The sequence below is a fragment of the Sceloporus occidentalis genome, unplaced genomic scaffold, assembly GCF_023333645.1.
Source record: "Sceloporus occidentalis isolate IW3139 unplaced genomic scaffold, rSceOcc1.0.p SCAF_3, whole genome shotgun sequence".
Classification (NCBI taxonomy): Eukaryota; Metazoa; Chordata; class Lepidosauria; order Squamata; family Phrynosomatidae; genus Sceloporus; species Sceloporus occidentalis.
Window position 1 is genome coordinate 137,405,255 of NW_028316983.1, and position 243,793 is coordinate 137,649,047.

General features: G+C 40.3%; 5 protein-coding genes across 9 annotated transcripts; 3 read left to right on the forward strand and 2 right to left on the reverse strand.

Moving 5' to 3' along the window:
* The first annotated feature begins 36,268 nt into the window (after positions 1 to 36,268).
* LOC149316860 (lysophosphatidylcholine acyltransferase 1-like) lies at positions 36,269 to 106,551 on the forward strand. 3 transcript variants are annotated; one of them, XR_016280542.1, is made up of 16 exons: positions 36,269 to 36,547; positions 56,321 to 56,463; positions 60,962 to 61,176; positions 69,225 to 69,337; positions 73,332 to 73,392; positions 81,616 to 81,674; positions 83,045 to 83,079; positions 83,627 to 83,681; positions 84,421 to 84,503; positions 84,757 to 84,882; positions 86,091 to 86,244; positions 87,696 to 87,794; positions 91,863 to 92,001; positions 92,263 to 92,465; positions 98,066 to 98,476; positions 99,155 to 105,909. XR_016280542.1 is itself a non-coding variant. In XM_089516402.1 (15 exons), exons 1-14 carry the CDS (start codon positions 36,326 to 36,328, stop codon positions 92,436 to 92,438), a joined length of 1,680 nt encoding a protein of 559 aa, XP_089372528.1. In that variant the 5' UTR covers positions 36,269 to 36,325; the 3' UTR covers positions 92,439 to 92,465; positions 106,013 to 106,551. The 3 variants fall into 3 exon arrangements, 1 of the variants encoding a protein (XP_089372528.1); XR_016280541.1 differs by having other exon boundaries at positions 92,263 to 98,476; XM_089516402.1 differs by lacking the exons at positions 98,066 to 98,476; positions 99,155 to 105,909 and adding an exon at positions 106,013 to 106,551.
* A 2,318-nt stretch (positions 106,552 to 108,869) lies between these two features.
* Positions 108,870 to 141,638, forward strand: LOC149316861 (lipid scramblase CLPTM1L). Its single transcript, XM_089516404.1, has 17 exons — positions 108,870 to 109,136; positions 114,854 to 114,954; positions 116,286 to 116,475; positions 116,996 to 117,141; positions 118,151 to 118,229; positions 119,123 to 119,240; positions 120,070 to 120,164; positions 124,554 to 124,638; positions 126,990 to 127,093; positions 128,634 to 128,699; positions 130,133 to 130,183; positions 131,572 to 131,654; positions 133,332 to 133,366; positions 136,531 to 136,586; positions 136,684 to 136,728; positions 137,719 to 137,834; positions 139,233 to 141,638. The coding sequence occupies exons 1-17, from the start codon at positions 108,951 to 108,953 to the stop codon at positions 139,315 to 139,317; spliced, it is 1,641 nt and encodes a 546-aa protein (XP_089372530.1). The 5' UTR covers positions 108,870 to 108,950; the 3' UTR covers positions 139,318 to 141,638.
* A 7,764-nt stretch (positions 141,639 to 149,402) lies between these two features.
* TERT (telomerase reverse transcriptase) lies at positions 149,403 to 185,160 on the forward strand. 3 transcript variants are annotated; one of them, XM_089516405.1, is made up of 16 exons: positions 149,403 to 149,636; positions 154,574 to 156,377; positions 156,892 to 157,090; positions 157,817 to 158,006; positions 160,079 to 160,261; positions 161,342 to 161,503; positions 162,355 to 162,450; positions 165,938 to 166,023; positions 171,302 to 171,415; positions 174,641 to 174,712; positions 176,376 to 176,564; positions 177,742 to 177,868; positions 178,140 to 178,201; positions 180,622 to 180,746; positions 182,192 to 182,329; positions 184,260 to 185,160. In XM_089516405.1, the coding sequence occupies exons 1-16, from the start codon at positions 149,403 to 149,405 to the stop codon at positions 184,361 to 184,363; spliced, it is 3,885 nt and encodes a 1,294-aa protein (XP_089372531.1). In that variant the 3' UTR covers positions 184,364 to 185,160. The 3 variants fall into 3 exon arrangements, with proteins under 3 accessions (XP_089372531.1, XP_089372533.1, XP_089372532.1); XM_089516406.1 differs by lacking the exon at positions 149,403 to 149,636 and adding an exon at positions 150,445 to 150,584; XM_089516407.1 differs by lacking the exons at positions 174,641 to 174,712; positions 176,376 to 176,564; positions 177,742 to 177,868; ... (2 more) ...; positions 182,192 to 182,329; positions 184,260 to 185,160 and adding an exon at positions 172,384 to 172,464.
* Positions 185,161 to 185,920: 760 nt separating this feature from the next.
* Positions 185,921 to 211,303, reverse strand: SLC6A18 (solute carrier family 6 member 18). The gene is made up of 12 exons (XM_089518773.1): positions 211,036 to 211,303; positions 208,096 to 208,236; positions 206,508 to 206,645; positions 204,784 to 204,965; positions 203,910 to 204,020; positions 200,409 to 200,521; positions 198,676 to 198,804; positions 194,616 to 194,772; positions 192,163 to 192,367; positions 190,575 to 190,734; positions 187,741 to 187,897; positions 185,921 to 186,121 (listed from the first exon to the last, which is right to left on the reverse strand). Exons 1-12 carry the CDS (start codon positions 211,196 to 211,198, stop codon positions 185,939 to 185,941), a joined length of 1,839 nt encoding a protein of 612 aa, XP_089374899.1. The 5' UTR covers positions 211,199 to 211,303; the 3' UTR covers positions 185,921 to 185,938.
* Positions 211,304 to 217,413: 6,110 nt separating this feature from the next.
* LOC149316864 (sodium-dependent neutral amino acid transporter B(0)AT1-like) lies at positions 217,414 to 242,806 on the reverse strand. The gene is made up of 13 exons (XM_089518774.1): positions 242,652 to 242,806; positions 240,851 to 240,897; positions 237,734 to 237,874; positions 235,486 to 235,623; positions 230,326 to 230,507; positions 227,608 to 227,718; positions 226,634 to 226,746; positions 225,555 to 225,683; positions 225,004 to 225,160; positions 222,952 to 223,156; positions 221,876 to 222,035; positions 221,035 to 221,197; positions 217,414 to 217,741 (listed from the first exon to the last, which is right to left on the reverse strand). The coding sequence occupies exons 3-13, from the start codon at positions 237,864 to 237,866 to the stop codon at positions 217,529 to 217,531; spliced, it is 1,704 nt and encodes a 567-aa protein (XP_089374900.1). The 5' UTR covers positions 237,867 to 237,874; positions 240,851 to 240,897; positions 242,652 to 242,806; the 3' UTR covers positions 217,414 to 217,528.
* Between the last annotated feature and the right edge of the window lie 987 nt (positions 242,807 to 243,793).

Genomic DNA, 243,793 nt, shown 5'->3' on the forward strand with positions numbered 1-243,793 from the left:
ACATTACCGTTAAAAAGTGACATTGTGACCCATAATAGCATCACATTTTTTGGTATAACAAATAAAATTCACTTGCTAATCCTAAACCTGGGAGGGGTTCTTGGGGCAGGGATTTGAAGCCATTTTTAATGGTGTGTGTATATGTTTTAAGTATCTTAATGGCCATAGGATGTATATATATTATTCTATAATATTCTAATGCTAAGAATTATAGCAAGATCAAACTATTTATGTGACTTTTATGCTTATCAACCTTTTCAACCTGAATCCTTCTCTATATGCCGTATGGCAGTTCTATCATGCCTAACCAGCCAGCATGGTAAACAGGAATGCTGGCTGAGATTATGGGAACTGGAGTCCCAAATATTTGAAGAGCACCAGGTCAGTTGCATCAGGCTGCTCTAGACAGTAACTTTCTGCTCCAAAATGTGCTAACAATAAGGTTGCTAACACTAACCAGAGTCACATATGAACAAACTATGTAAAACAACAGATGACTTGAAGACACACAAACACAGTTAAAATATGAAAATAGCTAAACTGGGCTCACCCAGAAGCAGGGAGAGCAATCTGTAGAAGTATCAAGAATTTCCAGTTCATTTTATTCTGATTTTACCTACATATTCCCAGATTTGTATCCAAACCCTTTCCTGAAATATCCTGGCTTTCCCTTACTTCCCTTCTCTTTCTGCCATCCTCTTCCACTGATCAGGCGTCACATCTACACTCACACAACATTACAGAAATTGATTTTCACCAAATTCCACAGAGCTGTCTCTATTGTTTTTGGTCGGTGTCCTGGAATGCGGCCAGCACACACACACACAAACGCTGATAGCGATGGCTCAGCAAGAAAGCTAACTAGGCAGCTGAGAAACAGTCTACAGACCTTTCTATAGTCCGAGAGAAGCAAATCACAAACGAAAGCCAGGGTCAGGATACCACAAGCCATGACAACCAGTTCAGTCCAAGGTCAGGGCAGCCAGAAAGTAGGAGAAGTCCACTTCGTTCCAAAGTCGTAGGTTCAAGGGCAGACAAAGATCCAAGAGCACGGAGTTCAAGGAGCCAGTGCCAACAGCAACCACAATGAAGGATTTGCAATAAACTCTGGCAAAGGGTCAGCATTTTCCAGCTGCTTAAATAAGAGACACCCTCCCTTGTGCCAGTTGTTGCTTATCTGCAGATTGCCTCTCTGCAAGCCTCTTGGATCTGCGCACACAAGAACTCTTGGCTCTCCTCTGCCTAAAGGAAAGCATCTCCATGCTTTGTTCTTCCACAGGAGCAACACTAAGCTGCTGAGCATCTGGAGGGGACCCCACAGAGCTAGGGTCTGGCTGAGCCTCAACCACTGGGGCTGGAAGATCAGGGCTGGGGTCTGGCAGGGCACAACTGGGACCTGGTATAGCCTCAATCTCCTCTTGCACTTGAGGAGCCATGGCCTTCTTCTTGTCCTCCTCGTCCTGCTCTTGGCTGGCCATGACAGTCGGTTTGTGGGGCTATGTGGCTATGTTCTAGGAGAGTTTATTCTTGACATTTTGCCAGCATCTGTGGCTGGCATCTTCAGAGAATGTTGGCATAGATGAGAGCTGGATACACACACACACATACACTATGTGACACTGGGTAGGCAGGAATGATTTCCATGTTATTGTTGCCTCAGCATGGGAGGATATGCAAAGGAGGATTAGTGTCTGCAAATTGGTGATCATTATCTGCTGGGAAAGCCCCTGATCCTGAATGATTTCCCATTTGCATTTGCTGAGTCCTCATTTTGCTATTCTTCAGGACTGATATCCAAACTTCGTTCACTTTAAGGGCTTCTTCTTTCCAGTTGAAATTATTCAGATGTTTATGGATTTCAATGGCTTCCCTGTGCATTCTGACCTGATAGTTGTTGGCATGGTCCAGGATTTCAGTGTTATCAAACAGTATTTTATGCACAGGATGGTTTATCACATGTTCTGCTACTGCTGATTTTTTCCGGCTGACTCAGTCTGCAGTGTCTCTCGTGTTCCTTGATTCATGTTTGTACACTGCATTTGATGGTCCCTACGTAGAATTGTCCACAGCTGCATGATATGTGGTCTCTATTATTATTCAGGAGTTACAGTCAACGTGGTGAATAGCTTTAGCAATATTGCACTGGTTAAACATTAGGATTGTTATGTTTTTGTACAAATGTTCCTTTTTCTATGTCCTGGAAACAATGGCTCTGTTTATTGGCAGGAGCCACCTTAACTAAATCTGGGACAATACAAGCAAAGCCTGAGACTTTCAAATACTTTTTTCTTGTCTGGAGATGCTCATTAATGAAGAAAAAAAATCATCAAGAAAGAAAGGACAACCAACCAGTTAAAACCAACCATCAGCAGCCTAACTTAAATGCCAGGGACTGATCTCAGTAAAACATATGTGGTCCTTTCAATAAAAATATGTTTATCTGCTAACAGAAGAACAGAAGAACAAGAGTAAGGGCCTTATCAGCATGGCTGGCAGAAGATATTTTTCTGCCTGAGGTACAGTCTGAATGAAACGGAGCCATCAAACGGGGCACACCCCCAACTCCATTCAAGGTCCATGGACCACTGATCATATTCTGACTCATAGAGCAGAAAATCCCCAAACACGTCTTCCCTCCCCAGTCAGATAACACCCAGTTACAACAAAGTAACTGATGGCCAATGACTGGTACAATCTGGGGCATCATTATTATTTTCTTTGAAATTCACCTATGTTACAATGCATGTTGTAAAAAAGCAACAAATAATTATATAGAAACATGTGCAAAATAGTTGGGTTCTGCTTCTTCTGTCCCATCCAGATCACCAGGTCCTGGTAATTTGCATTAGCTTCCATCTGCTTTCATTGACTCTTGGTGAGCACCTAGGTTGCCCATCTCTAAGGCTGCTCCTGTTCACAAAGATGCCATCTTTTCATTATCATCCTACACTTTCTGTATGGTTCTTCCATCCTCTTCTACACTGCAAAATGTTTTCATTAAAATGGGGAAGAGTTCCGACAGATTTAAATGCCTTTAGCATTACTCTTCCACGCCACGCCCCCCCCAAAGGACAGGGCTTTGACCTCAGAAGTGATAAACTGGAAAAGAGAACATGTCACAACGAAGCACACTTTTATATATATATATATATACATATATAATATTTATGGTGGGTGCCATTTTATGACCCCACTTTTTGTTATTAATTTTTTAACTAGAGTTCTTTTTTTAAAAATTAGTAAAAGTGAGGTATAGTGCAGTAATGCTAGAATGTAGGGTTTTGTATGGGGGCATTAAGGCGCTCTAACATGATAATACTCTTTCTTTCTCTCTCTCTTTCTTTGTATCTAAAGTTCTGATCACTTCCATTTTGGCAGTGATCACAGATTAGGGATTCTTAAATTTTTTCCAATTCAACATTAATAAGATTATGATATAATAGTCACTAATGTCACTCCAAACTGGACATGACATAATACCTGTAACCAAAACACATTCTAATATTAAATATGAATAATAATGGCAAACACCTCAGGTCAACTACAGACCAATGTATGAACACCGCCTCCCATCAACTGAATCAAATAGTCCAAAAGAAGATTATGAGCTTGTGTGAATATACTGTCTGTATATGTGTGTGGAGGATGATAACTTCAGAGAAAAGGGCCAATGAAGCAAAAGGACCAGCGCAGAAACAACCTATCATTACAACAAGTCTGTCAGCCATTTATTTGCCACTGCTGCCATTACTGGTTTTAATAACTGTATTCAGTTTATTATTGTACAGTTTATCATTTATCATACCCTTTCTCAATAAAAAAATATTCACTTACAGTCAATGACTCTTGTAAACTACATCATTTTCTAGATGCAGGGACTGATTAATATGATAAGATGAGCACATGGAATATAAATAAGCCGGGCATCACAATAGTTGCAAATAGTAAATGTCATTTAGACATGAAATTGTATCTACACTTTCTGGGAGTAAACTCTACTGAACGTGATGGGACTTACTTCTGAATAAAGAGGTACAGGGCCACAACACCCATCATTTGTAAGCTCAGCCAAAAAATTCTGGTGTTCCAGACATGTGGGTTTCTTCTCACCATGTTCCATATTGTGTGTGTGCATGCACGTGCATGCATATGCGTGCCTTCAAGTCACTTGTCAACTTGTGGTGACCCCATGAATTTTTCTTAGGCAAGGGATACTGAGAGGCAGTTTTGCCAGTTCCTTTCTCTGAAATATAGCCTACAGCACCTGGCATTCATTGGCGGTCCCTCATCCAAGTACTCTTCATGCAAGTACTAGCCAGGGCTGGGCATGCTTAGTTTCTAAGATCAAACGGGATCTAATCCTTTTAGGATATTACATAATTAGATATTCTATATTGCTCGTATTGGCAGAACAGGTTACTGTTCTTTGTTTCCCAGTCCAGCGTGGCTCACAGATAATGCTATCTAAGCTGAGTCTACTTCCTTTAAAAAAGACCCTCACGTTTACCATTAAGAGCCATGAGTTAATTCACTGCTAGGAAGAGACATCCATACACACCAAAGTATGGAAGAAGGTGCCTTAGAGAACATGCCAAACCCCCAAATTTGCATTCCGTACCAGAACTGAACTCATAGTCTTTTCATGCAAAAGTCTATTCCATAATTTTTCCCTAAACTAAATTTAGTTTGCTAAACACTAACATAACTTCCTCTCTCATGACCAGATCTAACAGATATCCTATCTTTTACATGTGGGGGGAAAAGAAGATTCCCAGTTGCTATTAAGAAGAGAGCAAGCAGCTGTGATCCTGCTTTTCGGAGGACCCAACATTTCTGACTTCTCTTTAAATTCAGTTCTGAGGGCAAGTATCTTAATAACAAATGTAACGCTCTAAAGTCACATGCAATGTTCAACAGAAATTGAATCCTCTAAAGCATTTAATTCCAAGAGGGTTTAATTGCAGGGCATGACCATAACATGTATATTATCATTCCACCTTTGTGTGAACATCTCCAGCAACCATAGTGACTCATAATTCCTGTCTGATCTACCTTGTCAGGAGTCCCCGTATAGTATCAGTACAACGTTATGATGGATAGAATGTAAATATAAATCCATTGATGACCATTTTAGAATTTCTTTTCACATGTATTCTTGTAATTGCTTTACTAATTTGGGTGTGCACTGAGCATGAAGCTCAATAAAAAGCTGGGTCTCCAATGTCTTGTGTACATATATATATACACCAAAACCTATGTCAAGGTTTTGGTAAAGTTTTTACAGTCTTTAATATAGTGATATAGTCATTAGTTTTAAGAGTGATTAAATTCTTTTGTGATGTGGTGGATAATATAACTGGATAACATGGTTGCAGTTGCAGATTGTTGTTGTTGTTAACTGCCTTCAAGTCTGACCTGACTCATGGTGACCCTGTGGATGAGACATCTCCAAGACTCCCTATCCTCTGCTGCTTTGCTTAGGTCCTGCAAATTCATACCCATTACCCTTAATAGAGTACAACCATCTAGAATGTGGTCTTCCTCTTTTTCTACACCACTCCACCTTTCCTAGCATTAATATCTTTTCCAATGAGTCATGCCTTCTCACGATATGGCCAAAGTATAACAGCCTCAACTTAATCATCTTGGTTTCCAGATACATTTCTGGCTTGATCTGTTCTATGACCCATTTGTTTGTCTTTTTGGCTGCCGATAGTATCCTCAGTACTCTTCTCCAATATATGATAATAGGGAATATAATGGCTTGTAAGATTCTGACTTTCATTCTCAATTGTCTATCTTTATACTTTAGGATCTTTTCTAGTTTTTTCATAGCTGTCCTCTCCATTCCTAGTGTTCTTCTGATATCTTGAGTACAGTCCCCATTCTGACCAATGTTTAATCCAAGGTATAGGCACTCTTTTCCTATTTCAATGTCCTCATTGTCTAGGTTGAATTTGTGTAGATTCTCCATGGTCATTATTTTGTTTTCTTTGTGTTTAGCAGTAAGCCTGCCTTTGTCATTTCTTCTTTAATCTTCCTCAGCAATTGTTCCAAGTCTGCGATGTTTTCTGCTAGTAGTATGGTGTCATCTGCATATCTTAGGTTATTGATATTCCTTCCTCCTATCTTCACTCCTCCTCCTTCTGTGTCCAAGCCTGCTCTTCATATGATATTTTCTGCATACAAGCTGAACAGATAGGGTGAAAGGATGCAGCCTTGCCTGAACCCTTTGCCAACTGGGAACCATTCTATTCCTCCAGAATGGTTCTAACAGTAACCTCTTGTCCTAAATACAGTTGCAGATACTGCCTAGATAATAAAGGGAGGGAGGGAATGCTATTTCAGGAAGACAAAATTTGTTTGTGACAATGCTGAATTTGAATTGAAATATACATTTCTGACTCTTAATTGTATTGATATTTTAAAAGATAGCTAACGGGCGGTACACATGGGCACTTTGTGATGCCCTGATGCCAAAATTAGGGCTCACTATGGCACAGCAACTATGTGCATCAAGCCCTAATATCAACATCATTATGTCACAAGGCTGTGGCCCCCGTCCACACAGGGCGCAGCCTCATGACGTAAACGCGCCAGAGTGCCCACACACCTCTGGACAGAAGGCGTATATAAGGGCTGCAATGCAGCCCTTATCATGCCGCAAAAAGGAGCCACTCTAGGAGGTTCCTTTTTTGCTGCCCCGCGTTGCCACCCTGTTTGGTTGCTGCAACAATGCAGTGCAGCAAAGAGGGGTGGTGTTTCGCGGCCCGTGTGTACTGCCCCTGAGTCTAGCTTTTATCAGATTAATGTTTTATTTCCAACTTTAAAAGCTTAGTTTCCCCATATGATGAAAACTAAGCATGTTCATGGAACATGTACAACACTGTGTGGATCATAACAATTAGTAAGGGGAACATATTTGTGAAACGTGGCAATATAACATACCAGGACATTGAAGATCCAGATATATTGGATCTAGCTCATACTGGCCAGAGGCCTCTCTGTGATACATGTTGGCATAATCAGAGTTTACCATAACTTGAGTGTTTTTCTCAGATATTGCACAAAGATTTATTCAGTACCTCCTTATACAAAAGTTTTCAGCCAGCAGTGCTATGCCTGCGGATGCTGCCAAAGTGTGGCTGTACATACACACTCTGCATGACTGCCACTGAATGGCTGGGGCTGCACCAGGAAAATTCTGCCACACTCTTCTCTGGCTATTAGCCATTACCCTTCTGTACCTCCATAAGTACACCAGGTAAGCTTGACATTCCAACAGCATAAAATAAAACTGGGCTCCAGGTGTTTCCAGATTCTGAAGCATCAAGTAATACATTCCATGCTCAGAAAGAAAATGAAATCTCCCTCCCTGCTACCTCATTGGTTAGAGTAAACAAACAGCCAAATCATCTCATAACCTGTTAAGTCTTCTCTGAAGCCAGCTCCTTGAGCTTTTCTGCCTGTAACTTATTTAAAGCTCTCTAACATGGGGCAAGCCCCCTTTATCAAAAAAACTCAGGAGACATGACTTCTTGTCAGATAAAGTGGGCTTGGATGATAGAGCTTTAGACAGCTGTCAAGTGTCATCCTTCAAAGTTCTCCAAACCTCAACAGTGATTCATTAGATCTCAGGCTGCAAGTTTTAAATAGAACATCAACATTTAATCTAGTTGCACCCCATTTAAGGAGAATCTAATTTTCTTGGGATCCACCTTAAATCCCTTTCTTTTTTAATATCCTAAAAATTTAAAACAGGCAGCAGTTTAGGGAAGATCAGCCTGGCTGGCACAATTCAAATAATTTGGTTATTTTAAATGTAATGTGATAACTAGTCGTCAGAAACACAATTGACGTATGTTAATAATTATCAGCGTTTTAAGTAGAGTTGTGCAAAAATTCTCCCCTGCCCCAATTTGGTTCAGGGCCCAGTCTGCCAGTTTGGATTGAGGCCTCATTTAGTTCAGATCAGTTTGAACCTAGCCTCATTTCTTTGAGAATACCGTATATAGCTGAGCTGAGATTCAAAATCTGAATCTTTAGACCTTCCATTGATCTGCATTGGAAAATCAATTATAAAGAGTGTAAGCAGTGGTTAGAGATCCTCATTAAGGAGCAAAAATACCAATGGCTTGGAGACACAAACGAAAGGCTTTATTATAGGAAATCCATTCTAAGATAGCAAAGTTACTCAGGGTGCTAATCTAATCTAACTACATTCTAGGGAAGAGCTGAGAGTGAACTGGTAGGAAGTGTTGGTTATCACCTATAAAGCCCTACATGGCTTGGGCCCAAGTTACTTGAGGGACCGCATCTCCCCCTATGAGCCGCCCCACACCCTCAGAACATCTGGTAAGAACTTATTGGAAACACCATCTTCCAAATATGTTTCCTCATCTCAAAAGGCCTTTACAGTAATGGCCCCGTGGATCTGGAATAGTCTTCCTGAGGAGTTCCGTCTCATGACCCCCTTGGAAACATTTAAAAAGAGACTTAAAACTGTACTCTTTTGTCAAACTTTCCCCCCTAAGGAGTGAAGACCAATATGCCTGTTGACAACGATATTCTGTCTTGCCCCTGGCTGCTGATACTGATGGTTTGTTGTATTGTATTGCATTATGTAATACTGATGTAATATTTTTGTGCTTTTTTATAGAGTGTTGTATGTATTGATTTTAGTAGTCTGTAACCCTGCTTTCATCCTTGGGAGAGGCAGGGAAACACAAATAATTTATTATTATTATTATTATTATTATTGCTGAAAAAACACCCAGAATAGATAGACAAAAAGGGAGGACACTTTGTGTCACTCAGACTGTCTATCCCTGTTATTACATCCTCCTCTGAGGCATTCTTGACTCTTCAGTGCTAAGCATTGTTGCCTTGCACGGCTTCATAAGACACCCTGGGCAATGACTTGGTAAGGACATCTGTAATCATGTCTTCCGTTAGGCAATATTTCAACTTGATAAGCCCTTGTTCATGTTCATGTTTTATGAAATGATACTTGGTTTCAACATGTTTAAGCTGTGGTTTGATCCCCTCTGTCTGAGAGATCTTTATACATCCTTTGTTGTTTTCATACATCTCTGTTGGCATTGGCTCTTGTATTCCAAAGTCTAATAGTAACATGTGTAGCCACTTTAATTGCCTTCTGAGGCTGAGACATATTCAGCTTCTGTAGAGCAGGTAGCAACTGTCTTCTGCTTCTGTTTAGTCCAATCAATTATTCCAGCTCCACAAAAGAACAGGTATCCACTTGTAAATTTCCAGTCAATTAGTTTAGAGTTGCTGGTTGCTTGCAATCGAAGTTTCAGGTGTGCAGTTCCCTTCAGGTACACTCTTACCTCGGGTTACGAAAATAATCCGTTCCGCCGCCATTTTCGTAACCCGGAAGTCTTCGTAAGCCGAGAAAGCCATAGGCGCTAATGGAGGGAAGCCGCGATTTGGTGCGAAATAGCGCCGAAAAGCACCAAAAGGTTATTCGTAACCCGGAATAACCTTCGTAACCCGGAAATATTTTTTTTTTTTTCGTAACCCGAAAAGTTCGTATCCCGGCGCATTCGTAACCCGAGGTAAGAGTGTATTTGGCTACTCTCTTTAGTGCATTACAATCATATTTAGGTGATGAGTTGGTTCTTCGGCACACAATCCTAGCAGCTGCTGATATATCTGGTCTTGTCACTTTGCTTATGTACAGGAACTTCCCAATGGCTTCCCTGTACTGGCTGTTGTTTGGTAATCCTTCACTTTCTGTAGTGTGCTTCTAGTAGTTGGTCTCCGTAGGAGTGCTAACTGAATGTTCCTCAGTTAATGCAAGATGCTTTAATTCCACTATCTTTTGCTTTTGGTTAAGAAGGTAACTTCCAGATTCATCCCTTTCAATCTGTATTCCAGGATAATTGTCATGTCCCATAACCGTTATAGTCCATGCCACAGGCCAGAGTTAGAAGAACTTTGGGAGTATAAATGGGAGTGCATAGATTGTACACATTGCAAGTGGGTGGTTATTGACACAGGGGGTTATGTCAGTTGCTGATGTTCATATGTTTAACAGCTGTTACATCTGTTACATCCTACCTGTTACCATATGGTTTATTTGCTGGGATGCCCAGTTTATGTGGGAACCTAACAGTCATAAAGATATATTTTCTTTAGTTGAATGATGTTAAAGTGAACTGGTGAATTAATGGCCTTTTGAATGCTAGATAAAATGATGTCAGCTGTATGTAATGAAAGGAGTCAACTCCATATTATGTGGGGGGAAGAGAATATATGAAGTAGATATATATTGTGATAAAGTTCATCAGAGGATCAGTGTTAGATTATATTATAGATTTTGGTAGAAGGATTACTGTGTGTGCTGTACCAGTATAACAGCCAATCTAGTGCAAGCTGGAGCCCTCATAAGAATGAGGGATTGTTTGTGAAAGAGTCAGGTGTAGTGCTACCACTTTGAGATGAGGGACATGTTTATGATCTTCTTTTCTTCATTAAATCCATTCTGAGAAATAATCTAGAGTTAGGTTATTGGTGAGGGGAGAGCTTGTTTAGCAGAGAATGTAACAATAATATGTGATGTCTCTTACTTGTTTCATTTCTCTTTCCTTGCTTAAAGGATCTATGACTTCATTGCTGTCTTCTCTTTTTTCACAACAAATGATTAGACTATCAACGTCAGTCAAAATAAATTTCCACATGTTGTCTTTGTATCTTGAGTATCAATATCTATCAGCCTTTCCTTGGGTAAACTCCTTCACAATGAGCATCTTACTCAGTTTTTCATTCTATATTTTAATCCATAAGTGCTCTTCTGAAGTTTGAATACTAGATTTTACTTTTATATTCAAAGTTGGAGTTTGTTCCATATACCATACATGCTTGATTATAAATCGACCTCATGTATAAGTCAAGGGCAGGTTTGGGGGCAAAAACATGGATTTTGATATGACTTGTGGATAATTCAAGGGTAAAATTTAGGGGCATGTAACGAAGGATCTAACGGCTGAAACAAAGGAAACAGTGCCAAAGAACTTACAAAATTCCAGCACACAGAATTGTTTATGCTCACACTAAAGGCTGGATGGATGAGAGTAGTGAGCGTCATTGCTTCCAGGACAGATTACAATGTTGCTTTTCACAGGGATGATATAGTTTTTTTAAGAAGAGTTAACATACAGTACTTACATGGATAAATTGATTCAGGGTTCTTTGGGTTAATTCTTTGACGAAAATTTCTAGACTAATACGGGAGTATACAGCATGCCTGCACTATACACAGGCTTGCAGTACGCGGCTTTGAGCTTGCGTGTACGGCAAGCCCAGAAGGACAAAATGGCATGTACATGGGATCATGCCACCATAGGAATCAATAGGATTCCAGCATACGCGTTTCTTTCCCATACCTGGTTGGGGGGTGGTGGTCCAGAATGGATTCCCTGCATATAGGAAGGGCCCACTGTATGCAGCAAATGGCTTTCTCTATTTCCACATGTGGAAAAGCAGTCTTTGTGACTAAATGTTCAGCATACATCTTTCTTGCATCTGCAATCTTCGGAGTGTTTTTATTGTGCAAACATCTGGATTATTATTGTTTAAAAATTAAAAATTAAATTTAAAAGGAATGCTAGTAGTATGGAAAAATGACCATCTGGTATTGTCTATTGGGGAGTAAGATGTCGAGTTTCATAGCAGGAAGAGACCTTGTTGTTAAATGGATTCTACCTATTTCAACGGCTATGTTTTCTCACCATTGGTAATAGCAATTTGAGAACATGCAAAAATGACACAAGATCAAAATGAAACATGTTAAAATATTTAATAAAAAATTTAACTCAAATCTGATCTCTTTGGGGTTTTGTTATTGTTGTTAACTGCCTTTGAGTCAATCTCAACTCATGGCTGCCCTGTGGATGAAACATCTCCAAGACTCCCTGTTCGCCACTACTATCCCCAGTTCCTGCAGATTCATGCCCATGGCTTCCTAAAATAGCATATGGTCTTCCTCTCTTTCGCTTTCCTTCCACCTTTCCTAGCATTATGATCTTTTCTAATGAGCCGTGTCTTCTCATGACATGGCCAAAGTATGACAGTCAGTTTAGTCATCTTGGCTTCCAGGGAGCTCTCAGGTCTAATCTGTTCCATTTGTTGATGACCCATTCCTTTGAACCCATTTTCCAAGTGATAGGTAGCTATCCCTCTTGAATCTTTAGATCTGGTACCCTAGTCTTAAAATAATATGGGGATAAATTCCCATAACTACAAAAACACATTGGCAAGAATCGCATTGGTAACCTACATAGGCATACTGTAAGTCACACCACACATGCAAAGTGATGCTTGCAGAGCAGACATATCTAGCTGGTGGTGGTGGGACTGGAGTTTTTCATGCAGAACCATTGCAGATGTACAATAGTGCACTTAGAGTAGTGTGCAAGCAATGCATACTACTGCACATTATTCAATAAGGTGAGAGCTATGTGCATTCACCCTTTCTCATATGTTGTGTTATTGTGGTATTCATTATAGGGACTGTGTACTGCTAACATTGGATATTTATGCTGTTCTAGGATGGTATAGAATCTGGCCATTGTTTTTATTTATTTGAATAATATGATAATAGGACAGGAGAGTCAGAGGTCAGTAAAAGTTTGCAAGCAGGACTAAAAGCAAGAGTGTAGAGCTTTGTTGCTCCTACATCTCTCGCAAGCCTGGCCCACCATAGTTAGTGCAAATGGAACGACCGATGGGAGATGTAGGCGAAGGACCACAAATTCCTGACTTTTGGTGTGGAGCTTCCTTGCTGTAAAATTAAACAGAAATGGTAGAGCAGTTGAATGTCCTCATCAATTTATGATCACCTGATGTCATAAAGAACAGGAGGTATTAAAAGCCTAATTATCTATTCTATAGTATTATATTATTATAATTATCCTTTCTATATTATTATTAAAGTATATTTGTAAATCTCCTTACTAATACTGAACTTTATCTCTAAAGGTCAAATTGAAGCTTCTCACAAACTGTTTGAGAGTATGGAGTGCATATAAAGAAGTATCTCAGGGAATCCCACCCATGTGTTCACTATCTTAGACATACTATTGCTGGCGTACCTCTTGGCAAACCAGTGATTTATAACACAATGGTCAGACTCACCTAAAAATGAGCAGTTCTCCTCCTCCAGTCACAGCAGATGCTCCGAGAGGACAAAATGACCCACCCCATCCCCCAGATGCAAACAGGAAGGAGGGCAGTGAATCATGCAGAAACTTGGCAGAGATCCTTCTTTGCATGCAGGTACATAGGTCTCCCAGAAGCTTTGACTGTTTTACACTGCCATCCTGCATCTTACTGGGGGAGATGGGGCTCAGTCCCAGGTAAATTGGTAGATGATTGCAGTCTTAATTACATTACTTCTTGAGACATGCTAGCCAGGCCCTTGCAGCACACAGCTGGGGAACTAGCTAAAAAGATAGATAGGATTGCTGATAAGACTGTCATCTTGGAGCAAAGGCTCTTTTTCTGCTTTTAGATACAAAGAACAGAAGGCGCACCAGGTTTCCCTGTCTTCAAATAGTTAAAAGCATTGTGTAAACATTTGCTATACAGAGGTCATATCAGTTTTGACATATAACTGTACAAATGTGATCATACACACACAGGCTCCAACAACACAAGTCAAGCTGTCAGTCAAGTGGATATTGGCCTACGGGCTTCTTTAAGGTATATAGGCATGGAAAGAGGAAGACGGTCTGCCTTTTGGTTTTTCACTGGGGTTGGGGACTGATATTCTCTCCTGCTTCTTTTCCACCAAAGCATGAAGGACCAGCAGGAGTTCGATACATGTTGAAACAAATTGTGGTCCCGTTTGTGAATGACGCTGTTATTTGTACAGCCTGCCCTACATGACCCAATCAATTCACCAGTGCAATAAACACCAATGGCTTACTAAAGAATTTAACCTGAGAAACACGGCATCTGAAACAAATGTCATTTGACCTAGATTGGATTCCTCCCCCCTCCTCTGTCTGCGTGTTCATTAAAATTGTTCATTGAGCTCTGTTTCCTGAGGCATCTTAGTGGCGGCAAGCTACAGCCCAAAGAAATGGAAAGCATATGAAATGTAAACTTTTGAGAAGCACAGCCTTTACTAGACAGACTTATTCAGCCATTTCTTGTACAAAGGAACACCATCAATAACATACCCTCCAACATTTCACAGATGAAAATTGGGGCATGGATGGGTAAGCAAGATCAGAATGTGGTGAGGTCAGGAAAGGTTGGAGCAGTTTGCTTTTGCCTGAGCCTACTGGGAGGGATAAAAGTCTGCCTCCACCTCAGTTCTTCTTCCTGCTGAGTTAACTGAGTATAAACTCCTTTGTCCATTGAGGTCAGTTTATGGAGATTATCACACAGCTAAATAAAGTGTCTTACTGCTGCTGAATTCAGTCTTCATTTGGGCTGCACACTGGTGCTATCGCATGGCTTTTCTCCTCAATACCTCCATCTGGGTACAGCCCAGCTCCAATGCTGGTCTCTGAACTTGCTTCGGTGGCCACTTTTCAAAGTCAGAAAGCTCCCGACTTTGAAAAATGGCAGCTGAAGTGAGTTCAGGAACCAGCATTGGAGCCAGAATGTACCCGGATGACAGTTTTGAGGAGAAAAGCCATCTGATAACACCAGCAAGCAGCCCAAATGAAGACTAAATTCAGCAGTGGTAAGACGCTTTATTTAGCTGTGTAATAATCCCCACTGTGTTGGGGAATTATGTTATTTGTCTGTTAAATAATTTTCTTACAAATCTGTGTGTTAATGTAAAATTCTGTTAATGTGATTTTAAAAACATTGCCTATTTCTACAACAATTGCAACATGGCAATTATATTAGGAACCTCCAGGGCACTATATGGTACTTATTAACGGGTGCCAGCAGAGAAGCAATTCTGCCGTCAAAAGTACTGACACAGGGACACCTTTGGAACAAAAGAGCTTCTAAGAGATAATCCTGTCTCTACTTATAGTTGTTGTTGTTGTTATATTTTCTTATATCCCACCTTTCTCCCAACACAGGGACTCAAAGTTCCTAGTAGTAACACATGTGCCTTCATACCAAAACACAAAATAAAGCAATATAAAAGGTCTCCCAACAGAGAAAAAGAAACCTCCGTAAGAAATATTCTAGCCTTGTCTTTCTTGTTACCTGCACAGTAGATAGTAGCAGTCAACAAAACATGGCAATGGGGATAGATACAGGTTGGATTCCTAGTGTTTGAAGGAATGAGAAAGTTGGTGGCCCTGTGTTGTGTGAACAGGTACCATGCATTCCTATTGGCCAACTTAAAGTACTGCATTTGGTGATACTGTTACAATATGCAGGGATGCAGCCGTTCCATTGGATGGAGATGACTGCCGCAAATGATAGATGTTGGAGAGTGTGGGAGTCAGCCACCTGGGGGCATCCCAACTGAGTTTTCCCACAATTTTTGGAGAAGAACTGTGTTTTCTGCCAGGCCTGTCCCTGTCGTCTTTTCATATAGTGGAGGGCATCATCATGCCACTACCATCGAAGACCAGCTACAAACCAGTTATCTTAATCAACAGGAACAGGGAATCTTGTCTTTGGTTTCTGGCAGCAGCATTACTTGGGTATGATCCCATAGTAAAATGTCACATTTGCCTTCTACCTGAGATATTCAGCAGCTGTAGCCTGCAAAGATAAGTAGAGGCAAGAAATAAACAGGATGCTTAACTCTCTGCCTCTGGATGCTGCCTTGTTTCAGAGAAAAGCACTGAGAGCCTTAAAATGATAATGTCATTTTTGCTACCATGTTGGCCAGTTTCAGTAGCAGCAATTTGCAAACAGATCTGTTTACAAGTTGCTCCTGGAAGCATGAATCTGCTTGTAAACAAGGTCTGTGGGAAGTGCACAAATTGTTCAAAGGGCAGGATGCAGTTTTAATGCAAAATGCTGGGTTGTGCTGTTCTGCCACTGAATTTCAGTGCAAATTTAGCAGTAGTAGCTTGATGCATCCCTTGTGGGCTTCAGGGTGAACAACCCTGAAGAAGATGCCCATATTTGGTTTTATAAGAGCTCTTTCCTTTTTACTTTTTGCAGAGAAAATGCACTGTCATAAAAGAGGGATATTTAAAACATCTTTTCTTTCTTTTAATTAAGACAAAGTAAATCTGATAATCTAAACAAAAGCACTCAATGAGTAATGCATGTAGAAAATTCACAAACATGTTACTATTTCTATACATTTAAGTCATAGTTTGAATGCTTTAGGTAAAGTGTGTACTAGATCTGAGGGAAACAGACACAGCAGAAAAAATGGATGCCTTATAATATATGGAAGCACTGGAACAGCTTTGAAAGAGGATCTGATATTTGTTTTACTTCTTAAAGAGCTGTAATTAAAGCGGGATGTGACAGTCGGCCCCTAAGGAATGAAGTTTAGCTCTCTTGACTGATACACTTTGGAAAGCAGCAATTAATAGGCAGCAGGCAAGTTCAGTAATATCCCTAAAACAAAGTAGGATTAAGCAGGATGAGGCAGGGATTGGGGGGAGCGTTATCTGATTAGTCTAGAGAGGCATGGAATCAAAGCCCTTTGCATGTGTGTTAGTGTACATTTGGAGCAATGTCATAGAATTCTTTAGACCTCATGAATATAAGATTCCATACGCTGTGGATCAGATGCATGATTAACACTGATCAGAGTACTCAGCTGTAGAAATAAAAATACTAGCTCACCACGTTATCCTTAAAACCTACACTTGGCTTAAATGCACAATTTAAAATGAAGACACACCAAAGTTCTGCTGGTGAGGGTTTTTTTAAGCTCTTTTGTTTGTGGTGCAATACAGCATTTCTAAGGAAGAAGCATCTGACTGCAGCTGTGGGGAGTGAATGCAAAGTGGATGCAGAGGTATGGACTAAAACCTTTGGAGGCAAATAATTGTTGGAAGTAAAAAGGGATGCTTCAACTATTTGCATGAGTGATTATATGCCACTAGAGGGCACCAGAGATAAAGCAAGCCAACAGAGATGCCTTGTGTTTGTTCAGTTGCTTCCTTGTCCAGGAGGCAGATATTCTTAACCTTGACTTTATTTCTTCCCACTCCTTTTCTATTACTCCTTTAGCCAGAGGGAGCAGCCTCTACCCATATCTCTTCACGAAGTATGTATTTCTCTTCAAGAAAGTTTTCTTTTCATTGAAGACCACCTTTAGTGATAATTCCAAAACCCATTATCTTCTCTATACACTGTTTAATAGCAGAAGTCACAATCCAAGATCACGCCGTACCCTTCTATGTCTCTGGCTGAGTTGGGAGGTGAAACCTTCCTTTCTTTCATTTTCTTTCATGCCTTCATCATCAATCCTGCCCTCTTCTGGGAGAGCATGAAAGGACACATTGCAATGTGAAGTCAAAGGTTTTCACGGCCAGCATCCATAGTGTTTTGTGGTTTTTTTGGGCCCACAAAAAACTATGGATCTTCTGAAGATGAAATGTCAGGAATAAACTCTTCCAGAACATGGCCTCAAAAAACTTTAGACACATTGCAGTTGCTGAAGTGAAAACATCATACAGTTGTCCCTCCATATCCACAGATTCTGTGTTCATGGGTTCAACTATCTACAGCTTAAAAACCAAACAAACCCAAAAGCAAACTCTGATTTTTGCCATTTTATATAAGGGACACTATTTTAGTTCTCTAATGTATACAGTATAATGGGATTCGGGCATTTGCAGATTTTGGTATCCACAGAGGGTCCTGGAACCAAACCTGTGTGGATACCAAGGGCCCTCTGTATAAGTGACACCAGTACTAGTTGTCTGAAAGCAAACAGTTTCATATCAGCTTTTGATTTAAAAAATATGGATCCTTGTTCTGCCCTAGCTATGCACTCTATGTTCTGTTGGCCTAGGTTCGCGATACTAGTGGTGTTGCAAATTTTTGTTTAAAATCTGTTAGGTTAGAAGTTGATCAGACCTGAATCTTTGGTTGGTTGTGCCTGGCAGATCTCTTTTGTCTGGAGGACCTGGCCTTCTCATCTCCCTTTTAGCTCACCCTGCCATTCCTTTATAGAGATTTACCATTTACCTGCCATTCCTTCCTCTTTTAGGTATTGTCCAGGTTATGGACTAAAGGTGAAAATTTTATTTAGCTCAGTGTTTTTGAATATGTGATTAGCTTGATGGCTAGACACATATGAGGTGGTGTGGATTGAGGCCAGAATAACCCCTGCTTGCTTTCTAGGCCTTTTGTAGTCTAGCATTTGTATTCTTGTCACTATCCCTTGCATGACAGTTGTCAGTCTGAAGTCTTTCCAGTTTTCTTGCTCTCCTTATAAAAGCACAATGAGCACTTTGGTCAAATTCCCCATTGACTTAGGAGCAGCAGGCATGCCCAGCTTTTATTCATTTGTTAAGAAATGAATATCTTGCCAATCAACCAAGATTAAATGGCATGGTGGCTAACTATCATTTGAAAGCAATGCTATTTCATGCCAATTCACAGCATCCTTACCAGATCAATAGCTTCCTTAAACATAACATATTTTTGCCATCTTTTTTGAAGGATCCTAAAAGCTGGCCAGGTCATCCCCAGTGGCACAGGATGTATCTTCCTCCTCCAAGACAAGAATTGAAGTCTTGCACATTGAGGAAGAGGTCCATGTGGCTCAAGCTGTTGCTGAAGGCTTCCATCACTGATTCTTGTCAAGCAGCCCAGACCATCTTCTGCCAACACAGTCTTTGTAAACACATACCTTTGAAGCAGAAGGTACATCTGTCTTTGTTCAAACCTGCTGTGTTCTCTTAATGTTTGTACTTCATACTTTTAAATGACTTATGGAATCATCTTTATTTCAGCCACTATATTTAACACAAAGCAAAGGTATTGCCGTGGTAAAACAATTCACTATTGCATGTGCATTTCCTAATGAAAATAGTGAAACAAAAATTTAAAAATGCCAAAAATAAAACAGGTAAATTCATGTTGTGATCAAAAGCAAGATGTGCTGAAACTAATGTATCATACTCTGAAATTAATCTCCTAGTCTACCAAAAGAGATCTGTAGGTCTACATGCATTTGGCTTTTTCTGGTGCATATGCACACTGAATGAGGATCACCCACTGAAATGTTTCAGTGCATTTTTAATGCATGTAACAATGCATCCTCTCTCATTCAGGGCCATTAGATGTTACATGCAACTAGTTTTCCATAGCAGAATGTTTAAAACAACAGCCTGCTATTCATTGAAGTGCATAAATGCTGTTATACTTGACCATTCTTGAGTTTTCAAACAGCATTCTAATTCTGAATCAAATATTTGCAATTTTAACGTTGAGGCATGCCTTCTCATTAGACCACCCTTTGCTATATTAGAGGAATTTTAAACAGGTACATCTGGACACTTACATGCAGTGAGCACACAACTTGTGCACTGCATTTCATGTTTCTAAATTATTTTCTTGTTAAAAGAAAGTGGGGGAGCTTTAATGGGGTGAGCTTCATTACATTTCCGACTTGCTATTAACCTAGAGAGCCTCTGAGGCTCTCCCCTTCTCCCCCATTCTTATTCAGTTGTATAATACTGACCTGATGCAATCTGCCTGCAGGGGCAAATACAGTTATCTCTCTCTAAATTAAAATTGTAATTCATTTGGTGCAGTTTACACAAGGCCTCAGCTTTGACACATGCAATTACTATGAACACAGGGTGAACATGATTGCCGGGCGCCACCAGGAATAGAGTTTAATCAGAAAACATGGAGTTGTTCCAACAGATTTATGAGTCCACTACTTGTTATTCTTTTGTGTTCTTAGGGTTCAGGTAATTAGATACACTGGTTCTTGTTTCCCAAAAGGCCAGAAAGGGCAACTCTGATTGTGTATGTGTGGCTATGTGTACATTAAAAATGATTAAATTATATTGTCATCCATCTGCAACCTTTTTTGTTGTTAAAGTGACAAATTTACTCCATTTATTGTAATGCTTACAAAATATTACAAATCATTCACTTTCTGGTGTTTGAATATTTCACCCCATGCATTAGTGAGTGAATAAATTCATTATACAGATTCATGGACTCCGCTAGGAACAGTCTGTAGATGAGAACTGCGGGGTACGGAAAGCCTTCCATTTCTCAAATCGTTTTTTTTTTTTCAAGTGGTCCTTTAAGTAGCTACACAGTACACAGTCATGTGTTTACTTTGTGTTGTGTTTAACCAATAAACGTTGTAATCCTATATCCACTTACCTGGGAATACGTGCCATTAAACTCAGTTGGAATTTCTCTGAGTAGGACTGCACAGCAAATGTCTGTGCATGCATTTTGAGCAAATGTTTAATTGTAATGAACATTTACACAATTTAGGTATGCAATTCCAAACTAGATTACTACACCTCTGATGTATTTTCACCCAGAGGTTTGATATTTGAATTCTAAAAAAACCCCAAACAAACCTTAATATGTTTCAGACATTTATCTCAATATATTTGTTAATGTTATAACAAGCCTATAGAGCATCTGACCCACCCAGATGAATGTAATGCAAAATATCCTCCAACTGTCTCGATTTGGTAGGGACAGTTAAAATTAATCTTCTGTTTTCCTACTTTTCAGCTACTTTTTAAATGTCCCAGTTTCTCTCTTCCTCACACTTTCCCCCCTTGTCCTTGATTTAAGGAGCTTATCCCATGGACAAATAAGCCGACATACCTCTTCCGGCTTGAATTCAGGATCTGGGATGCCGCCGGATGTTATCATACCTAAAGTGCTGCCTATCTAGCTGGGATGCCGCCACCTGGGTGCATCCCGGGTTGAAGCCTCACTCAGCTGGCCAATTTTTGAAGTTGGAAACTCCCTGTCTTCAAAAAAGTGCTGGCTGAGGGAGGCTTCGACCTGGAATGCATCCAGACAGCAGCATCCCAGCTAGATCGGCAGCGATTTATGTATGATAACATCCAGGGGCATCCCGGATCATGAATTCAAGCCGGAAAAGGTAAGCTGGTTTATTTGTTCATGGGATAAGCACCTTACTTCAACTGTTGAAAATTCAGTTCAAAGTGCAAAAGTAGTTTTTACTCAATGAACCCAGGAGGGGAGAAGACATGATGGGGCAGAATCTTGCCCTTCCCTGTAAACCCAGGCAAAAGTAAACAGATGTAGTCTCTCCAAGCTTGTGTCTTCTTCCCCATTAATCACTTTTGCTGTCTTGTCCAGGCTCTGATGTTGCTTGGCCATTCATATCCTGGTTATCATCTGTGAAATGTTGGCGGCTATTGTCCAATAGCAATGTATTGTGGACTGCCTTGTTGTTTTAATAGCCTACATGGTCCCCTTCACAATTCTAGCACTATTACTCCACTTTAACTGCCATTGTCTCAACCTATGGAATCCTAGGATTTACATTTGAGAGAGGGGTGCTGAACTTAAAATTCTCAGCCGGAGAGCTTTGGTGTCCCTGACCAATGTACAAACAACAGGATTTTTACGTTGCTGCCATGGCAGTTAAAATGGAATCATATAGTTATAATTGTATAGAGTGAAAGGGCTCTAACTACTTATTACATAAATAATGTACATTTGAAACTCTCCCAAGTTCTTTTGATGCTGAATTAGAAATGACTCAATTGTACAAGCAAGTCAACTCACTGTATTAGGAACAATTATGAATGATTCCAGCACTCTGTTTTGCCATTTAAAGTTGTCAGAAAGGCTAAAACAATGGACTTCAGTTTGTGGCTTCTCTTCTGGGATTTGTTCTAGTAAAAAGGGGTTTTGCAGGACAGAATAGCCAAAAGTGTAATCACAGTTATCTAATGGGATGCTATAAACCAGGGACAACGAGAGTGTTGGTTGTCCAGGTGTTTCAGACTTAAACTTTTAGAAACCCCACAAATAGGATGGAAAATGCTAAGGAACCAAGGGAGGTATAATTCAAAACATATTGCAGACCAAAGGTTCCTAGTCAAGTGGTCAAGTACAGTCTTCTCCTGCCTGATGCCCTCCAGATCTCTTTGACCACGACTTCCATATTCGCATAGAATTAGATGATAAAGTGGCATTTGAAAATATAACATATGTCACAGTGTGCATATGAATGATGGACTTCCTCATCAACCCCCTTGTGGCACTGAAAGAGGAAGCACTTGTCTCTAGGGCATCTCATGAATGTTGAATGCAATGCTGATTGTTATGTAGTTATCATACTGCTACTCAGCCTTTGTACAATATTTTAAAATTTATAAAAATAGTATTGCGTACATCTGTGTTTTAACTAAATCCTGTCATCCATATCCTCTAGGTCTACAGAATGTACTGTTATTTCATGGAAAACAAAAAAGGGTGACCTGTTGGTTGATAAGTCCATCTTGGCCAAAATCTGTGTTCCTGTTATGTTCTGGAGAGTTATATGTTGTTTCCTTTCCTTTTCTTTTTTTTCTCTTTTACTCTATTAAGATAAAAATTAGATTTATGGGAGACAGCTATTTGCAAACTTTCCCCTCTCTTCATTAAAAAAAAAAAATCAATAGTGTTTTTTCTTAGTTTCATTCTTCTGTTAAATGAGCAGTTGCCTACAACTGCTCAGAGAAAATTAGAAGTGATTCTCAACATTTGTAAACTAACAGCCTTAGGCTGCAATTTAATGTACCAGGGATGGCCCTTCGGATGTTGTTGAACTGTAGTTCCCATCAGCCCTAAACAGAATAGCCAATGGTGAAGAATGCTAGGAATTTCAGCCCAATAATATCTGGATGGCTGCATGATCCCTCTCTCAGAACGCTTAAAAATTAATTCTAGAGAAAGAGAGATGTTTTTCTTCTTCATCTGGGATCCCAGTTTGAGTCACCCCATGCTTGCTTAGGAGAAAGAGAAAAAGCACAGATGTAACTGCATGTTGTGTTTTAAAATCAGCATGTACTTTGGCCCTTACTTTGTGCTTTGGTTATGAAAAGGAACTAAATAATAGGGAAGAGCAGGCCTATCAAGAGCCTTTGCTCTAGGTTTCTCACTGAAAACTTTGACAAATTGAAGTAATTTTTATCTGCAGAACAATTAACAAACAAATCAGAGTTAGGAGAACTCGGGCTTCATCTACACTGCAGAATTAATGCAGTTTCTCACTGCTTTAACTGCCATGGTACAATTCTGTGGAATTTGGGGATTTGTAGATTTGTGAGATATTTAGCCTCCTCTGCTTTTCTAGTGCCACATAAACTACAAATCCCAGGATTCCATAGGATGGAGCCATGACAGATAAAAGCATCCCATTAGTTTTGCAGTATGGCAGCAGCCTATGTCTCATCAAAGGCAGACAGCTCAAATTTAACCAGCCATTTACTACTCCGAAATATTCTACCAGGTGACTCTTCAGAGATGCTAAATAAGAATGATTTCTAACTTCACTTCTCACCAGCATATCCCTCCCCCCAGGAGACACACAAACACAGAGTCATATACACACTCACTGGCACAATGATTTTCCAGAATGGACCAAACTGGCTGGCTGATGGAGCTGACTAACTGTGAGGCACAACAGTGGTGGGTGAATGTCTATGTCCAGGACTTAGTCAGAGCAGGGATGGCAGGCTAAAATTAATGTAATTTTCCTCAGAGTCTTTTCCTACAGTGCAGATCAACCCCAGCATATCTCTCGGGCTCAGACATTATTTTCGTTAGGGATATGGTGTCATTCATATACATATATAATGCTATCCAGAGCACCACAAGAGAGAAAAGAAGGCAGATCTTTGCCCCAGGGAGCTTAAAATGAGGGGGAAGGGAGGGTTAATGGGAACAATGCTCTAATATTGATAGTTTTATCCTATTTGGAGATAAGTCAACTTCACATAAGATACTCAAAAGACATCAGAACCCATCACATCTTGGAATCCAAGCTGAGTCAGAGTTGGTTAGTCCTTGGAGGTGGAACCACCAGGAAATAACAGGCTATATTCAGAGGACAGCAATAGCAAACCATCTATGAGTATTCCTTGCCTAAGAACACCTTATGCATTTCACAGGGCTGCCATAACAGACTTGCAGGCACATACTGTATAACATGACTCAGGCAGGAAGAGGGAAAAGGAGCTGCTGTTAACCATCTTCTTCCAAGCTGTGCCCCCAAATCTAATAGCCCATATTGTATCTCTAATGTCATGCCTGGTCTAACTGTCTCTCTAATACAGGCTTGCATAACATCAAGACCATAAGCTATTGGTAGTCATCTCTATTTCACTCCCTAACAATAATATTTGTTATCCGTTGTGTGTGGCCTTTCCCTATCTTTTATGGGAATAGTTAAGAAAAGAGTTGGAGAATGAGTAATTCTTCCAGTGTTGTTGGATTACATATCTCATCACCCCCAGCCCCCATGAACAGTGGTAAGGAATGATATAACAGCTCATCAATATGTGGCAGGCCTTTATTTCCTAGTCCCTGATCTAAAGCTTTCTTTGATATTGACAGTAAAGGCAAAACTTGTACAAGAACCTTCTAAAGTACCATATAAAGTGCAGACTTTCATCAGAATAGATGGTACAAAAAGCAATAGATTGGGGAAGAATCAGAAAATTACACACACATACTTCATGTCCAAAAGACTGAAATCCCAGTTAATTCCTTTGTGATTCAATCAAACCACTTCTAGGATGATTTTTTTGGAACAATTCTAACATATTTTCTCAAAAAGTAGGCTCCAAAAATACACTTAATACCTTACAAACCATGGGTAGAAATTATATGGTCTTTCAGATGTTGTTGGGCTGTAATAATAATAATAATAATAATAATAATAATAATAAAGATTTATTTATACCCCGCCCAATCACGAAGAATCCAGGCGGGTTACAACAATAAAATACATCAATTACAATAGAGTTAAAAATCAAACCCTAGACCTACCGCCCCCCCCCCATGCCCAGTACTAAAACAGAATTAAACAATAATAGTATAAAAACATTAAAAACATTAAAAGCATTTTTTTAAAGGCAGAAACATAGGCGGGGAAGAATAGACAAATAAGGGGACAATATCTCTGTATCTGGGGAGGGTAACTAAGTTGGAAAGGCCTGCCAGAAGAGATCCGTCTTAAGTGCTTTCTTAAAAGCTATCAGAGTGGGAATGTGACGGATCTCCTCCGGCAGGTCGTTCCATAGTTTTGGAGCAGTAATAGAAAAGGCCCTCTGGGAAACTGATGTTAGCCTAGATTTTTTTGGCTGTAGTAGATTTCTTCCAGAGGAGCTTATTGTAGCTCCCAGCAGTCCTCATACTGGCTTTGCTGGTTAAAGCTGTTGGGAGCTTTAACCAGCAACACCTGGAGAGCTACACAGTTTCCACCCCTATTCCAAAGAAACAATTAATGTTGTTGGAAACTCTTGCACAAGAGCTGTAAATACAGTTAGTGCCTTCAGCTTCTGAAAAAATGAGAAGAAAAAAATCATTGTGAATTGACAGAAGAGGAAGTATGAGGTAAGAAATAGAATGCAAGTCATTCTCTAACCAAACACACATAATAGAAGTCTGTGTGTATGCCTTCAACTCACCTGTCGACTTCTTGTGACACTATCAATTTTATAGGATTTTCTTAGGCAAGAAATTCCCAGAGGTGGTTTCGCCAGTTCCTTCCTCTGAAATATAGTCTACACAGCACCAGGTATTAGTTGTTTGTCTCCCATCCAAGTAGTATCCAGGGTTGAACCTGCATAGCTTCCAAGATCAGGTGGGATCTGGTGCCTTTAGGATATTAATACTGTGCATACCAAGAAACCTACAGCCTAGCATAAGCTTTTTGCAATAAAAAAAATCCTAAAGCAGATTGAAATAGGGCTTGTTGTTGTTGTTGTGTGCCTTCAAGTTGTTTCTGACTTATGGTGACCCTAAGGCAAACCTATCATGGCGTTTTCTTGGCAAGTTTCTTCAGAGGATGTTTGCCATTGCCATCCTCTGAGGCTCAGAGAGTGTGACTTGACCAAGGTCACCCAAGGGGTTTATATGGCTGAGCCAGGATTTGAAACTTGGTCTTCAGAGTCATAGCCCAACACTCAAACCACTACATCATGCTTTTGCTCTTGAAACAGGGTGGTAAAGAATTTTATTCTCACACTGAAAACTTTAAATCCAGATGAATGTTATCTTTTTAAGGAAAAAGAGAATACTTAAGGGCCTATGAGGAATCCAGCATTTGGGAAAACCATTTCATCAAAAGAGGATCTGTGTTTTCCTTCATATTTCCAATAACTGAAAAAGGTAGAGATGTACAGTGTAAAGCAAAGGATGTTTACTCAGACATACATCCCATACTGAACTCACTGGGGCTTACTCAATAAAGTATGCTGAGGATTGCACAGCATGTCGGTGAACCAGACAGAGCTAAGCACTCTAGACTCCTGTTTTACTGATAGAGATATGATGACATGTTTTAATTTTCTCATTGCAATCAGTTGGATTACTGATTGATTCGTGCTCCCTCAGAAGTTTTAAAATAATTGGTTAATCTTCTGTTAAGAGTTATTACAAAAAGGATTAAAAACAAAACATCAAGTATGATAATCCTGTATTAGCACTGGCTGCCTAACTCAGGCAAAGGGCTGGCACTGAAAGAAGCATTCTACTAGTTGAATTCCCTCCTAATATCATATCCTCCAATATCTCAGTACCTTCAGTATTTCGCAGTTATCTAGAATCTCCCGTATTTCTCAGATGAAACCACTGATGATTTGAACCTCATGACAAATATCAAGAATGGCCCCTTCCTCACTGTAAAATATACAATTATATGTTAATTTATTTGTTAGAAATAAATATTTTATTTGTTGTTGTGCCCTTTCTCATATACACAATTCCTAACATTATTTACATCACCACCATAAAACAATAATCCAATCCAGAAAAAATACATTCATATAACATATGAGGGAGTTTCTGCATGCCCTTGTTGCTGGCTGCATGCTGTTTCAATTTATTCTTCAGTAGTGTGACCATCACAGGGTTTTCTTTTACTTTCAGGTATTCCAGAAAAATGATCATGATTTGTTATCCACACTCTGAAATATCTGTCAGATGGCTGGTTGTGTACTGCAAGGTGCTCCGGTTTTCATAGAGAAGCACTGATATGTGTAGAGGAGGAGTGAGGAAAGTATGGGCTTCATGAAGCCCTTGGGACCCCTAAGTGTAGCCCATGCGATCTCCCCCAGACACCACTCAAATTCACTAGATTCCCACCAAAAAATTAATTAATAATAAATAAATAATAAAAATTTTATTTCTATACCGCCCTTCTATATAATCAGGGCAGTGTACAACATTATAAAACACCAACAGAAAAGCAATCATTACAATTACATTAAAATTTACAACTACATTAAAACAATCTACATTAAAACAATCTAGCCAGCTTACCACTGCTGACATGGGGGGGGGGGGGGGACTAATTGGGGCCTGTGTCAGGGAATGCTGATTTGAACAGAAAAGTCTTCAGCCCCTTTTTAAACTGGGCCAGGGAGGTGGCCGAGCAGAGCTCAATGGGCAGAGAATTCCAGAGGGTCGGGGCCGAGATGGTAAAAGCTCTCCTAGACGTGGAGGCTAACCTGGCCCCTGGAACCCTCAATAACTGCTGCCCAGATGTTCTGAGAGTGCGGGACGGATTGTATGGGGAGAGGCGGTCCTCAAGGTATCCTGGGCCCAAGCCATTTAGGGCTTTATAGGTAATAACCAGCACCTTGTATTGCGCCCGGAAGCGAATAGGCAGCCAGTGCAGATCTTTAAGCACTGGTGTTATGTGGCTGGCTCTGGGTATGCCAGTAACCAGCCTGGCTGCCATATTCTGCACTAGTTGTAGCTTCCGGGTATGGTACAAGGGCTGCCCCATGTAGAGCGCATTGCAGAAGTCCAAATGAGAGGTTACCAGAGCGTGTACTACCGTTTCAAGGTGCCCCCGGTCCAGGAAGGGGCGCAGCTGGCGAATCAGCCGGAGCTGATAACAGGTGCTCCTGACCGTCGCATCCACCTGAGATGTAAGGTGGAGGGACGAATCAAGGAGCACCCCCAGACTGCGTACCAAGTCCTTCATGGGAAGCGTGATCCCGGTCAGGACTGGTGGAACCACCACCATCCCCGGGCCAGGGGAACCTATCACGAGCACCTCCGTTTTCTCTGGATTCAGACTGAGTCGGTTTTCCCTCATCCAGCCCATTACCGACTCCAGGCAGGCCACGAGAGGAGAGATGCCATCCCCAGTCACTGCATCAGTCGGAGACATAGAGAAGACTATTTGGGTGTCATCAATGTACTGATAACCCCGCGCCCCATGTCTCCGGATGATCTCTCCCAGCGGTTTCATGTAAATGTTGAAAAGCATGGGAGACAGAATGGCTCCTTGAGGGACCCCAGATGTGAGGGCCCTCTTATCGGAGCACACGTCTCCCAGCTGCACCATCTGGAACCTCCCAGAGAGGTAGGATCGGAACCACTGGAGCGCAGTGCCCCCGTTACCCACCTCTACTAGGCGCTCCAGAAGGATACCATGGTCTATGGTATCGAAAGCCGCTGAGATGTCCAAGAGCACCAACAGGGACACGCTTCCCCTGTCCATGCCCAGACGGAGATCATCGACCAAGGCGACCATGGCCGTCTCAACCCCGTAACCCGCCCGAAAGCCGGTTTGAAATGGGTCCAGATAATCCGCTTCGTCCAAGATCGATTGAAGCTGGATTGCAACCGCCCTCTCGATCACCTTCCCCAAAAATGGCAGTAGCGAAACTGGCCGGTAATTATTATGCAACAGGGGGTCAAGGGAGGGCTTTTTGAGCAGCTGTTTTACAGTGGCCAATTTTAAGCTGGATGGAAATTGCCCATCCCTCAAAGATGTATTTATAATCCAGTGTAACAATGAAGTTACCACCGGTCCCCCCTGAGCCGCTAGCCATGAGGGACAGGGATCGAGAGAGCAGGTTGTCTTCCGAACGCTTCCAAGGATCTTGTCCACATCATCGGTACTAACCGACTCAAACTGATCCAGTTTAATGGAGTCCACGGAGGCTCTGGACGCCTCTACTCTGGGTTTTGCCCTAATGCCGGCGTTAAGACCCTCGCTTATCCGAGAGATTTTATCCACGAAGAAGTTGTTAAATTGGTCACAGCAGGCCTTAGAAGGTTCAAGGATCTGGTTCGGAGCAGGAGGGAGCTGAGTTAGCTCCCTGACTACCCTGAACAACTCTGCTGGACGCGACTCCACGGACGCGATACGAGCACCATAGAACGAGTTCTTAGCTGCTCGTATCGCCTCTCCGTAGTTCTCCAAAAGGCGGTCTAGGAGAGCCTTGTCGGCTAAGCGTAGGTGTTTCCGCCAGCGATGCTCTAGCCGTCGCAGAACCCGCTTCCTCGCCCGGAGATCTTCTGTATACCAGGGCTTTCGTTTGGAAGCAGGCCTGAGAGGGTGCTTGGGAGCGATACTGTGTATAGCCCTGGAAAGACCGGTATCCCAGATACCAGTCAGGGCATCAACAGAGTCGCCGTCATTTCCAACCATGTGCCCCTCTAGGACTTCCTGGAACCTCTTGGGTTCCATCAGCCTTCGAGGGTGGACCATTCTAATAGGTCCACCACCCCCGGGGGGGATCTGGGTAGGAGCCTTGATTTTTGCCTCCACCAGGAAATGATCCGTCCATGACAGGGCGGAAATGTTAATTATTTCAGCCCACGGATTTTCCGCGTCCGTACAAAAGACCAAATCAAGTGTATTACCTGCACAATGCGTCGGACCCGAGACCAATTGGGACAGGCCCATGGCCGCCATGGTATCCATGAATTCCCGAGCCGCACCGGATGGAATATAGTTGGCCGCGAAGGGGATGTTGAAGTCACCCAGGACAAGTAGCCTGGGTGTTTCCAGCATCAGCTCTGAGACCAACTGTGTCAGCTCGTTAAGGGAGTCTGTTAGCGCACGGGGTGGCCGATACACCAACAAAATCCCTAGACTGTCCCTGGCCTTCAGGGTCAAGTAAATACACTCGATAAAGGAGGTTTGACGGATGTGGTTCCTGGTGAGAGACAAGGTGTTCTTATGTACTAAGGCAACACCCCCCCCCCCGCCCACCTAACCTGGACTGGTCCTTCACTGAAAACCCGGCAGGGAGGGCCTGCGCCCACACAGCATCCCCCTCAGGCCCAAGCCAGGTTTCAGTAATGCAAGCCAGGTCACAATTACTATCCTCCAACAGATCGTGGATGATGTGGGTCTTGTTGTTTATAGACCTGGCATTGCACAGGAGCAGAGACAGGGTTTGTGGCACGGTTGGAATGACCCTCAGGTCCTTTTGGTTAGGAGGAGGACCGGAAGGAGAGATAGATATGAAGCATCGATCTCGCCTTCCTTCTGCAATTGAAGGAGCTGATTTTTGGGTGATAATTTTTGCCCCCAAACCACCCCATATCTCCCAAAACCACACACACCAAAAGACAGCAGTTCGTTCCCTAACCCCATCAGCCTCCCACTAGCCACCCAAAAACAGAAAAATGAGGAGGGGGGTGGGAAATGACCAGAATGGCAGCTGAAAATGACATCAGGTTGCTGCAGCCCACCAAGTGGGCACAGGAAGCAAAAATGACCCCTGTCCTGTTTGCTGTTTCCCAACCATGATCTAGAGAGAAATGACATCCCTCACTATGAAGAACTAATCCCGTGAATAAAAAGCAGCACTAGAATGCCTCTCAGGTGCAGTATTTGCCTGCTGAGCTCCTCTTCTTTGACATTTAGAGATCCCTTTTTAGGTGTAGAAGTACAGACCTAACAGTCCCAATGATGGCATTTTCTTGCTTACTAAGATAAGATTTCTTCTCTCTGCTCATTCAGGTAAGATTTTGTGACTATATGTTGGAAGAAACAGCAGCTTCTGCACTTGTTCTTTCTGTTCTCTTGTCCAGTAAGAATGAGATGGCTTAGACAGAGAGGGGTTAGGATCTTTTGCCTTCCTTTTCTGCTTGCTTTTCCTTCAATGCTGCAGCTGTTGGTTTCTTGAGGATGCTTTGGTCACTGATGTGAAGGCAGCTGAGGCTCTGAAGATGATGGCTGTTCTTGTAAAGGACCTGCAAAGGGACAACCTCTACCCTGATCCATGGCAGTTTGTCAGCTCCTTACATCAGGAGGTCTTGGGTGTAAGGCTCATCACAGAATCCTCCATCATGGAGATTGCAAGTCCTCCTCAAGCCTCCAGGGGCCATTCTGTTGAGTCTGAGCGATTTCAAAATTCCCATTATTTTAGGGAAATTTCCAGACCCCAAAACCTATCATGCATGGCCCTCCCCTTTTGAGGAAGAAGGCCCTTAGGAGGAAGATTGAATGGTGGACAACAAGGGTGATCTGGGGCAGGCTGGGAAGTTTTTCCCTTGTTTCATAGAAGGAAAGGGCTCCAGGTGATTGGATTTTGTGGAATGCCTATAATGTAATTTTGCAAAAGGATATGACACACGGAATGCTGTTATCTTCCCACCAAAGTGGTACCTATTTATCTATTTGCACTTTTACATACTTTCAAACTGCCAGGTTGACAGAAGCTGGGACTGGTGACCGAAGCTCACTCCATCATGTGGCACTTGGGTCTCAAACTGTATCACACGGCACTTGGGTCTTGAACTGCCAATCTGCCGGCCTTGCATTCATCAGAGTCAGTATCTTAACCACTGTGCCGCCACATCCCATAACTTAATTTACCCCTTAAGAAAAAAAAATGGTGCAATACAGGCTGCCCGGGTGAAAACATCATACATAATACACAGCAAGATAATAACAAGATTCATAATATTGCATATATCTCATAGGGCCTATCTATACTACCAATTTATATCTGCTTTAATCTTATTTAATTGTAATGACTCCTACCAAAGAATTCTAGGACTTGTAATGAGGAGTGCTGTTAAAAAAAACCTCATGTCTCCCCTCAGAAAATTAGCAACAAGTGATCTCTTGGGACAAAGAAATAGCTGTTAAATCATTTTTGAGGCTATAATCTTAAACACATTTATTAGGGAGTAAATGCCATCTAATATAGTGGGAGTTACTTCTGTGAATACACCTGCTGAAAATTCCTTTTCCACACAGCTATTAAATATGCTGGGGCCCTTTTCTTTTTTGCATCCCCTCAGGATTTCTGTGTGAGACACAATCTGCGTAAAGCAAGGATTTCTGTTAGACTTAAGTGAGGAGGGGGAATCAAGTGTCCTCATCTATAATTTCCAGCACCCACTGTTCTCTAAGATAAGTGATACTTTATTTTTCTAAAGTAGGCTGCTTACATTCAGAAGTATGCAATTTCTACAATGATATGTTTACTTTTAGGAAGGTAACCACTTAAAGTTCAAACGTCAAGGACCGCATACTCTCATCTTCTCTTCTTGACTGATTAAACAAACACATTTCATAATTAAGATCTGACTGATGCACGTACTGCTACGTCTAAGGATTGTATAAGAATACACTGCTGTAATAACCTGTTCCCCTGAGTAAGAGAAGTGACAAGACGGACTCTGTTGCTCCTCTCCTGCATAATTTTTTATTCTTCTAAAACTACTCCAGTTGGAACTTCCTGTCTGATAGAGAAGGGATGTTTCCTAAAAGCGGGAGCATGATGAAGGAAAACAGGAAATTACCATTAGAACTACTGTATATAGGTTAGGGAGATACAGAGTAGGATGACGGATACAGTAAGCCCTTGGGGCTTGGTTCCAGGACCCCTTCATGGATACCAAAATCAGTGGATGCTCAAATCCTATGAAATACAATGGTGTAGTAAAAAGGAGTCCCTTATATAAAATGGCAAAACCAAGGTTTGCTTTTTAGAATTTATATATTTTTAAAAATATTTTCAAACTGTGGATACTGGAATCAATGGATAAAGAATCAGTGGGTACAGAGGACTGGCTGTATCATACTGTGACTTTATCACACGTGAGCAATTTCTCTTAATTTCAAATGGAAAGAAAGTAGGGCCAGAACGCATTCATGTGAATTCGCTACTTCAGCGAATTTACGTGAATGTGAATTGCGTTCGAACTGGCTTCCCATTGCCTGAAAATAGCATGCCATTGGTCGAATTTCCGTGTGGTAGTCTATCACGCAATAACATGGAACCCCATGATTGCACTCGGACTGACTTCCCATTGCCCGAATTTGCATGTAGTGGGTTATCACACAATAACGTTAAACCCCATGATTGCATTCAGATTGTCATTGGATTATACTTCCAATTTCCCTTGTCTGATAAACTCCATACTCTCCTACTATGATTCCAGAGAATTTGGGCAGAATGTTTCTTTGGTTCTGAGCCAAATTCAAGGTGCAGGTATTTACCTTTAAAGCCCTAAGCAGTTTGGGATCCAAATACCTAAAGAAGCCTACTCTTGCCTGAAAATCTTCTTTAAAAAACTCTTCTATGGTATACTATGTGACAAATTGGGCCAGACTAACTCATAAATGGCTCAAGAATTGCAACCTCCAAAGATTTTAGGTGGAGGTTTTCAATGAAATAGAAAAATTAACAGAACGAAAAGTAATACTTTCACCAACACTGGGTCTCCTCTCTTTGTTCGCAGAAGAAAACAAAAATCCAAGTAATAAAAAAAATCTAGTATCATATTTTATTTTCATTTTTTTGTCTAGCAGATTGTTTGGCGATTGCTCAAAAATGGAAGGACCTACACAGCTCCACTTGAAGTTGTTGTCTCTTGTTGCCATGGAAAAACTAACACACTAGTTTCACAAACTCCATGATTATTCCTTTATTACAGATACGTTTCTGTTTATTTCTTTTATTAACAAAAACAGAAGTAATCTAGATCCACCAGATTTGTCTTTGGAATGCCATCTTAATTTAAAGGCAACAAAAAGAAATAATGTGTATGTCTGTATGTATGTATATGCATTTATTTCCTGGCTTTATTTTGGAAGATCAACTGTAGAGGTTTGAATGTCTCCATAACTGTTTTACATATATCTTTTGGCATATGTCCAATTGTTAGCCTCAACTGGAGTAGACCTATTGAACGAATGGGGTGAAGTCAAATACTTTCACAGCCAACATCCACAGTTTTTTGTGGGGTTTTCAGGCTATGTGGCTTATTCCGGAAGAGCTTATTCCTGACGTTTATTCCTGGCATCTGAAGGTGCCAGCCACAGATGCAGGCGAAATAAGGAATAAACTCAACAAGTATTCTTTTCCTATTGATTCTGTGGAGCTACTGTGGTTGTGTCCTTCAAACTTATTTTTGACTTAGGATTTTCTTCGCAAGTTTCTTCATAAGGAGGGGTTTGTCATTGCCACCCAATGAGGATGAGAGTGTGTGACTTGCTCAAGGTCACCCAGTGGGTTTCATGACCAAGCTGGGAATCGAACCCTAGTCTCCAGAGTTGTAGTCCAACACTCGGGTCACTATACCTCTCTTGATTAGGTTTTGCCAAAACAAGAAAGCTGAATTTCCTGTTACATGGGTAAGACTGGATAGTATATGGAATCAGGATGAAAATGAATGCTCATAAGCAACTGGCAAAAACACCAATAGTAACCTTGGGCATAATCCAGCATTTAGTTAGCCATGCGTAAATTCAATTTTTGAGCTGCATTTGAAAATCATAAGCATCTTGGTTTAGGTACTTTTTGTTTCAGTTTGGATACTAGTTTGCAAGTTGCCTGCCCTTGCTGCCACATAACCTGGAACTGGTTTTCGGGGCTGCTTTTGTTTTTCCTTCCTACCACTAAGAAAATAATGAATTGCTTTTAAAACTGAATTGATTGTTGTGAGATGCCGAGATGCCCACAAGTTTCTCTGGTGAATATGTGTTTGTGTACGCTACGCATGCCCATTTTTTTAACATGGTGCTCAAAGCAATATGAAATTGATCTCACTTGGAAGTGTGTCTGTGTCTATGTGTTTGCACATAGTTATCTGTCGACTTATGGTGACCCCATGAATAGTTAGGACAAAAAGAGCTAAATGCAGTTATTTCTGCCAACTGGGAGCCAGCGTGGTGTAGTGGTTTGAGTGCTGGACTCTGGAGACCAGGGTTCAAATCCTTGTTTGAGCATAAAAACCCACTGGGTGACCTTGGGCAAGTCACACTCTCTCAGCCTCAGAGGATGGCAATGGCAAACCTCCTCTGAGAAACTAGCCAAGGAAATCCCATGATAATATCTCCTTAGGATCACCATAAGTCGGAAAAGACTTGAAGCCATACAACCACCGCCACCACCACCGTCCAACAGCAGCAGCACATGGTGCCAAGAAATGGTCCCCCTTCGTAAGATGCCTCTCCTCAGGCTGAAAGGGCATGAGGATCTGTGCCTCCTGGACAGGAGCCTGAAATGTAGGACATGTCCTGGAAAAAGAGGAGGACCTTCTGGTCTCCCTCTTCTTAGTCCTGCACCAAATGGAGGGCATTGTGGAATTCCTCCAGGAGAGGCTGAAACTGGTTGTTTTGATTGTACTTTCCTGCATGGCAGGGGGTTGGACTGGATGACCCTTGAGGTCTCTCCCAACTCTATCATTTTAGGGTGCTATGAAATGGAAGACATGCTCTGGCAAAGGAGGACCTTCTGGTGATGCTCCAAATGAAGAGCATTTTGGAATCCCTCCAGGAGAGGAGGCTGGAATTGGTTTGTGCTTTGACTGTGTGTTCATGCATGGCAGGGGGTTGGACTGGATGGCCCTTGAGGTCTCTTCCAACTCTATCATTTATTATTATTATTATTATTATTATTATTAGGAGGGCATTGTGGAATCCTGGACAAGGAGGCTGAAATGGTGGAGAGGCCCTGGCAAAGGAGGAGGGCCTTCTGGCCACACAGCCCTGCTCCAAATGGGAGGGCATTGGGGAAACCCCTTCTGGAGAGGAGGAGGGAGGCCCTCTGCCCACTCTTCCTCCATCCCTTCTGCCTTCCCTCCATCCCCCCTCCCCTCATCCCTGCCTCCACTGCGCCTGCGCGTTCAGGAGGGCGGGGCTGCATCTGACAGAGGCGCGCATCCTCCTCCTCCTCCTCCTGCTGCTGCTGCTGCTGCTGCCGGCTCAGAGGGGACCAAGCGGCCGAGCCAGCCTCTCCTCCTCTTCCTCCTCTTCTTCCTCCTCCTTCCCCAGCAGCGGAGGCCCAGCTTGGCCTAGTTTCCTAAGCCTCAGCAGCGCCCAAATCCCCTCTTCCCTGCTCCATCCCAGGGGAGGGACCACCCCCAGCACCCCCATTCCTCCTTCCTTCCTTCCTTCATTCCTTCCTTCCTTCCCCCTTTCTCCCCATCCCTTCCCATCAGCACCACCAGCAGCAGCTCCATGAGGCTGAAGGGCCGGGGATGCTGCGCCCAGGGCGAGAGGGAGGAAGGCGAGGAGGAGGAGGAGAGGGAAAAGAAGAAAGAGAAAGAGGAGGAGAGGAGGATGAAGATGAAGATGGGGGGATGCAGGACCCTTCCTCCTCCTCCTCCTCCTCCTCCTCCTCCTCTCCTGCGGAGCCCCTTCGTCCACCAGCTGCGCTTCAGCGCCCTCCAGAAAGCCAAGGTGGGTGTGGAAGGGAGGGAAGGGAGGAAGGAAGGAGGGGAAGAGGGAAAGGGACCCCCTCCCCTGGAAATGGTCCCTCCCTGACTCCCCCCTTTGGCCTCCCCCAATGGGTTCGCCTCCATGGAGCCCAATGGGGGCTGTACCACCCTGCAGGGCCTGGGAGGGGGATGCCTCCACACTGGAGAAATAACCCACTTTAAGTCTTTTTCTGGCTCAAGGCTATGGGATTCTGGGAGTTGGAGTTTGTCCTGGGGCCCAGAGCTGGAGTGTGTCGTCTGCCTTCCAGTATGGTTTCCAACAAGGTTTCTTCAGGACAGGTTTTTTTTTTTTTTTTGCCTTGGGCCTTTCCTTGAGGCTGAGAGAGTGTGACCCAGTCAAGTCGGTTTCCGTGGCCGAGCCGGGATTCAAACCCTGGTCCTGACAGTCTTGAAGGAGTATATCACACGGGGGCTAATGCCGGTGTTAAAGAGAGATTTAAAGAGCATTTAACGCATTCAGATAAAGCGACAATGGCGAGTAATTGCGCAAACGGTTATCACATGTCATCGCGGAAATAAAGCGATACCGGAAAGGCGTCATCGCCAAAATAAAGTCAAAAGATGTGTGTTGATGCTTCTTCACGACCACTTTTATGGCAGTTAGTAATTTTACAGGGTCTTTAGCCTTCGCTGGCAAAGTGCTGGTGCCGCACAAAACTACAAATCCCAGGATTCTGTTCCATGGCAGTTAAAGTGGCACCAAACCACATTATTTCTACAGTGTGGTGCTCCCCTCACATCCTTTTTATGCCAATGGAGGTTTTGGTGTTCAAGGGTCGTTTTTGCCTAGTTGGGACCTGCGTGTCCAAGCTTCATCTGGTTTAGTCATTTTGTTGTACGCTTGTCAAAGAAAGGGCTAGAGTCCGCCTAAAACCTAGGCAAACAGGTGCCTGACCCCGTCTGATCCTGGAAGCTAAGCAAAGTCAGGCCTGGTTAGGACTTGGATGGGAGGCCACAAAAGAATATCCCATGCAAAACACTTATTTCAGGAGAAGGCAATGGTGAACCACCTCTGAAGTATTCCTTGCCTGTGTTTCCTTGTCAGTGAAGTTCAGGGGGTCACCGTAAGTTGATGAGCAACTTGGATACATATTCTGTGTACACACATACTGTAAGTTAAGGCCTGTTGATTTTCAGTATGACTGATTTATGATAGCAGAATAATTGAAGAGTAAGCTGAAATTTGGATCCAAAATATGATTGCAGTCTTTCAGTTGTGTCTTGTCTACATGTGTCCAACCTCAGACTATTGTAGTTCCATCAGTTTTTGTGATATGCCCAAGTACATGAACGTATGTTTTAGTACAATTTTCTCACTTTATCGAGAACCTCTCCTGGGTTGTTTATCTTAGCACCGTTCAGCCTTTGGTCATCCAGATGTTTTGGACATCATCTGAAAATCCCTGGCTAACGTTATGAGGAATAGTTAGGGATTCTGGGAGCTGAAGTTCAAAACATTTGGAGGGCAGAGGTTCAGTGGACTTGTTTAACTAAAAGTAATCACAGGTTCTAGTTTGGCCATAGTACCAAGCTGGGATTCTGCAGAAGTGAAATTACATACTATCATTGTACTTAACCTTGGGTGATAAAAGGATAGGAGAGGCAATAATACAAGCCCAAGGCATTTCTTAGGCTCACATTAGTTCATGCATCTAGTATTAAACTGTGATTTAATATTTTTTGCAAACATAGCTACAGATGTGGAGCCATAGGCTTAAATCCAATGGTTGATTCCACATAGAGAAGACCCACTGAACCAATGGAACTAACATAAATGTTGACACACCAAGTTCCCATTAACTCAGTGTGTTTACTCTGATTGGGGCTAGCAGCTGGATGTAGCTTGTAATATGAAATCAGGGAAGTGTGGACCTTACTTGAATGCAACAGTTTTCTCATCTCTCTACTCCAGTTGCAACTTTTTAACCCCCTAGAAATGACTTGAGAGTTGGAGGTACTCCTTCTGTATACCATGCAGTTGAGACGCTGCAGTGGAAAGTGAGAACAGTTGGAAATCAGCAACCAACTTTCTGTTCCATTCTTAACTGTCTAGCCAGGATTTAATAATAGCAAACACGAATTAATTTATAACGCATGCAGTGTTGTTGTCATTGTGTTGTCGCTGTGTGTCTTGAAGTCATTTACAACTTAAGGTAACCCTATCACAGGTTTTTTGGAGCTGGGAGTGTGTGACTTGCCCAGAATCAACCAGTGGGTTTCCATGGCGGAGTAGGGAATTGAAGCATGGTCTCCAGAGTCATAGTCCAGTGCTCAAACCACTACATCATGCTGGCTCCAGTCTATAGAATAAGAATTCTCAAAATGTGTGATGTACAAAAAAGACCTCATATGAATTGATTTAAATTGCCATTAAAAAGAACTGATTTAAATTGAGATAGTAGAATTCAAAAACATAGTCCTGTTAGCCTGGATCAGTATGCAAAGTGATCTTATACCCCTTTGATATTTACTGAGAGAAAAGAGTCTACGAAAGCTTATGCTACCAACTTCTTTCTCTCAGTCTTAAAGGTGCTACATATTCTCTTTGCATAGTGATTTAAATCAAGTTTCCCATTGTGACCATGTAGTTTCTAAACAATTATGGATATTGATTGGTTAATAAAACAGCTTAAAGCATGTTAATGTACAACTAAACAAAAGATTTACTCTATCTAGGACAGTCTACTCTATATAATCCTGTTTCTATATATCTAGATTTAGAAAATGTTACATGGTACACTGCTTATTTAATGGATAACTCACCCACTATGAAGCTGAACAACGTTGCTGTTACTTGTTTCCAGTTTCGTAGCTTCCTATTAAACTTCTGATCCTTTCTTACATCAGTTTACTGCCTTACTGCAGCACTGTCCCAATTCCAAAGGCACCAAATAAATAAATGTCAGGAAAATTTGCTTATTGTATCTTGTGTGATTTTGTTTAAACAGCTAAGTGACTAGAAACTTTCAGAAACAAGAACTCATAGGTACTGACTGGGTAGTTTTCTGTAATACCTCTGTTTAAATTAGTATGTATAGAGATCTTGTAGCACCTTTGAGATTAACTGGAAGAAAGAAGTTGGTAGCATGAGCTTTTGTAGACTAAAGTCTACTTCCTCAGATGCTACAAGATCTCTCTACATACTGATTCTGCAGACTAACACGTTCAGGAATATAATTTTTATAACAATCATATTGACACTCTATCACCACTATCAGAAACTCAAGTGACAATAACATCTTTAAGTGTGTAAATATATAAAGGTCTTCCAGATAAAGTGAATAATTTTCACAATTATATGAAGGATAGCATCTCTTGAAGCTTAGAGGTGCATATTAGTCCTAGTGATTGTATTGCACTAACAAATCTGAAATAACAGTGTAGCAGCTGACAGTATAGAGAGCCTGCATGGTATACTGGTTTGATGGTGTACTGGTTTGAATATTGGACTAGGACACCAGGGTTCAAATATCTGCTTGGCCATGGAGACCTACTGGGTGACTCTCTGCCTAAGGAAAGCAAGGGCAAGCCTCCTCTGAAGAAATCCTCCCCAGAAAACCCTGTGATGGTCAGAAATTCGTTGAAGGCACACAACAGACATATACCTACCATCATGCAATATATTCTAAACATGTTTGACATCAAAAGATTAGTTCAACAAGTGGCTTTTTTCCTTCTTAATAGAACAGCAACGTTTAGCTCACTTTAATCAATTTATTTTTAAAAGGAGAAAGTTAAGAAATATAATGCATTCAATTTTATTTATTTTTAATTAGTGAAGTTGATTTATGTCTGCCCCGAACAGTGTTTAGCATTAAAATATGTTTTTCCAGCCTCTCACACTGAGGAACTATCTCCTAAACCCAAGCAACAGAATAGCACATGTCATTTGGACTATAGGGAAAAGAGAGCAAGAAGCTGCAAAGAGATACCTGTATTACACATGCTTGTGAGTTACGATGATTACATCTAGTGAGAGAGAAGAGATGAATCTGTAGTTTAGACAGCAGAAGATAAAATAATCCCATGCCAATATAATAATAGGTTAATGCTTTCCCAACCACAAATAATGGTGATTATTTAGATATGTAATCAGATATGAAAGTGGAATTTGTATTGAGCTTTTTCAAAAGAGGATATTATGCTTCTAAGTTATTTTTGCAAGTAATTGATTCTCTTTGTGGTCTCCTGTGATGATTCCAAAGAAATAAACATCCTAACATTAAAGAGCAAAACAACAATTCATTCTGTAAATCTGTTTATGTCCAGTTTAAAGTTTCTTTCTTTCTTTCTTTCTTTCTTTCTTTCTTTCTTTCCTCCTTTCCATAATTGTTCATAAGCACTATTTCTATCTAAAATAACTCCATTGTATCAACTGTTAATATTTATATTCATTTGCTTTTGAACCTATGAACATCTATACCTTATCAAGGTTCCCTCTTTCTGTATACTTTACTTTCATTTTAAGGAAATTTCACATAAGGGGGGGTGTCAAATTCTTAGGCCATACAGATTTTAATAGCTCTGAATAGAAAGGCAAGTTTAAATGCTTTAGTGCCTATAAGACCTGATGTCTGGAGCTTCCCTCCCAGTTTTCATGTAGATGCCCCCAACAATGTGCATCTTCCACTCGTTCAAACTGTATTGTAGATTTGAGAATTTATAGACAGGAGGTGTAGCAGTTTGAGTGTTGGACTACAACTCTGCAGACCAGGGTTTAAATCCCTGCTCAGCTATGGAAACCCACTGAGTGACCTTGGACAAGTCACATTTGCTCAGCATAAGAGGAAGGCAAAGGCAATAGTCCTCTGAATGAATCTTGTTAAGAAACTCCCGTGACACGTTTGTTTTTGTTGTTGTTAATCACCCTCGAGTCGATCTCAACTATGGCTGTCCTATGGATGAGACCTCTCCAAGACTCCCTATCCTCCACTACTTTCCTTAGTTCTTGTAGAGAACTCCAAGGAGTTCTTAATGGAGTCCATTCTTCTAGCGTGTGGTCTTCCACTCATTCTCTTTCCTTCCACTTTTCCTAGGTTTATAATCTTTTCTAACGAGTCATATCTTCTCATGACATGGTTAAAGTATGACAGCCTCAGTTTAATCATCTGGCTTCCAGGGAGCTCTCAGGCCTGATCTGTTCTGTGGTGACCATAAGGTTTGCCTTGGGGTCACCATAAATGGGAAACAATTTGAAGGCACACAACACCAACATAGACAGGAGAGATGGGAGGAGCTGAAAAGGAACTGGGTTTTGGTCTTCAGGAAAGTTAGTGAGGAAGCAGTCAGGAAAGAAGCCATAAAGTAGTGTTCAGGCAAGGGTATGTATGTACTAGAGGTGGGTTGATCATATTAATTCACTTTATGGAATGAGAACATATCAGATGTTTAGACATCACACTGCTGTGTCCTTCTGCAATTGCCATATCTTACTCATCTTAAAAGTCTATTATGCTTTTCTGGCTGAATCACTGTGGTTCATAGTCATATTGTGATCCAGACCCTAGCATATTTCCTTTGTTTGGTTTCCAGCTGATGAATCCTCACTAGATAGGAAGAGTAATTAATACTAGCTTCCAAATTTTGCTATTGCTTTCTGGCATAATGCAACAAAAATCAGATACCCTCAAAGTACCATTTATTTCAGTAATAGAGGCTAAGCATGTACTTATCTAAATTAGTTGCTTAACTTTAGCTTGCTTGTACCTGTGTGGTTTGTTTTACTTCCATGCTGAATTCACTTCTGCAATGCACTTTCTAGAATATGGATGGCCAAAGGTAGGTCCTATCATTGAGTGGAAAACTAAGAAATTACTGATTTGAGAGATTTTAGTAAGGGAAGCTAGCTGGACCTTGATCTGATCCAACAAAGTGTTTCTTTCATTCTTAAGGAATATTGCATACTTAGGAGTGCTAAAGGCAGTTCATTATGCATTAGCTAATATGCATTCTTATGCTGTACAGTTCTCATTAAAAAAAACCCTTAAATTGTTCACCTGTCTCCAATTTTAATGATTACTTTCACTAGAGATTCCCAAAGTGAGTGGAAATATCTCCCTGAGAAGAGTGGAGTGAAAAATGCAGCACAGTGGTGAGGGGGACAGGAGACGACAGGGGCTGGCCTTCAATCAAAATATTGGTGGACAAAAAAGACAAGGGGAACCAGCAGCCTATATGACCATGATGGGGATGAATTGTAGGAGCACATGGTGGGGCAAGGATGGGGAGAAGCAGTGGCAAAAAGGAGCTTTCACGTTTGGGACCCTTCTTATGCTTTGTGAACTTTGCTGGGACTTGGCTGACAGGTTGAAGCCACACAAGTGCTTTTGCTTTCTTTTGTCGGACAGGCCTAGAGAAAAAATAGCAGAAGAAACAGTGTTTGGCGGATGCAACTTCAAGCTATGTGCTGGGGAGAAAAGCTGTACCCAGCTCTGTCCTTGGGAAGAAGGATTAAAAGCCCTTCCTCACCATGGAGAAACTTCTTTCTTTGCACCCTTGGGAGCAGCCTTTGCCCGTGCTGACCTTTGCCACAAAGCTGGCACAGGCAAGAGGCTTTTGGGTCACTGCTCAGCCAGCTGCTCAGCTGCTGCTTCCAGGGTGACCAGGTGCAGAGGCAGCAATTACCAAACATCCAACCAAGCAGCAACCAAGAAGCCTCTCACCTGTGCCAGCCTTTGCTGCAAAGGCCAGAAACAGTGAGAGGCTTCTTGGTTCCTGCTCAGTTGCTGCTCCCAAGACGGGCACAAAGGGAGCAGTGACCAAGAAGTCTCTTTCCCACACCAGCCTTTTCTGCAAGGCTGACATAGGTAAGAGACTTCTCAAAGCAGGCCTAAGCTTCTGCCTTCTTTATACACACATGAGAGATGGAGGAGGAAGAGGAGGACAAGGCAGCTGCAAGCTGGACGTAGTTGAGGTAGATGCCACTGGCTGGCTGCTGCACAAATAGTAGACCTAATATCAAAAATAGATGTTGAGGAGCGCTAGGATTGTCGTCCAATAGGAAACAAGACAGTGGCCTGAAAAAAGTGTGGGAACCACTGCTCTCTAGTAAACTCAGATATGAGAGCTGAGAAAATAGAGCCAAGCTGGAACCATGAGAAAAGTGAGATTATTGACATGGTTTGTGGGAACCCAAGGTGAGCAGGAAAATCTTAAAGGAGGGGTAATTCCACACCAAAGAACTGGCTCAATGAGGACAAACTATATCACTAGTCACAGGATGCTGATTGTCGGCTGGAAAAAACAAAAGCAGGGAGATGGAGGAGGTTGCTGGAAGAATGTGTGGCTAGTAGGAAGAAATGAAACATTTCCTATTGAAGAAATGTCTCCCCCTCTAATCAGTCAAATGGTTAATCACTTGCATCCCTTGGATAAGGAAATGGGGCCAGCCAAAAATATAATTGAGGTATCCATGTACCTGTGCAACCCTGCAGGTATACCCAAAAGTAGATATGTTTGTGAATTAAAAGAAGAATAAACTTAGAATATACCTGTGCCAGGAGCTGAAAGTTGCTGTTCACCAAGGGTCCTCATCCAACCTGACAGAGCTAGACCAAAATTGCCAGGAAATATAGGCAAAAACTGAAGGATCCGCATATGCAAAGCTGATAGAGGCTTACCTGAAAAGACTCACAGCTATAACTGCTGACCAAAGTGCTTCTGTGCCAGTCAGGGGAGGGGGCTGAATACTTTTCTGAGGGACTATAGCTATTCTGGTTACTGCCTTTTGTATGCTAGAAATCATGTCTCTCCTTTTCCAGTATAAGAAGTAATATCCCTTGGAACATTTGAATCCTAAATTGATTAATTTGTGGTATTTCTTTTGCCTGGAAAGCCAGCTGTCATCTTACGAGAGATCAGACTCTCCTTGGCACAGTATGCATGTGATGAACCCATGCTTGCAGTACATTCTGTTAATAATCTTCTACGTAATGAATTATTCTTTTCTTAGATATCCATTCCAGGAACCTGCATACCTCCCAAGCTAGCTTTGAAATGCTTCCATTTCTGTTCTTCGCTAACACACAAACACTGCATGAATTATTCTTCCGTTTACCAAGTACTATCCCTAACTTCACTGAGAACCTAACCTTTTGACAGGGTCACAATCAGATAGCCCAGTATTTGGTTCTGATCTCACAGGAGCTTTATATTCTTGGTCTTTACCCAACAGTGAACAAAGCATGGCCAATTTCTGACCCTCCCACCTGGTCACAATAGTTTCAGTTTAGCAACTGCTATAAACACAGAAGAAGAACCTTACTACTGCTACAGATGAGAGTCCATCTAATCCAGATTCCTGTTTTCAAAAGCAGCTAGCCATGTGTGTCCAGAAATCCTACAAACGGCATACCAGCATTATAGCTTTCTCTCTCTTTTTTCTTTATATGTGCTATTCAGCTGAATTACAATTATGATATACTATGATTTTTTATATCATAGTTAAGTAACATATTTTCTTCTTCCTGCTATGATGAAGATAGCCTTGCCAAGAATTGGTGCTTGTGCTGTCAGAGAATCCCTACTGTGATATGGTGGAGGGAAATAAAAGTTCTGTTCAGCTGGAATAAAGTTAGGAGAATCAGTGCTTGAATGAATTGAAAGTGTTCTTAATGAAATCTACAGTTTTCAGTTCCTCTTTTCTCCAGCTCCATTTTACTCACATCATTGGCCCCTTGTTGCTTTCTGAAAGCAGTATCTAAGAAAACTGTCACCTAAGGCAAAGAAGCCATCCTCTTGTTGTCCCTTTGCAATGCAAGCAATAGATAAATTATCACTAGTCTCTTACAATCAAATCTAAAGGTGCAGTGAAATAGAATTTAGATAATAAGTGTGCAATTCCACATCAATGACAGCAAGGGCTTTTCATTGTAATTCAAGATAATCAGGTTAGCACACCTGCATTTCTTCTCCTGTATAGGATGTCTTGAGAACCTGTGTGGTGCAGTGGTTTGTGTGTTGGACTATGACTCTGGAGACCAGGGCTTAAATCCACACTCAGCCATGGAAACCTACTGGGAGATCTTGAGCAATACAAGGTTCCCCTTAGGATTTCTGTAAATCAGGAACTACTTGTAGGCACAGAACCGTAACAACAACAACCAGGTAGAATGTTCATGTAACTTTTGTAACACAAGCCTCTGCTTGTAATGCAACAAGTACTTCATGATGATAGGACCCAATTTGTGTTTTGACCTGTCATTTCATTGAATTAGTTCCTGGTCTGTCAAAAAGCAAACCATGAAATGGGGACTCACCTTATACTGGATGTGATTACACTCCCGCTAAAGATGCTTTTTCACAGTTTGGGTGTCTTGAACTCTGCCCTGGGGACTGGAGGCCTGGGTTTCTGCAGTAGCCAGGGGTGCTTTTGCACACTCAAATCTAGTGCAACAACTTCACCCCTTCCCAGAAATGCCTGATCTGGTCACAGTGAAAAATGTCTACACAATTAAAAACTCCTAATTCTATTTGAATAGAATGTAATCCCTCCAACGCAATTTGAAGGAATGTGGGCTTTTTTGCAGGAGGGAGGATCTCCTCAAACTACACAGGAAAATGAATAACTGTTTTTACTGGAGTATCCATCAGGATGTGCGTTATTTATTATTATTATTATTATAAATAATAAATTTATTTAAAACAACAGTTAAAACAACAATACAAATCACAATCGTATTAAACATGTGACCATCCGTCTACTTTGCGTGGATTTGCATGCCTGCACATTTTCAGCATAGATGAGAATATGCACAGGAAAGTGAAGACAATTAAGCATCAATGTGAATGTATGAAAATCCACAGCAGTTCGCATAATACACTTATGTGTAGACTAGCCCTTATTTACTTCCCATTTGGATTGGTGTTGTTAAGCATCTGCATAGGGTTGCCTTTGAAGAGTGCTTGGAAACTTGTTGGTACAAAGAGCTGCAGCCAGAGTGTTAATGGGCTGGTTACAGGGATCATACATCCTCTGCTCCTACAGCTCCAATGGCTGCTCATCTGTTTCAAGCTACAATTCAAAGTACAGGTTATGATCTGTAAAGCCCCATGTGGCTTAAGTCCCTATACAAGCCTGGCAGGATCCTGAAATCCTTAGGGGAAACCCTTCTTTCAGTCTTTCCAGGTATGCCTTCTTCTGAGGCTGAAAGTGTGTTACTTGCCCAGGTGGGTTTCCATGGCTGAGCAGAGATTCCAACCCTTATCTCCAGAGTTGTAGTCCAGTGCTCAAACCGCCACATTACTCTGGCTCTGCATTGTTCAAACTTTTTAATAATTTTAAAGTGTATATTTTAAATTGTTTTAATATTGTTAGTAGGCGAAGCAGAGAATAAATAAAAATATCATTACCCAGGTTGGCTAATTTAAACCAAATTACTTTAAAAAAGAAACCCTCCTTTTTTTTAAAATTGATTATTCATATTAGTTTTAAAGTCTGGTTATTATTCCTATTTTCCAAGCCTCTTACTGGAACAACAATTATTGTCTGAATTTAAACATTTTAACTTTAATAGTTTATTGGCAAATGTTCACTGTATCCAGTGTCAGTAAAAAATTATTTAAACAAAAAAAGAGGGGGTTGTGGGTTTTTTAAACTGTTTTTTCCCTACCCCTGATAACTACTACTACTACTACTGTTGCTACTGCTACTATCAGGTGGTCATTCTCTCTCTAATTGTGTGTGTGTGTGTTCATCTCAGTTTCATCTCAGCCTCAGATACAATTCTTCCTTTCTTCCTCACTCATTTTTAAAACACAAAGCGTAGACAGAGGAGATTATCGCACTGCGTTCTGAGAACGTTCCGTATCATCACGTGATGAGAACGTTCCTGGAACCGATATTACTGCATTAGTAAACTAGAACGTGATCAGAACGTGATCAGAACTGCATTTTACCGCACAGCGATTCCGGAAACCGTTCCGAGAACATATTCCACCAAGGCCGCCTCCGTCTCCTGATTGGCTGAAAGAATGACAGGCAGGGAGGCAGGGAAGCAGGCAGGCGAGCGACTGAAGTGAGGGAAGGGGTGTGTGTGAGAGAGAGAGGGGGGAAAGAAAAAGGGAGGGAAGGGAGGGAAGAAGGAGGGATCGGGAGGAAGGCAGGGAGAAAGAGAAATGGGGAGAGATGAGCCTTGCAAGTTGCATCCCAAACCTCCTTTGCAAGGCTGGGAAGAAGGAGGAGCTCCATGCAGGTCTCTTCAAGCCGAAGGAAAGCAAGTTGCCAGGGAGGGACTGGGCCAATGGTAGAGCCCCGGCAGCCATAGCAGCTCTTTAAACCGGTTAGAAAAGAACAGTCCTCTGCTGTCATCCCAATTCCCCATTTTGGCTGCTTGTCAGCCTTTTGCCTCCTGTGTGTGTGCGCATGTAATGTGTGCCTTCATAGAATCATAGAATCATAGAGTTGGAAGAGACCACAAGGGCCATCCAGTCCAACCCCATTCTGCCATGCAGGAAATCACAATCAAAGCATCCCCAACAGATGGCCATCCAGCCTCTGCTTAAAGACCTCCAAGGAAGGAGACTCCACTACACTCTGAGGAAAGAGTGTGTTCCACTGTCAAACAGCCCTTACTCTCAGGAAGTTCCTCCTAATATTGAAGTGGGATCTCTTTTCCTGGAGATAGCATCCATTGCTCCGGGTCCTAGTCTCTGGAGCAGCAGAAAACAAGCTTGCTCCCTCATCAATGTGACATCCCTTCAAATATTTAAACAGGGCTATCATATCACCTCTTAATCTTCTCTTCTCCAGGCTAAACATCCCCAGCTCCCTAAGTCGTTCCTTGTAGGGCATGGTTTCCAGACCTTTCACCATTTTAGTCGCCCTCCTCTGGACACGCTCCAGTTTCTCAATGTCCTTTGCCCAGAACTGGACACAATATTCCAGGTGGGGCCTGTGAGCTTCCCTCCCCGCTTTAATTCTTGTCTGGCTCTTTGCTATGGAATTCTGGGAGTTTGCTTGCTTTTGTGTGTTGCTCCAAATAGAGGAGCTTTTGTGGGTTCCTTCCTGGAGGGAAGGAGGAGAAGGTCCTGGGCATCCCTGCCATCCTTGCCTCCTGCAGGCTGCCAGCACAGGAGCCCCGCTGGACATGACACTAGAGGCCCCCGCAGAAGCAGCCAGACCCTCTCCCTCTTGCTCTCTGCTCTGGCCCCCCTGTTTCCCTCTCTCTTTCTCTCTCTTTCCCTTCTTTCCTCTTCTCTCACTTGTCCCAACTTTCCTCCCTTCCCTCCCTCCTTCTTTCCCCCCTCACACACACACACACGCACACACACACACCCCTTCCCTCACTGCAGTTGCTCGCCTCCCTGCCTCCCTGCCTGTCATTCTTTCAGCCAATCAGGAGACGGAGGAATGAGAGAACGGATTTGAGAACGGATAAGAATACCGCACACACCTCTGTTGGAACGTTCTCATCACGTTTCAGCTCTCTGGGAACACATTCAAATCTGTACCCTCCTGGAAGACATTTGGAACACATTTAAACGTTCTGAGAACCCGATTGGAACACATACGTGCGGTATACTCAAATGTGTTCCGTTCTCATCACGTGATGAGAACGGTCTCAGAACGCAGTGCGATAATCTTCAGAATATCAACTATATCATTATGTTAAGTGTATATGATTCAGTGCTTCAACTACATCTGATCTCTACCAGTTTTATTTAATCATGGCATGGTGCCTTCAGGATATAAGTATTACCCTCATGTTTTAAAATTTCATAGAGTGAATAGCGCGTAGTATCATTTTTATTTTGGCCTTAGAAGCCCATCTGCTAGTAGCAATTTGGTGTTTTCATCAAACTTGCATATCTTCTTTGAAAGCCAAGATGCTTCATTTTATGCTCTTAAAACTACACAGACTCAGGAAGTTACTTCCATTCTGCCTAAAAACATAATGCTACTTGTGTTGATGCAAGTAGGTAGGTAACTTTGAGCCAATCTGTTGACAATCTGGGAGTGGGTCAGTATGCATAGTTGTAAATAGATAATTGTAAATAAATGCAAACAATGCAACAATTGTTGTTTTTAAGCAGCTGTAGAAGTACTATTTTCCTGGATGGTGTTTTTAAGCAGCTGTAGAAGTACTATTTTCTTGGATCATTCTCTTGGATTAAAATTGTAAAGGAGGAAGTCTCTGAGAATATATATACAAAGAATGTCCTGGCAAGCAGTTATTTCCCTCAGACAGAAGAATGCTTGCCATTGATAACAAGCAAAAAAGAAAATGCTTGTTTGGGGAAGAGTGGAAGGGCCATCCCTTCAGTGAAACCTTAATATAATAAAAGGTTCACTTGTAATCCCTATGCAGTAGCACTCATTCTTTTGTTTGCAGCATTAAGACAATTCCAAGCAAATTTGGTCTTGCAAGAGGCTTAGAAAGACACTCAATATTTCCTTCTTGCTCTACCAATTTACTGCTAAAGAGTTACTGATAAAATCTGTTTTTGATTGAGTGGATTTAACAAAAGATTTGAACAGCTATGAAGAATTCATCTCTCTAAAGACATTGTACTTCTATTTGCCTGGACTCTTAGGTCATCTTTGAAGGCCATCATCCAGGTGCTCTTGACAAATGGGGTTAATAAGAATGTATTAACAAGAGTTGAAAGATTTGCAGTAATTCACATGTATATAGGACATTATTACCTCAGAATGACGACTGTGTACTTAATTTTCTGGTTTAAGCAGAAAGCACCATTTTCCATCGAGTTCTTCCTATTGGTGCTTGAATTAACTCGAACCTGACATATTACTACTGTACTTCATTTTTGTCACATATTATGTAGTCTGGTTTTGACAGAATGCATGTTGATAGCAGCATGGTTATGTATTCCTTGCTGAGATCTACAAAGAAACTGTGCTAAAGCAGTTGTTTTCAAACCAGTGTTTTCTTCTGTGGTTAATCTTATTTTATTTACGAAAGTATGCATGTCTCGCACTTAGCCTTCATCATTTTGGTAGCTGTGTTTGCATGTTGTTCATTTAGATAGCATCGCACTGCTACTTAATTTCAGGCAAACTGATCCTTCAAGTTGTCCTCTGGCATAAATAGTAAAACCAATAGAGATTGTTGTGGAACAGATTTCTTGACCTTATTCATTCAAGTAACATGATTCTTAACCCCAAAACACTATTGAAATCTTAGTCAGCTTGTTGTTAATGATCTGTATCCCATTCTTAACTCTTTTTTTTTCCAGACTTGGAATTAATGTACTATATTTTTAAAGCACTCTGTGTTGAATCAAGTTCTTTTCTGTTACTGGAGGAATAGAACAGGATCTTTAATCACAAGACTTAATCCTCATGTGCACATGTTAATGTTTCCTTATTGGATCTGCTTCTGTGTTAATCAGCATGCCATTAACTTGTTATTGAGGAGATTTAACAGTTGCATTGAGTGTTTAGCATCCAAATTCCTTGTACCTCACCAATCTATCTGTAAAGTGACAGACACGTTGACTCCTCATCACATTGTAGAAGGGTTGCAGCTTTTTTAAAATAATGAATGGATTTTAAAAAAATAAATAAATAGTGATTCAGTGTTACAGGAGAATAAAATCTTACAGATTTGAATGCGGTGCTGGAACTGTGTCAAAGCTTGCAGCCATTTATCAGAGAAAGTTAATGTCAAAATTAATCCAATTACCATTGTGCTTTTATGAAGCCATTCATCTGAATGTACTACAAACACATTCTAATCCATACCAGAGGCCTTTCCTCCTTGATGCTTTTAGTTTCATAAAAGGAATGGCCAGCTGTGTGAGCACTATGCTCATTTGCTATGGTAACAGTACTCCAAGTTACTGCAACATACTAGTGAGAAAACTACGTAGTGAATGGACCATTCTGGCCACCATGAGTGAAGAGGCTGTAGATGCCAGTATTCCACTCAGATGCTTCTTCAGATCTTCAGGAACTGAAGAACATTAATGCTGTGATGGCATGTGGTACTTTATTGAGCTTTATGACTTCTGTCATTGGCCTGTTACAGACTGCCAAAATAAAGCTGCTTCGGGTCTCTTTGGAGGTATGCTGTTTAAATGATGCATGAGTCCTAAGAGTCCGGAGGTTGCGCCAAAGCCACACTTCATTCCTAAGCCCTGGAGTGCAGCTTTGGTGCAGCTTCCGGATTCTTAGGATGCATGCATCATTTAAACAGCATACCTCCAAAGAGACCCGAAGCAGCTTTATTTTGGCAGTCTGTAACAGGCCTTTGATTCCCTTTTCAGAGTTGGAGGTAGCTAGCATCTCTACTGGCATTATAGGTAACACTTAAAGACATAATAATAATAATAATAATAATAATAATAATAATAATACAGTCATCCCTCCATATTTGCGGATTTGATATTTGCGGATTTGATTATTCATGGATTTTATTAATATGTTCTCTCTAGGACTGTCTAGGTCCTCCAGTGCAACTCTGTGGTCAACTTCAAAAATTGCACTGAAAGACTATTTGTAGCTACTCCAGTGCCATTCTATGGTCAGTGTATGTTGGACATTGACCACAGAGTTGCACTGGAGGACCTAGAGATTCCTAGAGAGATGTCCTCTCGGGTAAAAACAGTGTTTTTGTTATTTGCGGTTTTTCCATATTCACGGGGGTCTTGTTCCCCTAACCCTAGCAAATATGGAGGGACAACTGTAATTAATTTTAATTTATATATCCCGCTTCTTCCGAGGATTGAAGTGGGATTACAACATTAAAAATACAATACAGTTCAACACACGATAAAATCCTAATACTGGATTACACAACCCTATTAGTTCCTTAAAATATCCAAACATCAGATCATGGTGTCCTCAAAGTCAGGGTGGAACCTTGAACGTGATTTCTATACAAAATCCAGTGGGTAGCCCCACCGGAAGAGATCCGTCTTGTTGAGTGTCTTCTTAAAGGCACCTAAGGTGGTGATAAGACGGATCTCCTCCGGCAGGCTATTCCATAACCTAGGAGCGGTGGCAGGGAATGCTTTATGGGAAGTTGTGGTTAATCAAGTGTTACACTATATTAACACATAGCTGTGTTAATCTGGAAAATCAGTACAGTGGTTCCTTCCCTTATGCAGGGGAGCCATTCCGGATCCACCCACCCACCCCCACGTAAGGGAAATTGGGGCTTATGCCCATGGTGGCAGGCAGCATCACTTCCAGTGCAGCTTCCAAAGTATGCTGGAAGCCACGTAAGGCGCCCCTGCCACGTATGATTCAGGCACACTGTATGCAAAAGAATTTTGTAGCATCTTTGAGACATGCTGAAAGAAAGAAGCTGGTAGCATGAGCTTTCATAGACTAGAGCCTAATTCCTCAGATGCATGAGGTGGACTGATGGGTCCAGAGACAGACCTATATGAGCCGGTTGTGTGTGAGAATGTCAACTGAAATTCAAAACCTTGTGGGTATGGAGAGGAGGTGGCAAGTTCAATTTTAATTATAATGATTGTTGGAGGACAAAGGCAGTAGGAAGGATGTCAGAAGGTAGAAGGAAGGAAGGATATTGGAAGATGGAAGGAAGAGGATCCTTCCTCCTGCCTTTGCCCCCCCCCCCCCAACCATCCCATCATTAAAATTGAACTTGCCACCTCATCTCCATACCCACAAAATTTTGAATTTCAGTTGTCGTTCTCACACTCAGCTGGCTTATATAGATTTGTTTCTGGACTCTCCACTCCACTTCTATGCATCTGAGGAAGTAGGTTCTAGTCTACGAAAGTTCATGCTACCAGCTTCTTGCCTCCTTAGATTTTAATTCATAATGGCGGGATACAGACCTCCGCTTTGCGACGGTCTCCCGCCGGCGCCATTTGCTCCGTGTGGGAGCTGCAGCAGCCAAACCGCGCGGCTCCCGCGCGGAGCAAAAAAGAAGCTCCATTTCGGAGCTTCTTTCTGAAGTGCACTGATGATGTTGTGAAGCGCCAAGGGCGCATTCGTGATGTCATTATCGCCGCGACACGTCTGGACGCTATGCGTCCAGTACGTAAAGATGGCGGCGCCCATGTGGAATGGGCGCCGCCATCTTGTACGTATTCTATACGTACTAGGGTTAGGGGGGTGCGGAAGCACCACCCCTTCCTAACCCTAGTACGTATAGAATACGTACTATATGGCGGTTTGTATCCTGCCAATGCTATTCCTGTATCTCCTCTCTTAAATGTCTTTTCACTACTCATACAAGAAGAAAGTTCAAGCTTTTTCCTGGATAGAAAACAAATCGCTTTCCAGATCACTGAAGCGTTAGCACATTTTTTGTGTGCTTGGGTTTAGGATGCAATTAGATGAAATTACAGAGACCTTTGGTATCAGATTTCTATTGGTATCTCTGCTTTTCTGTGTTAACAAACCTGCTGAAGGTTATAGAGGAGGATAAAATAAAAAAATAAGGTACCTTGATATGTTTATAGTAAATGTTACAAATATACATACTACAGGAAGTTTGGCTTTGGCAAGAAAATGATATTGAATGAGGAATTCATTCTAGGCACTTCATTTTATCTTGGTGTTTCTATTCTGATCATGATTTTATAATATTTTACCAAAAACTGCTGTAAACTACTTGTATAAATGAATGTTGCCAATGCCATAAATAACTTGGATTGGAACTATCAATAAGAGCAATAATTATCATCACTTTATATGAGGTGGGAGGGAGAAGGAAGGAGTTAGTTATGATAAGAAAAGTTATTTGATGCTCTTATATCTGTGAAGACAGTAGTGACAACCCTTAACAGGATTTCTGTGAAATTGAAAATTTCTTATTTTTCCAAATGGAATAAATGCAAATCCTGCCATCTCCATATCTAATGCCTGTACTGTGCAGACTAGTGCATTGCGTTCTATGGTGTGCTGGACAGAATCTTTGTGGACAGGTGTGTTGTAAGGATAAAATGAAATGCCCACTGTGGACTTTGCCCTTTTACCTCAAAAGAATGGTAGAATAAAAATCTAATACATACAGTAAAATTTGGCCAAGAGATACCCCAGAGCAGCCTTCCTCATGAAGACTGTTACCATGACAGAACAAATTTTGGTGCCCTCCCTTTTAAGAGACAGAATTGGAGGGGGGGATTAAAATCAATACTCAGGCATAGTATGCAAACTACAGATGAACTACATGCTCTTATATTTCAGTTTGTGTAAAAAATAAAGTATATATTTCCCCATAATGTTCCAAAATCTGTTGGTTTTAATTTATGTATAGTCAGTACATTAATTGATCCATACATACATTATTTTGGTCATATCATGAGAAGAAAGACTCATTAGAAAAGACTATAGTGCATGGTAAAGTGGAGGGCAATAGGAAAAGAGGAACACCATATTCCAGATGGATAAATTTAATCAAGAAAGTCATGACCATGAATCTGCAGGAGCTGAACAGGGCATTGCGGATAGGGCAACTTGGAGGTTTCTCATTCATAGGGTCACTATGGGTTGAAGTCAATTTGAAGGCAGTTAACAACAACAGCAGTCAATCCTCTGTATCCACAGATTCAACCATCCAACATTTGAAAATATTCGTGCACACACACAAACTTCAAAAAGCAAAACTTGATTTTGCCATTGAGCATCCATGGACTTTGGAATCTTAGAATCAAACCCTGCCTAGTGGATACCAAGGGGCCACTGTATTTTGCTGATGTCTGCACACATTCTACTAATGGGCATCACTTGATTATTTTCTGTCTTTGTCTCAAAATTATAATTACTTATCATGGTTAAAAGTTGATCAGATATTCCATTAGATTTAATAGAATTAGTATGCAGCATTGACTTTTGTGGATTTGATTATTTGCAGTTTTGATTAATACAGTCGCCCCTCCGTTTTCATGGGTTTCATGTATCCGCGATTTTGATTATTTGCAGAGGGGTGACCTCCATTAAAGTCAATGGTATGTGCAGCCTTTCAAGCCTATAGGGCTTGAATATCTGCAGATTTCCAAATTAATGGGGGGGGGGGGGATGTGTGTCCAGAATGGATCCCCTGAAAATTCAGAGGGAGTACTGTACATTCTCTCTAGGAACATCTAGGTCTTCCAGTGCAACTCTGCCAGAAATTGACCATAGAGTGAACTAGAGAATCCTAGAGAAAATAATTCTCTAGGCATTTGTGTGTCCTCCAGCATGATTCTATGGTCCACTTCTGGTAAATGTTGACCATAGAATTGCACTGGAGGACCTGGAGATACCTAGAAAGGTGTTCTCTCAGGTAAAAAGAATGGTGTTTTTTTATTTGCAGTTTTTCCACATTCATGGGAGTCCTTCACCCCTAACCCCAGCAAATGTGGAGAAACCTCTGTATACTCTTGTTAAAAACAGTTTTTTCCTGAAACTTCCTTATAACTGAGCGACAAAATAGTGTTCAAAATCTCTTGGAATTTAGGTGTGGTTATTTTAAACCTCTTTTATCCATTTTTAGAGCGGGCATTTTACCACTGTTTGAAATATTCCACCCTGACATTTTGTGATACAGGATAAGATTGAATATGTTAAATAATAAATAAATTTTATTCCTTGTTATAGTTTAACAGGTAATACTGTTGTAACACAAGAGTATAGAATTACTTAAACAAGGAGTATAAAAAAAGTCCCTAAAATAAGGAAGTTGGGCAGGGATACAGCTGAAATGTATTTTTGCTTTGAAGATGGTCATCAGGTAACAATTTTTACAAATATTGTTTAACTTGTATCCATCTCATCCATTCTTAAAACAACTAAATTCCTTGGATTTTTCAGATTGCCTTCATGACATTGACCCTGTTCCCCATCCGGCTGTTCTTTGCTGCTTTTATGATGCTGTTGGCCTGGCCTTTTGCATTCATTGCATCAATAGGATCTGCTGAGAAGCAATTAGAAAAGCCCCTTTCCTGGTGGCGAAAGTAAGTCACTGTATTCATTTTACTTGCCGACTTCTCCCTGGAATGTAATGCCTCAAGTACTTTTAGAACGGCTTGCCAGTTTTTATATTTATTTTGACTTAACAATTGTGAAACAGATCTATTGCAAAATGAAACACTTGAATATTTTTGTGTTGTAGAGGGTTCAGAGTGTGTCCAGGTAAGATTTTTATTATGCAGTTACTCTGCCTCATCCTCAGAATTTTGTGGGGGTGGGAGTGTTGAAGCCAGATGAGATCCTCCCTTATTTGTGATATTTTCCTATCTCCCCATTATTTCTTTAGTACAAAAAAAATCTCTTAAGAGGGGAAATAGACTGAGCTCCACAATGTTTTTGATTAGTAATGATAACAGCTGATAGGCTGGTCCTCTGCACACTTAGCTAATACTGTTGAACTCCATTGGCTATACAAACAATTAAAAGTACAAAAGAATTGGACTGTGCTATGCCCAGGTTTTCTCACAGCAGCTATTCATTATAATTTGACATTAAGCCTGTAACATTTTTATAGGTTAATATTTAAATTATATTTTAAAATTATATTTAAATTATATTTAAAACCAATGTGATATAGTGGTTTCAGTGTTGGACTGTGACTGGAGATCAGGGTTCGATTCCCTGCTTGGCCATGGAAACCCACTGGGTAACCTTGGGCAAGTCACATACTCTCAGGTCCAGAAAACCCTGTGATACGATCATCTTAGGGTCTCAGTGAGTGAGAAACAACTTGAAGGCACACAACAACAGGAACAATTTTGAAATTATTTTAAGGAATGGCCTATATTTTTATCCCAGTGCTTTTAAGGAATGGCCTATATTTTTATCCCAGTGCTGAGAAGCTGACTTAGAGCAGAAAAGTGTGACACCCCCCCCCCCAACCTTTAGGATTCTGGACATATGCTTGAAAGAATAGATATCCTTAGGGGACTGTCTTAGGGAATATATAGGGACAGATGGATCAGTCAATTTCTGGTTTCTGTCAGTTTCATATGTTTCTTCATAAATCTATTTTGTCCTGTTATTGCATTAACCTTTGATTTTGTTATTTCATTTTTTAAGAAACTGCCCAAAAATTTCCATGCATTTTTTAAATAAGGAATTTTGTATGCTTTTTAGGCTAAAACATGTATTATGGGCCCAGGACAGATGGGCCCCGAAGGACGCCCTCGTCATGTGCAAGGGGGCCCCCACTCACACTCCCCTTGCACATGACAAGGGTGTCCTGGCTGCACAGCGCCAAATAGATGGCACGCATAGCAATGACATCACTGCTGTGCGGCCTCCAGATGGAACCACACAGCAGTGACGTGCTTGCACCGCTGCCAGCTATTTGCAGCAGCGCAAAAAGGAGCCACTTTTCTTTTCTGTAGCCACGCCATGTATAGATAGATAGATTCACTCAAGATGCATGTTTGTATGTGCAATTTAGTACTTTTTTGAGCCAACAACTCTATCACAAGATTCAGGGCATTACAGACCCAAATAATAGGTGTGTTCTGATTTGTGCATTGGTCTGAGAAGAGCAGATCTGGTCAGTTCACTTAAAAAATGCATGACTAATCCATGAACCAGTTCTCAGTTACCCAGAGGGAGTTGTGCAGAATGAAAGTGGTAAATAACTCTCCACTTTCCCATGGCTGCATCCACACTGCAGAAAAAATCCAGTTTGACATCACTTTAACTGCCATGGATCAGTGCTATGGAATTCTGGGAACTGTAGTTTTGTGGGCCATTTAGCCTTCTCTGTCAGGAAGCGCTAGTGCCATGACAAACTGTAATTCCCAGAAATCCGTAGCATTGAGCCATGACAGTTAAAGGGATGTCAAACTAGATTATTTTTGCGGTACAGATGCAGCCCATGGCTTTCATGCTGAAGATGTTGCCTTCTAAAACGGCATTTTAATTACATAAAGCAGCCATCAAGGTTTCATATTTGTCTATGTTGCAAATGTTTTCCTTTCCTTTCTTTTTATTTTATCTATGTGGCGAATTTTATTTTATCTTTCCTTTTCTGCTACACAGTGTATCTTCAGTGTAGCGTCTGTCATAAGCCTTGCTGGATGTGTCTCTGTTTGCATAAACTACTTAACTGCTTTATTTGGTACCCAAAGATGAGTTGCCGGAAGTGTTTACAAGATCTTGAGGGTGGTGCTTCCTCTGAAAGATTTTCCATTTGTCATCTCTACGTGCTGAGCTCTTCAGTGCTAATCCTGGGATTAATACAGGGTACATCTGATTGGGTAGAAATGCAAGAGAGCTGCTGAGCAGTGTTGTGTTTCCTAAACCATGAACAGTCATCTGAGAGAGTGTGTTGTTATCTGCATGGCAAACTTTGTCAGACTTGGAGCAGCATCTTAAAAGAGGAGGAAGTGGTTTAAATATCTAGATTAGGCTTGTGCCTACTGAGATATTGTGGAAAGGCTTCTGCTGCTGTGGCCAAAGTGGTTGTATGGATAAGTGTGTATTCTCGAGCACTTTGGTCCTTTTCCTCTTAACCAAATCCTTACTTGGAGTAGGAAAGTAGTGACTTGAGCTTACAAATCAATAAACAGAGAGATTACATAACAGCAAACAAGGGAGATCTACTCCCTGGCAGCAAACATGGCGAAGCTGCAGGGGGGTAAAGCCAAAAGGATTTACAATTTAGAATCTTTGGGCAAACATTTAGTTGGAGAGAATATTCAAATTTTAAATGGCTTTATCAGCTTCAGAGATGATAAGGAGAATATGTGTGAGAATGTGTCTTGGATCCTAGCATACTTTTCATGCATTTATGGAAAACATGTCATCTTCAAGTTTGTTGTCTTATAATATTATCTCGATTGGAGACAATAGTTGAGTAGTGGTCAAACTACTAAAGTAAACAATAATACATTTATTTTGTAAATAATGCATCACATAGCCCATTTAGCTGAGGCTGAGAGAATGAGCTATGAGTCAGAACATGCACAGTTTGAATGACAGGGTAGCCTAGAATGTCATCATTCTGCCTTGTCCTGAGCCCTCATTTAAAATATAGGAATGGCATTCACCTCCTTTACAGGGACTTTTTAAGGGTTGCAGAAAAATAATATACAGTGGAACCTCGCCATTCAGAGAATGAAAATGCCAGCCACAGATGCAGGTGAAACATCAGGAATAAACTTTTCTAAAACATGGCCACATAGCCTGAAAAACTCACAAAAAACTATGGATGCCGGCCATGAAAGCCTTTGACTTCACAATAAATACCTTGTTTCTATATTTCCAGTATAGAGACACAGTTGGAGAAGTGACTGTATCTGCTTGCAAATGAGGAATAAGCATGAATGGTGGTCATTGTTGAGATTTAGCTCTTTGCATTATTGACAGAGAGAGTCAGCGCTGTGTAGTGATTTGAGCTTTGAACTACAACTGTGGAGACCAGGGTCAGTTGCTCACTTGGCTACAGAAACCTACTGGATGACCTTGGGCAGATCTCACACTCTCAGCCCTAGAAAAACCCACGATAGGTTTACCTTAGGATCCCCATAATTTGAAAATAACTTGAAGGCACACAGCAACAGCACTTATTGACAGGAGGCCACAAGCTCACTTATTATAGAAAAATGAATATCCATCTTTTAGTGTATTTGTATGTTGAACAGAAGTGTAAGGAAGGTACATAGTGTACATCTTTTCCGGACATGGAATTGTTGAGTTTGCCCTCTTTAGTCCACCATATGTGACTGGCATTGACAGGGATAGACGGGGTCTAGAGGTATAGATGTTTATGAACATTGGAAGTCCATTTGGTTGCTTTAAAATAGCTGTCTTGGTGTGCCTTCAGTGACTACTTGTTTCTAGTCCTTCCAATTACTCTGCCTCAGAGTAGAGGGAGTATTGTTCCTAATTGCCACAACTGTCAGACAAGGATGTGCATGCATGCAAAAACAAAACCCAGAGGACAGAAGAGTTGATTAAAAGGCCAGAAACTTGTCTGAATAAAAATGATTTTTCTTACTCTTTAGAAGGACAAAAGAGAGACAGTATAGCTAGCCTGTCACGACAGGAAGTATCCTGTTTTGGCCACCAAGAGTATCCTGTTTTGCATCTCCGCCAAATATACCTCTAAAGATGGCGGTACCAAAAAAAATTGCTTTCCCATAAATTGTTCAGTCTGGTGAGGCTCACAGGGAAGAATATGTTCCTTCATACAGTAAGTCCTGTTCCACTCTGATGTGCTGCCACCCTCTACATTTGAGCAACTTTGTAGTTAAAGTCTCCATAAGAGTGATGAGGAAAGTAGTTTAAATTTTTACAGTTTAGCTATCTTGAGCTCTGAAACATAGCATAACAACACAATGTTGAAACATTTTCAGAAAAGGAAGAACTTAAAGTGCTTTTTGATACCAATTCTTATTTTCCAATTAACCAGGTAGAATTGCTCATGTGCTTGGTATTTTAAAGTAACAACACTGTGCTAATATTTCTGCATCTGTGGTATCTGATTGTTTTCAGGGTTGTGGATGTCTTGCTGAAGGCAATCATGAGGACAATGTGGCTCGCTGGTGGATTCCATTGGATAAATGTGAAGGGCAGGCAGGCGTTGCCCACTGAAGCAGCAATATTGACTCTGGCTCCCCATTCCTCATACTTCGATGCTATACCAGTAACAATGACCATGGCTTCCATTGTCATGAAAGCAGAAAGCAAAGACATCCCTGTTTGGGGAAGTAAGTTGGAAATCTTTACCTTCTATATAATGGAATTGGATTTGGATTTGGATTTGGTAATGAATTGCCAGACTGAAGATATTAATGAAATCAATAAGTGTAAAGAAAGAATATAAACATATTTTATGGACCATCTTAGAAAATAAAAGGTTGTTGCTCCTTTGTAAATGCTTTATTGCTGGATACAAGACTGTAATTGTGGCTCAGAGGTCAAGTCTAATTCCATGAAGATTATCTGCTAGCTTTCATTCTGTCATTCTCCATTCCAAAAATCAACCAGAGCTTCAACAGGAGCACCTGCCAAGAGCCATAAGGAAACTGTTTGGGTCCATTGATCTCCTGGTATGAACCATTTTAATAGATTCCTCGCCACTTCAGAGGTGCCAAGTCCCAGTGAGTCTAAATTCTACTAGGCCGTGGTCTGTGTGTGACAATGGAAAGTTCGTCCATGCCCAGATCACCATCATCCCACCCAGCACAAAACACTAGGTTTAGGATGGCTGGTAGTGGTTGTCATGGAGAACATGAAGACCTGAGTTGCCTGTGACAGAAAGGTCTCAGCATGGTTGTTGAAGTTTTCCAGCACAGCAAGGTAGGGAGGGACCCCCAACATCATGGCTAACACTAGCTCAGGAAGAAAGGTTATTGAGCAGCAGAATGGGTAGTACAGCAGCAGAATTATATTTTGTCCACTTTCCTTTAAATTAAACAATTGCAAAGCGCTTACCTGATTACCCCATTTCCATTTCCCTGTCATTCTTTTGCTTCCTGTCCTGTCCATCCATTGTTGTCTCTTTATACTGTACAGTGCTGTATACATTGGTAGTGTTTTGTAAATAATATGTTTCCTTAAATTTGAACATCCTGTGTTGCAGTGGATCTCCTTCTGTTTATCATCCTGAGCCCTTTTCAGTCTTGATGTTTACATCAAGGACAGATCCAACAGTTTAGTTTTTATCTGTATATCTCCATGATATTCCTAAAATAAGAAAATGTGGTGGTCACTACTACCTCAGTAGCCATTACTACAATAAAGAATTACCAGGTTAGGTGCTCTTCTGTAGAAATTTTGAAGACACAACACTGTTAACAAGTAACATGGGAAGATGAGTAAATGGTTAGGGTTATTATTAAGGATATACAGCTACCTATGATGTATTTACTTTGTATATTATATTATATTGTATATGCCAGAGTGGCATAGTGATTTGAGTGTTGGATTCTGGAGACCAGTGTTCAAATCCTGACTCACTGAGTGACCTTGGGCAAGTCTCACTCTCTCAGCCTCAGAGGATGGCAATGGCAAGCTTCCTCTGAAGAAAATCCTGTGATAGGGGTGGCTTTGGTCTCCATAAGTTGGAAATTACTTGAAGGCACACAACAACAACAACAACAACAACAACAACAACAACAACAATTCTCCGGGTAACAGAGGGATTGAAGAATAGTTCAGAGTTTTATTTTAGTCTAGTTCATTTGCAGACTGGCAAATATAGGAAGAACTTATAGAAAGCAGCAGACAAAACAACCGTTGTTTTTCTCAGAACAGCAAAAGCCATTCCAAGTCCCATCATATTCTCTTCTCCAGTTTTTCTGCAAGTAGCCCATCAAACTTCAGATGGTAAAAGATCAACTGGAGTACAGTATCAATGTTCTCTAATGTTATGCATTGGAAACGTACCAAGTCCAAGATAGTGCTAGCATAGATAACATGCAGAGGCAAGGAAGATGGAAAAGCAAAACAGTTTTCTTCCCAAAATGAAAGTCTTCTCTAAATGAGAAAAAAACTGATCAACTCTTGTTAAGCTGACGATAATGGATGTCAAAAAGAGAAACTAGAGCATGTTAGTGAAAGCATTAAGAGCAATAATGTATTTAAATATACCATAATTACAATTCTAAATATATGTGCATATAATCAGAATTGGGTGTAAAGTGAAGTCCCTTCCAGGGGTGGGGAGGGGAATCCTAGCTTCACAAACCCACAGCTAGTCTGAGGAATTGGCACTGATAAATGAGAAGAGAGATCTTGTGGCCATGTTGAAAATCTCAAAGCAAATCTAGTATATGCGGCTATAAAATGGCAAATTCCATGTCAGGGGCTAATAAGAAAAATAAAACTGCCTGTAAATTTAGGCCACATTCCCACTACATTTTAAACTGGTTTGCGAGCTGGTTTAAATGACTCTGGTTCATACTTAATCCTAATTGCTGAAGCGGTTTGGAGAGGGGGGCGCTCCGCTAGATCAATATAACATGCGTCATTTTGATGCTCATTTTTTCTGCGTCTTTCATGATTCAACGCAAGAGTGAACTAAGTGCGGATTCGAATCTTCATCCTATGATGTAATTGTTGACTTGCATGCCATGGGTGAGGGTAAGGTGGGCTTGCCCCTCTTCCCAAGCTTCCCAGTGGGGGGGGGGGGGGCGCTATCTGCCCAAATGTGGCTGCTGCAATGGCTGCGGCTGCCGCCACCACTTCCCAGACCATCATTTCTTCCTTGGCATATTGCCTGGACTGGGAGAGTCTGTCTTCACCAGGGGGGGAAAGGAGCTGTGGAAGAGGGCTTTGATTTGCGCAAATGTAGTGTGAATGATGCCCTGCTGCTGAACCGATCCATTGATTCGGATCGGAAACCGAATTATTTGTACGTGGGAATGAGGCCTTAGTGTATTCTTCCTTGGGTGTGGATCTGGTCACTTATTTTAGAAGGATACTGTAAAGATGGAAAATGTCCAAAAAGAGGAACCAGAATTTTCATTCTTACAAGAAAAGACAACTGTGTTTTTGGATAATTTAGTTAGGGGCAGAAGTGACCATGGAGAAACATTATAAAGAACTGTGTGTGGTAGAAAATGCATAGAAAGAAGTCTTTTCCTTTTTTACAATATGAAGAGTTGAGGACATCCTATGAAACTAAGGGAAAGCTGAAGAGAAACAAAAAGGTACTTTTTCAGCAGAGTGCATATTGTTGCCACAGATATAATAATTAGTTTAATTTGTGAAGTTGAAGGCTTTTACAGCCAGAATCCATAGTTTTTTGTGGGCTTTTCAGGCTATGTGGCTGTGTTCTGGGAGAGTTTATTCCTGACGTTTTGCCTGCTTCTGTGGCTGGCATCTTCAGAGAATGCTGGCATGGCAGTGAGTGGGGTATACTGTGTGACCCTTGCTTAAGAAGAAGTGGTTTCTATGTTAATCTCTGTGTTGGTCTGTTGTTGAATGGCAAGGCCTCAGGGTGTCTATTTAATTAATGATCCAGAGTTTGCTGGGAAATCCCTCTGACCCTAACTCCCATGTTATCCATGAAATAAATGGTAGATTGGACTCTTCCCTATTTATGTTTCTTCCTAAAAGGAAAGTGAAGGAACTTGCTCTGGTCTAAGCATTTGTAGATATGAAGTGTAACTAAAGAATTTAAACAGCATTTAGCATGGCAACTTGGTGCATGGAATTTCACTTAACTCAGTTATTGCAATAGAGGTAGATTTAATCCTAAAGGTTTTTTCACTAGATTTAGGATTAAGGCAGGAGGGAGGCTGACATCACATGGCAATTCACACTTCTTCATGGTTGAAAAATACATGGAACATGAAACTGAAGTCATGATATTTTAAAATGATTTTTCTTGCTTGTTGCATTTGTATCCTCTTTCCTCCAGCAAACAAGCAAGAAAAATCATTTTAAACTATCATGTCTTCAGTTTCATGTTCCATGTATTTTTCAACCATGAAGAAGTCAGAAACTACTTGAAGGCACACAACACACGCACACTTTAGTGGAGGGAATATAAAACATGGCAATATCAGATTCTATCGAGAGAGGCAACATCTGCTGCCATTGGGAACAGGTTACTGGGAGAAACAGGATACATCTGTCGTCCCCTCAGAGGAGACTGGACAAATTTGTACAAGGTGGTCTACTAATGTCTACTTATGATGGAGATACACCACCACCAGTATCAGAAGACGTGTACCTTAAGGCTGCATTCATGTCCTGCTTGTACTTTTTCTATCAGCAACTGGTGGACCATATGGACTAAATAATTCTTTTGTCTGCTCGAGCTTGGCTTTTCTTGAGTCCTTAAATTTGAAAATGTATCCCCTAAGAAGAAAGTGCATGAGATCCCCACTGTAAGATCCAAACTTGCTTTGATGTGTTTTGAGTAATTTGTATTGGGTAACTGCCAGCATATTTTTATACGCAAGAGTAATTTGGCAATATGTTTTTCCTAGAATTATTTGTACTGTCATTTCTGTGACTACTCACTTGGACTAGTTTACAGAAATGACATTTATTGATAAAATATTGATAAAACTTTGAGCTGCAGCTCTTACCTCTAATATGTTGTGTAACTTCATCATATTTAAACTTCAGAAACCAAGGGAATACAATACTGAATTAGCCCTGCTTGCAAACTGACTTCCTCTGACATCTTTTGCACTCTGTACAGAGATATATGCTAATCCAATATCTATTATTTTTAAAAGCAAAACCACTCTGGATATGGGAACAGTATATGACAGGCAAATAAAGGAACAGTTAGATTTTTCCCTACTTCATTTATTTTGAATTTGGGGTAGGGGAGGATTTGGAGTGTAGAAGTATGCAGGAAAAACACTATCTCATATCTAAAAGATCTCCATTGGCTGCCTATTCGCTTCCGGGCCGAATACAAGGTGTTGGTTATCACCTATAAAGCCCTAAATGGCTTGGGCCCAGGGTACTTGGAGGACCGCCTCTCCCCATACAATCCGCCCCGCACTCTCGGGTCGGGTGAAAGACATCTTTTAAGAGTTCCAGACGCTCGATATGTATCAGCTCAGAGGGCTTTCTCTATTTCAGCCCCTCAGCTCTGGAACTCCCTCCCCAATGAGCTCCATACTTCTACCTCCCTCGATGCTTTCAAGAAGAACTTGAAGACTTTTTTGTTCCGCCAGGCTTTCCCCCCATGAGCCTTGTGGTCATTCTCTTCCCCGTGGCAATGTTTTTGTGTATTCCATTCTACACAGCCACTTGTATAGGGTGTTGTTAGTTTTTACTGTTCTTAATTATTAACTTTGTATTATTTCATACTAATGTTTCAATTGTCTTACTCTTTGATGTACACCGCTGTGATCGCTGGAATAGCGGTATAGAAATAAAATTTTATTATTATTATTATTATTATTATTATATCCCACCAATTCTTTGCTATAAATTTTCTTCTCCTAAAGTGATTTTGCTTTTACACACATTAGTAGGTACACACTAATTAAGTGGGTAGGCTCTGTACTTGGTGTGTTTCAATTTTATCTTGTAGTTACTGTTTTTATTATTATTGTTGTTGTTGTTGTTGTGTGTGTGATTTTGATGAGTGCATTAATATGCTGTTAACCTGGTGAGCCCCCTTTGAAATAGATTGACACCCAGCATGTCTACTCTGTTTCTGACACAGAATATCACTGGAACATCTTTCATTGGATAAAACTGTTAGCAACGTCTATCATTTCAATGGGGGTATTTTGGGTTGATATTTTGAAATTCTGTTGCATATTGCCTTTGCCTCTATGGTCTAATCTGCATTGCAAAAATAATGCAGTGTGTGACACAACTTTAACTGCCATGGCTCAGTGCTGTGGAATCCTGGGATTTGTAGTTTGTTGTGGCACCAGAGTGCTCTGACAGAGAAGGCTAAATATCTCACAGTATCTCACAAAAATGTCTCACTAAATGTCTCACCATGCAATACCTTTGGTCTTGTATAGAACCTAAGCAGATGTAGCAAATAGAAGGCAGAAGCATTTTGTATCTGGGTCATCTGGCTTTTAAAAAAAAAATCTTGGAAAGCTACACTATATATAGTTTCTGGGTTTGTGCTTTTTCCCCCCTCCGGTTACACATTAGTAAAAGAAAGAAAGAAAACTTGAGACTAAAGTCACTTTAATTTCAACCACTTCCTGTGAATTCCAGCGTAGAATTCATTGGAAGTAGGGAAAGCATGCAGAGTTTACAGTGGACTGAAATGTAGTTGGTGGTGGGAGGACTCTTTGTCAGGTGTGGATCAGTATATACAAAGATTTAATAACTGCCTCCTTCTTACTCCAACATTTTATGTTTTTGCAACAAGACTACTGTATAGTCCAATATGACATAACACTGTCTGGCTGTCAAATTCAGTGCAACGTATCTACTTTATTTATTGTATTTATTATATAATTAACCACACATCCAGACATTATTTTAAACTGCTGAAATTTCAGGTCCATCGGATTAACTTGCCTTTCCACATGTTTAGTCGTAGGGAAGGAAACAACACATTTATTTATGCTATCAGCATTAATTTGACAGTGAACCAGCCTCTGACCATCAGCCTCTTGTTTACTGCATTAGGACCATAATACCATGCCTAGAGTTCAGTAGAATACATTGGCAGACTCATTAGTATTAGAATAGTTCTATTATGATGTGCAGCATGTCATTTAGATTTGAGGAGATGAACAGCATGGGAGGATGGAGCAGGGGAGTTTCATATGTCTACTTCGCAGCTGAGTTCACAATGCTATATTTGAAGAGACCATTAGCATTATTTCAGTTCTGTTTGGGGTACAGGATTAAGGTTCCTAAGAAAAAGCTTATAAGTCATAGAGCTTTTCTTGTGAGGAACAGGTTTTTACTAATGCAGTCCAAAATGACTCCAGAGTAAGTACAGTATTAGGCATCATAGTACAGCTAAAATCACATTTCAGTGATTTTATTGTTTGTGGCCCTATTTCATGTCTGTGTAAGATATGCTGGCATGTTTCAATATATATTTATTTATGCCATCTTTTCCCTGAGATTGGATTCAAAGTGGCTAATAGTAATGTAAAACAAGTTTAAACTAAACTCTTATTTCACAAAAGTTTTTTTAAAAGGGAAAAAATGTATTTTAAAAAGAGAGCCAACATGGTGTAGTGCTTTGAGTATTTGACTATGGAGCCCAGGGTTTAAGTCTCTGCTTGGCCATAGAAACCCACTGGCTAAACGAGTCACACTCTCTCAGGACTTTATCACACGGGGGAGAATGCGTCATGCTCCCATTTTTTTCTGTTACCATTGCGCAATTGCGCAATAGCAAGAAAACGGTAATGGGAGATGATCACACCTAAACCAAAAGCAATGCAGTTCCACATTAATTACAGAATAAGAGCGCTTTTAGTTTACATAGCATTATGGTTCCTTTTTTGTAGTCTCTGCACAGGCGCAGAAGAGATATCCTGGCGATTCTCCCCCCCAACCGTCATTGCTGTTATTTCGAATAGCAAGCTGGGAATGAAACCACAATTGCAGAAATGTGCAATTGTGCAATTGTAGTGCTTTGTAAGTACACACTTGTGGTAATGACATTTAGATCACGCTTTTGAAATGTTATTAACATTTTAAATAATTAATACAGTTTGACAGGAACATGACACTTTGATAACTTGTGGGCAACGCGATCATCCCGACATCATGTGGTCATCTTCTTCACAATTGCACAGTGGTAACAGGGAAAAAATACGGGAGCATGATGCTTTTTCTCCTGTGTGATAAACTCCTATGTCTGAGAAGAAGGCAAAGGCAAAACCATCTCTTAACAAATCTTGCCAAAGGGGGGGGGGACATTATAGATTCACATGAGAGTCGCCATAAGTCAGAAATGACTGAAAGTCACACAATGACATCAATAAAATACCAATATTTATTTATTTATAGGTAGAGGGAAAAGGTAAATTAATAACTTTCCCAGTATAGAAGAAAATAGTTGCAAAATTATATCCACTGTATTGCCCAATATACTTAGAGATAGTTTTTTGTGGGATTTTCGGGCTATGTGGCCTTGTTCTGGAAGAGTTTATTCCTGACGTTTTGCAAGCACCTGTGGCTGACATCTTCAGATAATACTGGCAATGGTGAAACGTCAGGAAGAAACGCTTCCTGAACACGGACATATAGCTGAAAAATCCCACAAAAAAACTATAGATTCCAGCCATGAAAGTCTTCGACTTCACATACTTAAAGATGTTGACATTTCTGTGTTTCTTTCCAGCTCTGATCAAATACATCCGACCTGTGTTTGTATCTCGATCAGATCAGGATTCTCGCAGAAAAACTGTTGAGGAGATAAGACGGCGTGCTCAATCGAATGGAAAATGGCCACAGGTAATGATAAAATATCTTGTGATTTAAAGTTAAAGAATATCACCTATGTTTTATATTCCAGCCAATGCCAATGATCCCATTCCCTGTTCCTCCACAGACTGACTATGATGGATGAATACCAAGATTTGGATTTTTCAGTTGGGAAGCCTAGGTGAAAGAATGCTCATTCTTCTATTTTTTTTTTTAAAGTTCAGTTATACATTTTGACAAGACATGGCTTTTCAAGGGATCCTCAAGCAGAGGCCAATAACCATCTGCTGATTCTTATTTTCTGATGACCATTTTGCTGCTTCGATAGTTTTGTTGGTACCAGCATCTGACAAAAAAGGCTATACAGTTGGCCCTCTGTTTTCTCTTGGGATCCGTTCCGGACCCCCCTCCCGCGAAAATGGAAGGTCACGCATATTCAAGCTCCATAGGCTTGAATGGGGCATGCCGCTGAGTGCACGCACCATTGAAAATAGCAGAGATCACCCCTCTGGATATTCAAGGTCGTGGATCTCATATCCGTGAGTTAGGAGGGGTGACTGTACATTTTTTTAAAACAAAAAACTTAAAAGTCAAATCATCCTCATCTAGCAATTACATTATATCAAAATCTTCACTAAAAAAAATACACTAGAGGCAAAACTATACAAGTTTTGAGGATGGGCCTTATTGATTTTTTTTCTGTACATAGGAAAAAACCTGCTGTTTTACCTTTTAGTGCTTACACAGCACTTCAGGCAGCCGGCAGCCATCAAAACTGATAATGAAATGCAGTAACCTAAATCCTACATAATATTCTTGGTAGCATTAGAGAAAAAGAGATTCCACCAGAACATCAGTACAAACTTCCTAACAGACAGAACTCTTTGACAGTCCCTTGGAGTGTGGCAAAGTCTCCCTTGGAGATTTTTAAACAGAGGCTGGATGGCCATCTGTTGGTAGTGCTGTCATCCTGTATTCCTGCATGGCAGAGGGTTGGACTGAATGGACCTTGTGGTTTCTTCAACTCTATGAGCCCGGCCAAAATAAAGCTGCTTCGGGTCATTTTGGAGGTATGCTGTTTAAATGATGTATGCTTCCTAAGAGGTCAGAAGCTGCGCCAAAGCCACGCTAAGGACTGGAGTGCAGCTTCTGGCCTCTTGAGATGCATGTGTCATTTAAACAGCATACCTCCAAAGTGACCCGAAGCAGGTTTATTTTGGCCTGTCTGTATGGGCCCTATGATTCTGTCATTAGGATTTTCTACTGCTTTTCCCTGTATCCCTCTTCAGCACTAAAAACATATTCCCCTTTCCAGCTCTCCAGAGCCAATTTTGGAGTGCTTAGGGTGTTGCAGTGGAAAGGGGTGTGTGTGTGTTCTCCATTCCTCTTTTCCACAGGCATGTGCCTAGCACTGGATACAAGCCGATATAGCTGTAAGTGAGACAGATACAGCAGATAGAATATTAAATAATAGCTATGTAACAAATCCTGTCTAAAAAGGAAGGCTAGCATTTTTAGTTTTCAGAAAGATTGGGCACTTGCATTTATTTATTTTTAAAAGCTTATCTCATCCTTCTGGTATTTGCACATCACTTCAGAGCTGCTAACAATAATGAAACTAGGGATGCAATTCAGTAAAATTGCAGAACAATATAAAACTCAGGAGGAAATGCCTGTCTGAACAGGAAAATCTTTGCCATGTAGCGGAATGCCATCAAGGAGGTGCCAAGCTAGCTTCCCAGACAGTTTACACAGTTTAGGGGCGGCACTGAGAAGAATTCTCTTGTCCACATCCGTGGTGCTTCTCCATACTTAGGAACATAGAAAAGATCTTTGTGTCAGAACTTGAGTTGCAATCAGGTTAGTATGATAAGATGTAGTTCCTTGAGTTTCTGTGGCTAAGCCATTTAGGTCTTTAAAGATCATTACCAACACTTTGAATTGTGGCTGAAACAATAGCAATAGCAAGTACATTTCTATACCGCTTATCAGTGCACCCTTGCATAATACCTTGTTGGTATGATGTGATCTCATAGGCAACTACTCACCAGTGTTCAGAAAGCTGAATTGTGGATTTGTTACACTTTCTAAAGGCTCTTTTAGTGTTCTTTATGGTAAACATTCTCGACTAATCCAATCCAGATATAATTGTGGGACATACAGGTCATGCAGTAGCCTAAGAAGAGCAAAAGGCAATCCTGTATGCACCTGCCAACTTCACATCCAAACACAGAAACAGCCTTAAACTGTGGCCTTGATTCTTTGAGGAAAATACTACCCCATTGGAAACAAGTTGAATTCCTGTTTCAGAATCCTTTTGTACCCTGCCCAGGAGCCCTTTTGCTTGGCTAGATTAAGCTTCAGTATGAATTAGAAATGGAAATCAATTTGCATTAGAAATGTGACAGGATAAACCATGTATTCTATGGTTCATACATTTAGACTGTCAACCAAATAACACAGACATCTTAAATGTCATGGAAGAACACTGTTCTGCTTATTAATTAATTAGATGTGAGGCAGATGGTAATTTAGGAAAGGCCTTTTCAGTGATGGTATTATGATTATGGAATTCTCTCCCTAGGGAAGCTCTCCTCATTTGTGCACCTGGCACAGATCTGCTAGTTTTCCCCAGACTTAATTCTGAGATTTCTTTTTTTGATGCCATTTTATCCATTGTTTTCATACATATAATGTGGATGATTGGTCCTTTTTTGTAACAATTTCCAGTACCAAGCTGGTTTGTTTAATTTGTTTAGAGTTCCTTCAATGAATACAGTGTTCTGTTTGAAGTGGAGGAAGAGCAGGAAGAAATGATAGTGGTGATGACGATGAAGATATTTATATAATCCTATATTATCGATTTTTCCCAATTTGGAACTCAAGGTGGCATAGGGCCTCAGCAGACCAGCATAAAGAGCTGGCCTCAGGGCAGAGGTGTGTGTGTGTGTGTGGTGTCTGCATGCTGGCCACCCAGACACTGCCCCTACGCTGCCTGCCTGACCAGATGGCGGGCAGCATCATGCTGCGTCTTCGGCACACTGCTTACATGTCCTTTCCACGGTGTGTAGTTGCCATGGCCCTGATCCAGTGATGAAATAGGTGTTAGGGGCGCTCTTATCAGCCCCTTAGAAATGTTAATACAAATACAGCTAAACGTTTACATTGTACAAAAGTTTAAAATATAAATAAACTATTAAATTATATTAAAAGCAGTTTAAAAACAGATCATTCAAAAGAGCACCTTAGTGAAAGAAGATGAAATAATGCCAGTTTTCTTCTTCCTCTGTCCCTTGCTCAGTCCCTTTCTTTGCACAAAATGTTATGTTTGAGAAAATGTACAGTGGCCATTGAATACATGGTGGAAACCATTTTCCTTTGATGGGCCTTTGAGTCCAACGTTGATGACAGAACTATAACCAGAAATGGTTGGAATTTCCAGTGCAACATTCTTTCCAGGACTCACTCTCTGCTACCAATGTAAAATTAGGCTAACAGCCACATGTCCTCTAACCCATATTTAAATAGAAGAATTATTATTACTGTTCCATTCTGTCATTTTTATTTGTTAAACATTCTTGAACACTAATGGTACATAGAAGAGATGCTGTTCTTATTCCAGATAACTCTAAGTCTACACTAGATAATAAAGAAAGTGAGGAGTAGGTCCGTGGTTGCCTCATGTATGTGTCCGGTTCTTAAATGGAGTGTGAAGAATCCTTTAATATTCCTGTCTTGCTTAGTAAGAAGGCATTTGGCCTCAAGAATTTGCTGTTCCAAACAAGATAGTAGTTCAAAGATACCTGGGCCTCATTCCATACATTCTTTCATAGATTACTTTCTGTTTTGTAGAATACCTTGGGAATAATCTTGAGGCTTTGAAACTGTCACACATTCTTTATTTAGCAACATTTTGAGGTTAAGTTTGAAGATTTTCATTCTGACTTTGAAATATACTTCATAAGAAAGATGCACAGAAAGTATAAAAATAATTTGTAATAGAAGTTTTGTTTCTGTTTCTAAGATAATGATATTCCCAGAAGGAACCTGCACTAATCGATCTTGTCTAATTACCTTCAAGCCTGGTATGTATTATCCACATTCTTTCTTTCCCGTGCATCCTCTCTGTAACATTAGATTCTGAAGCATGCCATTCATTGCTCAGTGTTGCCAAGGGACACATCATTTGTCACAGCAAATACAAGGCACTTTGTTTTTGCTCTGAGTTGGCTATATCTTTTCTGTAAAATTTGTTTATCTGGAAATGTTAGATAGACCTGCCCTTGTGACCTGTAATTGGCCAGGGCTCCTTGGGACATTTACACAGTGTTTTCAGAAACTCAGATATCTTTAAAACATTGCATGAAGACAAGATCAGACATTAGCAAAAATAAATGGAACCTGTATTCTGTATACAAACTGGTAACTAAACACACGAGCCAGTTTTCATATTACAGAAGATGGATTCCATTTCCACCTTGTTCTTAGAGTATGCAAGTTGAAATATTGAGAATTTAAATGTTAGCTGCGGCTTTCAGAGTATTTGTACAGTTAAAAGAACGAAAGTACTGTTACTGAGGTCTGCTTTTTCTAAAAAGGGGGAAAATATAGATTTAATGGTGCATGTACTTTCAAATCTGGCCCAAAGATTTTTGTTAGTCCCAACTAGAGTAAAAACAACAGATCGCTGCGACTTACCATTCAAAAACATAAGTTTTGATTCATCATTCAAACATTTATTCTGTGGGCCTGCTTTAATTTGAATTACTTTCAGTATCCAGGCTTTAGTATTTACTTTAGGAGAAAATAATTGAAACAGGACATTCTATCATTTCATTCTTCTCGGTGGTTTGTATTTAGTCCTTACACTTGCTTACTATCACCTAGTTCAAGCTGGAGCATACTGGAAATTTCTTAACAGCCTATTATCAGTGTAAGTGGGGGCATGTTTGGGATACAGTTTGGCCTCAAACAGTTAAAACCTTACTATGGCAACCTAATCTTTTCTGAGTGTTAATGCCACTAGCTCAGTTCTCTAAATGTATGGAATTTTAAAAAATGTTTCCAAGTATGCACAGGGAGTATTTAAGAAGACCTCCCTAATGAAAAAGGCAGGTGGAATGCTATAATTTTATGGGAGAAAGGAGTTGTCTCAAAATGAAGTATTACAGTGTTTTCCTTTGCTGCCAGTTTAATGGTCAGAGGTGTAATTAGATTATTCTTTCCATATTTGCATGGTCCTCATTTCCTCATCCAATAAAATTAGTTAATGGAGATGGCAATATTTGTCAAAGCTTATGAAAGGAAGGTGTGCTTATTTGTTTATATACTTTTGACTGAGGCTTGTACAGATGGAAAAGAGATCAGGTCTGTCTGTCTGTCTTGCCATGTTTTGCTAAATCCTAAAGTTAAGCCAATTCTGCATATTAGGTAATTCAAACATCACAGTTCAGAGAATTATGGTACTACCTTTTACTTAATTCCTTCAGAAAATAGAGGAAGTATCCCTGTTTTGATATCCCTTGATATGGGCCTTGAGTAGCATTACGGTGTCCCTTTGTAATATATGTTTTATTATCCTATGTTTATGGGATCCCTGGATTTCTTTGTGTGTGCGCATATGGATTTTTGTGTACAAGCACACGCAGAAATTTTCCAGTGTATTCCAAGTTAATGTTAATGTTAATTACTTCAGTCTAATAACAGTATAATTTATTGTCACTTTAAATGATATTATAGAAAACAATAGAAGGTGCACATTAAATTGTAATACAGAACAGTTCAGTTCAAAGTGGTTGTCCCATGCCAGTCCCCTGAGCCATTGGCTGCCAGTCCCTAGATATTCCCAGGAAAGAAAGAAACAATTGTAGTGAATTCACACAATTATGGTGCTTGTCCCTGGCACATTGGGAAAATATAATTGCTATTCCCCCACATCAGTTAACCTGAGACACACTGCTATAGAAGGTACATTTTTTTTAAGTTAATCTTTAGATTATAGTATGCAGACTAGAATGCCATAATCCAGTCTACATGTACTAAGGCATATATCACAATAACTAGCTCTGATTTCATCGGAAATGAACAAAGGAAGAACACCAGCTTAATCTGTGAAAAGAGAGTCCTGCTACAACCACCAGAGAAGTGTTTGTTTGGGAGTTAGATGATGTAAGTTAGTGGAATGGTTCCAAAATCTTCATTGTAGTCCTACTAGGTAACAAACTGAGTTTGATGATTCAGTGATCAAGCATGCAGATTTATATATTATCACACATAGAAAGGCAAACAAATATTTTAATTACTAGACGGACAGACAGATAGCTGTGTGAGCATCTCCTGATTCAGTTCAGAGCCCAGTTTGGCAACATTGATCAAGCACTGATTGATTTGGAACTCATCTGATCTGGACTCCAGATGTAGAAATCCAGATCACCAGCCTTCCTGTTCACATATATTGGGAAGCAAATACAGCTTATAACTTTATCATTTCCCCCTCTTATCTGCATGAAATGTGGGAACATCATAGACCTGAAAGAGGGGATTGGTATTGCTAAATTAAAGACAAGTAGCTTCAGAGAATTTTGTAATGGGCATCTTTAGAGCTTTCCTTTTCTAAAAATTCCACACATTTTAAAAGCATATACATTGAGCCCTCAGTATCTTGGGTGTGGGGTTGGTTCCAGGACCTGGCATGAATGGCAAAAAATGTGTCATTCCCTGCTAATAATATGGTATTGGGCAGTAGCGGAGGTAGCAGCAAGATTCAACCGCCAGATGTATATTCTTCAGTTGCCTACCTCCAAGGAGCACAGCAGCCACCCGTTTCTGCTTTCGAGGCAGTAGATGCAGGGATTCTGCTGATTCAATCCCAAAACAGAATTGGGTGACTGGGGGCTCTCTGGAGGTAGGGGAGCATAAAGTATGTGTGCCTGGTGGCCAGGGCTTACTGCCATCTCTGCTACTGCCCTACACCATATTATTAATATGGTCTTATCAATAAGGGGTTATATAAGGGAGATTTTCAGTACAGTACAGTACAGTACTGTACAGTACAGTTGGCCCTCCACATTTGTGACTTTGACTTTCACAGATTTGATTAATATGTTCTCTCTAGAAAAGTCTGGGTCCTCCAGCATGTCTCTATTGTCAACCTCTGCCAAAATTCACACTGGAGGACCTAGGAATTCCTAGAGAGAACACTTCTCTAGGCATTTGTAGGTGCTCCAGCACAATTTCATGGTCAACGTCTGGCAGGTCTTGGCCATACAATTGCCCTGGAGGACCTAGAAATTCCTAGAGATGAATTGTTCTTTCATGTAAAAAAAAAAGTGGGTTTTTTTATTTGTGGTTTTCACTGAGGTTCTGTGCCCCTAGCCCCAGTGAATGTGGGGGGTCCACTGTATTGTATTGTCCCCCTGAAAACCGTAGTGTAAATCTCCTTGATCCTCCCTCCCCTTCCCTCTGATAAGAAAGAGCAGCCACTGCCACAACTACTGCCAACCGCACCAAAGCTTGAGGCTGTTGTGTGCAGGAGGTTCTTGGACAAGGGCAAGAGGGTAAGGGTGAGGGCAAGACACCCTGAAAGATGTGAGACTACAGAGAGACATGAGCGTCTGTGGAATGGCAGATCCTTACATATCTCTGCAGCATCATGTTTGTGCCTCTCTCCTCACCCTCATGTTTGCATCTCTCTCCCTCACCTCCAGGGAGCACTCCATCTGCCTGCTTCTGCCTCGCACTTCTCTGCAGTCTCACCTCTCTCTCAAAGCTTCTCCAGCCTTGCAAATACAGTACTGTGTATATTATGATACTTTTGTTGGGTAAAGTATTGTGTACTGTGTTGTCTACAGTGCTGTAGTTTGAATCTGCAGTTGGTTCAATCAACAGATACCAGGCCTGTGTATATGGTGGGCCCACCACGTACTCAGTTGACCACTCAGTTCTTGCCCATTCATGCTGCATCCATCCTGCCATATGCCCACTTGTATTATGAAGACATTCCTAAAGCCCTGAGAGTGTCCTCCAGCTTTACAATAGAAGAACTGTGCCAAAGAAGGCCATAAAAAAGAGTTAAGGTGGATGAAAATAGTGCACTGATGGAGATCGTGGTGGCAACATGCTTTCCCCAGTCCATCTCCTACACTGTTTCCTACCTAATTTTCTTGCTTGAGAAGGTGAAGACCTGTTGCCAGAGTTCTATTCTTGCCCTGTAGCTCTTGCTCTTGCTGCCTGGGTACTGCCTCTATTGTGAGCCAGACAGAGTGCTTTGCGCTTTGATGTTAAGAGTACAGTACTGGTGCTATAATACCCTGGCAAATTACCACCACTCATATTCTGCCTGCAATGAAGAAAGATAGCAATCCTGGAATTTGCTCCATGTCATAGTAGTCCGAGACAATGCCCTGCCTTTTCTATGGTAACTCAGACTGTTTGTCCTTCATTTCAGCAGTTTCCTCTCTCATGGTTCTGTTGCAGCCCACTATCTGCCTATGGACTTCAGTTTCAATCAGAGCCTTTCTGATAGTGGAAGTAGACTTCTACCCACTAGTACCACCCCAAGCCCTAACAAGTTTTTCTGGTGATGAAAGAGGCTTGCTTCCACTACCTCTAAAACTTCTGGCCTTCACAGATCTTACTGAAGTGAAGGCAAATAGTTCTGATTCGCTTCAACCTTAGGTCATCATGTGGATCTGTATTAATGCTGAAGATCATACCTCTTACATAGCTTTGTACATTTGCTAAATGTATCATGAAAGTGTTGTGGCAAAGGTTGGTAAGTTTTACTACAGTCAGATGTAACAAAGGAATGGTTAAACTGTTAATTGTATATAAATGATATATAAACAGCATGGTGTAGTGGTTTCAGCATTGGATAACAGCTCTGAAGACCAGCATTTGAGTCCCTGCTCAGCCATGAAAACTGGGTGACTGTGGACAAGCCACACAGCCCCAAAAAATCCCATGATAGGGTCACCTTTGTGAATAAATACTTTGTGAATAAAATTAATGACCATGTTAGCAGACTACATGAATGTAAAATGGCACATACAGACAGATGGAAAGAATAGGGAGATAATTTTAAAAAAAACAAATACTCAATATAAGAAAGCAAATCAGACACCTAACAACAGTTTGAGCCAATTGGGATGAGGATGCATTTTGCTGTGTTCAACATTTACACTCACACACACACACACACACACACACAGAGAGAGAGAGAGAGAGAGATATTAACAATCATATAGAATCCTCTGAGTTAAAACAGACTACTCATTTTTTAAAAAAACTCAACAACTTCCCAACCTTTACCACAACACTTTCATGATCTCCTACTAACAGATAACTCTTAGCAAATGAATAAAACTATGTAGGAGATAAGTTAGTACTGTATAATACTTGAATGACTTTATATTATTGCTCCCCATAAGCATTGCAACTGGAGAGTACTGGTGAGATTCTTGCCTCAAAATGCATTTTAGAGCTGAGAATGAACAAAATCCAGCTCCCCTTCCTCCTTGATATCATACCACCTTCGTGTTTTCTTTATATAGTCCTCTGGAGACATACTTGCTTTGTTCTCTCATGTTTTTTTCACACCGGAATCTCCAGATTGGTCTGAATACATTTTGGATTATACCATTCATCTCCAGAACCACCTTAGTCTAATTCAATCATATAAATTGACCCAGTTCAGTTTGGGATTCCTCTGCATTAATTACACAGGTATATCTAAATGCATATGTGAGAGAAGGAGGGAGGGAGGGAGGGAGAGAGAAATGGAATATCCAGCAGAAGAATCCATAGATGCAGAGTTAAAGAAATACATACGTAGAAAATTGTTTTTTCAATAGCCAAGAAATTGTTGGTTTATTTGCAGTTTAACAGTAATTACTATTCTATCCTATTAGTGAAGGTGGCTTTTTGTAGAGTGAGAGTACCAGGCACTGCTCTTGTAAAGGCTTTTAGAAAAGATAGCTTCAAATTAATTTAATGTTAAATCGGTTTTTCTGTGATAAAATGTACATGCACAATAGTGAGTCTGAATTTCAGAAACTTTCTTTTAATAACACCAGTCTCTGACATTTTCTCTGTTGTTCAGACAAAGAGAGTAAAAGAGACCTGGACCTAGTGGTCTTAGTTCAACAGGTTTCACTAATTCATGAGTAAACAGCAGTGGTACTCAGTATCTATGGGAGATGGGTTTAGAAAGAGACGTTCTGTTACACAAAAATAGAGAAAAGCCTGTTTTACTGGAAAGGTGCAGAGTACTGAAACAAGTTTGGAGAAGTTCATATTCTAACTTGGAAAAACTAGTGGGTACAGTTGCTAAAGTATTGGGGGAAATAGAAGCTTCCACCTAAAATTCTTAATTTTGATTAAAATGAGGAAGAATTCAGTGTTCCATGAAAGATTTTGATTGTGTTTATCTCAGGAGAGTATAAAAGCTGCAGGCATAGACAAGAAATATTGTTGATTGTTTCATTTGGTACTGCCTTCTCATTTCCAGTTTGAGTATGGTAATCTTCTTCCATTCCACCTTTCATCTATTCCAATAGGATTAATAGTTGTAGATTGCTTTTCCACTTAACAGTCTCTAATTGACTGGTGTATCTTGGACCATAATACAAAAGAGACTATAAGACAAGGGTTTTAAATGTTTAAAAGGAATGTTTTGCAAAATATTTTTCTTCACTAAATTGTTTTCACCATGTGATGGAACATTTCTTTTCTTTTGTAGCCATAGAGATTATCACCAGAGAAAAAGGATGGGCGAGAAGCAGGATGCTCCCGTCCTTATCACACAATTGTGTGAAGATTAACACATGACATCCTGCAACGCTGTGCTCATCCCCTCCTTCTCCAGCCATGAAGTGGAATGGTCCTATCATTTTTCATTAACGGGAAACTACCATTAATGAAAAGTTACAGGACAATTCCACTTCATTGACAGGAGAAGGATGGGATGAGTACGATGTCACAAGATGTAGTGTGATAATCTTTTTGTGATAAGGATGGGAGCATCCCACTTCTCTCCCGTCTTTTTACTCCATGTAATAATCTCCCATGTATGTCTGTGAGACCATAGGATTTGTTAGCCAGGAGATCATTAATCTCAAGTACTTCTGTGGAATTACTGGGTATTTGTTGCTTAAAGAAACACTGCCTCATCTTCTGTCTTTGTATTTGCAACAAACGATCATGTTTATCAAAGTTAGGAGTGCACCAGTTGGAAGTGCACCATAACTTCTGCCACAATATAGGTACAGTCAACCCTTGGTATCCACCCTTTTTTTATCCATGGATTCAAGCATCCACAGCTTGAAAATATTTAATAAATATATAAATTTCGAAGGCAAACCTTGATTTTGCCATTTTATATAAGGGATACCATTTCACTATGCCCTTGCATTTAATGGGACTTGAGCATCCATGGATTTTGGTATCCATGGGGGGTCCTGGAACCAAACCCCAGTGGATACCAAATATATATAGTGGATATATTTTCATAAAACGAAAAGAATAAGTTCTTATGGTATCCCCCATTTAGCAAAAGCCCTCTTTAAAAAAAGCAATATACCATCTTACAACGAGATTTGGATATGGCCAGATTTGACCATATTGTTCTTTGGGCAGGAAATCTCAACCTGTGTTTACCATTCAGTACTTATGCTTATGTAAGTGTCTGTATGCTCTTACATGGATTTTTTAAATGTGATTTGTTTGTGTTGGTCTCTTGTAAATGAACCTCAGAGCATATCATATAAATAAACTATTATATAACACCAAACACAAGGGCAGCAGGACCATGATTCACACTGGGTTTAATTCAGTTATGCTTACCAAGACCCAGTGGAATTCGAGTAAGAGTTGTATGACCGAAGTTAAAACATTCCCCGGTGCGTTCTAACGTGCATGCGCGGGGCCACTCATGGAACGTTACAGGAACTCAATGGGGCCCAGAACCCCATTTTACCACACAGCAGAACGCCACCTTTGCTGCCGGGCGTTCCCATCGCGTTCCCATTGCGTTCCAGAGGGCACCATTTCTGGGAACGCTTTGAAACAGTTCCCAGAAATGGCGCCCTCTGGAACTCAATGGGAACGCCCGGCGGCAAAGGCAGCCTTCCGCTGTGCGGTAAAATGGGGTTCTGGGCCCCATCGCATTCCCGTCACGTTCCGTGCGCAGCCCTGCACGTTTTAACCTCGGTGCGATAAACTTCTAAGTCTTGATCAAGCACATCATCAAAAGGCATCAGAGCTTGGAATTAGAATGTGTTGTAATTCTATGTATCCCATATGTCTTATAGGAGCATTTATCCCTGGAGTGCCTGTCCAACCAGTGATTCTACGTTATCCAAACAAATTGGTAAGCTGGAGTGTGTTTTGATTCCTAAAAAACTGTTTTTAAAATGGATGTTAAGTTATCATAGAATATATTCTTTCTTTATTTCTTCCTTTCTTTGCTAAAGCAAACAGTATAAAATCAGGTAGTAATTGACATAGAGGTGGAGCCAACAGGCGGGAAGGAGTGGCCTGAGGTCACTCTGGCTGCAAGTGGGCTGGGACTGTGGCGACTGAATGGCCCAAGTCATTCTGCCAGGAGCTGGATTATCTTGGTCCCTTTTTGCTTCAGGACTGGAGTGTGACATCAGCATGACATCAGGCCACTTTGGGGGCATGTATCATGTAAATGCCAGGCTCCAAATGTGGCCAGAAGCCACTTCATTTGCCCCCCTGTTCTGGGCCTAAGGCAACCGTTGCCCTCTTTCTGTTTCTCAGTTGTGTGTACTAGATGCAAAGGAAATTTAGTGTGCATTGGTTCCACTCCTCCTCAAAATGGAGACAATAAAGCATATTCCCTCAAGCAGTTAAACTATTCCTGTACTCACTGGAAAAACTGAACTTGTTTACCTTTTTCTTCTAATGGCTGTAATGCAGGATATGACATTAACTTCTGATTTGAGAGCAACAGTCTTGCACAGACCAAGCAGAAATAAACATGGCTCAGAGTTTTGGACCTTTGGATTTTCTTTTCTCGTGCACACACTTTGAACCAGCCAAAGAAGAATAGTAAATTCCATCATGATTAGGAATGTATCTGCAGAATGCAAGCTTTAATTTACTAGTGACTTATTATGGGAAGATTTTTTTCAGTTCAGTCTATGAGTAAATGTATACAAGATTGTATGGTATATCTTGTAACACAGATGCTATGTCACTGTCACTAGAGGGCACTGAGAATTCTTTAGTAAGCTGGAAGAATTGATGGCTATATACTATGATATGCACAATGCTTATAAATCTTTTGTTTTTTTGTTAAACTGAGGGATATGGGATTTGAATGTAAAAACAAACATTGTTATGTTAACTGAGATGAAATAAGCAAGATTTTTAATGCTATATAAATGGAGTAAAATCAGAAAGTTATAAAAAAGAATTTTGTTTGAACATAAGGGGGAAAGAACGTGTATATTTGCTTTGATAATGTAAATAAATGCTAAAAAAATTCTTCCTTGTGACCAATATATTGAAAAAATGGAATATAGAGAGCTTTCTAGTTTATTCTCATTGATATGCGTGTGCGCGCATGCGCGCACGCACACACACACACACACACACACACACACACACACACCACATATACACATACATACACATATAGTCTGTATATTAGTGGCACTAATTTGAACCTGTTAGCCTGCTGACTGTAATGGAATGTATTTCTTTTGTGCATAGGATACGATCACATGGACGTGGCAAGGTCCAGGAGCGTAAGTGAGCTATGTATTACTTCATTTTTTATTGTTGTTGTTCAGTTGGACATCCTTATCCACAGATTTTTTTATACACGGATTCAAGCATCCACGGCTTGAAAATATTTCTAAAAAGTATAAAGTTCAAGTATCAAACATTGATTTTTCCATTTTACATAAGGGACACCATTTTGCAATGCCATTGTATTTAATGGGACTTGAGCATCCACGGATTTTGTTATTCACGGGGGTTCCTGGAACCAAACCCCAGCAGATAACAAGGATCCAATGTATTAGGTTTCCCTATTTACTACTGCACTTTAAGATGTGCTCAGAAAGATTTTGTCAAGTTTCAAGTGATGGTTGTGGTGTGTGAAATAATGAAAAATTATTTATAGATCTGATTCCATGCCTAGCCTATTATTTTTATAATTAGCAAGGACTGGATTCTTATTCATACATACAATAGCTTTTAAAAATGCATTCTGATTATAGTTGCAGAACTGATAACCTGTGAACATGTAAATGGGGAAAAAAAGTTGTTTTTTTCTGTTTACCCCTCTAGGTTGAAAATCCTGTGGCTTACTTTATGTCAGTTTCATAATTTTGTGGAAATAGAGGTTAGTATGAAATTGCCAGTCTGCATTCATCTGCATATTGACCTAGGACAAAATGATTTCAAAAACCAATTTAAACTGCATCATTTTTGCTTTAACTGGATGCTACAATGAGAGGAGTCTACTAAAATAGTATATATTCCATAGTGCGTGGAAAGAGGGTAATAGCCGATCCCCCCCCCCTTCAATTACAATAGCAATTACCTACCATTTTCTGATCATTTTGGTTTTACTTTAATTATACTTCTGAAACTGAGTAGAAAATGGTAGGGGCTTGTTGAGAGAGAACTTTAATACCATTTGTTGATCATTATGCCACAGACCATACAAGGCTGGTACCTCTGAGAGCTACATTCTACATCTGTAATGCTCTAAAGAGGAAAAGAGTATTTTTGTGGTTAAAGGCTTTACTGGTGGGAAAGATGAGGCACTTTCTGCAACAGAAACACAGCACAGAAGAAGGACATACTGATTAGCATTAAAACCACCATTAAGGCACTAAAAAAAAACCCTAACATTTTTGTAAGATATTTTTGTGAGATTAAAATGCTCCTAAAAACCTAATGCTTGTTACATTACCACAACTCCTGAATGGTGGCTGTCAAAACTGTAATGGTTTTTACTTTTTGCTCTAATTTCCACCCCTGTTACTGTAACCCTCTTAAAAGCCACATGATTAGTGCATGGCTGTACATGATTGTGGGGTTGTTTTGAAACTTCATACCTTTTTTTCTGCTCACAGTTCTTGCCTGTGTATATACCTTCCGAAGAAGAAAGGAAGAATCCATCCTTGTATGCAAATAATGTGAGACGTGTAATGGCAAAGTAAGTGGTCTTTCATTTCTGATAGCATGGGGCAGCATCTGCTTATTTTGATACTGTGCTGGCTTCAATATTTGCTTATATTTCCCTTTATATGAAGTACTGTAGTAAAACTAATGTGATTAAACTTTATAAAGAAAACATTGCCATTTCAACAGTGAAGATTTGTGAGGTAGTGGAACAGATGGAGTAGTCTAGACCTTGTTGGTATGCTTTATAATACAATATATTAAAATTGTAATTTTCTTCACTAAAGGGCTTTAGGAGTTCCTGTCACAGACTATACTTTTGAAGACTGCCAGCTAGCTTTGGCTGAAGGACAACTCCGTCTCCCTTCAAACACTTGTCTCTTAGAATTTGCAAAACTTGTAAGAAGTCTTGGGTGAGTAGATCTATTGATATGTAAAAGTATACAGTTGAATAATTAAAGTTCTCAAACTTACATAGGAGATTATCAGATGGGGGAAAACTGGGGAGGGAAAAGGGCATATTCTCAACAAACTCACACAATCACGCTGAAGATTTTCAGGTGACATCGCACTTATCCAGGACTTAACCCATGAAGATCCAGGAATGCTCCAGCACAAACCACTCCCAGGAGTTGTGCAATTTTGCTGGGAGTATGCCTTTTACCCCTGGTTTTGTTCCCCCATCTGATAATCTACATAGTCAGATTTAAACAATAAAGCATTTAGACTATGAGGAATAAGTTACCCATCATCCTGTAAAGGAATGTCCATCTTTTTAGGTTTCCTAAAATGAAGATCTGGTGTACAACAAAAGAGGACCAGAAAAAAATTGTTTGAAAAACTACATAATTTCAAAACCTGTCAATATTGTAGAAGCTTCAGTTAATTATAAAAGGCATACAGTATTACCAGTTTTCTTCTGCTGAATATCTGCGGGTTCAGTAGGCTGGTCTTACCACCAAGAAAACCGTAATTTCCCATCTAGGTTAATACTTATTTTCTGTCTGTTGGCTAAACCATCATTCCTTTTCACACATTAGATGGACTGTGTTTTGTAAAAATGAAAGCTTAAACTGCTTAAATCTGTATATCACTTTATAAATGGTATCTATTTGTTAACTGAAAGTGAAAGATAATGCTTTATTGGAGCTGGGATCTTTTTTTTCTTAGTATTTTTTCTAGTTTTGACTATTGCACTGAAGTTCATTTCATAAAAGGGGAGGTTTTATCAGAGTACACACCTGGTGGATTCTGGAAATTTGAGCCCAAAGAAAGTAAAAATAACCTTTCCATTTCTCTAATAATCAGAAGATATACTCAGATAAACTGCAAAGTTCTGTGAGGATGAATGTTTGAATGAGTAACCACTGGAGGAGAAAATGTAGAATTTGAGTATGTAGGGAACAATGTTTAGCCTTGCTCTCCTGCTAACTTCCTAGACTGAAATCCAGATTATTCATTAGATCCAATTTTTAGTTAAAACAAAGAATAGTTGGGTTTTTTTTCCAAAATGAATTAATCACAAAAAAATACATACCTTGGTTATTTTGCTCTCTCTCTCTCTCTCTCTCTCTCTCTCTCTCTCTCTCTCTCTCTTTTTTTTTTTTTTTTTTTTTTTTAGGTTAAAGCCAGAGAAGCTTGAAAAGGAACTTCAGGCATATTCAGAAAGTGCCAAGAGAACGAAAGGCCAAAGGGTCAGTCTTAATGAGTTTGCTGAATACTTGGAAGTCCCAGTTTCAGATACATTAAAAAATATGTTTGCACTTTTTGATGAGGTAAGAAGTTCAGTAATTCTAGACTTGTCAAATAAACTGGTTTTAGTATTTGAATTAAATGAATCAGTGGTAGTCATAGAATCATAGAATCATAGAGTTGGAAGAGACCGCAAGGGCCATCCAGTCCAACCCCCTGCCATGCAGGAAATCCAGATCAAAGCATCCCTGACAGATGGCCATCCAGCCTCCATTTGAAGACCTCCAAAGAAGGACACTCCACTCCACTCCGAGGGATTTTGTTCCACTGTCGAACAGCCCTTACTGTCAGGAAGTTCCTCCTAATGTTGAGGTGGAATCTCTTTTCCTGCAGCTTGCATCCATTGCTCCGGGTCCTAGTCTCTGGAGCAGCAGAAAACAAGCTTGAGTCCATGAGTCATTGGCTGCCAGCTCGCAGCAAATATCTAGGAAAGAAAAAAAAACTGTTGTAGCCAATGAGCACAAATATGGCACCATGCGTATTTGGCCTACCTTGAGTGTGGGCCATGTGGGCAGCCGAGTTTGAACCCACTTTTTGAAAAAGCATGATCAAGCCACTTTTTCCTGGCCATCTGCTCCATCCCAGAGTGAGAAAAACTGCCCTGAATCATACTCTCAAATCGTAGTAAGAGTCTATTGGGCTGTTTCAACTGTAATGTAGAAAGTATCTGTTTATATTATGAACAGTAGCACCACAAAACATGAGTGCTAAATTAAAGATAGTGTGTACATACCTTTTGCCTGTTGTGTGCATGTCTGGTCTTAGATTATGCATTTTATGGGCTCCTGATCACTATCTTTGCCACAGAGAAATGTGGCAAAAGGCCTCTCTTGCTGTGGAAAATGTTTGTGGAATGTAAAATCCAATTGTGTCGATTCAGCAAAGAATGGCACCTGTCCCCAAGAAATCTGCTCTACAAGGTTGGATGACCTTCCAAAAGCAGATTTTAGAGACATGTGGCAGGTTGCAGTAGGGAGACAAGAATAATAAAATCTGTTCAAATATTATGAAGTGTCTTCCTATGATATTGTCACTTTTTTTACAAGTCAAACTATCTCTTTCTGCCTTCACATATAATAAACACAGGGTTGGCTAGTGTGACACCGGAAGTTATATAGTAAAATGGCTATGTAATCAGCTTTTTTGAAAGCTGCTCTTTTACCTGGACTACCAGAAAGTCTCAGAAAAGCATTTGAGTACAATTGTATGCAGTTAAACATCCTAGAAACCCACCACTGCAATAAATAAGGGAGACTTTCATGATACCTTAAGAATTCAGAATAATTTAATTGTCCCTATTAATTGAAAAGCAGTAGATAATGTCGTCTTAATGGTAGTCTTTGGAAGTTTGGCTTTGCACATCTTTCTATGGAAGCCTTCATGTGAGCATTTTATGTGTGAACTTGAAATGTTCCTTTTCCTTTCAGTTATTTTTTGTGAAACTGGTAATGTAGTTTTTTGTTTCTCTTTGTAGAAGGAAGATGGTCTGATTGACCTACGAGAATATGTAACAGCATTGTCAGTAGTGTGTAGGCCATCTAAAACCCTGCAAACAATACAGATGGCTTTTAAGGCAAGTAGCTGCTTTAATTTAAAAGATTTTATTAAAACATTTTTAAAAACTAAACCTTATTTTGCAAAACAGCTAAATATTGTAAACCAAACAACTTCTATTTATACCTGGCAAGGAATCTGAAGTCATTGGAGATTATCACATTGGAGGCACAGTGTCCTTCTCTCATCCTTAAACTCTGCTAATTGCACGATTGGGGGCCAAAGATTATCACACACTCGTGTGTTTCTCCCATCCTTCTCCCATGTGTAAAGTGTAATGGAGTGTAATCCTGTTGGTATTAATGGGAACTCCATTAATTGTCCATTACACTTTACTGATGCATGCAAAAAAGAGAAACAATTTGTTGTAACTTCGTCTTTTTAGGGGGGGGGGGGTAAATCATCAGGAGTATAATGTAGATTGCTGCCCTTGGGCTGTATCCATACTGGAGAAATAATCCAGTTTGATACCATTTCCCAGTGCTGTGGAATTCTGGGAACAGTAGTTTGCTTGTAACTTGAGTGCATCAGGTGGTAACTAGTATTTAAATGGATTGTCACCAGTGCAGCACCACAAAGACAAAAACAATCTTCCAGAACAGTTCTGTTCTGTGGATTTTGTCTTGTCAGCAGCAGATATTGACAGAGTAATTTTAAAGTGGTTATTATTTATTTATTTAGAATATTTATACCCTGCTCTTTGGCTACAAAGATTCTCAGAGCAGTTTAGAGCTTGTTAATTTTAATTGATATTTACTATTTTGATGGGCTTTGATATCTATATGGAGAATATTCCTTTCTCTCACTTTTCATCTCCTTTGAGTACAACTTATAGTGAAAAGATGGCCAATAAAATTGTACCTGTTGTTGTTGTTGTTGTTGTTGTTGTTGTTATTTCTTACCTGCCTCTGCCCATGGGTTGAGGTGGGGAACAATAACAAATTAATATACAACAAACATCAGTTAAAAACACACAATATCAATTTAAAAGAACAAATAACATAAATATGTATTAAAACAATCCATATTTAAAATTTATAATTTACAATTTAAAAATCATCTGGCTAGGCCTGCTGGTTAACTTGTTAATCTGCAATCAAGTTATAGAGTTATTTACAAATGTTAAAAAATTTAAATCATTTTTATTAAACATAAACACAATCACAAACGCATTTTTAAAATATATCTGAAATGCAAACAATAAGAGGGAGTATGCCCAGGCCTGGACCCCGTTTTGAAAGCCATGAGCCTGGAAATGCTGGATTTAAAGGAAGGGAGAAAGCGAGGTTGGTGCCCTGTTTTTTGTAAGCCATGAGCCTGGAAATGCGGGTGCAAAAGTGTGTGTGTGTATGCATCCAGACTTGTTTCCCCATTTTCCATGCTGATACTGTGACCCTTGAGAGAGGTACAGAGAGGGAGATGTAGGGAGGGATGTGGTACTTTGTTTCCCCCTTTAGGTCGTTTGTAACATGTCCCAGTGTTACATGCCCTCGACTTATCCACGGGTCATATCAAAATCCATGATTTTGGCCTCAAAAACTGCCCTCGGCTTATACATGAGGTCGACTTTTAAATGAGTATATACGGTAATAACATAATAAACAAATAAACATAACTGAACTATTAAACAAAAATAAACATACAGTCCCCCCCCCCTTTTGATGGATATACAGTGGGCCTTTGGTATCCACTGGGGTTGGTTCCAGACCTCCCCACTGAATACCCAAATTTTCAAATTTATATATATTTCAAATATTTTCAAACTGTGGATGCTTGAATCTGTGGATAAAAAAATCTGTGGATAGGAAGGAATGACTGTATGCCAATATTATTCTACTTTCTTATCTATAATAATATATTTAAGCCTCTACAACAGTGGTATGCAAAATTTATTATTATTATTATTATTATTATTATTATTATTATTATTATTTTACATTTTCTCACCTCTCCCAGGTGGATCGAGGCAGGATTACAACCTAGTATAAAAATACAGATACAAAACACAACAATAAAATACATAAGCACTTAACAATTAAAAACGAAGTATCAAAAAGCGACAGTGGGATAAAGATATTCCAATCCTGATCAAAGAAGTGGATCTCTGTGTTTTATACAAAATCATGTGGGTATGCTTGCCGGAAGAGATCCGTCTTAACTGCCCTCTTAAAGGACTCCAAGGAGGTAGTAAGACGGATCTCTTCCGGGAAATTGTTCCACAATCTAGCAGCGACTGTGGTGAAAGCTCTTTGGGAAGTTGAAGCTAGTCTAGTTGTTTTTAATTCCAGCAAATTCTTCCCCGATGTTCTGAGAATGCGGGGAGAGGCATTCCTGTAAGTAACTCGGGCCCAAGCCATATAGGGCTTTTACCTTTGGGACCCCCCCCCCCCTTTACATCTACAAACAGACATCACACATACTCACTTGATGTAGTATATGAATAAAAATATTTTGTTTATTTAGTGTGCTTATTTTCATTTGTATATTCATGTAAATTCATATTTTAACATTTTATAAGGAAATAACACCTTTCAAATTAGAACAGTTTTATTTACATAAAATCTGGTTTCAATGCAATGCATGTGTAAATTTTATATGTAAAAAGGTTTGGGAAGAGGGGGAGGATCAGGGCTTCCAAGTCTTGCACCCACCTCCTTGAGAACTCTCATGCTCACCCAGGTATATAAACAGTGCGCCTCCAGAATGGCACCCACATCTAGTTGCCAGCACAACCCCAGGGTGACTTCCAGGCGTCTTGGGGGGAGTGTGGCATCAAAAGGCCATGATTGCAAGATACCCGGAAGCCGGCTTTACCAGGCCATTTGTTTTGGCCCATTATCAATTTATCCATTTGAGCAAGTTGAATAATCTTCGTTAGCCAGTCCTCTTGTGTTGGTATATTAGTGTCCTTCCATCTTGGGGCATACTGTGTGTTATTCTCGCTGCTGTAATCATGTATTGCAATGTCTTTTCATATTTCTTCTCAACTTCATAAATTAACCTTCAAAGCAAAAAAAAAAAAAAAAAAACCCAAAACCCCCTCTGATTTCATCTGTATCTTTATATTAAAAATGTCCTTTGACAATGAATGAATTTGAATTCAATATTTCTGTGCCTCATCACAGGTCCACCACATGTGAAAAAAAGCAATATCTTCAACTTGCATTTCCAACATTTGTTTGAATTATTCTTACAAATTTTATATAATCTGTTTGGTGTTAAATACCATCTATACATCATTTTATAAAAATTCTCTCTTAAATCATAACTCAAAGTAAATTTCCAGTTGTTTCTCATTGTTCCATTTGAATTGAGGAAGCAATATTTTGAGTTCATTTTACCATACAATCCTTCACCTGTTCCCCTTCTGTTTCAAATCTCAACAGTAGTTTATACATTTTAGTGATCAAATGTCCATTAACTGTACACAATTTAATTTCAAACTCAGGTCTAGACATTTCAAAACTGTTTTTAACCATTTTAAATCTTTCACTTAATTGCCTGCAAGCAAACTAGTTTAACACATGATCCTCCGAGTCCAGTTCTTCCCTTAATTTCAAGGTACTTTGATTGTTCTCTACAACCAACAGATCTTTATATATCAACTATTATTCTTTCATATAATTTTTTCTCTTTAAGAAGGCTTTTATAGGAGCGCACCAAAGAGGTACCCTTGTGTGGAACCTTGTTTTATATTTATTCTCAGTCCTCAATAACGATCATCTCACATAATGATTTTTGAAGTTTGAATCTACCTTGACTTTTTCATAGCATAGATAACCAAGCAACCTGGAATTCATATCTGGGGGGGGGGGGGCTGTTTAAAATTCTATAGGATAAAATAAATGGCATACATCAGTACAGCTGTTACTGGGGAGGTAAAGGGCTGACTTGTTAGGAACAAAAATCTCCTACTGGGCTTAGTTCAAGAAAAGTTATGTGCTGTTGGACAGCTGAATCATATATTGCTTGGAAGTCACCCAAACCTCTGACTCTATGGCATAGCTTAGTAACAAACCTAGTTTAAATATATAGCTTTGCTGGAACATCAAATTCCATGTTGACTGCATTCTTCTTCTTTTTACAGATGTATCAATCAAAATGTGGCACTATAACAGAAGAGGACATAACTTGCATTTTAAAAACTGCAATGGGTGTTTCAGACCTTAATGTATCGAGCCTTTTCAGAGCTATAGATGTTGATGGAAGGGGGGAAATTACATACGGTGAGTGCATAGAATAATTTTTTTAAGTCCATAACAATGGAGAACATTTATATAATAGGGATGATGTGTATCTGCATAAAGGCTTTGGATTCAGTGGCTGATACTGTTCTAATCATGGCCAAGCCTGGATTCAACCCATTGTATCTTTATTATCCCATAGATATATAAAATCATACCAGAAAAAGAAGACAGTGACAGTTATTGAAATATCAGTCAATTATGTGCTTACAATATAAACTTCCTTCTTTTATCTATTTCTAGATGAATTTCACAGGTTTGCTGAAATGTATCCAGACTTTGCTGAGGAGTACCTATATCCTGATCACATGAAGACTGAAAGCTCTTTGGAAACTCCTGCTCCCAATGGTTTCTGTACAGATTTCAGCCCAGGAACTGCTGAAGATAGGAGAAACCGTCTACAGAAGAAACTGGATTAATATTAACAATTCCCTCATCCTCTTCTGGTGAGAGGAGTAATTTCTGTCTTGGGCTCTTCATAGTCACACAATTATATATGACCTGAAGGATGTGAGAGAAAGGTGTCTGTGTGAGTGAGTATGTGTGTAGATGATTTTACTGGATTAAGGAGCATCTTCAGGCTTCCTATTGGGAAGGTCTTGTTTTTCCATCAGTATCTTGGAAAGTAAAGAATGTAAATGAACTTTAATTTCTGTACTTAAAAAGAAGATGCTTGCATATTTGTATTCCATTGTTTAGTTTCATGTACAAAGTGTCCTACAAAGTGTGCATGTGTAAAGAATACTGTAGCTCCTATGGTGTCAAGTGCACTTCGGTGATTAGTGTTGTCCCTATTTAGGGAACTGTTTGGGGGGTCAGGCTTTGTTTTCCTTTTTCACATGGATGGATCCGTTGACTACTAGCTGTTGTCACCCATCCTCTGAGCAAGGCAAGTTCAGCTTGGCCCCTTTGTTTTCATTTCATTAAATAGTTAAAGGAAGAAAAGTATGCAAAAAATATTTTAACTAAGGAATCGTTTTTATTATTTTTTCCTTGCAAGGTAACTTTTTTGGTCTCTCAGTCTATGGTAACAGCAAAAGGAATGAGGGGAACTGTTCTCAGGGTTGTGTGTATTCTGTGCTAATGCTAATAAAATTTGACAATGCAGATTCCACACTTAAGAAAAGCAAATTTCCAAAGTTTATATAAATAATATGAATCAGGTATATTTCCATATGTTGCATTGGCCTGCTTTTGTGATACCTTGGCAAAGGCAAAGAAGTATACAGGCAGGAGATACACTGACATGTTTAATGGAAATTCAGACCACTCTTCTCCATCCCCCACCACCAACATAAAAGCTGCTGAGATTTCAACAAGTATATCTACAGAGCCATAAGGTTTAGAAATTCACAATTAAAAAGAGAAAGTTAAATTCTCTGGATGATGAATTCTGGATTAAACTGATTTCTGTGCTGGTGGGTATGGTTACAGAATATACACACACCTGGTCATTTCCTTTTTTGTTTTGATGCTGTTCCATTTGAGTTTTCTAGACAAGGGTAAGTAAACAAGGTATATATTCAAAACAGCTTCAAAGGACATGAAACAAAAAATTGCATAAGAGACCAAACAGGCATGAAATAAACTTTGCTAACATCAGAAATCCAAAATATTCCCTTAAAAGTATCCACAGAAGTTTAAAATTCTTGCTCTATGAATTTTCATAAGGATATCATCCTGCTTTTCTAGTGTTACCTGCCTTGTAATTGCTCTTCAGTGAGAGATACTCACCTACTTTGCATATAACATTAAAGCAGGATTTAGTTCCCCATGCACTAACTGACAAAGTACCTGGGCTTTCACATGCCTTGTCCACTTTCCCTCATACTCTTACCTGGCTGGAAGACTTCTTCTGAACTTACTTTTACTTAACAGAGCTTTCAAAGCAATACATCTGTTAGTTTGTCACAGCATAAAAGGGAAGGGGGGAAAGCCAGCACCTTTAACACTGACTTATTCTAGCATGAACTTTTGTGAATATCAATCACGTCTTCAGATGGGCTGATAAAGACTATTGATGCATCTGAAGAAGTTAATTAATATCCATAAAACCTCATGCTAGAATAAATCAGTCTTAAAGATGCTGCTAGGTTTCTCTCTCTGCGCTTACCTTTTTATGTTCACAAAGCTTGTTATATTTTGTGTTTGACTCAAACTCTTGTAGTGTAAGATCACTGCATTTTAAATAGTGATTACTGCTGTCATAGGCCTTGATGAGAATTATTTCTCCACACCTGTCTCTAAGGTCTTGGAAACACATGCACACAAATGATCTTTCAATTAGATTGAACCCCATTCTCCCAGTTGAACTTCTTATTGACCAGCAGCACCTTTGCTTTGTCAGGATTTAATTTCAGGTAGTTCATCCTCCTCCATCCTCTTCTCACACCCAGGCAACATTTTAAGGCATTGACTGCTTCCCTGCTCTTAGGTGGCATGGAGCAATAGAACTGAATCATAAGCATATTGATGACACCTCACTTAAGAGTATCAAATGATCTCCCCCAGCAGTTTGATGTCGTTATTGAACAACATAGGATACAGAATTCAACCATGCAGTTGAGAACAACCCCTTCCCATAAAGAGACATTAATACATAACCACAGCATTAGTTCTGCACTGGTAGATTTGATCAGCCACGATAAGCAATGATCACATAAATGTCAGCTTTTAACACTCCACTTGCCCTGTCCATATCCTTGAGATCTAGAAGCTTGGAAGGAATCCAACATAACAGGAGAAATAGTTGCCAAAGTTACTTCAACCTGAACTATCCCAAGAATGGAGTCCAAGACAAGGTGAACCTGAGCAGTTTTGTCCATGAAAAATGAAGTAACCTGCTCTGAGACACCACATGCTTTGGCACCTCTCTCCAATTCCCTAGTGAATGTTTCATATAGAATGGAAAAGAATTGCTGTTCTATTTTGTGTGGACATGATGGTGGTGGAGATGTAAGTGCCCCCACTTCAGATAATTTCTAGACACATGTATGATCATAGTCATCACAAGCAGTCCACTAGTGGCACTCTAGCCCTCAGCTCCCTGTCAAACCTGATCTGGAAGGAAGCTAATCTGGCTCTTCCATGGAATGCAGTGCTTGGAGGTTACAGTGTTAATTGCTCAAACTATTTTGTATTCCAAAGATCAGTCGAGTTTTGACAGTGCAAGATGGTAAGCTTTTCGAGAGCATTAAAACCATTCGGTTCCATCAGACACCTGGAGCAGACCATCTTAACTGGTTCACTATCTTTGCAAAGGTCCACAGCAGCATCTAGTCTGAAACTAATCAGATGGTTATCTATCTGTTACAACAGAATCCAACATATCTCATCCATGTTCAGGGATACAGATTGACCAGAAAAGAGTAACACATCACAAGTATGTTCTGTGATGTACCAATTACTAATTGGGACAATTCCATGGTTATTGAGGAGGACATGAAATCCTGAACCACTCCTGAATGAGCAATCTTAGCTTGTACAGTAGAAAAGCAGTAATTAGATTGAGCTACATTTGCAGCGTGGAAGTACAATCAGTGTCCTTGCGTTCTTTCCTACATGTACCACATGATGTACACTGATGGCAGGCCTCTTCGTAGTTGCTTGAAAGCAGCCTCTTCCCTGGAGGCAATTAGACACCAGATGCCTGTCTTGCTTCTATGAAAGCTATCATAAAGATTGGAAGAATTTTCTTAATTTTTTTTAAAGTGGTGTTTCATTCTAAAATGAATTACCATGTTTGTTTATTTACATGCCTGCTCTGTTCAGAGACAAATCTCCTATTTGCTGTGTTTAAAGATAACAACCTATTCCAAACCTGAAGGTTCATGCAAATAGTCTTGTTGAAGCTGGTGAAGTAGTTTATATCAAGATAGGGACCAAAGAATCCAACACTACTTTTGTTGTTTAAAAAGAGCTGTTATGATCACTTCAGTCCTTCACCTGTTAGTGGGAACAGCTTTTGATTAATTCCATTTGTTTGTGGGATGATGACTATAATATAGAGTCCTACCTGGATAAAAGTCAGAGCATTTTTATACTTCCCTCTGTTGTTTAAATGAATTTTAATGTAGGGTTTTTTCATTGACTTTAAAAAGCATACAATGTTACTGTTTACATGAAGTAGCACGATAGTTGTTGGCTGCTGTCAAGTTGAACTTTTTGCTGTTAGTCCACTCTTGAAAATTTGCTTTGGCTCAGCAGTCTCGGTTTTGCAAGGCAGGTGGGGAAATAACAACTCTGTAATCCTCTTCATGGAATGCCTTTGGCATATTCACAGGTGAAATCCCTGTTCAGGCATTTGCCCAAATACTTAGTGAGGTAGTAATGGGGTGGTACCATTCCTTCTGGTTTCTCCCACCCACTCAGTCTCTGGTTCTTTGTATTTTGCAGCAAGATTGGAAAGAATGTTCTTCTCAGATCCTTTTGCATACGACTCAAACACTCCATTTGATCAGGGATCCTAACAAAAATCATGTGAGAAATTCTGCTTGCCTTTAAGTGAATGTCCATTCAGACCTCCCTGTTGAATGAGGGCAAGAGCTGAGAGAGTGGGCAGATGTGTGGACGTGAGTGGAGAAAGCAGCCCCACTGACCTGCTCATCAGGCAAACACTCAGAGTTAAATATATATATATATAGGGCTATATATGTCTATATAGAATCCAAAATATGTACCATATCCTTTATTTGAAGATTTTATGAGTAGGATGGGTTAGGGAAACAGCAGATGAAGGCTATATTCAATAGACTCCCTATCGAATTAGCCCCAGAATGAAGCTTATCCACCTTTCCTACTCAAATTGCCAAATTTAGTTATAGAGTGAGCTACATGACAGCATGGATAATCATTTGCAGAGGTTAATCTTGAGATGACTTCAGCTAAGACTTTATATGTGAGTTTGATTCCCCCCACCTTTAGTGAAATGAATGGGCCACAGCAAAGTTTCAATTCTTAAACCTGAAGGATGAGATTGCCTTCTCAGATTAATAAATTCTCTCTTGCTTTTTAAAAACAAACAAACAAACCTCAGAATTCCAACCATAATCCATTATTCTTAATCATACATTCTAATAGTGAATTCATTCACTGATTGCTGATCTAGACACAGGAAGAATGATGTTTTCCGCACAAGAAACAGGTACGGGAATGCTCCCACCCACTCACCCACTGCTGAGTTACATATTTAGGAAACAAGGGAAAAGAATGGAATAAAGTATCCAGGAATTGAGTATGGATGGTACCTTAAGCAAGAGCATTCCAAAACTATATTGCTGATGCTTCATGTATCTGAGAAGTCTCAGGTAGCTGTCAGTGCCATTATTTCCCAACATAGTTGTGGCAAGTACCATCCCTTGGTATATAAGAGTGCCCTATGCTACAAGATAGAAGTGGGAAATCCTGCCAATTTTAGCTGGAGGGGGGTCACTGCCACCATTGTGTGGTTCGCCCTATTAGTAGTGGGAGCATCCTCAGTTTCTAAAAACCTTTAATTTGTATGCCAAATTGGAAGAAAGATATTTTGTGGGAGGACCTCTGAGAAGCATCCCCAATAAAGAGGCACAACAATATTTCTAAACACTTAGTGGAATTTGTTGTTTATAGACCTATGAACAGCATCAGTAGAAAAAAATGGTTAATGATGCAGAACAGTCTCAGAAAAGAAACTTGGGGCCTGAACAGACAGGCCAAAATAAAGCTGGTTCGGGTCACTTTGGAGGTATGCTGTTTAAATGCTGCGTGCGTCCTAAGAGGCCGGAAGCTGTGCCAAAGCCACGCTCCAGTCATAATCACTTGGAGCGCAACTTTGGTGCATATTCTGGCCTCTTAAGGCACATGTGTCATTTAAACAGCATACTCCAAAGTGACCCAAAGCAGCTTTATTTTGGCCTGTCTGTTCAGGCCCATACTTACTGACCTCTAACTATACTGCTATTCGTGCTTCTCTACTTCACTAAATTCCATTGAAGAACAAAAGAGTGATGACCATGCCCAGGACTTATGCTGTATCACTTAATTCTTCTCTGAATGCCTTTTGTTCTAGAGATCTAACTATATGAGAGCCATCTGCAAGTCAGGACAATGTTCTCTCCCTCTGCCCCTTTGTAAAGGATGACAAAGGATGACTCCTTCTGGATGGACCCTTCTCAAGGCCAATTTTCTTGACCCTGTCAGATCATTTTCTAACACCAATTTATCATTTATTTCCCTTTCCCATACATTTTAGATACTTCCCTAATCTTTTCTCCAAAGACTCAGTGACTAATCTTTTGAATTGATTTGGGTTTTTTTTTTTAATTCATCTAAGCTTAAATTTGCCTGGGAGCAATACAATGAAACTCACAAGACCTGTAGCTTCATCCAGAAATGAGAGCTGTCTAAGATTATTCTCTTTGTTCTTACAGTTTTGTGCCTGCAGGTCAGGTTTGACTTATAGCAGCCTTGTGAATGAAATGTCAGGGATGATGGGAGTTGTTGCTCTTCACCTCTGGCTCGAACTCACCACCTTGTTACGCACCGGCGCTGACCAGTTTTGGCCAGTGGTTAAAGCTTTGCTCTAAAGCAGCAGAGTTACAGAGAATAGGCTGAAGACCCTGACAAACTCTCCAAGCCTTCTCACTCTTGCTTCCACAGAAGTCTTCCCACTTCTTCAGGATCCTGCTGGCTCTTGTATCTTCACTCAAGACACCAGACAACTCAGTAGTCTTATATAAAAGATCTACTTTATTCTACTATATACAGCTCCAAAACTATCCAACACAACTCCAATAATACTCCTCACTACTACCCACAAAATACATTGGGATTCATAGCCATTATTATAGTCCTTGGAAAATACCACCCACTGTTGTCTGTTTCCACCCAGTGGGCGTGTACATCTACTTTCATTGGTTCTCTTGGTTCAACCCACAATTAATGATTTCATCATCTCAGCCTTGACCACTTAACAATTCTCAGGTGTGTTCAATTATCCACTTTACATTTCTGTCCTTGGCATTTAGGACTTGTTAATTCCATTACCTTTTACACCTGTGTGGCTCCTAATTGCTTTTGCTGAGTCATCCTGACTCTCACATACATGTTTTATTTCTTTCACTGTATATCCCATGTTGCATTTTCCTTAACATGAAAGACCTACAAGAGCCCTGGTAACCAACAGGCCTGCTCAGGTCTTGCAGTCTCAGGGCTCTGGCTTCCTTTTTCGAATCTATCCATCTATTATGTGGTCTTCCTCTTTTCACACTGTTTTCTTCTTGTTATTTATTCATACGTCTTGACTTGAAAGCCTATTTCAAAAGCTGACACCTGGTAAACTCTGATTCAGATTGAATAGAGCCCAGAAAATCAATTTTCGAACCTTAATCATGTGTTATTTGCATACTGCCTTTCCTGTGGTGAATCACAAATAAGGCCAAACTTTGGGTCTCACCCCTGACAGTTCATCATTGGCCTAGCCTCAGATTCCACTGTTTTTGTTTTAAATGCGGCCATGCGTGTTTTCCTGTTTAGAGTGCGTATAGTCCAACTTCAAGTCAGTTTTTGACTTTCTCATCTAGCAGGGAACAAATTTATATAGCTGGAGGTTTGTTTGGGATTTGCTTTCTAGCCCAAAGCCAATCTCAGTAGGTACAAACTTAATAAGGGCATAAAGTTTAATGCCTCCCCTAGAGAAGTTAAAGAGTGGTCAAGAGAAGTGAATTTTTAAAAACACACATTTTTAGAATTGTAATGAAATGATAGTTCACACCAAACTGAGTATGTTTGCATATTCTGATGTATTCCTGAAATGGATACCACAATCTTAAGAATACACAGAATGCCTACTTCTTCATGTGTCAGGACTCTCCCCCTCGCCCCGGTTAAAGTTTAGTTCAAATGTTTTACTTCTTTGAAGATCAAAAATGATCACGAGAATAATTATGTGCCTGCATAACAGGTACATTTTGCCTTGGAATATATTTCAGCAAATAACTTCTGAATAGATAACATTTCAGTTGTTAGCAAAATTGTGCAATTTTTTCTTTGGGCATTGTTTGTTTAATGGTGGCTGCTTTCATTATTTTGCAGTTTACTTCATTTCATAATAATAATTTGAATGAGCAGGGAGCCATAGATGTAATAGTGTGCTAATGAATCTATTAATTCCTGATGATCAAGGCCACATTACTTTAATAACTGGAAATGATGTGCCAGCTTTTGAAGACAATGTGCCATCTAAAACAATGCAGATTAGATCATAGCATTGTTACTCAGTACTGAATATATTCATTGTCACTATCAGATGTAATATATACTACTAATGCTGTATAAAGAAAACAAATGCTTGGCCAAGATTTAAAAGCTAGAGCTTTAGGCTAACTTATCAGGATCATGCCTTTTGTTTGATGTGCATAACAATGTTAATCATGTGGTAAGTAGAATTGGCACACTGATGCTTGTATGCAGTATTTTATTCCATGCAACAAAATCAGCTTGTAGATTGGCTTCATCCTTAGACATATGGTAGACCATTGGTTGTAATGGGTCTACTTTAAATAAAACTAAATCTGAACCTAATCCAGTGCAAACCATTTTAGGGTAAACATTTCATAATGTTCATTCCAATTACAGCATCTACTGGGGTTTGGTTCGAGGTCCCCGATGGGTACCAAAATCCATGGGAGCTTAAGTCCCATTATATACAATGACAAAGTACAATGGTGTCCCTTACATAAAATAGCAAAATCAAGATTAGTTTTTTGGAATTTTTTCAAATAATATTTTCAAGCTGCAGATGGTTGAATCCATGGATACAGAACACATGGATATGGAGGGCCAACTGTACTTTTGCCCTCTGAGTTGCTATTTAGGAATCTTGAGCGTAAGCAGGTACAAACTCTTCATTCTTGACACCTTAAAAGTTTCAGATAGAAATTAAAGCTATATATCCAGACATTGTAGCATGAGACATTTACTACATCTGGCATTCCAAAATGTCCAGACATAAAAGGCTGAGGTATCGTAACTTGAAATCTAATCTTTTCATAATCTGTACTGATAAATTCCCAAGTATAACATACCAAATAAATATCACTATGCCCTCTGAAAAAGTGTCATAGTCCAAAATATGCTATATCATTTTTTTCTCTACTGATCATACCATTTAGATTACCCTGAACATTTCAAAGTCACAGGGCAAAATTACTTTGCCCTAAATCCAACTCTTAGTCCCAACTAGCCTAGATCTACTGAATCAGTTGAATGATGAGTCAACACTTACATAAATCCCATTGATTCTACTCTAGTTGGGACTAGCAATTGGATTTAGTCCATATCTCCCATTATATCTGCATAATATCACTATTGTAAAGACAGCTTTGTTTTTAGATCAAATTCAGTATCTGCCATCTTCTGGTTGCATGTTTATGCTGTTGCAGTAGCATATTTATTTCTGGGACCTGACTGTTCCTATTAACCTTCTAATGATACAAAAAGCTAAAATAGGACATGTCTTGCACAGAGAGAGAGAGTTTCCAAATGTCTGCAGCCTACAGAAATACAAATTACAATTTTCAGGGTGGCGCTCTAGACAGCTTGTTACCCCATACAATTGGCCCTCAATTTATTTGAAAAATGACAAAATAACCTTAATCATTAGTGACAGGGGCCTCAGGCCCAATCTGTCCAGTGGAAGTGCCCAATTTAGTCTGTGGTTCTTGGCCAACCCCATCTCCCAAAGAGGAATCCTTGATGTCATTTCAAGTCACTAATTGAAGTCAACAGTGGAGGGGGGTGTTAGCCCGCACATGGTCCCAGATTGAATGACAAGTGTTGTGCACCAGCCTCAATGCTTGCAGCAGCTCAGTAAGTTTATAACCTCTCTAGAAACCTCTCTTTCTTCTAGAAAAGAGGAAAGACATGCAAATTTAACCATAAGTCTGGTTTGCTCCTACAAACACCAGCTGAATGTACTCTTCTTTCTTCTATCCTAGGATAGATATTGCTAGAATAGATATTACTGCTGTTCAGTGAAACTGCATTTCTTCACTTCACAAAGTATCTGGTGAAGATTTTGTTTTAAATGCTGCAAACTGATGTTGCTTCCCTGCTTGTGCCTCTTGCTAAGAACATTAGCAAAATCAGTTGAGGTAAACAAACGTTAAGGAAGATTATCTCGCAAAATAGAAGGATTAAATCTCCTTCACTGCTTTTGCCTTCCTGAAGCCTCTTTAGATGCTTGCTACTTAAGGCTGCATGTGTCTGGATAAAGATGTCAAGGTGGCAGCCCATGACAAAGGAAGCATAATATCACAGAACAGGCTGAACTAACTGTCTTTTGGTTAAGATCCAAAACCTGTCTAGGATTAATTTCAAAACATGCATTTGATTCAGACTAACTTTATGATCAGTTGCTTCATTGTCATTGCCTCAGAGATTTTTCTGATTGCGTTTTCTCATCCTTGTCATACTAGTTGCAGTGAATACAGCATCAGCAAAGTCTGTGGGAAATTAATGATTCTGTTTTTCCTTATCATTAACAGAAGCAAGCAAGGATAAATTCCTTTGCTTTTAATTTTAATTCTTTGCAGGCTTCTCCTTTTAAACTGAAGATCCTGGTATGTGGCAAACATTTTACCCTTAAAAACTCAAGGGGAAGAAAACCTTTCACTTCTTAAGAAAGGGATAAGTTCCTTATGTACTCAACTCATTACAGATCTTTATTTTTGGCTTTCCCATTTATACTACTTGGCACTAAAAGTTACTATCTAAATGGTAGTGATGCAGATCTCTTCATACTGATCATATGGGTTTGTGTCTTTTGCTGCCTGAATGAAAATTGCAGTTAGTCCTTACATTGTGATCAGGAACCCATCCACAACATGCAAGCTAAAGTCAAAATGTCATGAGACTAACAGAACAAAATCACCTCGAGGTGAACTCTGTCTGTTATGTGGCTTCATGAAGAACTCATTCCTCTCTGTCAGAGTTTCAGATGCACTCAAAAGCATTTTGCTTCTCACTTAATTTATCACATAATAAATCTTCTCAAGTCTTTCATTTTTGGCTCATTTAAACTCTATCGTGAAACCTTCCCAGTGTGTCCTCTTGCAATATTACTTGCAGTATCTTGAAAAAGTCAGGAAGGAAGGTTTTTGTGTAGTTTTGGAGTATTCTTCCAAACTTAGTCTTGCTCCCCACCCCCCCATCCCTCTGAAATTCAGAAAGTGAGGAGGTTTTTTAACATTGGGCTTATTACACGGTCAAAATTAACAATACTTTTCTAACTAATGGTGAAATTCTTTTAAACAGCTATAGCATGGTCACCTGGATTTATATTTGTTCAGACCTCTGCAGTGAACTTCAGCAAGGAGTCACTTTGAATTTGTTTGACTTGAGTATTTCATAGCAAAAAATCAAGGTGTCGGAGACTGATCAGGAGTCCTGGACTCTGCTACCATGGACAGCAAGGCAGACAGGAACCATTGGTTTAAAGGCATTTTCTCTTATGTAGCTTTTAATCCAGGCCTAGTAACTACCTCCTTTTCTGTAGGCATGTGTATTTTCAATTTTACTGATGCAGAACCTAAGAAGATAAATGCTGAAATTTAAAAAAACAAAACAAACAGGGCTAATACGATAATTCACCTCTAAACACATCTCGGTTAAAGGAGTTAAGGCATCTTTAGAAACTGTGGTCAGGATCCCAATAGCCTTTAACCCCTTCAATACATATCTAGTGTGGCTTTGAACTTCTGTTTTTAAACAGCAGTCTCATCTCCCTCTAGCAAACTTGCTTCTGAATTTTCGTAGAGTCTGGGATATGGCACTGGGTGAGTGGAGGGAGCTTCTGTACACAAGGAAAACATAAAAATGAATTGCAAAATATCTTTAGAAGTCTAAGATGTGTTAGAAATAACTCCTTGAATCCCAAGCCTTTATATTTTTAAACGCCACCTGATATAATCATGAGATCAAATTGAAGCTAACTGTTGATGCTGACAAGCCGCTAGAAACAGAAAAGATCTGATATTGGAAGTTATTCCACAATCTATAAAGGGTAGAAGGAAACTGAAACATATGTTGGTATACTCATCAAACATTAAAACTACTGTATTTCAGATAATGAAATGTCTATCGAAATCTTGAATGCTTGTGTTTTCCTCATATCTTGCCTCATACTGTGAAAATCAATCTGGATACTTCTTAGAGACCAGATATACAAAAAGCCAGCATAACTTGCTCTAATTTTAAAAGAAAAAGGACATAAAATATTATTTTCAATGGAATTCCACAAGTAAAATGTCAGATTGCTGTGGTTAATAAAACTGTGTTCTGTTTACATTAGCCCAAGTTATCTTGGGTCCCATGCCAAGAGCAAGGCGGGATATAAATTAAATAAAGATTATACCTTTTTCTGTGATTACTTTAGGCAATTAAGGCAGTTAAAGTAATGATGGTTTACATTAATATTTAACTAGCTCCTCCTAAAGAAGTTCTGAAATGTACATTATAACTTAAGGACCAACACGAGGCAACTATAACAGTGAGCCTTTACATCTACTAGCTTTGTATGAAGTACTTTATAACCTCTAAGTTACAGCAATTGATTAAAACTATCTCCAAGATCATTGCAGTAGCACCATTTTTATATCTTCCCCCCCCCTCTAATTCCTAATAATCTCCATAGGAATTACAGACAGACATTTATTTTAAGGAAGGTGATAAATGTTGAATCATTAATTGAATATGTTGTTTTTAAACTTCTACAATTGTTGCATGTTTAAATTCAAGCTGGGGGCTTGTTTCTACATTTTGTCTAGCGTTACTCATTTCTAAACATTTTTTAAAAAAATAATAAAGTAGTTTTGGAGTCTGCTTTACTACTTCTGTACCCAATGTGGATCACTGCCTAAAGACATAATAAGAACAGGAATCCTATACATGTTTACCTAGGAGTAAAAACTGTTGAAATCAGTGAGACTTACTTCTGATCAAACATGTACAGGATCATATTGTACAGTAGATCTCCAATTGGACCAATAATAACCTTTTGCTGATATGACTATACATATTTCCCGACTGAGCTACTCGATGAGGGAATTAAAATGAGTTGCACTTCAGCAACAGTTAAAGCAATGCTATACATTCCATTCCAACCAATGCTACTGAATTAACTCTTTCTGTCATTAGAAAGGAGGAAAACAGTCTGTTTCTGGAGACAGTTTTTTAATGCTGTATCTTTGCGTTGTACTATGCATGATTATATTGTACTGATGAAGCTAAAAAATAATACTCATGAAATCGATATTTTTTGATGCAAATGCATCTTTATCTCTAGATTTCTGTTGGGTACATGTACATATTTCTTTTCATTATAATTAGTTCATACATATTATAGTCCACGTAAGAACATATGCTAGATGGATCTGTAGCAAAACCCCCAAGTTTCCTATGCTGGCAGACAAATATTTTGGATGAGGACAGTATACCATCTGTTCTGTTAAAAACCACCTCTCAAGCTATGATTTCCTGTTAGCACTGCACACCAGTCCGACAGTGCAAGTATAGTCATGTTTCAGTGCTGAAATATTTCATTTCGTTGTCTTGACTGAAGTAATCTTTCAGATAGTGTGTTTTGGGGGGGGGGGGTATTTTGGTACATTGTCGCCAGTTTATACAGTCTGACTGTACCTGATATCAGTACTATTCACTCATTTCCTAAAGGAAATACCTCACTTTGAGCAATCTCTTTTTGTAACTGTCACGTGATTGGAATTCTGTGTCTTTGTTACTGACTGTAAAGTGCTATAAACTGAACCTAGCCAAGGAACAAAACACTACTGGCTTTTATGGTTTACTGTTGAGACATGCTGATTTCCTTAAAATAAATCTGGTGTTTGTTTGTAGAAAATGATCAAAGTGTTTCCTCTCATTTATGCTCTTCAATCTAGCTGCTCATTCTGACCATTTGGATACTAAAATGTTGGCTTTCTTCTTGTGCTTTTTTCAGTATTGCAATATTACCTTTTGAAAAAGAAACACAGCAACCAGATAATATTCATAGGAGAATTCTAATTCCTGGAGCCTTTGTTGGGACCTCTTGCTCTTCTCTGGTTCCACACTAATGACAGAAGGGATGAGACTGGAGGGAAAGCTTGGAGAGAAAATGTATATTTATGACTTCATGATCAGTGTTGACATAATCTACTCACTTGCTAATGGGAATTCATTGCTCTGGGCAGGGAAAAGGTCTCCTGGGCACTATTTATCTGATCCTAGACTGAGAAGGCCTTCACCTCTAGAAAATCAAGAAGCCAGCATCCCAGAGGGGTCTTTACTGGGGTCTCCCATCTTATTTCTTCGCTCCTGCCACAAGCATGCAATTCAAGGGTCAAGATTTTAAACACAGTCCAGATTACACAGAAGGAGTTGCTTATAACCATCCACACTAAAGCCAGGAGTGCAACCAATGTACCCTTTCCTCCCAAACATAGTCTTGGAGAATGTTCTTACTCTGTAGTTGGTATGCCTTATAAAGGGAAATTCCATACTGTTGCATTTTACGGTCACAGCGTTAGGCTCTAACTACAAGACAAGTACCTGGCTTGGCTTGTAGCCTACTAAATGTTTTTAGACTACCTCTCCTATCGTCCCTCAGCATTGGCAATGCTAGTTGGTAGTGATGGAGGATACAATCTAACAACATCTGGAGGACCACTGTTGACCACCCCATCTAAAAAGCCCTAATTTAATTCTGCACTGGTCAGTTTAAAAACAGAGGAACGTTTAGCACAATACAAACTAACCACAGTTTGCTTTTGCACTAAAATCAGTGGTATTTAATTGTAAGATACGTATGCATAAGATGACATGGTCCTTTTATGATGTTTGTGGCTTTATAGCCATGCATGCTAATTCACCCATTCAGTGAGAACCACATAAAAGATCTCAGAATTGCACTTACCCTGGGTTCAGGTTTATACTTACGTATTTCAAAAACAAAACCACTCATGCTAAATTGAATTCTATCATAACAGCACAAAGTAAAGTTGCTTCTTTTTCTGTGCTCAGGCTTGCATTCAAGCACAAGTCTATGGAGCATATCACACAGGGAAAAGGAGGGGAGCGAAGCAGATTGCTCCCATCCTTACCACGCAATCATGCAAAGATTATCAGACAATGTTGCATTTATTGTGCCGTTATCCGATCCTTATGCCGATCTTATCGCACGAGCGCAAAGATTAAAGCACGGCGTTGTGTTTATCCCATCGTTCTCCCATCATTGAGGTGGAATGGCCCCATAACTTTGTATTAATGGAAACTCCCATTAATACAAAGTCACGGGACCATTCCATTTCACCGACGGGAGAAGGACAGGATAAGTGTGGCGGAATAAGTGGTTTGAGTGTTGGACTAGTACCACATAACCACATTGCACTCTTATAGTGCTGCTGTTCTACTTTTACTGTTCTGGCTGCTTCCTGTTGCATTGTGGGGTTTGTAGTTCAGTGAGGCCTAAGAGCTCTCTGGCTGAGAAGTCTAAATGCTCCCCCTTAAACTGCAAATCCCAGAATGCAATGGGAGGCAGCCAGAGCAGTCAAAGTGATATCGCAGCGCTATAAGAGTGCAGTGGCCTGTGGAGACCAGGGTCAGCCATGAAACACCTCCTCTCTAGATGGCGCATGAGTATAAATCGATCATCGCACTACACATGTCCCTCCACATTCGCTAGGTTTAGGGGCACAAGACCCCCGTGAATACGGAAAAAACTCAAATAACAAAAACACCATGTTTTTACCCGAGAGGACACCTCTCTAGGAATCTCTAGGTCCTCCAGTGAAACTCTATGGTCAACTGCCAACAGACACTGGCCATAGAACTGCGCTGGAGGAGCTACAAAGGCCTAGTGGCGTATTCTCTCTAGGAATCTCTAGGGCTTTCAGTGCAACCATAGAGTTGTGCCGGAGGACCTAGATATTCCTAGAGAGAACGTATTAATCAAAGCCGCAAATGTCAAAGCTGCAAATATGGAGGGATGAGCGTACACCTCAAACTGTGCTCTTCAAGGGATTTTGGACTTCAGCTCCCAGGATCCCAGACTATTGGCCAACATGGCTGAGGCTTCTGGGAGTTGAAGTCCAAAATCTCTTAAAGGGCACAGTTTGGGTAACCACTGCACTACACTTGTGCTGCTATTTCACTTTTACGGCTCTGGCTGCGTCCTGTTGCATTCTGGGGTTTGTAGTCCAGTGAGGCCTAAGAGCTCTCTGAACATTCTAAAACGCCGTTCCTTAAAACTCCAAATCCCAGAATGCAACAGGAGGAGGCAGTCAGAGCAGTCAAAGCGGAACAGCACTAGAACAGCTATAAGAGAGCGGTTGGCGTGTGGAGAGACCAGGGTCGTCTATGAGGCAGAAGCAAGAGGAATCCCGAAGACGCCTTCCCATTGGAGCATGACCTGAGGCTGATTTGCATGGCCACGCCCTCCCTTTTTTATTTTGCCTCGCGTCGCGCATGATTGAAGGAACCACCGTGAGAAAGGGGTGGGGCTACATAGCGTGCCGTGCGGTCGGCTGCCGCCCTGTTGCATTGTGAGGTTTGTAGTCCAGTGAGGCCTAAGAACTCTGTGTGTGAACATTCTAAAACGCCGTTCCTTAAAACTCCAAATCCCAGAACGCAACAGGAGGAAGCAGTCGAAGCGGAACAGCAGCTCCCGTGAGGGGGGCGGGACTACATTTCCCAGCGTGCCGTGCGCTTGCGGAGAGGAACAGGGTTTTTGTTGAGGAGGAGAAGGAGGAGGAAAGAGAGGAGAAGCGGCCCGGCCGGCCGGCGTCGCTCGCTCGCTCGCTCGCTGGCTGGCTGCTGGCCTGCTCCTGCCTTGTCCCTGGGCGGCCTCTGCGCGGAGAGTCGATGCCGTTGCCGTCCGCTGGGCCTTGGCCGGGGAGGCGATGGTGCTGCTGCTTCCGCGGCGCAGCTCTCTGACGGGGCTGGCGGTGGGGCTCTTCGCCGTCTACGTGGCTCACACCTGCTGGGTGATGTACGGCATCGTCCACACGCGGCCCTGCCTCGCCTCCGACGCCCGCAGGGACGACGGCTGCATTCGGCCCTACCTGGCCAGGAGGCCCAAGCTCCAGGTGAGGCGGCAGGCCCCGGGGACAAGGCCGCCAGCAGCCCCACCCTCTTCTGCCATGCAGGAACTCCCTGCCTAAGCATCCCCTGCCACAGAGGGCCATCAGACTCTGTGACTGAGCAGGGAGCAAGCTTGTTTTCTGCTGCTCCAGAGAACAGGAGCCGGAGCAATGGATGCAAGCTCCAGGAAAAGAGATTCCAGGTCAACATTAGGAGGACAGTAAGGGCTGTTCGACAGTGGAAGATATAGTTGGAGTGTAGTGGAGTCTCCTTCCTTGGAGGTCTTTAAGCAGAGGCTGGATGGCCCTCTGTCAATGGGGATGCTTGGATGGAGAGTTCCTGCATGGCAGAAGGGGGTGGCCCTTGGGGTCTCTTCCAACTCTACGATTCTATGCTTCCCTGAGTCTAAGAGACTGTGACTTGCCCAGTCCACCCAATGAGTCAGATCCCCAGCTCAGCCAGGAGGCTTTCGACCCAAGGAAGATGGCTCCTGCCACACTGGAGCAACAATCCGGTTTGACACCGCTTTAACTCCCACTTACAGATAAATCAGTCTCCGATCCGAATCAATGGGTCAATTCGAAACCAGAGAGTGGTTCCCACTACGTTTGCCTCAGTCACATTTTCAGGCATGGAACCACATGGAAATAACCCACTTGTGGTTCGCATTCACGAATGAATCGATTCAGAATGATTCGCTTCCAGCCGGCCGAAGGGGAAATTTGAATCGATTCCGATCCACTTGTGATTCACACTTGTGCGGAATCGATTCGTTGAAAAAGAGGCAGGGGAAATCGGCGTCAAAAAGGCTCAGGTTAAATGGGTCTGGGGCATGCCTCCCCTTTCAGAATCGCTCCAGCAATGCAGATTAATTGGGAACCATGGTCGTTTAAACTGGTCTGGTTTAAAAGGTAGTGGGAATGAGGCCCTGGCTCCATGCTTTGGGATCCTAGGGTTTATACTTCGGTGCAATGCATCTGAAACAAGGAAAAAACGACATGAATATTCTCCTCAGAGCCATTGTGGCAGTGCATTAAGTGTTTTACTGTCCTTTTGTTGTTTGATGTTGTTGTGTCCCTTCAAGTCATTTCCGAATTATGGCAACCCTAAGGGGAACCTATGATGAGGTTTTTCATGGCAAGATCTCCTCAGAGGAGGTCCCCTGAGGCTGAGAGAGTGTGACTTGCCCAGGTCACCCATTGGCTTCCATGGCTGGGTTCGATCCCCAGCTCAGCCAGCAGGCTTTGTATCCAAAGAAGTTGGCTGCATCCGCACTGCAACAATAATCCACCTTGACTCCACTTTAACAGCCCTGGCTCTCTGCTCTGGCTTTCTGGGGTTTGTAGTTGAGGCACATTCATAATCTCTACAAGGCTTGAACCTCTATCAGCAATGAACACTGAGGTCCAAAACACACTGCAGAAATAATCCAGTTTGGGACCGCTTTAACTGCCCTGGTCCGAGCTAGGGAATCCTGGGAATTGTAGTTTTGTTCTGGCGCCGGAGTTCTCTGACAGGGAAAGCTGAACGCCTCGCTGTTAGTTGTTAGCTGCTGTCCAGTCAGTGACCAGGCACGTCCTCCTTTTTCAAGACCTGTCCTCCATTTCAGCCTTCTGTCCTGGAGAAATTTGAAAATTGATATTTATATGAGCGCTATTAGTTTTTTTATTTGGGGATGCCTTCCGTTTTTCTTGGCTACATTTCATGGTGCCTTGCCTGCCTTTGCGGTGAGGACATCTGGTGCCTCCAGAGGACCTTAACCCTGAAGATGAGACACCTCCCGACTCTGCTTAGGTCCTGTAGATTCAGGCCCATGACCTCTCTGATGGCGTCTCTCCATTCGGGGTTTGGTCTTCCTCACTTTCTAGTACTCTCTCCCTTCCCTAGTATCTTATGTCTTTTCTAGGTGGCTTGTGCACCTCAGAAATAAACAATAATCCAGGCTGACACCACTTTAAATCCCATGGCTCTGAATGCTATGGCATTCTGGGAACCCTAGTTGCGGCACCAGAGGTCTCTCTGTAACAGAGAAGGCTAAATGTCTCACAAAACCTTGGACCCTTGGCAACCTTGTAGATGAGACACCACCAAGTCCCCATGTCCTCCATTGCTCTGCTCCTGTACATTCATACCAGTGACCTCCCTGATTGAGTCTATCCAATTGGCATGTGGTCTTCCTCTGTTTCTACCTTTCCGACTTTTCTAAGGAGTCATGCCTTCTCATGATGTGGCCAAAGTAGGACAGCCTCCATTTGATCATCTTAGCTTCCAAGAAGATTCTTTCCACTGAGCCATTTGTTTGTCTTTTTGGCCATCCACAGTATCCTGAGTACTCTTCTCCAGCACCACATCACAATTGAGTTTATTTTTCCCCCTTATATTTAAAATCAGGGGCATCACAGTGCATTTCCCACTGTGGTCATAGGTCATTTCTACTTGTACAGTAGTCAAACATTTTGGCTACGTTGGAGTATCAGAGAAGAGCAGTTGCAAATTTCTTTCATTGTAAGGGCTGTCTAAAGGAGAGGGAAACAGAATGACAGAACAAGTGATGTAGGGTGAAACAGACGGGCAAAATAAAGTAGCTTCCAGCTGCTTTGAAGCAAGGTGGTGATATAACATATGCCTCCAAAGCAGGTGGAAACTGAAATGAAGCTGGCTCTGGGGCTAAAAACCAGAGGAAAAACAAGCCAGGATACTCCGGCTTAGCTCAGAAAATGTGCATCTTTCCTCCTGCATTAAACAACCTGGCGCCAGTGCGAAGCGGCAGCAAAGCCAACAAACAAAAGTGCAACAACCACAATGGATGTAATTACAACATAATAAACAAGACAGTCCAATAGGGGGTCACGGGGAGAAGGAGCTATGTATGGGGGGTCTCCATAATTGTGCTTTACCAGTGTATCACACTCACACTTACGCACCAATGCCCTGTACAAGTGGAGCATCGCACGTGCAACTGTGTGGCCAATCAAAGGGGCAGCCATGCAGTGGGATGTCATCTGGGCGAATGTGAGAGGTACTTGGAGGTCGCAGGCAGTGTGTTTGTGTGATGATGTGCATGCATGGTGGAAAGCAACAAAAAACATTGCCCAGCCACGCCATGCAGTCTACCTGTGAGCATTCAGCCTGCCGTTGGATACTGAGTGTCCCTCCCTTTTTTCAAGGAGGAGTTCTCTGTATCAGTATGCTGTGCTGCCAGAAACAAAGTAATAAATATTAGTCCTGTTAATTGGCATTCATAAGTAGAAAAATGGGAAGGAACAGATCTATACATTCTGTATTGAACTGTAGAATGATTTAGGAAGGGAACACAATGACATCTAGTCCCCATCACCCCGAGACCCATCTATAACTGTGTAGATTGAAGAGGCGTCATGAAAAAAAACCAAGCACACTACAAAAAGAGAACAGTATTTAAAAGAATTGGTACAGCTATCCAAATGTACACTGGGACTTTGGTATGCACTGCGGTTTCGTTTCAGGAGCCCAGTGGGTACCAAAATCTGTGGATGCTCAGGTCCCATTAAATACAATAGCATAGTAAAATAGTGTCCTTTGTATAAAATGGCAATATCAAACTTTGCTTTTTATAATTTATATATTCTTCTGAATATTTTTAAGACATGGATGCATGGATCTGTGGATAAAAAAAAAAAAATCTGTTGATAGAGAGGGTTGGCTGTATACTTTTGCAGAGGAAGGTAACTTCCATCCTTCAAACACCTGACAGTCCTGCTGGTGGTGGGGAAATCACAAGCTGAGGCGTGTTGATCAGTCAGAGGCTGGATTTGGATGACCTGATGAGCCAAGGAACAGCAGGAACCCTGGCTTGTTGCCTGCAATTAATTTTCTAGTGCATGCTGTTTGTTCAGCAGAAGCAACCAGACAAATCTTTATTTCTGTTTTGTTTATTGTGTTGGCCAAATGTAGGTCTTGTTTTCCCCTTCTGAATGTGTTCTTCTCCCAACAAACCAGAGAAGGACCCCCCCCCCCCCCAAACAAACCATGAATTGCTTCTCTGGTTTGTCTACAGGGGGAAAAAAGAGACTAAGAGTGGAGGGAAGCACTTGATTTCAAACGAACAACACAACAAAATACAGAGCAGAGTGCCATGGTTTATTTAGCATTCACCAGTACACTTCTAGTGCATGACAAATTTGGCCACTGCCAGGTAGTGTGAAACATGGATGTCCCTTCTGCTCAGTGTTGTCCCACAGTGCTGAGGTGAACATTGAAAGAAGGAAACCAGAAAATATACATAGTATGATTTTTCTCCATCCCAGGTGTGGAATGAATAGCCATGCCATATTTATTTATTGAAGAGACTTACACCATATGGTTTCTGTCTCAAAACAGGGTGATTTACTGTAAAGCAAGGAATAAAGCAATAAAAACCATTAAAATGGGTCACAATAGAGGGAAGTACTCTGTGAGAGTGTAAAACACAAGCAAGCTTTAAGGCCAAATGCTTGCTGGAGCAGAAAGATTTCCAGAAGACAAAAAATACCAGGGATGTAGGGAATTGGGCCTTACATGATCTGCCTCAGGTGTCCTGACATCCTGTGCAAAATCTCCCCAGCTGATCGTAAAATGCAGGCAAGCACACGTGGGAGAAGACAATCTTTCATACACCCCTTTAAGATGGTTTCTCTGTTTCAGATATCGCTAGAACAGTGACTACATGGTTGCAGCTTTGCTGCTCAGCTAACAGAAAGACATCCCCTAAATTAAGTAAAATCTGTACACCACAATCATTTTATTTATCTATTGAAGTTATGTTCCAGCTTGCTCCCAAGATGAGATTCAAAGTGGTTTACCATATTTTAAAAAGGATTTGGCTAAAACGTTACTTTATAGACTAAGGGATTTCAGATACATGACAGAGCACACTACCTAACAGTTTGACTATGATACTTCCTAGAAAAGGCAAACATCATTTTGGCATGCACCTTTGGTGACTCTTCTAAGCCTTCTGACTCTTCATGAACTGAATGCCAAAAAGACAAACAAATGGGTCCTAGAAGAGATTGAGCCCGAACGCTCTCTGGAAGCCAGGGTAGCTAAACTGAGACTATCATACTTTGGCAGCAACATGGGAAGGCATTAATCATTAGAAAAGACAATAATGCTAGGAATGGTGGATGTCAGTAGAAAGAGAGGAAGACCACATGCCAGATGGTCAGACTCAATCAGGCCATGGGTCTCAACCTGCAGGGCCTAAGCAGAGCACTAGAGAATAGGGATTCTTGGAGATGTCTCATCCATAGGGTCACCATGAGTCAAGGTTGACTCAAGGGCAGTTAACAACAACAACAAGCCTTAGGTCACGTTAAACAAGCCTGTGAAATCTGAATATTGTACACCAGCCATATATTATGGCCCACCACTACTCAATAACATCCTATAGCTAGTGCAGCAAATAAGTAGCAGAAGAAGCTTGGTAAGTGGTTTGTTAGTGCTCTTCAGTTTGGTGAGACAAGGTTTCTGGAAGGGAGACTGAGCCATTAAGAAGTTTTTCTCCCCTTTCTTCAGTTTGGTGAACGCATGAGGGACAGGGAGGACTAATAGCATACGTGGGTAGCATGCAGTCCAAGATATAAAGGCAATAAATGCTCTAGGGTGGTTAGGAGTACAGCTTGTTCCCTTTTTATACCCAGCTAGCAAGGTAACATGGTTGAAATATATCTTTGTAAACTCATCTCTTTCTCTTCTGTTTCAGCTAAGTGTTTACACAACTACACGATCAAATATAGGTGCTGAAAATAATGTCGATCTGGTTTTAAATGTAGAAAATTTTGATGTCGAATCCAAATTTGAAAGGTATGAGGAATTTATTTGTAAAGTATCTACAAAGCAATTTCCTCTGTGTCCCGTGTATTCAGTCAAGCCTGTCTTAAGTACTTGTAAGTCCCATTTATTTTAGTGGCAGACATAAGCATGTGTTTAATCCCTCCCATTGAACTAACTGTGTCTTGAAGTTGTTTAACTTTGGGAAGATTATCTAGGCTCCTGAAAATTGACTGGCCATAATATTTTATTTTATTTAAAACAATTTTTTTAATTTCTTCCTCCCCCCCCCCCCCCCCATTGAGGTCAAAACAGTTAACAAAAATGATAAATAATCTGGTTAATTTTAAACCCTGATTTGTAGCATGTGTACTGAGAGGCAAATTAGTAAGTCAAATGGATGTTAATAGGATTTTCTTCCAGATGATGTGCATAGATTGTAGCTCTAAGCTTGTCCAGTTTGATTTTCCAGTTTGTACTCAGAGTAGGCGGAAAGGCCCCTACAAACTTTAGCTTGGATTTCTAGCAAAGCCTAATATTTGTGGTCACCATTAACCCCTCTGTTTACTGAGTTTTATGGCATGTGCAAAGAACAGAGGAAGGAGTTTCTCTTATATTGGGCCTTCATAGAAGATTTAGTTAGTGGCCTTGCTGCTGCCAAATGGAAAGGAACACACTTGGTGTCTTTTATGGTAGTTTGGAGTAAAGCAAGAGATGTAGTTTAGGATCATGCAGAAGTTTACCAATCTCTTGCTGCTACATCCTGCAAAATTCAGCAGGAAGGAGATTTTTTTTTTCATCTGCCCAGTTCAGAAATAGAGAAGTGTACTGTAGTTCTGTTTTAGTTCTATCTTCTCTAAACAGTCTTCAAAGGTGTTTGTCAGATACAAAAGTTAAACCACTTGTAATTCTAAAATAAAAATGCTTACATATTAAAACGACTCACACTATGATTCAATCAGGGGTTTTTTTTGGCTATAATTCATCGAATTCGGTGCTACTCAGAAGTGGTGGTCCATGGATTATTCCTTGTCCAAGAACCATCAACTTTGTGAATTTTCAGGAAAGGAAGATCCAGTTGTAGCTAATGGTCACAAATGTGAAACCGGTCACTGGCAACTGGAAAATGAAGAAAATGCCTCAGCCCCCCATATTGTCAGTGCTTGTGATGCACTGACATATCTAAATTCACTTCTAAAAGTCTCAGTTAATTGAATGGGCACAGAGGGGACATTTCACTTTCCATATTTAAAATGCTATTATTATTTCATTATTTAAATGTCACTCATCGTGTTTGCAGTAAAAATTATATCGCTGAACCTAAGGCAAAGTGTAAATCTTGTTTTTATGTTTCTGGTTTTTAGGACAGTTAATGTATCTGTACCAAAGAAAACACGAAATAATGGCACATTATATGCCTACATATTTCTTCATCATGCTGGTATGCTGCCTTGGAATGATGGCAAACAAGTGCACATAGTAAGCCCTCTGACCACATACATGGTACCAAAACCTGAAGAAATTAATCTTATCACAGGAGAATCTATCACCCAGGTGAGCTTTTTTTACTTGTTCTTTACAATGTTTCCAATGAATAACTCTCTGTAATAGTACAGTGGAGGGATGTCATTTGCATAAAGGCTGAGAACATTCTCTTTCTTAACTGAGAAGATGCACCTTGAAGATACAAATTCTGGAGAGCACTCAGCAGAACTCACAGGAAGAAAAGAGATATATCTCTAAGTGTAGATTGTTGTTTTTATTTTGGAAAAAGCCCAACATGCTTTGATTCAATGGCCTTCTTCAGGGGGTGGTTAGAAACAAATGCAAATATAAATGTAAAATTAAAAATAGCTTTAAGCACTGTGCAAATATTAAAACATGTTTTGAAGTTTTGAATGGGATCTTAGAGGCACAAATCTGGCCCTTAGACCACCATAGTTGCCTATCCCTGCTGTAAGGAGGAATCATCCAATGGCTCTCTATTTCGAAATGTTAAAATGGCATGCTGTGAATGTAGATTTCAAAAGCCTTGCATTTTTTACTTTTGTATGTTTTTTTTTTAATTGAAAAGCAAATTGAAGCAGAAAAAAAGCAGACTTATGCCCTAGATGAGCCCGTGTCACATTGGAGGTCCAGATTGACCTTAAATGTTATGGTGGAAGATTTTGTCTTTGATGGATCCTCTCTCCCAGCTGATGTGCACAGATACATGAAAATGTAAGCTAATATTGATGGTTGCTTGTCCTAAAGCCAGTAAAATATTTGAATTAGATTAGTTGTTAGAAAAGAGGCAGGTTGTAGAATGCTGTAGAAGAGATAGTTCTTAGAGAATTTTTTTTAGTACGTGACCTTTTTGGAAATTTATTTTAATGGATTGGGGGTTTGCTGCCAGTTGTAGCACTGCAACTAAATCATTCTCACTAAAGCATGGTAGTTGTAGGATTACTGTAACTGCATCCGCAATGGAGTAATAATCCAGTTTGACACCACTTTAATTGCCATGGCTCAATGGTATGCAATTCTGGGAATTGTAGTTTGTTGTGGTAGCAGGACTCTGACAGAGAAGGCCAAATATCTCACAAAACTACGATTCCTAGCATTCGATAGCACTTAGCCATGGCAGTTAAAATGGTGTCGAACAAGATTATTTCTCCAGTGCGGATGCAGTCTATGTGTGTTGGCTAAAATACTGAATTTGGACCAGAATAGCCTTAAACAAATGAGCATCTCACAATCTAACTTTCTTTAGGAGCTGGAGATAAAAATTCCATAACATTGTTTATGCGGCCCTGAGCTGCTTAGACTAAGGCGGGATCCAGATGTAATAGAGTTAACTGTGTAGAAACAGGAAAGTTAGACAAAGTCCCAGTGCCACACCCAAAATCCATAATGATTTTTGCCTTCAGAGTTAACAGTCTAAGTGACAGGTACAGCAAGGGGCCACTGTTGGCATGCTCCCCTTGAAAGATTAGTGAAATTTGGTTTGCAGTTCTAAAGAGATCCTGTTTTAAGTACATTCTACTTCTGTACACACTGGTTCAGAGGGGGGAATTACAGTACAGTTTTTCCTCTCTGTCATTTAAGTGTTCAATCTAGCTGTTCTGCAGAGAGGTTGTTTGCTTTGTACTGAAAGATATTTATGGTGAAATATTTATTTATTAAGTCTTGAAACTCCTGTTCCAAGGCTAATGTCTTTACAATAAAATTCTTTTTAAAATAAAAATAGGGTTCAGTTGGGCAAGACAGTGCATTATCTCCCAATATTATTTATTGATCAACTGAGCAACAGAGTGAAAGATTTAATGGTAAGTTTTGTTTATTTATTAAAATATTTATAGTGCAACCTTTCCTGAAAGATCACAGAGTGAGCTACATTCAATAGCACAACTTAGAATAATTTTAAACAATATGCAACAATGTAGAACAATTCAACAAAAATTTTAAAAATCACAGTGCAGATCAGAAAATATATAAAATAAAATTTTAAAAAATCAACAATAATTTTATTTTATATATTTTCTGACTTTTTCCATATGACTATCCCAGGTGGCTTACAATTTAATCAAAAACTGAGTAAGTTATAATAGACATTTTAAAATGTTGTAATAAAACAAAACAATTGAATTAAAAAAATATTTCAAAACAAATGAGGGAGAAAATACAGCAAATGTACGTTAATATTTAACCACTATCCTCTTTCTGAGTAAAGATTAAGTATAATTTCCACCAGGGTTGGAATTATTTAAACTATTGTTGGAGTAAGTGTTGTTTTCATAATACTGCTCAGAAGATAATTTAGAGATTATATACATTTTTATGAATTGTTTCTTATTTGATTAAATGAATATATTTTTAGATCCTTAATAATCTTTGTGTAATACGAGAAAGAAAATAATATTTAACATGTTAAACATCTTAAATGTACCTTCCATTGTTAATTCGTATTAAATATAATAATTCTGTCCCAGTTTTCTGTGACATTTTGCCTTTAATTCCTGTATTAAGGTTATTTATCAACTGTGTTTCATGAATTTGTTTTCTGTTTTTTCTTTTGTACATTGCTACAGGAATTTTTTTAAGTAATACCTTTTCTCTAAGCATTATGTGATGCTTGCTTTTTGCATACAGTTAGGAAAACAAGTAAAGTCTTGAAAAAGATGTTAACATTAATCGTGTTGTTTATTAAAACCTAATTCAGATTATAAACCGTTCAACAACAGAACTGCCACTTACAGTGTCATACGATAAAATATCCCTGGGAAAACTCAGATTTTGGATCCACATGCAAGATGCTGTGTACTCTCTGCAGCAGTTTGGTAAGATTCTGCTTCTCTACAAATTTTTATCGCATGAGCGGTTCTTTAAAATTTCTGCAATAACAGTATTAAAGATTGCAAATGCTTTTCAGTTTTGGATATTTAATTTTTATATTAGTCAAGATAAGATATCATTTTCCAGTTTAGAGACTGTGTATGGTGTCCTGGTTCTCCTTTATTCGTACCCAGTACATATACACATCAAAGATGTAAAGGTGAAACTCTTCCTGGTTTTTACTACTTCGGACTGAAAGGAGGGCGGGCAGATTGGCTTAATGTCTCTCCATGTAAACAATGTGCTGAACTTAGAGGAGATCATGAAAATAAGACCTAAATTCCTGCCTCATTCCTCATATGCTTGTTCATGGGAATCTTTATTGGGAAGGAGTACAGCTCCCTACTTTTGGACTGAAGTTGCACTGTGTTTGCAACAATTTATACTGGCAGGACTAGTTCAGATCATGTCATAAGTACCAGAATGGGTACAGCCCAAAGGCAGGTGGGATTTTGTTTTGCTTCATTCAGTGAAAGATTGATTTCACTCAGCAGCCTGTACTCAACCATGCCCTTCCTGTAGTGCAGATCAGGTAATTTTACCTAAAGAGGTAGGAGATGTATGGTTTTCCAAATGATGTTGGCCTGTAGTTCTCATCACCCATGAGTCATGGTGACCGAGGCTTATATCATTTAGAGTCCAACCGTATGTTGCTTACCCTAAATATAAAGGAAGAAATAATATGTGTTGATAATCGCAAATCAGAAATACTTAGAACTATAAAAACATCTTGAGCTCTATGATAAATCATGTATTTTCTGTTCATTTTTCTAGGCTTTTCAGAAAAGGATACTGATGAAGTCAAGGGAATTTTTGTGGATACAAACCTCTATTTTCTTGCTTTGACATTTTTTGTAGCAGCTTTTCATGTAAGTGGATTGTGCAGAAGGAATCACTAATAATTGCTTTTTGACATTATTGCTCCTTGATACCTAATATAGAATTGTACAACTTAATGTCAAAAGGAAACACAAGGTAATTAATAATTTCCCATTGCCTTAATTCAGGGCACCTCCTGGGGACTTTTCCAACTCTCAGATTCTCTGCTGCTGAATTTTGGTAGCTAAGGTGATGGTGTGATTAGGACAAAAATGGAATCGGAAAAATATACAAAAGAGGAGGCAAGGAGTCCATGAGCCTGAAAGTTTCTGTCTTTAAAAAAAAATCCTGGTCTTCTTAAAAGCATGATGATAGAAGAGGAAAGAAGAGAAAAGTGCATGGGAGTATATAGGAAGCTAACATGTGCTAGCAAAAACATTTGTATTTGAATATATTTTCAAAAACAGATTTTCTTGAAGATGTATCTCTAAAATACATCCTAGCAGATGAAACAGTGAGATCATCTGACAGTTGAACAGACAAAGAATATTTATCTTTCCATCCTTTGCATATATGTCTTTTAGCAACAATGAAGGCAAACGTGATGCAAACATGTTGACCCAATAGTTAATTTCCACATTGCAAGAATGTAATTTTTAAAATGCCCAAATATTTTTGGTACAAAATAGATATGTTGTAATACATCCAGCAAAAAGGGGAGCCACTAATATCATGACAGAAGGGAGTGTTATGTTAGCTTCATTACATTACCAACATTCAGTTGAAGTATACAGTTCCTTTCTAAAGAGGTATTATGATGTCCATTATACTGCAAACCTCAAGTTTTACTGATCTGAACATAGTTTTAATTATAAAGAAAATTTAAATATTGAACCTATGGCATTTTGTTTCAGTATTGATTCGTACAGGATAATCTGCCTCTGTATTCCACTGAGTTCTAATTTCATTAACTGCAAATTTAATACAACTATTGCAAACAAATATTTATAAATTAGACTTGTTGGTTTCAGTGTCTCTAAGGATATAATTAATGCTTCCAGCATAGCTGGCTCTAACAGACGCAGAGCTGATTATTCATATATAGAAAATTAAAAATGTCAGAGTTGCAAATATTGCCATAGCACACCCAAGATAACTAATATTGACAAAGTAGACTGTAAATAAATAAATAATAAATAATAATAAAAATTTTATTTATATACCGCCCTTTTATATAATCAGGGCGGTGTACAACATCTTAAAAATACCAAGTTACAAATACACAAACAGATACAGATAGAATTAAAAACAATTAAAACAATTCTGGCCAGCTTGCCACTGCTGACGTGGAGCTCGTTGGGCAGAGAATTCCAGAGGGTCGGGGCCGAGATGGTGAAAGATCTCCTGGACGTGGAGACTAATCTGGCCCCTGGAACCCTCAATAGCTGCTGCCCAGATCTTCTGAGGGTACGGGGCGGTTTGTATGGGGAGAGGCGGTCCTCGAGGTATCCTGGGCCCAAGCCATTTAGGGCTTTATAGGTAATAACCAACACCTTGTATTGCGCCCGGAAGCGAATAGGCAGCCAGTGCAGTTCTTTAAGCACTGGTGTTATAGGACTGGCTCTGGATGTATCTGGCTGCCATATTCTGTACTAATTGTAGCTTCCGGGTATGGTACAAGGGTTGCCCCATGTAGAGCGCATTGCAGAAGTCCAAGCGAGAGGTTACCAGAGCATGTACTACAGTTTCAAGGTCCCTCTGGCCCAGGTAGGGACGCAGCTGGCGTATCAGCCGAAGCTGGTAACAGGTACTCTTGACCGTCGCATCCACCTGTTATGTAAGGTGGAGCGACGAGTCAAGGAGCACCCCCAGACTGCGTACAGAGTCCTTCACAGGAAGCGTGATCCCGTTCAGGACTGGTGGAATCACCGCCATCCCCGGGCCAGGGGAACCTATCACAAGCACCTCCGTTTTCTCTGGATTCAGGCTGAGTCTATTTTCCCTCATCCAGCCCATTACCCACTCCAGACAGGCCACGAGAGGAGAGATGCCATCCCCAGTCACTGCATCAGTCGGAGACATAGAGAAGACTATTTGGGTGTCATCAGCGTACTGATAACCCCGCGCCCCATGTCTCCGAATGATCTCTCCCAGCGGTTTCATGTAAATGTTAAAAAGCATGGGAGACAGAATGGTTCCTTGAGGGACCCCAGATATAAGGGCCCTCTTATCGGAGCGCACGTCTCCCAGCTGCTCCATCTGGAACCTCCCAGAGAGGTAAGATCGGAACCACTGGAGCGCAGTGCCCCCGATTCCCACCTCTGCCAGGCGCTCCAGAAGGATACCATGGTCTATGGTATCGAAAGCCGCTGAGATGTCCAAGAGCACTAACAGGGACACGCTTCCCCTGTCAATGCCCAGACGGAGATCATCGACCAAGGCGACCATACTGTAATACTGAAATGGACAATTCTTGATCTTGTCCTATTAATTGATCCAAAGTATAACTCAATCCATCAGTATAAATAAAATTATATTCAATCAGTATAAATCAGTCAACTCATTTCTTCCATAAAAAGGATTATCTTCCATTCTTCAATTTAGGATTATCCCATAGAGTTAATTTAGCATGACTGCATGGATTAAATTGCAATCGACAACAAATTTTATGCCATGCTACTGTCAATAGGATTTACATGAATTGCTATCCCCCTTTTCCTTAAAAGAATAGAACCTAAGGCAGTCCAAAGAAGTTATTTTAAGATGGTCTGACAAGGAGTTTCTACACTGGGCTGTGCTTGCCAGTCATTTGTAAAAGTCAGGAGATACACCTTATGATATAAAGTCAAATCTGGATTAAGTTTACCTCCCAATTATAACAGTTGAGTCATTTTGAGAGGAAAAAAATAGGACAGCAAAGATCGGCATATATATTTCCTATGTACAGTATTAATTTTCTGAAAATAAACCTGAAGGAATGTATCGTGGGATCCCTTGAAAACATGTCATATCTCTTGTACATTATTCTTAAATTTATTAACATCCCCAATGCTTAATTTAAGTGATGCCTATCTAACCAAATCAAGAGATATTTCAGCAACCAATGCAAACAGATTTAATCTGAACATTTGAGTAATATCCCAAAGGAGGAAAAGAATGACCCTGTCATGAGCACTCTCTAGGTTAAAAAAATTGGAACAGATCCTATTTGTTAACACTCCCAACCTAGGTGAGAGGTAGAAAATCTGAATCCATTTCAGAAATTCTGATGGAAAAACAGATTTCTTGGCAGCTGTTTGTCAAAAACCTTTGCAACCTCAAGTTAAATAATGACATCATGGTCAGATTTTCTGATATTTAAAACAATCACATTTGCAACGAGTATTAAAGTATCAATTCTCTGTCTATGACAAATTAAACCTACATGGGCTGACTAGATTAAAATGTAACTACATCGTATAACCTGTATGTCAATATTGCATCTAATATTTAATTTTTAAAAAATGGATGCATAATTTGCACATTACTGTGATCTTTACCTGGTTTAAGGAATAGCAGAGATAAAAGCTTTATCCTGATTAAATATCAATTTGGTATAAAGAGGAAAAACTGGGAACCAGTAGGTCTGAGTATATTTTATTGCATTTGATAGGGAAACTATCTGGCAATAGAACTTTTCCATTTATGATAGATTTAATAAGTTTTAAAATCTCTTCCATCCACAAGTGAGCTGCAACTGCAAGGGATTCTTTATGGAGTAGATAAAAATGTAGTAGAATTAAGCTCAGGAAAAAAAACATCCATGTCTCCAGTAGTATGAATTACTGAACTTGCACCATTCTTGTGAGTAACAGTGACAATACCTTTTGCTTTTGTAAAATTTCCACTTACATAGCTTGAAGCTTTACTATGTGTCATGCACAATCATGTAAACCAGGACTTGCCTTAAGTGATGATCAACCAGGCAGTAGTATTAAGGGGAAGGTAGAGCATAGTTTAATCATGAGATACTCTTTTTGTTTTGTTAAAATTTGTCACTCAGATTGTGGATACAGATTTCTACATAAATAGCCGAACCTGCAAATGTTATTTAGAAGAGTAACAATGGTGTGTGCTAGAGAATTCTGATAGCATATTTGTGCTACATTTGAAATACATGCTAAATTGCCACCATGAATTGCTCTTACAATTCCTGGTAGAAAAGTTTTGCAATGCATGCAGTTCTCATAGTCGGACATGACATTTGCACAAGAAACAAAGGTGTTCCGTTTACAGGCAAATGAAAGGCCACAAACATAGCTGTAGTAATCTTATCTCCTAGCAACTATAGTAGACTTATATGCTGGGCTGTGCTAACTGTAGAATTCTTAATTACTGTATATTGTTCCCTTTTGCTGGCAGTTTTGGACTAATGGTGTGGTGGTGTTTTGTATTTGCAGCTTCTCTTTGATTTCCTTGCATTCAAAAATGATATCAGCTTCTGGAAAAAAAAGAAGAGCATGATTGGCATGTCCACAAAAGCAGGTATGAATACATTTTTGACCTCTTTTTTTATGTCTTCATGTTGCTACCAATGCCCAAGGTAGTTTCTGCCAGCAAAATTGCAGTCATCCAAGTTGTAAATAAACTCAGCTAATAAAATCACAACACCAGTAACAAGGAGAGAAAAGCAACTAAATAACATTCCAAATAAAATAACATTCCAATTAAAAGCTTGACAGAGCAAGACTGTCTTAAAATGACCACCTTGTATACTTATGGATCTTGCTTGTCATACTTCAGCTGCAGTCTTTTGTGACAAGGAGTTTTTAGAAGGACCCACTTACATCCAAAGTGATCTGCTTTGCTAGATCCCATGGTCTCCAGAATCCACCTGACCATGCTCTGAACTGATACTTGCATGGCTGGGCAGTTACCCTCAAGAGCTCCTTCAGTCAAAAAATGTTCCTAACAGACAAATCACCATTACTGAGAGGACCCTGCTATGGACTTGCAACATTCACACCTTCCCAAACAAAACACACAAAGCAGAACCTCCCCAGTCAACTTAAGGTATTAAGTGTGAAGGGGTGCATTTATAAATTCATGTACTTCGCACTTTTATTCAACAAGTTACTACTTTTCTCCATGTTAAGTGGTAATAAAATATATTGGGAGGGGGGCATGAAGATTCTAAGCTTTGGTTTTTTTGATGGTTAATTTTGTATATGTAAGTCTTCACTTGATGTAATACGTTTGCGGGGATGTGGGTATCCATGGTGAATTTTAACTGGCATTCAAAACTATGATCTATCTTCAGTGTGAGGGTCATAATTTTAATCCTTCTTCTGTGTCCTCAGTATCATTCCAAAATTACATATTGTGTATACTCGTGTATAACTTGGATATCTTTTAAAAAAAAGTTGACCCAAAAAACCTGGGTAGCTAGGCTATAGGGGGCGGGGGGGGGCGCTCATGCCTCAAGTTTCCTCCCTAGCCTGGCTGTCTCCCAAGGGGACAGCCAGGCTGCAAAGGAGGAGGAGTAAGGGTACTGAGAGTTTTACCCTTGATTTATCTATGAGTCATATCAAAATCCCTAATTTTGGCCTCAGAAGTTGCCCTCGACTTATTCGTGCGGTCAACTAATATTTGAGTACTTGCGGTACTACATAGCAATGTTGAGAAGGGACTGGATTGAGCTGTATTATTTTCTGTAGCCTCTCAGTTCCAAGCATGAAGGGGGGAAATCTTGAAGAGGCCACCTTGGCCAACGTAGGCCATCCTAGATATTATGTGGTGAAACTTTCTTACTCTTACCCTCTTTAAATGCTTTCTGAGATAAAGAAGCAAAGGGTGCCACTTATATTTTGCCTCTGCTAACAGTACAAGGTGTTAGTCATTACCTCTAAAGCCCTTCATAGCTTGGGCCCAACCTATTTAAGGAATTGCCTTCTTCCGTACAATCCGCCCAGTGCACTCAGATCCTCTGGGAGGAACCAGTTGCAGTCTGTAAAGATCAGATTGACTGCGACCTCCCAGAGGACTTTCTCCACAGTTGCTCCCACCTTAAGGAATGGCCTGCTGGACAAGATCCATCAAATTACCAACCTAGATAGCTTTAAGAAAGCTGTCAAGACGTTTCTCTTCCAGCAGGCCTTCCCGGAATAGCACCCGGCCACGTAAAGATCCTCCCATATACATATATATATATATATATATATATATATATATATGATGATTCTGCCCACCTTTATTGTATTATTGTTTTTAGATTTTATTGTTTGTAATTGTAATTGTTCAAACTGTTTAATCCCTTATAAGGAGAGGAGATAGTATATATTGTTGTATCATTTTAATGTTGTATGCCGCTTTGATTGTTTTAACAAAAAGTGGGATATAAATAAAGGATTTATTTATTTATTTATTTATTTGAAATGTGGGAAAGACTACTTTGATTTAATATGGGAACTGGCTCCAAATCCTCATAGACTTCATTGCTAATTTCTGCATTGTACCAAAATGCTAGATCACAGGTGGGAAACATGTTGCCCTCCAGCTGAACAGCTGTTTCCAATATACTCTGCCATCATCCAGGCTGGATAGGGCTTTAGGAACTGGAGTCCAGTAACTTGGACTGGATGGCCCTTGTGGTCTCTTCCAACTCTACGATTCTATGATTCTATGATTCTCAAAGAGCACAGACTTCCTAACCATCTGTTAGACAGTCAATCTGAATTGAATGACTAAAATATTTCATGGGTGCTTCTTTGACATGTAGCACCCTAACTGTTATAGCTTAAATGTATTGGAGAACACTTTGGTATAGAGTTTTCCAAACTGTGAAACTACATTTTTGTAAAACTTGCAATGCACTAATGTGAATTCCTTTTACACAGTGCTTTGGCGATGCTTTAGTACTGTGATCATATTTCTTTTCCTCTTGGATGAGCAAACAAGCATGTTGGTGCTGATTCCAGCTGGTGTTGGGGCAGTGATTGAGGTGAGTTGCCACATATCCATGTTTCCTATGTACACACTCAGGCAGCCCAGTTCCAAAAGCAGCTTATCAAGAATGTGTGGATTTAAATTGACTTAATCCAATTTACTTTAACAGGTCAAAGCCGACTTAATTCCAAGTGATTTGTGTTTTCAATCAGTTTGAAGGTTGAACTGATGGTGACAGACGTTAACTGAAAAACTAATTAAAAACTATTCCTCCTAATTGATGTTGTAGTGTGGACTATATTCACTTTGCACTAAAAAAAATGAAATTCTATACCATGAAGAGCTTAGTGTAGCAAAATTTCCTATTCTCTTATTTTGCATAAATTCTTTTGCTAATTTCTGGATGGTGCATAAGAGCAACCCACAAATTGTTATGGTTATTCCATTCGCTCCAGTTTCAGAGGAAGGCATTCCAAGTTCTTTTCCGTTCAAACCATTGACTCCTTCTTTCCCATTTCAGTTTTAGTTTTGATTCTTTATTTCTCTGCTCGTTATTTTTATTACTTCGTGTTTCTTTTTTCACTAATTTGTTAGTTTCTTTTGAAATCTCAAAAAAAAACCCACCTTTCTTTCAATAAACCACCTTGCTCTGACCACTGGAGTTTGCATCGCCTGTTGCGCATGCCCTCTCAGCATATCTTTACACCCCACAAAAAAGTCTAGAAACAATCTTATTTTTTAATTGACATCATCCCTCTTTGTGCTGAATATTGCATTTTTCTGTGTTCCAGTAGAACTGCAGCATAAACACAGTTGAGTATAGCATTAACTTTCATGAAGGCTGATTCGCATGCTATTTTTATGAGGTTTTCACCTCTCTGCTGAAACTGACTTACTTGTATGAGACAGAACTCACTGGTTTCAATTTCAGTGGCTTTTTTTGTTCAAGTTCACTACATTTTGGGCTCAGAGTCAGCTACAGTACTGTGTCCTGTTTACATATTAAATTGGTCACTTGTTAAAGGAAAAGGAGGCAATATGAAGACAGATGTGAAACTGGCCTATTAAATTCTACCTGTAAGATCACTGTATTCATAATTTCAGCATAACTCAGTCATCGTTATATAGTTATATTCATAGTATTGTTTCTAAATATTCAGGGGACTCCAGATATGCAAAACTATAGTTACCTCAAAATTATAAATTAAAAGATACACAACTTTTTAAAGAAATCTTCTAATGAGAGCCAATAAAATGGTTTCAACCACTTGCTCCATGCCAGCCAGAGTCCTGAATTGGAGAATTTCTGATCTGCAGGTATACTGCAACATTTTGTTATCAGTTTGTTTAAAGATAATTAACTGCTCATTCCAGAATATGATTTCATTCATTTCATTAGTCAGACATCATAAGAACTGATACTCTTTTCATACTTATTTGCTCCAAGTGAGAATTATAATTGAAATGTCTTTCCATAGGAATGCAGGGCTTGCTACTCTCTCATTTCTGAAATTGTTATTACCAACATTTTGTTGCCAAATTGTTGCGAGGTCAAATTATAAAACAAGATGTGTTTGCTCTATTTTGCCTTCCAGCTTTGGAAAGCGAAGAAAGCATTGAAAATGACAATTGACTGGAATGGCCTGATGCCAACTTTTAAGGTAACACTTTATTTTTTTCTCCCACCCCACTCCCTGAGTCATCTCTCACTCCATTCAACCACCTGTTATCTTCTTGAGTAGCTCCATTTATAGTGTGTACTGCTAAGGATCAAAGGGTATGTGTCATGCCTCCAGAGCATCTTTGATGCTCTTGAGACATATATTTAGTTAAGATTATATTAGGTTTTCTATGTATTAGTTTAAGAGGGGAAATACAGATCTATAGCTTTAAGAAAGACAAGGATTGTGGGAAATCCCAGGGTCTTATATTGTCTCCCTCTAGTTAGTTTCAGTGTGTAGTAAGATTTCAGCCAAGTCAGACCTGGAGAGAGTATTTTCCTTTGACAAAAAGATAAGTCCACAAAAGAAGAAAGATAGTCCTCAGAAGAAGAAAGATAGAATCCATCAAGAAGAGAGCAAGGTATTTAGGAAGGACTATTGAGAAAGAAGAAATCAGTTTCATGTTATTTGTGTTTATAACCAGTAAAACTTTGGAAACTTAAGAAATTTGTGGACAAGTCTTTTGTTCTGGCTGTGATCCCAAGAGCCAGAGGCCTTACTACACCCAAAGTCCATAGCATTGCTCTTGGGACAAAACAGTATGTGATGTGTGAAGTCTGTAATTAAACCTCTTATCAGCTTTTTAAAAAAATAATAAAAGCTGAGCAACAGCACTAAATCAGCCAGAAAACTCTGGAGCTGAGAGGCCAACACACACTCCAGTATGTTTTACAAAAATAGAATCTTAAAGATTCCAGCTAGTTTAAGAAGAAGGTCTGCTAAGCAGTGATGTGGGTGGTACAGATTCCCTAATCTGTTCTAGGCATCCACTTCAAGAACATATACAAACACTCAAACCTAGCAGACTGCAAGGTAGGGTGCCTGGTAATGGAATGCCAATAGACCACTGCAACTCCACCTCCCTGCCACCAGCTCTTGTCTGCGCACACACTCCCATGGACAAAGCTTGAGAAAGCTTAGTCCTTCTCTCCCCAGCAACATCCAACCTGAACTCCAAAATCAGACCAGGTTGGCATGCTCATCCAGAATCACATCTTAAATGGCAGTTGATTTATCATTCACTTTAAACCCAAGGACTGACACAATAACTATCCAGATTAATTGAACTGGAAGACGGTTTGGGGGCAACCAACACTATTGTGATCCATGTCTCCATGGATCACTGCTTCTCCTTTTCATATCTCCCTCTGCCCTGTGCAACTATGACAGCTGTTCCTAGAGTCCCATCATCTCCCCCTTCCCTTTTGAAAATACATACTTGGGCAACTTACAGGCTCACAGATGAATCGGATAGACAGTACTTTGATTTCCAAATAATATATCTTATTTCTGAAAGCTAAACTATGTTCCCTTGAAACTGTTTCAATATGTATATATAGTCCTCTTGACTTCTGTTCTTGTATTTCCTGCAGTTTGGTGCATTTACAGAGTCAGAAAAGAGAACTGAGGAGTATGATACCCAGGTAGGATAAATCTGTAAAGTAATCTTTAAAGTAGATATTAACTGCAAAACCTGTTTATTGTTTTGACTGGTTAATTGTTGTGAAGTTCCCTAATAAAATACTAGCATGAGGACTTTTTAAACAGAGTTTAAAATAGGGATTGCAGGTCAATTCAACTGCCAATGCAGTTGGTGTATCCATAGCATCATAGTCCATATCTCTCCCAGTGGATTAGTATCTGGAGTTAAATAATTGATTCAAGATAGAAACCTGTAGGTGAGCCCCCACAAGAAAACTCTAGAGCATCTCTGAATCTTCTTTGAAGATGTCAGCCACAGATAATGGGGAAATGTCAGAAATAGTCTTCTAGAACATGGCCACATCACCTGAAAAACCCACAAAAAACTCTAGAGTATCTCTTTAGAACAGACATACTGGAATAAATGGAAGTACTTGAGATAAGTGCTTATAAATGTGTGGATGTTGAAAGTAATGCAAACACAGATGTTATTTAAGAAAAGCTTAATGCAAGGGTGGGGAAATGGCAGGGCATCAGATGTTTCTGTCATCCTCATTCCTAATAGAAAAATGTCACTTCTAGAGTCTATTAGGAGTAGCAAAAAATAAATAACCCTTCTCCCAAAGCTGTAAAAATCAGCAGCAAACAGCTGTAACTAAAAACCAACAATTACTGCCAGCTTTGCCTTTGGGTGCAGCCTGTTGCAGGGGGAGGGATTATGGGGTCAAACATTGATCCCTGTACCAAATTGCCATCACTGCCCACACAGAAACAGCAAAGTACAATTGATCTATTTCTAACACAGATCCCAAACTCAGATTCCCCCCCCCCCCCCAAGTATTATTACGGTCATAGACCAACGCCAGTAAAAAGAGGATGCAGAATAAAACAAAGTTAAAAACACAGATTAAAAACAGTATTTAAAATATGTCCTCCGCCATCTTGCCCCAAACAGGAAATTTGAATCTGGATGGTTAATTGACTGTTGATTATTAACTGTAGTCGAGTGTTGGGTTCTTGCGATAGTGCTGATTGCAGGCTTGAGCCAAGCAACACAAAGCTTAGTCCTCTCTCCCCAGCAACATCCAACCTGAACTCCAAAAGTGACAATGCTAGCTAGAATGGTCTTGATTTCCCCTGAGTAGCTTTTTCTACCCAAACCAGAAGGGATGTAAGTTGTTGTCTGAATAACATCAGTTGAATAGGATCTGTAGCTGTAAATGTGGGTAGGTTTGGTTTAGTCACAAATCTCTGTGATGTGGATGTTATAAAGATAATAGGGAGAAAATCCATGTACTTTACCTTGATCACAATGAAGGAAAAGTGAGATCCAGATATGGTTACTTGAGTAGGGGTGGTAAAGGCTTAAACTTTTATTTTTCTTTCTTAGGCCATGAAATACTTGTCATATTTGTTGTACCCATTGTGTATTGGAGGCGCAGTTTATTCACTGCTTAATATCAAATACAAAAGGTAAGATGCTTTGAATGTTTTTTTAAAAATCTGAAGTATACATTTGGTTGGATCAATGAGGTGTTTGCTGACAACATCAATTTATTTAGGGTAATTAGATCAGAAAGAAATTGCAAAGCGCTCCAAAAGAATCTCTCCAAACTTGGAGAAAGGGTATTTTAAAAATAAAATACAGTTCAGCGTAAATAAGTCATAATGGCTGTACACTGTGGTTGAAAATTCCAGCTTCATGAAATTGATCTAGCAGTGACTAACCAAGACAAAAATCTTGGAGATTCATGGATAGTTTGATTGTCACTCCAAAATGCCACCAAAGCAATGTGGGTACCAAATTTTCCATGTTTCCCCCCCTTGTTTTAGTAGAGGCATTTTTTCCAATAGGAAATGTTAATTCCTTTTGGAAAGAAGAAAATGGCCCAGGAGGGTCCAGAATGTGATGAATTGCTTCCTGTACCCTTTAGTGGCATATTTGGGAACCAAAAAGTGTTCCACGTGTGTGGCCCTCCAAGATTCCCAGAGCCCCTGTTCTATAGGGGCTACCCTTGTGCCAAGTTCGGAAACTTCAGTTGGTACAAAATATGGCAGCCAGATTGATCATGAGAACTTCTAGGAATGACCATATAACACCAGTCTTGAAGTCCCTGCACTGGCTGCCTATTAGTTTCCGGGCAAAGTACAAGGTGTTGGTGATTACCTTTAAAGCCCTACATGGCTTGGGCCCAGAATACTTGAGGGAACACCTTCTTCCCTATTGTCTGTCCCGCACACTAAGGTCCTCTGGAAGAAATCTACTACAGCCAAAAAAATCTAGGCTAACATCAGTTTCCCAGAGGGCCTTTTCTATTACTGCTCCAAAACTATGGAACGACCTGCCGGAGGAGATCCGTCACATTCCCACTCTGATAGCTTTTAAGAAAGCACTTAAGACGGATCTCTTCTGGCAGGCCTTTCCAACTTAGTTACCCTCCCCAGATATAGAGATATTTGTCCCCTCATCTGCCTGTTCTTCCCTGCCTATTTTTATGTCCATTTTTAATTGAATGTTTTTAATGCTATATCATTATTGTTTAATTCTGTTTTAATGTTGGGTATGGGGGGGTAGGTTTAGGGTTTTATTTTTATTTTTTATTTTTCCTAATCTTACTGTAACTTGGTGTGTTTTATTGTTGTAACCTGCCCAGATTCTCCGTGATTGGGCGGGCTAGAAATAAATCTATATTTTATATATATATATATATAGAGAGAGAGAGAGAGAGAGACTTCCCCCAGTGACTATAGCAACTGTTCCTTTGAATTCAGTATTCCACTCTCTCTTCTCTTAACTTTAACTATGATGTATAAGATTACTGTCATATTAATAGATGTAAATTTGTATTCATTATTTTATTTTTCTCTTCTTTTCCTTTCCTTAGCTTATTTTACTATTTTTTTACGGTATAATTGCTGTAAATGCCTAAAGGAAGGGAGACTATAACAGTGCTTCTCACTGCATATCCCAAATACTATAATTTGTCTGGCAGTACTGCACCCATTAGCCTTCCATGCCTGTTGAATGTTAAATACTTTAAAGCACACAGTGGGGAGGGGACATACTATTTTTATAGGGGGAGGAATAAAATTTTCCTTGTTAAATATTCTGTTCTTAAATTAACAATAGCATTTTTCCTTTTTTATTAGCTGGTACTCATGGTTAATTAACAGCTTTGTCAATGGTAAGTTTCTGTAGGTGTTTTGTTGAACTGTAGTTGTTTAAAGATAAGAATGCACTTGATTCTTATGGGAAAGGGTTCTTTGAAATGTAATGCTTCTCAAAACTTGTGTCTTAAGATCAGCCATAATGAAACTCTGGCTGATCTATGACATTATGGATGGAAGAAATATTTCCTCATTACAGCAAGAAAAAGAAGAACTAAACATAGAAAATGTAAATGTTTTGAAGCAATGGAATTGGAATTTAAATGTTTGCTGTGCAGGGATTTTTTGATGTTAGAAGGCTATGAGATACTCGCCTGAAGAGTTCAAATGTTCCTCAACAGAGTAAGACACACAATGCAGCACAGTCAAATATTCCTGGTTCCTCTGGAAGATTGTTATTTACATTTTTGATAAAAACTCTAATGCCATATCATCAAATAATCAAATACCTTGGTTCTCATAATGAAATCTGGAGTTAATAGAAGAAAGAGTTTAGTTATTGCTTTCTGTAATCTATAGAGTTTATCCATTTTATTCAACAAACATTTAGTGGATTGCGTCAGAACCATCCGCAAATCATACCAGTAATTCTTCAGTTTATTCTGTAACCGTTTCACATACATTTTAAAAGAGCTACAATTTGTTTTTGAGGCCTGCATCTTGACATTTGCTAACAGTTGATATAGAGCAGGGGTAGGCAACCTTTTTGAGCCGGGGGCCAGGTTGCTGTCCCTCAGACAACTGGGGGGGCCGAAGCCAAAAAATAAATAATTAAATATATAAATAAACCAGGACAAATGTAGGACAAAATTTTCAAATGGAAGACACTTTTTTTAAAAAAAAATGGAGGACACGTGAAAAAATTTGCAGATTTTTTAAAAAATGTTAATATAAATGCATGTTTCTGAGGCTTCTATAGACAATTGCCCCCCAAAGGCCCCGGCGGCAATTGGCGGCAGGACCGGGCGGGGGCCGGTCCCAAGGCCTCGCCGGGCCGCATCTGGCCCGCGGGCCGCAGGTTGCCTACCCCTGATATAGAGAGCCATGGCAAAATAGTTTTAGTCTACTAGCATAAGAAAACTTTATTTTTAAAAGACCTAAACTCTTCTAGGTGCTGTACAAAGATTAAAAGAACAAAGTGCTCTGCCTACAGTCTTAAAATCTGACAGACACTATATAAAGGTGGGAGGGAATGGTACAGAAGAAATGAGGCAAATTCAAGCAGTCATTCTCCATCACAGTACATACATGTTTCCGTCTGGGAGTTTGAGGAGAAGAGGAACCAGATGGAGAGTAGTCTTAACTGAAATAACGAAGTGGACATTTCTGGCTCACCTCTCCTTCTGCTGCAGCAGATGAAACAGCTGCTGATAACTTACATTACATTCCCTGTTGGAAGCAAATCTTTTCAAACTCAGTGAGACTTATATACATATGAGTGTGTATAAGTGTTCAAAAACCCTGTAAGGCAAGCTAGCATTGTTGTGCTAGTTCAAGGGATAAATGCTAAAACTGAAATGGTAGCTTACTTAGGTTTGCCCACTAATCTTGATATGCAGAGAAATAAAGGCTGAGACCCTGCATTGGTACATGTATCTGCACCACATAGTTAATTACTCTTTATGCTAACCGACCCCCAAACTTACCTTGTAAGTAGTGAGTACCCCACAACATGGCCATTTTGAAGCTCAACATGTCCAAGACAGAGCTTCTTGTCTTTCCTCCTAAGCCCACCCTTCAACTCTCCTTTTCTGTCTCTGTGGACAACATTTCTATTCAACCAGTCCAGCAAGCCCGCAGTCTTGGTTTTATCTTTGATTCTTCTCTGTCGTGTATCCCTCAGATCCAGACCACAGCCAAGGCTTGTAGATTCTTTTTGTACAATATTGCCAAAATCCGACCATATCTCTCCTCCTCTACTGCCAAGATCCTGGTCAATGCCCTAGTGGTCTCACGACTTGATTACTGTAACGTCCTCCTGGCTGGGCTTCCTCTTTCTCACCTCCGTCCTTTAATCTCTGTTCAGCATTCAGCTGCACGCATTATCACTTCCGCCCATCTCTCTGACCACATCTCTCCTGTGTTGGCATCCCTTCACTGGCTCCCCCTCCCTTTCCGCATTCAGTATAAGCTCCTGCTGTCGACATTTAAAGCCCTCCATGGACTGGCCCCTCCTTACTTATCAGACCTTCTTTCTCCTCACCTTCCCACCAGGGCCCTCCGTTCTGGTAGTCAAGGTCTGCTATCCCAGCCCAGGATTTCCTCTGCCCCATCCCGGATTCGCCCCTTTTCACTTGCTGCCCCTCACTCCTGGAACCTTCTTCCCCCACAAGCAAGAGCCATCACTTCTTTAACCAGCTTCAAAACGGAGTTGAAAACCATCCTGTTCAGAGAAGCCTTCCCAGGCATTGCATAATTGTTGCTTACTATTTGATGTTCTTTTGGTTCCTGTTTATCAAACCATTTCCTGTATTGCTATGTACTGTATATGCATTACCCTACTTGAGAGTATGTATTTTCCCTGGAATATAATTAACCATCCATTATGAAACCAAGCCCTCCCTCTAGTCCATCTGCCTTGGTCCAGGCCTTGGAGGTAGAGAGGAACTGCTGGACCTCTTACCCTTTCCCTCCACCACTCCCTTCTCCTTCTGTGTCATGTCTTTTTAGATTGTAAGCCCGAGGGCAGGGAACCGTCTAACTAAAAAGATTGCATGTACAGCGCTGTGTAAATTTACAGCGCTTCATAAATAAAGGTTAATAATAATAATAATAATAATAATAATAATAATAATTTTCCTGCTGTGGAAGTGGGAGAAGAATCATTGAGGATTTAACCAGCCATTTTCCTGTAGGTAGTCACAAACTGACAAGTATCCACACATCCTGTTAGAGTCCTTGGGACATCCCTGTAGATGACATGTGGCTACAAGAAAACAGCTGGACACGTTGTCATAGATCCCCCGCTCCCTGACAAGACAGAGGTGTTGTTGTTGGGGGGATGCACTTCTTGCAAGGTGGATTTGAAATGGGGTTTTGGTCTTTGCAAACCAAACCAAAAACCAGAACTAAAAAAGTGACACCATTGTAATTCACTAACAGGATGGCTGCCAAAATGTTTTGACTTCATTGTTATGTAATATTTAAGATTAAAATCAATTCATTTTTTCTCCTCCAACAGGAGTATATGCTTTTGGATTTCTATTTATGTTGCCACAACTGTTCATAAATTATAAGGTAAATAGAAATTTAACAAAGTACTTTAATGTTTTGTTCTGTCTAACAGTCATCATTACTTTTAGTATATATGACCCTCTCTTTTAATTTCTTCTAGATGAAATCTGTTGCACATTTGCCATGGAAGGCATTTACATATAAAGTAAGTTTATTTCACCTTTCAAGACTTGTAGGTCAGAACAATAATTTCTATTTACTTGAAATTCAAAAAGCAATAGGTGGGTTGTTTTCATTAGTCATTCTATGAAAGGCTAATAGAAAAGTTATTTTAATAATCCTGATAGTATTGGGAGAGACACATTAGCAATTGTAATGTACAATTATATTATATAGCCGGCCCTTCTTATACAATGATTTTGTATACACTGATTCAAGCATCCACAGTTTGAAAATGTTAAAAAAAAGTATAAATGTCAAATCTCAAACTTTGATTTTCCATTTTTTATAAGGGACACCATTTTGCTATGTTATTATATTTAATGGGACCTGAGCATACACGGATTTTGTTATCCACGGGGGATCTTGGAACCAAACCCCAGCTTATAACAAGGGTCCACTGTATGAGCCATGCTTTTAATCTATTTGAGATTAGTTTTGGTAACACTTCCTCATTATTCTTCAAGAATAGTTGTATCAAATGCTAATCCATGGTAGCAGTTTTGAATGCACTATGAAAAGCTGCATTTGGAGATGGAAATTAGGAAGTGTCTAGCATGTAGAAAGGATCTTGTCTGTAGGACCTGTACAAACATAGCCCACCAGCCATATGCGGGAGCTTAACAGCAGATCCATGTAAAGAGTTCCTTTTTGCACCTAGTCATAAAACCTTATGCAAAATGAAACATGGTATCCTTCTGTATATGGACTCTAGAACTAGCTTTCACATACCTAACACACATAATTTTTTAGTTTCTGGTGGACAATTCGGTGCCACAGGGAGGGGGGATGGAGACCACCCTATCAGAGAATATCCTTACTTTTGGGGGGGGGGGGTATTACATGTTTGGTTGGGTGTGTGTGAGTGTGCATTTTACAGTTGTCAAAAATGTCTGATTTGCTTGCGTATGTACTCTTTTGTGATTAAATTGATGTGTCATTAAATTTGTTGCATTTCCCCACCTATCTCTTCTAGGCATTTAACACTTTCATTGATGATATTTTTGCATTTATCATCACAATGCCAACATCTCATCGGCTGGCGTGTTTTAGAGATGATGTAGTGTTCCTGGTCTACCTTTACCAAAGATGGTACGTATACTGTCTCTAATTTCCTTCTTACCATTCTGGAAAAAGCAAGTCTTAGTAGTTCTGAATACCGTGAGTGTATGAGAAAAAGAAGCTTCAAAACCTGTTAAGGAGTTCTTAAGGTAATGTTGGTGTTGAATAATGTTGAAAGGATGGAGGATTTTCTTGAAGGACAGATGAGGGAATGGAAAGAAAACCTACAATCCTGAACCATACTCATAGGAGCTTATTGCACTGCTTTTATAATGCAATTTACTACTCCCAGATTGAAGCCTAATTTGGACTGTATCCTGGTCCTATCACATGGCTTTTTTCTCCAGATCCACCATTTGAGTACAACCCGGCTGCAGCCCGTGTCCCTTAAAGTGCTTTGGCAACCATTTTTCAAAGACAGAAAGCTCCCAACTGTGCAAAATGGTCGCTGAAGCGCATTAAGGGACTTGGGCTTCAGCCGGGCTGTACACAGATGGCAAATTTGGAGACAAAAGCCATGTGATAGGACCCAGATGCAGCCCGAATTAGGCTTCAATTAGGGAGTGGTAAGTTGTTTTAGAAAGCTGTGCAATAAGCCCCATAGTCTCTCCTTTTTTAAAGAGCTCAGAAATGTCCTGCTCTCCATATCCTCTTGTGTTTATCTCAACTAGATTGCTGGCAGGAATTTGTAGGCCCATTACAGAGTCCAAACTTTGACATTCTGTTGTATTCTAGTATATCCTGCCCCAACCTTCTGCTCTCCAGGTGGTTGAACTGCAGCTCGCATAATGTCCAATGGTCATGTAGCTAGATTGATGAGACTTGTAATCTGACACATCTGAAGACTCCGAATTGTGGAATCTGCTTTAAGACAAATATGCAATAATGTTGTAGACAAACAGGGTTAACCTTAATATCTGCAGTGAACAGAGAGCATGATTAGCCCCCTGTCCTGAGTGCATTTCCTTTGTTTTCACCCATATAAATGAATGACAGTCATCCACTGCTTGATTGGAAAAGAAAATGAAAACTGAATTTAGGGATACAACAGTCAAAGGCAAAATCTGACAGCCTGGCTTCTGAACATTGTGGTGGAGGACAGCAATAGTATTTCCCCCTTTTTTGAAAGGTCTGAAGTGTAAGGAAAAGGAAATGCAGTTCCTTGGATATAGATGAAGGAACTAGTCTTACTTTGTTAGGCTGTGGAGACCCTATTCGATTTGGGGGAACAGAAACCTGTCTCTGGTTTTGATACCACAGTGTTACATGTATCCATTATCGTGGCATTTTTAGGAGGGCTATATTAGTAATGCAAGCTGTTTCATGAATTTAATTGCATTACAGTATGTACATTAGTAGAAAAACTAAGGAACAGTTTGCAAAAATATCATTTAGAGGATTTTAATGCACCTTTTTTTTATCTGTAAGGCTTTATCCTGTGGATAAGAGCAGAGTGAATGAATATGGTGAATCCTATGAAGAGAAGCCGAAAAGAAAGCCCCACAAAGAATAAATTTAAGATGACGCTACAAGCCTCTTTGGACTGCTAGAGACTGCCTATGTGTCTGACTTTTAAAAAGTGATAAAGCAAAAGAGTATTCTTCAAGGCTTGTGGCAGAACTCAATGGACAATATATCATCTGCATTGCCAAAATGTTTTCATTGCCTAAGGATCTATCTTTTATTGTTATTATCATTTGTGTGTGGTTTGCGGGAGGTCGAGAAGTCTGCCAATATTTCTGCCAGGTTTTACACAACTAGTTAACCTTTTTATTTTCTCTTAAAGTTTCTGCATAGGTATTTGTGTCTGTTTTACTTAATGTCTTAAACCTTCCACCAACAGGCAATGAGGCATATGCATTTAGAGGCCACTACTTGAGTTATGTGAAAGAGGATACTGTGAATAACTCTAAAAAGGTGATAGTGGTGTTGGCAGGGATCAGCCTTTGACTTTCCAACCTTCTATAAAAAAGTTTTTGTACTCTGTTGGACCAATCCCTAGGTACAATCTAGCCAAAGCTATAAGCTGTTAAATCTAGTTGATTTCAATGGAAGAAGAGTGCAGTACCTGTATATGCTTATGCTCTCTTTCAGAAATCAAGTGGGTTAGAAAAATGTTTGCTTAGCTGGATTGTACTCCATGTTTTGTATCACATTCCCTAGTGAGGATCTCATTTTTTTTTTAGACCAAGTTTCCAGCTGTATTTCTCAATATGAAAGTAGTTACTGCAGCAAAACTAGGCATCCTTACTGAAATATTATCAACATATAACTACATGTGCTGTAAAGTGTGTGTACCAAACAGTTCTAAGATGCCACTGGACATAGCTTCTAACTTTTTAAAAATGCATTTTTAACTTGAAGAGGTAAATCCAACAGAGCACATGCAGTGAATAGTATTCAGTTGTTATATTTTTGTACACTGGGTAAAATACTTTCTTTAGCCCTAGAGATGGAACTTCTTAATTCCTCCTAAATTGGATCATTTTTCTAAGGTGAGAGCCATTACGCTGTAGTCAGAGATGTCTTTTAAAAGGATGTAAATACATATTTGCATGACACATTATTGTGCCAACTATACTTCGGCAGGGAACCTTTTTCTTTCTATATCGACATAAAACAGGGATGGGGAAAGTGATTTGAACCATTAGGTAGACAGAAAGTGGAGGCCTTGTGATAAATTTATAGATTGTGTCTGAAATCTCATGAAAAGGGAAATTAACTTTCCAATTGCCTTTTCTTTTTTTCCGGTACAGGGACGTAACCTTTTATAACTATCCTTTTTATAAATTTCAATGCTGTGTTTGTTAATCAAATAATGCCCCTACTTTTTCTGAAACATAATTTGTTTTAGGTATGTTAAGAATGCAAGTGAAAAAACATCTTCATTTATATAATGGCATGGAATTGAACAAAACTGCAATCCTACTGTCCTATTTTGAGGCAAATGCCCATGAATTCTGTGGAATTGTTACTACTGGACAGAAATGTATGATGCTGCAGTTTTAACCCCCTCATCCCAGCTCTTTTGAGCTCTGCATTACAAACATAGATTTCCTGTGCATGTAAGTGAGGGAGCTCTCTGTGCATGTTGGACCACTTGCCCACCCCACCCTAACAGATGACTGGGTGGGGGCTTAGGGCTACCATCTTGTGCCCAGCTATGCATGCTTAAGCCCATTGACTTGAATGAGACTTGAGCATGTAGCCAAAGGGTTTTTTGCATTTTAAATCACTGAGTACACATGCATGTTTTCCCCATTAATAGTGCCTCAAAATCCACTTGTGCATTACTTGTTGTGGGTTATTAGGATAGGTTACTATTAATGGGTTGGAACTAGACCAGCATAGTCAAGTCTTAATCCCATTCAAAGCAGTTGAAGAAGTTAGTCATGATTAACTTGTCCATTGGGCCAATGGGTGACAAATCAAATATTCAATATCCTATGTCCAGTCTTTTTTTAAAAAATTACAATTTTGGCACCCAAACACTTTTTTTCTAGTAAGTTTGCTAATTCTGTAGAGCAATACTTGAATTATTTAGGAGATGTGAAGCATGATCCATCCAGTACCTCTAGGTTCAGAACCTCTTGGCAGAAATATTAATATCCCAGGTTTCTTTGTCTGGTTGTTGTTTAAAAGTACAGAGTATCAGTGCTTAGAATAATTTGCAGTGCAATTATTCCTTTAAATGAACATGTTTTGTTTAAAATTTTGAATGAAGAATGTAACATCTTATTGTCCTGTTGGAGGAGAAAGACCTGGTTAGCCTCTTGTTCAGTCAGTGATATTTGTTCCCTTCAGTCTATGTACAAATAAACATTCATGCCTATAGCTCAGGTTCTGATTATATTCCTGAAAAGTACTTTCAATCTAATGGGAATTTCCCATTTAATTTAACAATCATTTCAAACAGAAGTTGGAAAATGACACTGAGGGCCTGAACAGACAGGCCAAAATAAAGTCGTTTTGGGTCACTTTAAAGGTATGCTGTTTAAATGACACATAACGTCTTAAGAGGCCAGACGCTGCACCAAAGCTGTGCTCCAGTCATTAGAACTGGAGCATGGCTTTGGCATGGCTTCCGGCCTCTTAGGACGCATGCGTCATTTAAACAGCATACCTCTAAAATGACCCGAAGCGGCTTTATTTTGGCTTGTCTGTTTGGGCTCAAAGTGATACATCTGTGTAAACATATTAGATCTTTTCTGCAATTATGAAGCTGAGGAAGTCTGAAAAATGATCACGAGAGATTTGCAAGTTGTGGGTCTTGAGTTATCTTCTTAGAGTGGTGTGTGACCTTGTGATGATCCCTGAGGGCAAAGCCCTGTGCGTGACTATTACTCTCAAGTGGCATGTGTCTCACCCCTCGCCAAAGACCACGCTGCCTGCAAGGTTGGATCCGAGTGTTGTTCCTTCTGGAACTGTTCCCTTGAGACCGGAACTGGCTGATCCTCCACAGAGGGCAGAGTAGGGAGTTCTCCAGTTGTAGGGGGAGTGTTGTCCCCATTTGGGACAGGAGTTGGCGCCACAGCGTCCACTGGTGGCGACATATCCCGTTGTGGTTCAGGGACATCCCGTGGCTTTGGTTGCTGCGTAGTGGCCACGGCTGCTGGGACCACATCCCTCTCCCCTCAGGTAGGGTTGTTGGGGGATGAGAGACTGGCATGGACATACCATGTTTGCCCTGGCGGACCACCTCTGCCCGAGGAGCCACCTGAGGTGCACTGGCATGACTGGGTCTCCCAGGTTCGCTGCGGCTTCGGTGCAAGCCCCCCCCCCCACAAACGCAGGGCATTCATAGTCATTGTATACCGCAAAAGTCCAGTGTCCCGTCCATCCTCTGTATCTAATGGGGACCCTTGCCGTGGGCAGCAGACTCGTTGGTGCCCTGAAGCCTTTTACCAGAACCTTGGTGTCGTTGTTGATGAGGTTAGGGTCCACAAAGGATCGATGCAGGGCTGAGATCTGTGCGCCTGAATCCCTGTATGCTACCACCTCTTTGTCACCCACCCACAGGGTGTGTCTGAGGTGAACAGGAATCATGGAGGGATCAGGATCTACTGTTGCACCGGACTCAGCCACTTGAACTTCGGCCTGAGCCGTAACATTTATTGTTGTAGGGTTTTGTGGGCATTGGGCCCTAATATGGCCTAATTGTCCACAAGAATAGCATTTAGGCGCCTCTTTGGCCTTAGGTTTACCTTGTGAAGACGATGAAGGTTGTTGAGCTGCTTGTGGTTGAGAAGCCTGAGACTGACGGGGCGGTTGAGGCGGATTCGGCGTAGCAGCCTTGGGATGTTGAGACTGAGAGTTGTCCTTGCGTGGAGGGTGATGAGCTGGCTGCGATTTCTTGTAGTATCCTGCACTGGGCAAGGCAGGTTTATCCTTCCTGAGATCCAGGTAGCTATCCGCTATTTCTGCAGCTTCTTGTAAAGTGTTGGGGTTCTTCTCCAACACATAGTGGACTAGATCAGGAGGAAAATGGGCTAAGAATTGTTCTAAGTCGAAGCGGAAGCAGATCTCTTTTACTGACGTTGCATTGGCTACTTGGAGCCAAATCTCCCTGTTGCGCTGCACATAGTAAGCCAGTTCTACGCAGGAAGAGTTTGGTTTCTTGCATGTCTCCCTGTATCGCCTTCTAGCTGCCTCAGGAGTGACGCCCAGGCGTTGGCGTGCCCTCCACACGAAGAGCTGAAAGTCAGCATCTCTTCCTGTGACATACTGGTTTCAACCTCTCGGAGGACTCCCGAGATCTGTGAGCGAAGTATATTCACGTATTGATCTTCGGGGACGTTGTGGGTGTTACACGCCCGCTGAAAACTTTCCAGGAAACATTCAAAATCATTACCATTCTTGTAAATGGGAAACTTTCGAGGCTCCTGAAGTTGAACCGTCACTGGAGCAGGTGCAGGTTGGTCCTGGCTGCGATTAGCGAGGAGGTCGACCAGTTGGCGCTGCAGAGCCTCATTACGTTCAGCCAACTGCCGATTTTGTTCAGCCATTTGACGCTGCTGCTCAGCCATTTGGCGCTGTTGTTCGCCCGCCTCCTGGCGTCGTTCTGCGTCCTGGCGGCGCTGTTCAGCCATGTCGCGTTGCATCTCCGAGAACATTTCCCGCTGCATGTCTGTGAACATTGACATCATGTGAGTTACCACATCCACGTGGGTTGGGGATGGTGGGCTCGGAGACGGAGATGCAGTCGCCTCATCCTCTCTTGAGGTGTGTTGGGTTTCATCAGCCATGGTAGTGACCTTGCCAGAGCGTAGGTGCATAGACTAAACAACTAACTATAAAGTATACGCGAAGGGACTAATAATAAAAAACAACAAACACAATGGCTTGCATGGATTGAGCCTGCAGAACAGCCGGTCCGCTGTGAGTCAGAGAGGGAAGAGGGAGAAGAACACAAGCAGCCCGGGCTAGCTTCCCTCCCTGCAGTTCCCTGACCCTACCACGAGATGCTGCTCCCAGGCGTTAGTAGCCACAGGAAAAAACTGGTCTTTTTAAACTGACCCCTCCTTTTCCTTAGCTAGAGAAAAGAAACAGCCCCTCCTTGAGTGGGCTAAAAGTCCCCCTCCCCTTTCTTAGTCAGACAGAAAGAGAAAGACCACAGAAACAGGAAATTCACCTTTTGGTCCTGCGAAGAGGCCAAGCACTTAATGGCACCTTTGATTGCCCTTTGCCAGCCAGGCAAGAGGATCAAAGGGATCTCTGAGTTGCCCCTAGCAACTCCTCCGTGATTCCCTCCTCCCCTTCACTTGGAGAGAGAGAAAAGAGAGAGAAGAAAAAAAATCACTGGCGACTTTGCAAATTCTTTGTCTCCAGCACACCTTTAGCAAAGTGATCAGATCACAGCTTTTTAGCAAGCTTGATCTCTGCCTGTTAGGTTTACAGGGATGCTGTGGGCGAAGCCACCCCCCTTTCTGCAACCAGCTCAAACACCCACACAGGCAACAGGAGCCACCCGACCCTACCCCTCCTATCACCAAGGAGAGAGAGCAGGAAAGAAAAGCAAAACTCAAGCCTCTTTCAGTTTGAAAAGGCCTCCTCACCCCAGAGCAAAGAACAGAGTAACATCAAGTGAAAGAGCCAGCACTATTTCTCCTTAACCCTTCGTCAGTCGAGCACAAGAGAGAGAGTGTGGGGAGAGAAAGAGAGAAGAGAACTTCTTCAGAGCATCACACTGAAAGCCATCTCATTGCCACAGTTTCCAACAGTCCGAAATCACCAACCGCTGCCACCATGTGATGATCCCTGAGGGCAAAGCCCTGTGCGTGACTATTACTCTCAGGGGATCCCTTAAAAGAAAAGGAACTTTTTGCTGCCACCACCCAGTGAATGAACTCCTCCCCCCACACACACTGGGACTTGTGAGGGATAGACAGAGAGAGATCTAGTTTCCTTTCTTGCTCACCCAGAGCAATCAGTAGCCGAGTTAAGGCACGTGTATAGGATTAAGAAAGAAGTTTATTTTGAAAAGGGATAGAATAGGATAGAAAGAATTTATATCACTCTTGCAAAGCCCCCTTGCCTTGCAGGTCCAAAGAACATAGTTATAGAGTTCATTCCACACAAGCCAATGTTGAAAATAACAAAAGGCCTAAACGCACTAGCTACCACATTCCTAACTACTCACGGAAGATGGGATTTATAGTCCTTTTGAGTTCCTGGATGTAGGGAGGGCCCCTTGCCACTCGACCTGCATTCCCCTGAGTCTGTGTCCCCCAGACTCCAAGAGACATCATCTGGTTCCCCCCTCAGGAGAGGATCAAGGGAGAGACAAAGAACCGCATGGCTGCACAAGCCTTTTAAAGATTTCCCATAGAAAGTTCTTGAATCTCGCGGTCCTACTCTCTGATTGGTCAGTTAGACCTTACATCAGCTATGATGCCATAGCTCATTAGCATGTGATGTCATCTCTCATTAGCATGTACCTCCTCCCAGATTAACCCCTTGTAGTTCAGGAGAAGCCTCAGGTGACTGGAGGACCAGTCATCACAGACCTACAGAGGACCCTTTTTCACTTTCACCTCATCTGTGAAGCAAGTTGCTATTTCTCTACTATTCTTTATATAGTAACGGTTAGTGTAAGGATTATTGAGGCAATGTATAGTAGATGAAAGGATTACAAACATAAATAATTTATATCTGACCCCTTCCAAAGTGTGTGTTTATATTGTGGGCCCTTGGTATCCACTGTTGTTTGGCTCCAGGACCATGGATATCAAGATCTGTGAATACTGAATTCCCATTAAATATGATGACATAGTAAAATAGTGTCTCTCATATAAAATGGCAAAGCCAAGGTTTGCTTTTTGGAATTGATATGTTTTAAGAATATTTTCAAGCCATGGATGCTTCAATCCATGAATAAAGAATCCATGGGTATGGAGGGCCAACTATACATGGAGATTATTTCATTTTACCCTTCCAAGAACCTAGTGAGACATCTTAGACTTAGACCAAGGTGTCTCAGCAAAGCAGAAGGAAAGAGTTTTGAAGTCCTCTGGCTGTTTTGGACTTCAGCTTGCAGTAAGGTAATGTTCATGGAGGCTATAGTCCAAAATATCTTGAAAAGTGAAGGGTTCTCATTCATTGAGGTAAAGGTTTCTCTTATCCAAGCTGAAAATGAGGTAGGTACATCAGAAGCCTAATTGTGTTGCTCCTCAAATGAGTTATTAATTGCATAGTGCTATCAAAAGAAAAATTCCAAAAATAACATCCTGTAAGATCAGTAACATAGTATGACTGCCATATTACAACTTCAGCTTCCTTTCTCTGCAAAGGCAGAAACTGTGCAGTGTACCCACCATCCCCTTTTGGAGAAGTAAAATCTCAGCACTGCACCCTTATGCTAAGTTACCTAGATGGAAACACCCCTGAATTTCAGAGGAACTGCATTAGCTTGTCAGCTATGGCAAGGGAAGAACATTTATGTATGATATCCTGACTTCATATTTAGCATTTGTGTAGTTCTCTTAGTGAACTCAAGCAACTGCCTTGCACCAGCTCAAACTATTTGTCCATGGCTGACCTATGGACATAACTTTCCAAGGTTTCAGTTTTCCCCCCAGATCTGATATTTTAGCTGGTGACAGGAGGAAGTGAACCTGGGACATCTTGCATTCAGTGAGAAAATTATGATTCCTCCCAAATTCGGCCAAGCATTTGATGCACATATGTCATAACCTTTGTACAGTAATGCTATGAGGTAGCACAAGGCTAAGGGAGATGTATCAATGACCCCTATATGTGTCCAGAAAGGAAAATGCAGCTGTTCCTAGTTCAGTAGTCTCCAGTCCTCCTCTGCATGTTTGTTTGGAGGTAAGTCCCAGGTGAGTTTACTCTTTTGTAAATGTGTAGACTATACTGCAATTTACACTCAAACAACAGGATCGGGATACTAGAGCAGAAAGCATGATGCCAGGGTTCAAGAACAATACCCTAACGGCATGAGATCCCATTTGATACTGGAAACAAAACGGGCAGTTATATTTCAGCTATAGGCTATATTTCAGAGGAACGATCTGGCAAAAGCACCCTTGAGTATTCCTGGCCTAAGCAAACCCTGTAAAATTTAGGGGGTCGCCATAAGTCAACAGGCGACTTGAAGGCACATGTGAACGCTCGCACACACATTCACATTATCCCCTCCCTGTCTCTCCATGCTCTTTTCTGTCTCCCCAGCCATGGTAAAGACAGTGGTACTTTTCCCTTTGAAAGCCAGTTTCGTGTAGCGATTTAAGCAATAAACTAGACTCTGGAGACCATGCTTTGCTATGATGGAAACCCACTGGGTGAGCCTGGTCAAGGCACACTCTCTCAGCCTTGGAGAAAGGCAAGGCCAAACCTATGAACAAATCTAGTCAAGAAAACCCCATGAGAGGTTTGCTTTAGGGTTGTCATAAATTGGAAATTACAGTACTTGAAAGAACACAACTTTCCCGTCAGCATTTAGGTGCTGTAGAACGGTAGCACTCAACATCATTTTTTCCTCAGTGATGGCATGGTGTAGTATTTTGAGCGTTGGAGTAACCCTGGAGAACAGGGTTCGAATCCCCGCTCAGCCATGAAACCCACTGGATGATCTTGGGCAAGTCACACTCTCTTAGCCTCAGAGGATGGTAATGGCAAACCCCTTCTGAAGAAACTTGCAATGAAAACTCTGTGACAGGTTCATCATAAGTTGGTAATGACTTGAAGGTGCACATAAACCACCACCGCCAAAAGAAATGGGCTCACATATGGCTTCATGGAAACAATGAAAGCAGACATGCTTCTAAAATTTTAAAACTTAAGGCAAACGTGGCTACTTGGGGAGGGGAGGCAGCAAGGTGAAGAAAAGTTAAGAAAGAAAACCAACAGGAGGGGTGTAGCTTGTGGAAGCCATAGCTGAGGACTCTATCTGCTGCAGAGAGCTGAACCCTACAGCCACCTGAACTAGATCTGAAGCAAAGGTGGAAATGATGCTGCTCTCCAAATATTGCTGAAGTGCAGCTCCCGCAGGGTGACCAGACATTCTAGCCACAAAGGAGAACAAGGCACAACAAAATGTAGGACATTCACAGCATTGCCAATTTCCGGGGAATTGCCCGGAATCTGGAATACAGGGAATTTAATTAATTTCTTTCTGGGGATTTTGACTGACTATTCTGGTAAATATTGGGGAATTCCAGGGATTTTGGATTTTGGTAAAACATTCCAGCGTGGGGGATATCTTCAAGGCTTGCTGGCAACACTGGACATTCAAGAAAAATGTATGACATGACCTAATAAAAACCAAAGCCACTCATAGAAATGTAAACCTGCTTCTTACTCTTGTTCAAAATGGAAGACATTTTGGAATTCCTCTTGGACAGAAGGTTGAAATGGAGGAACTGATAAATGAGGACCTCTGGTCACCCTGAGTTCCCAGCATTCCTCACAGTCATCAAAGACATGATTAGTTAGGTTAACCCTGGAATAACAGAATGCAAAAGGATCTTGTAGCACCTTTAAGACTGAGGTGCTCTTTGCACTACACAAATAATCCAGTTTGACACCACTTTAACTGTCATGGCTCAGTGCTATGGAATTCTGAGAACTGTAGTTTGTTGTAGCACCAGAGCTCTCTGACAAAGAAGACTAAACGTCTCACAAAACTATAATTCCCAGAATTCCATAACATTGAGACATTGCAGTTAAAGTGATGCCAAACTGGATTATTTCTGTAGTGCAGATGGAGCCTAATTGGGAGAAAGTTGTTGCATAGTTTTTTTGTGGGTTCTTTGGGGTATGTGGCATGGCCACATAGCCTGAAAAGCCCACAAAATAATAATAATAATAATTATTATTATTATTATTATTATTATTATTATTTTGTTGTTGTTTGTGTTTGTTTTCTGGAAACATTTAATAAAACCATTACAAAGGAAGCCCCAAACACTTGGAGAACCAAAGTGTGGGGACCATCATCATCATCACAGCAGTGGCCTCCTGAGTGGAACAAAATGGCGGCTGAAAGGCCAATCAGCCCAGCAGCCAATCAGAGGCCGAGTTGCCTCAGGCGCGACGAGGCCTTTACAGGACGACTAGGCCCTCGCCTCGCCTCCTTCCATGGCGAGGCCCAGGCAATGTCGGGCGCCGTGGGCGCTGCTGCGGAGCTGCTACGAGGAGGTGCTGCCTCTGGAGGCCTTCGTGCGGCGCCTGCAGGAGCGTCAGCCCGAGGAGGAGGCCGAGCCCCTGGTGCAGGGTGGGGACCCCCAGTGCTACCGCTCCCTGGTGGGAAACTGCCTGGTAGGGAGGCCGCACGGGGGCAAGGCTCTCCCGCCCCGCTTTGTCTTCCAGCAGGTGGGTTGGTAAGTGAGGAGACAAAGGCTGCATCCACACTGGGGAGTTATAACCCATTCTGCATCCAGACTGGGTAGATAACCCGGTTTGGCACCGCTTTAACTCTTTGTTTGGCTCAAGGCTATGGAATTCTGGGAGTTGGAGTTTGTTGTGGGCCCAGAGTGGAGCAGAGCTCCACTCTGGGCCCACAACAAACTCCAACTCCCAGAATTCCATAGCCTTGAGCCAAAGAGTTAAAGCAGTACCAAACTGGGTTATCTCCCCAGTGTGGATGCAGACTTGGACTAGAGCACTGGAGAACAGGGTTCCAGTCCCCGCTCAAGCCCACTTTGGGCAAAACCACACTACGCTCATTCCTCCATATTTGCGGCTTCGGTTATTCGCGGCTTTGATTAATACGTTCTCTCTAGGAATATCTAGGTCCTCCGGCGCAACTCTACGGCGGTCAGCTTTAAAAGTCGCGCTGAAAGAGCTACAAATGTGGAGGAGCCACAAATGCCTAGGTCTTTCCGTGCGGTTTTGGTTAAAGTCGACCACAAAGTTGCGCCGGGGGACCTAGACGTTCCTAGAGAGAACGTATTCATCAAATCCGTGAATAATCAAAGCCGCAAATATGGAGGGACGAGTGCATATGTCTGTCCCTGGCTTTCCTCCACCAAATGCATCTGAGGAAGAGGACTGAAGCCTAGGAAAGCTCGTGCTGCCAAGTTTTTTCTTCCAGTGAGTCTCAAAGGGGTACAAGATCTTTCTACATACATTTGGACATTACATAACATAAATGCATCTGAGGAAGTTGGCTTTAGTCTAGGAAAGCACAAGCTGCCAACTTCTTTCTTCCAGTGAATTTCAAAGGGGCTACAAGATCTCTCCACAAACGTGTCTGTCGGACGTTGATCGCAGAGTCGCACCGGAGGAGATTCTTAGAGAGGTGTCGTCTTGGGTAAAAAGGTGGTGTTTTTGTTATTTGTGTTTTTTCCGCATTGGCAGGGGTATAGTGCCCCTAACCCTCGCGAATGTGGAGGGACAAGTGTAGTATATTGGGTCACTAGGATCATGACAATCAAGGCTGTTGGCTCCTGCTGCTTAATGGTGAGAGAGTAGCCCTGAGCAAGAGCCATCCCCAGACATTTTGATGCAAGTCTTGTGGAAATATAAATACTGTACTGTAATTTATTGCAGGTGTGGCTCACTTGTGGTCCTCAATATTTTGTTGGACTGCAGCTCCCTCAGCTTTACCTGTGTTGGTTGGTTTTGATGGGAGTTGCAATCTAGTACTGTCTGCAGGACCACAAGCTGCCCTTCCATGCATTTGGTTTTTCAGATAAAGTGCAAACATGTGTGCGCTAGCTTGTTGTTGTGTGCCTTCTTCTGACTTAAAGCAACCCTAAGGCAAAACCATCACAGGGTTTTCTTGGCAGTCAGTATATGAAAAAGTGATAGGATGGTCAGGGAAAACTGGAGTGGGAAGAGAAGGAGAGTAATAGAGCCTTCAAGACATAATCATGCAACCAAGCTTTAAAATGTCCTGAGTTAATTTACAAAAGTTGGAGGATATGAAGTTCTTCATTTAGCCCTCCAAGAACCAAAGATTTTAATTTTAGAACCCACTCTTCTTTTTTATACTACAATCTTCTAATTATTATTACTTACTTTTTCTGTAGCCCCAAATTTGAGGTCTGTTGCAGGATGATGGCATTCCAAGAGAGGTCCTATTTTTTGTTGTTGTTTTGAAACAAATACATCCCACCCACCCCCAGAGGTCTTGTTGTCTTTTCCACTTTAGACACTTGTGTTGTATAGCACGTTTGTCTTTAGGCATAGATTAATTTATATAACGTAGATGACAAAACTGCTATTGCATGTGGTAAAAGTGAGCCCAAGTCTACCTCTGTTAGTATGGTTTGTAAATTCAGTCATTTTGGAAGTATACCTGCAAAAGACACAGTGGCCACCTAAGTAATCTGGAATGTAACCTGCCATATCAAGTGTTGACATTTGTAGGTTTTTTGTGTAGGGAGGTTGTGAGATGACCCCCTGCTTTTTTTACTTTTAAATCCAAAAACTGGGTTTCTGAATTATTGAATTCTATATCAAATTAGAGATCCAGAGTGATAGAGTGGTTTGAGTGTTGCACAGTTCAAATCCCTGCTCAGCCATGGAAACCCACTGGGTGATCTTGGGCAAGTCACACTCTCTCAGCCTCAGAGGATGGCAAAGGTAAACCCCCTCTGAACAAAACTTGCCAAGAGAGCCCCATGATAGATCACCATAAGTCAGAAACAACTTGAAGGCATACAACAACAAATATCAAATTATATATTGGTGTTCCTAGAACTTATCTCCTTATAGAATTCCATGAAATCACTTCCACTCCAAATATAAAAAACATCATCTAAAGATGACATTGACCCAAAATACCAGTTGTTTTTGAACCCACCTCAGGACAGGTGATTTCATGTTCACACCTCTCCATGTATAAATCAACCAGCTCTGGGGCCATAGGGCATCCCATGTGCACTTCTTTTATATGACAATAAGTTATTTTCACACCTAAAGTAATTTTTTGTCAAGGCTGTTACAGCCAGAAAGGATATGAGGATGTCTCACTTCTCTCCTGTCTAAAGTTAGTGTTTAACCCCCTCCCCCTAAAAAATTTTTTGTTTCTCCTCTGATAAGTAGCCCAGACTGAGACACTCATCCACAGTGACTTTAAGGTTGAATATCCCTTATCTGAAATGCTTGTGACCAGAAGTGTTCCATATTACAGATCCCCCCCCCCCCAGATTTTGGAATATCTATATTTGCATATACATAATGAGATATAATGAGGCTTGAGAAAACCTGGGGATCTGAAAAAGTGGAAAGCATGGATTCTCACCATTTCATAGATCCTCATGTCTTTCTCCAGCCATGTCTCTCCATCCTTGCAATTACAATACAGTACAAGTATGTATTGTGATACTTGTGTTGTAGCTGAAAAAAGTTTGGGACTTGGATTTTGGAGTTCCAGATAAAGGATACTTGATCTGTATTAGCCTCTGTGGGGTTACTTCTGTGAGATTATCCATGGACTGTAAATTAACCTGTCTGAAAGCTACCACAATATCTCATTTTTATAATCCAAGCCAAACTGATGAAGTACAGTGGCCCCTCTTTTGTCTGCTTCCTTGATAACAATGGAAAAATATTTAAGATGGGTCCCATAATACTTAACATTCTGTATAATTCATGTTGTTCCACGGGTGTGGGGCTGTGTTTTCTAACCTTTCTAATTCCTGAAAAGGAAGCCAACCTCTCAAAAACTGTTCTAGCTGCATCAGTGGGATGGAGGGGCATAAAACAGGAAAGAGTTGTAAAACTCACTTTTTTATATAGGGATGTATAGAAGCAGTCCCTCCAAAATACTGGCATAATTTAATAGGCCGATACATGTCAAGCTTTTTCCAAAATAAAAACAATAAGCACTTAGAAACAGTCCACATTACTGCACTACACTCTTAAAGTGCTGCTATGCCATTTTTACTGCTCTGGCTGCCTCCTGTTGCATTGTGTAGTTCAGTGAGGCCTAAGAGCTTCTCTGGCTGAGAATTCTAAATGTTCCTCCTTAAACTGCAAATCCCACAATGCAACAGGAGGCAGCCAAAGCAGTTAGTGGAATAGCAGCGCTATAAGAAAATGCAGTAATCTAGAGTATCTCCCTTTTTCCTATGGACATAACAACCACAGCAATACAAGCCTTGTTGAGCTAAAACACACATACATCTGAATGCAGAAGGAACTGACTCCCACATGTTCAGGCAAAGGTCTGAACAAAGTTAATGTGCATGCATTCATATACAACTACTGTATATACAGTGCACCTGCTTCATATGCGGACGTGCCATACATGACTTCTGGTTTAAATAAGCCCTTAATGTTTGAAAACATGTACTGTGGAAAAACACAAAGATTCACAGTGGGTTTTAGACTGAGCTTTAAAAAAATGGGGGGGGGGGGGGCTATATTTGAAAGCTGATTTCTACCTGGTATCCCATAAACAGTGTTGCCACTGTGGAAAAAGTAGGTCTATTCAAACATTTCTCTTGAATTTTCGTCATTGATTTTAAGCAAATGTAAGTGTTCAGCTTTTCTTTTTCTTTCATTCACTAGGTAAAGGGTGTTATCCTATAGTTTAATACAGTATTTTAACTAAAGAGGATAATGGTAGCGGAGTTTATGAGAAACATTCAGCACCTGTGTAAAGTTATTCAACTCTTTATGTTTAGTGTGCTTAAGTTAGCATCCACATAGAATTTCTAGCCTTTTGTGGGATGAGACTAAGATGTTATGGAAGCACAGAAGTCTCATACATTGATCACTAAAAACTGGTAACTTTTCTGGTTCTGAGATCTTACCAGACCTTGGGAAAGTTATATTTTTGGATTATAACTCCCAGTATACTCAAGCCAGCATAGCCACTAACCCTGGTTGGAGGAGTCCTAGAAGCCAGACATGTTCTATTGGCTTGATTTTTCTCTATCTTTTTTGTAATTCAGAAATTCATAGGGAGTTGTTGCCCTCTTTCATGTGCTACTGGTGTTGTAAGGTGGGGAAATGGGCAGATTCCTCCTGTCCACCACAGATATCAAAGGATGTGTGACTTGCAATTGCCAGTTCAACACCCAAATTGCAAGACAAGTCCTCTTCACATTATTTCATCCTCCTTGCTCTAAAGGGAGAGAACATATGCAAGCATTGTTGAGTGTGTAAGTTACATATTCGTTGGGGTTGGAGGGTTCCTCTACTGCTTCTCCATATGAGAATCAGAGAGCACTGTATGAGATAGGCCTTCATTTTCTTGCACTTATAAAGTGTTGACACATAGACACTATCCATTCTGGTTGGTCCATATATCTGGTAAATAAATACCACTTTTTTGCTTGGTTGTTTCCTTGCAGATTTCAAGTCAGAATGATGTCATTGCAAGAGTAATTAAGAGAATCTGTGAAAAGAAGAAGAAGAATGTCTTGGCATTTGGCTATGCTCTGGAGGATGAAAATAATTACCCATTGCCCGGCATGCCAAATATCTATAGCTACTTTACTAATAATACAACGGAAACCATTCGCGAGAATATTATCTGGGAGATCATTCTGAACAGAATTGGGGATGACATCATGATGTATATGTTGGAGCACTGTTCTGTCTTTATGCTAGTGCCACCTAGTTGTTGTTATCAAATCTGTGGGCAGCCCATTTATGAACTTTCATTAAAGAATGCCACACCCTCCTCAGAGTTCTTCAGGCAGAGGTATCCTGGGCCATCACACAGTACCTTGTCTCGTTACCTGCAAGGAAGGCTTCCATCTTATAGGCCATACCTGTCAAAGGGAAACTGGAAAAAATGGAACTCTAGAAGACAACCAGGAAGCAAAGCAGAAGATGTTTTAGACGTTAACTATCAGCAATCTTCAGTGGTTCACAAAGCTGGGCAGAATCCAATAGCAAACAAACCAGTTACAAGTGCCAGTGAGTGCCTAGAAAGCCAACAAAAACCCAGTCAATGTACATCATTAGCAACACAGTTGCTTAAAAGAAAACGAAAAAGCCAGTGTGAAATTAGTGCTAAAAGAAGAAAAATCATGCAAACAGAGGACAGGCTACAGAAAAAAACAAGAAACCCACTTCCCACTAAAAGCAAAAATCCATTTATTCTGGATAGTGGTGGTACCACATCTAAAGGATCCACAAGCTCATGTTTAGAGGATGGGCTAACTCTTGTGACATCTGTCCCTGAGAACCATGAACATGGAGCACAGACCTCTGGTGTACCTTGTACACTTTTAGATCAGAAGATTTTTGTGGGTTATAAGACAATAACACTAGATAGTGGGAGTAAAACTCATCATCAATCTAGCACAGGAAAAGACTTTAGGGCCCACAGCTCTAAGTCAGGTGAGAAGTCTCCAGATAAAACCTCTGCTCCTGGCATCCATATTGAAAAACACACACTCTTGTATTCTCGCCGGCCATTGAAGGAATGTTTGCCTAAATCTTTTGTACTAAATCAGTTGAAGGGTTCTTTGTCTGGGGCACAAAGGCTAATAGAGATTATGTTTTTCACTAGTAGGATTACAAAGCAGCTGGGTAGTTCACATCTTCTGAGTCATGGCAAGCGAAAGAAGAGGCTTCCTAAGCGATATTGGCAGATGAGAGGCCTGTTCCAAGAATTGCTACAGAACCATGCCAAGTGCCATTACCTGGAGATTTTAAAAAAGAATTGTCCTATCCTGATTTCTGATTCACTCAAGATTGGCACAGGAGAACAAGGTAGCAAAAGAAAAGGACACCAAGAGAGAGGACACTCATCCAGTAGGATACAGCAGGACAATGCTACAGAAGATTGCCTCAGTTCTGTACCAGTTGGCTTAGACCCATTCCCAGGAACTTTAAGCAGAAGCTGTGAGGAGGCTGAGTTGAGCCAAACAGGAACGGAGGAGAAACCTGTCCAAAATTCCACTACTTCTAGCTTCATGGAGTTCCTTAAACAGCATAGCAGTCACTGGCAAGTGTACACTTTTGTGAGGGAATGTCTAGAGAGAGTGGTTCCTGCTGTGCTCTGGGGTTCTAACCACAACAAATGCCGCTTCTACAAAAATGTGAAAAAGTTCATCTCCCTGGGGAAGTTTGGCACGTTTTCTTTGCAGGAGCTGTTGTGGAAAATGAGAGTGAACGATTGCATTTGGCTGCGTCTGACCAAAGGTATTGTTGGTAATTTTAAAGATAAAAGCAACATCTTCTGAACATGACTGGTGATCCAAAGTGATCGTAGAGTTCTTTTGAATTAATGTTAACTGGCCTTGCAAGTAAGTGCATAAAAGTTACTAGTCCACTGTCCATGGATGCTGTGCTCAGAGAAAGTCACCTCCATTCCATTTCATGCCCACAGTCCAGGCTTAAGATATTAGCATCCCTGCTAGAAGGCTGACTCTGGGCATGAGAGGGCACATGTATGGAATTGCTTCTCTGCCTGATAATGCAATGCTTGTTAGTGTTCTGCTGAGAAGGAAGCTGCCACTGTAGAAAGTTCAAAGACAGTCCCAAGCTGTGCACTCAGTTTTCCCACCTGCAGGCATATGCTGCTTTGCAGAATTGCAGTCTTTGGTTTCAGTAGCAATTTGAATAAATTTTCCTCAACAGGGAGGATGGGAATCTTTTGGGAATATATAGTTAATATGCCATGTTCAATGTCATTGAACTTGAATTCTTCATTTAGGATCTGGTCATTTTGTTCCTGCATCTGAACATAATTTTCGTCAAGATCTGATGTCTAAATTCTTCTACTGGCTGATGGACTCCTATGTTGCAGAGCTCCTCCGCTCTTTCTTCTATATCACTGAAACCATGTTTCAAAAGAACTTACTTTTCTTCTTCAGAAAGTCTGTTTGGAGCAAGTTAGAGAGCATTGGAGTTGGGTAATTATAATTAGAAGGCTAATTGCTCATGTCCTGTTCAAGGAGAGATTTACAATACAACCCCCATATCCATGAGGAATATATTTCCAGACTTGCCATGGACAGTGAAAATCACAGTTTATGGTGAACGCTGTATTTCCAGCAAAAATTGACTATAGGGTTGTGCTGGAGGATCTCCAGATGCCTAGAGAGATGTTAGAGTCACACTGGAAAACCTTCAGATATCCAGAAAGACATTGTTTTGGACACAAACCGTGGATATGGGAGTCTTACTATATGTTCCTTTAATGCAATCTTCTGTGCCTTTCTGTGTGTAGATGATACTTGCAGAGGGACTAGACTAGAATCTTACTGCTAATTTTCTTTACAAATTTAGCTTTCTAAAGTCTGTACTAGTTATAAGATGATACACACATGCTACCTGTGAGGGAGAACATGGGAACTGGCAGCCAGGCACCATCCCATCTTTGGAGCATGTCAGAAAGGTCCCTGCATGCCTGGTTATGTATTCTATTATGTGTGCATAATTTTAGTTTCCAGTTAAATAGTAAAAACAGAAAAGGAAATGATTTTAAATACTGCTTTGAAGAATATTGTGATGGCAAGCAGACAGTGAAATTTGGCTCTGTTCTGGACTAAGTATTGCATGGAAGCAAATCGCAAGAGGAAATTACAAAAGTCTGCTTTGCAGTCTAACCCTAAGACTGATACTAATTTCTGTTCTAGGAACCACTTGGCCAAAGTGCATCTTCGTATCTTATTAAAGGAAGAGATCAAAATTTTGCAGCAGGAAAAGTGTGTTCCCCTGGCATCAAAACTCCGGTTCATTCCAAAACCAAATGGGCTGCGACCTGTGGTCAGGCTGGATGGTGTAGTAGGCGCTGAAACATTCTGCAGAAAGACCAAAGACAGAAAGGTCCTGGATTTAGTTTGGTATTATGCAGACTATCTTGATTAGATTTTGGAACCAGTGACGATTTACATTGCCAAATCCTGAACACAGCCTGTTTAATCTGCAATCTCCAGATACAGTTACCAGAACAATAGATGATGTCTGGCTGGTGTGAAATAATGTGGAATCTTTGCTTCCCGTTACTTGAAGTGATTGTTCTATTAATGTAGGCTAAAATATTGTTAGCCTTTTTTGTTGCTGTGCCCTGCTGCTCACTCATGTTCTACTTGTGACTGACTAATTTGAAGATCCTTTCATCATATATTTCTAATGAGCCAGGTATACCCCATCCTGTATGTTTTCATTTCATTTAGTTTTCCCTAAATACAAAACTTTGCATTTTTCTGTGTTAAATTAGAATGGAATGTACAACTAAAGAATTCAATAGTGAAACACACTCCCTGGGAGAGTGGTGGAGTCTCCTTCCTTAGAGGTCTTTAAGCAGAGGCTGGATGGCCATCTGTTGGGGATGCTTTGATTGAGAGTTCCTGCATGGCAGAGGGTTGGACTGGATGGCCCTTGTCATCTCTTCCAGCTCTATGATTCTATGACTAGATAGTGAAGTGCCCTCCCACGCATCACACTGTTGACTCATGTTCAACTTGTTGTCTACTAGGACTCCTAGATCCCTTTCACATGTATTCTTGTTAAGACAGCTGTCCCCCATCCTATATCTGCATTTTAAATTTATTTATTTATTTATTTATTTATTTATTTATTTATTTATTGGCCTTAGTGCAATACTTTACATTTCTCTGTACTGAAATTCATTTCGTTAGTTTTGGCCCAGCTTTCTATTCTATTAAGGTCATTTTGAATGTTGATCCTCTGTTCTGTGAAATTAGCTAGTCCTAATTTGGTGTCATCTGCAAATTTGATAAGCATGCCCTCTGATCTTTCGTTCAAGTTGTTGATAAAGATGTTGAATAGCATTGGGCCCAGGACAGTGGTCACTTCTCTCCAAAATGAAGAGGAGCCATTGTTGAGCATTCTTTGGTTTGGCTGGTCACCCAAGTAGATATCCACCGAACAGTTGCATTGTCTAACCCTCATTTTACTAGCTTGTTTGCAACAATATTATAGGAGACCTTGTCAAAAGCCTTACTGAAATCAAGATATGATATGTTTACAGAATTCCCTTCATTTACCAAGCTGGTAATTTTATCAAAAAAGGGTATCCGATTAGCCAGGCATGACTTGGAGTTAATTTGTGATATCTCAGTATTTCTTGACTAACTCGTTGTCGTTCCTGAAAAGCAGTCCGGAACCTTCACCAACCATGCTACTGGTATAAGAATGAACTCATTTCTCACTTGGAAAGAAGACAGAAGCAAGCATTACCAGAAGTTCTGCTTTGTCTTCATCTTCTGGCAGCTAGTGGCTCCCATGCCATTGGAGTGGCAAATCTTTGCTAGGGTTTAATCTGAACCTTAGAGCTACTCAAGGTAGTGAAACCCATCACCAAAATTGGTTCAGCACCTTGGGCAGCTTCTTTTAAAATACAGACTAAAATCTACAGTGGATTCAGCACAATTCCCCTGACATGGGAGCTATGAGCAGCAGCTGTCTTCATCTGTTAGCGTTCTGTCATCTTTACCAAGCCATTTTCCTTCCTTCCTCTTCAAACATAGATGGTTAATAGCTCCATTTGTTGTTAGCATCCTTCAACAGCCTCAGCTGATTTCTAAAGTTTAGCTTTCCTGGTTTTGCTCCTGTTTGTCTGGGCGGGTTATCTGTACTTCTAATTCTATTTCTGATATATTAAAATTTAAAATCTCATTGCTAAGCTTTTGAGCAGCAACATTATCTATTTTAACTTTCATGCTAGGATGTTCTTCTCTTCCTGCTCTTGTGTACCCGTGTCTTTTCCAAAAATTCTCTTCTTTTGTAACAAGGCTAAATGTGAAAACTCGTTCTTCCAGCTCTTTTGCCTCATCTTCCACCAGGGCAACAAACCAGCTTAGACATATATGAGTATAGCAGTTTTTGTCCTAGCGCTAATTTCTCATTTTCATTTTCTTGCATTTGTCTTTTAGGTTCAGTACTTCAACACACAACTTAACAACTTATTTAGTGTTCTCAATTATGAACGAATGAAGAACCCTGCCTTGCTTGGCTCTTCCCTTTTTGGGAAGGATGATATTTATGCAGTGTGGAAGAAGTTTGTTTTGAGGATCTTGGAGCTGAATGCTGAAATGCCTCGATTTTACTTTGTGAAGGTATGGTTTAAAAATCAGTGGCTTGGTTAGTGTAAATATCCCACCCCCTATTTTAGAAACAATGTTTTTCTTTATGAAGGGTGCATATCTATGCACTCTAATGGAACCAAGCCAAGCGAACATTACAGCACCTACATTACAGCACCTACTGAATAAACATGCATAGGATTGCACTGTAAAAAGTTGCCTCTTTAATCCTAACTGCCCAGTATCACAGGTCTGTTTCCAACAATTAAATTGTTTGAAGCTCCTCTTTTCTTCACAACAGTTAATTAAAAATTTAAGAAACTTCACTGAAGTTAAGCTGCCCCGTGAATTCCCATGAAATGAAAGTTTCCATCTGTAATTTCTGCTGTGTAGCTCTTTCAGATAAAAAACAGACCAGGTTTCCAAATTCTACTAGAATTGCCCTGGTGACTCAGTGGTTAAATGCCTGTACTGCAGCCACTCACTCACAAACCATAGGGTTGCGAGTTCAATACCAGCCCAGCGGCTCAAGCTCAACTCAGGCTTGCAGCCTTCTGAGGGCGCTGAAATGAGTACCCAGATTGGGAGCAATTAGCTTACACTTTGTAAACCACTTTGGGAGTGCTTAAGTGCACTGATAAGCGGTATAGAAATGTACTTGATATTGTTATTGCTACTATGAAGACAACTGCTGCAGATTTGGAAAGAAAGGGAGGTTGACATGAATCAGCAGAAAGTAGTCACCCTGATATGCAGGAAATTGCAGGTTTTTTGGCACACTGAAATTGCTGTAGTGTTCCATTATTCTTATGTTGGTTGTTGTTGTGCATGTTCAAGTCATTTCTGATTTACAGAAACCCTACGACACACCTATCATAGGATTTTCTTGAAAAGATTTGTTCAGAGAGGGTTTGCCTTTACTTTTTCTGAGGCTGAGAGGGTGTGACTTGCCCAAGATCACCCAGTGGGTTTCCCTGGCCAAGTGGGGATTCAAAACTGGTTTTCAGTGTTGTAGCCCAAAATTCAAATCTCTCCAGGAAGCTGTTTCTTATGTTTACTTTGCAGGACATCCAGTCCTGTCTACTCTAACAACTGTATTGTTTTCTGTCCCAGGCTGATGTCACGGGGGCTTATGATACCATCCCCCATAACAAACTGATAGAAGTAGTTTTGCAGGCCCTTTCTCCAGACAAAGAGACAATTTACAGCATACGGCGCTATGCAGTTATCACGAGGACAAGAAATGGACTTATCCGAAGATATTACAGGAGACATGTAAGGCAGCCCTCTTTTGTTTTCTTCAAATCGATGCTGTGTATGCTGTTGTCTTAAAAGCAATAGTGCCTGCTGGGTCCCATGTCAATGGAAGCAGTAAATCCATTCTGGGTTTTATTCTGAGTGCTGAACCCTCTCCTCCTCCACTACATCCTCATCCACCACCACCACTTTGGATAGCTCCTTTAAGCTTTGAACTGAAGAACAAATTAATTATCCCACTGCCATGGGAGTCACCAGTTGCCACTGATTAAGTGGAAACCAAAATACTAAAGTTGGGTACTTTATAACAAGCACTCCCTAGACAGGAGTGGGAAGCCTGCTGGGGGGGACAATAGTCAGATGTGCATCTTCATTGCTCCATTTTATTTTACTATTTTTGCAGGTATTTGTGGCGGGGATAGGCAAGTAAATGTTTATTACACAACTTTGTGTTGCTGTCTTCCATTGCTTGGGCAATGTCAAATAGCCAACACTTTAAAAATTATATTTCAGTTAAATATTTTTAATATTTAACTGTGGATTGTTAGGGGAAATTCCTTTTGTTTTCCCTTTTAGTGTGTTTTCCTTAGAAAGGATTTTTAAAAAGTGAAACCTACCCTGTATTAGGAAGAAAACAGATGGTCATATTCATTTTGCAAAAGTTTCAATAGTAATTCTCAGCTACAATAGTAGTATCAGTGGAAATTGCATAAATGTTTGCGTAATAAGATAGCACTAATGAAGTGGGAGTGCTCAAACTGGAACTGATGGATTTAAGCCTTTATATTTTCTGATACAGTAGTTGTTTGTTTAGCACAACTATTGCAATGGGCATCTACTCAATATTTTAAATCTGAATCTGTTTGTAGGTGTCTACTTACGAGGAGTTTGAGCCTGAGATGAAACAGTTTGTGACTCACCTTCAAGAGAGCACCTCACTGAGAAATGCGGTAGTAGTTGAGCAGGTATGTTTCTAGTAGTCACTCTCTTTAAAAGGTCACTTAATGTTTCTGACGTTATCAGTCTAGTCCTTAGCATCTTTGGCTGTGTCTTTACTGCAGAATTAATGCTGTTTGACTGCCTCTTCAACTGCCATGGCTCAATGCTATAGAATTCTTGGAATTCTGTAGTTTTGTCAGGGGTTGTTCTCACTAGGTGAAACCCCGCGTTCTGAATCGAATCCAAGGAGTGGCGTTCCTATTAGGATCCGATTTAAACCTAGAACGGTTCTAGAGCAACCCGCAATCGTCCCCACTACAAATCGAATTGTAGAGCGGAATAAAATTTTGATTCGAGTTTTCCTCATTTAACGCGTGTTAAAAAAACACTAGGGTCTGACCTACGTTTTTCCATTGATTCGATTTAGGAACCGGAGCATTTAAATAGGAACGACAGCCTTTGAAATTGCGTTAGATGAATGGGAGGAGCGGAGTGCGATGGGGCTGTCCTTGGGGGAGTTGCCCTTTCTGTCCCCATCCGTCTGGCTGTGGCCATTTTTGCTTCCCTCACCCCTTTGTCCGCTGTGGTCTTTCAATAAGAGATAAGGATTATTTTTATTTTTTATTTTAATGGTTTACAGGCGCTTAATCTCTTCAGCGCTTTAAACACCTGAAGTCCCTGCTGCTCAAGGCTTCCCCCGGTGGATTGCAACCTCCCCTCTGTGTGGGGAGAGCCCATTTCTAACGGAGGAGAGGCAGGGAAGGGATGGCTCCTCGCGAGGAGACATTCCCTGCCCGCTTGGGCACTGATCTCGCCCAGACAGGGAAGGGAAGGCTCCTCGCGAGGAGGCATCTGATCTCACCCAGACAGGGAAGGGAAGGCTCCTCGCGAGGAGGCATCTGATCTCGCCCAGGCAAGGAAGGGCTCTGATCAATGGGGGGGGGGGGGGATAGAGCCTTTCTCCCTCCATTTCTCAAATGGAATCTGCCTTTTCCCCCAACCCTGGAAAGAGAATCTTTGGGAAGAGTGCTCCCTCCCTGCTTTTCCAGCAGCCTCCTTCTTCATTGATCTCTGTGCTCTCTGAAGGGATTCTCCCTGGCTGTCTTGGGAGAAAGGATGCTGCCCTCCAAAACCTATCCCATAGTTCCTCTGGAAAGAGCTTCGCTTTTTGCCAGCAGCCTCCTTCTTCATTGATCTCTGGGCTCTCTGAAGGGATTCTCCCTGGCTGTCTTGGGAGAAATGATGCTGCCCTCCAAAACCTATCCCATAGTTCCTCTGGAAAGAGCTTCGCTTTTTGCCAGCAGCCTCCTTCTTCATTGATCTCTGGGCTCTCTGAAGGGATTCTCCCTGGCTGTCTTGGGAGAAAGGATGCTGCCCTCCAAAACCTATCCCATAGTTCCTCTGGAAAGAGCTTCGCTTTTTGCCAGCAGCCTCCTTCTTCATTGATCTCTGGGCTCTCTGAAGGGATTCTCCCTGGCTGTCAATGAAATGGAAACGATGCCAAAAGATAAATCGCTTCCAAATATTCCGGATTAACGTTACGTCATTCTGACGTACTATTGATTGACAGCTCCAAATAAGGTATGGAGGAGAAGAATCGCTTTATTTAAACACCGATTTCATGCCAAGTAGGAACGCTTGCAGGTAAAAACTTTGATTTAAACAAACAGATGGGAACGATGAACAAAGCGAATTGGATAGCGGGATAAGAACAGTGTTATTTTGAATCGATTTTATTAAAAACGTTGTATTTTAAATCGTTTCAAATCTTAAGTGGGAACAACCCGTCAGATAGCATTCTCTGTCAGAGAGCTCTGGTGCCACAAAACCCTTCAAATCCCAGGAGTCCATAGGTTGGAGCCATGACAGTTATAGCAGTGTCAAATTGCATTAGTTCTGCACTGTGGCAGCAGCCTTTGCCAGGCTTAAGAGTGGGCACACAGTACTTCTTCATTTTTTTTCTTTTATTGCAACTTTGAAAGGCAGTCTGCTATTATTTTCATCCCTATATTGTGTTGGTGGAGGGTGAGTTGGAAAAAAAATTCAGACCCTCCATGAGCTCATGGCAGAAGCTAGACTGTAATATGGGGTGTCCTGTCATAGCTCAGTCTCTTAGGCTGCAGTCCACACTTACTAGGGAGTTAGTGGAGTTCAGTGGAATTAACCTCTGAGTAAGCATTCTTAGGATTGCCCTTTAACAACCACTACACTGCATGACCTCTGCCAATGACAAGCAAATGATAATTAACTTCAATATGATTTCTTAATGGGGAGTTGGTAGTAGTAGTGCTCCTATTTAAATTTGTCTCTGTGTTGTACAATTTTTACTTTTAAAATTTTAATCCATCTTGATAGGATAGTGCTGGCTGTGTTACCCAAAACATTGCAGATCTTGAGTCATTAAAGAGAGATTTTTTTTAAGTTGGGCAGCTTTAGCAGCTAAAAAGAGATTTATCTATGTTGAAAACGTAATAAGCTTTAAATTATGCCATAGTGAAATTTGTATCAAAGCTCAGGTTTGTGAACCACTAGAATAACTATGAAATTACATTTTTTGTTATTTGAATACTGTAATTAAGTGTTGTCTTCAGGTGCTGAATTAATTACCTTTTAATTTACATACTGCTGAATTTAACCTTAAAGTTGAAGCATAGAGAATTAGGGAGGGGGAGAATAAAAGGAATGTGGCAGCACCTTTAAGATTAACTGGTTTTGATTTTAGCATGAGTTTTCATTGGTATAAACCCATATCATTCTATTACATCTGAAGAAGTGGGTTCATATGCACAAAAGCATGTACAGTACTAAAATAAAAAAAAACAGTTAATCTTAAAGGTGCTACCACATTCCTTTTTTTCTCCTCCTCCCTATATTTTGGAGGAAGAAATTGGCAAAATGACTTCTGAGTATTCCTTGCCTAAGAAAACCCTATGATATTCATGGGTTTGCCATAAGTCATTGGGCAAATTGAAGACACACATAGTTCATCTGTTCCATGTATTTGAGTGCATGTTTTTTCACTTCTTGTCAGTAGGTGGTGCTGTTAAATGCCATTGTTATTTAAAGGAAACCCTTCTTCTGTTCATAGTTCAACCTGATAGCCTTTTTGAAAATGGTTTTCTGTTCTTTTAGTCCCATGTAGACTTTGCTTTTATGACAAGTTCTTGAAAGTTTGCCTGTGGATGTTCCAGATGCATCATTTACACTGAAACTATGAACATGTTAAAATCTAATATTAGACCAATATCATAATTCTTTTTTGTGGGAATCTGTATTCTTTGCCTCTTACAATATCAATACGATCTGTATACTATGCATCCCAAAATGTGTAGACCTTTTTGGTTGAAGAACTTCCATGTCACGCAGGTGAAAAGCTAATGTGTTGTTGTTTTTGTTGTTTGGCAAGGGGTGGCCAAAAAATGTGCTGCACATTAGTGCGCATGTGAAATGTTCCTGTACAACATTAGAATAGTCAATCTGAGTTGTTTGCGTGTTTTGCTTTTTGTTACTTAGAGTGTTTCTTTGAAAGAGACCAGTTCCAGCCTCTCAAAGTTTTTCTTGCAGTTCATCCGAAACAGTATCCTGAAAATTAAGGACAGGTAATCTCTCTTTTTTTTTCCCCCTTGCTACCTTACAAGAAATTTTAAAATACTAAATAGAATGACCTAGTGACATGCTGCTGGGCCAAAACATTGAATTTGTCTCTGTAAAGCTTATCTCCCAGCCCGTCTCAGGCACCCAAGTTGGATAACATTCCTCTTTCATTTTTGCAACAGTCTTATTTGATTTTGTCCACACTGTCTACTTCACAGGTGAGAAATTGAGGTCAAGAGGAAACAGATGACCAAGGGCCACTTAGAATCAATCAATATTAGAATTAGAATCAATCAGTATTCAAAAGAAATGTTGTAGCATTTTAAAGTTAGCATATTTATTATTCCAGCATCTCAGGAACCAAAGCACACTTCATCAGTTATTTGCTGGTAAATGTTGTTAGTGGCAAAGAATATGTTTGCTTTGCATTCCATCTTTGGGATGGGGGTGGGTGAGATGTAAATAAATATTATAATAATAATTCATCAGAAACTGATGTCTTTTTTTAATCTTTAAAAGAGATAGAAGGGATTATCATGTTTGATGTTGCACATCCTACATCACAGAGATTGTGTGTGTGTGTGAGAGAGAGAGCCATATGTAACATAGCTGTTTCATCCTTGCATGCAAAGATGAATAATTACAGTAGTTTCCTTCCCACTTTTGGAGCAGAGCAATGCTTCTGCAGTATTCTTCCTGTATTCAGAATGTAGAGGAATTATTCTGCAGTGAAAAATAGTGAGGTATTTTTTTTTCTTGTACAGGAAGCAGGGGGGAGTTTTGTGCAAAAAACCCCACAACCCTACATGTCTTTTTCACGAAATATATCACCCACAATTTTTTTTGAATATTTCAGTACTGGTAGAAAATTACATAGAATTCTTGCTGGTCAATTAATCTTCCCAATGTTTGGGAAACCTGTTTTTCAGCTAGGGGACACCTAATTATGAATATTATTTCCATCCCTAATAGGGATGTGTTGGTTTAAATTATTTGTTTCTTCAGGGGAGAACAAGCAATTTAAATAAATTTCTATTCACTGCAGGAATGTTTCTGGAAGATGTGCAAGTTTCAGCATTCCTCACACATCTTTTTCATGTCCTCCCCCATGACCATATAGCGGCCATTGGGGAGTGTAAGGAGCAACTAAGCAAGTAAATAGGGTCACCTGTCAATGACTGGCATAGCCAGTGAGAAACAAACCTCTCTCTTTTTCCCCTCTCACCCACTCCCATTGATGGGGACAGGGAGGTAATTGAGTGAGGAGGATTGATTGCGGTCATAGATGGTGATGGACTAACCTTGCCTAGCTATTTCCTTGCCACTCCCATGGCATGCCCCTGTAGTAGCTGCTGGAAGGGAGCTGGTGAGCAAGTAGTAATGGAGGAGCATCCATCAACATTGGTCATAGCCAGTAAATAGCAATAGCAATAACAAGTACATTTCTATACTGCTTATCAGTGCACTTAAGCACTCCCTAAGCAGTTCACAATGTGTAAGCTAATTGCCCCCATCAAGCTGGATACTCATTTTAGCGACCTCAAAAGGATGCAAGCCTGAGTCGAGCTTGAGCCCTTGGCTGGTATTGAACTCGCAACCTTGTTATAGTGCAGGCATCCTCCAGGAGCTACTGGGTTCCTCCAAGATCCTCAAAGTATGTTCCAATTGTGTGCCAGCTATCAGAACCTTCTCATTGGCAATCCCTCTCACTTCTCTGTCTGCTGGCCACTACATGGCCAATGCAAAAGCCTCAGTGAGTCTTAGCCAGGGGGAGGCAGAAGTGTAGTCCTCAAATCTATTCAGGGTGTCTGAAAGGGTGGGGGGATAGAAAGAAATTTCATCAGGACTTCTCAGGGTTTCCTTTTGGAGGATTCTCTCCCTAAATGTTCAATCCCTAATCCCTTCCATTTGAGAAATTCCTCTTTAGAATTTTCTCCCAAGTTTTAAAATATTTCAATCCCTAATATGTATATACATACACATATTACAAGGACTGCAGACCTATAGAGGCCTTCAACCAAAGTTGTGTTAGGCATACAGCAGGTTAATGCACTTTTACTCATATGGGTAAGAGCTACTTTTAAGTTGATTAGCTTGAGCATATTTGTTTAAAATCCAAAAACACAGATTTTATTTTTACAGATTTTTGTTATAACAAACACACATGCACATTTTTTACAGAAAATATACCTATAGTGTTTAGCATCACTGAACTGCTAAATACAGTTGGTCTTCTGTATCCATGGATTCTGCATCCACATATTCAACCATCCATGGCTTGAAAATATTCACAAAAATATGTCAGAAAATCAGACTCTGATTTTACCATTTCATGTGAGGGACAGCATTTTCCTACCTCTTGGTATATAATGGGATCTGAGCATCCGCAGATTTTGGTATCAACAGTGGTCCTGGAACCCGTACAGTCTTGGGCAATCTGTTCTATACTTCCTCTGTGTTAGGCCAAAAGTATTGTTTTGTTCTCCACACAATAGCCCTCAGAAGAGGGTATTTCATCAGTACTGGCTACTGAGAGATGAATTTTATCTGCTTGTTTAGAGAATCTGCAGCCATTGTGACTACTTAAACCTTTGCAAAGTTGTTAGTCTAGGCTGATTCTTACTCCTTTCAGATGCCTTCTTCTGCAGAGACTTTGGCTGGGTTTTGTAGACTGTAGTCTGATTGCTGTTGAACCAACAGAAAGTCTTGTTCAAAATTCCATTAGGTATTTGTAGAAGAACATGATGAATTTGCCTTTTGGTTGAGAAGTTATTTTTGTTAAAACTATTTATTTTGGGCATAATTAGATGACCTTCCAAGCCTAAGAACTGAGATTAGGTTGGGATTCAGTAGGAACGTTTAAAGCTAGAATGATTATTGGAGGCTACATACACTAGATAAATAGCTATCACCAAGATACACAGTACTGGCTGTATTTCTGAAGAGTAGATTTATATGTGTGATTGAAGCTGACAAGGAGAAAAGATCAAAGTCTATCAGAATGACGTCTTTTTTTGGTTCTCAATGAATGCTTTTTCAGTCTGGTGTACAAAATCTGGGCTAATACCACATTTCATAAGACCCTGACATTTATTTTTGTTATAAATTCATACAAATCAGAAGCCCAGAAATTATTGACACCACTTTAAGGTCATCATGTGGCAATCACCAATCTATTTATTTATGTCTCACCGTTTTTCCTGAGGGTGGCAGTAGACTTCATTTCCACTGGAAGATGGCAGATTGGAACATTGATCTCTCTATGATGATGCTGTGACTGGCTGAGATCAGGGCTTGAAAAAATGTCCTTTGTGGACCCATGTACTCAAACAAAATCTGATGAGGGAACACCATTGGTCCTGGTAGACTTTTGTTCAACCATTGTATTGTGGGAAATAGATGGAATTTTGATCTAAAAAGCACCTGGGATAGAAAGCTCAACACTTTCTCATACTTGGACAGCAGTCTCAGCCAGTATCACTTGTGCTAACTGGAAGATGGAAAAGAAAGAGACCTTTAAATTCCTTTTAGTGGTTGCTTCTAAAATTTGGCAGCAAGTGGTTTTATCAACAAATAGTCACAGTAACTTTCAAGCAAAGAAAATACTTGCTTTTAATGGGGCTTACCCCAGTTACCACCAAATTTGAGCCACACAATCTGCAACCATAGTTAAGCAGCAGCAAGCAGATCACAGTGAATGGGTACTGATAAGGAACAAATTTTGTGCCTCAGCATACTGGAGCTGCCCAGCTCTACTGTACAAGAATGAAGAATCATAGTTGCTTTCCCAAGCTTCCGACAAGTAAAGAAACAAAACTCCCAAGAAATAAAATGCCCTGTTGTTCCTTCTCTTCTAGTTTCTTTTCTTTCATTACAATACATTTATTTTAGAGAAACGTTTCAAAAAGTGATTTGTTGGATTTGTATGCTGTTCTTGTCAAGCATGACTCGGTGTCTCTGAGCAAGTCAGATTTTTAAAAATGTTGAAACAAAAAATAAGTTCAGATATTAAAACACAGTTAAATTAAAATATAGTTTAAAGCACAGCAATAAAGAAAATATACCTCCTTTGGGGGTAAAATAAAACCCAGTCCTACCAGACCAAGCAAGATCAACCAACAAAGGCTTGCCTAAATACAGTGGGTCCTTGTTATCCACTGGGGTTTGGTTCCAGGATCCCCCATGGATACCAAAATCTGTGGTTGCTCAAGTCCCATTAAATATAATGGCAGAGGAAAATGGTGACCCATATATAAAATGGAAGATCAAGGTTTATTATTAGAAATTTATACTTTTTTGAATATTTTAATGCTGTGGATGCTTGAATCTGTGGATAAGGAGGGCTCACTGTAGAAAAGTTCTTTGCCTGCTTGCAGAATGGAGGAGGAGAGCTTAATTTCCAGAGCCTGTGAGCAGCCTTTGACAAAGGCCTCAGTAAAGCTTTGGAATGTCCTGGTTTGCAGAGTATGGTGGGTACAGGTCAGTTAGATCTTTGGATACTGTCTGGGAGCATTGCATAGGTAGTGAAGTGATTGTATGCTCTCAGGTTCATTTTGAGTCTCTCTCGAACACTGTACTTTGATTACTGGGATTTGTATCTTTCTCTGCCCATAGCCTTGGTTAAATCGTTGTGTGCCTTTTATTATGTGTCATTTCCAACTTATGATGACTCTAAGACAAACCTGTCATGGGGTTTTCTTGGTAAGATGTGTTCAGAGGAGATTTGTGTTTGCGTTCTTCTGAGGCTGAGAGAACGTGAGTTGCCCAAGGTCACCCAGTGAGTCTCCATGGCCAAACGGAGATTCAAATTCTGGTCGCCAAAGTTTTCCATCTATACCATGTTGGCTCTCTCTTAGATACTTAAAAGAAAAGCAAAAGAGCATAGTGATTGTTGTGATTGTTATGCCTGTGCTCTTCCAGAGGCTGGCCATTGTAAGAAACAGAATTCTAGACTTAACTGATCTTTTGCTTTGACTCTGTAGTTTATGCGCATGGACTTTTGTACTGTGCCTGTATTCTCCCACCTTGGGATTAAATTAAGCATTTGAATGGTGTGGGAATGAGAGGTTTGCATCAGAGAAGTGGCACTTGAGGAAAGGGGCAACTTCTCCTAGTTCCTTGATCCTACTCACACTCATTCTGTTTTCAGGATTGTTAAATTTTATTTATTTTTTTAAAATAAAGTACTCCCAATGTTACAGGTTTCTGACATTACATGTTGTTTGGATGTTTGGGCTGTGTGTATATATGATAGTGGTTTTTTTGGTTCCTCATGTTTGCCAGGTACTATGTCCAGTGCTGTGGAATCCCCCAAGGTTCCATTTTGTCCACTTTGCTTTGCAATCTGTGCTATGGAGACATGGAGAACAAGCTACTACAGGGCATACAGAAGGATGGGTATGGATCTACTTTGCTTTGATTTATATCTTGCTTTTCCCCCAGGGTAGGGATGTAAGTTGGCTCCCAGTAATCAAAATATTTTCAGTGAAAACTCAGTAGATGATTCAAATCCAAATTAAATTAATTGTACTGTGGTTTTGTGTGTGTGTGTGTGTGTGTGTGTGTGTGTGTGTGTGTGTGTGTGTGTAAAAACACCATAGTATAAGAGTAAAGATATACCACTAGACCCAAAATTTAGGATCATCCAAGCCATTGTATTCCTTATCACCATGTATGGATGCGAGAGTTGGACAGTCAGGGAAGCAGCCGGAAGAAAAATTAACTAATTTGAGATGTAGTGCTGGAAAAGAGTGATCAGGATACCATGGTCACACAGATGGGTCTTGGAACAGATCAAGCCAGAGATCTCCTTGGAAGCCAAGATGATTAAATTGAGGCTGATATGGTTTGGCCATATAATGAGAAGGCATCGATCTGGAAAAAGACAATAATGCTAGGAAAGGTTGAGGGGAGAAGAAAGAGAGGAAAACTACATGCCGGATGGATGCACTCAGTCATGGGGACACAGGCATGGGCTTTCAGGAACTAAGTAGAGAAGTTAGAATTCTTGGAGGTGTCTTGTCCACAGGGTCTCTATGAGTCGAAGTTGACTCGAGGGAAGATAACAACAACAATAAATATATAATACAGTGCAGCCTTGCCTTACACGGGGGATCCATTCTGGAACCCCCGCATAAGTTGAATAACATGTATGTTCAAGCCCCATTCAGTATAATGGGGCTCGTCCTTGTGGCGGGGTGTGTGCACCATTTAATTGCCGCGTGGCTTCCGCGTAAACCAGAAGCCATGTATCGTGCACCTGCGTATGGAGCGGCTGCACTGTATATACAGCTATTTCTTGCCGATAGTTATTCCTAAAGTTTCAAACTCACTGTATTGAAATCAGCATAAATATTTACCATCAGGGAAGACAAACATGAAATCTCTTGGCCAAAGGTGAAAGGAAGATGGAAGATTTTCTTTAATCAATAGTCCACAAAGATGGCTGTACTAATGACAATAAATCTAGCACCAGAGTCCACCTATCCCTTGCCTGCCAAGTAAAGTGAGTTTCCTTCATATTGCAAAGAACCTGAGTGGGGAGAAATCTGTCACTCACTTTATTCCAATATCCAAGTCTTCTGTCATATACTACAAATGTGGAATTGCTTCTTCCAAAGAGCAGCACAAAAATGGGAGAATAATTGGTCAAGCCTCTGGTTACTCTGTGGATGGAGTAACAAGCACATATTATTTGGGGATAAATAAAACACTTTGTGCCTTAAGTCCCATTACAAAAAAGTAGCATTAGCTAAGATTTCATTATTGTGTTCTGTGTTTGTTCTAACCAAACACAATTTTAAACAAGAGTTTTAAACAAAAAAAGTAGTGTTGAAAACTGCCTTGGAATTTCCTGGTCAGGATCACTGACTCTTCTTCCCACATAAGCTTCATGTGCTTATCTGTTGGTTGAGTCTCAGAGAAGCTGGCATTGGTAACTCTTTTTGCTTCTGTGGTGAATCCTTATTTGGATGGCTCCTTCCCTGTCGTAATGCTTAACCATGGCAACTCAGAGTAGAGAGACCCCTGTGGTCTCTTCAGCCTTCTCTTTGAAGGGGTTTAGTGAATTCATCATGAACTTCTTTCATATGAAAGCCCCAGTGGCAAGAAAGGATGTTCTTTCAGCCTTATGATGTAAGGCTGAGGGGGCAAGGTGAATCTGGATTTCTCTGCTTTAGCTTTTCAGAGGTTTTTTCCCCAATGTCTACTGTCCTTCATAAGCCATATTGAAAGTACTGAAAATAGGAAGCAGGGCAGAAATTCCATTTCTATCCAGGAGACAAGAGAAAAAAAATCCGTTTTGATAAACAATAATTTTCTGCAACCGTTCTCAATTTAACTTTGAGATCCATGAGGTAGGAGGACACTAACTTGCCCTATTGTCCTTGTTTAAGCTTTCATAAAAACAGAACATTTTCTTATAAGCTCATGTTCTCTGCCCAGTGGCCAATGACTAGACAAGTCAGCTTCTTAAACAAATCAATTAGAATGCCACAAACTCATTTATCCAAATGAGTTGACTGATGATGATAATAAATTTGGCAAAAGTATCAGTGCCTCTGCTTATTTGGCATAATTTTAAGCCTCATGCAGTAAGATTTTTTTAAAAAACTTGCATTGTTGAGTTGTGGCATATTTTCTGATCTCACTGAGAATGCTGGGTGTAAAAATGCCTCTTAGCCAAAGTAGCCTTTGTGGATATGTATTTATTGTACACCAATACTGAGAGCCAGGAAATAAAAAGTAGAATAAAAGCAAAAGATATTCATTTTCTGACAGTTCGGTGCTCCCTACCCCAAGAAGAAATTCTGATTTCTCCCAAATGGATCAATCTCCTGATGACCAGAGAACATAATCTACTCCGGTGCATCTTGGGTCCAAAACACACTGTAGAAATAATCCTGTTTGAGACCGCTTTAACGGCCTTGACTCAATGCTAGGGAATCATAGGAACTATAGTTTATTGTGGCACCAAAGCTCTCTGCCAGAGAAGTCTAAATGTCTCTCAGAACTACAGTTCCCAGGATTCCCCAGCATTGAGCCTGGGCAGTTATAGCATTCTGAAACCGGATTATTTCTGCAGTGTATTTTGGACCATAGTTTGCCAAAATAAATATTACTTGCTGGGACAAAAAAGTAACCCAGGGGCAAATACAAGTAAATTTGTTTAGAATTTTTGTTGTTGTTTGCTGGGGGGGGGTTGTTTGTTTTTTGTTGTCTCTCTCTCTCTCTCTCTGTGTGTGTGTGTGTGTGTGTGTGTGTGTGTGTGTGTGTGTGTGTGTGTTGGTTATATAAAAAATCTTCATAGCAAGTGGCTGAAATTTGGTACCAATATATCCAAATGTATAGGTTTGGTTCTCCATGAATTTTTCGACAAAGCAGGGCTGTGGAAGACAGAATGCTCCTATCCTACTGCATAAGGGTAAAAAGAGGCAAACGTATCGATTTGGGATAATAAAGTGATTACAAGTGTTTGATGTTTTCAGTTTTGATGGGAGAGAAAATGTTCTGAGAAACAGATTTTAGAAACTGCTTTGTATGATAACCAAGAATTAGTCATTCATACTATGAAAACTAGATTGTTCTCAAGACCAATGTAACACTCTTTTAAAAATATTTCAGAGTGCTGATGCGTTTAACAGATGACTTCTTGCTTGTTACACCTCATTTAACACAAGCAAAAATGTTTTTGAGGTATGATATAAACTGGATCCACGTTTTTAGTGGAAAGTTGAGTTACCTTTCCTTGTGCTTTGATTCTTTCTAGTTCTATCTGTCCATGAAGGAATTGAAAGATAACCTGCCCTTGTTCTGCTCTGTTTTCATCCCATATTTCCTTCCATACAGATAGCTGATACTGGCAATCATAACCATGTATATGCTGCTTTCTGCCTAAGTATACATACAAGAGTGAATGTGGTACTAGGCATGAAAATAATTTCCTGGCAATTTTGACTCATGATATGTATATAGCCAGATAAAGCTGTAGATGAAAGACTAAAATAAAGCAAGTTTATAACAAAGCCCTTGAGGCTGTGATGACATTCAAAGAGAAGTATACGTGCTGACATTTGAACTAGATTTCCAGCTTTTGAGCACAATGGGCTGGAAATGGATCTTGCTGTGTATCAGTCTTTCTCATAATTCACAGAAGAAAAATGAACTTTGCGAAGCCAGAAAAACATGGAGATTTGGCATCCTTGCCTAGTTTATAAAAGCTGATAAATGTTTTTATTGGTGCAGAAGTATGTTAATGTAACATGTATGAATTATTGGTTTGTACTAGTGAGTGGAGAACTCCTTAAAAAGGGTCTGTATTTGCTGGATGAGTTCAAAAGGAGAATGAAAGCTCAAGAAATAAAAGGAATCAGGGATTTTTTTTTAAAAAATAACCCAAGTATATAATTTATTGTATGATGGTGGTGGTGAATATTTTTTTAAAAAATCAACAACAACCATAAATCAGATTATATAATAAATTGAACACATATCCAAACTCCCAAAGTCCAGTGCATTTAATGAGATGCCAGCGTAAGATTTGAATGCAAGACTCTTCTGACTATGCTGCTCAGCAATATTGCAACCTTAAAGCTGTAATCAAAAAGTTATGAAAGAGGTGCAAATACATACAGTAATAGAATTTCTACTATAAGGGATTTTTCCTTTTGGCCCTTCCAAAATGCATAATTGAGAATCTATCTATCCTATTCTAGGCGAAAGGAGCCAAATTGCTAACCCTAGAAACTGCAGCGCCTCTCCCCTCCGGCTCTCCCTTTCTGAACTCAGCTAGTAAAACCAGCCTCTCATTTAGGGTTTCGTTGCCCACTGATGAGGTTACATTACCACATACTTAGAATGAACAATTCTAGCCATTATAATCAGACAATAATCATTTATTCAATTTCGTGCCTATTTTGTTTGTCTTCCTTAGAGTAAGAGGAATGTCTAAAAACAGTCCTATAGATCCAATTAATTACCTTCTTGTTTACAATGATCAGTGTTCCATTTCTTCTTAAGTTTGCTATGATTTTTCCCTATCCTGGTAGAGGAGAAGAAATCAGAGTAGAGACAGTGACAGCATCTGCACTGTAAAAATAATGCAGTTTGACACCCTTTTAATGTCATGGCTCTATCCTACAGAATTCTGGGATTTGTAGTTTTGTGAGACAGCAGCATGCTTTGGCAGAGAAGGCTAAAGACCTTGTGAAACTACAAATCCCAGGATTCCATAGGATGGAGCTACTGTACAGCACTTAAAGTGGTGTCATACTGCAATATTTCTACATTGTAGATGCACCCACTGTCATTTATTATGCACCTGTTTGGCACTTTTAACCATGCATTTGCTTTAACCTAGAACCCTAGCCATGGGGATTCCAGAGTATGGCTTTGTTATAAACCCATCTAAGACAGTGGTGAATTTTTCTGTTGATGAAGATCTACCTGGATGCTCGGGGTTCAAACAGTTACCACCTCACTGCGTCTTCCCATGGTGTGGATTTTTAATTGATACACAGACTCTTGAAATATATAGCGATTACTCCAGGTAAATAGGAACAATACACAGTACCTATATTAATGTTAGGACTACTTGCTTTTAATTGATAGATTAATGAAGAGATTAAATGAAGACTGTGGTTGCGGAAATGAATATTTAAGCAGTGAATTTATTGCTTATGCTGAGGTTGTTTTGCTTCTTGTCAGTTGACCTGGATTATGGGATTTAAGAAATATTAAAGTAGATTGTTATTCAACCAGAATGTGTTAAATTCACTGATAGCTCCAGTGAATATGTTGGCTGGAAGCTGATCCATGCAGACCTTCAGACAGCATGAAATCTACAACTTGTGAACCATGAAGCTAGTTCAGCCACTTCTCAGTTACCTGCTAACTTTTCTGGTTGCTGTATTTGCAGTCCCAAACTAGCCACGGGGGGGGGGGGGGGGGGGATGGGGGGGATCAAATATCCTAGACCCACTTCCATAGTTGTATTTTAAGACTGGTGGATCCTACATTCTGTAGATATTTGTGTAGGCTTCTCTGATTAAAGAATTATGACCATTTCACACAACCATTCAGCAATAATATTAAACTGTACACCAAGTCATTGGCTGAAGTCAGTAGCTCAGAAGTGTATATTGTTTAGGGTTAATCTGTTTCTTTCATTTTAGGCACAAGTATTAGAATCATAGAGTTGGAATAGACCTCATGGGCAGTCCTGTCCAACCCCCTGCCATGCAGGAACACAGAATCAAGCCCCCCCCCCCCCCCATCCAGCCTCTATTTAGAAACCTCCAAAGAAGGAGAATCCACCACACTGTTGGTTTATTTAGTATTTCTTAGATGTTGGCATTGGCTGTATGAGGATTTTTTAAAAACTTCACTTTATTTTTCTGAAGCAGATTGTTTCTTATATCATTATTTCAACCTAGCAGCACTTTATTAAATCAAGTTAAGATAAATGATACTTCTAAATTTTGCACACTAGGGTTGTTGAAATCACACAGTTCTGAAATATCCAGTATTTCTTTTCCTCAGAACACATGCCACTTGATCCCATCAGGGAAAGACTGTAACAAAAAAAAAATTAAGTACACCAACTTCAGTTTGTTCCTCAAATCCAACTGAATCAGACAATTGCTTAGGTAAAATTGTTTATTACATCCCACTCACTCCTTTCTTTCTTTCTCTCTCCCCTCTTCCTTGCCCTGCTACAATTGCAGTTATGCCTGTACATCTATCAGATCCAGCCTCTCCTTCAACTCTAGTGTCAGAGGTGGTGTGAGCATGAGAAAGAAACTGCTTGCTGTCTTGCAGCTGAAATGCCACAGTTTGGTCGTAGATTTACAGGTGAGAGAAGTAAAAAACATAATTGGGATGCCTTTAAGATCCCTTGGATTCAGGCAGAATGAATCCAAATGTGCAGCCAAATCTAAGCTTTTCATGCCATCTAATGTCACTGTAATGAAAACTGCTATGATTTCAGTTCCCCTGCTTTTCTGCATACACATTATTATCCCTAATATATTTTGACCCGTTTATTTGTTTACATATATTTATATTGATGGAGCTTCCAAAAATGTGCTCTAATTTTTTAATGTTTTTCCCTGTCTAAATTTAGATCAATAGCCTTAAAACAGTCTGTATTAATGTTTACAAGATCCTTCTGCTGCAGGCCTACAGGTATGTGATAATTTCCAAGCTTCAGTACTATCAAAGGCCACTGGAAGGTGCTGTGGGTTAATAAATTCCAAGATTGCTTTTGACCCTGGATGCTCTCTTCCATGCCATGTAGGAGAATCAGCATCATCTGTGCTGCACTGGTAGCAGTGTTCTGGTGTTTGAATCTAGGAAGCATGTATTTCCTGTTCTGTACTTGTCCTCATGCTTTTCATTTAGTGGGATGATAATTTTGGCACAGATACAGCTAGACATTTATTCTTTTTTTAAAAAAAAATCCTTTTAGTTCTTTAGGCATTATATCTTGAAAGCTGTGTTAGCTGGCTGTTGTGATGATCTGTAGAGTTGTTCTTAACAGTATATCAGTACTCTATGAGGATTTTGAGGTTTTCTTTTAGAGAGATAGTTTTTCCGTCTCCATAGAGTGCAGTTTTTCCATATTTTTGCTCCCTTTCCCCAGGCTGTTTTAAGCCAGAAAGAGGCCTTTCTTTCTGCCAGGAGGTGATTAAAATGGCCAGCGGGGGAAACATGTTGCAAGTCTACTCCACACTTTTAAAGTGTGTTTGGCGGCATTTGGGCATAGAAACATTTTTACATCTTTTGCTTTGGATGAGTGCCAAGATTACTTTGTGGGGCTGGTGCAGTCCCTGATCCGTAAGCAATTGCCCACTCCTTGCTTTCTAGAAAAAGAGAGGAAAACCTCCAGCTGTGTTGGTTCCAGCTTTCATCCTTTTTAACCAGTATAGTCAGTGGTGAGGGATTCTGGGAATTGTAATCCAACACCATCTGAAGTGCCACTAATTCCCTGTGTCTCCTACAGAGACTGCACTGCCTTCGGATCAAAAGCTCCAAACCAATTATATTTCTTTTAGTTGTTCCATCCTCATCAGATTCAGATCTTCTGTGTTGCTATTTTCCCCTTAGTCTTGTTTCTGCAAACCCCTCACCTTGTACACTAGTCCTTCCAGCCCTCTGCCCCCCCCCCCGAATTTTTTTCAACCTGGCCATCAGTGACGCCCAACTCCACCAGTGGGAAGGTCACAGAGTTGGCCCATGTGTTACAAAATGTTGCGGCTCAGTTGTTGATAGGCTTCTTGCCAATAGGACTTGCCAGCTGCCTCTTCTTCCACTATCCCAATGGGCTGATTCAGAGTGGAAGAGGCTGATTTTCTGTTATGATGATAGGTTACTGCTTTGGCACACACACACACACACCCTTCCGGGATACACTACAGCACAAGGAGAAATCTGCCCTTACAAAAGTCAGTCCTTTGGAGGGGAACTGGTTCTTGGATGTTATTTTTTCAGCTTCAGGTCTCCAAACCCCCAGCCAGCATAGCCACAGTTGTAGTCCAAATAGCAGCTTTTCCAAATTCTGAAAAAAGGAACTAGAAGGGAAATTAGTTTTGCCTGATAATCAGGAAAAAAAATGGTTCCATGCAGAATAGCTGAAGGCTATAGAAAGACAACTGGGGGAAGATAAAAGGGCATAGCAGTACAGTCAAAGAGTACCAAGCAGGATGGTCAAGTGACTACAGAGATCCTTCTCACAACTGAGGTCCTGTGACATTTTGATCCACACATTAATTGAGCGGACAGAAATGAACCAAATCTAAGGCTTGAAAATGTGCCTGCATGAGGAGCTGTCTATAAGTCAAGGTTAAGTCAAATTGACCTTAACCAGAAGTGGATCTAAATTATTCCCAGATCATGATGGGTGCTGCAGATCAGCATCTGATTAAATTCACCATGACTGAAGCAAAACTGCAGTATGGTTAACTGCACTTTCTTCAGCCCTCCCATGCCTCTCCCTTCATCTTCCTTGCTGTATAAATTTAGATGGCAAGTATGTCATTCATTAACTATTTTTCCCCTTGGAACATTGTGCCTGAATGAAATCTGTCAGGACTTCAACCTATGTCCTTTCAGTCTTGCCCATAAAGAAATGAGGTTCCCATCTTCACTTTCTGAAGCACTGATAACCTTTTAATCAGTTTGGGTGTGAGCATCCTTTTTCTTCTACATGAATTTATTTTTCTCCCTTCTCCACAAACATCTGCTTATCATACTGAACTTACACTTTGGTCAAGGCCAAACAAGAATGGCTTAAGGTGTAATCAGAAACCACCCAAGTTACCTCTTTAATCTTTACTCAGTCTGGGCAGCAGCTGTGAAGGAAAGTCAAATGTAGCCTTTTAGAAGGCCACAGGTATTGTTGGGTAAGAGTGATACAAGATGTGTCACCATGGCCAAAGACATCCTCTCTCGGACAGCTGGCTGGTTTGACTTATTACCTGAAAAACATTGAAATTCAGTAGAATTTATTTCCTAACCAGGACTTAACCTTTGAGCATACTTAGGCAAATTTTTAATAGTGGATAGTGGTGTTGCTGTTTTTAAAAAGAATGTTTGTTTAATTCTAGGTTTCATGCGTGTATTCTTCAGCTTCCCTTTAACCAAAAAATTAAAAATAACCCTGATTTCTTCCTGAAAATAATCTCTGATACTGCTGCATACTTCTTCTCTCTTTTGAAAGCCAAAAATTCAGGTAGGTGAAATGAACCACAGTTGGAGCAGCTTTTTCTGATTTGCTTTTTTCTTCAAGAAAGCTAGATATCACTGCATGTTGCATCACTCCATCTTTCTCTGTCTCCCATCCCCTTCCTCTTCAAATTGTCAGGCAGGGACTCTCACATGACCAGAACTGGGAATATGGGAGGTAGAAAGGTAGATTTAGCCATTTCCTTCTGTAGTGCAGGCCCACCTTCCTTCCCCACAAGCAGCTGTTTAGGTTAAGCAGGGGTGTTCTTACTCCAGGTTCATTAACTTTAACTCATTATTCTCCATTCTGATTATCTTTGGCTGTAGGCAATAGCTTTAGCATTATTAGCTTTAGTCAGTAGGTCTTGTTGAGTGCTTGACCTTCCTAGTCATGGTGGTGAGTTTCAAAAACTTTAAAAATAAAGAACTTTTTTTTTTTTACTAAAGAAAAATAAAGAACTTTCAATAAATCAAACTCAATTTCATTTGAATTTTAATTACTTAAAAGTTAAATCCAGTGCAATCCCTTTTTCATGTAACTTGCTTTCTATGCCTAGGTGAGGCAGATGAAAGAAGGTCTGTCCCGTCTACTTTCATTTGGCTCCAAAGCTTTGCTAATACATTCTCAGTCTAATGTATTTCTAAGAACAGTTGTTTACTGAGGCTTCTGGTTGCCCAAGAAGCAGCCCTCTCATTTGTGTGTTTCTTCCCCCTTGTCCCATCTTTACCAACATAGCATGCTTTCAGGGAGACAGCAGATGAAAGGCTGCTAGAGGAAAGACTGGGGTTGATAGAAGCCTGGCAAGGATATTTTTTGTTGCTGTTGTTGACAACAAAACCATTCCTCCTCCTTGTGTTAAAGAGAAGCAGCTCTGTGTAGAATACAAAGGCTCCAGAAGTACATTTAGCTTCCCCTTCAGATATTTGTTGTACATGTATTGTTGTGGGTGGTTAAAAGACAGGAAGTTGAAGACATTGTCAGGGAGGTTGCATTGCTTCCTCTTTAAAACTCATTCAGAGCCTGGAAAGGTTACTTTTTTGGACTACAGCTCACAGTGCAATCCAAAAACAATGACTTTACCAGCTGGCATCTTCATATTTTTGACTAATGAAAGGAGTTAATAGGATTTCCCATCATGGGCTACATTTTCTTTAAATTGGAGATTAGGTTTGTGCCCTTGCACAAGCAAAGCATGTGATTTTTCCAGATCTTGGAAACATTACTGCTTTCGTCTACAACTCCCATAATCCCTCAGCCATCTTAGCCAGTGGATATGGTGACTGGGAGATTCTGAGCATTGTTGTCCAAAAAATAATTTTTGCAACTCTGGCTATTCCACTGGGTAATGGATCCTCAGCAAATTCATATTCTTGCATGCACACACACATAAACACACTTTTAAACAAGATCTATCTGTTAAATAAACTCTTCTTGATTTGTTTTACTTGTAGAGATTTATTTTTCTCCTACTGGTGCTTCATCTCCAATTACTTACAAAGCAGTCCAGTGGCTTTGCTATCATGCCTTCAGTGTTAAACTGGCAATTCACAGGGCTATTTACAAGTGCCTTCTTCTACCACTCACAGTGTGTAAGTACTTCTCCACTCTGAAATTCTTTATATACATATTTCCTTCAGGAATAGAGACAGGCAGAAAGAGAGGGAGAGAGTACCTCTGATGTGCACTATGAAGATTAATATTGTATTTGTGGATTTCAGATACTCTGCCTATTAAACCCATTTTGGGCATTGCCCCTCGTGTGTTCCCTACCTTATGAGGGGGATGTTTTCTTGGACTGACTCCTCTGTCACATTTCTGATGGCTGCACACTTTGGAACTGAACTTCCAAGGAAAGGAGGGCTGTTTTGTTCACTCCCTGTTCAATCTGAAGCCACAGTAAATCTGTGAGGGGGAATGTCTGAATGAGACGACTTTGTTCCCCTTTTAACTGCAGACATTTGGTTGCCATGTACATAAGAACTGGTGGTCCTAAATAGGGCTGCTTCTCTCCACACATTGATAAATGTATAGATGTGTGTACATTGATAGATGTGTCAGCATTGCCATGTGTGCATTGGCAGTTCTCAGTCACATTTGCTGTACTAAAGTACAGTATATTAAATCTTTAATTAATAACCATCTGTTTTTATTACAATAATTTATCTGATGTTATTTCCAACTAAAGATGCAAACTTACTTTTAAAGTCACTCAGTTTTCAGTCACTTAAGAGGAAAAAAAGTTTGGATAAGGGGATGCTGCTGAGAAAGGCACTTCTCTTTTGGCAGAGGTGGGGAGGCAGTTGTATGAGAGCCCTGACTCAGTTGAGATATTTATAGATGTAACTATGGTGCATTGGGGATATGTAGATTTTTATGATACACAGTTAAATATTACCTAGGACTTCATGTTGTACTTGGGGACCCTTATCTGCACAGTCGCTAGCATCATTCTTGTAATGAAATCTAATCTGATATGGGCTATTCTTTGAGAACATTGGTCCAAATGGCCTGGTTGCACATCTCAGCCATATAGTTCTCTGTGTTTTTTATTAGTGATAGCTGAGTTGACAGTCACTCTCCATAGATTAACTGAGTCCCCCTGCCACCTTGGGGAGAAATCAAAAATGCCCAGTTTATTTTTTGGTTGAAATCACGCGCAGAGAGAGAAAGAGAAGGTTTATCTTTTCCTCTGTTACCAGACACGCTACTCTTTTTGCACCTAGTCCCAGGACACAGTTAGCTAGCTATCAAAGGACAACAGGTTCCTTGGGTCAGCAAGCCCTTCCCATATGCCATGAACCTGAAGAGAATTGGGGTTCTGGTAGTAACTGTTAATTTAAAAATACATTCAACATGATGCTTCGAGTGGAATTTTTAACATATTAGCTAGCTAGTTTCTTTCTTAAGAGGGCATTGCAACCATGGATGATGGAGTTTTTCTTGTGTTCCTTCAAGTCATTTCCAACTTGTGGAGACCATAAGGTGAACCTATCATGGCATTTTCTTGGCAAGATTTGTTCAAAAGTTAGTCATTGCCTTCCCCTGAGGCTGGGAGTATGTGATTTGCCCAAGGTCACCCAGAGGGTTTCATGGCCAAGTGGGGACTCAAAGTCTGGTTTCCAGAGTCATAGTCCAAGTCTCAAAACACTACACCAGTGATGGTGAACCTTTTAGAGACCAAGTGCCCAAACTGCAACCCAAAATCAACTTATTTATTGCAAAGTGCCGCATTCCTCTGGTTTTCTAGGTACTAACTCTGGCGAACTCTGTACTGGGGTGACTGCGTGCATGCCCACAGAGAGGGCTCTGAGTGCCCCCTCTGGCACCCATGCGATAGGTTCGCCATCACTGCAGTACACTATGCTAGCTCTCTAGAGGAAGGATACTTAGTATCTTTCCAGTATATTTGGCTTGAGTTTGGTGTGATACTATACTGGTATATATTCGTGGTCTTGTGTATTTTGTTCTGAGTTGTTCCTTTTCATGAACTATGATTGTTTAATGACACTATGTTTACAGGTAAAATATCATTACTTCAGCAAATGCCAGAAGCTACTGTCCAGTTGCTAAAGGAAGTGACAGAGCCATTGCTTCATAATGACTTCAAAGCTATCCTTGATTAACTGCCTGTATCCACATTCATATTTTATTTTCTTCTCCATGCACAAGATCTCTTCAGACCGATGATGAGGTTCAACCTTTTGAAACAATTGTTGCATAGTGAATCGACAGATAGATAAATCTGATTGAATGGGTCTACTCTAGTTCGGACCATCAGTCCAATTTGGTCCCTTGTGTGTTTATTTTAAATAAGGATAGGCATTTTGGTACCGTCCAGAAATAATCAAATATATGTTTTTTTGTGGTATCTTGTCTAAAAAGTTATTTATGGTTGCAAGTTTTTACAAAAATGTGACCCACATTTTTATACTAAATTGCATATTTTATTTTTATATTGTTGGTGTCAGGATCATGTAGTTTGTCACAAACCTTGCTCAATAAATGTAGAAGTGTTGTAACCTATATCATTATTTGCGAGCCCCATTATATTGCTTATTCCTTATCAGCAAGGAAGTAATTCACAAGGGATGTCATTATACCTTTCAGCCCGGGGCTTGCTTTGCTCAGTCTTAACCCTCAAACATTTTATGTGAGAGAATTAGATGAGTCTGAGATTAGAATATGCACTGAAGCATAAGGATTTGAGATACTGCTGTAGTTTTATTGAGGGCACTAAACCTGCACAGGAGAAATTGTTGCCCCCTTCCCTATTGCTTTATTGATATAATCCCAGGAGCTCATTTGCCAGGCTGACTGCAACTCTCTGTATGGTTACTGCATCATTCTTAGTAACAGTGTGCCTACTTGTCAGCTTAAAAAATATATTTGAAAGGTAAATGATATGGCTGTGGCCAGAGTATTCCACATAAATAAAAGTTGATTTATCTCCCTACTATTCTGTTCTTCTTTCTACATTGTATTGGTTATAGGAAAAATTGTTGTTTGTAGATCTTGGTATGAACATAAAAAGTGAGGAAAGTGGTAAGTGAGGGATAGTGGGGGTAGACGTTAATTGGCTACATAACTAAACTGGTAATGCATTTTTAAGTGCCTTAGTGAATTTAGCCTCCTTATTTTCCAGGTCAAGAAAATCAATGGGGGTGTATATTATATTAGAACAGCAGAATTATGGTCAGTAGGCATATGGGGTTTATGCTTTAATTTCCATCTTTCTTTCCAGGCAAGCAAATCAAAATGCAGTGATATGATATATTATCTTCAGTGCTGACAAAGTGTAAATCTCCACCAACATACCTACAAAGAAGATTCAGGATGCTGATATCTGCTTATTCCCCAGCCAAGCAATGGAAGCTAAACAGCATTGGGCCACCATTTCCCTCCTCCCATAAGTTCTGGCACTAATACTAAATTGGGCAGCAATCCCCAAAATCTCTGACTAAAGGATAGAGTAAAACTGCTTGAAATAAATATTTGAGCCATTCTCAGTCTTCAACAGTTCCATAGAAAAGGTATATTTATTTTAGAATACTTATTACTTTCATTAAGGTCTAGCAGCAATTTATACAGATAATGTTACCTCTGAACTCCTAGAGAGTGCCTTAAAAATTAATATATATTATTTTTAACAAACAGGATAGGGCTGACTGAAGTGCCTGGATTGTTGCAGGATTGTAAGATCAAGTACTTGTTGGGTTGTTAGAAGGACATTGAGCTTGCTTCTCTTTCCTTGCCCACATAACTTGCCCAAAATGATGTATGGCTGCAATTGGGATGATTGCACATGGGGTAATTGTGAGCAAGGCACAGATGAACACAATCCACCCAGGATAGCCTTTTTGCTCTTTCACAGGGAAATGTTCCTGCAAGAAAAACAATTACACTGCATGAAATTAACTTTAAATGTTAATACTACAACATGAGAGCTGAGCAAGGTAGACAATGTTCAGGAAGGAAAGTATTTAGTAAGGGAAAGGTTCTTTGTCCTATATTTATGAATACAGTATATAGAGACTGCTGTGGCAGGCTTGCTCTTCCTTGCAACACAGTCCTCTTGAGGTGTGAGTTTTTATAGAGAGGCTGGTGTGCTGCAGGCTAGGAGCCTTGGAGAGTTCTTGGCAACTATGATGGTAATATCTACGTGCCATAGGTTGCACAGGTGCCCACCACCACAGGGGCAGAGATTTGCTCTCCTGCCCCTGCACAGGCACAGCAAATGTATACCAGCTAGATTTCACTGAAATAAGCCCAGCCTATCAGCCAGAGCAGTGGCTTAGTTCAGAACAGGAATAGGGAACCTTTGTCCCTACAGGTGTTTTAGATGTCACCTCCAGAAGAACCTAGCTGACATGATCCATGGAAAGGGATAGTAGGAGTTGTATTCCAAAACATCTGATAACAGAGAATATTTTAAAATATTTAAATTATCCTCTAACATTGCCTCACAATAAAATAATAGTTTTTAAAACAATGGCTCAGGCATCAGGAGACATAACTGTGGTATGTAGCTATGATAATTGTCCCAGTACAACTCCCCCCCCCCCCAAACATTAAGGGTGCAGCCCCACTCTCAAGACAGACATTTCTATATCAGTGGAGAGCAAGGAAAACAGCAGAGACCCATCTAGCTATTTTCCTTCAGATGGCTCCAAGCACTAATGTCATCCTCAAGATCTCTTCACAAACATGGAAATATTGTTCATTTAAATATATAAATGGTGAATTTTGGAAGGGATTTTTGTTGTTGCATGGTCAGAAAAGAATTCCAACCTCCACAACAAACAAAAAATGGAGCATGATGGCATAAATTCAATTAAGCCATCCTAACTCACTAACATGATTGTAAATATTTTGGAGAGGGGAGATAACACTAGCAGCAGAAAAACTGAAGGATTCCCAATTTTATGCAGACGTGAACCAGCCCTTAGTTGGAGACACCAACCCCATTGAACCAATTTTCTTATCCTGGGATTACCCAAAAATGCTGTTTCTAAATGTTGGCTGGAATTTTGCCTCTGACTTACATCATTGTAAATGGTCTTGTGTATGTCCAAAATTGAACTGAGTGGTTTCTCAATATCTGTACTCACCGAGGGACTGCTGTTGTACTGCTGTGGCAGTACAATATATGGATGTCCATTGCACTATGGTAGTAAACATGACTGTTGTGCCACTACCCAATGCAGAGTGGGAACTGACTACAATGCGCATCCAAACACTGGCTAAGGATGGGAGTGCCCAATGCACAAAGTGCACAGTGCATATCAGAACCCACTTGACTGTGCCTAGACATTTCTGAAACGGTTACAGATTTGTAAAGTTACAAAATGTAGACTATGCTGTAGGTTCTCAACTAATGCTGCATGTCATAACTTAGGAATTCATGACTACAAGATGGAGTTGAGAAGTGAATACCTGATTTTAGGCAGAGAAATAAGACAAAGGACTAGGAGTTTATTACACTTATACCAAGGTAACATACATAGTCTGGATTCCATGCACTGTAGCTTGGTGGCCTCTGAATAGCTATGTACGCCAAAAAAACTGCACCCATTAACACAGGGCTAATAATTTGCCATGACGCCTTCCAGTAGAATTTCACTGGTCGTCCTGTCATCCATCTCACATCATCACAGAACCTGTGAGCCAAAATTGGTTACAATAATTGACAAATGAATGGAGAATGGTGCCTTACTCTTTGTGCTGTATCTTATTAAATATGACACCAATTAAGTATCGTTCTTATACACAGTCTGGGTTAGTTTTGTATCAAGTGATGATTTGCAGAAATGACAGATGCCACAAGGTTCTGTACCATTACACTTAAGTTTAAGATATCATGGCCACATAGCCCAAAACCCCCACAAAGAACTACGGGTGCTGGCTGCGAAAGCCTTCAACTTCACAATAGTTTAGATCATTCTTTGTTTCCACTCCTTTCCATTGAAAATGCATGTTTAGCACAACCTGAATTGTATCTCTAATCACCTCCAACAAGAGTAAAGAAGAAAATCAATATAACTGAATAGTTTTTTGTGGCCTATATAACGGAATGTTCCACATTCAAGTAGCACAGAAGGGAGAAGGTGGACTTAAGCGTTTCAGTGTGACATCTATGGAAGGGATTTTAAAATTATGGTCTACAAAAAATAGGGATAAACATTTAATCTTGAAACGTTTCTGTTCCAGATCAAACAGTAGTTTACCATTTCAGGGAGAAGCAAAACTTTACCCAAAACAGAGCTGTAATCTGTATTTAATAAATTAATATATTTTTTGATAACTGAGAACTAGGTGTCATGATCAGATTCAGTCTGAGCTCAGCCAACTGTGCTGACTCCCAGTTTGTTTCCAGGTTCAGTTCAAAGCAATGGTTTTGACCATCAAAGCCCTTCACATCTTGGAACTAAAACAGCTGAAGAACAACAATTTTCCCCTCTTTTCCCCCAGACCTTTACATCTCCAGTTCCACCAACACCTGAGTATAACCAAACAGCAGAAAATCTAAGCAGCTTATCTAAGCAGCTTGCGCATTTTTATCTGTAAGAGGTATCTTCCATTCCAGTACTTATCAGCAGTCTCCTAAACTTAAAAGGCAGGGGAGTCAATTTCATTTTGTCTGTTCTAATAAGATTTTAAAGCCCTTGAGAGACTATCTGAAGTAGCTGTCTTTCATAATTAATTCTAAATCTTTTAAGACCAAACATACCACACTTGACCAATGTGCCTTTACAACCTAACTCATTTTTTAAATAAAAAAATATTTTAAAAATCTCTTTTGCCTTGCTCTTTATGCCTGGACTGGAAGCTTCAGATAAGACAGCAGTACCAATGTTGTGATTTTCAAAAATTGTCCCTTGCAACACAGAGATAACCAATATTCTGAGTTCCAGTGTTGTTGGGCCATTTCCAGAGGCTCTGTTGATCTCTTCAGACGCCAAGATTGTATTTCCAGGTTATCCAATAGGGGAGATTAATGTCAAGATAGCATACAAGTAGCCATATAAAAAGATTATAACCTCCCAGATCCTCAACAGAAAGCAGGATTGTTTATTCAGTTCCTGGACCGTTTTATGGTGCTAATGGTAAATTCAGCCAGGTTCATTTAACAGGGAGAAAACAAATACCCTTCTGTGCTGTCTTTCTCTAGTATCTGAGCCAGTGGAAACCAATTACACCTTTTGCAACGAAAGCCAAAGACTCTCCTCTCAGCTGTAACACTTGCTACACATTGTTTGCATGTAGGAATTTACAGGGTGGCACACCACATCCCCAGCACCATCTCTCCACCATCTGATATCCATGCGTTGAATGCACATATTTGCAAACGAATCCCCAAATCGGAATAGATGCTTGTGTGCAGCATACAGCCAGGAACAGGAGTGGCTGATAGCTGCCATGTCACTGAGGCAGTAATCTGGGTTTGGGTCTGAACGTTAAAAGAGCTATCTAAGGGGTTGAGCCCATTTGGAGGAGCAGATTCACTGTCCCACTGGCATGAAAGCTGCCATATGCCACTGTTAGACTCTGCAAGTCTGCCCCAGTCAGGCAGAACCCCTACATGCAAACAACTATGTCTCTGGAGATCATGGTTTCAATTCCTGCTTTGCCATGAAAACCCATTGGGTAACCTTGGGCAAATCATACACTCTCAGCCCCAGAAAATGCCACAATAGGTTCACCTTAGGGCTGCCATAAGTTGTAAATAATTTGAAGGCATACTACAACAGCACAGAGACACAAAAATGTGTATTGTGTATTCGCCCAAAGGCGAACCTATCACGGTTTTCTTGGCAAGATTTGTTCAGAGAGGGTTTGCTTTTGCCTTCCTCTGACATGCCCAAGGTCACCAATGGGGTTTCCATGGCCGAATGTGGATTTGAGCCATTGCTTCCAGAGTCAGTGTCCATGTCTACATTGGGTAACATTATATGGAAAATGCATGTATTTGCAGAAAGGTGTTTGAAAAATTTGTACAACTTTTCGTACATACTTTAAAAAAAAATCCCAGAGTGTGATATAAGATTGGAAAGATTAGAAACTGAAATGCCAAAATTGACAGATTCATTTATAGTAAAAAGGAAAAAAAGAACAGAATAGAAAAATAATTACAGCTGCAATGCAGATATATAAGAATATTGGCCTACCTTGCATCATTTTAAGGCTGGTTGAGAACCAGTATAAGAAATACTAAAGAGGCTAAAGTGCTGTATAAGCGCTATTATTGTTAGGAAGGCTTTAATTAAAAAATATGATGATGCAAGGTCAAACACTTCAAAACTTATCCAGACATGTATGTGAAAACGTCCAAGTTACCTTTTCATTCCATAAATAAATATAACACCTATAACTTCAAAGAAAGCAATAACCAGCAAGGGCATGGATCCCACGTAACCATCGAACACCTCCAGCCAGTAGCTACCTGATCTCAGAGTAAAGCACAGGCCCAGCAGAAAAGAGAGCAAGCATATTATGCCTAGAGAAGACAAAATGCATTGTTCTAGTTAAGAAGACATAGCCTTTCACATTCCGATATGTGTTTACCTTTAGTCCCATCCCATTTCTAGCCTAATACCAGATCTTTAAAACCCACCTCTCAAGGCAGCAAATTGTGCTGGACCCCTCCCCAACTTCAGTAAAGCCAATGGGAGCTGCTACTAACCTCAGCAGATGGATGGACTGTCGTCAACCAGAATGCCACTCTTAAAAGCATAACTCCATCAGACCGTTGGACTACTACTCAATCTCCCAGCCAGCATGGATTATGGAAGACGTAGTCGCAAAAAGTCATCCCCCCCAAGTTGTGATATATCATATTGAGATAGATTTGTGATTCCACTCTCTGTGGAGCTTATAAACTCTCTGCCCTTGTGTTATTCCACCAGCTCATGACTACAGATTAAACAAAGTTATGGATGCATGCTTCCGGTCCAAGGAAGGCGGAAAACAGTCCCCCATGGCCAATGAGGACAGCATGAAAAAAATCACATCTGGCCACCAACAAGTTGACTAGCTAAGACCTGGGGTAAAGTTAATCAAGAAGAAGGGTAGATGGAAAGTGCCGCCTGGTTTGTGACTCATTCCTGAATCTCATGAGAGACAGGAAATCATATGTCTTCCAACATTTCACCTTCAGTCTCAGTATGAGTGGAAGTAGACCTTTGCAGAACCTGGGACTGGGGATAGCACTTCATGTATGCAAAGTGGGCCCTCGTCACACTTCATCCTTATGTACATAGTATTAATATTACTCTTAAGTTCATGGCATAATAAACTGGTTAGTCTTCCAGACAAGCCCCACTGTTGCCTTTTGGTTGCATACATATGTGTTTGACAGCTGTCTCTTGTCTAACTTCCTCCCACATTGTGTTTTAGAGAAAGCTAATGAATCATAAAAGAATGAGCCGTTGCAAGTAGGATATGATAACTCCATTAAACATACAGTATGCCCAGTCTTTGGTTTGGTTCCCTACTGTGGGTCCTCAGGTAGCACTAGACTTGAGTTCAAATAATTTCCATCCAACATGACCAATGGTCAGTGATCCTGGGAGCCCTACTCCAAGAACATTTGGAGACTTGGGATTCATTGGATCTAGAACCAAGCTGACAGTGCTGAGAGAATAAGCAATGACCTCCACCCTGTCCAAGAAGCCCCCAATTCCACTTACCGTCTTAGCTATAAATTCACTAGGTAGCTATTCCCTGTACTTTAACTGCCACCTGAAACACGGTGATAACACTAAAACTGACCTTATGAGGTTGTTTTAAAGTTACTGAAACAATTCATGTGATACGTTGAACAATAGTATTAGCTACTACACAAGGTAGAATTACCAACTGAAGACAAATTTTTGATAAAGAAAGATGAGGTTGAGTAGAAAACCTTTCAGAAGAATATTCTTACCACATACAGCCTCCTTAGTTAAGTATTTGGACACAGTGGGAAACTCTGTCAAAGGAGTCAAGACACCTTGAACAAGTCCAAACATCGACGACAGTCCCAAGTTGAACAGCATGATGAAAAACAGAACTGCCCAGGCTTGGGCTCCAGGCATCTTGACCACAGCTTCTGTGAATACAATAAAGGCCAGGCCAGCTCCAGAAGCACTCTGCCAAAAAATATTATGTTTTTTTTTTTTAAATCCACAACTTGAACAAAAATTGCAGCCATGCTGGCCAGTTTCTACATTCTACCTGATTGTAATACAGAGAGAGATTCGTGGTTGTTCAATACTGACAAAGGGGACAAAAATACAGATCAACCATGATCTGGAGGAGGAAAATATAGTCATGATAGCTTCCCAGTGGTAAAAACTGTCAACAGAGCTGCCATTAAGACACCTTGGCTCTGCTCTTGAAAAGTGTTTGGCAGCTACAGTGTGTGCATAGTATGGGGCTAGATTATTGCTGGGAGTCTGCTATAAACTATATCACTGGTTTTGCACTAACTGCAGTGGTTTCCAAGGTTTTGGTTTTGACCTATCAAGCCCTAAATGACTTGAGGGCAGAATATCTAAAAGACAGCTTCCCTGCATATGAGCCTGCCCCAGATCTGAAATCCTCATCAGAGGTCCTGTTGCCTGTACAGTCGGCCCTCCTTATCCATGAATTTTTAATCCAAAAATTCAAACATCCACAGCTTGAAAATATTTTTTAAAAAGTATAAATTCCAAATAGCAAACCTTGATTTTCTGTTTGATATAAGGGACAACATTTTGCTCTGCCATTATATTTAATGGGACTTGATCATCTGTGGATTTTGTTATCCACGGGGGATCCTGGAACCAAACCTCAGCGGATAACAAGGTCCCACAGTAGGGCTTCCTCTGTAGCGGCCTTCAGCCTTCAGCTATGGAACTCCCTCCCAAGAGATGTCAAGCTGGCTTCATCCCTCTTAGGCTCCTTCAAGGCAGATAAGGTTGTATTATTTAAGTTGGACTTTGTTCCTTAAAATGCCATCTATGGGAATGTAGACTGCTCTGGCTGCTTTTACTGTAGTGTTTAAGAATTTGTTTTTAAATCATATTGTAATATTTTCCCTCTGTGTGTGTGTGTGTGTGTGTGTATATCTTCTTGTACATCGCTTACAATGGTGTACAATAGAGCCATAGCAAGCAGAAAGGCAACACACAAATGCCAGAAGGAAGGAAGGAAGGAAGGAAGGAAGGAAGGAAGGAAAGAAAGAAAGAAGACTGCTGGCTGGCTGAGGCAAAGGGCAGTATCATCACCTTGCTGTCATTCCATGTACAGAAACGAATTGCACTGCCAGAATCCTAAATTTGCAGATCAGTTCTGGCAGCAGTACTGCATCCCTCACCACATCTGAGGATAGTTCCTGGAGTGCAGGGTTATGTGGCACTTTAATCACATGTCAGTTTTGTTGCTGTTGTTATTTTTCAGGGAATGGGTAAATTTTCTGCAGAATTTTTTTTCACTAGCCTGCATGTGCAGCTTCCACAGACTGGCAATAAACGCTGGCCTGGTGGCAGAGTGGAGGCATGACATCCACGCGACGCATGCCCCAACACTGTTCTGATGCCGCTGTCACGCCGTGCACCCGACCACATGGTGGGTAGCATCACAGCACTCCTCTGGCACTGCATCCAGTCCAGAAGCTGCACAAAAGCCATGATCCAGTCCTAAGAACTGGAGCACAGCTTTGGCGCAGCCTCCAGACTCTTAGTACGCCTACATCATTTAAACAACATACCTCCAAAGTGACACGAAGCAGCTTTATTTTGGCATGTCTGTATGGGGCCTATAATATCCTTTCTACTAAAGGACAGAGCATCAAACATATACAATCAGAAACATGAACAATAAAACATAACCTTATAACATCCCACCAATCTTTTTTACAGTCCAGCACTGTACCTGCTATAACCTAGAGACTACTCACTGAAATTTATGAGATTCAAGTCAACTGTGACTAATAAGTCATACGCATTTATCTGTGGTTTATTCTAGCTAGCGCTAATGTCGGACTGAGTTCAAAGTACATGTGGCTCACAAAGGCTAAGCAAAAACTCAGCCCAAGAAGTACACCACCTTCTAAGATCCATGGCAAGATCCCATCCTCCAAAACAATGACAACAATTTTTCACTGATCGTTTGAGCTTCACTCCTCCATCAACTGCCCCCTCATGCAATTTGTGGAATGGCATGGAAGAGGATCCATGGACAACAGCACTTGGCCTGTCCAAAAATAGCTCTCTCTGTCCCTACTATCAATACATATTTCTTGTTAAAATCTAAACAGAAGACCACATAGAGCAGAAGAGAAAGCTCCAAATAATAATGAGATCTGTCTATGCTATTCTTTCACAACAAGATGTTTTTGTGGTATGTGTACAATACCTGATCAAGGAAGTGTTCAAGATCACAGGTTTTCAGATTGAGGCCTTGAATTTTATTTGGAAATGATGCTGTCAAAGAATCCAACCAACGGGTATAGTTGCTTCTTGAAATGCTTGACTGTGTCATATTAAATGCATTGATGAGGTTTTTAATATTTCTGTTGGGGAAGCCATGATTGACCTCAATTATTTGCATTATTACTGTTCATGACAAAGACAATCAATAACCATCGTTCCTATATGTGAAAACAGAGCTAATATGTATACAGGTAAAACCAGTTCTTCTATGCCCAAGTGAAGATTTACTGCCAGACTATAAACAATCCTAAAGTTTGTAGAAATACAACACATAAAAAATAAAGAAAATACAACCTCCCCACATCCCCCAAAAAGACTGTTCTTGGTTTCAGATTGCTTCAGTCTCTAAAGTCTGAACCAGCCTTGTCGGACTGAGTTCTTAAAAAATATCAGCTACTGAAGCTAGTAAAGAATTGATATAATATTATTACATCTCCTAATCCCAAACAAAATCCTGATAGCCATATTTTGAACCAATGGATTTCCCCAGACTATCTTCTAGGAGAGTTCCATGTGCTACAGTAGTCCAGCTCTCCCCAATATGGGTCCTTTGAGATATTTCTGACTATAACTCCCATCAGCCCCATTCATACTCATAACAAGAGTAGTAGTTCCAAACTAGAGACTTAAGGTGCGGATGACTTCAGCTTCCAGAGGCACCAGATAATATGGCCCTGGATTTAGGGGACTTTGGGGAAAATAATGGCCTAGAACATACAGCCTTCCAGATATACAACAAAGCAGTTCTAGCCTTTACTTCTGCAATAAGTAGCAAAATGCAAAACATTACTATGGAAGAAAATATGTCTCTAATGAATAAGGCTGCAGTCCTGACTTCCCTTCCCAGAGATTCCCACTGGGTGCAGAGGGCTTTAAAGAAGAGTAAACTCAGTTGGGACTGTGCCATAAGCTTTCAATTTCAAACCTCATTTAGGATTCTATAAATGTAATAGATATGCTGCTCTTTTTCAACGCTGATTTATTTTTTCAAGATTGCTCTTTCTGACATTATGTCTGCAATCATTTTAAGCATGAGAAATGTTCTCTCTTTTTTTGCAGTAATAATGGCCTGTTACAGACAGCCAAAATAAAGCTGCTTCGAGTCACAGTGGAGGTATAGTGTTTCAATGATGCATGCGTCCTAAGAGTCTAGAAGCCACACCAAAGCCACACTCCAGTCCTTAGGGCTGGAGCGTGGCTTTGGTGCAACTTCTGGACTCTTAGGACGCATGCATCATTGAAACACCATACCTCCACTGTGACTCGAAGCAGCTTTATTTTGGCTGTCTGTAACAGGCCAGAAAAAGGTTTCTTAGGGCTCATTCCCACTTACATTTAAACCGGTTTGGGATTCGCCTTCGCTCTGTGTTGGTAAATAGATTCCAAAAGGACCATCATTCCCACTATGAAAGCAGAGCTTTTCATTTTATCCCCTTGTAATTCTTTTTTGGCACGGCTGTTGTCCTCACTAGTTTGCATTGCTTCAAAATGCATGTCAATCATCAGTGACGTAAGTGGCAGCCTGGGTAGCCCGGCTTATATATATTTGATAAAAGATTTGATTCATTGGTTTTGCAATCAATGAGGCAAGTAGTTGCAAAATCAATTAATCAAATCTTCTGTCATTTTTTTTTAAAGTCATGCGCACATAGGTCACACTACAAGCACAAAGGCAACTTTGGGGGGGGGGGGTTTATGGTGGATCTACCAAAAACTGAGGAGGGTTGGTAAACACCCCTCTGCCATTAGTCCCTCCCTCCCAAAATGATGCAGTTCAGATCCATCGTTCCCACTTGCTGAACACACTTTGGAATCGATTCTTTTTTTTAAAAATGCTAGGAAACTAGTGTTTGGAAAAAAACAGGTTTTTTGTGTTTACCGCACTTTATCATGACAGAAATCGATCAAAGTAAGATCGGAACTGGTTTCAAATGGGAATGATATAACCTAATCAGTGATTTGCTTTAAATCATAGCGGGAATGCACCCTTAGAATAAGAGTCTTTCAGATGAGCACCTAACCTGAACAGGTGATATTGGCTTGCACATCTTTCACCATATATAGAAACACAGTGAAAGTGGTTCAGATCGGGAGGATCAAATAAGGGCTTCTTCATGAGAATCTCAGACTTTTTAACAGCTGGTAGGAAAGGTCCTTCCACCACAGAGATGTCAGTAACTTCTGTGAGGCACTCCTTCAGCATGGCTGAAGTTAGATCAAAAACACATTGCAGGAGTTACTAACAGAAATTTCAAACTCTTTTAAAATTGGGAGGGGAGTCCCTGAACAATGTGGGACCTGGTGTGGGGAATGTTGGGAATAGTGAAAATGGGAATGGACACTAAGTTCACTTAAGGAAATTCACAAAAAGGATATTTCCATCCCTACTCCCCCATACAACTGTTTCCTGTGTCCTATTCCATATTTTTAAAGAGAGCAACCATCACTCTCCAGACAGCTTGTTCGGGAGACACTGGTGGATGTAACTGTGGAGCAAGGGAGAGCAAACCTTATTCCAAATAACTTCAGAAATAATAATAATAATAATAATAATAATAATAATAATAATAATAATAATAATAATAATAATTTTTATTATTATTACAACATAGGGTACAACATAGGGGATTATCACACAGAGACTTGCCGCGCTGAAATCGTTGGCTAAATGCTTCAGAAGTGCGGAGGTCTGGTAGCCAGTCACACTTCTGAAGCATCACTGAAGTGCGTCCCCTTGCCTCTCCCATCGACGAAGCATTCGTGGAGCAGTCATTTCTTTAATAACAGGAACTTCCGTTATTAAAGAAATGGCTGCTCTGCGAACACTTCATTGACGGGAGAGGAGCAGGATGCCTCAGTGACACTTTAGAAGCGTGACCGGCTACCACACCTCCATGCTTCTGAAGCGTTTTGCCAATGATTTCAGTGCAGTAAGCCTCCATGTGATAATCCCCATAGATTAAAATACATAAACCATTTAAGCACATTAGGTTAATGCACTTAAACATAGGACACATTAAAATCATCAACACAGAATTTAAAATATACCATTTTAAAATGCATAGTTTAAAATCAACCGGGTAGGCCTGCCAGAAGAGAGAAGACTTTAATGCTGTTTTAAATTCGACAGTATGTTCAGCTGTCAAATGTCTCCCGGCAGGTCATTCCACAGTCTAGGGGCAGCTGACAAAAAGGAGCTCTGATAAACTGTTGCCAGTGTAGTAGTCCTGACCTGTTGTAGTAAATGTGCCCAGAGGACCTGAGTGTACAGTACAGGTTATATGGGGAGGATGCAAGCCCAAAGTTAACCTGGACCCAAACCAAGTAGGGCTTTAAAGGTAGTGCTCTGTAATTTGCCCAGAAACTAACTGGCAGACAGTGAAGTGATTTTAATGTTGATATGATATTCTTACTCCCTAGATGTACCAATGATCAACTTGGCTGTCTTGTTTTGAACTAGCCGAAGTTTCCAAACTTGGTTCAAAGATCATTATCATAGGATCCCTCATATCACAGAATTCCCCACACTACATAGGAGGATGATACAGACAGAAGGTGTATAAAATAATCTAAATCTGATATAGGAAAATTATTTTTACAACTTGCCAGCATAATACAGAAGGCCAAGCTATTATCAAGGTTAAAAAGGTAGCCAGTGTAATTCAGTGTACATACATTTATACCGTTGAAAGTGTCTTTAATAAAATACAATGAAAAGAATTATACCTGTATTATATATATTGGCCATGTCCTACTATATTTTGTATGTTGTGGGGGTGGGGATGTGTTCCATGCTACCTATTTTAATTCTACCCCTCAGGTATTACCTACCCATGACCCTCAGTATAGCTACCTTAAATCATTACAGAAGATCATAAAATACTATATAAGAAAAATTGGGCGGAGGATATTAAGAGCAAGAAAATTGGATCAATGGCTTAAATTGGTCCCTAATTTTAATGCATTAAATTTTAATGGCTCACCTATCCAAGCAGTCCCAATAGCTCATGGTTGCTTTGAACCCCAGAATTGAAAAAATTGGGATGGAAGCATACATAGATGTCAAACTGTTCACTGCTGCAATTATGACAGCATCCTTTTCACAGTCATTTCTAGGGGAAAGAATCCCATATAAACCAATTAAACTCAATAAAAGACAATACCAAATTGTTTATCTAAGTAGTCCTAGCATAAATCTATGAAATTCATGAAGGCACATACACATATATACGCAATAAATGTCTAGGACAGCACTAGGAAGTTACATTTTTAGATAACAGTTCCCAGATTGCCCTCATCCACATGGCCAAGCCTACTGACTGACTTTTGGGAAGGGGTGAGTGAAGTAAACTGAATGGAGGAAGGCATGCCTTGCCAACTGTCTGACTGAATGGAGCTTTATGCTGAACTAGTCCATGCAGTAGCATTTACTGCAAGACTCGCCCATAAAGAGCTCTGGTTCCAAGTCAGGGCTTTGTAGTAGACTTCACTGGAACTATTTCCTCAAAAAGCCATATTTCTCAGACTGATTTGTTCAAACTTACTTGAACGAGTCCTGTCCTCTATTTAACTGCATCCATGGCTTGTGGTGGTTTGCACTGGTGGCTTTTCATTCATTAGCGGCTCCTCACATGCCCCACACTGTGTACGTTACACAACTGTTGTTATACAAGTAGCTGTAAGCGGAGGCATTCATCCACAAAAGTGATGCAGAGCGGGGTGGGGACAATGTGTCCCTGAAGCCCACTTTTGCAGCCTCTAACAGTAACTTTCTGACAGTATTCGAAAGCCTTTTCAACTATTTTTCTTTAAAAGAAAATCCTGTCCAATTTTTGGATTACTTTTTGCCTGAAAAAGGCCTCAAATATATAAAAAATATCTTGGATATGGCAGCAGTTTTGCTTCCACAACTTGCCTCAAGCCTTTGTCCCTCCATCGCCACTGGAAATGGATGAAAATTATGAACAAAAATGAAGTGATATTACTTTTGGTGTGCTGCCAACATGCCAGTGAGAGCCGCAGGGGCAGTATGAAGGCAAAAATTAGCCCACACCAGCATTAGAGGAAGAATAAAAGCGCCTATCTCTGGTATTCTCCTGACCCATCCTACAGGGCAATAGCATGAGAGGGGGGAAAAGAAGCAGCTTCCCCTCGTCTTTAAAAATAGTCAAGGAGCATCATATCGAAATTATTTGGAATGTAGGAACCAGTTTGCTGACAGCAGTAATTTCCTATTTTGTAAGTATGAATGATCAAATACTTCCGCAGTCTTGACAAAATCAAGCCTTGTTGTCCCTTTTGAGTCTCGCTATAATAAGAAATATATAATATATTTAATATATTATATTAAAATATATATAATTTGCAAGGCTTTCATGTGGTTTGCTAGAATACACACATAAACACAAACCCAATTGTGTAACAACTAAAATTCATATATCTGAAAATTCTGCACAAACCCACTTCAGCTAATGGAAGGGGGAGAAGGTACAAATTAATAAATAAATGTGCACATGGGGGGGGGATACTTAGAACTGAATTTTCATGCAACAACAACAACAAAAACGTATTACAAAGGTTGCAACTTGGTATGAAACAAGGACAGGATAAACATGCAGGTTGGATTCAAAGAAATGCAATGAAGCTGTGAATGGGAAGTTTTTATAACCTAGCAGAGAGCAACAGCTACTGCAAAATTCAGACAGATAATACCTACTTTTGTGGAATGTAGCTTGAGTATGCTATATGTCCTCCAAATGCTAAGGAAAGAGAGTAGAAAATCTGAGTGGCTGCATCAAGCCACGCTCGTGGATTGCTCAGGATTCCCACCTGTTAAACAAATAAACAGAAAAGAGAGTAATGCTAAATAAATGTGCAACCTCACTATTTCCCTTTCACCAATTGGCTTTGTTAGTAAATGAAACATTTCTGAGTTTGTTTAATCCAATGAACTGAAAGCAGAATTACACATTACAGTGACAACCAAGTAAGTATTCCAGAAAGTATTAGTTAGTGTCAATACCAAGGGAATTTTCAGGGAAGCAATCCATGGCAGAGGCCCCTCTCACAACTGTGAGATGTGGGAAGGGAGATCAACATTGGCAGATACTTGCAGGTACATCTTCAGAAAACAAGGAGAACACAGAATGCATTGCATTGTTGGTCTATATGGCCGTAATAAAGATTCTATTCTATTCATTGCATTAAAATGGCAACAACCAAATAAAGCAGGTAACAATGCAATTGCCACATAAGCAAAGCACAATAATAAATGAAATATTACAAAATGAAGCATACAATAGTTATATAACAAGCTTATGGTTTGTAGAACGTTGTTATTGTTTGTTTGTTTTGTATCTTGCCTTTTTCCCAGCACATTGCTCAAGGCAAAGGCCTATAAGAACTGTTTTCACATCCATCCCTCCACAACACACCTTAAAAAATGAAAGCTGTGGAGATAATATTAGGAGATACAGGATTGTATACACAAACCTTTCAAAATAAATATCAGAAACATGTATATCTACCAAGATTGAGGTATTGAGTACCAGGAGTAGGGCACAGTCAATGGGAGAACAAATTACTTCTCTAGTCTATTGTCATTCAATATTCTTTAACTAAGAAGACTCTTACAAGAACAATATGTACTTATAAGTGCCCCCATGTGTCCAGGGAAACTTACCCCCAAATAGCATGCATAGGATGGATGTCATTCAGCCTCTGTTATTCCTGGGAAGGCTCAACTACAATAGTGGTCTTAATATTTGTGTGTTTGATCATTTAATACACTTCTGACTGATCATTCCTGAGATGGCTGAAGTATATACAAGGAGTCTTGGTGGTCCTATTTGCTTAATCATATCAGGGTAGTTCAGTTCCCAGTAACATAATCCTGGGGCATAAGCCCCTCAGCCCCATTCTGGGGTCCATAGTTCATGAGTGGGAGGAGGCATGTATCTCCTCTCATGGCTGCTGATTCTCCCTTACAAATGATCGAATGAGTGTCCCTTCTTGCACCCTGACTTCTACCAGTTTTATAATATTCCCGCAACAGAAGCAATACAAAAAGCAGCTGGGGGTAGGAGGTTAGTGGGTGGTGGGTGTTTTAAGCATGCACACATGTTTTCTCAGCAAAGGCCTCCTCCATCAGGGCTGGCCCTATCAACAGCCAGATGGAAGCAGCTACCTCAGGAAGCAGATATTGGAAGGTGGACAGTGTAATAGTGTAGTAGAGCTGATCTACGAATGTCAGGTGCCTTGCCTGGCATTCACTGATCTGTCCAACTGCCCTCAGGTGCAACAAAGCACACTCTCCTTACCAGTGGTGAAATGAGATTCTTCTGTGCATGCTATGGGAAAGAGAGACTCCACACACTCACAGCATAGCTCCTTGCCAAAGTTACCAGCAGTCACCTACCAAAGTGTTCACAAGGTGGACAACAGGTGGCCAAGGCATGGCCTCTTTGACCTCTCCATTCTCTTAAGGCTTGGCATGGTCGTCCAAGCTTGATTTCTCAGACAAATCAGAATCAGTGGATCTATACATGACTGTCAATAGTCCCAGCAAGGGATTCTCCCTGCCAACAGCAACAAGAAATGGAATCTCTCCACCTGTCCTTTCAAAAAGGTTAAATAGATCCCATAAGCATGACCAACCCCGCCCCATTAGATATTATGATCCTGCAGTTCTTAAGAACTTCAAGTTGTCCAAAATCTAGTGTGCGGGTGGGGCACCTCTGGCTTTCCAGATATTACAGTACAGTTCACAAAAATTGGTCATAATGGCTGGGGCTTCTGGGAGCTGAAATCCAACTACTATATGATCAAATGTTCTCCACTCCTAGATCCACAACTCAGAGTGCCTCTTCATCCACTGGGTTTTTTTTAATCCATCGATTCAAGCATCCACAGCTTGTTAATATTCCAAAGAAAATATAAATTCCAAAATGCAAACCTTGATTTTTCATTTTATATAAGGGACACCATTTTGTTGTGCCATTATATTTAATGGGACTTGAGCATCCATGGATTTTGTTATCCACGGGGGATCCTGGAACCAAACCCCAGCAGATAACAAGGGCTCATTGCAATGCAGTTTGACACCACTTTAAGTGCTGTAGCCCCATGTTACAGAATCCTATTTCTGTGCTTCCCCCTCAAAATCCTTACCAGCTTTTCAGTTGTCTGCTCTCTCTGTTGAACACAACTACCTGTCCCTGGAACTAGCCACACTTTAGTTAATGTTCCCACTGATCATATACCCCAGCCTATCTAAAGAAGATATTAACTGATGAGATAGTATACTAAAACACGGTTTTATTTCTTTCACCGACACTTACAAATGATGCTCTGGATCCAAAGGGTCATGGCTCACGGAGTGTCCCATGGATATCGGGGCTACTGAACTTTCCTCCCACATCCCCTTGCCACCCTTGCTTCCTCACAGAAGGCTTACAAGCCCCACTGTATATCCCAACCCATATCTATTGCAGCAGTTGGGATCTATGGAAGACTGAGAGGGTGTATTAGCTCCCACAAAATCTTGGAGGGCTGCACCTCCCTGTAACCACTCCTACAAATATCTTTTTAAAATTGCCCCTGTAAGCCCTGTAGGAGACAGTGAAACATTCTCACTATGTTCGGAGGCCTTTTGGAGTCCCTAAAAGGGCATCTTGCATAATTTTAAAGCATTTTTTAAATGTTGGCACAAACTTCTTTTGACCCTTGGGGGTACAAGGGGCCACCATGATGTAAATGCCCACAATGCCCCTAGAGAAAATGTATTGGGAGGGGTTTTTGGACCCCTAAGAGGTCCTGGAAACCTCATGTGTCCCAAAGGCCACACTTTGTCCACTCCTGATTTATTGTTTAAGAAAACAAACAGCTTCATTTATATACTGCTACATACTAAACTAACAGTGTCTAAGCGGTTTACAACTGTAAGCTACGTGATGTGGTCACCTAGACAATCTGTACAATTTTCCTTCCATCTACCCAGATCAGCTTTTCCCAACCTGCTTCCCTCCAGACATGTTGGGTTACCATTCCCATCATCCCCACCCAACATAACAAAGAAGATGTTAGCTATCTGAAGTGGTTATAATTGTTAAGTCAACCCTTCAATAACTCCAGTGGGAACATCAAGAATAAACAGAATATAGAACAACAACAACAAAAAAAACAACATAAATAAATAAATAAATAAATAAATACTTGCATTAGGAGTGAAGAGGTACACTAATCCATCAACAGCTCCAGGGAGAGTCAATCCATAAATAAGGAATGCTGTTAGAATTAAGTATGGAAATGTGGTTGTAACGTATATTGCCTAGGTGGAAGGCAAAATAAAAGAATGGTCAAGCATGAAAACAAAGTCTCTGTTAGTGCTCACATCACCTAACAGTACTCACAATCTGTCAGGTTTTTCCTAATTGTTCCAATCAATCCCCCAAAAGAAACAAAAAAATTGCACAAAATGTGGACACAAAAGTGCTGCTCCCTTGTTTTTGTGGACCTATGTGATGTACAATTTTCCTTCCATCTACCCAGACCAGCTTTTCCCAACCTGCTAACCTCCAGATATGCTGAGTTGCCATCCCCATTATCTCCACCCAACATAAAAAAAAGATGTTAGCCATCCAAAGTAGTTATCGTTGTTAGTGTATCAGGTCCAAATGTGTATATATGCCACAACTTCTGTTCCCAAGACATGCCATGAGCAGGAGTGCAGTGCAGACATCACTTCTCAGCATGCCAATCCTCAGCATCTCAAAAATGCTTTAGTTGGGGGATCACATTTGGTGGTCACATTTGGTGGTACATGCTCGAATATATGAATCTCCAACAGTTCTGCTATCATAAATTCATCTTATAATATTGTAATTGCTGAACAGGATGATAACCTTAGTCTCATGTGACCATTTATGTACTTCCTAAATGTATACCCCATCTTTCTGAAAAAATTAGCACCCAAAAATACTATTGGGGATACAGTCAAACAAAATAAATTCAAAGCAACAAATTAAAACATAATTAAAGACATAAGTTTTTTTTAAACAACAACTACAACCAAGGATTAGGAAAGTAAGCACCTTTCCAGTTGATTCAATCCCTCGAATCGTACAGATGTATACGACAATCCAACAAATAGCCAAGCATAAAACCAACCACCACAGCAATGGGCCACTCTGCGTAATATCTGCACTTATGTGTAAAGTGTGTCTGTACCAAAAAAAATTTGTAGCAGTGCTTTTATGACATTCTTCTATGAGTTCTGAAACAACAAACACAGAAGGCATTATTAGACTAGATAGTCCCACACGCCTATTCATCTCCATCTGATAAAATACTGAACTATACTAGAATGAGATAGGAGCTTATCGCTCAGTGTTTTAAATTGGCTCCAGCCTCCCAGACTGGAGCTGGGATGTGGCATGGTGGCGGGGATTATCACTCACTAAATAACCACCAAATTGCCAGCCACCATCAGCCCGGGTCCCAGCTGCGCTTCACCAGCACTTTTTAGAAGTCGGAAAGCTTTCTGGCTTCTAAAAATGCTGGTGGAGCATGGCTTGGACCCAGCTGGGACCCAGGTTGATGGTGGCCAGCGATTCAGCAGCGATTTAGTGAGCGATAATCCCCACCTCCATCCCATGTCCTGGCTCCAGTCAGGGAAGCTGGAGTTGGTTTAAAATGCTGAGCAATAAGCTCCTTAAGACACTAGAATTTAATATTGGTTACTTGCTTCTAAGAGAAGGTTTCTGATATGGTAAACCTTTTCTTGCTCTCCATCCAGTGCAGTTAGAATGTTGTACTGGGACATGGGAGATCCAGATTCAAATTCCGACTAAGGCACAATCATGAGAATCACTGGGCAACCCTGGCCTGAAAAAAGACTAACCAGGAAAGCCAGGCACTTAACTTTTTTTTTTTTTCTGAATGAGAGTCATCTGGACTGGTCACCTACTTAAAAGGGCTGTTGTTGTGAGGATAAAATAAGAAGGGGAAAAGCCATGCATGCTGCCTTGTCCTCACTAGGTGAGATATAAATATAACTAATACATAAATTATTGATACATTTCCACTGGCAAAATTTTGAATTAATACACTGCATTCTTCTCCTCCATGTTTTTTAAAAAGATAACTCCTTTCACAAATACAACTAATTTACTAGATACCATGTGAACGAGTGGCTTTTCTAAATTAAGGTTTTTGTTGTTCATTGCCAAGTACAGCCTTTTGAAAAATGGAGCTGCTCCCTTGCCTTCTGGTATGGATGAGTGCTAGCAGCACTTTAATACATGACTGAATAAGGCATGCAGCATAGTTCATAGTACACTCACTTTTCACAGGTCTGTTTTTCAGTTCAGCAAGAAGTTCTTAAGACTCGTATTTTAGAAGGATTACTGGGATCTTTCATGAAGCAGGGGCAGAATTGGTGTGTGGAAAAATCAGAGCAGCCAAGGTTGAAGTGAAGGGAAGAAATGGTGAGGGTAGTTCCAGGTAGTTTGCCTATAGCCCCTTCAATCTGACAGCATTGCTCTGTGAAAGGTAAAGGACTGAAGCACATTTAAAATGACTCAGACTGCTGTCATGTTGCAGAATTAATGCAGTTTGACATTGCTTTAACTGTCATTATAGTTTTGTGAGGCACCCACACTCTGGCAGAGAAGGCTTTGCAAAACTTCAAATACCAGGATTCCACAGGCTGGTGCTACAGCACTTATAGTGGTATCAAACTGCATTATTTCTGTAGTGTAGATGGACGACCCTTCAGACACTAGTAACGTAAAGGAGTAAGCCACTCAGAATTCACCTGGTTTGCTGGCATTTTGTGGACAGGAACTCCAAGGTAAGGGATTTCTGAAAGAGTTCACGAAATACCATGTCACCCAGGCCAAAATCATATTATAATAGACACTCACTAGGAACGACACCATCATACAAGCATAACCTGTGGAATATGCAATAGATACAGAACAGGCATAAACAAGTGGCACTGATGAACCAGTGCTTATAGTTTAGCACAGATACTATTGCAAATGTTTGTTGTATACAGTAAGAAAATCAAATGACAAACATCCTACAGAATACTATGATGACATGAATCAAACTTCACTATAACTGAACAGGATGCTGAAGACGAAAGTGCTATGAAAGCAAGTGTAAAAACACTGCTACTGTAATGATATGAACTGACAGTAGTGTGTAATGTGCTGTGATTTCTTTGTAATTGTGTGAAGAAACTGTCCACTTGAAAGTCCTTCAAATATGAAATTTTCAAAAGCCAAGATTACTAAATTTGTTTTTGTCTGATGAGGCACTCAATATCTGTATAGTGTCAGGACATATATCAAAGTTGAGAATGGATTTTTACACACAGTGAGTCCTGCAGCATGCAGCATGAAGAGGCTCCCTTGAACATGCAGAATATTTTTATACATTCTTGAAGTGCCAGTGTTGGAGTTTTGTAAGAATCTATCATCTGCTTTTCTCTGGATGCCTAAGCTGTATTTCTAAATGCTCAACTGAAATACTAGAAATTTGGGGACTAAAGGAAAATTTCAGTATAATATTTGGGGAAGGCAAAGCCCTAATTACCCCACACTACACTTCCAGTTGCTTCTAAAGAAAGGCCCATCAAGATGGGTCTCATTTTATCAAGGGTGCTTCAGCTATTATTGAAAGGGTGGAAATGGCACGGGAACTGATCAAATTCCTGGTACCTGTATGTGGACCAGTGTGCAGACACCTACTATCACCTGACTCTGGCAGTGTCAATGGGGTGTCACTGAGGTAGGACTTTCCCATCACTTCTATGGCTTTGTCGCTCCCCGATGGACTCATTGCCCCCTGCCTCCTCCTGCACTACTGCTCTAATCCCCAGACTTCTCTTTCCACCACTTTTCACTCCAAATGCTTCACTCCAAGCACCTTTCCTCAAACTGAAGCATTGTGTGGCATGGGGTGGAGTGGGGACCACTTTGGGCAAGATGTTCAGAGCCTGGGAGGATTTACAAAGCTGCAGTCTGGCAGTATTTCTGCTGCATTGCCACAGCAAAAATGTAGCTGGTGCACCTCTCCAGAACCCACAGTGCTTAATCCCTGAGAGTCTAGCCATGCTGATTCAAGGTAACTGGTGTGGTAGCATTGGTGGTGATGCAAGGTGAAACCCTTCCTGACTCAAGTAGCAAGAAAGCATGGGCTATTAGGAGATAGCTCCCCTCCTGCTTCCTCTAGGAGCTTGACCCCTTCTGCGTAGTCCTGCTTCATTTCAAAACTGATGGGCACTCAGAATTTGCTCTTACACGAAGTGTTCCTTCTCCTGCATATCACTGTACATCCATGCTTCCAAGAATGAGCAATTCTTAGCACGTTTCACAGGAGCAGCTACAGAAACTTACCAAGTCCACCCAAGTAAGGCGAGATCTGAGTCCAAACACCAATGCTGCCTTTTCTTAAGCACTGCCCTATGGCCAACTCAAGGTGAAAGATTGGGATTCCTTCAAACACCAGGGCGATGACATATGGAATCAAGAATGCCCCTAAAAACATAACAGCCAAGCACAGGTCATTCATAGACTCATCTTTCACAGACCTTACATTATTTTCATAGCAGCAGCATCTAATAGGCAATGATGCCTATGCTCTAATAGTGAAAGAAATGAAGGAGCCAGAGGTCTATCTACCATTTGTTCATATGGTTACATATTGATGGAGTGCTAGGTTAACTTAATGGTCCCATACTGGGAGAAAAGTGGGATATAAATTATAAGTGAATAATAATAAAGCAAATAAATAAAGGTTCCCAATGAAATACTAGTGGAAAATGTAGCTCTATGGAGGGGCTAGCCAATTCACATTAGCCACAACACACTCCTCTTTGAGAAAGCCATGATGGGAAAGATCACAGATGCAACATGACTCTGGAGGGCACCAGGTTGCCTACAGCCATTGTGTTACAAGTGAGACAGTCCACTTCTATTGCAAAGAAATTGGATTGAAGGGACACAAGGGGATCTTGCATAACAAAACAGAGTATATAGTCTTTGTCTTGGAAAATTAAGAAACTGCTGTAGTTCTAGTTTCTAGCTACTTTCTTCTGTCATATAGCATTTTACATTCTGGTCAGTGGTAGAATAATTGTGTCTCCTTTGCCAATAATTTACCTTCCTAAATATTGTATATCTAAAAACCAACAGATTGGTCCATTTTGGTCTGCAAGCTTTCCTTTGCTAATCAGTTTGGGTTTTGAGCATCAAGGGCAATCACCTTGGAGCAGCTGTAATGATCATAGTTCAAACAGTCAGTTAAAACAACAGAAGCTGCATCTGCACTGCAGAAACAATCTAGTTTGACAGCACTAACTTTTAACAGTTTTGCTCTGGTGCCACAACAAACTACAAACCCCAGAATTCCAAAGCATTGAGCCATGGCAGTTCAAGTGCTGTCAAACTGGATTATTTCTGCAGTGCGACTGCAGACAGATAAACATGTGGCACGTTATGCAATAATAAATAGGTTACCAGGTACCTTGGGACTCAGTCTTTATTTGATTTTGCAGCATCAGACAACACTTCTGGAAAAAATTATTAAGATCTTATCAAGCAGTCTTCATTTATAAGTAGGATAATTATAGAAAGTTGCAACCAGGAATAAATCCATGAGGAAAAAAAAACTTGCTGTTGGACACCTTAACATGTATGCAGTTCTGCAATTGCCAAAAATTTACAATAATTTCCTATAAGGAATAATGCATACTTTAGAATCACTTCTTGAATATTAAGAATCACTGTACACAAACATGTGCTTTGAACATATCTTATGTTATCTCAGTTGCTTAAAAGCAGGCTTGTTTGCTTCCCTTGCTTGTTGCAAAAATAAAAATATCCATGCCCATTTAGTCAGAGAAAGTAAATAACTAGAATCACTCAGGCACTAAATCCATGCAATAAAGCCATATCAATCAGTAACAATGGAGGATGATAAGAATTCCAAGAAGACCCAAAGGTTAGGTGGTGTATGTGAGATTGGTAGTGGTGTCAAGTAAGGTATTTCAGGTGTGAGTTATTCAGTGACACTCATAAGTCAGAACGTGAATTGTAGAGTTGGAGTGTGTCTAAAGTTAACTGAAAAATTAAGGACACATTCTCACGTTTTACCTGTTGAAAGCAGCAAAGATATTTGCTTCTGTAGTCCAAACACTGAACACTTGCATGATCAGGTCAAGTACATTTCATTGCAGTTCAACATTCCTGCTAGCTAACAATCTAGTTAACCATAAAAAGGCAAACCTGTCGTGCAAAAATGTGCAAAAAGAGCATCTTACAGTTAAAGTTTGGAGGCTATGTAGTGGTTTGACTACTGGAATAGAATAGAATAGAATTTTTAATGGCCATAGACCAGCACCTATTGGACTAGGACTATGGGGGACCAGGGTTTAATTTCCCTCTCAGCCATGGAAACCCCAAGAGGAAGACAATGGCAAACCCCTTCTGAACAAATCTTGCCAAGAAACCCCTGTGATAGGTTCACCTTAGGGTTACCATAAGTTGAAAACAACCTGACCACATACAATAACATTTATGCAAGGAAAGGGTGGGCAACTCATGGCCTGTGGGATACAGCCCGGCCCTGATCCTTTTTTTTAGATACACACCTAGGTTCCCACCACCATTATCAAATTGGCTACTGGGGTGGCATTAGTTACATATTGTTTTAAATATTTGGGATTTGAACTGGCGTACTTCAATTTATCCTCCAAGATGTGATGGTGGATGTACATGTTACATTCACAGTGAATTGGAGGAATTATAAGTCCAACCCATTTAAGTCAATTATATGATTTTATTCCATTGACCCAATGATGGAGGTTGGCCTTTTAAAAAAGAAGGCCTGAAAGGCACAGGGGTGGTGATGGTAAAGAATGAGTTGCGAATGTTGTTGTGTTCCTTCAAGTCATTTCCGACTGTGGTAACCCTGAGGTGAAACAATCATGGGGTTTTCTTGACAAGATTTGTTCAGAGGGGTTTTGCCTCTTCCTTCCTCTGAAGGTGAGAGAGTGTGACTTGCCCAAGGACATGGCTGAACAGGGATGTGAACCCTTCTCTCCAGATTCCTAGTCCAATGCTCAAACCACTCCATCACTAGCTGCAATATCTCAGTTCAGATCTCAACTGTTTAGAAAACACATAGCCACTGTTGGGAGAAACATTTTTATGAAAACAATGCATAATAATAGAATAATTATGTTTCTTATAAAATATGAGTGCCCCAATTTCAATTTAGCCTAGATGAGCAATAGCAAAACTAAATATAGCCAACTGGTGCTAATTGTCCCTTACCTCCTCCATAGGTTTGGCACAAATATGGAAAACGCCAGACATTCCCAAAGCCAACTGCAAATCCAATGCAACTTAAAAGATATTGGATTTTGTTATCCCACTTTGGTCTGTTTACGTCATCTTTAATGACCCTGGGATCATCAGAAGATGATGCTGGTACCATCTTTACTACCTATTTGTTTCCTTCTCCAGCAGTTTCTTTGAAATGAGCAACAGCTTGTCCATTGGACCCCTCAATCATTTGCCAAATCAAAGACAAGGAAACAGCAGCTTGAGAACTCTGGACAATGGTTGTGGAATATTCCAACTCTGACATCATGCCAAAGAATGGATCCACATAAAATCACTTAGCAACTTGCACACACACATCCTCATGAATATTCAGACCATGCAAGGAACCACTGGTCTAAATTCATTTTGAAGGGCTCTTCCTTACTCATTTTAGAGACTAAAGGCCAAAGCACACTGCAGACATAATCCAGTTTGAGACCACTTTAACTACCTTGGCTCAGTGCTAGGGAATTCTGGGGACTATAATTTTGTGAGACATTTAGCTTCTCTGTCAGAGAGCTTGGGTGCCACAACAAACTACATTGAACCGGGGCAGTTAAAGTGACCTCAGACCAGAATATTTATGCAGTGTGCTTTGGCCTTAAGTGTTAATTGCCGATAGAAGTTCAGGCTTTATAGAGATTATGAATATACCTCTACTTTTACTTTTTCTTTACTAGTTCCCCCAAACATCTTGACAACTATGAAAAACTAAGATTATTGGAGATATTTTCAAAACCTAATAATGACACCAGGCTAGTTATGTCAGTCTTTATTTAAATATATCTGCTATTTGCACATATGACCTATTAACTTACTTGTTGAAGAAGGTACCTTTTAGTACAGATGGAAATTCGTTCTTTCAACAACAATAAAATGCAGCTAGCTATAAAAGCACTGAGCAAATCTCAGAGTGCTTATCCTTCTCCCAAACTGGTACATTCTAAGCATGAAACACTTGCTCCAAATTTAGTTCACCTTGGAAAGGTTATTGAAGCAGTCTTCTGTCTTGTAGCATACGTGTTTATTCACCAATCAGCAAAAGCACCAGCTTTGGGTTCAAACCCACTGCCCCAGTATTATTTATCCTCCCCAGTACTCATTTATTCAAAACCAGCTTTGCATTTATTAATCTAATATACCTTTCCTCTTCCCTCCAATTCTTTCCTTCTCTGGGGCTTGAGGCAAGGGAAGTTGCAGATGATTGGCAGTTGACAATCTAATTTCTATTTTTTTCCAACAACGTCCCTCACGTCCTGAAACCTAGACATTCACAAAAATCATGACTAGAGATTGTGAAAAGACTTTTCAGTTTCCTCTTCCCGCAGCTGTCGGATTGAGGCTTGGAGGGAAGGACGGTCCATGAAAAACAGAAATTAGAATGTTAGCAGCCAAACACCTACAATTTCACCCCCGTCTTTCATAGAAATCCTGACTAGAGGCTGTAGAAAAATGTTCCGGTTTCCTTCCCCTGCCCCACACATGCAATCAACACCACTTTTCCCATATTTGCAAGAGAAGCTATATACTAGATTTCCTGCACACATGGCACATCCTGCCACACAATGTTCCAAATCTTTCAGGTTCTCAGTATGAAATGTTAATGACAGTTTTTATCAATGCTTTTATCATCAGTTGTTCATCCATACCAACAAAACAAACATGAGCAGGTAAATACAAATCTATTTTTGTCAAGATCATCCTTTATGATACTACTTTTCAGTGTTGACTATATTTCCTCTCCCCCTTCAGTCCACTCACTGTACATGTTATCTGTGAGACGGGGGCTCCACCCATATAAAGGGGCCCAGGCCCAATCCCACACAGCTTCCCATCTAGAAAGGTTACTATATTGTGTGTGAAGATGTTCGCATTGGGGAAGCCTGTGTATATGCAACTATGAGCATCAGCTTCCACAGAATTGGGAATTGTGCACAAAGATCATAGCACTCCTAGCTCCTTTGCACAAAAATGCAGAAAGAAGGCTTAAGACAATGGCCAATTGTTTATCTTTCCCTTTTCATATTCTGGAAATTAAAATGATGCTTTGGGATATTTAGATGAGGAAGCCTAATAACTGTGATAGTAATGTTTGCATCTTTCATTGTTAGACATGCCCACTGTAGACATGTCCATGTTGTGCAAAGCTTCTGACTGTTTGGGAAATGGTTTTACCTTCAAGCTCTGATGCCAGGGATCATTACAAAGCATGCACAGTAGTTACATCTGTGCCACCACCTCCCATTTCAACAAGTCCCATTTCAATAATCCCTTGGTCATATCAACTATGCCATTCCACAGATAGGAGTCTAAATCCAAGCATAAGAGAAACTGGTTTGTTTTTTTAAATTATGTAATTAGAAAGTCACTTATCTGAACTTTTAAAAAAGCTTTATGTTAAAATGCTTTTAACTGAACTATGATTTGGCATTTTTGATGTGGGTCTTATGAGAAATTTCCACTAGAGTATGTAGTTGTGTATTTTTTTAAATAAAACTATGATTGAGGATATGGCTCATTACATTACTCCTTGTCCTTTTTATGAGGGTATACATTGGGGGGAAATCTGTTTGAGATTAAACTGAGGAAGAATTTGGTTCCCTTCCCTAAATTTGAATGTTTCTTGCTGTTTGCTAATGAAAAATGTCACTTTTTATGTTTTCGAATTTGCACTGGAGGCTGGTATCTGGGATCCCTTTGCTCAATATTGAATATACCTTGCTTTTATTACGGCTTGCAGCTAAACAATAAAATTGCATGTAACACTGACCTATGACCGCTCCACTGAAACAAGGGCAGCCCCATACTTTCAAAAACAAATAACAGAACAAGTGATGAGTCATTCACAGTCTTTTTAATGTACTCAGTTCAGCTAATTGCCTTTTGGTTCATAGGCTACATGTGTTCTGATGGTGTTTTATGACCCTAGTGAGACTGGTACGAGCATTTTCTGGACTATTGCAGTAAGTGAGTGACAGGAGCAAAGAAGGATAGTCACAAATCACAACATACAACATGTAAAACAAGTAACCTAGTAATGTACCCACTGACTAATGACCTTGGAACTGTAGTTGACAAGCACTGCATGTCAGCCACTCCACTACTTATTATGGTAGCCAATGAAAGTTGATTAGCAAAAGAGTAACAGACAGACAGAACAAGTGCAGACATAGCATTTGCACTCTGAAAACCATGACTTGTACAACATACTTGCTAGATGATTTCTTTAAAATGAATCTGACCTTTCTAGGTTAGGGTATACCAAAAATCAGCTATTCCTACAGAATCTGGGTCCTCATGGGTAAAAAGCACAAGATTCAACACAGAGAAATGAAAAGCTCCTCTCTTGCATCAGAGGATGAAGCAACTGGTTGACAAACTGAACCCAAAGAATTCTTAACAATGGTTTTTCATCATCATAGAGAGAAGTAACTAATGCAGTGTCTCGGCATTCTAGATTTAAGGTATATATAAGGTACTGGATTTAGGCAAGAAAAATGAAATATACAAATATAAGATGAGTGACACCTGGCTATGTCACCTGTATGTGTGACAAGTTCTTAGGGAGTCTTAGTAGATCACAAGCTAATCATGAGTCAAAAGTGTGATACAGTGTAAAAAAAGTCAATGCAATTCTAGACTGCATCAACAGGAATATAGCATCCACACCAAAGGAAGGAATAGTACCACTTTGTTCTGCTTTGGCCAGACCTCACCTAGAATATAATGCCCAGTTCTGAGCACTATGATTCAAAAAGGATATTGACAAGCTAGAACTTGTTCAGGAGAGAGAAACCAAGATGGTGAAATGTCTGGAAACAAAGTACAAAGAGGAAAGATTTAGGGAGCTCGGTATGTTCAGTCTGAAGAAGAAGAAAAATGAGAGGGGACATGATAGACATCTTTAAATATATGAAGAGATGTCACACACAAGATGAAGCAAACTTGCTTCTCCACAGAGCAGGACGTGAACCAGGGCATTACACAAATTACAAGGATCCCTTCTGAGCCTGAGAGAGCATCTGCATTTAAAAGCAAGGGCAAGGCTGGTAGTTTCCGATGGCATGCCTACCTCTTTAAAACAAGCGCATCCTCCTAAATAAAATCCTCACTTTTGAAAAAAGCCTTAGCCCTAGGCAGGAAAAGTTGTCTATTCTCAGATCTAGACTTCTTGAATATTGGGGCTTCTGTCTTGCTGGACATCTACATGTGGGAACTTGAGTTGCATTTGACCCTATCAATGGACTTGCCTTGCAATATTTCCTTATTTTCTACCTTGAACCTTGAGCTTGCATGGTATGAAGCAGGACAGTTTTAAGCCAGAAGAGGACTCTATAATGCACAACCCTTTTCATTTCCTCTACCTTGTTCTAGAGCAAATTTTACTTTGTCTTCAACAAGGTGGTGTTTTCTATGGTTTAGACTAGAGTTTGTTGTTTTTAGCTGCCTTTGAGTTAATGGAAACACAGTGAATGGGATGTCTCCAAGCCCCCTATCTTCTACCTTCCTGTTCAGTTCCTCAGGTCCATGGTTACCCTGATTGAGTCTATCATCTGTCATGAGATCTTTCTCTCTTTTTATTGCCCTCTATCTTCTCCAGCAGCATTGTCTTTTCTAATGAGTCCTGCCTTCTCATGATATCACCGAAGTACAACAGCCTCAATTTAGTCATCTCTGGCGGGTTCTTTCAATGCCGCAGTGGTGACATAATGAGTGCACCACAGTGCACCGCTGGCACACTCGTTATGCAAGTCTAACAATGGTGGCGCCTGTGTGTACAGGGTGCAGCCATTTTGACACCCTTGTCACGTGCTAGGGTTGCGGGGCATCTGGAAACGCCGCCCCGAGGCACCCCTTGCACGTGACGAGGGTGTCCTTTCCGGCCCATCTGGACCGGGCTTCTGCTTCCAGGGAGAGTTCAAGCTTTATTTGTTCTAGGTCTCATTTGTTTGTCTTTTTGGTCATCCATGGTATCCTCAGCACTCTTCTCCAGAACCATATCTTGAATGAATTAATTTTCTTCCTAACTGCTTTCTTCACTGTCCAACTCTCACATCTGCACATGGTAATGGGGAATATAATGGATTGGACAATTCTAACTTTAGTGTTCAGTTGTATATTTTACTCTTTAGGATCTTGTCTAGTTCTTTCATAGCTGCTCTTCCCATTCCTATTCTTCTTCTTATTTCTTGACTGCAGTCTCTGTTTTGATCAATGCTTGATCCAAGATATGGGAAATCTTTAACTATTTCAATTTTCTCTTTATCTATGTTGAATTTATTTAAATCCTTCATGGCCATTATTTTTGCGGGTTTTTATGTTTAACATTAAAGCCTTTGTGCTTTTTTCTTTGACTTTATTTAGTAATTCTTACAAGTCTGTGATGCCTTCCACTAGTAGTATAGTGTCATCTGCATATGTTAAATTGTTGATGTTCCTTCTGCCTGTCTTCACTCCTCCATGTGCACAAATCTTATCCATGATCCATGAGTGTCAAATTCCCTAATAATCATGGATTGCTAATTCTCTTCAAACCATGTTGCAAAATTGTGGTTTTAAAATGGAATCATAGCTAGCATTGGTGCTTATATAAATATAAATCATGGGTAACATTAATAAAGGAACATGTATTACCAAGGGGGAGTCCAAATTTGGGGAGAGACTGCATTATAACTTCACTAGCCTGCTCAGTGCACTTCTCCATTCATATTTTGTTTAGCAAGAATTGTTCTTTGTACTGCTGCTGTGTTAGACCAACTGCCCTGTACACACCGGACATTAAGATCAGCATTGCGGCGGAGTCAGGACATAGCATCCTCACAACACCCGACTCCATCCCCAGGACACACTGATTCCGCGCACACACAGCATCATGGTGCTCCTCCGGCACTGCATCCATATGACAGATCCCTGAAGGAGCACTGTATAGCCACGGTAATGTAGTTATGCCACCTTTTCGAGAGCGCAAAAAGGAGCCGCTTTTTTTGACTCCTTTTTGCGCCCTCGAAAGGCCAGATCGGGACCAAGGTGTGAGGATGCCGTGGCCCCAATCCAGCTAGGAAAGGGGTGGCATCCCATCACCCCTTAGGGACTGTATGTACAGCCCCTTAATTATGTAAAACTGATTGTTTTCCATTCAGAGGTAAAGGGAAACTGATATATCAAAAAATAAAAATAAAAATGTTCATTTCCCTGTTTAAATATAATCTGTTTAATAATACATTACTGAAAATAAGTATGATTGAAAGTTTGTGCAACATAGTGGCACTCATGGGGATGCAGAGTAGCAAAGATGGATGCCAAGCATTGGCACTAAGCAACCATTAATCCAGAAACAGCTGGATTAAGTACATATGTCAGTCCCATATAGAATATGAGATTGCTAACTGTCTTTCAATAGTTTAGAGTCTCTCAATGAAAGTCTTTTCCTCAGGAGAGTTAATTACACCTTATTCCTCAGTTCTCCATTTATTGACATTTCTGATACGGCATTAACCAGATCCTGCCGCCCGGGATCATTTCTCTTCACAGAATTTTTGATGCCTTTGTAGATGGCAAACCCAGGGATAATCAGGCTGGGTACTCCCGCAAGGATGACAACGATGACATAAACCCAGTCAGGGTATGATGAAGTTTTTGATTTGGGAAATAGTTCCTGTGGAAGAAAAGAGACAGATTTCAGCCATGCAGTAAGGTTAGGAATAGATACAGAGAACAGCTATAGTGGTGTAGTGGTTTGAGTGTTGAATCAGAATTCTCAAAGGCCAAGTTTTGAATCTCCACTCAGTCATAGAAGCCCATTGGGTGACGTTGGGCAAGTCACAGTCTCTTAGGACTTTATCACACATGAGGAATTTCTCTTAATTTCGAATGAAAAGAAAGTGGGGCCAGAATGCATTTACGTGAATTTGCTAGTTCAGCGAATCTACATGAATGCGAATTGCATTTGAACTGGCTTCCCATTGCCCGAAAATAGCATGCCATTGCCCGAATGTGTGTCTGGTAGTCTATCACACAATAACGTTAAACCCCATGATTGCGCTCAGACTGACTTCCCATGGTCCAAATTTACGTGTGGTAGACTATCACGCAATAACATTATACCCCATGATTACATTCAGATTGCCACTGGATTATATTTCTAATTTCCCTTGTCTGATAACGTCCCCTGTCTCAGAGGAAGGCAACGATAAACCCCCTCTAAACAAATTTTATCAAGAGAACCCCATAATAAGTTCACCTCATTGTTGTCATGTGTTTTCAAGTCATTCCTGATTCTAGTGACCCTAAGACAACCCAATCACAGGGTTTTCTTGGCAGAATGTATCCAGAGAGGGGTTGCCCTTGCCTTCCTCTGATGCTGAGAAAGCATGACTTGCCCAAGGTCCCCAAGTAGGTTTCCATGACTGAGCAGGGATTCCAACCCTGGATTCCCAGTGTCCTAGTCCAACACCCAAACCACTACACCACACTGGCTTTACATTTTAGGATTGTCATAAGTTGGAAATGACTTAAAGGCACACAAATACCACAACAACAGAGTATTCTAAAATCTAGACTCAATTGAACATTGAGTGAGTGAGAGTGAGATGGCCTTGAGATTCTTTGAAAAAGAACCCAAGAATTCCTCCTTGATCAAGGTGGCAATGGTGAAGATGTTTCAGCATAAGACAGCTTGCCTGCTTACTGACATAGGAAAGTGATAGATATTTTTAGGATTCTTTTCAAGGTTCATTCTCAAAGAAATGGAGATATCCAACAGACTTGGCAACTGCATCATATGAAATGAGTGTCTGTTTGTCCTACAACCTGCCCCAGAAACCTCTGAAACAAATAGGGATTCCACTGCAGAAGATCAGGTGGTCACACTGGCATTTAAACTGATATGAGAAGTCTTCTTTGATGGAAAAATATATATGTACTATAGCAGAGTATGCAAGATGGCAAAATAAATATAGAAAGCCAGGAAATGTACTCAGCATTGCCTGGAATAATGTTGATGATTTTACTGATTTGGATGAAGCAAATTTTCAAAAAGATTTTCAAAATTATTTTCAAAAAAGAAAGAAAGAAAGGAAGAAAGAAAGAAAGAAAGAAAGAAAGAAAGTTTTGAAGGCTTTCATGGCCAGCATCCTTAGTTTTTTGTGGGGGTTTCAGGCTATGTGGCCATGTTCTAGAAGAGTTTCTTCCTGACGTTTCGCCAGCATCTGTGGCATTCTCTGAAGATGCCAGCCACAGATGCTGGCGAAATTTCAGAAAGAAACTCTTCTAGAACATGGCCACATAGCCTGAAACCCCCACAAAAAACTAAAGAAAGTTTTTTTTATTTAGTTTCTACCAGTCATTTTCCAAAGCGAATCATTCACTAAACACATGTATGATCACAATGGATCATTCACTGAACATAAGAAGCTGGTTTATGCTGTGCCAAATCTGTCCTGTCCAATGCCCCAGTCTCTTAGAAAGGGGTAGTTCCCAGTACGATAAGCTACGAATCCTAATTCGGGGTATATGTTCCCACTGGAAATAGATTCTGATCCTCAATGCTAGGCTTTTTCGGTAGCAGTTCTTTTGAGAAAAATCAGTTCTGATGCGATTCCTAACAGTGGGAACTCCAAATCAAAATCGATTCTTTCTGAGGGGAGAGACAAATGGCAGAGGGGTGACATTTTGAGAGACCCACTATTTCCCCCCTTGCAGCATTGCCTGTGTACTCATGCTTTTTTTAAAAAAATTAAATTGCTAGAATATGCGATTGTTTGATTTTTGCAACTACTTCCAAGGCAAGTAGGGTCAAATGGCAGAGGGGTGACGTTTTGATAGATCCACCATTTCCCCCCTTGCAGTGCTGCCTGTGTACTCATGTTTTTTAAATTAAATTGATAGAATATGTGATTGATAGAATATGCAATTGTTTGATTTTGTAACCATTTGCAAGGCAAGTAGTTGCAAAATCAACCAATTGCATATTCTATATTTTATTTTATTTTTTAAGACAACTATTGTCCTCCCCTTCATCCTCCTCCTGCATCCCCCTGGTGCCTTTCTTCCTTCCCCACTTGGCTTCCCTGTTTGGCTTCCCCAGTGCCCGCTAGCTGTCCCCAGTCTTGGCTCTCTCCCCCGGCTGGCTTGTACTCCATCGCCGGCTTCCCCCACCTTTGGCTTGAAGCAGCAAAAATGGGGACAAAAAACCCAAAACCAATTCAAGTGGCATAAAAAAGATCCCATTTTATAGTGAGAATGACGGATCTTTTGAAATTGGTTACAGACATGGAGTGGATCGGAATCACAACCCTGTTATTCTGCCAGTGGGAATGAGCCCAAAGAGATCTCTATCTGTCACTTGATCCTTTTAACTGAAGAAGTCACTGACTGAACTTGGGGATTTCTGTGTGCAAGGCATGTACTTTAACACTATTTTTTAATGTGTAGAGAGATCTTGTAGCACCTTTGAGACTAACTGAAATAAAGAAATTGACAGCATGAGCTTTCATAGACTTCACTCTACAGCCTTAGATGAATATAGCAGCTTTGACATATAGATGAACTATACTGTACTTTTAAGTTCTTCACATGCTGCTACATATCTCCTAGCTAATTTTATTTAAATTCCTGCAATGCCAGATCCCAGGGTGGAGTAAAGGTAGAGTATTGTTGTAGTATGTAGAAATGACTAAGGATCCTGAGTAATAGCACCCTCAAAGAGAATTAAGTTACCTTGCAAAGCATATGCACCCAGCATTTACCTTCAATTAGCAGCCACATTAAAACAACTGATCAGTTTCCCTAAGGCTAAGCAATTTGTTTTACTTATCTGCCCAAACAGGATCTTTAGCAAATAGACCAGAGGGAGGAATGGTGCCAAATTGGGCAAGAAAGGGCAGAAAATGAGAAAAGAGAAGCTTACAAAATGATTTAGGGAGTGGTTCTTTGACCAGGTCTACTTACATAATCAGGGTCCCAGGTGATATATTCTAGTTTTTCCCTCACTTCCACCACAAAGTAAAACAGGAAGATAACTAACATGATGAGGGGACTAATAAATCTCCAGGTCACCTGCCAGAAAATATTGGGTTTGTGCCCAATCATGAACTTAATATCATTGTTAAATCTGGAAAAGACAGAACAAATGTTAAGGGAGAGTACTCTAGATTGAGGGCCAACTCAGACATAAATTGTCTTATGGCTATTACATATTGCCTTATGGCTATTACATATTATAAATGGCTATTACAAACATAATTAAATCTACTCCAAATATATCAAATGTAACTGTTTTTTAGTAAAATCTATCAACACATCCAGATGCTGGTTCAAGTGCAGCAAAACCAATTCATGTACATGCATATATGAACTAGCAATAGATGTAAAGTAAGGCAGTAGATCTTTTGACATGACAACAGATGCTAACAGGTTCCAACCAAGATAAAACTGTAAGGAGATGGATGATTTATTGCCATTCAAATATTCTCAGTCAGATACATGGGTGTGCGATGAAGATAATGACTAATACCTGGAAATCTAAACATGATAGGTAGGCATATAAGGTGTATCATAACCATTCAGTACTTTGTACCTCTGTAAATTCTGCATACAGATTTACTAGTTAGAATAAATAGCTACTAGTATTCATATAAAAAATTTAGGGAAAACTTTGTGATTCTTAAAACAGCCCCACAAAACGGGCCAGAAGGAACATCTTTGTATTTCAGATCCCACGGATAGGAAAACCGCAGCTAGAAGTAAGATATGAATGTAGGGAGGCAAACAAATGACATTGACATCTTACCGGTCTATCCCATATATGTAGACAACTGAAAACATCTCACAGAAGGCAATTATTAGCAAAGGAATGGATCCAGCAAAATTATCAAACAAAGCCAGCCAGTAGTTTCCAGACCTCAACACAAAAATGATGGCAACCAAGAAAGACACCACACAAATGAGGCCTATGAATAAAAAGCAAAGTTATATAATTCTAAATAAAATGTAAAAAAAAAAAAAAAAAGAGCATCGCTAAGACTGACTTTTTTATTTTTGCCATGAGCTTTTGTGGATTTCAATCCACTTCCTCAAATGTTTGTACTTCATCAAAGCATCTGAAAATATGGATTGAAATACATAAAATATCATGCTAAAATAAATCAGATTCTTTCTTTCCTCTCCTTGTATTTTTCTTTTTATGCTGAAACAGACCATTGTGGCTAGCTTTTTGTAAACAAATTGTAAATCAGGAAGAACAAGTATGAAATGTTGGCAACACATCAAATATCAAACTAGTTAGTCACAATTGAGAGTGGGAGCATTCAATCAATGACATGTTATGTCTATGCCCAGGCAAGGCATCAGATTTAATCTCTCTTCCCCTAGGAACTGGAAAAAGGCATGTTAGGAATGGTAATGGATTTGTAAAGGCACTGTTGAAATTTCAAAATTGTAAGTACTCAGGCAGGTCCAGCTCAGAGAAGTTCCTGTGCAAAATGAAACAAAAAGAAATCTCCTTGCTATTCTGTCACTTATGTTTTTTGCCTCCTCCACTGGCAGTATCTTGTAGCAGGAGATACTTTATTGTGTTTAGCTGTAGGTGCAAGACCAATGAGGACTTGCCGCAATTTCTCTTTGCAAGCTCTACTGCCTTCTCTAAGCCTCTGAGTAAGTTGCTGGTTTTATTTTATTTACCTGTTGTTTTCGCTTGAAATTAGACTTTATTACCCTATACTGAAAATAAATCATTTTACATTTTTTTAAAGTAACTGTCTATATATCTCTTGGTCTGCGGTAACTATTTTGCAATCTCATCCAAGTTGTACCAAGGGCAGGTCCCTCTGCTGCCCTGCCTTAATTACACAACCATTTTCAACAAACCTGTGACAAGTTCCTTAGGCCATTTTTTGGGTATAATTTGGAGCTCCTGCAGAGGTACCATAACTCCTTCCATATTTCCAAACATAGATGACAAACCCAAGCAAAACAGCATGATAAAGAAGAGGATGGACCACAATGGTGAGACAGGCATTTTGGTAATAGCCTCGGTGAAGACAATAAATGCTAAGCCTGTTCCTTCCACACCCTGCATAATATAAGAGACAAACAACTGTAAACTATAAATCTTTTCATAATATATTTGTTAGGGCACTGAAGGCCTTAGTTAATTATTATTATTTCACTTATGGGACTTTCTAACACGTACACTCAGACAGAGAGACAGACTGTCTGCCTCTTATTCATTATACTCAACTCTGAGACCACAAAACAAAGTTTCCTGTCAGTGGTTTGGGACACACACAGAAAGGCCCTCTTCATACAATATTTAATTTAGGTATAAAATTTACTGTAACAAAATGTGGTGAGAAGCTTGTCTTAAAAACCAATTTAACATATTTAGAATATTAAGAACAGAGAAGTGCTCTTGCCTTCAAGCTGTGTTTCCAAGTTTCCCCAAAGCATCTCACCTCAAAACCCTCCTTTCCTTTCCTATGTGGTCTTGATCAATCTACGTTTCTTATGTACGTTGTATATACTGATGCCACTGTACATACGTACGCCTGCATTTATTATTATTATTATTATTGTTGTTGTTGTTGTTGTTGTTGTTGTTGTTGTTAATAATAATAACCAATATTATATTTGTAAATACAGAATGGACATGTTACAGCAAGCTGTGGCCAATGAACATCACACTTAGTTTTGTTAGTACAATAACTCCATTTCTTATAATTGTACTTAGGAGACGGAGGACTCAAAAAACACAAGGAGAGCAGACATCATGGAGACAATTATTATGAGTAGAAACACATCAAGAGTGGATCACAGATCATATTCTGTTTTCCTGAATGCTTCTCCTTTCTGGCACAATGTCCCCTGTTTTTTGCATTGCCCTCTACCACTGATGTCTTATATACTGACAACAACCTTAATAATTTTTTATTTCAAATCCTCTTTGCATTTTGCCTAACTAAATTCAAACTGTTACTTCAGATCCCAGTTAACAGTGCCAGTGTCAGCACTGTTAGGGAAAACAGGGAAAGGTTATAGAATTCATGGTACAGAGATCAGAGTAGAGAGACACAGGGCTATTTGTGCTACATTTGCACTGGGTCAGAAAATGTCAAAGGATAGGAAGCTTCATGAAATCCAAGCATCCAAAGGTTAACTGGTAGTTGAGAGGCAGAGACAGGGTGACCAGATGTTATAGCCACAAAGGAGAACAAGACATCTTAAAATGTAGGACATTCAAGAAAAATGTAGGGCATGATGAAATAAAAGCTAAAAACACTAATGTAAAAGTAAATTCATATATATATGTGTGTGTGTGTGTGTTAATATAAAAGTAAATAGCTTTGTTGTTTTATCAGAAGTAAAGTTAATTTACACTTTAAAAAAGTAAATTCATGCTTCTTAGTCATGCTCAAAATGGATGACACTTTGAAATTCCTCATGGACAGAAGATTGAAATGGAGGACATGTCATGGGAAAAGGAGGACATCTGGTCACCCATAGGCTGCTGCTACACTGCAGAATTAATGCAGTTTGACACTGCTTCAACTGTCATGGCTCCTTCCTATGGAATACTGGGATTTGTAGTTTGTTGTGGCATCAGAGCTCTCTGATGGGGAATCCTAAATATCTCACAAAATTACACATCCCAGAATTCCACAGCACTGAGCCATGGCAATTAGTGATATCAAACTGAATTAATTATGTAATACAGGTGCAGTCACAGAAATAAAATGTAATGCAGTGTAATAAATCTCTGGGCCAAACAATACAAGAATAAATCGCAACCAGTCAGTTGTGCAAATAAATTCCAAGCATCCTCAACACTGTTTCTCCTTGTAATATGGTTGTTAGTAATATCAATCCTGTATTATAATCTTGCTTTCAGTCTACCATATTATGTACATGTTGTCACCTTACACTACTTAAAAATGAATCCAAGTCACAAGTCTGAAACTTAAGGCTTGCAAAAGCTGCTGGATATGTCATGTTGTACCAAGCTTGCATTTCTTCAAAATTATCCTGGGTTACATTGCCTTCTGGTAAATCAAAAGCATTTGTAAGTGTGAGGATATTTCTGCAAAATGGAAAGGAAAAGAACAGTCAAAGCCTCGCTAGTTTCATTACACAAAGTACCTATGTTTTACCATTATAATTAAAAAGTATGGAAAATGTTGTGGACATTGCATGCCTGCTGTCAACCTGAGACTCTCTCTTTTACTATGTCTGTGCCATACACAAATACTATATGGTTTGATTATAAGAGCAATGGATTTACTAATCACTTAAATTACGATGGTCTCAACTTTCAAATGTCTTAGTCTGTTGCAGCAAAACCAAAACTAAACAAAAGTCTTGTTTGAATGTTAAAGGCTATCACATTTATTATTGCATGATTTGTTGATAATATTAAGAAGGAAAATCCACAAAGATCAAGAACAGATTGACTAGAAGACAAGACAACGACTTACTGTTCAAAACAACTATCATATTGCTCTGTTGCCCTGAATCCAATGATTGTGTATATGACAGTGGCTGCGTAAATGGATGTGAGGCCATTGATTACTGAGATAATCAAAGCATCTTTCTCACAATTATTGCTGCAAACCAAAACAGAGAAACCACTGGTGAATGCAGAACATTGTCCCTGTAATTTTTCACGCATGCTTGTATACATATATCAGTTAGAATGTAAAAGTGGGGTCTGAGGATTAGACCTGATACCATCTCTCAGCTTTATGTAATTCACTGCGGTGTTTAAATGAATGGTGCTGGAGTGCTAAGTTAAGCCATCCTTGGAAGAAAGGTCGAATTGCATATCCTCCAAATGTCCCGATTTGGCAAAGACAGAGCTGATGAATCATCTCCCAGTTCCATTCCACCTTTTCAGCTGCTGTTAAAATGTCCCAGTTTCTCCCTCCTCCCCACACTTTCCCTTCTGCCATCCACTTACTTCCATTGTCACAAACTGAGTTCAAAGTGCAAAGGTAGACTGCACTCAATTAACTCAGCAAGGAGTGAAGAGGTGGAATCTTGCCCTTTCCAGTAGGCTCAGGCAAAAGGCTCAGGGATAGACATGACAGGTGACTTAAAGGCATATAAACAAATAACTGTGCATTATACAGTATATATATTACCAATATTAGATTCATATTTACGTGAAAGTTACACAATTACAAGATGACATTGGGTACTGAGAACAACATGATAAGCATTCTATTCACATGTGGGAAGGAGATGCACAGAGATATATGCCACTGCTAATTATCCAGGTTGCCCCCCAAAAAGAAGGGAAAACTCTTCTAAGTCTTGCATAACAAATCTTGTGCTATAGACAGCAACATTTGGAACCTTTGGTGATAAATAATTTTTAAGCCCCCATCCCCATTTTGAACTGTGCTGTTTTATTTCTCCCATTTCTCAAGAAAAGTTATATTCTTAAAGTTGATGAATACAGAATACTTTTGGGGTGGGGTGGGGGGTTAATATCAAGAAAGGTATTACTATTATGTCTAACATCTCATCTTTTCAGTTCATAATGTGAACTTACTGAATTGAATTGTAACTAGAGAATGAGATGAGGCCTCCAAAGGCAAGGGAGAAAGAAAAGAATACTTGCGCTCCAGCATCTAGCCAGGTGGTCGGGTTAGCTAATTCATTAACCTGTAAAAGAGAAATAATAAAGCTTTAAGGAGATGATGGAATAGTAATTTTACAGTTTGAATGGACTGAAAGCAAAGATTAACAGATATGATGGCTATGAGCATGAAATATTCTCCATTTAACACAGTCTGAATAGGGGTATACTGTATTTCAAACTAGAACCACCTTATTCCAGTGGCTCAAAGGTTCAATTCATAAAGCAGAAGGTAGGCAATAAGGTGCAGGCAAGTGGGAAAGCTAGATAGTTAGGCAAGGAAGAGGATGTGTGTGTAAGTCATCCAGCAAATGTTTGGCACTATAAAACTAACTTTTATCAGGTCAGAGTATTAGTATTGGCCCATCTAGCCCATGATTGTTAACAGCCTTCCAAAATCTGAGAGCTTTTCTTTTTTTACTACAAGTCCTCCCATGCTCCTTATTTTGCAAACAATTTGTTCGCATTGAAAAGCCACAGCATATGTGGGGGCAAGGACTTCACAGTGCAGGATTTAACACCAATGGTCTTTTCATGTCCCTGACCAACTGTTGAATCAGTAGCCCTCCAGATATTGTTTTAAAAGTCTGCTATCATCTGGGTACCATATGATGAAGGATGACTGAAGATGCAGTTCAACAACACCAGGAAGGCTACGCATTTCCATCCCTGCATTAAACCCTCTGCAGAGTGGGGAGGGAGGAGTCAGCACTCTTCCACAATGCAAACACATCAGATCTAAACCATTGTGGGGACTATTTAATGAAATTCAGAATATAAGCAATGTAAACCATGCTGGAAATCTGCATTTCTATTCTTGTGTTAGCACCACTAATGTTCAGTTATGCTATTTCAGTGAAACACCAAAAAATCCATGTAATACTTACATCAGGTGTGAAGAGATATACGATTCCATTGACAGAGCCTTTCAGTGTCAAGCCACGGATCAAGAAAATGGTGAGCACAACATAAGGAAGTGTCGATGTTACATACACTGCCTGGAGGGGGAGAAGGCATACAACTGAGCATCTACCATCGAATGCTTCTCTTTGAAGAAACATTGTATGTATCTTAAGTGGAGCTTTGAAAGGTTCTATCATGTATTTTGTGCATTTTGGTTGGCTGATTCAGTATCACTGTTTTGTGGATTTTGAATGTTAATTGTCTTTGGCCTTTGTTACCTTTATTTCTCCCTTTCCTTCTGTTTCTCCTTCTATGGACTTACCTAGCCTTTGCGTCTACTACAGGGGACCTGCTTGCAAGGAAACCTACCACCAAAATCAATCAAGACTGGGGAGACCTAGCTACAGAGCCATTTCAGTGGTGGAATTCCTTCCTAACAAAAATATGTTTGGGAACTGTTTTTACAATACAGAAATTGACACAGAAGAACTTCTTTCAAAAGATGTAACAGAAGTCTTGAAATAAATCAAATGTTGTCTTCCACATCACTGAAACTTAGTTAGAAATATAGCAACAGCATGTACATTTCTATACCACTTATCATTACACTTAAGCACTCCCTAAGCAGTTTATAGTGTTAGGTAGTTCATTAGAGGATTAAACTGATTTTATTTTTTCTTTGTTGGTTACTTTGGGAAGTGTCATGCTTATTGATGGCATTATATAAACTACCACCACAATGTAAGGCAAATTAAGGTAACTGCGGACAGGTTGTCTTGGAGAAGTCTAATTTATAGGCCTGCTTGAAGGCAGTCAACACACACAAATTAGTTTCACTGAAAAACTGCACAGAGGAGGGCAACGCTAGGTGTAAAAAGTGTACACACAACCTTTAGCATTCCTATAGTGCAGAGATGGGCAGCATGTGGCCACCAAAGGCTGTTTTGTGGTCCTCAGCCTCTCCAGACTCCTAAACAGTATTCTTTCTTTCTTTCTTTCTTTTCTCTAGTCAAAAAAGAAGGGGGTGAATTGCAACCCTGGGAAACCTCCATGAACAGCAATTCAACTCATAAATATCCTCACTGTTTAATAATTTTAAAAATACCAATTTTCAAAACCAGATGTGGACTTCCAGCCACTGATGAATGGGTGGTGTGTGTGTGTGTGTGTGTGTGTCTGTGTCTGTGTTGTTGTTTTATATATTTTTGGCAGTTCATTTCACCCAGAGTGTCCTGGGGTAAATGCCATTGCAGCTGCCCATCCCAATACATTGCTTTCAAGTGTGCAAAGTACTTTGTACTTATTAATCCACAATTACAGATTAATCCATTGTGACTGTGATGTGCGCGAGCCACTCCTGCATGCTGTGTTCCCCATCTGACAGATACCACTTGAAACAAAAGTCATGTGGATCAAGTACATGATGTAGTATAGGAAAGAACCACATCAATTAACCCCATCCCTACTTTCATTTTACTGCATAGATGCTTGGTGAAATTAGATTATATAGATGATGTTGATGCAGCCACCATACTGCAATACTAATATAGGAATCTCCGCCGAACAGATCCCCCATGGATAGCAAGGGCCCACTGTACTTACAAACAACTATTTCTAAATCAGCTTTACCTATCAATACAAGCTTTCTAGCAGCACCAAGGACTGCATATTCTCTGCAACCTATAGGTCCCACATAGAGTCCGTGAGTTCTATTTCAACCAAGGTCAGCATTTTTGTGGGAACCATGGGATTTTCATCTTTATATTTACTCACTAAAATGAATTTTGTGGTCAGGAAAGGGAAGATTTGCACAGGAGAAGTGGCAGCCAGTTTCCTCAGATGTCTTTAATTTTTTTTAATCCATAACTCTCATTCCCAGCTCCAAAGTATTAATGCCACCACCACCACCACCCCCATCTGCAAAGGCTTTTAAAGAAAAACCTTTCCAAGCATATAGATATTCTGGAGAAGAGACAAAGGCAGGATCCAACCATGACCTAGGTCCAATTTTGTGGCCTAGGAGGAAAAGAAGTCTGGAGGCCACTATCTTTCTATGTCAGAACACCAACTTCTGCATAGGGAGCCATGGAGTCCCACTGTATCATTTTATGAGCATCCAGCCAGTCAGGACCCTGTGAGTGGGATATGGGAGATCATTTCTTTCTTTCTGGTCTTCCTGGGAAGTTTCAAACTGTTCCCTTGACTCCCCACTTGGAGTCTGGTTCCAGCTGTCTTGGCATTCCCTTTGTCCATATACTATCTGTTCTTTTCTTTTCATAACCTTGGGCAGTTTTGGTATGGGCAGGATTCAGTTTGGAGGAGTACAGGGCCTGCACGCCCATCATCCCCATTCTGGGGAACTCTTCATGGGACTTAGGGTTCAAAGCTGCCAGGGACATGCCCTGTTTGGAGGATGCTGGACTGGCTTCACTTCTAATTTAGGGAAACCATGCAATGAATTGCACCCACATAGAATCCTCCTTTCTTGTCATCCCATGGTTTCACCCACCAAGCTGCTATACTGCAGGAAAGGGATTTCATCAGACAACAGTCAGATCACCTAATGGCTGGATCCACAGTCTCATATTAATCCAAGACCCTCCAGTTGTATCCAAAGTTGTGGCCTTCTAAAATCCAGCAAGTTGTTTTTTGTCCTTCTTTGCCCATACTATGTTTTCCATTCACCCTAGAATGGCAAGTACCTTTCCTGTTGTTTCAATGCCTCTGATTGTGCAAACATACAGCACTCCCCAGGCACAAACTAGACTCAAGAGAAGCCACCACTGCACAGTTCCAGAATCGTCAATAGAAGTGGAGATGTTTAATGTCTTCCTGTACCAGAAATAATCAACAGGAGAACTCCTTGCACATTCGTCTACAAAATCTGAAATTAAAGAAACAAATAATGGTGCAATCCAATGGGGCATTCCTCAGTGTATCAAAATGAACACCCTAGTATTCTTTCACATCTTCCATAAATTTCAACAGGACTCACTCAGGACAACATCAAGCAGCCTGGGCCAGAACTCTTCTTTGGAAAATAAATAAACCAGAAAGTATGGGAATTTCAAAAATAGGATAAAAATGGATTATGAAAAATTCAGTCATGTTCAGGTGTACTTATATTAAACACAGGATATCATTTAATTGGATAAATCCTTTCAAGCAATCAAGTTATCAGCATCGTTTCTGAAGGAAAAAAACATGTTTTCTTTGTTTTTAAATGGTGCCATATAAAATAAAGCATTTCTTAGAAGTAATATTTCCCCCTCCCATTAAATCAATAGGAAAGGCAACTAAAAAGATGATGCCTGGCAAGTTGTGTGTGTGTGTGTGTGTGTGTGTGTGCTATGAACAATTAACAATGGCTAAGATTTTGCTCCATTAATTTGAGATGCTTTTTCAATCAGTAAAATTTTTTTACCAAATTATTATAATGAACTTATTAACTCAGATTTAGGCTGAAAAAGGCTTTGGAAGAAGGGATACATGTAGATCAACACGGCTTCTTACCCAAAAGACAAATACAACAAGACAACACAAGATGTGTGTTGGATATTTTATATCCATACAACCATAATGAAGGGGAGCATTTCGATAATTTGGATGTGGAAAAGGTCTTTGATAATGTCAACTGGTTGTTTATGATAGCTTTGATGGAAAAGATTGGCCCTAGTGAGCATTTTATTACTTGGACTAATGCAATCTACAAGCCTCAAGTGGCCTAAGTTTGATAAATGGTGATAAGCCTTTACTGCTTGATATACAAAGAGGTACATGTCAAGGATGTCCACTATTACACATTGTTATGTATGTTGACTTTGGAGGTTTTGATGAGAGTAATTAGGGAACTAAAAAAATCACAATTTAAGATCAGAGCCTTTGTAGCTGACTTTACAAAATCCCTTGAGGGGAGTAGACCAATTGCTACAAATGTTAAAAGAATATGAAGAATATAGAGAAGTTGCTAGTTTAAAAATATACAGAGAAAAAACAACAATGTTAAAAAATTTAGCAAAAGAGGATAAAAATCTTTTGGTGGAAAAGACAAGCTTTACATTGGAAATTAAAATATTTAGGAATCACTTTGACTAATAGCATTACAAAACTATTTTAAATAACTACTTTAAAATATGAATCAGGTTAAATAAGATTTAGAGAAATGGAATAGACTCAAGCTATCACTCTTGGGAAGGATTTCTGTTATAAAAAGGAATGTTTTGCCTAAAAAGATTTTTGTTTAATTTCAGACAATTCCCATTTTGATAAATGATGTACCATTTAAACAATGGCAAAGAGGCATTTCATGTTTTATTTGGCAAGGGAAGAAAGCTAGAACAAGAGTTAAGGTTTTTCAAGAGGAAGCGCAAAGAAGAGGTTTGGGACTATTTGATTTGAAATTGTATTTTTATGCATCTTGTCTGGTTTGGCTAAAAGAATGGATAACTTTAGAAAACAAAACACTTTTGCAATCAGAAGGTTTTGATTTAAGATTTGGGTGCTATGCTTTTCTATAATGTTAAGAATTTGGATGCAATAACAAGTAGAATGTATTCTAAAATACCTCTTTGGGTTTCATAGCATGAAGCACTATTTAACAGAGAACTTAAAATGCCATGATAAATGGTTGAAATATGAAGGTTTGTTAATCTATAGTAATGGTCAATATATCTTTAAGTTTAAGAAAAACTGAATTTACAAAGTATAAATACCAACTGGTTTTTCTATAGACAATGAAAAGATTTAAAATAGATATGAAGATAATAGGCTTTGGGAACTCAAATTTGGATTTTTAAAATCATTTGTGTGCTATTGATGATGAATTGATCTCAAAAATGTAAAAGATGTTACTGAAAATGGAGATGGAAGAAGAATGGCTAAAAGAATGTACGATTAAATGGGCACAAAATGTAGGTCATAATATACATCATTCCAGAATAATGGGAAAGAATGTGGAAAAAAGTTGAAATTTACTTTGAGTTATGATATTAATTTTTTTTAATAAAATGATGTATCATTGGTATTTAACCCCAGAGAAAATTTCCAAAATGTATAAAGGTTCTTCAGATTTGCACTGGAAATGTTAAGAGAAAGAATTATATATATATATATATATATATATTTATATATATTTCCTATGTGGAAGAGCAAAAAACCTTTGGACACAGATCCATTCATTGCTGGAGGATAGTCTTCAAATCAAAGTTAAGTTGGAACCTGAAATATTTTTGTTAGTATTTTTAGATGAACAGCTGGAGAAGACTATTGCAATATATGACAACAGCAGCCAGAATGATTTATGTTCAAAAATGGAGACAACAACTCCTTCGAGAGAAGGCTGGCTGTTAAAACTGTATGGCTTTGCAGAAATGAGTAAGGTCCAAAACATATTGCAGAAATAATCCAGTTTGAGTCCACTTTCACTGCCCTGGCTCAGCGCTAGGGAATCCTGGGAACTGTAGTTTATTGTGGCAGTAGAAGTCTCTGATAGAGAAGGCTAAACATCTCACAAAACTACAGGTCCCAGAAATCCCTAGCATTGATCCAAGGCAGTGAAAGTGGTCTCAAACTGGATTATTTCTGCAGTGTATTTTGGAACAGAGGCCCCATACAGACAGGCCAAAATAAAGCTGCTTCTAGTCACTTTGGAGTAAATGATGCATGTGTCCTAAGAATCCGGAAGCTGCACCAAAGCTGCATTCCAGTCCTTAGGACTGGAGCGTGGTTTTGGCACAGCTTCTGGCCTCTTAGGACGCATGCATCTTTAAACAGCATACCTCCAAAGTGATCTGAAGCAGCTTTATTTTGGCTTGTCTGTATGGGGCCTTAGGCGGGATGCAGACCGCCAATTTAGGGCGGGCTGCAGCCACCCCTTTGCACCACGTACAGTGGCAGCCCAAACACCCCAATACGGCGCTTTTCATGCCCCAGGACACCCCGGGAGCCACAGCCAGGGGAGAAAGGGGCCGTTTGGATGCAACGCGGCTATCACATCAAAATGGCAGCGCCCATGTAGACATCCTGGTGACGTACTAGGGTTAGGGAGCGTCTAAAAAGGACGCTCCTGGGCAACCCTAGTACATTGCCAGGACGTACTAAACGGCCCATCTGTACAGATCCTTAGTTAAATTTGTTGATTCATGAGAAAACTTGGGGTTACTGTACTTTAAGAAAGAATTGAAGATGTTGGTTAATTATATGAAAAATAAAGGAAGTTCCACTATAAACTTAGGTTTTTAAAAAAGGGACATATATATGGAGGTTTTATTTTTGTTTTTAACTTTTTATACAGCTTGATGGTGTAGCAATATGGTTTTTGAGGTTCTTTTAAATAATTATATATTAATAAATTAAATATTTATTTTAAAACAAATTTAAAGGAGTTAGATTAGTAAAATGAACCACAGTCAGATACAGTATACTAGAAGCCACTGTTTCCATATTTTGCATGTTTGTTTTCTTTATTGTTATTGCCTTGTTTGTTTTTCATTTTTTTTAGTGTGAGAATTGTTATAGATGTTTTAGATTTTTTCCCCCATTTTTGTTATGTAGGTGTGTATTTCTCTGTATTTTTTTTAAAGATTTTAAAAATAGTGTGTATTTGTAAGTTTATTTTTAGTTGTCTAATAAATATATTTTTAAAGGATTTAATTGAAGCTGTAACTCTATTTAAAAACAAACATATAGACAGGGTTTTATTTAAACCATTCAGGTTTAATAAAGCACAACAATATGATTAATTTCTAGCTTGCCTTTTGATCTTGTAGGTCACACAATAAATAATACTGAAAGTGCCATACATTTTCAAAGTGAAACTGAAATATACAAAAACATGAAAAGTGTTGTGTTTCATTCTTGCTGGGGTTTTAGATCAGCCATCATATTTAAGAACAGCATTGAGCCCAGCATGCTAAAAGCAAAACTGACTCCAAGACAAATCTATTATGGCATGAGCTTTTATGGTTGACAGTCAATTTTATCAGATGCATTAAGTGTTTTGTAGAATATTGCATATAAATAAATAACTCATGATTTACACTGGGAATGGGAAGTAGGACTGAGGTCAGTGGTGAAATGAAATGCAGAAAGTGCTTACAGTCACAATGCTATTGTTAATATTGGCCAATGTACATTAACACTAAACAATAGGGTGACATTTTCATTATTAACACTAGCCAAAACATTGTTACATTAACAACACTGGCCAATACACTGCTGTCACTGTCTGCATTTTTTGTATTTATTTTACTTTGAATTCCCTATCTATAAAAAAAAAAAAACAACCCATGCGCACTCCATACACACCTGAAATTCTGTATAACACATCATGCATCTGATCACGTAGACTATTATCCGTAGAAACATCATAGTTGTGTTGTTATTGTGTGCTTTCAAGTAATTTCTGACTTATGGCGAACCTATGACAGGGTTTTCTTGGCAAGATTTGCTCAAAGAGGATTTGCATTGGACTTCCTCTGAGGCTGAGAGAGTATGACTTGCCCAAGGGCACAGAGAGGATTTTCATGGCTAAGCAGGAATTCAAACCCTGTTCTCCAAAGCCATAGTCCAACGCTCAAAGCACCACACCACACTGGCTATTATAGAAGTGTATGCCATAATAAATTTAATTAAGGAACGATAGGACTCCTCACTTGTTTTGCTGCAACTGACTAACATAGCTAACTCCCGAGAAAAAACTAACCCAAAAGTCTTCTAAAGAACAACAGAGTTTAATTAAATGTGGGTACACAGTTGCTAATAACAGTATAAGAAGTCTCCCTTGAGAGAGAATTCAAAGGTCACTATTATCAGGAAATGATGGAATGTTAATTATTATTAGCAATTCATGCCATGGTCCATACCTGTTTTGCTTTCATTGAGAGGGCATACACTCCAGGGTAGCGGCTCTTGGAACGAGTTGAAGAAATACCACATCACCCAGGCAATAATAGTATTATAGTATAATCCCACAAAGAAAGAGACAAGCATTGCTGCTAAACCTAATGCAACGGGGGGGGGGGGGGGGGGAGAAATTTCAGAGAAATCTTACTTTTCATCATTTAAATAATTGCAGCTATGATAAATCTATAGAAGAACAGAGTGAGCTACCAAGAGAAAGAAGGAAAGAAAGATGTGCCCCATTCCTTCCTCAATACTTCAAGTAAATATCAAGCAGTTTTCTAAACAAAGAAATGATTCGAGGCCTCAGATTGCATCTTCAGCAGTGTGTATTGCACATTTAATCTCAATCCCAATCTAAGAAAGAACCAGCTTCATTTTTCACCACTTTCTATGAGCACATAATATATAAACACATGACAGCTAGCCAAATGTATTTAGTTTTATAGTCCATGGTTGAAGCTCTCCTGCTTTATCTGTTATTTTGCTTCTACATTAGGTACTTAGCATGGAATCACTGTGCCTTATTGAAATAATGCTGCCACCCATGTCTGCATGCGTTCACAGAGCTATTTCCGTCATTTTGCCTATTGCAGAAAGTCCGCCTTTTTCAGGAGAATGAAAGAGTAATGCAGTCTTTCCAAAGCAGTTTCCTCCAGATGTGACCGGTGTTTATGGGAATTGTAGTCCCAGCACATCTGGAGGTCACCAGATTGGAAAAGACTGTAGGAGTGCAATCTCTACACGTATAGATGCCCTTAGCACTATTCTTCTGATTTTGTTTTTTAAAAAGCCTTTTTAAAAAAGATCTAAGCAAGTGACATATTGTGAAGCAGAACATATTGTACAGATCAGTACTTATTCTAGATGACCTTTGTGGCAGACACTGCTTTTTAAGACCAATGAATCATTTTATTGAGTTTCTAGTTAGAATGAAAATGCTTTCCTGGCTTTCTAAAATATTGGTAACACGCTCAAGCGGAAGATTTGTCAGTATTTCCCAGTGCCAGTGGCTATTTAAAATGGGGAGGGTTAAGACAACCCTTTATTGGCACCATGTTGCAGAAGAAGAGATTTAAATCTCTTGCATTTGTAAATGCCAGTCTTGATCTGGACTGAGGCTTTTGTCATTCAACAGAAAGAAAAACAGACAGAGAAAGGCAGGCAAACAGAAAGAAAGAGGGAGGGAACTCAAATTTAACACAACCTGTAGTTTAGGCCCTGGTCTTAGCTTGTGCGTGCAAGTTTAGACACCCTGACCTCCACCAGATTGTTACCACTTTAACATCATTTCAGATAACTCTTCTTGCCCTCTGAGAACGTTGGCATAACTCCTCTTCACACAGATTTTGCATAACTGTTAATTTATTGTTATCATAGTATTCCTGATCTGGATTATGACCTACATAATCCCTATTTAATCAAATAATGGTACCACAGTTCTAGTTGTGCCACAGTTTTACCCTCTGAGGTTCTTCTGAGTGCATTGATATTTATCAGTCATTGTCTTGCCTATCAGTCCTACAAAGGAGCTTGGGGAACAGACTTGTGTCAGTGACACATAAAGCATTAAGAAAACCTCACAGCCAATCATGAATCCAGCTCACTCTTTCAGTGATTTCAAAATATAGAATTCTATCATGCTACAATAAATGCCATTATTTCTTATTTGTAAAATTACTTAATAGTCCAGAAAGACTGAAGCTTCCAAAACGAATACATGTTGAGAAGGATCAGTTGAAGGAGAAGGAGGCAAATGTATGAAATGTAAATATTTAAAAACTGATGAAAGGATGCTTCAAATATTAATTCTATTGCTTCTGGAATCAGCTAGGAAATTGATGGTTGCTTATTATATTTCTCTGTGTGTGGAATGGTAGTTGTTATATCTGTTTGACACAGATGCAGTCTTAGGATACATCTATCCTGTAGAAATAATGCAGTTTGACATTGATTTAAGTGGTGTAGCTCCATCCTATAAAATCCTGGGATCTGTAGTTCTGCAAGGTCTGTAGCCTCTGCCCAAAAGTGCTGTTATCTCATAAAACTACAAATCTCAGGATTCTGTAGAACAAAGCTAAGGCAGTTAAAGCGGTGTAAAACTACATTATTTTTATACAGTATATGTATCCTAAAATGGACCAAATCCTGTTAGTTTGTTACTCTGTTATCATACACACACACACACACACACACACATATTGAACTTACCTACTCCCTTCAAGGTTGGATGGACAGAAGTCCAGACTCCGATGCTACATTTTCTGAGCCTTTGTCCTATGGCAAATTCAAGGTGAAGCAATGGGATGCCTTCCAGGACAAGCAATATGAGGAAAGGGATCATAAATGCTCCTGTAGGAGTGGAATCCAAAAATGGATTTGTTTTTGTACAAAAGGAAAATTGGAAGCTAATGAACATAAGAATGGCTTAGTAGTAAAAAGAGAGAGAGAGAGAGAGAGAGAGAGAGAGAGAAATACAAAAGCAACTGCTGCAAACCCAGTTCTGAATTATATATATTTTAAAAGTTATTTTACAAATAAGCAAATTAGAAATACCACAAACTACACCTCACCCTCCCCTCCAATTACATCTGGCTTTCAAAATGAAAGCCTGAAAATGTTATATCTTTATGCAGTGGACCCTTGTTATACGCTGGGGTTTGGTTCCAAGATCCCCCGTGGATAACAAAATCCGTGGATGCTCAAGTCCCGTTAAATATAATGACATGGCAAAATGGTGTCCCTTATAAAAAATGGAACATCAAGGTTTGATATTTGAAATTTATACTTTTTTTTTGAACATTTTCAAACTGTGGATGCCGACTGTACTAAGAATGAAATTAGGGGAGAAAGAGAATAAAAGCAGAAGAAATGCAGAGCAAAGACTGAAGAAAAATCCATTGGTTTTCTCCAAAAGACCTATAATGCTCTTAGACATCTCATTTTAAAAAATAATAATAATGAAATACCATTGCTTATTGCATTTGTTAACTAACTATTCAAGGAAGATGGCATCTCAGGACTATCTGAGGGGGTAGGGTGGTTGGAAGAATCAGAACTCTATTGACAAAAGAAAATTTGCAGATCAGCTTGCATTTAAACTGTCTAGCTGGGTAGACTGGAACACATCCTCGCCTGTCTATTGTTGTCATAGGAGATTATCGCACTGCGTTCTGAGAACGTTCCTATCATCACGTGATGAGAACTTTCCTGGAACAGATATTACTGCATTAGTAAACTAGAACGTGATCAGACCGTGATCAGAACTGCATTTTACCGCACAGCGATTCCTGAAACCGTTCCGAGAACATATTCCACCAAGGCCGCCTCCGTCTCCTGATTGGCTGAAAGAATGACAGGCAGGGAGGCAGGAAAGCAAGCAGGCGAGCGACTGCAGTGAGGGAAGGGGTGTGTGTGAGAGAGAGAGGGGGGAAAGGAGGAGGGAGGGAAGGGAGGGAAGAAGGAGGGATCGGGAGGAAGGCAGGGAGAAAGAGAAATGAGGAGAGATGAGCCTTGCAAGTTACATCCCAAACCTCCTTTGCAAGGCTGGGAAGAAGGAGGAGCTCCATGCAGGTCTCTTCAAGCCGAAGAAAAGCAAGTTGCCAGGGAGGGGACTGGGCCAAGGGCAGAGCCCCGGCAGCCATAGCAGCTCTTTAAACCGGTTAGAAAAGAAGAGTCCTCTGCTGTCATCCCAATTCCCCATTTTGGCTGCTTGTCAGCCTTTTGCCTCCTGTGTGTGTGCGCATGTAATGTGTGCCTTCATAGAATCATAGAAACATAGAGTTGGAAGAGACCACAAGGGCCATCCAGTCCAACCCCATTCTGCCATGCAGGAAATCACAATCAAAGCATCCCCAACAGATGGCCATCCAGCCTCTGCTTAAAGACCTCCAAGGAAGGAGACTCCACTACACTCTGAGGAAAGAGTGTGTTCCACTGTCGAACAGCCCTTACTCTCAGGAAGTTCCTCCTAATATTGAAGTGGGATCTCTTTTCCTGGAGTTTGCATCCATTGCTCCGGGTCCTAGTCTCTGGAGCAGCAGAAAACAAGCTTGCTCCCTCATCAATGTGACATCCCTTCAAATATTTAAACAGGGCTATCATATCACCTCTTAATCTTCTCTTCTCCAGGCTAAACATCCCCAGCTCCCTAAGTCGTTCCTTGTAGGGCATGGTTTCCAGACCTTTCACCATTTTAGTCGCCCTCCTTTGGACACGCTCCTTTTTGAATTGTGGTGCCCAGAACTGGACACAATATTCCAGGTGGGGCCTGTGAGCTTCCCTCCCCGCTTTAATTCTTGTCTGGCTCTTTGCTATGGAATTCTGGGAGTTGTTTGCTTGCTTTTGTGTGTTGCTCCAAACAGAGGAGCTTTTGTGGGTTCCTTCCTGGAGGGAAGGAGGAGAAGGTCCTGGGCATTCCTGCCATCCTTGCCTCCTGCAGGCTGCCAGCACAGGAGCCCCGCTGGACATGACACTAGAGGCCCCCCGCAGAAGCAGCCAGACCCTCTCCCTCTTGATCTCTGCTCTGGCCCCCCTGTTTCCCTCTCTCTTTCTCTCTCTTTCCCTTCTTTCCTCTTCTCTCACTTGTCCCAACTTTCCTCCCTTCCCTCCCTCCTTCTTTCCCCCCTCACACACACACAGCTTCCCTCACTGCAGTCGCTCGCCTGCCTGCCTCCCTCCCTGCCTGTCATTCTTTCAGCCAATCAGGAGACGGAGGAATGCGAGAACGGATTTGAGAACACATAAGAATACCGCACACACCTCTGTTGGAACGTTCTCATCCCGTTCCAGCTCTCTGGGAACACATTCATATCTGTACCCTCCTGGAACACATTTGGAACGCATTTAAGCGTTCTGAGAACCCGATTGGAACACATACTGTGCGGTATACTCAAATGCGTTCCGTTCTCATCACGTGATGAGAACGGTCTCAGAACGCAGTGCGATAAACTCCACAAACAGATGAACTAATGTAGTAATGGGCTCCTCCAGACAGGGCAAATGTGTCAGGTGGCTGTGGTGTTTGTTATTATGGTTTGGGGTTTTTTTATTTTAAAAAAACAATCATATTTTTCTTGGCCTGATGTATTTTCCAACACCAGCTGCAACATTTACTCCCTCCCTCAAATTGGTTTCTTTTTAGTTCCAAGACAAGCTGGAACCAAAAATGCTCCTTTCCATTTAAAAATAATTTTTTAGAGTTATGGTGCATTAATGGATCAGTGAATGATGATTCCCCCTGTTGTGCTGCTCTCTTCCCAGATGAAGCAATCTACATTTTTAAAAACTATACCTTGAATATATTTAGTCTCAGGTGTAGTTACTTACAATTCAGAATACCGATGTTGCTGGGTTGTTCCACATGACCTAAAGATCTAAAAGTCAGTATACACATACGACATTACTACATGTGGCTTTTAAATCATGATTACGCCTGGAAAAAGGTGGTTGTGGTCTCTGACCATAGGCGCTGTGTCCCCCAACCTTTGCATCCTCTTTCATTGAAAGGGAAAGCTCATGAGCTGTCAATATGGCAAGTGCCAAGGAGTGAAATGTTCCTCATTCCTAGTCTTCTTCTTATTTCTTAACTGCAGTCACCATTCTGGCCAATGTTTGATCAGGAACTCTTTGACTATTTTGATGTGTTATAATATAAATAAGTAAATAAATATACTAAAATGAGGCACGAGGCAGGAAGGCAGGGTTAAAGGGAAGAGAACATGATGTCAGTAGCCCCAGTTGTACAGTTCTGAAGTCATGCAATATTGATGTTCTGAATACGGTATGGTTAAAAAAAATTCCCAGTGTGATTGCTGCAAGAACAGGGCTCATCTGATAAAACTCATAGACCAGATACCCTGTTTACTAGAAGAGACTACCAGAAGAACATCTGTACATCTCTCCTGTAAAATGGGAGATACAGTCAGACCACTGTATTAGATCTGTTCTAGCCTTACCCCCACAGATACAAAAATCTATTCATGCTCAAGTCTAGGGATGCCTGTAGGCGGGACAATCCCGGTTTGGGCGGTGCTGTCCCGGTCCCGGTCCGGTTTGGCGCCCAGACCGGGACGGCACCACCCGCGGTCACCTCTGTGCGCCGCAGGGTCCTCCAAGGCCTCGCTGAGGCCTGGGAGCGGTCTCCGCGGTCGGAGCTTCGGCCGCAGAGACGCTCCCTCCCAGGCCACAGCAAGGCCTTGGAGGCGGCTCCGCAATCGCGGGGTCCTCCAAGGCCTCCGCGAGGCCGGGGAGGAGGAAGAGGCTGCTGGAACCGCGGCAATTGCCGCGATTCCAAGCGGCCCCCATTCCTCCTCCTGGCTTGGGAGCCGGCCTAGGCGTCCTCCGAAGCCGGGAGGAGGAAGAGGCTGCTGGAACCACGGCGATCGCCGCAATTTCAAGCGGCCCCCGTTCCTCCTCCCAGCTAGGGAGCCGGCCTAGGCATCCTCTGAAGCCGGGAGGAGGAGGACAGGGTTTGAAAATGTAGGACTTTTTTTTTAATTTCCTAGCCAGGTAATTTTTTTTAAAAGTCCTACATTTTCAAACCTGGTCCTACATTTGTCCCAGTTTGGAGGTCCTCCATTATGGCAACCGTCAAGTCCCATTAAAAGTAATGGTGGTGCAGTGCGAATGCACCCACTACCATGGTTGCATGCATGCACCACCATTAACTAAAGCAGGGGCTTGCGATCTGCACATGGTTAAATCCATGGATGGCAAGTCCACCAATAAGGAGGGCGGACTGCACAAATCATATTTCCTCAAATAACCACGCTAAGACAACATCACTCTCAAAGTTGAAATCTGAGGCACAGAAAGCCATAATTACTGTGATCACTTTTAAAACACTTTTAAAACAATATTTAAAAATGAAAGTTTAGGTCACCAAATTTGCCCCATAATGAAGACCAACAGTATACATAGAAAGGTGCACACTGAAAATAATGTTGGATTATTTCACTTACTAGAATGAACCTGTGAGGAAAGGGCTTCCAGGAATAACCAGGAATATATATTTATGGTTACATAATGAATGCTTAGATCAGAGTTTAGCTACTGCGGTCAAAATGAAGGCATTGCCCAAACTAAATAACAATTCTTCCCCCACCCATTGAAATTTTCTTTCACTCACCAAATTTCAGTCACTTTCAGTCACCAATTTTTTAGCACTGAGATAACTTAAAATGTCTGTTGAACTTTTAGAAATACAGCTTAGGCATCCAAAGAAAAGAGGCATACAAAGTTACAAAAAAAAATGCAAACACAACAAATACAGGAATTTTGGGCATGAATGATCTTCAATTATTCATTATCTGGAATGCTAGAAATTTGGAGACCAAAGAACAATTTCATAGTGGTGGGACCCAAGCTTTACACATCATGTTAATAAATATACCAACTATACAAAACATTCAGTATTTTAAACTTTGAAGTCATTTGGGCCCCAAATGAAAATGTATGACTACATTTTAATCAACTCCTTTTCTGAAGCAAAAATGGAAACATCTGAAATGCAATGAAAACAGCAGGAGGGAAGTGGAAATCCCTAAATAAGTGTTTTAAAATGGAGAAGGAAAATTATCAGTGGCAGCTTGAGTCTCTCTCAGATTGCTGGTCTGTCTGTATGACGTCAAGCTGATCATTATGAAGAGTGGATCAGCATGTTGGCAAGGTAGAGGTCCAGTAAGTATATTAATGGAGAGATTTAGCAGAATATGGATGTTAACCAAGTAGCTGAAGTGGCATATGTTTTCAAGAAGCCTGTTCAGACTGCCATCTGGGCACTGGCTCTCTGTTAAAATTCATTGAAGCCAGGATGACAATTAAATAAAGGATAGTTAACAACCTCTCCCCACCGACCCAAGTGTCTTTTATCTCTTTTATTTTATTTGCTTTGGGAATGGGTGTGCATGTTTTACCAAATGATATGATCCATGAATGGGATGCATCCGCACTGCAGAAATAATCCAGGTTGACACCACTTTAACTGCCATGGCTCAATGCTATGGAATTCTGGAGTTTGTAGTATTGTGACAGATTTAGCCTTCTCTATCAGAGAGCTCTGGTGACATGACAAACTACAATTCCCAGAATTCCATAGCATTCCATGGCAATTAAAGGAGTGTCAACCTGGATTATTTCTGTAGTCTGGATGTAACCATAGTCTAGGTATAACCAGACAGGGAGGGAAAAGAATACAGAAGGGAATTATAGAGAAAGGAGGGAAAAGCAAATATGCACTCACACAACGGTTGGCTCTGGCAGTGCTGCTGA

Excerpts from the sequence above, each read along its gene's own strand:
- TERT (XM_089516405.1), top strand. The coding sequence starts at position 149,403 with ATGGCGAGGCCCAGGCAATGTCGGGCGCCGTGGGCGCTGCTGCGGAGC. Across the intron at positions 149,637-154,573 it reads CCCGCTTTGTCTTCCAGCAG|ATTTCAAGTCAGAATGATGT; the intron begins GTGGGTTGGTAA and ends GTTTCCTTGCAG. Across the intron at positions 171,416-174,640 it reads CAGGGCATACAGAAGGATGG|AGTGCTGATGCGTTTAACAG; the intron begins GTATGGATCTAC and ends AAAATATTTCAG.
- SLC6A18 (XM_089518773.1), bottom strand. The coding sequence starts at position 211,198 with ATGGTACCAGCATCATCTTCTGATGATCCCAGGGTCATTAAAGATGAC. Across the intron at positions 194,773-198,675 it reads TATTGGGACTGCTTGGATAG|AAATATTAAAAACCTCATCA; the intron begins GTGAGCCATTAA and ends CTTCCCCAACAG. Across the intron at positions 192,368-194,615 it reads TTGAACACTTCCTTGATCAG|AGTGCTTCTGGAGCTGGCCT; the intron begins GTATTGTACACA and ends ATTTTTTGGCAG.
- LOC149316861 (XM_089516404.1), top strand. The coding sequence starts at position 108,951 with ATGGTGCTGCTGCTTCCGCGGCGCAGCTCTCTGACGGGGCTGGCGGTG. Across the intron at positions 130,184-131,571 it reads CTGAGGAGTATGATACCCAG|GCCATGAAATACTTGTCATA; the intron begins GTAGGATAAATC and ends TTTCTTTCTTAG. Across the intron at positions 136,587-136,683 it reads AACTGTTCATAAATTATAAG|ATGAAATCTGTTGCACATTT; the intron begins GTAAATAGAAAT and ends AATTTCTTCTAG.
- LOC149316864 (XM_089518774.1), bottom strand. The coding sequence starts at position 237,866 with ATGATCCCTTTCCTCATATTGCTTGTCCTGGAAGGCATCCCATTGCTT. Across the intron at positions 235,624-237,733 it reads TCCAACCTTGAAGGGAGTAG|GTTTAGCAGCAATGCTTGTC; the intron begins GTAAGTTCAATA and ends CCGTTGCATTAG. Across the intron at positions 227,719-230,325 it reads GCATTGAAACAACAGGAAAG|GCAGTGTATGTAACATCGAC; the intron begins GTACTTGCCATT and ends CTCCCCCTCCAG.
- LOC149316860 (XM_089516402.1), top strand. The coding sequence starts at position 36,326 with ATGAGGCTGAAGGGCCGGGGATGCTGCGCCCAGGGCGAGAGGGAGGAA. Across the intron at positions 73,393-81,615 it reads TCTAATTACCTTCAAGCCTG|GAGCATTTATCCCTGGAGTG; the intron begins GTATGTATTATC and ends TATGTCTTATAG. Across the intron at positions 92,002-92,262 it reads AAGGGGGGAAATTACATACG|ATGAATTTCACAGGTTTGCT; the intron begins GTGAGTGCATAG and ends ATCTATTTCTAG.